This window comes from Halichoerus grypus, chromosome 2 (assembly GCF_964656455.1).
Source record: "Halichoerus grypus chromosome 2, mHalGry1.hap1.1, whole genome shotgun sequence".
NCBI classification, from domain to species: Eukaryota; Metazoa; Chordata; class Mammalia; order Carnivora; family Phocidae; genus Halichoerus; species Halichoerus grypus.
Window position 1 is genome coordinate 118624031 of NC_135713.1, and position 277415 is coordinate 118901445.

The 277415-nt window shown below is 40.8% G+C and overlaps 8 protein-coding genes and 2 pseudogenes across 14 annotated transcripts; all 10 read right to left on the reverse strand.

The window, feature by feature from the left end:
* Nucleotides 1-16024: 16024 nt before the first annotated feature.
* On the reverse strand, nucleotides 16025-18481 carry PCDHB1 (protocadherin beta 1). Its single transcript, XM_036123201.2, has one exon. The coding sequence runs from the start codon at nucleotides 18479-18481 to the stop codon at nucleotides 16025-16027; it is 2457 nt and encodes an 818-aa protein (XP_035979094.2).
* A 37013-nt stretch (nucleotides 18482-55494) lies between these two features.
* LOC118555470 (protocadherin alpha-C2) lies at nucleotides 55495-180334 on the reverse strand. 7 transcript variants are annotated; one of them, XM_078067406.1, is made up of 5 exons: nucleotides 169056-171740; nucleotides 90275-90333; nucleotides 87169-87257; nucleotides 57370-57471; nucleotides 55495-56930 (listed from the first exon to the last, which is right to left on the reverse strand). In XM_078067406.1, the coding sequence occupies exons 1-5, from the start codon at nucleotides 171717-171719 to the stop codon at nucleotides 56860-56862; spliced, it is 2985 nt and encodes a 994-aa protein (XP_077923532.1). In that variant the 5' UTR covers nucleotides 171720-171740; the 3' UTR covers nucleotides 55495-56859. The 7 variants fall into 7 exon arrangements, with proteins under 7 accessions (XP_077923532.1, XP_035979532.2, XP_035979504.2 ...); XM_036123639.2 differs by lacking the exon at nucleotides 169056-171740 and adding an exon at nucleotides 177633-180334 and having other exon boundaries at nucleotides 55495-57471; XM_036123611.2 differs by having other exon boundaries at nucleotides 55495-57471; nucleotides 169056-171670.
* A 2414-nt stretch (nucleotides 180335-182748) lies between these two features.
* Nucleotides 182749-187310, reverse strand: LOC144380912 (protocadherin alpha-10-like). The gene is made up of 2 exons (XM_078066333.1): nucleotides 184740-187310; nucleotides 182749-182814 (listed from the first exon to the last, which is right to left on the reverse strand). Exons 1-2 carry the CDS (start codon nucleotides 187143-187145, stop codon nucleotides 182749-182751), a joined length of 2472 nt encoding a protein of 823 aa, XP_077922459.1. The 5' UTR covers nucleotides 187146-187310.
* Nucleotides 187311-188256: 946 nt separating this feature from the next.
* On the reverse strand, nucleotides 188257-195191 carry LOC118555191 (protocadherin alpha-7 pseudogene; annotated as a pseudogene).
* Nucleotides 195192-196829: 1638 nt separating this feature from the next.
* Nucleotides 196830-197449, reverse strand: LOC144380913 (SOSS complex subunit C pseudogene; annotated as a pseudogene).
* A 964-nt stretch (nucleotides 197450-198413) lies between these two features.
* On the reverse strand, nucleotides 198414-204836 carry LOC144378801 (protocadherin alpha-6-like). Its single transcript, XM_078066334.1, has 2 exons — nucleotides 202299-204836; nucleotides 198414-198422 (listed from the first exon to the last, which is right to left on the reverse strand). Exons 1-2 carry the CDS (start codon nucleotides 204714-204716, stop codon nucleotides 198414-198416), a joined length of 2427 nt encoding a protein of 808 aa, XP_077922460.1. The 5' UTR covers nucleotides 204717-204836.
* On the reverse strand, nucleotides 204817-211409 carry LOC118555549 (protocadherin alpha-5-like). Its single transcript, XM_036123737.2, has 2 exons — nucleotides 208703-211409; nucleotides 204817-204891 (listed from the first exon to the last, which is right to left on the reverse strand). Exons 1-2 carry the CDS (start codon nucleotides 211067-211069, stop codon nucleotides 204817-204819), a joined length of 2442 nt encoding a protein of 813 aa, XP_035979630.2. The 5' UTR covers nucleotides 211070-211409.
* A 5826-nt stretch (nucleotides 211410-217235) lies between these two features.
* LOC144380914 (protocadherin alpha-4-like) lies at nucleotides 217236-221859 on the reverse strand. The gene is made up of 3 exons (XM_078066336.1): nucleotides 219166-221859; nucleotides 218215-218273; nucleotides 217236-217281 (listed from the first exon to the last, which is right to left on the reverse strand). Exons 1-3 carry the CDS (start codon nucleotides 221575-221577, stop codon nucleotides 217236-217238), a joined length of 2517 nt encoding a protein of 838 aa, XP_077922462.1. The 5' UTR covers nucleotides 221578-221859.
* Nucleotides 221860-224599: 2740 nt separating this feature from the next.
* Nucleotides 224600-228445, reverse strand: LOC118555546 (protocadherin alpha-3-like). The gene is made up of 3 exons (XM_078066337.1): nucleotides 225846-228445; nucleotides 225688-225746; nucleotides 224600-224633 (listed from the first exon to the last, which is right to left on the reverse strand). The coding sequence occupies exons 1-3, from the start codon at nucleotides 228324-228326 to the stop codon at nucleotides 224600-224602; spliced, it is 2574 nt and encodes an 857-aa protein (XP_077922463.1). The 5' UTR covers nucleotides 228327-228445.
* Nucleotides 228446-231876: 3431 nt separating this feature from the next.
* On the reverse strand, nucleotides 231877-236113 carry LOC144378672 (protocadherin alpha-1-like). Its single transcript, XM_036123701.2, has 2 exons — nucleotides 233407-236113; nucleotides 231877-232296 (listed from the first exon to the last, which is right to left on the reverse strand). The coding sequence occupies exons 1-2, from the start codon at nucleotides 235807-235809 to the stop codon at nucleotides 232276-232278; spliced, it is 2424 nt and encodes an 807-aa protein (XP_035979594.2). The 5' UTR covers nucleotides 235810-236113; the 3' UTR covers nucleotides 231877-232275.
* Nucleotides 236114-277415: the final 41302 nt, after the last annotated feature.

Consider the following 277415-nt stretch of genomic DNA (forward strand, 5'->3'; position numbering starts at 1 on the left):
TATGATATTGAATTCTTTAAAGTATCCAGACCTGTTGTCTTGTAGGATGTTATACATTCTGAATTTGTCTGACTGTTTCCTTGTGGTGTCATTTAACCTGTTCCTCTAACCCCTGTATTTCCAGAAAACCGGAATGGATGATTTATTAAATATAATAATGGCATAACACTTTTTAAAGCTCTCATTTATTTTCTGTAATTGGGTAAAAAAATAATGGGCAATCACAGATTCCTTTTCTTAATATTTAGAAAATAAATGCCTATTTGTATTTTGATATTATTTTTCTCTTTTCATGATGTTTATATTACTATTATAATAATCCAAAATTTTTAAATTCATTTCACAGGGAATGTCCTGGCACTTATCTTAAGGTGGAAATTGTGGGCCTGTGGTAACACTCAAACAATTTGCTTTTGACTCTATTAAGGATACAAACAACTAAGTTTTTCCATGTATTTCACAAAGTTCAAGCAAGCAGGATTTCAAAATAAAGGTGACTTGAGCAGGGGAAATGAAGATGCTATTTGCTTTCCCCAGAACTAATATGCAACTAATGGTTTGGAAAGAGACACTTGCGTAAGAATCTTGGCATTTTTTGTTTCATGAGAATCATCATAGTCTATTAGTACAAACTGTTCCCTTGAAAAAAATCTTGCCCACACATTGCCATGGGTTCTAGCCTGCCTTGAGTATATATTGGACTCTCTCTCTCTCCTACAGATACATATACATACATACATACATATATATGTATATGTTTTAGATGTTTTCATATATTGTGTATGATTTTTCCCAAGAATCTCAGACATCTTCTCTCCCATTATTAAAATAGGCTAAAACTTGTATCAGGTTTTGGTAGTCTTGTAGATGATTGAATTTGTACTAAGAGCACAATTAAAATTTCATTTTATTTGTTTTTTAAATTTCATTTTATTTTAATTCCAGTATAGTTAACATACAGTGTTATATTAGTTTCAGGTGTACAATATAGTGATTCAACACTTCCATATACCACTCAGTGCTCATCAGGACAAATGCTGTCCTTATTCTCCATCACCTATTTCACCCATACCTCCCCTCTGGTAACCATCATTTTGTTCTCTATAGTTAAGGGTCTCTTTCTTGGTTTGTCTCTTTCTCTCTTTTTAAAATTACTTTATTTTTTAATTGACATATATTTGACATATGATATTATATTAGTTTCAGGGATACAACATAGTGACTCAACATTTATACACATTACAAAATAGTCACCACGATAAGTGTACTTACCATCTGTCACCATACAAAGTTATTATAGTATTACTGACTATATGTTCCCTATGCTGTACTTTACATCCCCATGACTTATTTATTTTATAACTGGAATTTTGTACTTCTTAATTCCCTTCATCTGTTTCACTCATCCCCTCACCCTGAAATTTCTTTTTAAAAAGAAAATGTGCCTAAGTGTTTTTTAACTACTAAAAACAATACAGAAAACAAATAATGAAGAAATCTACAGATGTAGGGAGGGCAAAGAATATGTTAGGGGGAAAGAAACCTGAGAAAATAACTGATAACCAACAATTTTTCTGGTGAAGACCAGTGCAGACCTGGATCTGGCCAATAGTAGTGATCATCCAATATTGTTATTGTTAAATTAACATGGAAATTGGGATTCAAGGTATACTTATGAATACTACTGTTTTGTTTTTTTTTTTAAAGATTTTATTTATTTGACAGAGAGAGAGACAGCGAGAGAGGGAACACAAGCAGGGGGAGTGGGAGAGGGAGAAGCAGGCTTCCCGCGGAGCAGGGAGCCCGACGTGGGGCTCGATCCCAGGACCCTGGGATCATGACCTGAGCCGAAGGCAGAGGCTTAACGACTGAGCCACCCAGGCGCCCCGAATACCACTCTTTATATCCAAGTCCTGCCATCTCTATGGACTTTGATTGCTACAGGAATGCTCTACTGGACTTTTGGCAGCATTCTCGAGTCCAAGAACACACTGGTGAATAATTATTTATATCCGTGAGTCTCAACTCAACTTGGAAAAATGCAAAGGATTTTACTTTAGCAACTAAAAATTCAGCATCTACGTCTCAGTCTGTACACCAACTCTGGATCCAATCTCTATTTATTTATTTACTTAGGGAGTGGGGAGGGGCAGAGGGAGAGAGAGAATCTTAAGCAGGCTCAATGCCCAGCGCAGAGCCCAATGCCGGGCTCAATCTCATGACGGTGAGATCATGACCAGAGCCAAAATCAAGAGTTGGACGCTTAACCAACTGAGCCACCCAGGTGCCCCCCAATTTCTATTTAGTAGCAAATACTGAGTCTGTTGGTTTGAAAATGCTGTCTTTTATCTTTAGAAATATTACTTACCGCCTCATATCTACCCCCACCCCCTCCAGGCAGCAACAGCCATCAGTAGCTTCCCCACTCTCAGGCCCAAAATATCTGTGAAATTAGCAACGAAGAAACTACTCTACAGTGCCTTTGGAACAGAATTCTGCAGGAGTTCAGTTTCCTCAATGGTATATGCTAAGTGAAACAGAGTAAGTTTGCCTTAGGTTGGGCTTTAAGTATTCCATTATTCCTTCTTCTAACTCCTTAGCAAATATGGCTTTGCATAATCAAAGTTTTATCACACTAATATTTCTTTCTGTTATTTATACCACCATAGTCTCAGGCTTCCAATACAACTCTCAAAGTCAGAGTAGTGTAATATGGAGCATACAGAACCATATTTGCAGTCGGGTTGCTCTACCATCTAAGCCTTCAGTGTCATTATCAGGCCTCTCTTAGTTTTTCAAGTTCTCCGGAAAGTAGAAAAAAATTTTAGAAAGGCAAATGGAAATATCAACTATTTTGTATTTATGTAATATGCTTATTATCCAGTGTATTGAATAAGGTGTATTTTTATTTTCTCAGCAACTATTAGATATACATTAAAAATCAACAATTAGATCTCATCTGAGGCATATCATGCTTTTGTATCCTCTGCCTTTGATTATTCTAAACTATATCAGAATATTAAACATTGATGCAAAGAGAAGAAAGATGAGATTATTTTGCCACTCCATATTAAATGGCATTTCCTTTTAATGTATTGGAGATGCTTTTGCTAAGAAAACTTAGCAAAAATGAACAAATACAAATTTAGCATAGTAATAAATAAGCTACACAGCAACTCAGTGGATTACACCTTAAATAATGAAAGAGACATTTATTTCTATCAATTACTTATTTCCCTGTGGTTTTGTATCTGTATTTGATTTTGCCTCATCAATGTCATCAAAATAAAATGACTTTATTTCAAATAAGTAAAAACTACATAATGGTAATCAAATAGTTATTTGAATTTAGGAGATGGACAGCAGTATAGCTGAAAAGTAGGCTATCACAATTTATGGGCCATCATCTGTGAAATATGAAGAAAAGCAAAAAATGACAAAATACATAGGCTGGCCTCCACTGGGAAGACTTCCCTCTTGAACATTATCATTTTTTTAATAGATTAGCATGAGCTTCCTTGTCAAGCACTGGGATACCTCCTAGGATAGTCTACACAAAGTTTTGGGAGTAACTTACCTTCGTGAAAAGTCAAAGGTAATTAGGCCTGCGGAGAAAACAATGCATTCTTTTTCTGTACTTAATAAAAAGCCTACTGGCTTCTAAACCAAGACCTTTGTGAAGTAAATAAAAAGATAAAAACAGCTAAGTCATCAGTACTTGTTGATTCTACATTAGCATTAGCTATGCTTCAGAAGAAAAGAAAATACTACCAAAGTTAGAGCCATAAAACAGCAACTATGCTATTCAGAAAAGGGATTTTTCTTCTACTTTTTATCCAGAGCCCAAAAGCAAGAATACCTGGGATGATACCTAATGTCTTATTTTCAACTTCAAAGAACTTGATTTCATTGAAGATAAAGTGATGTTGCATGCATGTATCTCTCTTCTCTGTCCTGCATTAGTTTGGCGGAGTAGGGAATATTTAAAATTTAATGGAAAAAAAAATCTGGAAGGAAAGATCAAGGCATTTTCTTTTTTGTCCAGAGTGTTTAGAGGATGATCTTTAAAGAGGTGAAGTCTGTTTCTGGAAGTTTTTCAGGGTGAGCAGGTTAAGTGTCAACATGACCAATTCTATGGAGTTGTCATCCAACAGGAGTGTCATCCAACACCCTTCACAGGGAAAAAGATTTCTGAAAGTAGTTCTGCTGTGAATTTCCTGAGTATTTGCCACATACCCTGAAACTGCCTGATAATTTTCTTGCAGTGCATATTTATAATGCACAGATATCAACAGTAATTAAAATGTTTGGGGAGTACTTTCCAGAGGTTGGAGGATTTAGTGCGCCTGGAGAATTCAGCGAGCCGTTTCTTAATGATTTACTAAGACTAAATCTTCAGCAGAGAGACTTCTGACAACCAGGTTGCCGAGGGGCATGCATCTCAAGGGTTTTCACTGGTTGTCACCATTGGTCCCAAATTAGTGTTGATTACTACCACTCCTTTCTGTGACAGTTAAACTTACCTTGGGTTGTTCTTCATCCAGCGATTTTTTTCCCACGAATGAGCAAATTACTTATCCCACTATTGCATCGCACTTTACTGTGAGAATGGAAATTGAACTGATGGTGTAGTTTCCAATAACGGAAAATTCACCTAAATCTCGTGCATGTCCCCGTGCACATTCTGCAACGTTCAGAAGAATTTTTCAAAGAGGGAACATTCCACACTCATACCTTTTTCTCAGAAAACCAAAAGGAAGTTTACAGGTTTGGAAATGCAGAGCTCCTACAGGTCTGGGTTCCTGTTCGGGAGAAAAGGCTCTTCTTTGGGTGGATCTAAAATATCCTTGGATCTCTTTGGAAACCACCCTGCTCCCACAGGTGCACAGACGCTCCCTTTCCCGCAGCCGGCGCCAACTCTCCGGGACCTCTGGCCATAAATAGCCGCCTTCCTTTTCCTGGGCCGCCGGCAATTCGCCCCGGAAGAAAAGGAAAACTCACCCCTTGCCTTTTCTGCCAGCTTTTCTCTCGCACAATTTCCTGCACACCCTCTGAGTGCGTTGTCTTTAATAAAAGAAGCATTGGGAAGTCTTGTAAGAGGAATAACGTCAACTTCTGTCTCGTCCTCATTCATTTGAAGGAAAGTCTGAAATCTGAGCTTGCAGCCGACGCTTCCCAAGCCGCGTCCACCCCCAGTACCTTCCAGATTTTGTCTTTTCTAAGATGGAGTCTGCGGAGATGCCAGGCTCCTCCTCCTACTTTTTAGCTTGTAGCACCACCAGGCGTCCGCACTGAAAACCTGGTATTGTAATACAGCCCTTCCCGTCAGAAACGGTCAGAATCTGTTCATCGTCACGTCGTCTAGTGGCACAGTTCTTAAATTATTTCTTCATATTACTTCTCCGATTTTTGGTTTAACCAGTGTGGGCAGAAACAATTGATAGTGTACGGTTTTATTACCATATTTCTAATTATCAGTTATTTTATTCTATTATCACAACTGTACAATTTGAGAGTAACTTGAACTGGATTTCTGCCATTTGAGACAGGTCACCCATTTGGCCATGCATCTGCTGAATTTATTAATTCATCAGCAGGTGTTTGTTTGAGATTATACTGACGTCCTGTGAAAGGTATTGGGGATATAAAATTGAATAAAGCCTAGTGCCTACACCCCCAGGCAGGAGGTTACAGCCAAGAAGGGGGACACAGATAAAGAGACAATTATGATGTGGGAGGTGAGTGCTAAGATAGAGATTTGCACAGACACGGTGACTACTTTTGAGGGAAATTTAAGTAAGAACAGAAATGGGGTATCAGGAAAGATTCCCAGAGGAGGTGAAGTTTGAGCTAGTTGCATTTTATGGTATCAACTTAAACACAAACCCATTGAAATTATTTTCTACTGCAGATGAAGTACTTGTGATTTTGCGAGAAATGAGATTTTCTCAAAAGTTGGGAAGGTCATGGCTTATGTGAAATGCAATGTAGTCTTTCAGTCAACAGCACAGAGCCTTGCATGAAGTGTTGTGGGTGACAACTGAAAGACTAGGGATGAACCCTTTTTTCCAATTTGATTTGGTACAGATAACTAATAGTCAATTTAAAGGAGAGTCCTGCAGGTTGAGTGTGTGCATGCCTGAGTAGTTTGTTGTGTAAAAACATCATCTTTTTAAGTGGTGATTAAGAATGGGCTTTTAAGTCAAAGGACTCATATTAAAATCCTGGCTCTACCACTTCATATATCTTCTATTAAAAAAATTACTTAATCTCTCCAAACTTCAGTTTCCTTGTGTGAAAAAAGTGGATATAATAATGTTATCTACTTCATGAAGTTGTGGGAATTAAGTGAAACAGTGCTTATGTAGCAATTTTTTTTAAGTAGGCTCTATGCCCAACGCAGGGCTTGAACTCAAGACCCAAGATCAAGAGTCGCATGCTCTACAGACTGAGCCATCCAGGCACCCCAGTGAAACAGTGCTTATGAAATGTTCAGCCTAGTACTTGGAACATCACAGTGTTTCATAAATGCTAACAATTATTAGTGGTAATACTATGAAAACGGGAACTTATCTATAGTCCTGATTACTCCTTCAAACAAATGTAAGCCTAAATGACTCCTAAAAGGGAACCCATGTACACTGTTGGTGGGAATGTACATTACTATTGCCACTGTGGAAAATAGTATAGAGGTTCCTAAAAAAATGAAAATAGGGCATTCTGGATGGCTCAATCGGTTAAGCGTACAACTCTTGATTTCAGCTCAGATCATGATCTCAGGGTCATGGGATCAAGCCCCGGGTCGGGCTCCACACTTAGCCAGGAGTCTGCTTGAGATTCTCTCTCTCCCTCTTTCTCGTCCCCTTCCCCCTGCTTGCTCACACTGTCTCTTTCATTAGTGTTTTGTAGTTTCTAGAGTATAAATTCTTTACCTCCTTGGTTAAGTTTATTCCTAGGTATCTGACGGTTTTTGGTGCTATTGTAAATGGAATCGATTCCTTAACATCTCTTTCTTCAGTCACATTATTAGTGTATAGAAATGCAACTGATTTCTGTGCATTGATTTTGTATCCTGCCATGTTGCTGAATTGCTGTATGAGTTCTAGCAATTTTGGGGTGGAGTCTTTTGGATTTTCCACATAAAGTATCGTGTCATCTGCGAATAGAGAAAGTTTGACTTCTTCTTTGCCAATTTGAATGCCTTTTATTTCTTTTTGTTGTCTGATTGCTGAGGCTAGGACTTCCAGTACTATGTTGAACAATGATGGTGAGAATAGGCATCCCTGTCATGTTCCTGACCTTAAGGGAAAAGCTCTCAGGTTTTCCCCATTGAGAATGATATTCGCTGTGGGGTTTTCATAGATGGCTTTTATGATATTGAGGTACGTTCCCTCTATGCCTGTACTTTCAAGAGTTTTAATCAGGAAAGGATGCTGTATTTTGTCAAATGTGTTTTTTTTTTTTCTGTATCAATTGAGAGAATCATATGGTTCTTGTCTTTTCTTTTATTAATGTGCTCTATCACGTTGATTGATTTCCGAATGTTGAACCACCCTTGCACCCCAGGAATAAATCCCACCTGGTCGTGGTGAATAATCCTTTTAATGTAATGGATCCTATTGGCTAGGAATTTGTTGAGTATTTTGACATCCATGTTTATCAGTAATATGGGTCTGTAATTCTCCTTTTTGATGGGGTCTTTGTCTGGTTTGGGGATCAGGATAATGCTGGCCTCATAGAACGAGTTTGGAAGTTTTCCTTCCATTTCTATTTTTTCAAAACAGCTTAAGTAGAATAGGTATTATTTCTTCTTTAAATGTTTCGTAGAATTCCCCTGGGAAGCCATCTGGCCACCCTGGACTTTTTTTGGGGAGGTTTTTGATTACTGCTTCAATTACCTTACTGGTTATTGGTCTGTTCAGATTGTCTATTTCTTCCTATTTCAGTCTTGGTAGTTGATAAGTTTCCTGGAATACATCCATTTCTTCCAGATTGCTTAGTTTGTTGGCATATAGTTGTGGGTAATAATTTCTAATAATTGTTTCTATTTCCTTGGTATTAGTCATGATCTTTCACCTTGCATTCATGATTTTGTTGATTTGGGTCCTTTCCCTTCAATGCATTTTAAAATTTCCCTTTACACTTCCTCCTTGACACATACATAATTTAGATGTCTATTATTTAGGTTTGAAGTGTTTTGGAAATTTTCATCTTATCTTTCTATTATTGATTTATAGTTTGCTTTTATTGTGGTTGCAGAGCACCTTCTGTATCATTTTAATTACTTTAAAATTTGCTGAGGATTGTTTTATGGCCCAGGATATAATCTAGCCTGGTGTATGTTCTATGAGCACTTGGAAAGAGTATAATTCTGTTCTTTTTGGTCGAGTGTTCTATAAATGTCTATTGGATCCTATTGGCTGATGGTATTGTTGAATTCTTGCTGAGTTTTTCTACTTCTTCTTGTCAATGGTCGAGAGAGGTGTCAAGGTCTCTAAACTACAGCTGTGAATTTGTCTATTTCTCCTTTCAGTTCTAGCAGTTTTTGGTTCACATATTTTGCTCTGTTGTTTCATACATGTATATTTAGGATCACTATGTCTTCTTAATGAACTGACTTTCTTATCACTGTATTATGTTCCTTTCTGCCTCTGGTAATTGTCTTTCTCTGAAATCTCAGGTATTAATATGGCCATACCTGCTTCCTTTTATTAACATATTTATGATATATCTTTTCCCATCCTTTTACTTTCAACTAGCCTGTATTGTTATATTTGAAGTGAATTTATTACAGACAGTATATAACTGAAGTAATGTTTTTTAATCCATTCTGCCAACTTTTGTCTTTAACTGGTGTATTTCGATCATTTACATTTAATGTAATTATTCATAAGCTAGGGCTTAAGTCTGCCATTTTATTTTTTTTTTAAGATTTATTTATTTATTTTACAGGGAGAGAGAGAGAGCCTGCACACACGAGCAGGGGGAGGGGCAGAAGGAGAGGGAGAGAGTATCTCAAGCAGACTCCTGGCTGAGCACAGAGTCCAACGTGGGCTCAATCTCAGGACCCTGAGATCATGACCTGAGGCAAAATCAAGAGTCAGACGCCAACTGAGCCACCCAGGCGACCCTGCCATTTTATTTTGTTTTCTGTTTACTTGTTTTTTGTTTCTGTTTTCCTTTTCTCTATCTTTCTGTAGGTTATTTGACCACTTTTAAAATTTTCATTTTGATTTATCTATAGTGTTTCTGAGTATATTGCTTTATAAGGCTTTTTAGTGGCTGCTTTAAGTATTATATATAGATAACTTCTCACAGTCTACTGGTGTCATCATTTCACCTGTTTGAATGAAGTATAGAAATCTTACCTCCCTCTGTGTCTCTTTACTCTCTCGTTTATAATATTGTCTTGGTTATTCCCTCTATATACATTCAGAACCACATCAGGCAGTATTATCATTTTTTAAAAACATAATTTAGAAAACTCAAGAGGAGAAGAAAGTCTATAGTATTCACCCATTTTTTTACTCACTGTGCTCGTTCTTCCTTCCTGATATTCCAAAGTTCCTTTTTAAATTATTTCCTATCTGTTTAGAGAACTTCTCTTAGCCATTCTTTCAGGGTCAGTCTGCTGATGACGGTCTTTTAGCCTTCCTTCACCTGAGAATGTCTTGATGTCATCTTTATTCCTGAAGGATATTTTAATGATATGGGATACTGGGTTGACAGTTCTTTTCTTTCAGCCACTAAAAACATTGTGTTACTTGCTTCTAGCCCCCATCATTTCTGATGAAATCCCCTATTATTCAAATTGTTTTCCCTATAGGTCATGTGTCATTTTTCTTTAGCTGCTTTCAAGACTTTTTGTCTTAATTTTCAGAAGTTTGATTACAATGTATCTTGGTGTGGATTTCTTTGGGTTTTTCTTGTTTGGAGTCTGCTCAGCTTTTTAAATATCCACGTTTATATCTTTTGCCAAATTTGACTAGTTTTTCAGTCTATCCCTTTGAGTACCTCTGTCTTCTTTCTCCTTTCCTTTTAGGACTCCAATGACACAAATATTATATGTTTTGTTATTTTCCCATACATGTCTAAAGCTCGGTGCATGTATTTTTCAGTATATTTTCTTTCTTGTTCAGAATGGGTAATTTCTAATGTTCTTTATTCAAATTAACTGATTCTTTTGTCTCTTTCCTCCATTCTACTGTTCAGCTTATCCACTAAGCTTTTTATTTTGGCTATTGTATATCTCGTTCTAAAATTTCCATTTGGTTCTTCTTCATATTTTTTCTTTATTGAAACTTTCTTTAAATTTTATTAAATTTTTTAAAAAGATTTTATTTATTTATTTTGAGAGAGAGAATGAGAGAGAGAGCACATGAGAGGGGGAAGGGTCAGAGGGAGAAGCAGACTCCCTGCCGAGCAGGGAGCCCGATGCGGGACTTGGTCCAGGGACTCCAGGATCATGACCTGAGCCGAAAGCAGCCGCTTAACCAACTGAGCCACCCAGGCGCCCCTAAATTTTATTAAATTTTTTATTATTATGTTCAGTTAGCCAACATATAGTACATCATTAGTTTCTGATGTAGTGTTCAATGATTCATTAGTTGTGTATTAAAATGTTAATTCCAGTATAGTTAACATACTGTGCTATATTACTCTCAGGTGTACAATATAGCGATTCAACAATTCTATACATTACTCAGTGCTCATCTTGTAAGTGTACCCTTTAATCCCCATTTCCTGTTTCACCTATCCCCCTGCCTATATCCCCTCTGGTAATTGTCAGTTTGTTCTCTATAGTTAAGAGTCTGATGGGGCACCTGGGTGGCTCAGTTGGTTGAGCGTCCGACTCTTGATTTTGGCTCCAGTCATGGTCTTGGGGGTCATGGGATGGAGCCCCACGTTGGGCTCACGTTCAGTGCAAAGTCTTCTTGTCACTCTCCCTCCCAATCTATTCCTCCCCCTCTGCTCCTCCCCCAACTCGCAGACAAACTCTCTCTCTCTCAAATAAATAGATGAATAAAATCTTTTTAAAAAGACTCTGTTTCTTGGGTTGTATTTCTTCTTTTTCTCTTCCTTTGTTTCTTAAATTCCACATATGAATGAAATCATATGGTATTTGTCTTTCTCTGACTGACTTATTTCACTTAGCCTTATACTCTCTAGCTCCATCCATGTTGTTGAAAACGGCAAGATTTCATTCTTTATATGGCTGAATAATATTCCATTGTGTACATGTGTGTATACACACACACACATATATGTCACATAATATATGTATCACCTCTTCTTTATCTATTCATCTATTGATGGACACTTGGGCTGCTTCCATAATTTGGCTATAAATAATGCTGTAAATATGCTGCAATAAACATAGGGATGCATATATCCTTTTGAATTAGTGTTTTTGTATTATTTGGGTAAATGCCCAGTAGTGCAGTTACTGGATCATAGGGTAGTTCTATTTTTAATTTTTTGAGGAACCTCCATTCTCTTTTCCACAGTACCTACACCAGTTTGCATTCCCACCAACAGTGCATGAGGGTTCCTTTTTCTCCACATCCTTGCCAATACTTGTTATTTCTTGTGTTTTTGATTTTAGTTATTCTGAAATGTGTGAGGTGATATCTCATTGTGGTTTTGATTTGCATTTTCTTGATGGTGAGTAATGTTGAGCATCTTTTCATGTGTCTGTTAGCCATCTGAATGTCTCCTTTGGAGAAATGTCTGTTCATGTCTCCTGCCCATTTTTTTAATTGGATTATTTGGTTTTGGGTGTTGAGCTGTATAAGTTCTTTATATACTTTGGATACTAACCCTTTACTGGATATGTCATTTGCAAATGTCTTCTCTCATTCAGTTGGTAGTCCATTAGTTTTGTTGATTGTTTCCTTTGCTGTGCAGAAACTTTTTATTTTGATGTAGTCCCAATAATTTATTTTTGCTTTATTTTTCCCTTGCCTCAGGAGATATGTCTAGAAAAACGTTGCTATTGCTGATGTCAGAGAAATTACTGCCTGTGTCCTCTTCTAGGATTTTTATGATTTCGGGTCTTACATTTATGTCTTTAATCCATTTTGAGTTTATTTTTGTGTATGGTGTAAGAAAGTGGTCCAGTTTCATTCTTTTGCATATAGCTGTCCAGTTTTCCCAACACCATTTGTTAAAGAGACTGTCATTTTCCCATTGCATATTCTTGCCTCTTTTGTCTAAGATTAATTGACCCACAATCATGGGTTTGTTTCTGGGCTCTCTTTCCTGTTCCATTGATCTACATGTCTATTTTTGTGCCAGTACCATACTGCTTTGATTACTACAGCTTTGCAGTATAACTTGAAATCTGGAATTGTGGTAATTCCTGCTTTGCTTTGCTTTTTCAAGATTGTTTTGGCTATTCAGGGTCCTTTGTGGTTCTATACAAATTTTAGGATCATTTGCTCTAGTTTTGTGGAAAATGCTGTTGGCATTTTTATAGGGATTGCATTAAATTTGTAGATGGCTTTGGGTAGTATGGACATTTTAACAATATTTGTTCTTCCAATCCATGAGCATGGAATACCTTTCCATTTGTGTTTCTCATAACTTCAGAAATATTTTGGCAGAGGTTTTTCAACCCTTTTTTTCATGAACCAGATAGACCCATTCTAGCTTCTGGCTGTAAGCAGTGACTCTGGCTTTTATTCTCCATCTTGCATGGAGAATTTTTTTTTTCCTGATAGCCCAGAAGAGCCAAACTATGGCAACCAATGCCAGCTTCCCACCCTGCAGCTCAGAAATGCAAGGGTTTCATCCTTATTCACTATTTTATGTTTGTTCCATTTTTGTTTTATATTTTCTAATTTTTTATTTTAAATTTTTATCTATTTTTTTTCTGTGTTCATATGAGCAGAGCATGGTGCACAGAAGCATAAACTTACTTCACCAGCTTAAAAGAAAACTGTGTTTTTACTTTTTATTTTGTTTCAGTGTTATATAAGCACAACCAATACTTTAATAATATTATTTTTACAGTGTTACATAAATTTGTAAACAAAGTCAAATTTTTGGTTGAAGAGCCTGTGTTTGATTAGTCGCATACATTGATGACATTCAACTGTATAGAAAAAAGACTTTTAAGAGGCACCTGTGATAAGCATCTGCCTTCAGCTCTGGTCATGATCTCAGGGTCTTGGGATGGAGCCCTGCATCGGGCTCCCTGCTCAGTGAGGAGTCTGCTTCTCCCTCTCCCTCTTCCCCTCTGCCTGCTTGTGCACTCTCTCACTCTCTATCTCTCAAATAAATAAATAAAATCTTAAAAAAAGAAAATAGACTTCAATATGGGAGACTTACATGGATGAATTCTGCTTCCACAAATGAGACAAATTCATCTTTTTTTTTTTTTTTGAGAGAGAGAGCGGGTAGAGGGCAAAGGGAGAGGGAGAGAAAGAATCTCAAGCAGACTCCACACCCGGAGCCCCACATGGGGCTGGATCTCAGAACCTGAGATCACAACCTGAGCCAAAATCAAGAGTCTGATGCCTAACCAACTGAGCCACCCAGGCATCCCAAGACAAATTCATCTTTAAATTATACACAACTAATTAATCATTGAACATTACATCAAAAACTTATGATGTACTGTATGTTGGCTAATTGAATTTAAATTAAAAAAAAAAGAAACCAACAACAACAAAATACAGACACATGACAGAGAAAGCAATGTATTTATTTATTTTTAGGAGAATTAAATAAAACCAGACAGACCAATTCCATTTCTTATATATCTGTATGTCTAATTTCATATATAAATCTATGTTTTAACTGACATCTCTATTGTACATAGCTTATAAATATATAAACATGCCTGCATAATAAAATTTAAATTTTTCAAACTTTAGTATCCATTTAATAGTTTTATAATTGGAATGGAAATTTTAAATCAGGTTAATGTAATTTTCATTTAAAGTTAAAACATCATGGGGTGCCTGGGTGGCTCAGTCGTTAGGCATCTGCCTTCGGCTCAGGTCATGGTCCCAGGGTCCTGGGATCAAGCCCTGCATCGGGCTCCCTGCTCCGTGGGAAGCCTGCTTCTCCCTCTCCCACTCCCCCTGCTTGTGTTCCCTTTCTCGCTGTGTCTCTCTCTGTCAAATAAATAAATAAAATCTTAAAAAAAAAAAGTTAAAAACATCATTATGAAGAAACCTTAATAAGATTTAAGAAACTTATACTTATTTAAGATCATATAGCATATAGGGTTATAAAGAAACACTTATTTTGGTCAAAATGTGTTCTATGTGGATAATTCCAGTCTTAAAAATCTGCTTTTCATCCCAAATAAAAGGGTTTGCTGAACAACAAAATAAATAATGATAACATTGGATTATAACCCAAATAATAAAGTATATATCCATGAGTTTATATATAAAGAAATAACTATGTATTGAACAAATGGAAGAGAAATGAAAAGTTTTTCTTCAATTAATTAATGTAAAAGGAATCAGGGAAATAGGAAATTACCATTTGAATGCCACAGTAGTAATTGCCATAGGAAATATCCAGTAACGGATACTAAAATTAGTGGGCAAAAGTTTAAGCAGAAACATGATATTTACATAGTTTCACAGTGTCTCTTTCCAAGTATTTATTAATTACAAAGAAAAAATAGTAACTTTACAATGGAGAAACTTGACAGATATTATCTTAACTAAGTGATGGAGATTAATATCACCTTAACACTATTGAACTGTATATTTAAAAATGTTTAACATGGTAGGGGTGCCCGGGTGGCTCAGTTGTTAAGCATCTGCCTTCGGCTCGGGTCATGGTCCCAGGGTCCTGGGATCGAGCCCCGCATCAGGCTCCCTGCTCGCAGGAAGCCTGCTTCTCCCTCTCCCACTCCCCTTGCTTGTGTTCCCTCTCTCGCTGTGTCTCTCCCTGTCAAATAAATAAATAAAATCTTTAAAAAAAAATAAAAAATAAAAATAAAAATGTTTAACATGGTAAATTTTATGTTGCTTTTAACCACAGTTTTTTTAAAAGATTAATATTACTGCTCAATAGGACACAGTGACATCATGTTCTCCCAATAATGATGCACTGAGAAGGATACAATATCATTTCTGTGGTATTCTTCCCAATAATGCATAACATCAATCTAATCTAAAGAAGACAAAGACATCTCAAATTGAGGGACATGTTTGCTGACTAAACTTATTATGGTAACCATTTCACAATACATGTAAGTCAGGTCATTATGCCATACACCTTGAAATTACACAGTGCTGTATGTCAGGTATATTTCAATAAAACTGAAAAATTTGAAAAAATCAAATCTGGTAGTATCTGAAAATGTATCTTTTCTTAAGGCTACTTAATTAGTATTCATGATCACTTTTTTCCTTAATATCTTTTTATTTTATAGTTGTGTGTTAGCACTTGTTAACTACAGTAAACCTAATTTATTTTTTCCCTCATCTACCTTTCATTCCCCACATTCAAATAACTGCTTTCTGATAAGGAATGGAATAGACTTCTGTGTAAAAGAGAGATTTGAGACTTGCCTAAGACCCTAAACAGCCATTAAGAAATCACCTGTAACTTAATTTTGGGAAACATTCCTGAACTGAATCTCTTTAGTCTTATATCTGCCCTTATTCACCTTCTCAAAATAAGGCAATCCTTTTTTTGCTTTACCTTTCCTTTCACCTGATTATCTATGAGAACCACCATTCACCAGGCATTTGCATTGTTACGAACAACGGCATGCAAGATGTTGAGTCAAAGATGATCTCCACATACTGAGAGGCAAAAATCTAAAATTTCTGAGTGATGATAAACTATATTTCTGCTTCTCAAATCTAATTGCTTCCTGATGCATCAAAACTAGAACCTAGTTTTTGTCCCTATACATGTGTAACTGTCTGCTGGAAAATAATTTAAAGGCAACGGGATATCTCTATGGAACTAAGCATTTCCAGGGCCAGGACTAATGAACTTTTGGGGGAGACATAAATAATGGCTACATATAGCTCATGAGTAAGAGCTACATACAGTAGTCAGGTACTCGGCCATGGTCCTCTGACCCCCGAGACCTATTCCTATCAGAATCTGGTGGTAAATTGGAGCCAGCCTCTGTTTTTGCCTCTCCAGTGCCATGGGGGAAGGGGAAGTTGGGCATAAAGCGCTTAAGAAACCGAAGCTCACTATTACTGGTGCCAGTGACTGAGCACATCTCATAGGGACAGGGCTGAGATAACGATCCATTGGCCCCTCCTTGTACCAGGTTGTTAGGGAAATTACAGTCATCATAGAAATGCTCTTGAACTGTGAACTTTTCTCTATATTTAACCTTCTGGTAGATGTGTATAACAAAGATCACTGTGACGGAGAGGAGAAATAGAAAGGAAAGCACAGCCAGAGAAATGACCAAATATTTAGTGGATGGATTTACCCTTGTAGGATTCTTGGAAGGATCCCGGAACTGCAGATAGGGTTCAGAAAAACCATCTACCAGCAAGATGTTGAGTGAGGCCGTAGTGGAAAGAGCTGGTTGGCCATGATCCTGAACAAGAACGATCAGTTTCTGAATCATGGGGTCTCTCTCAGATATCTGCCGCAATGTACGGATTTCCCCATTTTGTTGTTGAACAGAGAATAACCCAGGGTCAGTGGCCTTAAGGAGATGATATGAAAGCCAAGAATTCTGACCTGAGTCACCATCCACAGCCACTACCTTGGTCACCAGGTAGCCTGCATCTGCAGACCTGGGCACCAGGTCATTGCAGGGCAAGGTGCCATTCTGCAGTGGGTACAAGATCATTGGGCGGTTGTCATTGTCATCCAGAACAACCACTCTTACAGTAACCTGGCTACTCAGTGACAGGAAGCCCCCATCAGTTGCCTTTACCACAAACTGAAAATTTTGAATGGCCTCATAATCCATGGTTCTCAGTGCATAGAGCTTCCCGTTGTCTGAATTTATGGAGATGTAAGCAAAGACTGATAAATCTCCACTTTGTGGAGGCAGCAGAGTATATGTTACTTGGGCATTCTCACCCAAATCTAGATCCTCAGCATGAACTTTGCCAATAAAAATTGCTGGGCTGTTGTTTTCTCGAACAGTCAAAATGTAGGAGTCTTCCTGAAATATTGGGGGATTGTCATTAATGTCAGATATTAACACCTCAATCACAGTTTCTGTGAACAGACTGGGTGGCCCAGTATCCATGGCAACGACGGTGATATTGTAGCCTGAAACCTCTTCCCGATCCAAGCCTCTGTCAGTAACCAGTGAGTAAGAATTCCGGAAAGTTGGTTTGACTGCAAAAGGAAGATCTTCTCTGAGGAAGCAGGTGATTTTTCCTCCCACCCGAACGTCCCTGTCTCGAATAGAGAAAAGGGCCACTACGGTTTGTAGTGGGGAGTCCTCAGGGAGAGGGCTGGACACAGAGGAGACTGTCACCTCAGGGGGATTGTCATTAACATCCACTACTTCCACCAGGACTTTGCTGTGGGCAGAGAGGCCCCCTCCGTCGGTGGCTTGAATGTCAATATCGTATGTTTCAACCGCTTCAAAATCTAGGGGCCCTCTCAGTCGAACCTCTCCAGTGTGAGAGTCAATCTGAAACGTCTGGAGAATTGCTTCTGGGTTTTGAGCTAAGGAATAAGTTATTTCCTTGTTGGAGCCCTCGTCCAGGTCTGTGGCACTCGCAGTGGCCACCAGTGAACCGTTGGCGCTATTTTCCGGTACCTGAGCGCGGTACACCAGCCTAGAGAACTGAGGCACGTGGTCATTGACGTCCAGAACCTCCACGCGGATGTGGGCGATGCCAGACTTGGGTGGGGACCCGCCGTCCACCGCCGTAATTGTCAAGTTGACTTCAGGTTGCTCCTCTCTGTCCAGGGGCTTATCCAGGACCAGCTCGGCATATTTGGGCCCATGGCTGCGAAAGCGGGTATGCAGGTGGAAATACGCGTTGGGGCTCAAGGTGTAGTTTTGAAGACCATTGAGGCCCACGTCCAGATCCTGGGCGCTCTGCAGAGGAAAACGTGAACCCAGGGGCGTGCTCTCCGGAATCTTTAAAAGCGGCTCCTTGTTCAGGAACATCGGGGCATTGTCGTTGATATCAAATACCCTGACCTCGACACGAAAGGACTGCAGCGGCTCCACCAGGACTATTTCAAAGTGCAGAACACACGGGTCCGTTTTGCCGCACAGTGACTCCCTATCCAGTTTCTCCTTCACGAACAGATCCCCTGTCTTGCGGTGGAGCCGGAAATGCAGTTTGTTGCCTTCGGCAACCAGCCGCGCCCCGCGCGCAGCCAGCTTCCCTACCTCCAGCCCCAGGTCCTTAGCCACATTAGCCACAAACGAACCGCTCTCCATCTCTTCCGCCACTGAATAGCGGATGGTGGCCGCACTCCCCATAGATACGCACAACAAAAAAAGAAGAGAGCCTACTTGCCTGCTCTGCAGGGGTTTTCTGTGCGCCGCCGCCATCCGTTCTCGCACGCGCAGTCTGCAGCAACCACCACCTGTTGCGGATATACTTCACTTTTCCGCCCACAGGTTCCTGCAACTGCTGCGCTCAGCTTCGCTCGTCTCTAACCGCAGCGCCACCAAGGGCTTGCCGCTCCCGGTAAGCTGTTTTGCACTTGAAAGAAAATTTGCATTGAGCAACTCAACTCCCCAGTCTATCCAGTGTATTAATAGGTATGTTCTCATTCCGGAGATTAGGTAGAGGATGAAAGTTGTTGCCAAAGCAACGGCTGACTCGCCCTTTAAGTCCCTTTCAGAAAAAAAATCCTTGGGAATTAAGAAGCCAATGAGGATACTCACTCAAGCTGAAGCTTACTCAATCTGCGAGCCGGCTGGGGCCGCTGCAGCAACCGGCAAACAGCGAGGAGTAAACAAGCTACTTTGCATACTCCACACAGTCCGCCCTGAGATCAAGGGAAAGGCAAAAAGATCCTGGAGCCAAATGGATGGCGGCGAGGGGCGGGGAATTGGAGAAAGTGATCAGCAGGAAAAAGAAAGGGGACAGACAGATGTTTCCTTCAGGAACCTGGTGTCCAGTAGGTACATTGATAGGGTAACTGACCAACTAGGCTCCCGATTTGCACAAATCCATTCCTTTCCCAGAACTCTCAAACGCCCAGGAAGCAGTTGGCTTGGCACTTAAGATTATGATGGCAGTACTATTTACTGGGTATGATTTCTATATAGTGCTGGTACACTGTTGTTTATCCGCATTATTTAATTTAATACTTGCAACAACTCTATGAAGCACACATTAGTATTTCTTTTTTTACAGACAAAGAAACTGAGACTGGATATGTTACATCACTCTCCCAAGACCTCCTACTGAATAAATATTAGAGAAGGAATTCAATTTAATTTTGTCTGACTCCAGAGTCCATGCTGTTAATCAGTATATTATTCTGTTTCCCAGATAACATGGTGGATAAATGAAATGAAGATGTTTGGCTTTGGATTTGAAAGGAAATAAGAGACTACTTACATATATTGAAAATAACCTGATAGAAATTTGGGAGATATTTGTTCAGAGTTTCTTTTACAATCATAGGATCACAGAAGGTTTAAGAATGATAAGCCACCTCAAAAAAAAGATGGATCTCTCAATCTCCATTACAAATCTTAACATTTGGCTTAAGTGTGCATCCCTAAACAGCTTAATTTTGTCTCTTTAAAAAACTGTATATCAAAGTATATACAATAAAGTGTATGGAAGGTAATATTTTTTACTACGGTAAAAAATAAAACCATAACATTTATAGTGGGTCATCTTTTGAATCTAGTTTCTTTCCTTCATTATTTAACTCAGTGTTGTGTTTATTCTCATTCATTCATTCCATTCCTGTGTAGAATTTCAGAGTGTTGTCAGTATCCTTGGGCCACAGAGCATCAGGAACACACCTGTAGTTAAACAGAGTTGTATTTTCTGACTTATTGGAACAAGGGAGACTACACACCCCAGAGAATCATAAGACATCTCAGTAGGAGGTTAGAAACGACTTAGGGTATTTAATCTTGTGCAAGGTGATTGGGGGGGGGCGGTGAAGCAGGACTTTGCTCTGGATGGGATGCTGTCAGAAATGGAGTTGATACTATGATTGGGTGTATTAATAATTCTTAGGTAGAAAGTAAGAGAAAGGAGGAGGTAAAGCTGTGACTGGCCAACAAGCTGTGACTGACATATCAGCCAGGATAGAGAGATATTGGATCATTGTTTGTGGATTGGACAGTGTTCTTTTTTGTCCATGTTTAGACATGATTATGGTGCGCTCTTTGATCCATCACAGTCACAGACTGGCCTTGTGTAATGTTGGTGTTCTATGAAATTGTTTTTGTTCAAGCTGGCCCAGCTTGGAGTATCAGGTCAGCTGCTAGCTGTCAGATAACTGCTTTTGTCTTTTTCAGTATGAATATAGCAAAACTCATTTACCCATTCTATTGAGAACTGCTACTGTTCATAGCAGTATGCCCTTGTATATGTCACATGTATACATATTTTGGATGAGGGGGCAGATACTCAGAGGAGGCACTGGTGTCATGGGGTATGTTCTTTTCCACTTTCCTTCCTACTGCCAAACTGCTAAGGGGTTGTACCAATTTATACTCTGATCAGCAGTGTGACCTCCAGTTGTTCAAATTCTTACCAACACCTAGCATTACTCATCTTTTTAAAGTTTAACCATTCTTACTATCTCAGGGTGGGTTTAATTGCATTTCTCTGATGATTAATTATTGATGAGGTAGGACACTGTTTAATTTATCTTTAGTCACCTGGTTATCCTTTGGGTGGGGGGAGGGTTGTTCAGGTCTCTTGCCCATTTTTTTTCCGTTGGATCATTTACCTTTTTTCTACTGATTTGTAGCTCTTCTTATATTCTGAATAGGAGCCCTGAATATCATAAGTGAGAGAATGAGACATGTTTATTTTAAGTCAATATATGTCTACAGAGTTTTTTATTTAAAATGAGGTATTTCTCCCAGTGATTCACACATTATGCAGAAGTTTATGGCATCTTAGGGACTCTTTTTAAAAACTGAGATATAATTGACATATAACATTATATTAGTTTCAGGTGTACAACATAATGATTTGATATTTGTATATATTATGAAATGATCACCAGAGTAAGTCTAGTTAGCATCTATGACCACGTGGAGTTGCAATATTTTTTCTTGTGATGCGAACTTTTTAAAATTTATTTTAATTCCAGTATGGTTAACAGCAGTATAGGAGTTTCAGGTATATGCATCACAACACGTGCACTCCTTAGTCCCCAACACCGATTTCACTCATCTCTCCACCCACCTGCCCTGATGAGAACTTTTAAGATCTGTTCTCTTAGCAATTTTCAAATATACAATACAATGTTATTAACTACAGGCAGCACTGAGAAAGTCTTAATACAATCAATTTTCAAATAATTCAACCCAAAGCCATACATTTTAAATATTAAAAAAATTATATTTTTTAGGACTCCCAGTTTGTGGTAATTTGTTACGGCAGTCCTAGAAACTAATACACAGAATAAACTAAGTTGTGGCATGAAATGTGCTATAATAATTGGGCTTGCCCTCTTGCTCTTCTGCCACCTTGAGAAGAACACTCTCTGTATAGTCCACTGACCCAAGGATGAGGATGGAACAGCACTGGACACAGCCTGCCTACTGAAGTCAAGCACAGCTAATCTCAGCCTAAATCTGCTGACCCCCATATGCATGAGTGGTAATTAATGTTTTGGGTTACTAAGTTTTGAGGTGTTTTGTTACACTGTTTCATGTGACAATAGCTGACGGATGCAATACATAAACATTTAATTTTGTTATGAGTTAGTTGCAGGCATTATGACATATCATCCCTAAATATCTCAACATGTACCTCTTAGGAACAGGGGCATTCTCCCACACAACTTCAAAATACAATTATCACACTCGGGAAATTTAACATGAATACAATACTAATACGTAATATATATTCCATATTCTAACTTCCTCAATTGTTCCAATATTGCCTTTTGTGGTTGTTTTTAAAAACCCAGAACACAATCGAGGATTGCACACTGCATTTAATTGTCATGTTTTCCCAGTTTTCCTTTACACTGCAACAGTTTAAAGAAAGCATTTTTTTTAAAAGATTTTATTTATTTATTTGAGAGAGAGAAAGAGAGAGCACAGAGGGAGAGTGAGAGAGAGAAGCAGGTAGAGAAGCTTTTCTCCCTCCCTCTGCCTGCCACTTCCCCTGCTTGTGCTTTCTCTGTCAAATAAATAAATGAAATCTTAAAAAAAAAAAAAAGAGGGGCACCTGGGTGGCTCAGTCAGTTAAGTGTCTGCCTTTGGCTCAGATCCTGATCCCAGGGTCCTGGGATTGAGTCCCATGTCAGGCTCTACTCAGTGGGGAGTCTGCTTCTCCTCTTCCTCTGCCTGCCGCTCCCCCTGCTTGAGCTCTCTTTCTCTCTGTGTCAAATAAATAAATAAATCTAAAAAAATCATTTTACGCATATTCCTCAATTTGGAATTTTTATCGTGTCTTCATGATTAGATTCAGATGAAATATTTTTACACCAATACCACACAGGTGATCTTGTATCCTTTTCAACGCATTACACCAGGAGGTATATAATGTCATTTATCCCATTATGGGTGATATTAAGTTTGATCATTTGGTTATAAAACATCTTACATCAAATTTCTCAACTGGAAAGGTACCTTTTTAATTATTTTCATAATTAATTAGTTATCTGTGGAGAGATGCTTCAAAACTATGTGAATATGCTGTTTCCAAAACAATTGCTCAGTGTTTCCCAACATCCATGGGTGATACTTGCCTGAATTAGTACATACCTGTACTTATATCTTATAAGTGTGTGTATACACAAATACTTACATATATGTAATCATAGTACTTATATTTTTAATTCATTAGCACAGGTTTCTTCCTTTCCACCCCCAACTCGTATTTATACTAGCCTTGTACCAAAGTGAGAATCTTTGCTTCCCAACACTAGCAATATATTTATTTATTACCTAAATCTTAAATTATATGTTACTTTTACCATAAGATCCAACAATCGTTCTCCCTGTTATTTACCCAAAGGAGATGAAAACTTATGTCCATGCAAAGCTCTGCACACAGATGTTTAGAAGAGCTCTATTCATAATTGCTAAAACTTGGAAGAAACCAAGATGTCCTTTAGTTATGTCTTTGGTTGCTTCCAAGTTTGGTCAATAATGAATTAAGCTGTATAAACACCCATGTTCAGGTTTTTGTGTTGACATGTTTTCACCTCCTTTGGGTATATACCAAGGAGCATGATTGTTGGATCATATGGTAAAGAGAATGTATAGTTTTGTAAGAAACTGCCAAACTACCTTCCAAAGTGGTTGTACTATTTTGCATTCCCACAAACAATGAATAAGAGTCCCTGTTGTTCCATGTGTTCATCAGCATTTGGTGTTTTCAGTGTTGTGGATTTTGGTCATTATAATAGGTACGTAGTAGTATCTCATTGTTGTTTTAATTTGTATTTTCTTGATGACATATGATGCGGAGCATCTTTTCATATGTTTATTTGCCATCTTTATCTTTATATAGGTGAAGTGTCTGTTAAGGTTTTTGACTCATTTTTTAGCTGGGTTGTTTGTTTTCTTATTGCTGAGTTTTACAAATTTTTTATATATTTTGAATATATATGAACCATGGTCATTTATCAGATATGTCTCTTGCAAATATTTTCTCCCAATTTGTGCCTTGTGTTTTTGTTCTCTTGAAAGTGTCTTTCGCAGATGAGAAATTTTTAATTTAATTTAATTTTTTAAATATTTATCTATTCATTTGAGAGGGAGAGAGAGGGCAGAAGGGGAGAGAGAGAGAGTGAGAGAGACAAAGAGAGAGGCAGAAGGAGAGAGAGAGAGAGAGAGAATCCTGAAGCAGACTCCCCGCTGAGCAAGGAGCCTGACGCAGGACTCAATTCCCAAGATCCTGAGATCACCACCTGAGCCAAAACCAAGAATAGGATGTCCAACTGACTGAACCACCAAGGAACCCTGAAATTTTTTATTTTAATGAAGTCGAGCTAATCAATTATTTCTTTCATGGGCCATACCTTTGGTATAATATCTAAAAATTTATCTCCACACCCAAGATCATCTAGATTTCCTCCTATGTTATCTTCTATAAGTATTATAATTTTGTGTTTATATTTAGGTCTTTTTTCCTTTTTTTTTTTTTTTTTTTTTTTTTAGAGAGAGAGAGAGAGAAAGCACATGCATGCATGGGTGGGGAGGGGCAGAGAGAGAGGGAGAAAGAGAATCCTAAGCAGGCTCCACACTCAGCACAGAGCCTGATGTGGGGCTTGATCTCACAACCCCAAGATCATGATCTGAGCTGAAATTAAGAGTCAGAAGCTCAACCAACTGAGCCACCCAGGTGCCCCCTTTTTTCCTTTTTTGAGATAATTTTTGTGAAGGGTATAAGGTCTATGTCTAGATTCTTTTTTTTTTTTAGCATGTGTTGCAGAACCATTTGTTGAAGATTGTTTTTTCCATTGCATTGCCTTTGCTCCTTTGTCAAAGATCAGTTGATGATTTTTTTAAAAAGATTTAACTTATTTATCTATTTTAGAGAAAGAGAGTACATGCAAGTCGGGGGCGGGGGAGGAGCAGAGGGAGAGGGACAAGCAGACACTGTGCTGAGCGCAGAACCTGATGCCAGCCAATACCCTGACACCAAGGCCATGACCGGAACCCAAACCAAGAGTCAGACACCCAACCGACTGACCCACCCAGGCACCCAAGTTGACTTTTTAAAAAAGATTTTATTTATTTATTTGATGGGGGGGGACACACGCAGGAGGGGTGGCAGGCAGAGGGAGAGGGAGAAGCATGTTCCCCATGGAGCAAGGAGCCCGATGCGGGGCTCCATCCCAGGACCCTGGGATCATGACCTGAGCTGAAGGCAGACGACTAACCAACTGAGCCACCCAGGCGCCCCCAGTTGACTTTTTAAAAAAAAGATTTTATTTATTTATTTATTTATTTATTTATTTATTTAGAGCATGAGCAAAGGGATGGGCAGAGGGAGAGGTAGAGAATCTCAAGCTGACTCTGCCCTGAGCATGGAGCCCCATGCAGGGCTCGATCCCACAACTCTGAGATCATGACCTAAGTCAAAATCAAGAGTTGGGAGGCTTAACCAACTGAGCCGCCCAGGCACTCCCCAGTTGACTATTTTTATGTGGGTGTATTTCTGGGCTCTTTGTCAATTTTTTTGCCAATACCACTGTGTCTTGATTACTGTAGCTTTATAGTAAGTCTTGAACTTAGCCAATGTCAGTCCTCTGACTTTGTTCTTTTTCAATATTGTGTTGACTCTTCTGGGTCTTTAACCTCTCCATATAAATTTAGACTCAGTTTGTCAATATCCACAGAATATCCTGCTGGGATTTTTATTGGGATTATATTAACTATACATCAAGTTGGGAAGGACTGACATCTTGACAATATTGAGTCTTCTTATCCATCAACATGGAATATCTCTCCATTTATTTAGTTTGATTTCTTTCGTCAGAATTTTATAGTTTTTCTCATATAGATCTTGTACATATTTTGTTAGACTTATACCTAAGTGTTCCATTTTTGGGGGGGTGCTAATGTAGGTGGTATGTGTTTTTAATTTTATTTTTTTTAAGATTTTATTTATTTATTTGACAGAGAGAGACACAGCGAGAGAGGGAACACAAGCAGGGGGAGTGGGAGAGAGAGAAGCAGGCTTCCCGCGGAGGAGGGAGCCCGATGCGGGGCTCGATCCCAGGACCCTGGGATCATGACCTGAGCCGAAGGCAGACGCTTAACGACTGAGCCACCCAGGTGCTCCTGTGTTTTTAATTTTAAATTCCACTTGCTCATTACTGGTATATAGGAAAATGATTGTCTTTTTTTATATGATCCTCATATTCTGCAACACTGCTATAATCACTTATTAGTTCCAGGAGTTTTTTGTTGAGCCTTTTAGATTTTCTTCTTTTTTTTTTTTTAAGATTTTTTTTTTTTTATTTGAGAGAGAGAATGAGATAGAGAGAGAGCATGAGAGGGGGGAGGGTCAGAGGGAGAAGCAGACTCCCTGCTGAGCAGGGAGCCCGATGCGGGACTCGATCCCAGGACTCCAGGATCATGACCTGAGCCGAAGGCAGTTGCTTAACCAACTGAGCCACCCAGGCACCCTAGATTTTCTACATACCTGTTCAGGTAATCTGCAAACAGTTTTCTTTCTTTCTTCCCAAGCAGTATACTTTTTGTTTCCTTTTCCAGGTAATGTTTAAAAGCAGTGGTGAGAGGCACCTGGGTGGCTCAGTCGGTTAAGTGCCTGCCTTCAGCTCAGGTCATGATCTCGGGGTCCTGGGATTGAGCCCCACAGTCCTGGGATCGAGCCCCATGTTGGGGGGGGTGTCTGTGCTCAGCAGGGAGTCTGCTTCTCCTTCTCCCTCTCCCTTTCCTCCCTGCTTGTATGCACTTTCTCTCAAATAAATAAAATCTTAAAAAAAATAATAAAAGCAGTGGTGAGAGGGAACATCTTTGCCCTGTTCTCCACCTTAGTGGAAAGCCACAGAGAATTTTTAGGGTAGTAAAACTATTCTGTAAGATACTAATGGTAAACATAGGTCGTCATACATTTGTCAAAATTCATAGAATGTGCAACACCACGAGTGAACCTAATGTAAACTACGGGCTTTGGGAGATAATGATGCATCACTATTGGTTCATCTATTGTAACAAATGCACTACTCTGCTTCAAGATGCTTATAGTGAGAGAAGCTGTACATGTGTGAGGACAAGGAATATATGCAAACTCTGTATTTTGGGCTCAGTTTTCCTGTGAACCAAAAACTGTTCTAAAAAAATTAAGTCTTTTAAAAAATATATACACCAAAGAATTTTGGAATTTGGAATTACGTTATTACATGAGTGCCATTTTTGTTTGTTCATTTGTTTGAAAATCTAGTCAGGCAAGCCAGAGAAATGTAATTAGACTCATACTGGATAACAAATTCCTTTTACTCCATGTTCTGTCCTATACAACTCTCTATTTCCTGATTATAAAACTAGTTTAGAGGGGTGCCTGGGTGGCTCAGATGGTTAAGCATCTGCCTTCGGCTCAGGTCATGGTCCCAGGGTTCTGGGATCGAGCCCCTCATCAGGCTCCCTGCTCCGCAGGGAACCTGCTTGTGTTCCCTCTCTCGCTGTGTCTCTCTCTGTCAAATAAATAAAGAAAATCTTAAAAAAAAAAAACTAGATAAAAATCTGTTCTAAAATTTATGTAAAATGTGTCACTTATGTTTACTCATTTACCTTTACACCATACATTTAAATGCTTCTGAAATTGTTCTGAGAATTTTGTCTCTATTTTCAACTTCTTTCAGAAAAAATACCCTACCTAACTAGAATATTGGAGAATCTTTCCATTTGTTGTTTCTATTATTGTATCCAAACTTCAAGTTGTCTTAGAGTTGTAATATTTATAATACTTATTGTTATAGTCATATTATATTAATATCTGGGATCCCCTCTAATTTTCTTTCATACATACTCCTTAATCTGGAAAAAAAAAACCTGTCTATTTTTAGGAGCCTAGGCTCCTAAAATGTATTTTGAGACACTGAGGTCACATCTGCTGTTATAGACTTTACTACTATTTTAGAATTCTTTTCTTCCATGTGTCTTTTCAGGCATTTTAGGTTTCTTATTCATTTTGGCAGGAACAGGAGGCTTCAGGGGTCCAGAAGTCTTTCTTAGGCAGCTCAGTGTACTGCAGCTGCTCTTGATCTACCATCTGTTGCTTTGGATGACAATACCTCTTATTGTTCACCATGTGCATGTGCATATAATGTTTCAGTCTTTCACAGTAACATAAGAAGACATAATACAAACCAATACCATTTATAGTCCAGATTTATATTACATTCTTATTTTAAACAGATGGCTTTCATGCTCTTATTCATGCTTGTTTGTTTTCCATGCTAACTCTGATCGCATAGGTTACAGGTGTCTTTCCATGAAATTTGATGAGTGTTTGGGAAACTTCCCAATTTAATCAAATGGAACCTAGGCTAGAGTGATAATTTTTCTCTTCATTAAACTCTGACCAATTTCTTCATTTTATAATTGAAGTCAATTCACATAACAACCCTAAATCAGTACCTCAATTTTTTATTGAAATTAATATCTTGAAATTGTTTTATACCTTAAAACAGAAATGGTAACTATATTTTCTGTATTAAGATACACAGAACAGTGGGCGCCAGGGTGGCTCAGTCCTTCGGCTCAGGTCATGTTTCCAGGGTCCTGTGTTCGAGTTCTGCATCGGGCTACCTGCTCAGCAGGGAGTCTGCTTCTCCTTCTGCCCCTCCCCCTGCTCATTCTCTCTCTCTCTCGAAAATAAATAAAATCTTTTTAAAAAATCCACAGAACAGCAAGTGAGAAAATTATAAGAATACTAAATATTAACTGGGTTGGCTGACAAAGCCAAATGTACTTCCTGAATAGGTCTTTCCTTTCTGAGATTGATAAATTTATTCACTCGAGAAAGAATTTTATTTTACTCTCAACTTGCTAGAATTAACTTTACACTGTAATCCATACATCTGAACATATAGTAAAGTTCGGCTATAGAGCAGTCACTTGTTTCAAAAGATGGAAAGAACGATATTAAACTAATTAGGAAGGAGAGGTTACTAATATAGAAATAGAAATTTGATGATTAGCTGCAATTTTGACTTTATAGTTTTATTTATTAGCATTTTATTTTATTTTTATTTAAATTCAATTAATTAACATATAATGTATTATTAGTTTCAGAGGTAGGGTTCAGTGATTCATCAGTCTTATATAATACCCAGTGCTCCTTATATCACATGCCCTCCTTAATGCCCATCATCCAGTTACTCCATCTCCACTCTCCCCTCCAGCAACGCTCATTTTGTTTCCTTTGATTAAGCTTCTAAAAATATGTATCTACTTTTTTACAGTATTTTTATCAAAATAACAACATTGAATGAGGCATTTCATTAGCTCTTTCTCCTGTTTTTTTTTTCTTGCTATCTATCAAATAATCTCTATTCACTTATCAACCGAAGAGCCTCCCCATCTGAGGTTGAATGTAATTAATTCATCGTGATTTAATCATCACTGTATAGAAAATACAAGGTAGGGACGCCTGGGTGGCTCAGTCGGTTAAGCGGCTGCCTTCGGCCCAGGTCATGATCGCAGGGTCCTGGGATCGAGTCCCACACCGGGCTCCTTGCTCAGCAGGGAACCTGCTTCTCCCTCTCTCTCCCTCTGCTTGTACTCTCTCTGTCAAATAAATAAAATCTTTTTTAAAAAAAGATACAAGGTAAAAACTGTAAAATACACAGAGTAAAAACAATAAGCATACCAAAAAATCCTATTATTTTCAGCTCTCCGACAGCTTACATACTAGGACAGGAAGAAAATGGGGGGAAAGCCGTTTTACTCCTAGAATTCCTATTACTTCTTACCACATCTAAATATAATTACACTTTTTTTCCTCCTAGGCTGAAATCAGAGCAATACTCTCAGCTATACTTTCTTAAATGTATTTGGCTAACAAGATAGAGCTTTTCTTTTAGTAAAATGTACTCTGTGAATATTTTAGTAAATATTTCTAAATTCCTATATATACAAATATTTCTCAGATACCCATCTGATAAGAAGATGTGTTGGAAGAAATGCCTGGGAAATTTTCTGTCTATTTGTACATTATTTGTACATTATTTCTGTCTATTGTACATGGATAGAAGTGAGAGATCACTCTGGAAATTCTCAATTCCCCTATACATATTTACGGATTTTAAGAATAGGCAGATCTCCCAAAAACCACCTCCGGACGTCTAAGATCCCAAACCTTTACATACAATTTGTTCTTTCAGAGTTTAGGGTCTCAAAAAAAAAAAAAAAGAGTTTAGGGTCTCAATCCAAAGTCCCCTTCGAACTTTATCAAAAGCATTTTCCTATTCTACCACCAGGTGGCAGATGGATCCATTTTTCTGGAGCAGGAGCCCAACCCCGCCCTACCGGAAGTTGTCATGTAAAGGAAACCTCTTTGGCCACGCCTAGAGTTCAGCACCCTAGACGCGGACAGCGACACCGCCCAGTTTAGTCCCATGACTTGCTGCAGAGGTTTTCACCTGACAAAGGAGCTGGCCAATCCTAACTGGTTCTAAGGGCCGCGTGACTGACTAAGTTACAATGCCAGATATGGAGGGGGGTAAGAACCCCTTGATTTTGGATATTTAGGCTGGCAAGGAAACCAGCTGATATTAAATAATATCCCCTATTGCAAAATGCCAACTTTTTTCTCTCTCACTACTCCCGGATTCTAAGTGCATGCTGTAAATGCTGTCTTCGTGTGTGGGACAAACATTAGATCATCCAACCTTGGTGTGTTGGTTTATTCCAACAAAATGCGTAAGACAGCAAAGGCGGTACAAGTCTGTGCGAGTTATGGCGGCCAATACCTCATCTTGCACAAAGCTGCTTGTCAGTTTTCCTATGAAACTAGCGTGGAGATGGACTGCTTTTTCCGCATTGTTTTCCATAATTACTCTCGAAAGCACAAATAGCAGCCGTCTTTGTTCACATGAAATGACTGTTTCAGGCAAAGAGACTGTTTGGACTGAAGCACAAGTGTGCTCAAAAAGTGACGGTTTAGGTGTTATGTTTCCAGTTGCTTAGCAACAAATTAGACAAAAAGAACATGTTTGCACGTTTTAATTCGTGTCTCAGAATGGCAAAAACTCAAGGGCAAATGAAAATGGGCTCAGGACAGCGTAACATTAACTGGGAGTAGGAATTAGAATCAGAGTCTAATTAAATCTCAGTCCTGGGGCAGCGGGTGGGGCTAAATAGGAACAGGTAGCTGTTTAAGATGGACTAACAGGCTAAATTAGACTTAGTTTTAGCTAATTTATCCATGTTAAACCGATTTCTTTCTCTTTCCCACTTTGTTTTGGCGGCGATAATTTAGATCTTTAACCAGCAGAGGGCGAAATGGCTGCATTTTTCGCCCCTAAGACACTCCCTCCTCCCGTCCTCCTACCCCCACCCCTCTCCCCTTGCCCCGGAGAAATTAATTTACTAGGCTCGTCAAATATACACCAGCTGAGGAAGGTGTGGTGAAAAGACAGTAGCCCACGGAACCTGGCAGAGTGCCCATCCTGCCAACCTTGGATCTGTGGCTGCTCTTGTGTCTCCTCGCTTGGGGCTGCAGAGAGGATTGGCAATGGTTGTTCCAGGAGGGGGCAGGGATGAAAAGCAGCCCCATCCCAGCCACTGGATATATGGGATCACTAGCTTCAGAGAATTAAGAGGGCCAGGGGTAGCCTAGTTAGAGGAGTGTAACTTATGAAGGTTCCAAAGAGAAAAGAAGCAGTTTACCTTTCAGGATCAATAGCTCACTATGCTGGAATATCAACAACAAAAAAGGCTCTGCTCTGGCTTTGCTACTCTAGGAACAAAGATGGGGGATTGAGGGGTAGGAAAAGGAGAGGATGAGAGGAAAGACCAAGAGTCTGGCTGAGTCATCTTTAATACAAGACAAGTGAAGCAAGCCACTCAGGGAGAGAGACAATGAGAGAAAGCCTGCCAGAACACAGGGCAGAGCAATAAAGCACGCTGCACCAAGTTAATTTATTGTTGGGAAGAGCCCTCCACATTCTGGACAAACATACTACCTGCTCCACAGGGGCGTTTTACCTAGTATTGTAGGATTTTGCAGAATCTCCTTGGGCAGGCAGCCAGAAATCCCATTAATTGAACATGTCCTTTCTCCTACATATATTTATGTCTCAGAATTCATCTAACTCAGTTTCAAACTAGTAAAATTAATTTTTTCTGGAGGCCATTCAACTAAGTTTTATGTGGCATTACATTTTCTCTCCTTTAAACGTTAAATTTCTGTAAAGCTTATTTTTAAGGGATACCATTTCATTAATAAATTCAACACTTGGGAGAGTAAAAGTTCGCTATGGCAGGGGGCAAGAGGAAGATGTCTTAACAAGATAGAGCAACACTTTTCAGAAAGCATGATTTGACTCACAGTTTCATGATTAATCTTAGAGATAAACTGTACTTTGATGGTGTGTTGAATGCCTGTGTCTTTGTAGCATTCCTTCTCTATGTGAGCACTGGTAATATAGATTTTCTATGCATATACCAAATTTCATTCATGTTGCACAAAGATCCAAATGAGTGCTTAAAATTGGATATATATAATGATAATATAATTATAATCTTCCCATGGAAGCTAGGATTATCTTTTAAAAAAACCTAAGTAGTAAGTCAGCAAACAAGCACTTAATAAAAGAGAACACCCTAATAGCCAATAAGCATATGAAAAGTTTTTCAACATCATTATTTATCAAAGAAAGATTTTAAACCACAATAAAATGCCTTTACCCACCCAAGAGAATGGCTTAATTAATTAATTAATAATAAAACCTGACATCTTCTATTTTTAAAGATTTTATTTATTTATTTGAGAGAGAGACACACAGCGAGAGAGGGAACACAAACAGGGGGAGTGGGAGAGGGAGAAGCAGGCTTCCCGCTGAGCAGGGAGCCCGATGAGAGACTTGATCCCAGGACCCTGGGACCATGACCTAAGCCGAAGGCAGACGCTTAACGACTGAACCACCCAGGTGCCCCAAAACCTGACATTTTCAAGTGTTGGAAAGGATTGGACAACTTCAACTATCACACACTCTGGTCGAGTGTAAATTGGTACAATCACTCTGGAAAACTGGCAGCATTTAGTCAAGTATCATATACATATTCCCTACAACTCAGTAATTACACTCTTAGGTATATACTCAATAGAAATGCTTATATGTGCATAAAAAATGACATGTACAAGAATGTTCATCATAGCTCAAATTTGGAAGGACTCCAAACGTACCTCAATAGTAGAATGGAAAAGATATTGCTATCACCAAATACAGAAATATATACAGCACTGACATTTTTTAAGACTACTACTACAGCAACAATATGTATAAATCTCACAAACATAATGTTCAGCAGAAAAAAATCAGAAACCAAAGAAAACATTTTATATGAGTCTATTTATATAAAGCTCAGTAACTGAAAAAAACTACTCTAAGATGATTAAAATCAGAATAGAGGTTCCATTTGGTGGAGATAAAGACTAGCAAGGAGCTCAAGGGAGGCTTCAGGGGTATTGGTAATATTCTAGTTCTTGATCTGGATGATGGTTACGGGTGTGTTCACTCTGTAAAAATCTACTGAGCTATACACTATGATTTGTATGTGCTCATTATGTTACAAAAAAACCACAAGACAGATCATTCCATGTTTTACATTTAAAATCATTGTGTCTTCCCATTACACTAAGAGCATGATGTAAATTCCTTAATTTGCCTATGAATTAACTAATAAACTAATCTTACCTAATTTTTAATCTCTTATTAACCACTTTCTCCTTCCACTATCACACTTGAATTACTCTGACCTTTCATCAGTGTCTAGAACATACCAATCTCTTCCCAATCTTGGGGCCTTTGGACTTGCTGTTTTCTGTCTGGAATGCATTATTGCCAGCTCTTTTCATAACATGCTCCTTCGAACCCTTCCACTCTCAGATTAATAACATCTTTTTAGAGAAGCTTTCTTTGAATCTCCTATCAAAAGTCCCTGTGGTAATTTTCTATGTGCTGCTGTAACAAATTACCACAAACTTAGTGGCTTTAAACAACACAAATCTATTATCTTAGGCTTCTGAGGGTCAGAAGTCCAAAACGGGTCTCACTGGGCTAAAATCGAGGTATCAGCAGGGGTGCGTTCGTGCTGGAAGCAGGAGAGGAGAACCCATCCCCTTGCCTTTGCCAGCTTTTAGAGGGTGCCTGCTTGTCTGGGCTTGTGGCCCCTTCTTCCATCCATCCTCAAAGTCAGCTGTGCAACAGCTTAAAATCTGACTTTGACACTCTCTCCTGCCTCTCTTCTCCACTCTTGTGATAATGCTGGGTCCACCCAGGTACTCCAGGATGATCTCCTGACATCAAGATCAGCTGATTAGTAACACTAATTCCCACTTGTTCTGTGATATAACATATTTAAAACTCTGGGGATATCTTTTGGAGGGGCAATATTCTGCCTACCCTAGTCCCTCCCCTCTTTTTTTCTAGCACAGCATCACGTTTATTTCCTTAAAAGCACTCATCACAATTTTTAATTGTTTTATCTATCTGTTTCCTTGTTCACTTGTCCACTCTAATGTAAATTCTATGCCAGCACAGACCCCATCTATCTGTCTTGTTAGCTGCTGTTTCCCCAGGGCTTAGCCTAATGCCTGGAGCAACGTAGGAGTTCAAAAAGGATTAGTGGAAAGAATAAAGAAATGATTATGATTTTAGGTTTATGTTTTGACCCTTAACAGCTCTGTTTGGTTTTTGTATTTCCTTCTCATATAAAAATATATATTGTATCTTGGCAGGAGGGGGATTTCTGGAGGAATTACAGCACAGATTTTTCAAACTTTCCATCATACTAACTCGCTGTAAAAAAACGATGCCCACGGATAGAGACCCATATATGTCCTATACATATCTTCATCTCTTTATTGTACTTAAAAGGATAGTTTGTAAGTTACCTTCCCCCGGAAAATAGCATATCACAGGGGTCATACTGCTGAAGAAAAGATCATCAAGGATGAAAAGTTGTAACTCTTTGTTATAATGTGAGGAAAATATGGTGCATAGGGCTCTAAGTCTGATCGTAGGATACAGCTATGAAGAGAGGTATCATCAGATAATCATCGTTTATCTGTTTTACCAGGTTATACTATCAGATACCAAAGGTTTTTTTTTTAATACTTGGTGATTAATTTATTTATTCAAGAAATATTTATTGATCATCTGTTAAGTGTCATGTTAATAGGCTTCTAGGCTCTGAGTACACAGTATGAATAATACAAAGTCCCTATGTTTTGGGAGCCTACAAATTGATACATAATATTATGTGAGGTATGGCAAGAGTTATAAAGAAGAAAGGTTTTGAATGGATATTTGATTTATGTTATAAAAAGAGAAGTCTTGGGACATCTGGGTGTCTCAGTCGGTTAAGCATCTGCCTTTGGCTCAGGTCATGATCCCAGGGTCCTGGGATGGAGTCCCGCATCGGACTCCTTGCTCAGTGGGGAGTCTGCTTCTCCCTCTGCTTGCTGCTCCCCCCTGCTTGTGCACTCTCTCTCTCTCTGACAAATAAATAAAATATTTATTTATTTTTTTTTTTAAAGGTTTTATTTATTTATTTGACACAGAGAGAGAGACAGTGAGAGAGGGAACACAAGCAGGGGGAGTGGGAGAGAGAGAAGCAGGCTTCCCGCCGAGCAGGGAGCCCGATGTGGGGCTCGATCCCAGGACCCTGGGATCATGACCTGAGCCGAAGGCAGACGCTTAACGGCTGAGCCACCCAGGTGCCCCTAAATAAAATATTTAAAAAGAGAGAGAGAAGTCTGGTTGTTGTCTGGGTGGAAGAAGGGAGACCTGTTAGAACACCACTGCAGTAGAATAGACAGAAGATAATGGTAGTTCAAACTAGGATGATAGTACTGGAGTCAATAAAAATTGGTTGGACCTGAGACATATTTTCTTTTTTTTTTTTTTAAGATTTCTTTTACTTTTTTTTTTTAAAGATTTTTATTTATTTATTTCTTTGACAGAGAGAGACACAGTGAGAGAGGGAACACAAGCAGAGGGAGTGGGAGAGGGAGAAGCAGGCTCTCCACTGAGCAAGGAGCCAGATGCGGGACTTGATCGCAGGACCCTGGGATCATGACCTGAGCTGGAGGCAGACGCTTAACGACTGAGCCACCCAGGCACCCCAAGACATATTTTCAAGATAAAATTCACATGGTTTGATGATGGATTTGGATGTGGAATGTTAAATACTAAAGAATGGCCCTCAGGTTGTTTGGGACATCTTGGTGGTTGGTGGTACCATTTACTGATATGGGGAAAGTGGGGGTTAATTTGGGAATGTACAGAATTCTTGATTTTCCATGTTAAATTTGAAAGGTTTGTTAAAGTTATAAATTATATTGATTGGGCAACTGAATATTTGAGTCTGAGGAGTTAGGGGAGATATCACATCTAGAAATGGGAATTTTAGAGTAAAGATTAGGAAAACTGTAATTGAAGCAATGAAACTGGATAAGATCACCTAGGAAATTAGTGAGGATAGTGAAGATTGGCCAGTCCTAGGGCACTTCAACATTCAGAGGTCTAGAACATGAGGAGAAGCCAGCAAACAGGACTCAGGGGGAATAGCCAGTGTGGTAGGAGGAAATCCAGGAGAGAATGTGCCCTGAAAGTCATGTGGAGAAAGTGTTTAGAGAAGGAGGAAGGAAACACTGCTGAGAGTTTAGTAAGTTGAAACACAAGATGTAAAGATGGAGGTCCCCTGTGACCTTGGCAGAGCAGATTCAATGAAGTGATAAAATTTAAAAAAAAAAACAAAAACCTGATCTAATGTGATAACCCATTATGAAAATATTATTCAGTTTGGATTCCTTTTAAATAACAGTACTTGAAGTAGAGATTATATGAACTGCCAAGATTGATGGTCTATATACATGGAATAAATTAGCAAAACTTCTAAATTCACAATTTCTTGATATTAGATCAAAGTATATAGAGTGATTCACTGTAATGGTGGCTGCAGGGGGAAGACTGAGACTACTTCTTCATAGCTCTGAAGATACTACTTTATTCTCTGTCCGTAATTTACAATAATAGAAGTCATAGTTTTAAATTCTTCCCCTCTCTGAAGATGCCTACTCTGACCTCGAAATAGAAAAATCAACTTCCTTGTGGAGAGCTTTTTGTTAAACTTCTATTTTAACTAAACCAATGCATTTTCCAAGCATTTCAAAGCATTTTCCAAGACCTCCATAGGATACACTGATGTTTGCAAACTAGTTCTTTGCATTACTTGTGTTTATACCATGATAAGGCTGTTTCCAGTAATCACCGTCATGATCATTAGGCCTCCTAATCTCACAGGGTGTCCACTTTACAGAGCTCCCAAGTCCTTTGCATGGGCCCAGTCAAGAAGTTTAAGAATGCGATCTCTCAATAATCTCTGCCAGCTCTTTTTTTTTTTTTTTTTAAGATTTTATTTATTTATTTGACAGAGAGAGAGAGCACAAGCAGGGGGAGTGGCAGGCAGAGGCAGAGGGAGAAGCAGACTCCCCGCTGAGCCGGGAGCCCAACACAGGGCCCCATCCCAGGACCCCGGGATCATGACCTGAGCCGAAGGCAGTTACTTAACCAACTGAGCCACCCAGGCGCCCCTCTGCCAGCTCTTTTCCACAGAAGTGTTACTTTGAGAAACTTCTCTTCTAAAGATTGTTTCATTTTACCTAACAGCACTATAGTCATTCAGTTACTAAATATTATTAAGCATCTTCTATGTGTTTGGCCTCTTCTAGGATCAGAAAATATGGTATTGAATGAAATGGGTACCATTCCAGCTTCACAAAACTTGGATCCTAACAGGTAAGACAGGCAATTAAACTGTTATAATAAATACGTTGCACACTATCAGAAGAAGACTATAGGATAGTAGAAGAACTCAAAACTGCAGGTGAGGGGTGGAAGTTTAGGAAAGATGAAGAGTTATCCAGGAAGGAAAACAGTGACTAGTAATAGGGAAAAGTACCTACATAGGTTTAGAGTCAAGGAAAAACAGAAGGATAGTGCATTTGAAGAACTCTGCGAGCAAGGGAATAAACTGTATCATTATTTTTCTCTCCTTTAGGATGACCCATCTCAATACTTCTTAGTGACTTTCAAACAACCTTGAAATTGATTATTCACTATTATAGATAAATGCCAAATTTTATTTTTTAACTTTAATAATTTGTCAACTTTTCAAGAGGTTTGATTTTTAAAAATAGAATAAAAATTAAAATAAAATAAATCTGAGTCATTGTGACTTTCTCTTCAGGCCACAAATTTATTTGTAATATGAGTAACAATGGTTTCAAATGAAGCAGTTTGAATTTATCTCCAAGTAGCTATGACTAATTCTTTTATTTTTTAAGATTTTATTTATTTATTTGAGAGAGAGAGGGAGACAGAGAGAGAGCAAGCGAGCATGAGCAGGAGAGCCCTAGGGAGAGGCAGTCTCCCCTGCTGAACAGGGAGCCCGATGCGGGACTGGATCCCAGGACCCTGGGATCATGACCTGAGCCGAAGGCAGACACTTAACCAACTGAGCCACCCAGGCACCCCAATGAGTACTAATTCTTTAAATGTAACATTTATAACTTTGGGGGGGAAAAGATTAGGAGAGGAAATGGAGGTGGTAAGTAGAGGGAACTCTTCCAAGGAAATTTTTTTTTTAAGATTTTATTTATTTATTTGAGAGAGAGAGAGAATGAGAGACAGAGAGCACGAGAGGGCAGAGGGTCAGAGGGAGAAGCAGACCCCCCGCTGAGCAGGGAGCCCAATGTGGGACTCGATCCCGGGACTCCAGGATCATGACCTGAGCCGAAGGCAGTCGCTTAACCAACTGAGCCACCCAGGTGCCCAGGAAATTTTTTTTTTTTTTTTTGGTAAAGAAGAGAGAAATGAACTGTAACTAGAAGGAAGAATGAGGTCAATAAATGGTTATTTTAAATGTGAGGAATAACATTATGCCTGTATGCTGATAGGAAAGATCCTGTAGAAAGGAGAAAATTGATAATACAGGGGTGGTAGAAAGCAATGTCTTTGAATATATAACATGGAAGGGGATCTGAGTACTTGTGGAAGGGTAGCTTTAGCAAGGAGCATGGACAGTTTATCTAATAGCCACAGAACATCAGGTAGGGGAGAAGGGAACAAAGACAGGTCAGAAGGTCAATGTGGTGTGAGTTTGTGGACACAGTCTTCTGATTGCTTCATTTATCAATGAGTAAAGAAGATGCTCTACTGATACAGAAGTGGGGGCGTGCTGAAGGTTGAGAAGAGCAGAGAGTAGGAAGTAGTCACAGCAAGTAGGTGTGGGTAGGAGGGCTTATGGATTAGGAAAACACAATATGATCACCAGGCAGCATTAAAGGCCATTTGAAATTTGTAATTACAAATAGAATGTGAGAACAGCCAGAAATATTGTGGTATTTTCTCCTATCACTGTTTTTTTGGTTTTTTTTTAGGTTTTATTTTGGGGGCGCCTGGGTGGCTCAGTTGGTTAAGCATCCAACTCTTGATTTCAGCTCAGGTCATGATCTCAGGTTTGTGAGATCGAGCCCTGCTTCGGGCTCCACTGAGCATGGAGCCTGTTTTAAGTTTCTCTCTCTCCCTCTCTCTCTGCCCAACTGCTCCCCCCGCTCCACTCACAACCACGTGCAAACTCTCTCTCTAGAAAAAAAAAAAAGAAGAAAGAAAAAAGATTTTATTTTTAAGTAATCTCTACACCCATCTTCAGGCTTGAACTCACACACAACCCTGAGATCAAGAGTCACATGCTCCACCAACTGAGCCAGCCAGGACCCTCTCTCCTATCACTTTAATCAATGTGAATACAGGCCTGGTATAGACAAAGTTTTGGATTTATGAAGAGTAGCATTTTTAGAAGCATATATATTAAAATGCAAGAAGGTCAGGGAGTTAAGGGCGTATAAAACGGAATGCTTATAATGACTGGCCACAGGCTTTTAGCTCAATAAGGAGAAGTAAGGACATGGGGGTGGTAGGGATGATGAAAAGATGGCAGGACTAATGGATTTTATGTATTGGAGGGGTTGAAGTTATTTTTGAAGTTAGGATCCTGCAGGGAATGAGCTGGAAAAATTGAAGGGGTAGCCAGACATTAGATGCTTAAAATGGCTAACAGAGAAGTTGCAAGTACTGATAACATGAAGTCTGTATCTGATTTTGGCTGGGAGTAAGTGGCTGAGATAGGGAGAGCACTGACTGCAGGAGAGGTCAAGGGATGGAGAGGCTATTGGAAGACACACCTATGTGGAGATCAATATCACCAAGACTTATGACTGGAATAACACTGGAAAGGATTATGAAGAGTCAACAGTTAAAATCTTCAAGAAATGAGGATGAGTGGCATAGGGTCAGTAGATGACCGCCAGAAGGAGAGGTAGAAGGTGGAAAAACTCTATGACATGAGATTCCAAGCTGAATGTTGTTAGGCAAAAGGGGGCAGAATGATAACAGAAGTGGCAGTGAGCGGCAGGAAGAGAATTTCTTCTTTCTAGGCCCAGTAGTATTAGAGCTAAAGAGAAACCACAGCTACATTATGAGAAAAAAAAATAGAGGTAATGTCTTTAGGGACAGCCAGGTTTTAGTTAGAAGGTGAATTTTCAGAAAAGAGACTGATGGTATAGGTGATTTTGCAGACTGACCAGAGGGCACAGTGGAAGGGTTTCAAGAGTGGAAGAAGGTGTGGGGCGCCTGGGTGGCTCAGTCAGTTAAGCGTCCCACTCTTGATTTCAGCTCAGGTCATGATCTCAGGGTCAGGAGACTGAGCCCCGAGTCAGGCTGAACATGGAGCCTTCTTAAGATTCTCTCTCTCCCGGGACACCTGGGTGGCTCAGTCGGTTAAGTGTCTGCCTTCAGCTCAGGTCATGATCCCAGGGTCCTGGGATCAAGTCCCGCATTGGGCTCCCTGCTCAGCAGGAAGCCTGCTTCTCCCTCTGCCTGCCACTCCCCCTGCTTGTGCTTGCTCTCTCTCTCTAACAAATAAATAAAATCTTTTTATTTTTTAAAGATTTTATTTATTTATTCATGAGAGACAGAGAGAGAGAGAGAGAGGCAGAGGGAGGAGCAGGCTCTCAAGGAGCAGGGAGCCCGATGCGGGACTCAATCCCAGGACCCTGGGATCATGACCTGAGCCGAAGGCAGACACTCAACCATCTGAGCCACCCAGGTGCCCAAATAAATAAAATCTTAAAAAAAAAAAAAATTCTCTCTCTCCCTCTCCCACTGCCCCTCCCCCCCACTCCACCCCCTGCTCACTCATTTTCTCTTTCTCTCTTAAAAAAAAAAAGAATGGAAGAAGGTAGAAATCGTATTAGAAAAAAAAGAAAAGAAATCCACAGAACAACATGGGAGTTACTCTCTGGGGGCAAAGATTTGTTGGGGGAGTTCTGAACTTTTGGAAACTCACATAAACTGGAAAGTTAATTCTGATGGTCACAATGGCAGATAATGTTGCTAAGGCTGTGACTCAGGGATAAGCTGCAGGGGGTCTCGTCAGAAACATTCAGGATTCTTGGGCTCTTGTGTAGCTAAAACTGGTGTCTTCCCTTTGGCACAGGGCCACATAGAGACCCCCCCCCCCAGCCCCTGCCAATGCAGTTTTGGAGGCCGGAGACATGGGGCAATGGCCATCTAACATGAGAGTTTCCTTCCACTGCCTTGGATAGTATCCACAGCTGGAGGAATCAAAAGGTGCTGGCTTTCTACCCATTTTGAGGACAAATCCATTCCTGAAGCCCATGCTTCTCCAAAGACTGGAACACTGCGGGGATCGTTGTGCTGCCAATGTTGCCTGTTCTTCTCACATGGAGCAATGGCCTGTGACAACCAAAGAGCAACAAGAATATCTTTTTTCTTTTTTTAAGATTTATTTATTTATTTATTTGATGGAGAGAGAGAGAGTACAAGCAGGGAGAGCAGCAGGTAGAGGGAGAGGGAGAATCAGGCTCCCCGCTGAGCAGGGAGCCAGACGTGGGGCTCCATCCCAGGACCCTGGGATCATGACCTGAGCCAAAGGCGGACTCTTAACCGACTGAGCCACCCAGGCGCCCCAGGGCAACAAGAATACCTTAAAAGTAGCACTGAGCGGAAGAGTGCTCATGTTTTTGCTATGGCTAGAAAGAGTACTCTTGAAATAGGGGAGTTTACTTAAAGCCTCCCAGAGGAATTTTTTTTTTTTTTTACTTTAAAAGTTGGCTACTTTCTATCACCAAGATCAGAAACACATTGGCCTAATCAGTAACTGTGGACATTTTGAAACATCCTAATATTTAAAAGGAAATTAAAAGTAAGTCTTGCTTGCTATCAATGCTAAAAATCACGAAGAGACACACACATTCTGAGTCACTGTAATAATTTTCTAGTCTTAGTTCACTGAATCTCTGCAGATTCAATTTGGCATCAAATAACAGCCCATTCTTCTCTGCCACCATGGTCACTGGGAGCTGATGGGGAGACAGATAGCACCTTAGCTACAGGAAAGGAGAAAGAAGCGCTTTCAGGTGACATTTTGTTTTGGGAAAAGTCTAGAAACATACAAGTCTGTTTTTCTGAGCAACCCTAAACAATCCTGGAAAATTTCTTCATGTTACCCTTTCTTAAATCAACTTAAGTAGAAGTTAGGGTACCTTAGTTTGCCTCTGGTTCTGTCCCTGACACTTAAAAGTCACCAACTTACTCTTACAGCTTCTCCATGTATGCAAGTCAAAAATAAAACTGCCCAAAAGTGTCCAAGGGGATTTCTGAGACATGGCTGACTTGAGAGCAGGGTGTTTCAACCTCCAGGGTGGAAAGAATGTTCATATCTTCAGTTCCAGACCTTAGCTAATAGGCAAGAAATGAAAACTGCTCCTCCCAGAAGAGACCTCACTCAGGCCAGGAGGATAGCCAGAGGCAGATGCCAAATCCAAGGTGGGACCCTGTAAGTCGTGTCTACAAAATGAATCAGGTTCTTAGAAGGACATAGCACACCAAGAGAGGTAGACACCTTTTCAAAGCAGCATGCTAAGATGGTGATGAGGATTTAGTTCACCTGATACCAATTCACCTAAAGTCAATTCTCCTGATGTCAATTGACCTAATTGATTTGGCTAAAATTAGCATTTTCTAGAGCAGTGGTTCTTAATCTTGGATATGAAGTAGGTAATTCTGACCTAGGGAATTTTTTAAAAAGTAATGCCCAGGCCAAAACCCCAGAAATTCTGATTCATTCTGTCTATCGTAGAACCCAGGCATTATCAGATAAGCAAGTAATACAGATAAAAACAAATAATAATATCTTAATATAAATATGTGCCAAATATTGCATGGGACATATTGTATGATATATATTCTTTTTTTTTAAAGATTTTTATTTATTTACTTATTTGACAGAGAGAGACACAGCAAGAGAGGGAACACAAGCAGGGGGAGTGGGAGAGGGAGAAGCAGGCTCCCCGCCGAGCAGGGAGCCCGAAGCGGGGCTCGATCCCAGGACCCTGGGATCATGACCTGAGCCGAGGGCAGATGCTTAACGACTAAGCCACCCAGGCGCCCCTGCACGATACGTATTCTAAGAAATTATTATTTACCTAAAATTTAACTGGCTATCCTATATTTTTATTTGCTAAATCTGGCAATTCTACCTGTAACTCTAGTTTTATCCAGGATTGGCTCTAGTTATGTAGACCACACAGATTGGACTGGGTTTATTTAATGTTTTCCGAATAAGTTTGCATCTTTTTAAAAGTCTGTTTTTCCCATTTCTAGGCAGTTCAAGGTTTCATTTTTAGCCTGTTAGTTTCTAAGGGACTATTAAATATTATTTTCAAATTCTATTTTATATATTTATAATATATTAGGCTTCATTTGATTCATCCAATTTAACCCTTTTGAGTATTTGCTTTCTTTTTGCTATTGTTTTGTATTCCTTTGTACATTTACTAGAATTTTAAAATATACCATGTCAGATCCAATTAGTGAAGCACTGAAGCTTTGAAAGTAACAGATATTTACAGGTGAAATGATAAATATTTGGCAATTGCTTTAACATTCCAGGGGGGAAAGTGGGGAGAAAAATAAAACAGAATTGGCAAGATGATGGTAATTGTTCTAAGCTGGATGATGGGCACATGAGGGTTTGTTGTACGATTTATCCTAATTCATGTCATTGAAACTTTTTAAAGAAAGTTTCAATTAAAAAAAGCCCCAGTGTGGGGCTCAAACTCATGACCCCGAGATCAAGAGTCACATGCTCCACTGAGCCAACCAGGTGCCCCTATATAATTGAAGCTTTTGATAGAGTTTAAAAAACGAACAAACAAAAAACAAAAGAAACAGTAAATAGACGTAATCGACATTTCAGACAGGCATCTGGACAGGGTTCAGTACTCCAAATAGCAAAGTAATACTAAGTTATGACATATTATTAGCCAAGAAAAATACAAACAAGTCTCTTTCACACTTCGTGTCTGCAGCCACGATCTCCTTAGAGACAGCCCGCTAATGTCACATCTTTGTGTCTCCAGGGATATTTTAAACACACACCAGTATGTACACACATGCACATATATATTACAAAATGGTAACTTATTCTATTTACTGCTCTCAGTTTTTAAAGACCTTTCCATATAAAGCTACCTCATTATCTTCCACCTGCTATTTCACCGCATGGCTACATTGGCATTTATTTAAGCAACCTCCTATTTGGGGATTCAGTGGGGGTTTTTTTTCAGTGGGGTTTTTAAAAAAAATTCCTGGCTATTTTACAATATTGCAATGCATATTCTTTTATAACCATCACTTCACACATGCCAAAATATTAGTATCTATCTTTAAAATAAACTTCTAAAGTGGAATTTTTAGGTCAATATTTTTAAAAATTATAGTGAAAACTGTCAAATTACTTTTTGTTTTAAAATTTTTTTTATTTATTTGAGAGAGCGAGTGAGCACGAGGGGTGGGGAGGGGCAGAAGGACAAGCAGCCTCCCCGCTGAGCACAGAGCCCAATGTGGGGCTCAATCCCAGGACCCTGAGATCATGACCTGAGCTGAAGTCAGATGTTTAATGGACTGAGCCACCCAGGTGCCCCTGTGTTTTTGTTTTTTAAGTAGGCTCCATGCCTAGCATGGAGCCCAATGCGGGGCCTGCCCTAGAGATCAAGACCCCAGGTGATACCAAGAGTTGGAGGCTTAACCGACTAAGCTATCCAGGTGCCCCGAAACTATCAAATTACTCTTACCCATTTATATCCCATTAGCAATATGTCTGAGCTCAATTTACTCTCAAAAGCAAAGCCTGAGACCAGAGTTTGTGCACAGGTAATTGTTTGGGAGATGATCCAAAGGACCAGGAAAAGTGAGATAGAAAAAAGCCAATCCAGGATGCATTATTGAGATCGCCGCTGTGAACAACTGAGGCTCCAGCCAGCCAGAACTTCAGAGTGGGGTGTAGGATGTCTCTTGTAATTGTTCACCCAAGGATCAACTGAGAGAAACATTTGTTTCTTGTCACTCATTGGTTGAAGGTTGACCCAGAGGTGGTAAGTCCCACACTCCTAGGTAAACCTGTACCTTCACGCACCAGTGTCCCATAAGACATCAGAAAAGCCCTAGGAAAGAAAGCAAAAGACATAAATGCATGCTTAAGGCAGGACTCTATCAGCCAGAAATGAGTCTAAGCCCACAGAAGATTTTCTTTTAATTTTTTTATTGTTATATTAATCCCCATTCATTACATCATTAGTTTTAGATGTAGTGTTCCATGATTCATTGTTTGTGCATAACACCCAGTGCTCCATGCAGAACGTGCCCTCCTCAATACCCATCACCAGGCTAACCCATCCTCCCCCCCTCCCCTCTAGAACCCTCAGTTTGTTTTTCAGAGTCCATCGTCTCTCATGGTTCGTCTACCCCTCCAATTTCCCCCCTTCATTCTTCCCCTCCTGCTATCTTCTTCTTTTTTTTCTTAACATATATTGCATTATTTGTTTCAGAGGTACAGATCTGAGATTCAACAGTCTTGCACAATTCACAGTGCTTACCAGAGCACATACCCTCCCCAGTGTCTATCACCCAGTCACCCCATCCCTCCCACCCCACCCCCCACTCCAGCAACCCTCAGTTTGTTTCCTGAGATTAAGAATTCCTCATATCAGTGAGGTCATAGGATACATGTCTTTCTCTGTTTGACTTATTTCGCTCAGCATAATACCCTCCAGTTCCATCCACGTCATTGCAAATGGCAAGATCTCATTCCTTTTGATGTAAGCCCACAGAAGATTTTATTTACTGCCACAACAGACAGAATCAGAGGTGAAGTTTAGAGGATACGAGAGAAGGCACAAGAAGTATCTGAAAGATGGCAAAAGAAGTACCTTGCTAACACACTGTGGCGTTAAACTGCATAACCATTTTAATCAATGGATGAAAAAGTTTATCTCAAAGGAGTTTTATTTTGAATTTGACCCATACCCAACAGGCTCCAGGTCTGCTACTTGGGGAATTAGTCAAACTTCTATCAATGCGCTCAGAGAATCAGGAACAATGACATGAGGAAAATGGAAGACAAACTCTTGCATGTTCTGGTTTGGTCTCAGAGTCACTATGAAGACTGAAGGGTAGAAGTCTAGAAGAAAGGCAGGTGGCCCATTGTACTCCATAGTTTCTAAGCTCCTGATCCAGTAAGCCCCCTGGGACACAGGCCTAATGCATCCTTCTACTGAGATGTCAAGTCTGCATTTATTAGCGTAATTATCTATTGCACAAATATATGGACTGAATATTGATTCTGAGATCACACACTGTAATCTATCTCACATATCTACTGGGCCAAATAACACCATCAATTTTTCACACTGTTTTGAAGCCAAATTTACTGTTTGGATTCTTAAAGGCATCTTGTATCCTGGTAAATATTTGACACCTGTTCTGTGCTGATTGATCTCAGCCTATCAATAACCACGGCTGTGGCTGGAGAGGCCCTTGTGGTTCTTACGATTGTAAGACGCCCCCAGCAAGAACCATAAGGAAACTCTGTGGGGGAAACAAAAACAAAAACAAAACTTTACTACTTACAGATACTGGAAATTATGTATGTGGCATAGCTGGGGCCAATGGCTAGGTCGCGGGGGTGGCGGGCAGGGGGGAAGGGAGAGGGGGAGGGAGAGGAGAGCAAACACCTGCGGTTCTGCTTTTATTGGAGGCGAGAGCCTCGTGGCCTCACTCTTTATTGGTGAATTTAAAACGTAAGAGTGGGAATTTAAAGTGCAGGGAGAAAAAAAAACTAGCTACCTGAAAGGTCAGGTATGGAAATCCACCAAGATAGGGGTGGAGGGCGGTGGCTGTCTCGAGGCCCGCAGTTACTTGGCATAACCATCTTTGCAGGGGGTGCCTTTCTTAAAGTGAATGCCTCAGCAATCAAAACTTAATTCGGGGGGCGCCTGGCTGGCTCAGTCGTTAAGCGTCTGCCTTCAGCTCAGGTCATGATCCCAGGGTCCTGGGATCGAGCCCCGCATCGGGCTCCTTGATCGGCGGGAAGCCTGCTTCTCCCTCTCCCATTCCCCCTACTTGTGTTCCCTCTCTCACTGTGTCTCTCTCTGTCAAATAAATAAATAAAATCTTTAAAAAAAAAATTCAGGCAATTGCATAACAAAAAGAAAAGCCCGTTATCACTCAGCTTACGCTTCAACCCTAAGTCAGATCAGTTAAATCATAATTTCTGGTAGAAAAAAATGTGCAACTCTATGGTAATCAAAGACATACAAATTAAACCACAATGCTTTGCTTATCTTCTTTTCAAAGATGAGAAGGAATGATAATATCCATTAGGCAAGGAATTCTCATAAAGGGCTGGTAGGAGTATACTGCATTTGCAGGGGCCTAGTTTGTAATATGCATAAAAGGTTTAATGTGCATATTTTTTTGCTTCTTAGTAATTCCACGTTTTGGAACCTATCCTGCAGGAATATTGGATTAATGTGCCAAACATGGTAGAAGAGTGTTCATTGTAGCACTGTTTACAGTGGTAAAAATATGCAAAACCTTTAATATCAATTAACAGGGACTGGTTAAATAAATTGTAGTTTAACCATGTCAGGAAATATATGCAAGTAATTTAAACGATGTATATGTATGTGGGAAAAAGCAAGTTACAGAAATAAGACTAGTACACATATATACAGAAAAATGCATCTTCTCATTCCTGGTGCTCCCCTCATGCAAAGGGGACTCAGAGTCACACTCTTAGCTTTTCTGTGCCCTGTGTTCACTCTGCCTCATGGGATTGGAGTGACTTATTTTGATTGGCAATGTGGGAAAGAATAAACTATTAATACTTGACTCTGCCCCTTTGCCTCTTGGAAGTAGGCTGCCTGCTGGGATTACTGGTTCCCTTCTGCTCCTCCACACTGTCTTTCCTGCCTGATACTGGGATGGAAACCCTGACTAACGTGGGGTTCAGTTAGTCCCTAAATTTGACATTCACACTGATCTCTGTCCTATAACTCATCTTTATCATTAATGAAAGTAGCACTTTTGCCTTCTTATGCCATTCATTTGTCTTGTTTATCAATGTATTCATTACTCTGGACAAGGAAGAAGGCTGCTATTTATTGGGTCCTTCCAGCACCCAGTTATATATGCATTGAAAAGTTCATGGAAGTGTAGCTTCCAAACTCTCAGTGGTACCTCTCTGTAGATACTGAACTTGATGCTTTCCAAATTCTAGGCTTCTGTATATTTTATTTTTAAGATATATATGTCTATATATAGAGAGAAAGATACATATATATAATTTTGTATTATTTTTACTTTCTCTTTAAAATTAATCAATATCGATATTTCCATTTTGAATAAAAAGAGAATAACAATGATGTACTACTCTCTATATAAAATAAATATAGGGGCACCTGGGTGGCTCAGTCGGTTAAGCATCTGCCTTCGACTTAGGTCATGATCTCAGGATCGTGGGATTGAGCCCCATGTCAGGCTCCCTGCTCAGTGGGGAGCCTGCTTCTCCCTCTCTGTCTGCCCCTCCCCCCTGCTCGTGTGCACACACGCACACTCTCTCTCTTTCTCTCAAATAAATAAATAAAATCTTAAAAAATAAAATAAAATAAATACGGCCACCTTAAATTATACTACTTACGGCTGTGAAGGGTATCATGAAATGGGCATTGTCATTCACTTCTGGTGGCCTCTGGTCTTGCAGTCCCTGGTAATAGAAGAATGACTCTGCTTTGTCACTTACTAGCTGTGACCTTGAATGAGACATTTCCCTTCCTTGGTTTTCTTGTTAAATAAGTTTCCTATAGGCCCTAACTTTCTAAGATTCTATACACTGATGTTTAGTTTACACTTGAGGAGTATCAGTGGTCAGCAAGCTTTTAGAGTTGTCTCTAAATGTCTGATCTCCCCTTTTCTGGGAATTCTCTTTTCCATCTCCATCCCACTGGCCCATAGCTGATGGGACCACATTTGACCACCAGATTCCAGGCAATCCAATCAGTTTTTCTCTCCATGAAGAATTTTAGAATGGGTATTTAGAAAGAGAAGGTAGGTTTTTGTGGACCACCAGAACTAAGGATAAATACATTTAGAAGCTGTGGAAAAGAAGAGAGAAACAATGGTCTGTAGAGATAGGGAAGAATGAAGCAGATTAAGAAAGATAATTAGAAAAGATGAAATTAAAAAAAAAAACGAAACAGTTCTGGCTTTCTGGCCTCTAGGTCTCTTCTAGAGGCCCAGCTGCCTTCCCATTCTTGGTTTCAGTGAGACAACCTCTCTGTCTTTATAGTCAATTGTCCTTTTTAGCTTAATCTAGATGGATTTGGTTTCTTTAACTTGCGACCGCAAATCTGTTGTACGGTGTACATCTCTGCCAACAGAATAGACCTGTCCCACAGCCCCTCTGCCCTCTCATTCCACATCTGTGCAAAGACAGTAACTGAATGCTCCTATATTTCTGATGGAAGCTCTGCCTAGAAACCCACCTCCCTGCCCTCCAAGCACCCCCAGGCTAGATCTAGCACTGCCTATTCCAGGTACTGCTCCCAAACCTGTGCACCACACACCTATGTTCCCGAACTGGTTTACCAGATACCTGACTGGGCTCTGAGGTAGCTTTGTCCTTGTGAAAGGTATGAAAGGAAGTCGGAGGCTTCTAGACTCCCTTGCTCTTGGAGAATTGGCTGTAGGCCTGAGGAAGACAAAGAGGAAAGTGATCTGGAAAGTTACTGCCGTTGAGAGGAAATGTGTATTTCATCTGGATAATGAATGCCATAGAAGCTGGAATAAACCTAAGGACTTGGGAGTGTTAATTCTTTCTTGAAAGGCTGATTTGTATCAATAAAATAGTGAGGCAAGTCTTTCAAAGCTATGAGCCAGATGATTTTGTAACAGATTAACATATGAATGGCTACCTTGATTCTTGGCTGTCTCAGAGTCATTACTGATAAACAATTTATTTTTCTTAAAATGAAATCCGGTCCACAGGTACTAGGTTTGTATGTCTACTTCTCAGCTAGGATGTAACAACCTTGAAGACAATTGAACTGTTTTCTATGCAGTATTCAACCAGATGGTATTAATATATCGTAGACCCAAGCAAGTATTTGAATTGTCTTCTTTCATATGTGCATCTCAGTCTATGATTGGATGAAGAAAAGTCTTTGGATGAAATGGAGCTCTCAAGAAATTATTTTGGGGGCGCCTGGGTGGCTCAGTTGGTTAAGCGACTGCCTTCGGCTCAGGTCATGATCCTGGAGTCCCTGGATCGAGTCCCGCATCGGGCTCCCTGCTCGGTGAGGAGTCTGCTTCTCCCTCTAACCCTCCCCCCTCTCATGTACTCTCTCTCTCTCTCATTCTCGCTCTCTCAAATAAATAAATAAATCTTTAAAAAAAAAAAAGGAATTATTTTGGGTAAGTAAATGAAAACAAATTTTTCTCACTTCTGTCTTTCTCTCTTGTGAATGTCTCTTCTGCTTTCGTCATTCATCTATATAAATAAAGCCATAATTTATTGCTGAGTACCAATATTGAGTATGGGTTCAGATGGAGGACTGTGGTTGTTATGGAGGGAATCACATTAAGTTCCTAAAGGCCTTATAAAATTCCTCTTTGGGATACACCTAGACCAGGTTTTATAAAGCTCAGGTACTGAATTTATCATTGCACACAGGTGCCATTTTTTGTTTCTAGTAGCAAAAATCTGGATTAGCCTAAATGTCCATTAGTAAAGGAACAGGCGAATGCATTATGACCTTGTGATCTGTCCATTATATGAAATTTGTATAGGAATTAAAAGGAGTGATTTAGAGTTAAACTGGAGAAGACTCCATGTTACTGTAAGTGAAAAAAAAAAGCTTTAGAGTAATGAGTGTGGTATTGTCTTTTTTTTAATTTGAAAAAGAAAACAATTACACTTATGCATATGTGATACACATTTATCACGTAAGTTTAATATTCTACCTTCTACCTAACTGATTATGACAGTAAGGTTGTTATAGACCCCTCTTAGGCATAACTTCAAAGGGAGAAGAGCACCATGATCATTGGTGAGTCTCCTTCCTAATTATGAGTGTGTGTGCACATAGAGGAAAATGTGGAAAAACACACCTGAAAATATAGACATAGAATACCTGTGTGAGAGAGAACTGTAAGATTCTTTAATTTATAAAGAAGAACGTGTACTTTTATAATAAAAATTTAGTGTCACATAAAATTAAATCAAGTTAGGCTAGTGAAAGCCAAGCTTAAAAATGGGAGCTGTTTAGGGGCGCCTGGGTGGCTCAGTCGTTGGGCGTCTGCCTTCGGCTCAGGTCATGATCCCGGAGTTCTGGGATCGAGCCCCACGTTGGGCTCCCTGCGCAGCGGGAAGCCTGCTTCTCCCTCTCCCACTCCCCCTGCTTCTGTTCCCTCTCTCGCTGTGTCTCTCTCTGTCAAATAAATAAAATCTTAAAAAAAAAAAAAGGGGGAGCTGTTTAATTAAGTCTCCTGTATGTTTATGCCTCAGTTGTCAATTTCTTTAGCTCTGCTTAAAGACCAGCTGCTGGCTGAGTGGTTGAATTGTTCATGTTCTTTGTGGATTGGTGATTCCCCAGTCACAGGATAATTGCATAACCTAACAAATTGCTGGGCTTTATGTTTTTCACTGCCTAATCGCCCTTATTTCTTTGTGCAGACTAGACTCCATGTTATGGAAGTAAATCTAGCAGTCAGTCTATGTCTTAACTTAAGGACCCTGGGATCATGACCTGAGCCGAAGGCAGACGCTTAATGACTGAGCCACCGAGGCGTCCGCGAAAGACTTTTAAGATTTCATGTTGCAGCGGGCATTTCCCCATGGATCAACCCCATGAGAAAATGGGAACCAAACAAACATTTTACCCAACTGGTTCTGACAATGGGGTTGTGATATACCTCTTTTAGGCACAACTTCAAAGGGAGAAGAGCACACTGCTCTATTTCCTAAAGCCCCCTGCTTCATTATAACAGAAGGGTCTGTGTGTGTACGTATGTCTGCATAAAATCAGAAGGGGCATCCCAGGTTGCAATTATATGTCCTGCTAGACAACAGCCAAGCTAATTCTGGGAGAAATTATGTGATCTGCTGCTTCTGCAAGGAGAGGAAACACATACAAAAAGTGATGAAACAGGGTCAAAGAGTGGCTAGCTTGCCATTTCTTAAGGAAGCTCTCGGGGCTTTCAAATCCTGAGGAAGCTGATCTGTAGTTTTTTGTGTGTTTGTTTTAGCATGCCTCTTGTTGTTTTGGAGGTCTTAAAATCTAGATTTAACATTAGAATTGCTTTAGTGTTTGGTCAACTACATTTGAGCTTTAGGATTGGGTTTTGAATTTATAAAACATAAAATACACTAATAGGACATTTTGGTGACTTAGAATCATACTTTAGCCTAAAAGCCAACAGTAAAGGCTCTGATACTCATTGAGGAACCTCATCCTTTCAAATCAGGTGAATTGTAATTCTTCAAAAGAGTGAATCCTGCACTCTCTTTAAGACCCACATCAAGCAGCCTGGTGCTTAAGAGAGATAAACTTGGTTTGTTCCTGATTAGCTGTAGGACACTAGGCAAGTTTGTGGATCTTTGGTGTTTTGCCCATCTGCCAAAAGAAGTTGTTGGAGTTGACTCCAATTTCTCTCGCAAGCTGTTGCACTTAGGCTCATGTGGAATTTATATGCCAAGTGACTTCTAAGCCCTTTGGTCTCTGGCTTTCAGATCATTGATCATTGATATGGAACAGCTGTAAACAGACTGGTCACTTGACCACTTAGAGACCTGATTATTATTCATGATAGAAGTAGGTAAAGTGTTATGAAACTGACCTGACTACTTTTCCTTCAGAAGTGAAAATATTTTTCCTTCAGGAGTAAAAATGTATTCCTTCAGGAGTAAAAGTATTTTTATTGCAAAGTTTAAGTTGACTTGTAATCCATCACTCACATTTTAATCAGTAGGAAAAGTGTCTTGAGTGTAATAGCTAAATTTCTGAAAAAAGATGAGATGGGGCACCTGGGTGCCTCAGTCGGTTGAGCGTCTGACTCTTGATTTAGGCTCAGGTCATGATCTCAGGGTTGTGAGATCAAGTCTCACATTGGGCTCACTCTGGGCGTAGAGCCTGCTTAAGATTCTCTCTCATTCTCTCTGCCCCTCCCCCCCACCCTACTTCACCCCACACCCCACACCCCACCTCTCACATGCACACATGCTCTCTCTCTCTAAAATAAATAAATGAATCTTAAAAAAAAAGAAGGGTGAACAGGTGGAAGAAATCAATTATTAAGAATAACAACTCTTTATTGAGCACTGTGGTGTGCCAGACATTGTGCTAATACTTTTTGAGATTCTTTTGCTCTATCTGCCCCACAAATCTGTAAGGTCTACTATAATTATTCCCATGATTAAACTGAGGCTGAACTACTGAGAGACACAATGGTTTGCCCAAGGGTCCCCAGCTAGTGAATGACAGAGCAATACCTGTTTCTTTCTTTCTTTCTTTTCTTTCTTTTTCTTTCTTTCTCTCTCTCTTGCCTTCCTTTTCCAGGTTTTTTTTTTTCAAGTTTTTATTTAAATTCCAGTTAGTTAATATATAGTGTAATATTAGTTTTTCTTTCTATAAGCAGAGTCACCATACATCCCTGTTTGCCCAGGATAGTCCCAGCTTACATCTTGTATCCTGATTATTATTTCCAACTCAAAAATGGATTCAACAACAAATTATATGGTCACTCTATCTCAAGGTTTTCCCATCCTGGTACTATTGACATTTGGGGCTGGAAAACTCTTTGTTGTGGCTGGCCGTCTTGTGTATTATAGGGTGTTTAGCAGCATCCTTGGCTTCTACCCATTAGATGCCAGTAGCACGCCCATCCAAGTAACAAAACCCAAAAAAATGTCCCCAGATGTTGCCAAATGTCCCCTGCGGAGCAAAACTGCTCCCAGTTGAGAACAACTGCTCATAAAATGTAACTACAGAAGGAAAATATCATCTACTTGTTACGGAACATAGGCTGTGAACTGAACCTACCTCATACAGTGGCTAGCACAGACCTGTACTCAATAAGAGTTTAATTCCTGCGGGCATTATTTGACTGCCCAATTGTAGAGAGGACAGAAGGCTAAGCAAGTAATGAATTAAGATGAGCGGAGGGCTCTAGTGATAAAAATTGGTTTGTTGCAATTCTTAATAGAGAAGGCTGAAACCGGGTGTTGGGAAGTGACCCAGAAGCTTCCTGGTTGCCCATTCTGGTCACATGGTGGAGCCTGAGTCTTGATTCCACTGGGTGTTTGGTCTTTAGTGCTGAACACAAAAGCCCGGGAGGTAGCCAGAGAGTGATACCGTGGAAGTCTCATACTGCAGACTTCCTTCAGTGACAACAGCTAATGATAATCAGCGTTCTATTTTTCTCCTACTCTTATACTTAGAAATGACCACCATCTCTTTCATACCACCATTTTCCATTTATTAGCAATAACAGAATAAATACCAATAGCACCAATTAAAAATGAATCCACATGACGTGTTTTATCCTTACAGCTGTAATAACTAGTAACTAACATGGACTGGAAAGCACTTTGCAAATGTAAAAAGTGCTGTACAGATACATTATAATTATCATCATTAATAAATTAGCCCGATTCTCCTAGTATTCAAAAGGCACGTAAGGTCAGATACATGGGTTCAATGGGGCAAAATGATCACAACCTACAATGTAGCAATGGTTCACATGTGTTGGCAACAAGTTTTACCCCATGCAATCCTGCAGAGCTGAAGTTACACACCCTTCAAAATATGGGAGAATGAAGCTAAAAGTAGACAAAACAGGCTTTTTTTGGAGATTTAATGTTTTTGTTTTAATAACAGACTCCTACTTCTTTTATGATAACTTGGAAAAGATAATTAAACTTCTAAATTGTACATTTTAACAAAACTAAAATTTCTTATCTAAGGTGACAGTAAATTTTATTCTTCTATATGAGCTGATCTTCCAGATGTCAGAATTTCAAAGCATTCTGCGACTTCAGCGAGGTCAGATTGGTAAATTTTGTGCTTGCATACCCTTAGGGAATAACTACGGTATTCATTCCAGAATCGTTACTAGAAAAAAACAGCTTTATCCATTCCCTTGCCAGCAGGAGTCTTGGCAAGAGACAGCTCTTGGCTGACCATAAATAAAATTCCTTGAATCACCAGTGTCTTGATTTAAGAAAGAAATTTTACTGTGTCTTTCATACACAAAAGCTGATTAAACAATGGTTAAAAAAACACTACTCCACTTTTTCACAGGTGTACAAAAGGAAATATAATGGAATTACATTCAACAATAAAGCTTAAAGTTCACTCTAGGTAATAGTTGCATTAACATTCACATACACAAGCACAGAGTAAGTATATTTCAGGAGTCTTATAATAGCATACAGCATACATATGGGAGATTGATTTCAGGTAACATCATAGGTGTTAGCAAGATTAGCAATTCAGAGTGTTCTAAAAAAGGCAAACTAAGCCAAAGAAAAGGTGTGGGCTAGCACACCAAGACAAACCACAGAATTCGAGGGTTAAAAAGTCGGCTCACTGTGTGTATGAGAAAACAATGATTTTTCTTCAATTTTGGGGTATTGATATAGTTGGCTAGAGAAGGTTGTGTATTCAAAGTGCACAGAATTGTTTCTTAGAAAAGAGAGAGAGAGAGAGAGAGAGAGAGATCCTTTTATTTAGTAATTAATACATGCAAGAGGCAGCCCCAGAGTGACCTGAAAGAGTAAAGCTGTGATTGGCAGGTGGCCAGTATAATACAGATGTTTCAGGCAATTCTCTTAAAGCACTTCTGTAGCAGCAGTGGTCATTTAAATGGCTGTAGACTGGATTCTCTTTTGAGGAGAGTTGAGGGGAACTGTAGTCATCATATTTCTCTTTAAAGATTTATAGTTATAGATTTTTCTCTTTTTTAAATAAATCTATCAAACAACAAACAGCATAAAGTGAGGTGTTGGGGTTTTCTTTCACGTTTGCTTTTGCATATGTGTTGGAAAAGGATCTGGCCTTTTCATAACCATTGTGTGCAAAAGAATTTGTAGTAAAGTGAGCACAAGGACATCCACAGCAAACACCTCAGATCTGCTTCGGTCACCCTGGTCGGCCCCATTCATCATTGAACTGTTGGCTTGCCGGTGTAATGCGGGTTTTGGGGATCATGACACCACAGCGGACAGATTCGAGGCCTCCTAGAGCCTCGTCAGTGGGGGTAGTTTTGTCTGTGGGGGGGCGGCCACTGCCTCTTGAGTTGTAAGATTTAGACAGTCTGGTCCCTTTTCGTTTCGCGTTCCCCCCTGGATTGGCAACCCCCGCTGTTCCTTTGCCTTTCTTCCCAGCAGCCCTCCTCGTGCCAACTAAGTCTCATCTGGCCCCTCCCAGCCGATGTCTGGCGCTCACGCACCGCCCGTGACCACACAAAGCCTGTGGCCACCGACACCCAAGCTGCTCAATCTCAAAGCCTGTGAGCCTGCCCTGCAAGTGTCATCAAGACAGCATCCCCGGAACACAGGGCAGAGAGTCCAACCTCTCACTGGCGGGACTGGGAAGCCTCTCCTTTTCGGCGGAGGAGAAAGGAAACTTGGGTCTGCTTTTTAGGTTCTGAAAACAAGCCAGAATGGAGAGAAAGAGTTAACACCAGACTTAGTAAAGCTTTTAAGACAAAACCTGTTCAATGTGATCTACACAGACACAGGGCACTTTCTGCAGATTTCTGAGGTCTATAGGAGAGGGCTCATGGAGATAGGAGAAGGGAGTGGGGAGTTGCTACATGGGAGAGATTTGCCATTATTACAAAAACTGGCTAAGTGGCTTGTTTCCATGAGGTGACCTCACTGGTCACTGTTGTCAGTCGTGCTGTTCCCTTTCTCTTTTTTTTCCTGGGTCTTGTTACCCTTCTTCTTTTTCTTCTTTTTCTTGGTCTCCTCCTTTTTGCCGAAGGTTATGAAGTCACTTTTGTCAATTTGGCTGTTAGTAGGCTCCTGCCGGATGGAGATGATTGCAGGAGATCCTGGGATAATGAATTTGTCTGGCAACTCACCGGGACCAGATTGTTTGGGGTTGCCTGGTCCGTATTTAAAGGTCCAACTGTTGCTGTTGACACCAGCACCGACTGGAGGGGACACCTCTCCGGCCTCCGGTTCTGAAAGACAGAACATCACAAGTCAGCAAGAGTCAACACACGCCTTCCAGGCCATGCGAGTGGGTGGGAGACGGGAAGCTGCACAGGCGAGCCTGGCCCCCCAAGAAAGCAGGGGTTCTTTCTTCAAGCCTGAGGGCAAGGTCAGAGTTTGGAAACAATCAGGAGGGCAGATTTTCTCACCAGAGGGTCTGGAAATCTAATTTTCTAGTGACATACTTTTGGTTCCTTGTGAAGAATTTCCTAAAGAATACAGTTGTGATTATTTTGCCTGAGAATAAGATGGGAAATGTGCTAGATCAAAGCAGAATAGGCAATGAAAGAAGTAGGAATCAATTTAACCAAGGAGGTGAAAGACCTGTACTATGAACTTGAAAATATTTATGGAAGAAATTGAAGAAATGACACAAATAAATGGGAAGATACTCTGTGCTCATGGACTGGAAGAATTAATATGGTTATAGAGTCAATGTAATCCTTATCAAAATTCCAATGGCATTTTTCACAGAAATAGAACAAACATCTCAAAATTTGTATAGAACCACAAAGGACCCTAACTAGCCAAAGCAATCACGAGAAAAAAGAACAAGCCTGGAGGCATGCTTCCTGATTTCAAGCTATATTACAAAGCTATAGTCATCAAACAGTATAGTATTGGCATAAAAAAAGACACTTAGATCAATGGAACAGAATAGAGAACCCAGAAGTAAACCAACACATATATGGTCAATTAATTTACAACAAAGGAGGCAAGAATATACACTGGGGAGAGGGCAGTTTCTTCAGTAAGTGGTGTTGGGAAAACCGGACAGCTACACGCAAAAGAATGAAACTGGACCCCTGTCTTATACCACACACGCAAATAAACTCAAAACGGATTAAAGACTCGAACGTAAGACCTGAAAGCATAAAATTCCTAAAAGAAAACATAGGCAATAAGCTCCATGACATGAGTCTTTTTTAATCTGACACTAAAAGCAAAAGCGAAAAAAGCAAAAAGAAGCTATACTACATCTAAAAAGCTGCTGTCCAACAAATTAAACCATCAACAAAATGAAAAGGCAACCTACTTTAGGGGAGAAAATATTTATAAATTGTGTATCTGTTAAGTAGTTAATATCCAAAATATATGAAGAACTCTTACAACTCAACAGCAAAAATGCCTACAATCTGATTAAAAAATAGGCAGAAGATTTGAATAGACTTTTTTCCAAAGAAGACATACACTTGGCCAACAGGTACATGGAATGGTCATTTTCCACTTGTCGGTATGGCAGTCATCAAAAAGACAGTCATCAAAAAGACAAGTGTTGGTGAGGACATGGAGAAAGGGAACCCTTGTGCACTGCTGGTGGGAACACAAACTGGTGTAGCCACTATGGAAAACAGTATGGGGGCTCCTCAAAAATTTAAAAATAGAAATACCATAAATCCAGTAACTGTACTTCTGGGTATTGATCCAAAGAAAACACTAGCTTGGGGCACCTGGGTGTTTACAGCCGGTTCAGCCTCCGACTCTTGGTTTTGGCTTAGATCATGATCTCAGGGCGGTTGAGACTGAGCCTCATGTTGGGCTCTGCAATCAGCACGGATTGTGCTTAAGACTCTCTCTCCCTCTGCTCCTCCCCCAGTTCTCTCTCTCTCAAATAAATAAATCATAAAAAAATAAAATTAAAACACTAGCTTGAAAAGATAGGTGCACCCTGGGCACCTTGGTGGCTCAGTTGTTAAGCGTCTGCCTTCGGCTCAGGTCATGATCCCAGGGTCCTGGGATCGAGCCCCCATCAGGCTCCCTGCTCCGCGGGAAGCCTGCTTCTCTCTCTCCCACTCTCCCTGCTTGTGTTCCCTCTCTTGCTGTCTCTCTCTCTGTCAAATAAATAAATAAAACCTTTTTTAAAAAAAAGAAAAGATAGGTGCATCCCTATGTTCACTGCAGTGTTATTTACATAGCCAAGATATGGAAACAACCAAGGTGTCCATAGATGGATGAATGGATAAAGAAAATGTAAATATTGTAAAAATGAGTAAAGAAAATCTCATTTAAAATGGTGTCAGGAAGGGCATCTGGCTGGCTCAGTCCCTGGAGCATGAGACTCTCCATCTCCGGGTGGTGAGTTCAAGCCCCAGGTTGCAGGTAGAGCTTACGTTAAAAAAAAGGAGTCAGGAAGCCCTAAGCGGGGAACACTCTCGCATATACCACTCCTAGCAGCCTGCACTACCAGCAGGAAGAAGGAAGGTAATTCTTAACTTGACAAAGAGAGATACTTTTCACATAGGAATTTTATCTCCTGCTTTTTTTTTTTTTTAAAAAAAGGACAATCTCTCCCTGTCCTAGCAACAACACACTAACCACCACCTGAAGCCAAAGAGAAACCAACACAATCTCAGACTCTTGTTCTTTTCCAAAGAACTTTTTTTAGAGGGGGAGAGGCAGAGGGAAAGGAAGTGAGAGAATCTCAAGCAGACTCCCCACAGAGCGTGGAACTGGATGCTGGGCTCAATCCCACGACCCTGAGATCATGACCTGAGCGGAAATCAAGAGTCATACACTTAACCGACTGAGCCACCCATGCGCCCCCCCAAAGAACTTTTGTTCAAAACGACCCTCCCCAATTTCCTCCTAAAACCTAATAAGAGGTGACCTTTCCTTTGTCTCTTTGGACTTGCCTGTGGTTTGTCATAACTTGCTTGTCCCAAACTGCAATTCCTCTGCTATTCCCTAATAAACTCATTTTGCTGGTAAAATAACTGGCTCTTTTATTTTTAGGTTTGACAGTCTATATAATGGAATATTATTTGGCCGTAAAAAGAATGGAATCTTGCCATTTGCAATAACATGGATGAACTCTCAGGGCATTATTCTAAGCGAAATAAGTCAGAAAGAAAAAGACAAATACTGTATGATCTCACTTATATGTGGAATCTAAAAAACAACCACAGTAACAAAACCCAAACCAAAAAGCCAAGCTCACTGATACAGAGGACAGACTGGTGGAGGCCAGAGGCAGGAAGGCGACAGGTGTGGGCAAAATGGGTAAAGGAGGTCAAAAAGTACAGACTTCCAGTTATAAATTAGTAAGTCATGGTGATGATAGTTAATAATACTGTATTGCATATTTGAAAGCGACTAAGAGAGTAGATCTTCAAGTTCTCATCACACCCAAAAAATTCTTTTGTAACTGTATAGTGACATGTCAACTCGACTTAATGTGATCATTTTACAATGTATACAAATATCAAATCATTATACTGTATACCTGAAACTAATATAATGTTGTATGTCTATACTTCAGTAAAAAAAAAAAAAATTATTAAAGAGAATCTCTTTCAAAAAAAGAAACAAAAAACCACAAGACCTGAGGTTCTAAGAGCTGTTGTAAACAGGGCATTCCCTGGAGCAATTAGTGTTGTTAACTTTTTTTAGCCTTTCTACACTGAAAGACGCCCTGGGCATTTGTTCTTGTAAACACCACTGAAATACCTGAATCTCATTTGAAGTCAGGTACCATACTACTGTTTCTCCAGCCACTTCTCAGGGCCTCTGGGGTCTCAAGTTTGCTGTCATAATTTTCAAAATGGAGGTTTCGATAATGCTGGTAACAGAAGAGGCAGCTGAATAAGTAGACGATGCCCCCCAAACTAAGAACTGTCAAGGGATTGCAGAACATTTGTCTGTAATTATACTCAAAGTGCTTTAATTGTCTTCAGGTGATGGGGAAAAACCTACACAAGAGGTACATGATGCAGTTTCAGATGTGAAAAGAAGGAGAAGAATATGCTAATTCTTAGCATGTGAATTAGAGAACATTTTGGCTACACATGTATTTTGACACCTACTCTGTCCAAAACAAAGGATAAATTAGTTGAATCTTACAAATAAATAAATTATTTGATCCTAACTGTATCACCGTAACCCTGAAGGCCCAGCACAGGAGAAGATCCTGTTGTAAATATGGGTCTATTTGGGCAAAGCACTGGGAGTCAACCTTACTTTCCAAACCCACTCTCCTCCCTCAGTGTGCTCAGCGTCTAGTTGGGACAGACATTCAAGTGATTATAAGGCAATTGGATAAATGCAATGACCAACGTACATGTGAAATGTTTTTGGGATTCCAGAGAAAATTATTAATTATACTTGAGAAGGTCAAAGGAGATTCCAGAGGAGAGATGAAATTTGGAGTGAGACTGGGGGAAATTATTATGCATCCACAGGGGTTTTTGATGCAAGACTTTCCCAAGAGTCCAGCTGGAAGACACACTGACTTCTAGAAGAGTAGAGGTCAGAGCTAGAGAGGAAGAGTAATGGTCTGTCTGGGCAAAGTAATCCCAGTGGCCATGACATTGAAACCCTTTGACATCATAGTAGCGTTCTCGTATCTGACACTGCTCCTTCGGTGGAATCGTGAAAAGTTCTGCCAGAGAAACCGTTAGTGTTTGATTGCAGTTTGGGATTCTCTACATCTGCTCTTTCCATCTCCTGACCTAGCACTTCCCTGCCTCTTCTAATCTGGCATCCGTAAGCACTACTTTTATAACAGTGCTCATGTCAAGCCCACTAATCACGTTATTGTCAAAGCCAGTGGTCACAATTTAGTCTGTGCTGTCATGAACCCCTCAGTGGCATTTGTCAGTCCCTTCTGGAGACACTGGGTTTTACGAGTTCCCTGTCCTGACCTTTCTCTGTTGGCCCTAGACCTTCTTCTCTTCATTCTCTTCACTCCTGTCGGGATCTCAGCCATGTCCATGGGCATCCACACTGTCCAAATATGCTGATGAGACACAGATTTCTATCTAGAGCCCCTCTTATCCCTCTGTGCTCCAGTCTCATGTCTCCAAATGCCTATCCCATATCTCCTCTGGAAAGCCTCATGGAGCATCTCAAGCGGAAGGAACTCCTGATTCCTCTCATCTAGTCCTTTCTACATCTCTCCAGTCTCAATAACTGGTACTCCACTCACCTTAATGCTCCAGCCAGCAACTTCAGAGCCATTCTCCATATATCATCCATCGATACCTGTCGTTCCTGCCTCCTAAATACACCTTGACTTTGTCCTCTTCTCCCCGTTTGAACTGTCACTATCTTTTTCTTGAGAACACCATTATCCCGAATGTGAATTACAGCAAGAGCCCCTCGTTCAGTCTTCCCTCCAGCCCTCCACCCAGGAGCCAGAGTTCTCTTCATTCCTTAAGTCTTTCCTCCTTTTTAAAAAACTGAAGTATAACATACATACAGTAAAATCCTTCAAAAATAGAAACCAGATTACATCACTCCCTTGCTTAAAATTATTCAGAAGCTTTCTACTGCCTTAACAACAACAAAAAAAGGCAAACTCCTTAACATGGTGTATAAAGGCCTGCAATAATCTGATATTTTTTATTCTCCAATCTCATCTACAAGTCTCCCTCTTACCACACAGGCCTTCTTTCAGTTCCTCAAACACCCCTTGGGATTGTTTTTGCCTCAAGTTCTGTACAGTTTCCTTTTGTCTAGAATGATCTCCCCTCCATTCTTAGCGTGACTCCTCATTCTTCAAGTCTGTGCTTAACTGTAACTCCGCGGCAGAGGCCTTTTCTGACCCTCCTAGCCAAGCAGCGACCCCTTCGCCTCCATCTGACACTGTAACATCCACAGAGGCAGAAAACATATCTGTTTCATTCACCACGACACAGCCAACATCTAGCACAATTCCTGGCCCCTAACAGGTGTTTAATAAATACTTGCTAGGTGGATGAATGAAAAGACTGGTATGGGAAGTGGTAGCCACCCTGGCAGATCAGCAGCTCTCTGCTTATTGCACTTCTGCTGCCCTTAAAGACAGCGAAGTCACGTGTGGAAAGTGCTAAGCCTGAGCGCCCGCTCGATGCGACAGCCCAAGAAGCTGAATCACATATGGGCACCTATATATGGCACAGCCCTTGGGACCAGGAAGGCAGGTTAAGAATATTGCAGATTTAGTCCAAGCACCAGCAAGCAGGAGGGAAACAAAGCAAGAACCTTTTTTCTCTCTCCCAAATCCCCTTCCCTACACCATGCTTCCCCTGGTGGAGCTTCATCTATAGCTCTTTGGACATAGGGCCATAGATGCTTTTTCTCCGGGACTAAGACTAATTTCTTTGAGCCATCTAAGATAAATCAGCACTTGAGTTCAGCCAGAACCTACCTGTTTACCTTTAAAATGCAGGCCCTGTCCCTGAGAGAATGGAAACAAAAGCAAGACTGGTATGCAAAAGCCTGGGATTTGGCATCTAGGAGAACTGGGTTTCAGTACCACTCCACAGTCCTTGAGTTGCTCTCACATAGCCCAGGATGGAAATTCTTTCCAACCACAGCCAGGACTCTGCATGAGGCCTCAGGACTGTCATCTGGAGATGCCGAGCTCAGAGATATCTTTATCCTGCAGAATTAAAGGACATTAATGGCCCTGCCTGTTGGCCGACTGAGCCCCTCACAGCAGGACTGCTAAGAGTTAATGAGCTGCTTTTACACGTCATTGAGCTTCTCGGCCTTTGCTGGGAGTCTTGGTTGGTCTGACTCAGCCTTAAACTTCAAGAAGCAATCAGAGAGATCCATTCCGGTGCATCTCCCTCTTATCCAGTTTCTGCAGAGCAGAACGAAATCTGATTTGTCGAGTCTCTCACAGACCATTGTGACTCACCTATTCTGGTTGATGTGTAAGCAAACATCTCTGGGGGCTCATTCAGGTGAAATAATAGCTTCAGGATCTGACAAACAACATTTACTGACCTCCTAATCTCCAGTACTAGAGACCCTTGGCCGGCTTTGCCTATAAAATGCTGGGACTTTGGGGGCTGAAGCAAGGAGAGACTCCCCTTTCAAGAAGATGAGAAAGGAAAAGACACCAGGACTAGTACCAGCAAATAGTCCATTAAGGGAATGTTTCCTCATTTGGTGCTGCTTCTCTTCCCCCTCCTGTGACTTCCCACAAGTCCCTCTTCTCTGGTCCCAGGGGATTTAGCTCACTGGCAAGGACAAGACAGGTAGTCAAGACTCTGTTAGAGCCCAGGAAGAGGACTTCGGGTACACATCAAGCAGGCGGAGGGCTGGATTCTTAGGCAGAGCCCTTTCCTGACATTCAGATTACAACCCAGTGGGATTTAAAAGCGTTAATAGCATATAATCATAATTACAGTAAATGGCTCTGCTTTTTTTTTTTTTTTTTTTTTTTTGGTATTGGCTGATTTCTCCACCATAGGTAGGAATACATTTAAAAATCAGAACAACATACATATTTTTAAAAATGTGTATAGATCTGCAACTTAAAAAACTGCCCTCTGGAGGTAACTGGCCACTACACTTAATCCTATAAGCCACTTCAGACACCTCCCCCCTTAGGCACTGCCCAGGGTATTTCTGGCAACATTCCCCCACTTTCCTCTTTTCTGCTAAAGGAACTCTGGCCAGAGTTTGGCCTCAGGGACTGGGAATGAGTGGGCTGGAGTCTTAGCCAATGTAGATGCTGGGGAAGGTCCTGAAAATGGTGAAGCAAACGCCAGACTTGTAAACTCACTCCCAACCCCTATTCTGAACTGCTCTGGACAATCAACTAAGACCAGCACAGCGTTTTTCTGATTTACACTGATCCTCCCTGAAAGAACAACACCAAGTTATTTTGACCAAGGATAGTGTTTTCAGAAAAGCTCTTGGAGGGGCACAGGCTGGAGGATGCGGAAGAGTAACTGAATTCTCTTTTCCTCCGTTCATCTTGCTTTGCTCTTCTGAACTTAAGAGCTTGCCCTGACTCTCTCACTTAATAGTACTAAGTCCTGGGCAGTTTACATGAATATTTCTGAACTACGGTTTCCTCATCCATAAAATGGAGATGATCACCTTCCTCTCACACCACAGGATTATGGTTGTATTTTACATTTACTGGGATCTTCCTATGTGTGTGGCACTGGGCTAAGCAGATCTGCATGCAATAAAATTTTTGCTCCTCACAAGAACCATAGGAAGTAAATATTGCCAATATCCGTGTCTGTTTTATAGATATATCTTTTTTTATAAATGAAGAAACGGAGGACCAATGGTCTTGAGGTTACGAACTGGCAGCGCCTAGGACCGGATGGAATCTAGGCAGCCTCACTCCACCCCATCCTGAGCTGTATATGAAGACCCTTGGAAAACCCCGAAGCATTATACAAATGTAGCAATTACTTTGATTCTATTTGTTTTGCCATCATTCGGGAGACAGAGATGCAGGCAGGAACCTCTAAGCTAGAATCAGCAGAAAGGAGTGGAGGCTGGGGGAGGGGCACGGATGCAGGAGTGACAAGCTCAGGAAAATCGCAGCCCATTCTGCAGGTTTCAGCCTTCCTCTTCCCTCCCCATTCATCCCTTTGTTGTCGTCTTTGGGATTTTGGTCCTAAAGTTAATAAAGAGCTTCCAGAAAACCCATCATTTTGATTAAAGCCCAGGCTATTTTGCCAGACAGCACTCTGGAGCCTGCCTCCCGCCCACTCTGCTAGGTCAGTGCAGCCAGCAAAGGCTATTAAATGATTCCAGCCATTTCCGGCCCAGCCAGACAGCTCCCCTGGATTGCTCCCAGCCAGACAGCTCCCCGGGATTGCTCGGGCTCCGGCTCGGGCTGCTGCTGCTGCCTCTGGCTGCCCAGGGGGGAAAGCCAGAGCACAGATGGTTCTGCGGATTCTGGGTTTGCAGGTGAACATCCAGGCTTTCTGTGTAGGGACACCCTGCTTCTCCCCCCTCCTTGACTCCTCTCCACACCCGAGCCAGCCACTGCAGCTCGAGCAGCTCCGAATTGGTTTGTACCCTCCTGGCTTTGAGCAACCATTTCATGCGTCTTTCTCTCTCAGTCGTGTGTGTGTGTGTGTGTGTGTGTGCGCGTGTGCGTGTGTAGCAGAACTTGGCAGATTGTAGAATCATACACGCTCAGCCTGAGCAAAAGGCAAAACCCATCCACCATCAAACCTGCGGAAAGACCAGGCTGCACAGCATCCCTGGCTCCTTCCCCACCCCCATCCTACCATCTGTGGGGCTTGTGGGCTGCTTGAACAAGCTCCGCCTCCTCTTGCTCACTCAGCCTTTATGAATCGGGCAATGTTAATCTGAGTAATTACAGCCCACAAATCACAGGAGAACCGCAGTCTGCAACCCAAATCCTATCCAGGATCAGAGAGAGGGGGAGGAAGCTCAAGCCACCTGGGCTAGCATTTCCACCATTTCCTCATGCTTCTTAGATCTTCAAATGACAGTGGAGAGATTTTTCCATGGGAACAAGACAATGTACAAATATACTGCCTGTTCTCTAAGACATTAGGCTCTATAATCAGAATAGGAGGTTTAAATATGGCTATACCATATAAATTATGTGATGTTTAGCAAATCATTTAATATCTCAGTTTTCATGTGGAAAGGAGATAATATATATCTCTTTATATATTTATATATGTATATCTCTGTATATTTATATATGGAAACTCATATATATATATATATCCCTTATATACACACATACACACACACACACATATATGTATATAGAAAAGGGTTTCCATATTATAGGTAAGGAAACTGAAAGCATAATTTACAGCAAGGTGATTTGCCCTAAATCACACAGGGTTTGGTAATAAAGCTGAAAAATTCTTGCACGGACTCCCCAGCTCAGTAATCGATGTGTTATTATTATTTTAATTCTGTGAAGCCTTGACGATGAGGGAGGAGAGAGAGTTGAGCTCATTCACAGACCTAGCATTCTGACCCCTAGAGTAGCTGGGAGGGGGTAGTATGAGTGTAATGGGAGACAGGCTGATCTGAATCCACTCCCCAGAGGCTGCCACTCCCGGGTGTTCCGCCTCCTTTGGGGGTGGGGGTGGGGGTGGGAGGGTCTGCGTGATCTGGAAGGAGATTTTGTGGCTATTTGTTGCCTCGGGCCACAGCTGGGCTAATTTTCAGTAATCTTGGAGCGGAAGAGATAAATACAGTGGCATATTTTTAAAGCCACAGCTCTTGCTTTGTGCCCAAAATAACTCTACCATTTCTAGGTTAAGAGTATAAAGACATCATGTGCTGTGAACCCAGATTCAAAAACTGGAATGGCTGGTTTCAAATCTTCCAAGCTCTCCATAGTCAGCCACAAAAAAAAAAAATTCTTTCCATGACCCCCTAACCCAGCAGGGCTCAAACTACAAGGTTTTCTGTACCTTATTCCTGGTTGCTAGAGTCCCCCACAGTCCAAAGGGCAATTTCCCCTTATAGCCTTCTTCTTAAATTGCCCCCAGCCTCAGCAGGCTGTTAAAACCTAGGTAGCAGGTAGCAGAAGGCTTAAAATGAAGGTTTGGGGGACACACACACAGATTGGAGTTGGAATCTCAGCTTTATCACTTATTTGTTGTGCAACCTTAAGCGAGTCACTTGGCCTCTCAGCCCGCATTCTTTCATATGTAAAATAGAGATAACAATATCCATCTAATGGGACTGTGCGCATTAAGAAGACACAATGGTCGTAAATCACACAGAACAATGCCTGGCATGCAGAAAACGAAATAGAGGATAGGTATTACTACAATGTAGCATTCCTCTGAGGAACCGGACTCCCCACAGACCTCTGCACCAACAATTTATTCTTAGATGCAGTACTTCCAGGAACTCTCTTTTCCAGAGGCCCTCTTCCCATCTGGCTCTGCCCCTCCCAGGGATCATTAAAGAAGTCTAGCTGTGAAGTTTTCCAACTTAGAACTGGTTGCTGGGTAGGGAGCCATTCTCCAGAGCCCTCGGAGGCTGGCGGGAAGGAGGCAGCTTGGACGCAGTGGACCACCCAACGGATGAGGCATCAAAAGCCTTGGGTTCAAATTGCAGCTCTACCATTCTGCTTTCTACTCTTTTCTACTACCCCAACTTGTGGTTTCTTTACCTGTAACATGGATACAGTAGCCACCTCCTAGAGGCACTGTTATGCAACTAAACATCTTTATTATGGACAATAAATAAGACATTGTGCTAGGAACTAGGGACAGGGATATGAATAATATTAGGACACTGAGCCCTGCTCTCAAAGAGTTAAAGCGCAGAAAAAGGCAAATGAATAAATACAATATTGTTTTAAGTGAAAGGGGACTTCCACTGCCTCTACCGTGACCTCAGTCCGTACTTTCTGATTAAGTTCTTCCTTCCAGCTTATCTTTCCCAGTGGTCAAAGCGGCCGTGATGGAACTGTAACCGCCCCCTCAAGCATTAACTAAGGCCCTGACTCCAGTTAGACCCTGCGTGATTGACCCCAACACAGTGAGCCACCTGACCTTTATTGCCCAGCACATGTACCCACCGACCTTTGTTCCCCTGGAGACGGCAGCATTTTGGAGACAGTCTTTGAGACACTAGTCTGTTGTCCTCCCGGTGTTGGCCTCCCGGAAATAAATTCCTTTCTGGTTTCCCCACCCCTCGTCTCTCTGCCTTTGGATTTTGTCAGCAGCGAGTGACGAACCCGGTCTGTTTGGGACCCCTGGGGCCGGTGCTCCTATACCCTTGGGCCCCAGGTGATAAACGAATTTTTTTTTTAAGATTTTATTTTTAAGTAATCTCTACACCCAACATGGGGCTTGAACTCATAGCCCCGAGATAAGAGTTGCATGCTCTTTCAACTGGGCCAGCCAGGCACCCCTGAATGTTTTTTGCTTATTAAAAAAAAGTAGGTTTTCAAAAAGCAAAATAAGGAATAAACAAGGTAGAGAAACTTTGGCAAAGAGATGGCATTAAACTTTCTAGAGACAGTTAAGAGCACTAGCTCAGAAGTTAAAGAACCCTGTTTCAGATCTTGTCCCCACCACTTAACTAGACAGATACGTCGGGACCTTACTGAACCCTAGGTACCTCAATTTCCTAGCCATTAAAATGGGTATAATAATAGACTTATCTCTGGGGGTGGTTATACAGAGTAAAGGGGATATTACATGTAAAGTACTTAGAACAGTGCCTGGCTTAAGTAAACAAAACAGCTTACGTGCTCAATATGGGTAAGCTATTACCATTTTTATTCACAAGTAAATTATCTCATATTTCTGCTCCAGTATTCTCAAGCCTGAGGGCTAAGTCCCTTGCTGGTGGGATCATTAACTTAAGTGATATAGTGACATACAGTACTAGCTAGGGGTGAGGGTCAGAGGGAAGTGTAAAACAAATGCAGTCCAATCCTAGATAGGAGCATGCCAAGTAACCCAGTAACCACACTTCTGTAGTGCATAAGATATATGTATAAGAATGTACATTGCTTTGTTTAAAAAACATGGATACCGATAAGAAACTGGATAAATAAATAATATAGGCATACAACACAGTATGTCCTTATTTTTTTTTTTTTTAAAGATTTTTATTTATTTATTTGAGAGAGAGAGAATGAGAGAGAGAGCACATGAGAGGGGGGAGGGTCAGAGGGAGAAGCAGACTCCCTGCCGAGCAGGGAGCCCGATGCGGGACTCGATCCCGGGACTCCAGGATCATGACCTGAGCGGAAGGCAGTCGCTTAACCAACTGAGCCACCCAGGTGCCCCACAGTATGTCCTTATTAAAAAAAAATGAGGTGGGTCTATACGGACTGACTCGAAAAGGTGCTTGTTAAAAAACAGCTGTATACTACTAGTATGTGTAACATCTCATTTTGCTTTTTGAAAACCTACTTTTTTTAATAAGCAAAAAACATTCAGGGGCGCCTGGCTGGCTCAGTCGTTAAGCGTCTGCCTTCGGCTCAGGTCATGGTCCCAGGGTCCTGGGATCGAGCCCCGCATCGGGCTCCCTGCTCAGCGGGAAGCCTGCTTCTCTCTCTCCCACTCCCCCTGCTTGTGTTCCCTCTCTCGCTGTATCTCTCTCTGTCAAATAAATAAATAAAATCTTAAAAAAAAAAATTATTTTGAGGGCGCCTGGGTGGCTCAGTTGGTTAGGCAACTGCCTTCGGCTCAGGTCATGATCAAGTCCCGCATCAGGCTCCCTGCTAGGCAGGGCGTCTGCTTCTCCCTCTGATCCTCCCCCCCTCATGCTCGCACTCTCTCCCTCTCTCTCATTCTCTCTCTCAAATAAATAAATAAATAAAATGTTTAGAAAAATTATTTTGAAAAATATTTGGAAGAGCGAATCCTAGTGTAAACGATGGACTCTGGGTGATAGTGCATGTCCTCGCAGGTTCGTCGAATGTAACAAATGCACACTGTGGTGCAGGATAGCAATAGCGGGGAATGCTGTGCGGGTGTGGGGATGGGGCCGGATGGGGACTCTCTGTACTTTCCACTCAATTTTTCTGTTGAACCTAAAACTGCTCTAAAAAATTGAGTCTGTTAACTTAAAAAAATATTTTGAGGACACACACAAAACTGTTACCAGTGGCTGCCTCACTGAAGGGAAGTGGGATTGAGGGAAATGAATCTTTTCATGCAAATGATGCTGTATTGTTTAATATTCATATCAACAATATAATTACATGTTGTTTTATTATACAGTACTTTGAATTTTATATTTATAAAAAAGCTGGGGGAGGGGCGCCTGGGTGGCTCAGTCGTTGAGCATCTGCCTTCGGCTCAGGTCATGGTCCCCGAGTCCTGGGATTGAGCCCCACATCCGGCTCCCTGCTCAGTGGGGAGCCTGCTTCTCCCTCTGCTCCTCACCCCACTCTCATCCTCTCTCTCACTCTCTCTCTCTCAAATAAATAGATAAAATCTTTAAAAAAAAAAAAAAGCTGGGAGATACACACTAAACTATCGGTAGTGGTTATTTCCTGGGAGCATGACTAGAGATGGGAGGTAAGGTACTAGTCATTTTACTGTAGTTTTGTACAGATTTAATTTGTCACAATTTTTGGCCTTTTATAATTAAATCAGAGAGAGATTAAAAAGTTGACTAGCCCAGCCCCTACTTAATCAGCTGCAAATTCAAAAACTGGCTCAAAAACTAGCTGAAACAAAACATCGATGCCCTAGACAGTCTGGACCCAGGATCCGCTACATAACTTGCAGGGCCCATAAAAAATTCCTAAGTACTCAAAGATGGCAACAACATAATATTAAACCGAAGAGGTCTTTCTAGGCCCAAGGCCCCATGAAGCAGCCCTGGGGGACCCAAGAGCCCCCTGCTGGGTCCCTCCTACGACAGGGACTCTTCCTACAGCTTTCATGCTGCCTGCCCCACCTGAAACTGGGAGGCACAGTCCTTTCACCCAATAATAAAACTGCTTCTAGGTGGGTCTGGTTGGGTTTTCAAACTTTTCATCTCTACCCTTCCCCCTCACTTGGTTGCAATCTGCGCTTCTTAAAATCTGGCAGCAATCCCAGGCCGTGTTGCTGTGTCACTTCTCAGCCTTGAGCAACCATTTCTAGCCAAGCAGTGATCTCCCTGCACGGAGGGTATAAAATGGAGGTGCCCTCAGAATGCTACAGGAGAAGGAGGGCAAGAGAAGGAGTACCATCTGGGGAAAACCCTCTCCACCATCACTACCCCCCGACCTTGCACTTCCTATCCCATTTCATTTAATTTAGCAAAACCATTTTGAATCCTGTTTACTGTGTGCCGGGCATTGTGCTAAGTGCCAGGAATATTAAATTGAGTAAATGATAACATTTTTTGAATGTTTACCATGAGCTAAGCATGGCACTAAGCATTCTGCATGCACTGTTTCATTTAATCCTTACAGCAGCAAACGGTCTTTCCTCTTTTACACACTAATAAATCTGAGGCACAATGACTGAGCAGTACAACAGGGACCTGAGGCACTCTGCAATGTTGTGCTGCCTCCCTTAAGAAGCAAACCTAGGCAAAATTTAAACAAACCTAGCCTCCTTCTCCACATTTTCTCAGACAAGATCAGATCAAGTCCACCAGCATTAGCTCAGAACATTTCCAAGGCCAATCCTTTTTACAAAAATGCTGTCATCACCTCCCTTTTGGTTCCACATTTCTAGACAGTTTCCAATCCTACTAGAAATGAAAAAGAAATTTAGGATACAAAATCAATATACAGAAATCTGTTGCATTTCTGTACACTAATAATGAAGTAGCAGAAAGAGAAATTAAGAAAACAGTCCCATCCCTTTTACAATTGCACCAAAACAAAACAAAAAAACCTGCAAACCGCTAGGAATAAACTTAACCAAGGAGTCAAAAGACCTGTACTCTGAAAACTTTAAGACACTGATGAATGAAATTGAAGATGACACAAACAAATGGAAAGATATTCCATGCTCATGGATTGGGAGAACAAATATTTTTAAAATGTCCATACTACCCAAAGCCATCTACAGATTTAATGCAATCTCTATCAAAATACCAGCAGTATTCTGTTTTTTTTTTTTTAAAGGTTTTCTGTATTTATTTGACAGAGAGAGAGAGCACAAGCAGGGGGAGTGGCAGGCAGAGGAGGAGGAGAAGCAGGCTCCCTGCTGAGCAGGACCCTGAGATCATGACCTGAGCCAAAGGGAGATGCTTAACTGACAGAGTCACCCAGGTGCCCCTACCAGCAGCATTCTTCACAGAACTAGAATAATCCTAAAATTTGGAACCACAAAGGACCCTGAATAGCCAAAGCAATCTTGAAAAAAAGAAAAAAACTGGAGGTGCCATAATCATAGATTTCAAGATACACTACACAAAGATGTAGTAATCAAAACAGTATGGTATTGACACATAGACCAATGGAACACATAGATCAATGGAACAAAATAGAGAGCCCAGAAATAAACCCATGATTATATGGTCAATTAATCTTTGACAAAAGAGGTGAGACTGTGCAATGGAAAAAAGACCATCTCTTCAACAAATGGTATTGGGAAAACTGGACAGCTACATGCAAAAGAATGAAAATGGATCACTTGCTTACACCATACACAAAAATAAATTCAAAATGGATTAGGGACCTAAAGGTGAGAACTGAAACCATAAAAATCCTAGAAGAGAACACGGGCAGTAATTTCTCTGACATCAGCCATAGCAACATTTTTCTACATATGTCTCCTGAGGCAAGGAAAACAAAAGCAAAAATAAACTATTGGGACTACATCAAAATAAAAAGCTTCTGCATAGCAAAGGAAAGAACCAGCAAAACTAAAAGGCAACCTACTGGATGGGAGAAGATATCTGCAAATGACATAGCCGATAAAGGGTTAGTATCCAAAATATATAAAGAATTTATACAACTCAACACCCAAAACCCAAATAATCCAATCAAAAAATGGGCAGAAGACATGGACAGACATTTCTCCAAAGAAGACATTCAGATGGCTAACGGACACATGAAAAGATGCTCAACATCACTCATCATCAGGGAAATGCAAGTCAAAACGACAATGAGATATCACCTCACACCTGTCAGAATGGCTAATATCAAAAACACAAGAAATAACAAGTGTTGGCAAGGATGTGGAGAAAAAGGAAGCCTCATGCACTGTTGGTGGGAACAAAAACTGGTGTGGCCACTGTGGAAAACAGTATGGAGATTCCTCAAAAAATTAAAAATAGAATTACCATTTGATCCAGTAATTCTACTCCTAGGTGTTTACCCAAATACAAAAACACTAATTCAAAAAGATATAGGTACCCCTATGTTTATTGCAGCATTATTTACAGTAGCCAAATTATGGAAGCAACCGAGTGTCCATCACCAAATGAATGGATAAAGAAGACATAAAAATTTTTTTTAAAAAAGATGTGGTATATGGGGTGCCTGGCTGGCTCAGTTGGTTGAGGGTCTGCCTTTGGCTCAGGTCATGATCCCAGGGTCCTGGGATGGAGCCCCGAGTTGGGCTCCCTACTCAGCAGGGAGTCTGCTTCTCCCTCTGCCTCTCCACCCCCTGGCTTGTGCTCTCTCTCTCTCTTGCTCAAATAAAAAAAATAAAATCTTAAAAAAAAAACAAAAAAAACAAATGGTATATATGTACGATGGAATATTACTCCGCTATAAAAAAGAATGTCATCTTGCCATTTGCAACATGGATGGATCTAGAGGGTAATAATGCTAAGTGAAATAAGTCAGAGAAAGACAAATACCATATGCTTTCACTCATATGTGGAATTTAAGAAACAGAAAAAAGAAAGAAAGAAAAAGAGACAAAATAACAGACTCAATTATAGAGAACAAACTGATGGTTACCAGAGGGAAGGTGGGTTGGGGGATGGGAGAACTAGGTGATGGGGATTAAGAGTATAATTATCATGATGCTAAATAATGTGTAGAATTGCTGAATCACTATATTATACACCTGAAACTAATATAACACTGTATGTTAACTATACTGGAATTTAAAGTTTCCAGTCCTTGGTTTAGGTGGGGAAAAACACTAAGTTGATAGTTCATGAGCTTGTCCTGACATATTATAGGATGATTTCTGAAGATTCAGCAGAGGTAAAGGGGCTCAGTAGAGCTTCTTTTCTTAAAAAACCAACCAACCAACCAACCAACCTTCTGGTGGCTCTCCACTGTCAACAGATGAAACTTCAAGATGTTTAGCAGGATTTTGAAGGCCCTACAAAATCTAATTTTTGTCTACCTTTCTGATCTCATTTCCCAACAGTCCTTTATCCCTTCCACCCACCAAGTGTACTCATTCTATTCACCTAGATTATGCATTTCTGATTTTTGTTGTTTTGTTATTGTTGTGTTGTTTTTGGGGTTTTTTTTTGATTGGTTGGTTTGTTTGTTTTCTAGAGAGAGAAAGAGCACATGCATGCAGACCCTGACACAGGACTTGATCTCATGACCCTGAGATCATGACCTGAGCTGAAATCAAGAGTCAGATGCTAAACCGACTGAGCCACCCTGATTTTTGGTGTTTTTTTTTTTTTTTTTTTTTACAGGTATTGTTCACTTTGTCCAGAACTCTTTCTCTTCCATTCCATATCCTACATACCATCCTTCACTACCCAGTATTAAATGTCATAGTCTCTGAGATGGTCCCCTAAATCCCCAATTCCATCTTCTGGGTTTCCACAACATCCAGCATTCATGGTTGCTGAAAGAGGGTTTAGGACTCATGAAAACAATTCTGGGGGCCCTCTCAGGAAAGGTGGACCAGCTTATCACATTTACATATAGTTTGTACTGATTACAATATAGGTAGACTCTGGGTCCCATTCTGGACTGATAGGCCCTGGTGGTTTGTCCCAGCTTCCTTCCTCCTCATTGGCCCTGCCTGTGCATGGCACTATCATGGTCCTTATCACATGATACTGTAATATTTCTACCTTATTTCCTTACATTTCTATCTTCCCCCACTAAAGTATGAGGACAGGACTGTGTTACTAGATAGGCTGACTTTAAATAGGTGCTTAATGTTTGTTTAATGACTATACAGAGTGTTCTAACCAAATTCTGTATTAAAGCCAAGCCAAGGAAAGTACTGTTGGATAGGATACTCTAATACTTCACACGTGTGTGTGTGTGTGTGAGAGAGAGAGAGAGACAGACAGAATGAATGAATGAATAGGGAATTTAAAAGAGAATGCTGGTGGTGGTGAATGGTGGAGTTCTAGGAACCTGCCTGTGAGGTGGGTTTTGTGAGGAGGATCTTTCTAGTGCTCCTCAAATTACAAGCATTTAAAGGGTTAGTATCCTAAATGCAGGGTTGCAACCTTGAGTGAGAGAAGACAAAGAAGTAATTTAGATCTCTAAATCCTTAGATTTACAGAGAGCTCATTCTTACTAAAGAAATTTTCCCGGGGCGCCTGGGTGGCTCAGCCGGTTAAGCGGCTGCCTTCGGCTCAGGTCATGATCCCAGGGTCCTGGGATCGAGCCCCGCATCGGGCTCCCTGCTCAGCGGGGAGCCTGCTTCTCCCTCTCCCTCTGCCTGTCTCTCTGCCTACTTGTTCTCTCTCTCTCTCTGTCAGATAAATAAATAAAAAATCTTTAAAAAAAAAAAAAAAAAAAAAAAAAAAGAAATTTTCCCAAAGCAAATATTAGAATCAATTTATACTTGGTCCAACAGTGGGAAACTGACATGGTACTGATGACTGAAACACAACCCCACTCACTGCAGGCTGCATGGACAACAGCTGGATTAACATCTTGGTGATGCAATCCCCTGTAGAGGGGATGCTGGCCTCCAAGGAGGTTCTTTCATGGGTCTCATGCCTAATCACTGTCAGAGGCATGGGGAGTGATCTGGTCTCCAGTCAGAGCTGCTGAGGATGCTGAGAGGCTCTAGGCTTTGGAGGTATCTAGTTTGTTTGGATCTCAAGGAGGTAGCTAGTATGAGAATAGGTCTTTTATGCAAACACTCCTAAAAAACACACAAACAAACCCTGTGTCCTGTGTATCCACAGACCTAACCCCTGTCCCTGAGACAGGACGTCACACTCAGGAAAAGCATGTGAACACTGGCTGAAGTATCTCCTCCTCCGAACTGCCCACAACCCCCAACACACACATGCACACCAATCAGGCTCTGTACTTTCTTCTTCGGGGAAGTCCTGAATACATGTTTCAATCTGTTTTCACCCAGACACAGATGCTAGATGCATACACAGGGCAGGCAATATGCACTGTCCCTATCTCCTGGCATCACCCCAGGGACAGTGACTTTTCCACTGGCTACCATGCCCTTTAACTGACTCCTTCCAGATCAGGCTGTGGGTGATCCAAAGAGTTCCTGTCCTCTCCTGTCTGGTCTCTAACTCTTGGGAAAATACTCTCAGGCCTGGGGCAGAACAATATCTCTAAGCCTTTAACATAACAATGTACGATCTTCCTCCTGTCTCCCCATTTTCACCTCTGCCCATAGAAAAGAGACACCCAGCAACCAATACTTTCATCCTTAGGCAATGGGCTAGGAAGGGGGCTCTCACCTTTAGCTCCATTTCCATACTTACTCTTCCCAGGAAGAAAAAGTTATCTGTCCAGTTGGGGAGATTACCATAAATCATATTTCAAATGGATCATGCTTTTTTGATTGGGGAAAGTTAGCACTAACAGTCACTGTTTTTTCATAATATACCTCTCCTCTGACTCTTTTCCACTCTCTGCTCTAGCTCTGTTTGGTAATCAAACCAGGATAGTTTCCCCTCCTCACCAAGGGAGTGGTCTGCCATTCTTGATTTTCCTCCCTTGTATTTGGGAGGTAGAGGCCCTGCCATATTCTCCAGACCATCTTTACCAATAATAAATCTGATTCTGAACTTTGATTCCTTAGTTGGCTCCTTGTATCTATTCTTAATTAGTTAAGACTTAGAGGGAAAGGAAGGTGATTAATTAGTCTCCAGCAAAGTTTGACAATTAATAATAGCCTTCAAAGCTGTGTAAAGTCTGGTCCACACTGGACTCTCTTTACACCTCTTCATGGTCCTAATATGCACTTTATTTTACTTTCACCTCTACTGAAGTTTACAACACACAGATGCACACAGCCATGTCTGCCTGAACATGAAAGACCCTGTGGTAGGCAGATAACGGTCCCCCAAAGACGCCAATATCCTAATTTCTGAAACCTGCGAATGTTATGTTACATGACAAAAGGGACTTTGCAGATGTGACTTAACTGAGGATGTTGAGACAGATTATCCTGGATTATCCAAGTAGGCCCAATGTAATCACCAGGGTCCTTAAAAGGGGAAGAGGGAGGCAGGAAAATCACAGTCAGAGAGAGATTTGCAGATGCTATCCTGTTGGCTTGGAAGATGAAGAATCCAGGAGCCCAGAAATGCAGGCAGCCTCTAAAAGCTGGAAAAGACAAGGAAAGAGACCCTCCCCTAGAACCTCCAGAAGGAATGGAGCCCTGCTGACATCTTGATTTTAGTGCAGGGAAACCCGTTTTGGACTTCTGATTTCCAGAACTATGAGATAATAAAGTTGTATTGGTTTAAGCCACCTAGTTTACGGTAATTTGGTACAGCAGCCCCAGGAAACTAATACAGATTTTGGTACCTGGAGGTGGGGTCCTGCTATTAGAAATAACTAAAAATGTTGATGTGGCTTTGGAATTGGGCAATGGTCAGAGATTGAAAGAATTCTGAGAAGCATGAGATCAATTGCCTAACTTACTTTGAACAGACTCTTAGTAGAAAAGTATCTACTAAGACTCTGCTAGAGAGGACTCAGAAAGACGTGAGAAATGTTAGAGAAAACATACCATCATCTTAAGGAATACCTAAATGATCACGAACAGACTGTTAGTAGAAATAGGACATTAAAGAGGCTATCAGTGACAGCTCTAAGGCAAATGAGAAACAGGTTATTGGAAACTGAAGGAAAGTGGATACTTGTTATATAGTAACAGGAATCCACCTTGATTTTAGCCCAATAAAACTTCTGACCTCCAGGGGCACCTGGGTAGCTCAGTCGGTTAAGCGGCTGACTTCTGCTCAGGTCATGATCCTGGGGTCCTGGGATCGAGCTCCATGTCCGGCTCCCTACTCAGTGGAGAGCCTGCTTCTCCCTCTCCCTCTGCCCGCCACTCTGCCTACTTGTGCTCTCTCTCTATCTCTCTGTCAGATAAATAAATAAAATCTTTAAAAAAAGAAAAAAGAAAAAAAACTTCTGACCTCCAGAACTGTACAATAGTAAATTTGCATTGCTTTAAGCCATGAAGTTTGTGGTAACTTGTTATAATAGTAATGAGAAACTAATACAGACCCCACAATCAGCCTGGAACTCAGACAATGAATAGTCCTCTCCAAGTTACCAAAATATTCCCTTCATCTGGCATGTAGGACAAAGTATCAGTAGTGTGTTAGCTAAGAGCACAGGGTTCACCAGCAGGCAGACATGGGTCCAAATATTGCCTTTGCCATTGTACTCATTAATGAGTCATCAGATATTAAGCATCACTGTGTGCTAGACACCTTGCTCGACATTGGGAATAAAACAGTGAGCAAAAAACACTAAATGTGTAAATGTATGGAAGTCACTTAATTCCTATGAGTCTCAATTTCCTTATTTAAAACATGGGAATAACAATGCGTTTCTCTCCTGTTTAAGTATGCAATGCATATAAAGTGTTATCATAGTTTTAATACATAGTAATTCATTAAGTCTTCCTTTGTCTTGTTCTAAAAGACTGTTTTACAACAACAGGGGGCAACAGCACAGGATTTAAAGACTCTGAAACTTCAACAACAAAGACCCTCTCATCAACATACATACTTCCTTGCTAATAGGTATGTGTATCCCATGGCTCATCATCAAACACAAAGCCAATATCATAGGCTCAAAGGTGTCCACCTCAGGGCTGTCTACATACCTGGTGATACTCTTTTGCCCCCAAAACTCTCTGACATGCAATTTGGTGTGCATGATGTAATGTAAATCATCCATTCACACAGGCTGAGGCTTTTAGCCTTGCTACAAACTTTTGGGTAATCCTAGATGATTATGGGAACAGAGATGTGACACATGTGTTCTGGGTAAGACAGCACCTATAGGGCAGAATCAAAAAACATAAAAGAGAAGACTTGGGAAGTGTCACCTCACTACTCAGCCTGGCACATGATGCTGACACGGGATTGGTCCAATGTTGGAAGTAAGCACAAACTGGCAGACTTTGTTGGACTGTCAACAACAAACTTGTTTGTTCAGACTTTCTTCATTTTTTAAGTTTGTTTGGGTTGTTTTACATTCACTGGCAGCTGTAATCTAGAGGCCCAGGTACACTGTTTGGGATTCAGCAGTCAAGAGCCACAACTCTAGTAACAATAAGCTTCTCATCATCCCTGTTTTCCTGCGGATACAAATTTAGTTCCTAAAAATTGCCTTTTTGTACCCTAACCTTCTAGAGTTACACTTGTGAGTCTGACTTCTATAAAGCTCTCAATTTCCTGTTTCCATACTGATACAAACATCCTTTTAAAAAATTTATTAAGTTTTAATTTTAATTCTAGTATAGTTAACACACGGTGTTATACTAGTTTCAGGTGTACTCCTTTCCCCCTTTATTTCTTTTGGTATTGCCATCCTCAGGACTGTCTTCTCCCATCCTTCACCTAGCCCACTCCCCTGGAGATAGACCATTCCAGGCAGGGCTACTGCTGAGGAAACTCTTAGTCTCATTGAGATAAGAGTGGAATGGCATTGATCTCTGCTTCCTCTCCTTTCTTTTTTTTTAAAGATTTTATTTATTTATTTGAGAGAGAGTGAGCAAGAGAGACAGCATGAGCAGGGGCAGAGGGGGAGGGAGAAGCAGACACACTGCTGAGCAGGGAGCCCAGTGTGGGGCTCAATCCCCAGGACCTTGGGATCATGACCTGAGCCGAAGGCAGACGCTTAACGGAATGAGCCACCCAGGCACCCTCCCTCTCCTTTTTTGACTGTGGGTAACAAGCTCTAAGTGTAGAGACAGAAGACGCTCCTCTCCAGTCCACATGCTCAAGTCCAGGTCTCCCGGCAATGAACTCTCTTATGGCCCTTTCCTAGGGGCCCTTAGGCTCTAGCCAGTGCTTGACCTAAATATGTTTCTCCAAATTAGGCAATGACCTTTTCAACTCAAAGTTGACTGCCTCTGTGAAAATGAACATTTCAAGTTCTTTTGGAATCTGGGCTGAGTTTCTCTGAAAATATTTGTAATTAAAGACCCTTGCTATTGCTGGGGACAGGCTTTCATTTGTATTTTACTAGAATTAGTGAGGTTTCAGGAAATGCTTGCTAGAGCTGCAAGCTTAAAGTAATTACAAGCCATTACCTCTCTTCTGCCCTCAACCCAGGTTATAAGTAGGTACTTTTTGTCTAAGCACCTCTCAGGAAAGAGCTCTCAGCCCACCAATTCCAAACAATCCAAGCCATCTTTCCTCCAGAATGAAGTACAGACTCTCACTTCTACTTTGCCACAGGGCTCTCAAGCTACACAGGTAGCCTGTCATCTTTGAGCCCAGTCACGTGGCAGACTTGGTAACCGCTGCCCTTCCTTGATCCTTTGAGACACTAGAATCTTCCCGGTAGAAACCTGAATTTCCCTTTTGATAAGGGGTTTAAAAATTTAGCTACAAACTATGGTGTACAGATAAAACTAGGAGAGAAGGTAATTTGGAAAATCTATTGTCCCATGCAATACTCCTAAACAAAAGAAGGATAAAAGTGTATTATTTTCCTAAGACATTATTCAAAAGTTGTTTCTCATGATGAAGTTTTCAGGGGCCAGACTGTATACTCCAGTGACACATTAAATGGATCAATGATAACCTAAGGAACTATAATGAGTATCCATTTCCTGACCCTGCATTAGCTGCTTCTCTGCATCTGTGGGATTTGAAGGAAACTGGAGGCTAACTACTCTTCTCTCCTCACTATACCCTCTAAAATGTATGCCCAGGAGCATACACTAGAGTGCAGATGGGACTTGATTTTCAGGAAGCATATGAACTCTGTTTTGGGCCACTTTTAAAGAAAAAAATTTATTTATTTTGTATCATGTTTCCAACCCTGACTATATTCTGCCCAGAGCTAACCAATCCTGGAGAAAATGGTGTAGAAAAAAAATGAGAGAGGTGGAGGAAACACAGGGTGGAGGGAAAGAATTATCTCAGAATCAATTTACTAAACAAAAATGTTTAGGGATGCCTGGGTGGCGCATTTGGTTAAGTGTCTGCCTTGGGCTCGGGTCATGATCTCAGGGTCCTGGGATGGAGCCCTGCATCGGGCTCTCTGCTCAGCAGGGAGTCTGCTTCTCCCTCTCCCTCTGTGGTTGTGCTCTCTCTCTCGTTCTCTCTCTCTCAAATAAATAAAATAAAAAAATAATAAATGGAAATGTTAATTTGGCGAAAACCAGAAAGTTTTCATTCTAATTTTTTATTTACATGACCATTAAAAATAGACAGTGCAGGGTGTTCTTCTAAAGGAGGAGGCAAATGTGAATGAATAAAGCCAGCAAAGACTTAAGTTTCATTGCTTCTCCTAGGTAGAGGATTCTAATTCCCTTTTCCCACCCTGTATTGCTCCCTCCCTCCAGGCCAGGTCAGAACACAAAACACAAGCTACACAGAGAACTCCAGCAGACATGATGAGACCCAAAGCCCCAAAAAGTAAAAGTGCACCTTACGAGGACTCACATTCCTCAGCTAGAGACCTCTCAACCAGGCTGGCACTCTGGCCCCGAGATGCAGGTGGGAGCGGAGGACGCCAATGCGTGAGCTGCCTCACACACACAGATCACTGATCTCATTTTTTTTCCTAATAAGGATCTGTACACACCTCCCAGGTCTGTGATTGCCATGACAACAGCAGAAGTTGAGGGTGAGCAGGTTAGTGGAACAGCAGGCTTTCTAAATTCTCAAACAAGGCCTGAGGCTGCACTCACTCATGAAGTGGAAAAATTCGTGTTGGCAGTTCTCCTATATGGATTCCAAAAAAACTCAAGGATCATGGCTTCTTTCTGGAGAAGAATCAGAGATGGAGTCTACATGAAGCCCCTTCTTGGAAAGTTGATTTTGTCAGAGGTAGGAAACCCTAAAACAAATAAAAGCATGAATTCCCCACCCCCATAAAACTAGGGCACATAAACTGTGTCCATCATCCACAGAATAAAGACATATGGCAAACCAGGGCAAAAACAATCCCTCAGGGACATAAAAAAACAGGCGCGTTAAGAAAAATCTCTAGAACAGAGCCTTCCCACAGAGACTACTCAGAACAAATCAGACCTAAATTCTCAATGTGAAAGATAGACTCATTCCTTGAAAAATCCCCAGAAATAGCTACCATCTACCAATCGTTATTCTCTAGGTTCTGTAACATGCGTGTATTCTCTCATTTAATTCTTGTTACAACCTTACTAAGTGGACACTACTACTATCTTACAGAGAAACTAGGAATCAGAAAAGTTACATAAAGGACTTTGAACTGCACAGTGACAGAGATAGAATTCAAGGGAGGGTTACTCTGACCTGGAGCCTGAACTCTTAGTGATTCTTTCTCTGATACAGGAAAGGGTTCTTGCTTCCTGCAAGAATCATGAGTCGATGCCTTCCTCGCACGACTTCTGAGCCTCCAAAGATATCGCACAACCTCAGGAATATTTACTCTTCATTCTACACCAGTTCTTAAATTTGGGGTACATTGGGATAACACGGAGGGCCTGTTAAAACACAGATTTCCGGGCCCCACTCTGAGAATTTCTGACTCAGTAGGAATTAGGGCAGCTGCTCCAAGTACTATAGTTTGCGAACCACTGTCTGGTCACTCTAAACTAAGGTCCCCTACGCCTCCCTGCCTGAGTCATCTGGCCTGCCTAATTAATCTTCCACTTCCTAGTCCCCCAGCCCCTGCGGTCTTCCCTGACAAGCTATGGCGTTATCTTTGGCAGCGCGGTGTGTTTTGGAATTCCCTGAGCTCTTTTGAAAATAGTATCTCCCACTCCAAAAATAATCTGTTGCCTTAAGTAATGAAAAGTAGAAAAGGGGACCCCTGGAAGAACCAGTAGGGAATAGCAAAGCAGCCTGGTGCACTGGAGCCCGACTGGCTCTCTCAAAGGCAGGGGCAGTCTTCTTATAACCTCTCAGGCTTCCCTCTCGGAACTGATCACAAGAGGGCACTCATTAAAACCTCTTCAGAACATTCACATTGAGAAAGTGAGAGTTGCAAATGTGAATGACTGGCCCTTTAAAGCACCGCCCCCAGCACATCCCTCCCTCTGAGGAAGAAGCTGTAACTGGATGCCGCGCTCTCCCTCCTCAGCCCATTTTCTTTCTCTGCTCGGTCTCATGGGAAGCTGCTCAAGAAGAAGCCCTTCGTCCAGGTCTGCTCACACAGAGGCGAGGCTGGAGAAGGGGGCCAGTAATCAGGATTAACCGATTTGATGCCTGACTTGTTTATCCTGCCAGAAACATCACCTGGTGATGTCCCCATTGATCCTTTCAGAGGGTGACATCTTATCCTAGGTTTTTGTGGACTGTGAAGAGAAATGAACAGTTTAGTGACAAAGCAAAAGAATGCATCAGTGGAGGAAAAACAACCGCAAGGAAGACATGTGAATGAGGACTAATGCATAGCTGGGCCCTCTCTCTTCATGCCCCCCGGCTACAGCTCTTTTAGGAGTGAGAAGGTAGTGATTCATGGGGGGGGGGGGGGGGGTTTCGACACAAGTGTAAGGAGACCCAGGCAACAGGAGGAAGCCTTCTGGAAGCAACTGCACCTTCATCGTGAGGGAGCAACAGAATCAATGAAAGGCAGGCTCTTCTTGGGACTGGAAACAACCAGGTTTCTTGAAGCATTTTCCTTTTCTTTGGGCAGAACTAATGAAGCCTCCTCATTCCATCCCCAGAAGGACAGCTGGGGTTGGGGGGTAGGGAGAGTGCCTGGACTGTGCAGATGTCACGATGATCCAGACAACCTTAGAGGGTGGGTCTCTGGGTCCAGAAATGAGAATTACTGAATTCTGGCCACCAGGTCATCAGCCAAGGCCACATCATAGATTGCACAAAACTATTCCAGAAAAAAAAAAACAGTGAGAAAATTAGGCATTTATTAATATTATATGTCAAGCACTATATTCAACTTTTTTTCTTCTTTAGTAATCATGGCAACTCACTAAGATAGGTGTTATCATTATACCCAGTTTATAGATGGGGTAATTAGGAAAACATGAATTTAAGCAATTTGCTTATTCAGCTGACTCCAAATCATAACCTTAATCCTTATGCCATATTCCCTAATGACAGCGCAGAACATATTTTAAGTCCTAAAACCTGAAAGTGTCAAAAGGACAGAGCAGAAGGCAGAGGGGCATCCTTTGAACTCTATGTCACCGGTGAGGAGGTATGCTGAAAAGTATGGTTAGATCACCCATGGGCTACTTGCAAGATGGAAGCTCTGTCCAGCCCAGTCCATGAGGACTGTGACTCATGCGGCAGGAACCAGGCACAGTCCTGGACAGAAGGGATTAGACAAGAGGGGTTGGGACAATAGAGGAGGGGAGCAGTGGAGACTCCTTCCTTATCTTCTGTCAAGAAGATGGGTTCCTAACATTCTTTCAAATCTGAAGCAAAGAGACCTGGGCCAGATGCAGATGAAATAATCAGCGGGCAGTTGCTATTGCCCATTTGCCTAGGAATGTACACCCACCAGCATCATCAAGGAAAGGGAGAATGTATTCAGACTTAGTTCCTGGCTCTGTGAGAATAGGAAAGCCCTGAAACGAAGGCAGGTGAGCAGGGCATGGGTATAAGCTGCTTTCACAGGGTAGCTCTTACCATTCCAGATGCCTCCCAGCCTGCAATACTTGGCAGCCCAACGCCCCTTCCTCCTCCATCATTTCTTCGCTCCATCACTGGCACTGGGGCTGCAGATTTGTCAATGAACTATTTTATGTCCCTCTCCTTGCCATCTGGCAATATTACCCTCTAATGAATTGCTTTAACTTGTGCATTTGTTTGGTGTTTTTTTTTTGACAAATGTGACTTTTAGTTGAATCATGCAACATTCATAAATAGCAAATGCTGGCTGATTAGAATCAACGAAAGCCCTTAGTGTTGCCAGCAAAAATGGGCCCTTAGCTGCACATGTTATTCGGATAGCCCAATCATTTGAAAGGCACCTGATTATTTTTGGAAAGAATGTTTCACACGCACACTTATGTCATCTGTAATATATGTATTTGAATTTTGATGGGTTCTTACAAGCTAGCCATGCTAGGAATATAAGTGCTACATACACTTGGATTTGGAACTAGACACACTTGGGTTTGAATCCTACCTCTGCCACTTACAGACTACGTGAACGTGGGTATGTTTCTTACCCTCTTTGTGTCTCCACTTTCTCATATGTGTAATAGACATAATAAATCCCTTGCAAGGTTGTCATGGGGGATAAATGAGATCACATATTTAATGTGCTCGGCACAATGTCCGGGTAGATTATGGCTCAATAATCAGGAACTATTATTATCATCATGATGTTCTATTAATAGAGGATTATGATAGACACCATTTACAGTCTCTGAAATCTTCCTTTATGAAAACTGCCACAGGGATGGGCCTACATAGCCATATTTTTATTATATGACATTGCTTTAGTGATTAGGCAAGAATAAGGAAACTAAGGAAATATGAGTTTAAGGAATTTTTCTATGCTCTCCCAGCCACTGGGTTCTTGATCCAATTCGGCAGATTCTATTTCCTGAAAGTATGGATTAGGAATCAGTCCCCATTGGTCCTCTAAACTAAGAAACTGTGAGATGGTCACATGTGTAAATATACATGTCAAGGCAGTAAAAGTCAGTATGCAGATTGATGTAGATATGCAGAAAGAAGCAGGTCTGACTTTGACCTGAAGTCAAAGAGAGTGGTGCCTCTCATAAAGTTTTCATAAAAAGTTTTCATAACTTTCCACTTCCACGAGAAACTCCATTGCATCTGTCTATGTATCTGTCTCTAGATCTATGTATCTCCCTTTTGCTTACCACTTTGAATGGGTTTCCATTGTCTTCAACCAAAAGATCTTTGCTAACAGTGTCATCTCTGTGCATGAGGCCACCAGATCTTCTCTGTGTGGCTCAGATAGCCTAAGCATGTGAAAGATGCCTGATTACTTTACAAAAGAACTTTACACACACACACACACACACACACACACACACACATACTCTCTCTCTCCCTCTCTCCTGTTTTCAATTCTTGAAGGACATTAAGTTGAAAATCAAAATAATCATGTATGTATGTAAGGAAAAGAAGAAAGACTAAAAAGAGAACCATTAACATTCCTGGTCTTAAAAAAAAGCAGGTCATCTGATTGCCTTCTAGAACCCAGCAAGAAGAGAGAGACGTTGGGTCTTTACCTGGTGTCGCACTGGATACTGTTGGCCACTGCTGATCAGGCCCTCCTGGACCAGCCCGTAGGATGCCAGCCTCCTCTAGGTGCACAGAGCTGAGTAAACACACAGACCCAAATAATGGTTAGACCACAGACGACTTTCCAGATCTCCTTCCACCTGAGAAAGTGCATGCATCTCTGAAGGCAGGGCTGCAGCTAACACACTCTACTCCTACTTGAACCGAAGCAATTACTGCTGAGCAGTCACCTCACACAAACTGCAAAAGCACTGCTGACTTACTGCTTGCCATACTATTCAGGCAATAAACATGTTTTATCTTTATGACAGTTTTGCTTGTCATTAATGCCACGTGGTGTTCAGTAAATCTAACAGGAAGCCCATCAGAGGGCTAATGCCATTTTAACATCTTAATGCTGAAGCAGGTGAGGTGAGCTTGTTCTCAGAAGCCCCAGGCCTCTCTTGCTGATTCTCTTGTTTCTGGGTCCTCTACAGCAAAGAGGAAAACACATGAAAATTATTTGCTGACCACTGTAGCATTACTCCAATTTAGTTACCCAATTACTTCTTAACCTTATTTTCTGTTTTATTCTTTCTGTATCTTTTACTTACAGACAACCCACCCTCCATTTCCTGGAACTTGAGGAAACCTATCGCCACCACTCACAGATCCCAATTCAGAAGAGATTAATTCGGCATGAACTATTGCAGGGAGTGAGACACGAACTGGGACGCCCTTAGAGGCAAGCAGAGATAGAAGATAAACCGTTCAGGGATGGAGCAAACATCATGTTCATTTATGTATGTCTAATGCTCGCATATAGGAGACCCTCCTCTATTTGTGGGATGGATGAAGGAAGGAAGGAACAAATGGGACTCTAAGAGTAAACATCATCCAAGAAAATCCTCATCAGGATTAGAGGATTCTTTTCAAAAAGACATTGGTTCATCTTGCAAATTAAGTTATAAAACTTAATTTTATACTACTATCTGAAGGGTTATATGAGGCAGCAGAGCAGACAATCTTGAACTATTGTGGGGGAAGCCCATCTATCAATTGAATACTCTTTCACTCTTGACTCTGAATAACATATCTAATCAAAATTCACTCATTAAGCTCTGCCCTACTGCGATTCTTCCCTTCATCTACATCCTAGAATCTTCTTTTTTTTCAAATATTAATATCCTTCATGTGTTTCTGGATTCTACCAGCAAATTCTACGGGTTCAATCAGATTCATTCTGGAGATGTAACTACCCTGGAACCAGCTCAACTCAAAGCAGAATTTTCAAAGAAATAGTTGCATGATGTCTGAGGCTGGAACGGCCAAGAAGCCAAGCACATGTGTAAAAAGAGAAGAGTATTCTGTACGTTTCCAACTCTAATATATGTTCAGTGTACTCTACTGTGAGGAATAAGTTACATTTAGCTTCAATTTTTATTTCATTCCTTATCCTACTTGTATCTCATGGTATCTTAGTTGAAACCTGAATAGGAGCACACTTGGCTTTTTTTTTTTCCTTTGGAAATGGAATAAGGAAGTGATATGTTTTAGCATTTTGTTTCAAATGTAGTTTTAAAGGCACATCTCATGGCTTTGATACTTCTCAAGTAGAACACTAGTTCGACTAGGACAGAAAAAGCTGGTATTATAAACCATGCTTTTTCCTGATGTATGGTTTGCAACAATAGCTCAGATGTAGGCAAAAGCATAAGCTGGTCACTAACAAAGAGAAAGAACCCTCCTGACACCTAATATTCCAGCAACTGCACAAGTGTTTCTGGGCTAAAATTATGACCCAGGTTCCAATGTGACATCTCACTATGCCAACTACGGATCTTCAGGCCTTCACTGATTGCTTCTTGTTCAGAAATAGCACCCATTGTAATGATTTCTGCTCGACTTGTAATGTAATGCTTGAGAATATGTTAATTTATTTTACTTTAATGCATTTCTAAGTGGACTCAAAACTAATTTTTCATTAACTTAACACACATTTTGTAAGCTCTCTTTAGAAACTGATGTAGGTTTGGTAAAGATCTACTGAAGTGTTGCCCAGACATTTCGAGGGGCTTAAGTTTAGAGTTTATTTCTTCCTTAAAACTAAATCCTTTTGCTGGTAGTGATCATTAGTTTCTTGGTTTCCAAAGATACTCAAAAATAACGAATCTTTTATTTGGCCCTATGGCACTAAATCAGCTCTGGGAATAATGGTAGTTAATCAATTACTGTCAAAGAGACAAAGTAGAGAAAGCAAAATTATATTTAATCTGAGTCTTAGAGTAATGCTATTACTCCAGGTTCATTTAAAATAAGATAGATTTGGTCTCCAGATATTCAATAAAGGCCTTTCACATGGCTCATCCTCTGAAGAGCCCATGCCATTGATAGCAACGAGAGAGTAACAAGATGGAAAAGATAAGGAGATTCTTTTTTTTTTTTTTTTTTTTAAAGATTTTATTTATTTGAGACAGAGAGAATGAGAGAGAGAGAGCACACGAGAGGGGGGAGGGTCAGAGGGAGAAGCAGGCTCCCCGCCGAGCAGGGAGCCCGATGCGGGACTCGATCCAGGGACTCCAGGATCATGACCTGAGCCGAAGGCAGTCGCTTAACCAACTGAGCCACCCAGGCACCCAAGATAAGGAGATTCTAATATGGATGAACATGAACAACATGTTGCCAATTATTGTGGTTAATGGATAAAAGAGTCGATGTGTGACAGAAAACCAAGGTAGACAACACGTACCTATATTCAGATCGAAAAGCATCGGTATTAATTATAATTTCTAAGGGAGGGACAGAAAGTATAGCTGAGGAAGGGATAAGGGAAGTTGTAATTATTTCCTTATAGAACTTTCGATGAGAGAAAGTACACAGCAGCCTGTCTCTGTAATTTTACAGGGAACTCTCATTTGCCAGCCCTTGAGAAGCATTTGGCACTATTTCCAACGTTCCAAGGAATAGACATGGAGTCAAAAGGAACTACATTCCCCTGGCGAAGTATCCGAAGCCTCTCAGTTTGACAGCAGTTTCTGGCCTCTAGACACAGCGTGTGTCTGAGCCATACAAAGTTAAAGTTCTTCTGACTGAAAAGAGGAAGGAACTACATACCTGTGCATTCCTGCTCGGAGGGAGGCAGAGTAACGCCAGTCAGGGTTGGGCTGTCGCGGCTGCAAAATCACAAAGGGAGGTTTTGTTAATAAGGCAAAGCGGTGATCTCCCCGTGACTGATTAGCTGTTTCTAGAATATTTCCGTGTATCTGAAAAAAGTTTTGAAGGAGCCATTTTATGTGCAACTCTAAGACGATATCCATATATATAGCACTTCAGGAGAAAATTAGCTCATCGGGGTCCTTCCACAGACTCAATATCATGGAAAAACCAGATTTAATGATGCTGTAAGGACCAGCTGTGGCTTCGCCGTGCTCAAAACAGGTCTATGTTCCTAAAGCAGCGCTAGGGGGAGGGCAGTCTATTTTGAGACAGGGAAAGCGTTCATTGTTTTTGCCTTCACATGCTTCACACTAAAGGAACGGCTCCCATTTGGCATTCTAGCTGTAACGGCGTACAAACTACACGAGTTCTGCTGGTCTGGCCGGACTGCAGAGGACCGCAATCTGCTGCTGCCTTTGCAGAGTGCAGCATCTTCGACCCAGGACGGATGTGCCCCGTCCGCACGCCAGCGACTGAGAATTGCCTCTTCTGCCGCTTGAAGGGGAATCCCCAGGAAGGAAAACAAACCACGACGGGAGTTTGACCTTGTTTTGCTACATAATCCTTTTCATAAAATCCTACTCGCTCCCTGCTTTTCTGAGGGTTTTGCCTCTTCCCTCAATTACTGTTCGCTCGGCTCCGATTGCTTAACAGGGAGTTGCTGAAACCCAAGAAGAGCCTGGCTCAGTCTGCACCACCTGCGTACTGGAAAGATCTGTTACCCTCTGTCCACAGACTGGCAATTCCAAGTGGAGGGGACAGAAAAGGAAAATATAGGCCCCTAAAGACTGCTGGAGGAGTTATGGGCTGCTTAGAAGGTACTCAGGAATTCCTGGGGACAAAATGAGCCACCATCACTATCTTGTATTTATTAGCAAAAATTTTGTTATAAAAGAATCCTATGAGGGGCGCCTGGGTGGCTCAGTCAGTTAAGTGTCTGCCTTTGGTTCAGGTCATGATCCCAGGGTCCTGGGATCGAGTCCTGTATCAGGCTCCCTGCTCAGTGGGGAGTCTGCTTCTCCCTCTGCCCCTCCCCATTTGTGCATGTGTGTTCTCTTTCTCTCTCAAAAATAAATATATAAAATCTTTACAAAAAAACCCACCTGTGATAGATGTTCCTCTCAACGTGTTTTCATGGGCATAGATTAAAGTGGTCCTGCCACTAAATACTGAAGTCTATTTCAGTGGAAAGATGAAGAGATGGAGGTTGTATTCTACAAATTCCTCTGGATTATAATGATCATATTTGGTAGACACAAAGCCATAGTAATACCAATAAACTACTTCAAAATGTCAGTAATTCTTGTTCTTATCCTTTTTATTGTTTATTCAAAGGATGCAGAGTATTTCCTAACCACACTTTTTCACAACACCTAGGAAAGAAGTGATCAGCATCTCAACTTCCAGACAGACTTCGGGGTGGTTGGATGGTATTCAGAGAGTTAGCCGAAGTCAAGGCCCAGAAAAAGCTACAACTCGAGGATACTTGACCTCAAATGTCCCCATACACTAACTGCCCTTTCTGGTCCCTTCCACTCTGCTGGCAAGATATGAACATGCAAGCTGCTTCATCCTTGGTGGTTAAGTTCATAGCATGCTATGGATGCTCCGTATAAAGTAGCATAAAATTCTACAGATGAAATGAAAGGGTTCTCATTTTCTACCAGTGGTGTTGCAGGGAACAAAAGAGAAATTATTTGCAAATCATTCTGTAAAGCTGGAAATATGGCTGAACTATTTCCTATTAATCCAATCATCACCATCTCTCCCCTTACCATCAGCAGCACTCGTGTCAACTGTAGGAACCTTCCTTTAATAAAGACTTGGACATCTGTTAGGCAAATGTTGCCAATTTTTCTGTGATTGGGTAACATTCGTGATGAAGACTGCTGCGACTTCATCTTTGGAATGAAAGCACCAACCTCATTTTGCGGAAAGGCACAGTTCTAGCAGGACTGACCAAGGAACTCAGTTCCCTACACAACCTCACTTCCTCAAATGACAATTTGTCATGCTGCTATTTTCTGTAACAGTCCATCAACAACAAGATGCTTCTCAGATTCATTTATCAGAATTGTAGTTAGGACATGTCTTAGGGTAGTAAGATTGGGCAGGGAAAAGAAAGGAAGAATATACAGTGTTTTAAGTCTCCACACAGTATTAGGCAATAGGATAAGCACTTTAAACATATTGGTGCATTTATCCTAACACTTCTTTTAGACCATAAATTCTATAAAAGGCATATCTGTTTTGTCCATAAAACATATGAATATCTTCAGATATTCATAATACATAGCTATGTCCTCAGAGCTTCGCAGGGTTCAGGTATTTGGTACGTTTTAAAAATGTTTCTTTTTTTTTTTTTTAAGATTTTATTTATTTATTTGACAGAGAGACAGTGAGAGAGGGAACACAAGCAGGGGGAGTGGGAGAGGGAGAGGCAGGCTCCCCGCCGAGCAGGGAGCCCGATGCGGGGCCCGATCCCAGGACCCTGGGATCATGACCCGAGCCAAAGGCAGATGCTCAACAACTGAGCCACCCAGGTGCCCCAAAAATGTTTCTGAACAAATGAACTATCATGCAAGGGTAATATTAATGTACTTAAATTTAGAGAAATAAGAAATCTGAGCTTTGGAAAGATTAAATCATTTGCCTGATTGGTGGGTTTGGCTGATAGTTACATTTAGGTCTCCCTAACACAAAAGTTTGTGCATTTTTTAAAAAAAGATTTATTTATTTGAGACAGAGAACGTGAGCCAGGCTGGGCGCGGGGGGTGGCGCATGACAGGGGCAAAGGGAGAAGGAGAAATTTTCGCAGACTCTGCACTGAGCACAGAGCCCGATGTAGGGTTTGATCCCAGGACCCTGAGATCATGACCTGAGCCGAAACCAACAGTCAGCCGCTTAACCTGAATGAGCCACCCAGGTGCCCCACAAAAGTTTGTGTTTTAAACTAATTTACATGGAATGACATATATTATTGACCCTTGAACAACATAGGTTTGAACAGCATTGGTCCACTTATATGTGGATTTTTTTCAATAAATACCATATATAGTACTGTAAATGTATTTTCTCTTCCTTATGATTTTCTTAATAACATTTTCTTTCCTCTAGCTTACTTAATTGTAAGAATACAGTATATAATACATACAATATATAAAATATGTGTTAACCAACTGTTTATGTTCTCGGTAAGCCTTCTGGGCAACAATAGGCTATTAGTAGTTAAGTTTTTGAGGAATCAAAATTTATACTTGGATCTTCAACTGTGCATGGGTCTGGCACCCCTAACCCTTGTATTGCTTAAGGGCCAACTGTACTTTTCTTTTTTCTCTTTGTTACATCTGAGTTTCCCAGATACAAATTTATTTTTAAATGATACAAAATATAAGGTAATAAATATATGTGGGTTTCACCCAAACTTGATTAAAATCAGAAAAACTCAAGTTTAAAGGTTGACCACTGATATGCCAGATACATTGAAGACATATACTAAGGATCTGAATTAGTTTTCTAACACTTGGATGATACATTCCAGAACTATGCTTAATTCCTATTGGTGGAAAGCCCCATTATGTTCTGTTTTTTCAAAGCTTAGTCCTTCAGGAGACTAATAGCCACAAAGCTCCAGATGTGGAAAAACTGAATTAGGTAGTCCATATGGGTGATGTAGCATTAATGAAGAACAAGAAGCCGTTTAAGTTTCTATCAAAATTATAACAAAGATTTAACTTATCCTGTAACAATATTATTTATTATTTACACCATAGAATATCTGAGCTACAGAAGGGTGAATCACTCTTTCAAGACAAATTTAAAATAAAATAGGTTTAAAATACCTTAACACTTCAAAAGAAAATCATAGGACCACTCAGGAAATGACACTCCTTGTCATGGAAATCCATGTTGATGCTATCAGTAAATGGCCCTCTGAGACATGTAACTACATGCCGCATCTCCTTTTGCTTCCTATTAGGACTCTATTAAGGATGTATCCACTGCAGATTTTTCACACTGATATTTTGAGATCATTGATATAAACTATGAGGGGCCGAATCCTAAAATGCCCCCCAAGATCCTCACACCTTGGTGTATGTGCCTTGCATAATCTCCAAGAATAAATACGATGGCTCTTACTTTGATTAGGTTATGTTATATGACACACTTGGCTTTAAGACAGGGAAATCATTTGGGCCGACTGACCTAATCACATGAGCCCTTTAAATCTGGGATTAGAGATCAGAGACAGAAATTGGAGAGATTTGAAGCATGGGAGGGATTCTACATGAGAGAAGATTCTCCACTGTTAGCTCGAAAGATGGAGAGGATCATGAGGCAAGGACCTGAGCACAACCCCTAGCAGCTGAGAGTGACCTCCAGCCAGCAGTATGTAAGTAGGTAGTCCACAAAGAAGTAAAATCTGCCAACAGCCTGAATGAACTTGAAAGCATGTTCTTCCCCAAAGCCTCCAGAAGAGAACTCAGCCAGGGTGCCATATTGATTTCAGCCCGTGAAAACCTAAGCAGAGAACCTGCTCACATCCTGCAGGACTCTGAGAGAATAAATGAGAGTTCTTTTTAACCACTAATTTGTGGTAATTTCTTACAAAGCAATAGAAAATGAATATATAAACTGTTGGTCAATAAGGCAAGAAGGAGTATAACATTTAAAATAATCACTGTTATATTACCTATTAGTCTTCTAGTAAAGCAACTGAAAAGATGAGAAATATGAGAATTCAAAATGAACTACTTTCCTCTGAAGTCACTTGCTAATCCATGAAGCAGGGAAGTAAAATAAACATAATACTGAAACATACTAATGGGTTCCAGCACAACAGAAAATGCTAGGTTTGCTTAATTCTGGACGCAGAGCCTGCTAGCACAGCAGTTACTCCCTCACTCACAGCTTCACTTCCCTGGAGCCCAGAGTTCTGACCCTGCAAGGCCAGAAAGGAACTGATGTTGCTTATGTGCCAAGGAACTAACATTTTTCTTCACCTTTGCAATGTCAGATATTTCTTTACATTTGTCAAGTTCATATTCCTGAAAGAAAAAAATTGTAATTTTTAGGTGAGCAGATTTGAAATACTGCTAAGGAATCCTCTTGCCCTTTGATTTTTGAAATCATGATTATAGATTATAATGCTCAAAATATGATCATACGGATAAACTAAATTTATAGTCATACTTATTATGCACAGGAAATTTGAGCCAGGTGAATTCCTAACAAAAGTCACATTCAAAGGCACCTGGAAATCTCCATTAAATTCATCTAAACCTCTGGGCTCTGTGATGGCAAGTTTTCCTCAAATATTTGTGAATTGACATCTTCCTAACCTCATTGAGAGCAAAAATTGGTGGCAAACCAAGGCAAGTATCCAGAACTGACTCTGCTCTTCTGTCAAGCAGACAGCATGCCAATAGGCAATTTATAATATGCCAGGCTGTGTCCCTGCAGTGTTTGGAGGTAGACCAGATGCCCATGTGACAGCTCACTCCTGGGTCAGAGGAAAGGGGAAGCCAATGACATTCAAGCTACAATAAATAGATTTCTTCCTCAGTCAGAATATGTGCAAGATAAAGAGACTGAGAAGAGCTCAGCCATAATTCCATCTGGCTCAGCAGATCTGCAGAAAAAGCAAGGAAGGAGGTAATTTGAAGAAATTATTATATTACCAGACCAAAGAAAAGAAACCTTTTCTCAGAAGAACAGTCCTATAACCAATATAGAAATGGCAAAACAAAGGAGCCCACCACTCAAAAGTGACTATGAGAGGGTGAAACACTGGAATGGAAGTTCACAGATAGAATTTCTTTGCCTATTCTGACCATCACACACTTTTTATGAATTCACCACCGTGTCCCTTTGCACTAAGTGTAAATTCTGATACAGGACAGAGTCACCAGATAGAAAAGTTAGTCCTAGGGGAAAAAATTAGGCTCCACTAAAAGAAGGGTTAGCTCTTTCGGATCATCGCACCTGCAATTGGGGTGAATGTATATACACAGTGGCAGAAATACTGAAGATCTGATGGCTACAAATTGCTTGAAAAGAAATGACAGCAAACTTATTTCTGCTAGTCTTTTGTGATTTCCACATCTTATGCCACCTGGTCCCACGGAAGCACAGTTGGACAAATCTGCCCAGAGCACTCAGAGTGACTCATGAGGAGTCACAGGACCACGCACAGAATCTACCTTAAGATTTGGTTTCCTTTTCTTGGAGGCTCTGAAAGGGGTGCCAACCACATTCAATATCAGGTTTTCAGAAATCTCAGAAGAGAAATTCTGCCCCATTGCCAAAAAGTTACTTCAGAAACCTCACTGCACAAATGGCTCATGAAATAGGCTCACCGGGGGTGAAATCTATCAAAAGATGAGAGTCTGATGTTAAATGCTGTTTAATAAGCAACAAAAGAGAAATCAGAAAAAGAACCGAGATGAAAGATCATCACAGGCTATGCCAAAGTGAAACAGATAAACAAATAAAAAGATATCAGCTTGATAGTAACAATTTTACTCATCGATCCTCCCGCCTGTGACCTACTTTTATGCAAGGAATTACTCTTTCTCCAAAAGCAGTCAATTTACACTAGAACCCGTAGTAGCCAAATGCCAGATTATCACATAACAAAAGGAGTATAAACATTGGGATTTCTGTCTACTCATACTATTTCAAACAGCTTAATCTTTGGAATCAGAGAGACAGGACTTAAAATAGACTAACAGAATGACTGTGTGTGTTACTTAACCTCTCTGAGCTTATTTCCTCATATGTTAGATGTTCGTAAATGTTTCTTTCATGTATGATTTACAGGGAATGAAATCACACATATATTGCAAAGCAGAACATTTTTATATAACATAGTGGTCACTGAGTGCAGATTCCCTTACTCATCCTTTATAATCTTCATCTCATTAACATAGGCACATGGCATGAAGTGCACCCCAGGACTCTTCTGCCATCTGCAGTAACTAGGTAGGGAAAAGAGAAAGCCTAACGTGGAAGTTTAACAGGTTGATCTAGCAGTCATGACTTTCAGAGCTGAGTGATTTTTGTTTCCATTTTGCCACGCTGACCTGACTCACTCTCTCCTCTTAACTGTAATAATTTCAGGAGCTAGAGACCTTAGGGCTCTTCACTGGATTTTTGAACGTGGCTGGCAGAAATCTGCCTTTATTAAAATCATGCATTCATCCTCCTGGTAAAATCCCACAAGAGCAAGGACTTATCTGACATAATTTTCTCCACACAGGTCAGTGTAAGACAGAAATAGTTCATGTACCAAACTGCCCCACGCTTTGAGCCAGGAGAAGGAGGGGAAGAGTGTCTTGCAGCTGAGCTTCCTGCTCACAGCTGGTGGCAAAGCTTGCCCGGCCTGCTCTCCCAGCATCTTCACCACCTGCAGCCCACCCCAGGCCCAGAGGGGCTTCACAAGAATTTGTTAAGCAAATGTCTACAGCATCCTATTAAGCCTTTTTACAGGCTTCCAAAAGCTATGACCTAAAGAATTCTGGAAACTCCTCGATTTTGTCTCCCTGTTTTTCTTAATCTGCAATCTGCCTCCGGTGGTTGCTCAATATTGACTAAAAGCAGGCTTCTCTAATACACCTACATACAATGTACATGGGAAATACTCTCTATCCATCTGGGCTTTTTTCTGTATTTTATGCATTACTTTCCTCAAGATTAGCATGAATTTAGAATGTGAAACTATGGACATTAAAAAAAAAAAAAAGACAGCAGTATGTCAATGAAAATACATCACAAAAATATAGAAGGGACAAATATTACTAATTCCTTTTGTAGTACCTCTGAAAGTCCTAGCTACAAAGTAGTTGTTTGGGAAGATAACAATTCATCACTATTGATGGGACAAAATTTTGGCTTCTGAAATACAACTTTAAAGTATCACAAAGCAGACCTCTATTTTCAAGCATGCATATGGAGACACACTACACAAAAACATCCACACATTCATGCACTGTCCAATAATTTATGTACATTCTTCATAATAATGAGCGAATTGGCCTCTGCCTACTTAAAACTTAAGGGGCGCCTGGGTGACTCAGTCAGTTAAGTGTCCAACTCTTGGTTTTGGCTGAGGTCATGATCTCAGGGTTGTGAGATCGAGCCCCAAGTCAGGCTCAACACTCAGCATGGAGTCTACTTGGGACTCTCTTTCCCTCTGCTCCTCCCCTACCCCCCACCTCCACGCTCTCTCTTTCTCTCTCTCTCAAATAAATAAATAAATCTTAAAAACAAAACAAAACAAAACTTAAAACCCATGTATTTACTAACACTTGTCTTTCATGTACAGCAAGCCATCCACTTTCCAAGGCTTTTCTAGCTATTGCAAACTAAATCTTAGATACCGAAAATGAACATGTACTTCGGAATATGTTGGAGTGTTGTTTGAAGTATTGTCATTTAATTTAAAGATATAAAGGGCTTGAGAGGCTACTTCACATCTCATTAAAACCTTCGAAATTGTCAACAGGAAATCAGGAAATTACAGATTGCATTTAACCTACTGCAGGGAAATCATCTTACGATGAACTTCCCCTATGCCAAGAAAGGTGACTAATGGGAGAGTTCTTTTCTCCTCTTTCTCCCCAATCCCAGCTTGTCCTGTTATTCACCACATCCCCACATCATTGATCCACTTGTTCTAATATCTCCTTAGTCCAACCAGACAAATTCATTCTTGGTCTCTTTGTCTTACCATCCTTCATCTCCTCAGAAAACCCCTACAGTAGAATTACCACAAAGCAAACTTTGGCTTCAAGGTGAGATCCACAGTCTATGGCTTTATCACCTCTGACATGAATTGCCAGAAGATCCTATCACATCAGTTCAGTGCAATTACTGGAAATAGTAACTGGATATATAAACAAGGAAAGCATGCAGAGTTGACCACCACAACCCCTAGAGGTCTCAGAGCTTTTTAAAAAACAACACTCCTATAGCATTTCCAAAGAGAACTTTCCCTATAGATGATACAGCAGAGGACATTTCTCCTTGAATCTCAAAACATTACCCAGTATGGCATCATCTCATTCTCAAGCCTGTTCCAGCCCTCTGCAGAGCTATGTTTTAACATCAAATATTTAAGACCAATCCTTACTTCTTAACAGTGTTATGGTCAAGCCTTCATATATCTGAAAAGAAAACAAAGTAAAACAATTCTCTGATGTTACTTTCCTAGAGTGGAAACAAAGTAGGTTATAATCAAGTCACAGGTACTATATACATTCAGTTTACCAGATAACCCCTGTCACTGTTAGTAACTCAATAAAGCCAATGACACTGGCGCGGGGGAGGGGATGTGTGCAAATGCATGACCCCTTGACTGCTCTCTCACCTCGTTCTGAGAAACAGCATCATTTTTTAGAATGATCAGGTTCCCGGCACTCTGCCCACTTTGGCCTGTGGGGTGCCTGCTCTCACTCGCAGCTGCTTGGGCTCCCCCGGGCCCCAGTCCTGTCTGTGCCCCTGTGTTATAAAACATGAAAGTGTCACTCCCTGAGCCTGCTGTCAGACAGGCCTTGTAGCAGTAGGTCTTGGTGAGGGAGCCATTCCCGCGCACTTCAATGAAGTGCGGCTGCACCTTGAGGCCATGCGGTATCCTGGCCTCGATATTGTTGTTGGCCTGTTTGTTTAGTTCAGCGGGGCACCGCTCCCTCACTCCACAGAAGCCCCCGCAGCACGCGGTCCCATACGCGGTGTAGCGGTAGCACTTGATGATGCTCAAAACAATGATTGTCAAAAGGAATATAAAAGACACTGTGCTTAATGCTATGATTAGATAGAGTGTAATTTCAGAGTATGTCCGAGGACTCTTAACATGTCTCTGAGTATCAGGGAGGATTCTGGAGACTCTCTCCACCACAGCCACTGTAATGGCCACGGAGGACGACAGTGACGGCTCGCCATTGTCGCAGACCACCACCGTCAGGTTGAAAGTCGTCCCACTCTCATCTCCCATCTTCCTGGTAGTCCTAATTTCTCCTGTGTGTAGCTCTACTTTAAAGAGGTCCAGCTCAGAAGTCTGGGCCAGATGGTAAAAGAGCCAAGCATTCTGGCCAGAGTCTGAGTCCATGGCTATGACTTTGGTGACCAGATAACCAGCAGGGGCAGTTCGAGGCACCATCTCGATGGCTGCGGACGCATTAGTTGAGGTAGGGTACAGGATGTGAGGGGCGTGGTCATTCATGTCCACCACGTACACATTGGCGGTCACAGTGCTGCTCAGGGGTGGACTCCCCTTGTCCTGGGCCTCCACAGTCACAAAGAACTCCCGAAACTTCTCATAGTCAAAGGAGTTGACAGCATAAAGGCTGCCACTGGCACTGTTAACGGAGACATAGGAGGTGACCGGTAGCCCTTGAACCTCCCTCTCCAGGAGGGAGTAGGTCACCTCCGCATTCTCCTTTTCATCCGGGTCTGTGGCTTGCACAGTGCAGAGCAACACCCCTGGCAAATTGTTCTCCTCGATGTAGATGGAGTAGGAGTCCTGTCCGAAGCTGGGTGGGTTGTCATTGATGTCAGAGATCTCAACCTGCAGCGTCCGCTGGGATGTGAGCTGTGGTACTCCGCCATCCGCGGCTGTCACCGTGATGTTGTAGGCAGCCACCCGCTCCCTGTCCAGAGGACTGCTCACCACCAGCGTGTAGGAGCTTCCAAAGCCATTCAGTCGGAAAGGCAGTGAGGCCTCCAGGCCCAGGCTCACCTTCCGGTTGAGGCCCGAGTCCTGGTCGTTGACACTGAGGAGGGCCACAACGGTGTTGGATGCAGCGTCCTCAGGCACTGGGCTGTACAGGTCCGTGAGCACCACCTCTGGTGCATTATCATTCACATCCACGATGTCCACCAACACCTTGCAGTGACCCACCATGGGCACGGGACCCTGGTCGGTCGCCTGCACATAGATCTGGTAGGAAGAGGCCTCCTCATAATCCAGGGCTCCACTTACCCGCACTTCCCCAGTGCTGGCATCGATGCTGAAGAGCTGCCTCTCCCGGTCCGACGTGTAGCTGCTCAAGGAGTACCTGAGCTCGCCGTTGGAGCCCTCATCCGGGTCCGAGGCATTCAGCTTCACCACCAGCGTGCCTGGGGGGGCGTCCTCCCGGAGCTGGACGCGGTAAGTGGACTGGTCGAAGGTGGGAGAATTGTCGTTAGTGTCCAGGACACGCACAGAGATCTGTGCCGTGCCCGAGCGGGCTGGACTGCCCCCGTCCACAGCTGTGAGAACCAGGTGGTGCAAGACTGCCTGCTCGCGGTCTAGGCCCTTCCGCAGCACCAGCTCCAGCACCTTACTGTTCTCCTGCAGGGGTTTAAGGTCCAGCTCGAAGTGCTCGCTGGGGCTGAGCTCGTAGGTCTGCACCGAGTTGGCGCCCACGTCGGGGTCCTGCGCGCTCTCTATGTGAAAGCGCGCTCCGGGGGCCACCGATTCGCTTACCTGCAGCTGGTAGTCGGGCCGCGGGAAGCGCGGCGAGTTGTCGTTGATGTCCAGGACCTCCACCTCCACGGCGCTCACCGCCACGGGGCTGTGCGCCAGCACTTCCAAGCTGAGCAGGCAGCGAGGCCGCTGCTCGCACAGCGCCTCCCGGTCAATGCGCTCGTTGACGAAGAGCGCGCCACTCGTCAGGTCCAGCTCCAGGTAGCGCGGACTGGGCGCACCCAGATGGTTGATGCGCAGGCAGCCGGGCCCCAGGCGCCGCAGCTCCAGCCCCAGCGCGCTAGCCACGTTGCCCACAGGCGCGCCGGGTGCCTGCTCCTCCGGCACCGAGTATCGCAGCTGGGAGGCCGCTGGGCCCAGCAGCAGCAGCAGGAGGGGCAGCGGCGGCAGCAGCCAGGACATGGGCGGCCGGAGTCGCGGATGCTCTGTCGCCCCAGGTCTGGGGCCCGCCAGCTCCATAGCCACCGGCCGCGGCGGAGGTAGGAGCCGGGCAGGGCCGGAGGCAGCAGTTTTCCCAGCCGTGCTCCACGCCCGGGCCCCGCCTCCGCCTCCGCTAGTGCCACCGTGCGCCCGCTCCCCCACGGCTCACGCGCTAGCAAACGCCGGGGGCCGCTCCGCTCGTCGGCCCCCCGGAGGGCTCCTGGCCCCGCCGCCCCCGCTGACTCTCCATATCCAGCTCCTCCGCTCGCCGCACAGTCGCTCCGCCTGGCTCCGCTGCCTGCCCGTCGCCGCCGCCGCCGCCGCTGCCGCCGCCGCCGCCGCTCCAGGGGGAGGGAAAAGGAAGCAGAAGGGGAGGGGGAGGAGTGCTCAGCAAGTCCGGCTCCGGTTCCGCACCGAGGTGGCAGACGGCGACCCGGAGTGATCGGTCGCTCCAGCCACTCCAGCTCCGGCTCCTTCACCCTGGACCCGCGGGATCCCGGCGGACCGCGGGAACGCGGCCACTCCCTTTCTCCCTGCCCCCATCTCCCTGTTCAGCCAGTCTCCACCGTCCCTCGGCCGCTGAACGGGTTTCGTAAGGAGATTATTCTAGGACAAGCAGTTATGTCTCTAGGACTTGGGCTATCACCTTCCCAGGAAAAGATTTCCAAGCGCAATTCAGGAAAATAAACTCGGGGCCTTAGCTAAGTATGGGCACCTGGGCGGCGGCTACATATTCAAAAGAAACAAACGCAAGGAAGGCGCTCTGGGGTTGCTGATGACGGGAATTGTTCACCTGACCCCAACCTTTTCCCTACAATACTCCTAAATAGTGCAGAAAGTGTTCAACTCCTGGGGCAAAGGGAGGGGGATGGCAAGTGCGGTTCTCTTCTGCGGAGCAAGCCTAAAACTAACATCCTGGGATCCCAGTACTCAGTTCTGCTCGTAGCCAGGGGCTTGCTTTCAGTGTGTACCTTGGCAAATAACCAATATTTCAAGTTTTAAATTTTTCTTTCAAAAATGGCTCCATGAAACTGCAGGCTAAGGTCTTATTTGACCCCTTTATATCAGAGTGGGGACATCTGGTAAAATTTTTAAAAAATTCTTTCCTCGAGCTTTTCCTTCTTTTACTTCAAATCTTTTAAATTCATCATCCAAGACATTTTCTTTGTTCTTTCAAGAGTGTTTTTAAAATTTTTCTTTAACAGATGACAATGTCTTCAAGAGCCTGCAAAACCATTACATCAAGAGGGTTACTCTTGATCTCCCAAGCCAGGCTGGAATTTGGACTCCACTGAATGCTTTGCAGTGAAAAATCTGCTGTTATTAAGCAAACTCTGGGAGGCTGGGATTTCTCTTACAACAGCCAGCAAGTTTCAATGGCTACGGCTCCCCTTCCATAAATATGAGGCTCCTTTACACCTCTGGCCCCCCTTTCTTCTAAGACTCAACCTTGTATTGCTACAGAGACAACAAAAAGACAACCAGTTTTCTCTTCAGTGAACAAGAAAGCAAAAGGATCCGAGGAAGTGTCTCTGTGCTGTGTCACGGCCGCTGCTCTGCTCCAGACACCCACTCTTCCCAGGCCTTCTCCTCTCTTCCACAGGAATTTAAAATCCATTGCCCCACATGCAAAAAGCACTCACCGAAAAGTCCTTTCCCTTTCTCATCTCCCAGCATCCTCTCACTGCTAAGATCTCCCTCTGTGGGTCATTTTCTAGCTCCCGGCTGGAATAAAGCCAGAATGAGAGCTGACATTTGGCATTCTTCCCTCCTTGAGGGGACAGGTGAAGGGGCCAAAGCAATGATCCTGACACCCAGATTTCAAAGGCCTCAACTAGCACATCCCTTCCTTCCCACCCACTAAGTTCACTTGCTGACAACACTCCACAACCTAACCACTTTTATTCCAGAGATGCTCCCAGATTCCTCCTATCACTGCTGCTTCTTATTTGTCCTCTTTGTTCCTTCAAGGGTGCAGAGTGGGAAGCAATTTCCATCACATTCTATTCCTGTCTCCTTTCTTAGGTCTCTGGCTTCTCCCTCTCTGTCTGCTTCCTCCCCAAATGTCCCTACAATAACTCTGTCTCTGTTTGCTATGGTAATTTGATCTCAGAAAGCCTTAAACTCTCAAGTGCATGAATCGTAGGCCTGGCCTGTGTCTTCACCCATTACTTATTTCTGAAAATAAATGGCTTATAAGTGGAATCAAGTTAGAAGTTGTCAGGAAGAGTGACCTTTTCTTCTCTCATCTCCTCCCAGGCCCTGACGGTCACTGCCACCTCTGCGCACAGCTCAGAAACCTGGCCACTGGGTACTGACCATGCGTGGATCTGTGCCCCTGAAAAGATCACAGGCACTTAGAAAGAGATTAAAGTGACAGAGGCTTGGTGAAGTTTTTAATGGAAGCCCCCAAGTGTCACATCTCTAGAGAAAAAACAAGGCTTGTCTTTTAGCAATTTTGCCATCTTTCAGCAAGGACACCTGCCAGGTTGTCCATTTTGATGTGTCAGGATCATAAGTTTCAGCTAGTATTTACTCCCTTGGTGACTGAGAAGGCAAACAGGAAGCGGACACAAATCCGCCATCTTTTCGAAGACATCCTACTACAGAGATTGTCCTATATCTGGCACTACAATGACTTTGTTCCTCACACTATCGTACTCAGCCCCTTGCCAACCTTGCTAGTTGGTGGAATGAGGTTGCTTAGATTGCTGGCAAGTGCCCTGTCGACAATATGAATGTTAATGCCTTGACCACTTCTTCCCTTGTTATGTACTCCTTCCCTTGGACCTTCAGGAAGCCCTATTAAAAAGCAGAATAGCACAGGGTTTAGGAACACAGACTTTGGAGTCAGTCATACACTTGCCAGTGACTCACCGTGTGGCCTTGGACATGCACTGAAACCTAAGCTTCAGTTTACTCATTTTAATCAGCGAAGACAGACGATATTAAGTAAAACTCATAGGGTAGTTATGATTATATGAGATGATGTATTTAAAACAATTTGCATAGTGATTGACAAGTATGTTTTAACTATTATTATGATTAAAATGCAACCATTTATCACCAAATAATACCTTAGTTGATAGTCTCTACATAGCATGGAGGAAGTCAATGATGATAGGAAGCGGAGTGTGCACCAAAGTTAAGCTTTCCCAATTGCTTCTAGAGCTTATCCTATATTTTGAAGACAAAAACCATTCCCTTTCTATATCACTAAGGAAAAGGGACTTCTGTCATGAGGATTCCTTCAAGGGATTTGCTTCCTCACAAGAGATTCACCTTTTTTTAAAAAAAGATTTATAAATTTGAGAGGGAGAGCGTGTGCACAAGTGGGGATGAGAGACAGAGGGAGGGGCAACAAGGAGACTTCCCCCTGAGTGCAGAGCCCCATGCGGCGCCTCAATCCCAGGACCTGAGACCATGACCTGAGCTGAAGTCAGATGCTTAACCAACTGAGCCACCCAGGTGCCCCCAGAGATTCACCTTTTTAGGATATATGAAAATACTTTAGCAACAGAGCACAGCAGAGTTCCCAAACATGCTGTAATCTCCAGCACATAATACAGTGCTTGGCACTGGATCCCACTAATAAAGTTGTTGGACTCTAAAAAAGGTTCTGCCCAAAAGTATTATGTGATCATTCTTTCTACTTTATATTGTAATTATAAAGTACAAGTATTTGCTGCTTATAACTAACAAGAAAAGTGACAGGTTAAGAGAAGTGCCATGATAGGCAAGGTTTTGTGCCATGGTAGGCACAGTTTTGCTTATCCCCATGGTAGACAATAATTTTGAAATAGTATTCCTCAATTGTATCCCTTAATTGTATTTGTAAAATGCATCTATCATGAGGTCATTGGGCACAAGAGCAAAACCAATCACAACGACAACCGAATTAAGCCTATAAGAAAAATACTGGCACTCAGTGAACTCTCCTAATTCACATAAATTTGTCCTTTATTATTGCATCATTACAAATAATTTTACTTTGAAATGATCAGAACCAGGGGCGCCTGGGTGGCTCAGTCGTTAAGCGTCTGCCTTCGGCTCAGGTCATGGTCCCAGGGTCCTGGGATCGAGCCCCGCATCGTGCTCCCTGCTCAGAGGGAAGCCTGCTTCTCCCTCTCCCACTCCCCCTGCTTGTGTTCCCTCTCTCGCTGTGTCTCTCTCTGTCAAATAAATAAATAAAATCTTAAAAAAAAAAAAAAAGAAATGATCAGAACCAAACTATCTGGAGTCTTCTGGCCGTAGGGCAAGGGGACATACTCCATTAGTTTGATCAGGCTTTGGGCTGACCATGATGAGAATATCTGCCAAATCAGGAAGGATCTAATTTTCATTTGTAAGATGTATATTTATGTTGTTCCACAAACTGAGTGCATGATATATAATTTAAAAACAGACACATGAATATCCCAATGTTTAGTGCAGTCCAAAGTTATTAAAAATTTTCACTTTGTTATAAAGGAACAGGACTTCTAATCTTTATGCATCTCCAGAAGTAAAATACTTTCCTATATGGTTACAGCATTCTCTACAGGTATAGCATCCAGTGGATGGGGAGATAAAAAAGATTTTTCATATAACATGACAGCTAAATTTTTTTTACTTTCCCTTCCCTCCAGAAGGCATTAGCTTTCAGGGAGAGATCTCTAACCTCTTTAGTTCTGAGAATCTAATATACTGTTGATTCTTGACTGAGGCATCTAAAAATTGCTTAGAATAAACAAAGGGACTCAAAATATCTTTGGGTGAGTAACAATAAAAGGGGAGAATAGGTTAAAGGATTAGGACAGACAGTGTAACATTAACAGATAAAATAAAACTGTTCAATTATTTTGTGGCCATGCTTATCTATCAGTATTCTCAATGGAGATAGCCTAACAAAAATCATAGAATGTTAAAGGTTGAGAGATATTCAGAGAGTGTATCACCCAAATTCTTTATTTTTCATTGAAGGAAATGTTTAAACAAAATTTGAACCTCAAGATCAGTGCCAGAAGTTAGTCAAGTGTCTTTAACAAGATAAATGATCTTCTGGGGTAATGGAAGAACTTACAGATGTGACCAGGGAACCAAATTTCCTATTTTTTTTTTAAAGTGCCATTGAGCTTGATATAAATTCCTTTAAAACTCTAATATTAAAAAAGTGATTGTTTATGAGCACTTAGAAATGAAGGCATTCATGCTAGGGACTACTTCGGCTTAACAAACCTTGAAACATCAAACCAACTGCATAGACTTAAAAAAAATATTTCACATTGGCATTTTAGATTTTCAGTTGCTAGAATCCTTCATAAGGGAAATGCTACAGGCATAATCTCTCCGAAGTTCATGGAGACGGTTAAACAAAATCTCCCAATATAACCTTGCAGACAAAATGAAGAAAGAAAGGCTGCAAAAGAGTATAATTAGGTGATTTCTTAACTGTTTGAATAACACTGCCAAAGAGTGTTTATTAATGGAATGCTTCAGAAGGTTAAACCTAAGTGGGTGGATACAGCGATCCACTGACTGGTCTTACTCCATTCAACATTTGATCAATGATTCAACACAAGGAAGCATTAAGTGTCCAGGCCAATCCAGCAATAAGTTGAGCTCTCTGGAATGAGAACAACTGTCTAGGTTAACCATGTTTCTAATTCACTGAAATTAGTACCAGCATTCTATCTGAGATTCAGTACATGCCAGAAATTCCTAAGTTTGTATTTAAGCTAACTTCTGGCTTCTAGTATTGCCATTAAAACTTGTTCCCAGTTTCCATTCATCACTTGAGGCCTCTTATTTTAATAGAAATCCTTCTCTGGCCTTGTTTCTCCTTGTAATTCTTGGGATTTTAGCCATAGAATGAAATGAGATGGGAATCTGGCACTAAAGAACATCTTTGTTCCCAAGTGGGTTTTAGCCAAAGCATTCATTGATTTGGATACTTTTTTTTCTTTCTCAAAAAAAATATACATATTGTTGAGGTTCCTTGAATTTGAACTGTTTTCCAAGATATGACCTGAGCTCAGTCTAAGTGAAGGCCATAATTTGCTTGCTGCTTGGAAAAAACAAACAAACTATACCTCTCAGATATATCTCAAAAGTATCTGTTCGTATATTCAAAGTATGAGGTAATTGTTGGCTTTTGGGGTCCCTCTTTCATCCTGATGCCTTAGCACTTAACAGTTATTATTTCTATACATATTATCTCATTTAATCCTCACAAGAGCACAGTGAGGTTGGTATTGATGAAGATACTGGATCAGAATCTCCAGGGAACTTTTTTCCATGCCTCTGTTTCTCGAGATTCTACTATAATATCTGACCACTACACATGCACTCCTGATTAAGAATTGTATTATTTGGGGCACCTGGGTAGCTCAGTCGGTTAAGCGTCTGACTTCAGCTCAGGTCATGATCCCAGGGTCCTGGGATCGAGTCCCGCATCAGGGTCCCTGCTCAGCAGGGAGCCTGCTTCTCCTTCTGCCTGCTGTTCCCCCTGCTTGTGCTGTCTGTCTGTCTGTCTCTCTCTGTCAAATAAATAAATAAAATTGTTTTAAAAAAAAAAGAACTGTATTATTTGGTCTCAAGAGCTATTAATTTCCAAGTATTTCAAATGGGATCCTATTCAATTCTTTCCATAACTACAAATTTCTTTTTCTTTTAGAAACTTCGATTGGATCTTCTGAATTTTTTTAATGACTAGACTTGATAAAATTGTGATATAAAATAAATTTGTATTTCATACCCCAACCTCTCCTTTCAGTATCATCGTCCCACCTACGATATTCTGCCTAAATTTACAAATGGGGTTTTACAAATGATTTGGACTTTTCTGATACAAATCCCACTCACGTCTTCCTTGAGATAGATTTTGTTAACATAATTCCTTCAGCTGTTATGTACACAATACATTATAAGGTGGGTAAAATATAAATCCTCTAAATTAGCTAAGTTAAGATGTAGTGTGTTTTCTGTGAATATTAAAAGATCCTTTAAAGAATTTTGATGAGATAATTAAGGTTATCTAAAAAACTTTCTTCATCAAAGGTCCTTTTGGGGCACCTGGGTGTCTCAGTCAGTTAAGCATCTGTCTTTGGCTCAGGTCATGATCCCAGGGTCCTGGAATCTAGCACCAAGTTGGGCTCCCTGTTCAGCGGGGAGCCTGCTTCTCCCTCTCCTCCCCCCTCGTGCTCTCTTTCGCTATCTCTGTCTCTCTCTCTCTCAAATAAATAAATAAGCTCTTTTTTTAAAAAAGCTCCTTTTATTCAAGTTATTCAGGAAAGACATTTAGATTCTTCAATTTTGTGGTAACCTCAGAATTTTTTACAAAGCATCTTTTAGGTAGTAAGATCTAGGATTAAATTCCACGAGCAATTATAGACCCCCAGCTCCTTCAAGGTTTTTAATCACATTGTATGCTAAAATCATGCACCTAGGTAATGCCCTCTTCTAGTACTCCTGTTTAAAGTAAAACCAGATTCTATGATTCAAGATCTAGCTCTACTGTTTACTAATTATGTGTCCTTAGAAAAGTTGTTTAATTTCCCTAAAACTCAGCTTAGTAAAATAAGAAACACATAGTACTTACTACAAACATTTATTGAGATAAAGCATGTAAAAATTTCAGTATATAAGTTCTCAGTGATTATTAGCCAGAAAAAAGAAGGGGTAGCATAGAGATAGAAGTCTCATGAAATTATCCAAATAACCTGAGGAGAAGGGAGGGATGAGTCAAAAAAATTGGGAAATCCAATCTTCTGCATTCTCTTTTTTTATATTACAAGCAAAAAAAGCATATTCTACCTAACTGACAGAATAAGGTAGAGTGAAAGAAAATCTAGTACTGGTTCTATTTATACAGCATCTCTGAACTAATGGTCTCAAAATATCTTAAAATCATTTAACTTGATGCATCTAACTTTCAGCACTGAATAGGAAAAAAAATATACATAAAACTCCCCAATCAATCAACACTTTAACCTGTGACTTTTCTTTATCTAAATCTATTGGAGAATTCTCTAATAAATCCAGTGAACCAAAGACAATGGAGTGGTAACTTTTCCAAAGATATAAAATTGAGGCATAGAATAGTGCAATAGTTTACTAGAAATATGGAGTTGATTTCAAGCAGACATGGGTAAAAATCTCACTTTCTCTCTTTCCAATTCAATGTTACACCTATTATAACAGAGTTGTCACCCTAGGATTTTCAATATCCTTTACAATTAAAATTTTATCACAGCCTCCCATGATTAGTTGTCTACAGTACTCTTAAGCTAGACTAGTATTCCTTTGATCCAGTTATTATAAGCTCATTTAAAAACTCAGCTGTATATGAAACATTTATTGGTTTATAAATCAATATATACATAGGATATATTGGACAGCTCTGCCTCCTAGGATATGTGGATTTAAGCTACCAAGAGTTGAGAAATAAAGAGGATTTTCAAATTACAAAAAGTCATTCTTTCCAAGGGTCAATAATGATGTGTTAAGAAAGTAGCAATCATCTCGATAAAGTCAGGCTGTGATTTCCTGGGTACAAGGATGAATATTACATCTCTGGATGAAAACGCTGATTATAATTCTGAGAACTTGGCAATTGTAGGATGCAGACGGACACAGAAAATTATCATTAATTATTCCCAAATCTTAATTCCCCCAGGACCAATATATTTTGCAAAAAATTATTAAAGGATTCAATGGTGTTAAACAGGAAGTGCCAACTTGGAAATACAGGAAGTAGGAAATCACATTTATCTCCATATAATTATTTCAGAAACTCTTGTACGTTGGTCTAATTAAGGAAGATTTAAATTCAAATTTATCAAGCACTCATAATCTAGTATGTGCCAATCTCATTAAAGAAATATTTTAATACGCATCAAGATTATTGAGCCAACATTAAAAGTGTATGGAGTAAACCCTGTAGGCAAGCAGACACTATAATTCTCCAACAAACCCTCATTCATCATTTATCTTAAAGGCAGAAAAGTTTGAAGGTCTAGATAAAGACATTTCTTTTCTTCCTTGATTTAGGTAAGTTTAATGGCTCTCAAGTTTTGGCATCCATAAGAATTTCTCTGTAAGGTGGTACCAATACAACCAGGAACACTGTACTTGAAAAATTTATGTGATTTTCAAGCTTAATATTATTTAGATATAATATTCACCATACACACTTATTTTGGAAACTTAACCCTTTAGAAATATGTGCATTGTATTTCCATTTAATTTTACCTTATGTCTATTCTTTTTTAAATTTTTAAATCTCAGAATTTGTAAAGAAAAAATTGCTTTAAGGTGTAAGACTCTTAATGGCAGAGATAAGTCAGAACAAAACAATCTCACTGTATTTTTATTAAAAGAAAACATATCCCAGCTGTCTCTCCAATGCAGATCTTCCATCCAAGAACTTACTTGGGGTGTCCAACTGGCTCAGTCCATAGAGCATGCAACACTTGATCCCGGGGTTGTGAGTCTGAGCCCCACATTGAGGGCAGAGATTACTTAAAGAAAAGAACTTACTTGATATCTGATATGATAATGAATTGGAATGAACTGTTAAAGTAGAATAGGAATGCTTTTATTCTTTGAGCACACATAGGTGATATTCTTGATTTTCTTACATAGAACCAACATCATTCTAAACAATAGTTTATTCTCCTGATGTTTGGAATATATGCATTAAATACTTGTTTAGACACACATACACACACACACACACACACACAACACAACACAAAAGAAAACATGTCCATGTTCAGATGCTGGGGAACTTTTCATTCATTCAACATTTATTGAACGTTAACTTTGTGGCAAGAACTGAACTAAATACTTAACCTCTGTAGCACTTTCCTGGTACCTCTTATGTATAGTTTTAATTTATATATTAAACTGGGGTTAGGTGTGTACATATCTTCCCTGTTCAACATGCTTAAGGGACAGAGTTTACTCATTCATGCTACAGATACTGAATGAATAACTATTATTGTCAGACAATCTGCTGGCTACTGGAGGAAATGGCAAAAGAAATAGACATGATATTGATCATGGAGTAGTGCAATAAAGGAGGTGGATGATAAACAAGTGAACAAAGTAGGCAAAAAGTGAAAATGTCATAAAAGAAACAGTCAAGAAATTACGATAAAGGATACCTGAAGGAAATACACTCAGAAATGGATATCAGCAAAGGCCTTCCTTAGGAGGTAACATTTAAAAACTGTGACCTGAAGGATAAGAAGAAGCCAGTCATGCAAAGACTAGTGAGGAGAGCATTACCTGCTGGGAGAACAGCCAAGTGTGAAGGTACTAAAGTAGAAAAAGTCAGGGCACACTTGAAGATTAGAAAGACGGTCAGTGTGGCTTAAGCATAAGAAGCAATGGGAGAGTGGCCTAAGATGGATGAGAAACAACCAGGGGCGGGATCTTATAGTCTTGCTCATTACCATAAAGAGTTTGGATTTTATTCCATTTATACCAAGGTAGTAAGCTATTGTAGGTTTTAAACAGTGCATGAGATGATTAATTGTATATATTGTAAAATACTACCATAATTGCTATATGGAGAATGATCTGTGGAGAGCAGGATTGGGGGTAAGGGTGCAATTACAAGGATACTACGTCTGTCCAGGGGAGGTAAGATGGTGATGTGGACCAAAGTAATGGCTGTTAGTCGAAGATGGACACCTGTAAACTAAGTTTCAGAGGTGGAATTTATAGGACTGATTAATTAAAGAGCAATGACAAGCTACCCTTTAGAGAGGGAGCTGTCAGGAATGACTCCCCAGCTTCCACCATGAAGAACCAGGTGGACAGTGGAATCCGTTTCTAAAAAGACTGTGGGAAGAGATGGCCTGAGCAGGTCTGGAAATCAAGGGTTCAATTTTAGACATGTGTGAACTGCCTGTGAGAAAGCCAAGCAGAGATGTTAGGTGATCAGACAGGAGAGTTTGGAACTCAGCAGAAGGGTCTGGGCTGAAGAATTTATTTATTTATTTTTTTTTTAAGATTTTATTTATTTATTTGACAGAGAGAGACACAGCGAGAGAGGGAACACAAGCAGGGGGAGTGGGAGAGGGAGAAGCAGGCTTCCCACCAGGCAGGGAGCCCGATGCGGGGCTCGATCCCAGGGCCCTGGGATCATGACCTGAGCTGAAGGCAGACGCTTAACGACTGAGCCACCCAGGCGCCCCTGGGCTGAAGAATTTAAAATTACAGTGGCACCTGGGTGGCTCAGCTGGTTACGCCTCTGCCTTTGGCTCAGAGCCCCGCACTGGGCTCCTTGCTCAGTGGGGAGCCTGCTTCTACCTCTGCCCCAACCCCTGCCTGTGCTTTCTCTCTCTCTCTGCCAAATAAATAAATAAAATCTTTAAAAATTAAATAAAATTACAAATGAATAAATATTTTCTGAATGAATGTGGACACTGGGTAAAGGGGCAGAGTTATCCTTTATCCTTTAAGAGTAGCTTCGTGTACTGGCCTTACTCTCCTTTTCTGCTATAGCAATACTCCTTATTTCTTATATATAGGTCCCTTCGTGAAATACTTACAAAATTGTACAGAAGACCTACCCAAAGCAAAGTGTACTTGGTGTTCTGGATATTCTTAGAAGCAACTAATAAAGGAAAAGACACCTGGGGACCACTAGCCAGTAAAAGTACAGCTTATCCTGCTGTAAAAAAAGAGCCTCTATTACACACATATGTGATTTTTGAATAAGTGAATACAACATACATATATTTTAGGTTTTTAAAAGACATAAATTTTGGTTATACTTCCTATGTGATTTATTTTTATTTTTTATTGGTCTTCTATTTATTTAATTTAGGTTCAATAATATGTGTCCTTGTACAAAATTCAATTCACCCAGAATTGTAAAAAAAAAACAAAAACAAAAAAAAAGTGAAAATCCTTCAAATCCCGTTCTCTTATAGACTACACCTTTAATAGACAATTGTATGTCCTGGCAGACTTTTACTTATACATATATAAATGTATAAATGTCAAAATGTAACCATATGTTGAATAATGTCACATGCTTTTCCTTCATCTATTGAGATGATCGTGTGATTTTTATCCTTCATTTTGTTAATGTATGTCACGTTTAATGATTTGTAGATGTTGAACCATATTTGCATCCCCAGAATAAAAACCACTTAATCATGAAAAAAAAAAAATGTAACCATACTCTATACAGTATCATGAACCTTTGCTTTTTTATTTTTACGTAACATATATGATGGATGGGGTGCCTGGGAGGCTCAGTTGGTTAAGTGTCTGCCTTTGGGGTGCCTAAACTTATGTTTCATTCTTAATAATAGCTAAGAATGGATATCCACCTATGTATGGATATTTCATAATTTATTTTTACTCCATGATTGAATATGTAGGTGCATTTCTGAAAGTGTGTGCATGTATATGCCTGTGTGTTTATTCTGAGAGATACTTAGTTAAAAGTATGCATATTTAATTCTTAGTTAGACAGGCCAAAATGCTTCCCTAAATTTTTGTGCCAGTTTATACTCTCAATCAATAGTAAACAAGCCGGGCGCCTGGGTGGCTCAGATGGTTAAGCGTCTGCCTTCGGCTCAGGTCATGATCCCGGGGTCCCGGGATCGAGTCCCGCATCGGGCTCCCTGCTAGGCGGGGAGCCTGCTTCTCCCTCTGCCTCTGCCTCTCTCTCTCTCTCTCTCTGACTCTCATGAATAAATAAAAAAATAAAAAATAAAAAAAATAAAAAAAAAAACATTTAAAAAAAAAAATAGTAAACAAGCCAATTCATTTACTTCGATTTGTCTCCAAAATTCTTAGTTCATGATGTAGTAAAGAAACACAGAATCACCTTCACAGCAGTATTTTGTTTTCCTTAATAAAAAGGTCTCACATTATAATATATTTCATATGACTTGCATAAATCCTAAATGCTCACTGAAAAAGTCTGCTTACTTCTTTGAATTTATTTTACTTAAATCGACTAGTTTCATCATAGTGTTTCATATCATCTTTACCCTATATCCAACAGGGTTAAAGTTTATTCCTTTAAGAACATATATTTCTTGATATCTCACTCTCCAGCCCCTTTAGCCAAAAATAAAGAAATTATTATACTTAGTTCTTGGACAAATGTGATATTTAAGCAAAAACTTAAAACATAAGATCTGAAGCTGAATCCTGTATATCTAAGTAAGGTCACAACAGGCCTTTCAGAGAAAACAATGTAGCCTCTGGACAAATTCATAAAGTAACTCTTTGAGAGCTCTTGAGAATAAGCAAAAGCAGGCAGATTTGAGGGGAAGTGGGAAGGAGTCAAAATTTGGAGAAAGGGATTAGCATGGAATTTTCATTGCTTTGGCGTGCAGGTCATGATTGTGGCATAGCATGAGGAAGCTAAAGTTCTAATAGATAGCCCTCAGTTTCTCTTGCATGAGGAACAAGAGGAAGGAGCCAGTGGCAATAAGCAAGCAGGGTGGGGGAGGATACTTGAACTAGAGAGAACCAAAAAAGGGATCTTTAAAGTCTGTACTTGAATTCTTTCCACATATCTACAGATCCCTGAAACACACATATAGAAAACAAGGCTAAAGCTAAAAGAACTAAACTAATGAGCTATTGCCCATCACAAGCAAGAGAGAATTTATATTTTTAGTCTAACCAAGTTTTTCCTCTACTAAAACAAAAACATTAACACCTTTCAGAGGAATATAACAGAATGCAGTCTCCACAACAAAACATGTATAATATCCAGGACACAATTCAAAATTTCTTAGCATATAAGGAACCAGGAAAATGTGATGCATTTTCAAGGGTAAAGACCATTTAGAAGCTCATCATCATCAAACCTGAGATAATGCAGACAGTGACTTAAAAGTAGCTACTATATTTAATTAGGTAAAGGAAAATATGCTGGTAATGAATGGAAAGAAAGTAAATCTTAGCAGAGAAATAGAAAATATAAAAAAGAGCCAAATGGAAATTTAGTACTAAAAAGCAGAATATCTGAAATAAAAATGCACTGGGTGAGCTTAGTAGAAGAATGGAAATAACAAAGGCAAAATGCAGTGAACCTGAAAATAGAGCAATAGAAATGATCAAATATGAATTAAGAAAGAGCAAAAGAAATGAAATAAAATAAAGTCTCAGACACCTATGGGACAAGATAGGAATACAAATAATGAATATTATTAAAGACCAAACTTTAACCCTACTATGATGAAATCAGACAATATCAAGATATCTCATATGTAGGTAATTGGAATCCTGAGAGGAGAGTGAGAAGAGAACCAAAAAAATATCTGAGGAAATAAGAACCAAAAATTTTCCATATTTTGTGAAAAACATAAATTTGCAGATTCAATAAACTCAGCCAAGCCCAAACAGGATGAATATGAAGAAAGGCACAAATGAACACATCACAGTCAAACTTCTGAACCAATGATAAGTTAAAAAAAACCTTGAAATCAGCGTCCCTTACCCCCCAAATGGAGAAACAAAAACAACCATATTACAAAAAGGGAACTCAAATAGCTATAGAAAACTCAGAAATCATAGAGGCTGGAAGACACTGGAATAAAATCTTTGAAATGCTGTAAGAACAAAATCTATCAACCCAGAGTTCTATATCATCCAAAAATACATGAGAAATAAGTACATTTTCAGATACAGGAAAAGGAAGAGAATCGTTGCAGCGCATATGCATTACAAGAAGTGCTAAATGAAGTTTTTTTGGGTTGAAGTGAAAAGATACTATGGGGAAAATCAACTGTTTAGGAATAAATTAATCACAGTGAAAATGGCAAATATCCATATAAATAAAAATGACCTTTTTCTTCTTAATTTTTTAAAAATACATAATGACTGCTAAGGCAAAAATTATAATTTTGTCTTGTGGGGTTAATATCTTTTGATATTTAATACTAACAAAAATTATAACATAAGCAATAGCATAGGAAGAGCTAAATGGTTTTGCACAGTTGTAAAGTTTCTATGTTTTATGAAAATGGTATTCTAGTAACTGTGAGTAGACTGAGGAAAGTTAAGAGGTATGCTATAATCCTTAGAGCAACCACTAAAAAATGAAAGTACATGTATAGCTAAAAATAGGTATATCTAAAAATGAAACGATATTAAAAAGAATATTCTAGTAATTCAAAAGACAACAGATAAGGGGAAACAGAAGAAAAAATAAGAGGGGACAAATAGAAGACAAATAATAAATATATTAGAGAACACAAATTCAAACATATCAAAAATTACCCTAATGTTATTGGACTAAACCCTTCAATTAAAAGACAGAGATTAGCAAAATGGATAAAGGAACACGATCCAGAAATATTCTTTCTACAAGGGCACACTTTATGTATGTATGTATGTATTTAATTTTTAAAAAATGTTTCAAGTTTTTATTTAAATTCTAGTTAGTTAACATGTAGTGTAATATTAGTTTCAGGAGTAGAATTTATTGATTCACCACTTTCATATAGCACCTGGTGTTCATCACAACAAGTGCCCTCCTTAATACCCATCACCCATTTAGCCCATCCCCCACGCACCGCCCCTCCAGCAACCCTGTTTGTTCTCTACAGTTAAGAGTCTGTTTTATGGTTTGCCTCTCTCTTTCTCTTTTTTCCCCATGTTCATCTGTTTTGTTTATTAAATTCCACATATGAGTGAAATCATATGTCATTTGTCTTTCTCTGACTTATTTCACTTAGCATAATATACTCTGGTTCCATTCATGTTCTTGCAAATGGCAAGATTTCATTCTTTTTTATGGCTGAGTAATATTCCATTGTGTATATATACCACATCTTCTTTATCCATTCATCAGTCAATGGACATTTGAGCTCTTTCCATAATTTGGCTATTGTTGCTAATGCTGCAGGGTGCATGTGCCCTTTTGAATCAGTATTTTTGTATCCTTTGGGTAAATTCCTAGTAGTACAATTGCTGGGTCATAGGGCAGTTCTATTTTTAAATTTTTGAGGAACATCCATACAACTTTCCAGAGTGGCTGCACCAGTTTGCATTCCCATCGACAGTGTAAGAGGGTTCCCCTTTCCCCGCATCCTCGCCAACACCTGTTGTTTCCTGTGTTGTTAGTTTTAGCCATTCTGATAGGTGTGAGGTAGTATCTCATTGTAGTTTTGATTTATATTTCCCTGACAATGAGTGATGTTGAGCATCTCTTCATGGGTCTGTTAGCTAGTCAAAGATTTTATTTTTTTCTTAAGTAATCTCTACACCCATGTGGGGCTAGAATTTACAACCCCAATATCAAGAGTCACATGCTCTACCAAGTGAGCCAGCCAGGCGCCCCACAAGGGCACACTTTAAATTTAAAGAAACAGAAAGTAAATAGACCAAAAGGGATATTCCACGCAAACACTAAACATGAGACTGGAATGGCCACTTTAGTGTCAGATAAAATATACTTCAAAAAAGAAAAAAAAAAAGTATTAACAGCAGTAAAGACATATTTCATAATGATAAAGAGATCAATAAATAAGGAAGTTTTTAACAATCATAAATGTGTATATATGCCTAATACCAGAGCTTCAAAATGCATGAAGCAAAAATGGACACAATTAAAGGGAAAAAAAAAATAATAAAGATTTTAACACTGCTCTCTGAGCAGCTGATAGAACTAGAAAAAACCATTAAGGACAATCTGAATAATAATTGTATTTATAAATCACTACACCTGAAGACTGCAGAATACACATTCTTTCAAGTGCACTTGGTACATTCACCAAGATAGACTGCATGCTCGGCCATAAAACAAGTCTCAATAAATTTTAAAAGACTGAAATCATGCAGAGAAGGTACTCTCTGACCAAAAGAGAATTAAATAGAAATCAAAAGCACTAAGATATCTGGGAAAACCAAAATATTTATAAATGTGAACATATTCCTAAATAATCAATGGATGAAAAAATAAGTAAGAGAAATTAGAACACCTTTTTAAATGAACAAAAATAAAAATACAGCATCAGAATTATTTGTTTAATGCAGATAAACAGTTCTTACAGGGAAATGTATAGCTTTAATTTTTTATATTAGGAAAAAAATGTCTAAAATCAGTTACATAAGAATCTGCAGAGAAAAGCAAACACAAAGTCATAATAGAAAGCGAATAATAAAGATAAAAGCAGAAATCAAGAAATAGAAAACAGAAAAACAATAGAGAATATATCAACAAAGCCAAAAACTGGCTCTTTGAAAAGATCAACAAAATTAATAAGTTCCTAGGTAGACTAATCAAGAAAAAAAGAAACAACACAAATCACCAATATAAGGAATGAAAGAGATACCATCACTATAGATTACACACACTGAAAGATGAGAGAGTAGTATTAACTTTGTGCCAACTAATGTGACAAATTAAATAAAATGGATATTTCAAAGAATTTCAATTCTCTGAAAAATACAACTTAACAAGATTAACAAAAAACAAAACAAAAAATGTAGTGTTTCCATTTTTAATTGAAAAAATCTATTATAGAAACTGAATTCATTCACAAAAAGCTTCCTAAAAAGGGGGCGCCTGGGTGGCTCAGTCGTTAAGCGTCTGCCTTCGGCTCAGGTCATGATCCCAGGGTCCTGGGAATGAGCCCCGCATTGGGCTCCCTGCTCAGCGGGAAGCCTGCTTCTCCCTCTCCCACTCCCCCTGCTTGTGTTCCCTCTCTCCCTGTCTCTCTCTCTGTCAAATAAATAAAATCTTAAAAAAAAAAAAAACTTCCTAAATAGGGCGCCTGGGTGGCTCAGTTGGTTAAGCAACTGCCTTCGGCTCAGGTCATGATCCTGGAGTCCCAGGATCGAGTCCCGCATTGGGCTCCCTGCTCAGCAGGGAGTCTGCTTCTCCCTCTGACCCTCCCCCCTCTCATGTGCTCTCTCTCATTCTCTCTCTCTCAATAAATAAATAAAAATCTTTAAAAAAAAAAAACAACAACTTCCTAAATAGAAAACTCCAACTACAGAAGGTTTCATTCAAGGAAGAAATAACACCAATATTACACAGCCTTTCAGAAAACAGAGGAGGAATGAACACCCTCTCAGTCATCTTATTGGGTCAGATAATACCAAAACTGGACAAAGACATTAAAAAAAAAAAGCAGAAGGAAAAGAAAAAAAGATGAGAAAGTATGTACAAATATCTTGCATGAACACAGATGTAAAAATATTTAACAAAATATTAACAAATTGAATCCAACAATATATAAAAAGATAATTATCATGTTTAAGTGGGGTTTATCCAGGAATGGGAGTAGTTTCAACATTCAAAAATCAATCAACATAATTCACGATATTAGTAGGATAAAGGAGAAAACCTTATTTTCATTTCAATAGATTAAAAAAAAAAGCATGTGACAAAATTCAACAACTATTTGTGACAAAATTCTGAGCAAAACAGTAATAGAAAGGAACTTCCTCAATTAGAGCATTTATGAAAAATCTATGGCTACCATAATACGTAATGGTGAAATATTGAACACTTGCCCCCTAAACTGGAAATGAAGCAAGGATGCTTGCTCTTAACACTTCTATTCAATATTGTACTGTAGATCTTAGCTATTGCAATAAAGCAATAAAAAGAAATATTAAATATAAGTTTGGAAAAAAGAAGTGGAGTCTTTATTTCCAGATCATATGACTGTTCACATGGAAAATCCTAAGAAATCTTACACAGCTGATTTCCAAACTTATAAGCTACAATATAAAGACAATCTACTATTGGTGAAAGGATAGACATATAGATCAAAGGAATGAAATAGAGTCCAGAATGAGGTCCACTGATTTTTTTTACAAAGATGCCAAGATAATTCGATGAAAAAAGTAGGTCTTTTCAACAAATGGTTTATAGGATATTCGAATAGAGAAAAATAAACCTAGACACTTACCTTACACCATTCACAAAAATTAATTTGAATGGATCAGATAACTAAATCTAAAAGCTAAAACTAAAACTTCAAGAAGAAAACATGAGAGAAAACTGTGAACCTGGGGTAAGCAAAAGTTTCTTAAACAGGACACAGAAGACATAATAAGACAAAAAATAATTTACCCTTATCAAAATTTAAAACTTTGGTCTTCAAAGGACACTATTAAAAAATGAATGGGCAAACTACAGAACAGAAGAAAAGATATGCTATAAATATATCTGATATAGAACTTCTACACAGATTTTTACAACATAATGATAATGAGACATGCAAACCAATTAAAAAGGGCAAATAATCTGAACATACTTCATAAATGAAGACATACGAATAGAAGCACATTTAAAAAAAACACTCAACGTGATTAGTCATCAGGGAAATGCAAATTAAAACTATAATGAGATAATGGTTCACACCCATTCGAATGGATAATATTAAAGACTGACAATATCAGGCGCCTGGGTGGCTCAGTCGTTAAGCGTCTGCCTTCAGCTCAGGTCATGATCCCAGGGTCCTGGGATCGAGTCCCGCATCGGGCTCCCTGCTCCGTGGGAGACCTGCTTCTCCCTCTCCCACTCCCCCTTCTTGTGTTCCCTCTCTCGCTTTGTCTCTCTCTGTCAAATAAATAAATAAAATCTTAAAAAAAAATAAAAAAATAAAGACTGACAATAGCAAATGTTTGTGAGGATATGGAACTGAAACTCCTATACATTGCTAGTGAACATGTAAAATGATGCAAATACTTTTTTTTTAAAGATGTTATTTATTTATTTGACAGAGAGAGAGAGCGCCCATGAGAGAGAGCACAAGTGGAGGGGAGGGGCAGAGGGAGAGGGAGAAGCAGACTCCCTGCTGAGCAGGGAGCCCCGACGAGGCAAGGCTCCATCACAGGACCCTGGCTGGATCCCAGGACCCTGGGATTAAGACCCGAGCCAAAGGCAGACGCCCAACCGATTGAGCCACCCAGGTGCCCCAATGGTGCAAATACTCTGAGAAATAATTTGTCAGTTTCTTAAACCATAAAACCACTACAGAACCCAATCAGTGTACTCACAGGTAGTAGAGAAATAAAAGGGAAACAACATATATTCATACAAGGGTTTGCACACAAATGTGCACCGAAATCTTTTTTTTTTAATTTTTTTATTGTTATGTTAATCCCCATACATTACATCATTAGTTTTAGATATAGTGTTCCATGATTCATTGTTTGTGTGCACCGAAATCTTATTCACAGCAGCCAAAAATAGGAAACAGCTCAAAGATCCATCAACAAAATATATCACAAAAATGTGATATATCTATACAATGGAAATACTACTCAACAACGGAAAGGAATGAACTACTGAATATATACAACATGAATCAGTCTCAAAATCATTAGGCTGAGTAAAGAAGGCAGACACAAAAAGTCCATATTGAACAATTCCATTTATATATTATTCTAGAAAATGCAATTAATCTAACAGTGAGAGAAAGCAGATCAGTTGTTCTCTGGGGCCTGGGACAAAGGGAGGGAAATGAATGCAAAGGGACAAAAGGAAACTTTTGGGGGGGGTGGAAATATTCTGTATCTTCATGATAATTTCAAGAGTGTATACAATCATCAAAACTCACTGAATCATATACTTTACATGGATGCAATCTATATTAGCCACCTATACTTTAATATTAAAGTTGATAAAAATAAAGCCAGATACATTATGAATGTCACTATAAAAATTTAAGGTTCTTAAACCAGTGTGGATACTGCCTTTTGTTTTTTATCCTGCCCAAACTACCTTGAAGCACTAGCAATCTTAAAAGACAACGGGAAAAAGAAAAAAAGGAATTACTCATTTTCTTTAACTGCCTAGAGTTGTGTATCTAAATTTAGGTTACTTAATACCTTGGGGGACTCTGGGGATTTACAGTTTTTGTGCAATATTTTTGTATTATTTTAGATGTAAAACAAACTTTACTGATGTTACAAACAGAAAATAAAATCTTCAAACACAAAAACTAATTTAAGTTTCTCCTGTTCTTGGATTTCTAAAAGCCCCCAAGTAAGCTTTTGAATAGGAGACTATTCAGTCATTGTATAGATAAAAAATAGAAAAAAGCTCAAAGTAAATTCGGTCAAACCACTCTAGGGTACAACCTTCAGTAGAACATTTCATAAGAACAATAGATAAAATATTGATTAATTTATAAATGATATATAGAATGAAAATGGACAGTGTACTTCAGAGGAGAGGTAAAAGTGAATGAGGCAGATGGCAGCTGAAATAGAGAATATCATAACTACAAATATGAACATGAACTACTTTCAACTCCTCACTTATTACACAGACAGTAAATCTTGTTTGGTGGTAAAAATCAGTATGAACAAACTATTTGTGAGCCCCAGGGTCATAGATTATGAAGCACACTATATAAGAAGCAAAGCAAAGCAAATGCTTATGCTCTCAAAATTAAAAGGTCCTTTGCTCTCCACAGAGCTACAAGGAACATCATTATAACTCAGACCTATTTGATTTTTAGTTGAATAAAAGTTGAGAGGCGGGGCGCCTGGGTGGCTCAGTCATTAAGCATCTGCCTTCGGCTCAGGTCATGATCCCAGGGTTCTGGGATCGAGCCCCGCATCAGGCTCCCTGCTCAGCGGGAAGCCTGCTTCTCCCTCTCCCACCCCCCTGCTTGTGTTCCCTCTCTCGCTGTGTCTCTCTCTGTCAAATAAATAAATAAAATCTTAAAAAAAAAAAAAAAAAAAAACATTTGAGAGGCATCAGAGGTCACCAGCTCCGATTCACAACGCACCAGAATGCAGACAGCATGGCTATAATCTTCCCAATACTTTAATCTTTGGTGGTAGAGAACAGGTGCTTGGGAGATGCATTTCATCTTAAACACCTTAATAATTAACTATCTTGCTCAGGCTGTCGTTAACCTTAGGAGGTACCCTTTAAAAGCTTTGATAGAGATGTAGAATATGTCCTTTTTAAGAGAAGAAGCCAAATGTAAAATCTTTTTTTTTTCTATTACATGACATTTTCCAAATCAAAAGAGCAGGAATGAAAAACAAGGTCTGTTATTAACTTCCTCGGTGTCTATATTATTTCTAAGTACCGAGTTGGAGACTAGAGACAATCTGGCTCAGTTGGCAACTTGCAACTAATTATTGGACCTGATGGACTATTTTTAATATTTTCCAAAATAGTCCCAACTATGGCTAGAAATAGGAACCAAAGAGAATTATGTCTCAGAGAATAACTCATGACCTACAACATTTACAGAAGCAGATCCAACAGAGAAGTTAAGACAATATTCTTAATCACAATCATCAACAGAAAGAATAAGCCAATATTAGAAGCTGAGAGCATGAACAGATGTTTCTGGAGTGATAGGAGCTATACAGTGAAATAGATGATTAAAAGAAATACAGACAGTTCTAACGTCTCATTTCACAACTATGAAGGACTAGGCATAGATCACTACAGAGCTTCAACAGACTTGTAAAATACAAAAGGAATTTTAGGAGAAAAACCCAGCATTTTTCCCTTGTAAACACTCAAGTTGTTCAGGTGTTCTAAAGCAAGATAATCTAATAATTATTATTAAAATATGTAGGATGCAATTTACGATTATTTTATCTTCTTGATGCTCTTATCATTATGTAATGTCCCTATTTATAACTATGAAGTTTCTTGCCTTAAGGCGTACTGTAAGTGACATTTGTATAGCAGATACTGTATACAGTTTCTCTTTTGGTAAGTGTTTGCATGATATCACCTCTTTCCATCCTTTTACTTTCAACCTTTCTTTATCCTTTTAATAAAGGTATGTCTCTAATAAATGACATATGGTTGTTTAATTTCTAACCAGTCCCACCATCTTTATTAATTGGAATGTTTAGTCTGTTTACATTTAATGTAAATACTGATATACTTCAATTTAAATCTGTCATCTTACTACTTATTTTTTTATCCCATCTGCTCTAATTTGTCTTTTCCCTCATTTCTTGCCTTTTTATAGATTAAGTATATTTTTATCCTATTGTCTCCCCCATTAATAACTTATTGGTCTCATACTCTTTTTCAAAAATATTTTTTATTTATTCAATTGAGAGAGAGAAAGAGCGCGTGTTGCATGCACTCACACACAAGCATGAGCAGGGGTAGGGTCAGAGGGAGAGGGAGAAGCAGACTCCCCACTGAGCAGAGAGCCCGACTTGGGCTCCAACCAGGACCCTGGAATCATGACCTGAGCCCAAGGCAGACGCTTAACTGACTGAGCCACCCAGGCGCCCCACATATTCTTTTAATATTTTAAATGGATTACCCGGGAAGATATAACATGCATCCTTGACTTATTAAAGTCTAATGTAAATTTTTACTTTTACCACTTCTAGGATGACACAATGGCCTTAGAATCTTTTAATTGTATTAAATTTTAATTCTATTAAATCCATTAATTCTATTTACCTTTTTCCATATATGAGAACGTTATTGTTCTCATATATTTCAGTTCTTTTTATATTTTAAATCCTACTATGCATTATTGTTGTTTTATTCAGTGAATATTTACCTCACTGCTTCGTTCTTTCTTCCCTTCCTTCTTACCTTTCCTCCTTTCCCCCTCCCTCCCATTCTCCTTCCTTCCTTCCTTCCTTTCTATACTTCTTATGCTTCTATCTGGAAATATTTTCCATATACCTAAAGAAATCACTGTTTACCTCAGTGAAGATCTGCTTAGGATATATTTCCTCAGTTTTGGTTCATTTGAAAATAATTGTATTTACTTTCCTTTTTGAAGGATATTTTTGCTGGGCATAAAATTCTAGGCTTGCAGTTGTCTTCTTTAAGCCGTCATTTCATTGTTTTCTGGCTTCCATTTTTTTTTTTTCTTGAGAGCTCAGTTGTCAGTCTTGCTATTGCTCATTTAAAGGTAATAGGTCTGGGCACCTGCGTGGTGCAGTCGATTAAGCAGCCAACTCTTGATTTCATCTCAGGTTCATGATCTCAGGGTGGTGAAATTGAGCCCTGCCTCAGCGGGGAGTCTACTTGGGATTCTCTCTCCCTCTGCCCCTCCCTCAACTTGAGTGTATGTGCACGTGCATGCTCTCACTCTCTCTCATTCTAAAAAATAAATAAATAAATCTTTAAAAAAAGAAAAGATTCTCCCACTCTCTCTGCCCCTGCTTACTCACACACTCTCTCTCTCTCCCTCTCTAAATACATAAATAAAGGTAATAGGTCTTTTATTTTCTGGCTATCAAAAGAGGATCATTAAAAAGACTATTAAAGTCAATAAATCTATGGCATAACTTATTCTAAAAAAGAGAAAGCAAAAATACAATATGAAGGCTGTAAAAAAACACCATTGGGACACTTTGGTTAAGTGCCTTGGGCTAGGTCATGATACCAGGGTCCTGGGACCGAGTCCCGAATGGGGCTCCTTGCTCAGTGGGGAGCCTACTTCTCCCTCTGCCTGTTGCTTCCCCTGCTTGTGCTCTCTCTCTCTCTCTGACAAATAAAATCTTAAAAAAAAAAAAAAAAGAAATACCATTATGGTTTCTACTACATTAAAATAATGAGAAATCAATGAATAACTTTGAGCCTATATATTACATTATAAAATTTAGATTAAATGCACAAATTTGTTGAAAAAAACAATTTGCCAAACTGACACAACTAGAAATATAAAATTTATATAGCTCTATACCTATTGCAGATATTGAATTTATAATTAAAAACATTTTCATGAAAAGAACTTTAATCCAATAAGGCTTAATTCTGAATTCTCCATATATTTTTGGGAGAAGAAAACACTGATTTACACACAAACTTTCCAAAGAATTGAAAAAGAAGTAAAACTTCTTAACTTACTATATGAGACCAGGATAGCCTTGATATCAAACCCTTACAGAAACCTTACAAGAATGGAAAATTACAAGTTAATTTCTATCATAAAGACAGATTTTTAAAATTCTAAGCAAACTGTTAGGAAAATAGATCCAGTCATATAAAGGATAATACATTACAACCAACCAAGGTTTATTCCAAGAATGCAATATTGGTTTATTATTAATAAATCAACCAATGTGATTCATGATTTGAATAAAATAAAAGGATAAAATCATATGATCACTTCAATAAGCAGAGAAATATATGATAAATTTAATACCCATTCATAATTTTAAAGATCTCTTAGTAAATTAGAAAAGGAAGGAAGCTTCCTTAACCTGACAGGACCTCTGGGGGAAAAAAATGTATCTCACATTAAATATAAAAAACTTTCTCTCTGAAATCAGAAATAAAACAAGACTATCATCACTTCAATTCAACAATGCCACAAAGCCATAAAACAGAAACTATATGATTAGAAATTTTAAAAAATAAATAAATAAAATGAAGAGTATTGGAAATGGCATAACAGTGTATGTAGAAAATATAAAATAATATAAAAATGTGAGATTTCAAAACAAAATTTAGCAAAGACACTAGCTACAAAGTTAATACAAAAATTAGTTTTATATCTATATACCTGCAAAAAATGATTATAAAATGAAATTTTTAAATGCTATTTATATTAGCATCAAAATACCAAATATCTAATGAACTTGTACAAAATATCCCCACACACACATTAAACACACATAAACAGAGAGAAAAAAATAAAATAGATAGAAGGATATATCATGTTAGCAGACCAGTGTTTATGGATATATTGTCATTATGTTAATAAATCCCATATTGTTTATACAGTAAATAAAAATCCAAGTAAAATTTTGTCAAAATGTCAATATGCCTCATATTTTCTGCAGATTCAATAATACCACTTAAAATAAGAGCAGAGTTTTTTTGGTAGAAATCGACAAGCTGATTCTGTAATTTCTATAGAAATGCCAAGGGCCAAAAAGAGCTAAATTAATCTAGAAGCAGAAGAACAAAGGGGGAGAACTTACACAACTGTGTTTCATTAAAATCAATTCAACAATGCCACAAAGCCATAAAACAGAAACTATATGATTAGAAATTTAAAAAAATAAATAAATAAAATGAAGAGTATTGGAAATGGAGTACTCCATGGAGTACTCCAATGAAACAGAATGAGAGTCTAGAGATAGGCACAAATATACAGTCACTTGGTTTACGACAAAGGTAGTACTGCAGAGTAGTAAGAAAAGGGTGGTCTTTTTATTAAATGGTGCTGTATATGTAGAAAATCTAACTGGATTTACATATGGAAACAATTAATATCAGCTCTGACATTACACAATACTCAAAAATACAATTTCAGATAGATTAAGATTCTTAATGTGCAAGTTAAAACAAGGAAGCTGCTGGAACTATGGCAACCACTAATCAGATATGGCTATTTAAACATAAGCTTGAATTAATTTTAGTAACATTAAAAATTCAGTCCTGCAGTTTCACTAGCCACATTTCAAGTGCTCAGTAGCCATATGTCCTATATATGCAGATATAGAAAATTTCCAACATACAGAAAGTTTCATTGGACAGCCATGTTCTAGCAAATAATATAGAAGCATATCTTCATGACCTTGAAGTAGGCTACATTTCATTAAAAGGATAGAAAGAGTACTAAGTAAGGGCACCTGGGTGGCTCAGTTGTTTAAGCAACTGTCTTCGGCTCAGGTCATGATCCTGGAGCCCCGGAATCGAGTCCCGCATCGGGATCCCTGCTCAGCGGGGAGTCTGCTTCTCCCTCTGACTCTCCCCCTCTCATGCTCTCTCTCTATCACTATCTCTCTCAATAAATAAATAAACATCTTTAAAAAAAAAAGGATAGAAAGAGTACTAAGTAAAAAGAAAATATTGAAAATTGGATCTCATTAAAATTAGGAATTCCTGTTAATCAAAAGACATCATTAAGAGACACAGAGTATCTCTATATACTACTATGGAGTGATCATAAATTTATATTTTTAAGTAAAAAAACCAAAGTGGAGAAGAATATGTTTGGTATGTTATAATTTATCCTAAAAAGCAGAGGATAGACACACATATATATTTGCTTATATATATACATATATGTATATGTAAAAAGAAATAGTAAAAGGATAAACCATAAAATTTGATTACTTGTAAGAGGAAATAAGGACTAAAGTAGAGGAACAGACATAGTAAATACTAGACTTTTCTAAATACACTTTCTTATAAATTTATTTTGGGACCATTGTAATATTTTACATAACTATAAAAGAAAATTAAATTTTAAAAAGCAAGACCTATTTTTTAAAGTTTTTATTTAAATTCCAGTTAGTTAAAATACAGTGTAATATTAGTTTCAGGCCTAAATTTGAAAGCAACTTAAAATAAATGAACCTAACTCTGTATGTACTTGGCAGCTTAACTACAAAGAGATGAACTCTTCCAAGATACTTTAAAACACGATGATTTGTACATGCCTAGTACAAATGAAAATAATGACAAAAATATTAAACCGATACTATAATCATATTGTTGGTGTAGTGCTGGTATTGTTTTCTAGGTCTGTTGTTTGAGCAGTGTGGGTTAACATGAGTAATTAAGTTGGTATAAATGAAAACTGGGATTTTTGTTGTGGGAAAGGAGACATATACAATACTGAGTGAAATTAGCCAGACACAAAAACATAATCATACTATATGATTCTCTTTTTATGGTGTTGGAACTCATGATAATGGTTATCTTTCAGAAGAGAGTAATGATAGATGGCTGGGGTAGGGGTGGGTTGCTGGTAATTCTCTACTTCTTTCCCTCTGTGGTGGTTATGTGATTGGGTTGGCTTTGGATTATTCATGAAGCTGTACACTTATGATATATGAACTTTTATGTTACACTCCAATTAAAACTTTTTTTTAGATTTTTTATTTATTTGTTTGACAGAGAGAGGCACAGTGAGAGAGGAAACACAAGCAGGGGGAGTGGGAGAGGGAGAAGCAGGCTTCCTGCTGAGCAGGGAGCCCGATGCGGGGCTCCATCCCAGGACCCTGGGATCATGACCTGAGCTGAAGGCAGACGCTTAATGACTGAGCCATTCAGGCGCCCCTCAATTAAAAATTTTTAAAGTAAGATTTGCGTGAAGCAGCTAAAACTATGCTTAGTGGAAATATATAGCTTTTTATTTTTTTTAAGATTTTATTTATTTATTTGATAGAGAGAGAAAGAGTGAGAGAGCACAAGCAGGGGGAGCGCAAGAGGGAGAAAGAGAAGCAGGCTCTCCGCTGAGCAGGGAGCCCAATGCGGGGCTCAATCCCAGGACTCTGGGATCACGACCCCAGTTGAAAGCAGACGCTTAACGACTAAGCCACCCAGGCGCCGGAAATTTATAGCTTTTTTAAAGAAGATTTTATTTATTTATTTATTTTGAGAGAGAGAGCGGGAGAGAGCGAGGAGAGGAGCAGAGGGGGAGGGAGAAGGAGAGAAAGAGAGAGAATCTCTAGTAGGCTCTGTGAGCTGAGTTAGGGCCCAATACCAATCTCCATCTCATGACCCTGAGATCAGGAGCCTGAGATCATGACCTGAGCTGAAACCAAGAGTCAGTCGCTCAACCGACTGAGCCACCCAAGCGCCCCAGAAGAAATTTATAGCTTTAAATCCATATATTAGGGGCACCTGGGTGGCTCAGTCGGTTAAGCGTCTGCCTCTGGCTCAGGTCATGATCCCGGGGTCCTGGGATCGAGCCCCAAGGCGGGCTCCCTGCTCAGCGGGGAGCCTGCTTTTCCCTCTCCTTCTGCCTCTCCTGCTTGTGCTCTCTCTGTCAAATAAATAAATAAAATCTTTAAAAAAAAATCCATATATTAGAAACAAAACCTGAAAATCGGCAAGCTAAATAAGCAGGTAGAAAACAAAGAGAGGGCCGCCTTGGTGTCTCAGTTGGTTAAGTGTCTGCCTTCAGCTCAGGTAATGATCTCAGGGTCCTGGGATGGAGCCCCACGTTGGGCTCCTTGCTCCTCGGAGCCTGCCTCTCCCTCTGCCTGCCGCTCCGCCTACTTGAGCTCTCTCTCTCTCTGTCAAATAAACAAAATCTTAAAAAAAAAAGAAAACAAATAGAAAATTGAATACAAAGAAAATATGAGGAAGGAAATAAAGTTAAGAGCAGAAGTTAATAAAATAGAAAGCAAACATACAAGAAATAGAATCCCAAAAGTCAAAAGTTAGTTTTTGGAAAGGCTAATATAATTCATAAACTACTTCCCAGTCTAGTCAGGAAAAATGAGAGGTGACGATAACTAGCATCAGGCTTGAAAAGGGGAATATCACTATAGATCCTACAGATGTTAAAAAGATCATAAGAGGACATTATTAACATCCTCATACCAAAAAAAGCTGAGATGAAATTAACATATTTTTGGGAAAGACAATTTACAAAACAAGAAAAATTAAAATATAAATAATTCTATTGCTGATAAAGAAATATAATTTCATGACTTAAAACTTCCCCACAAAGAAAACTAAGGCACAGAGAACATCACTAGTGAATTCCACTAAATATTTAAGAAAGAAATATCACCAATCTAAATAAACATGTTCAGAGAATAAAAAAGAGAGAAAAAAAAAAAACCTTTGAATTTGTTTAATAACCTTGACACCAAACCCTTATAAGAAAGGAAAATGACAAGCCCATCTTGAGTGTTAAGTATAAAGGCAAAACCCACTATGAAGATGTCTTAACTAGTTGTTTTTATTTTGCATGAACCTCATTTTTAGACTAAACAAAACAGCTGTAATCTTTGCTTAAAGATTCTAAAGAATAATGTGCATGAATTCAGAGAACATTTTTGAGGGTATGTCATTACAGTTCTTCTAAGAAAACAGTATATATGTAGATGGCAACCAGATGGTTCTAGAACAGCCAAGAATTTAGGATGAGACAGAAAAGTTTTCTTTTTCTCTGCAGCACAGGAGAGAGAAGATGTGATTGCATATTCATTCCTAGATTCAAAGACAAATTCCAGATGAATATAAAATGACCTTCTGTGTTTTTAGCTTGAGGAGGAAATTGTTATCCTAATTCTTTTCTTTTTCATAAACGCAGTATAAAAGAGACATGCAATTTATTTATATCCTGAACCATTCTCCTCTTGTCAATTAAAATTGGGAACAAAGTGAGCAACCACTTTTATGATTTAGTTTTTGTTTTTAAGAATAATCTTTACCCACAAACTCCTTACTTCCCATAATACTTCAGTCAGAACCCTGGCCTATAATCCACATGCACTTGACATTCTTCCAAATGTTAATTATTTCTGATACTCATATTATATCCATTATATCCAATGTAAAAGCCTCTTTGCAACTTAATCCATCTTCACCCTAACCCAGCAAAATGTATTTAGTCTCTGGAATATTATTGTTTTCCTCTAACTATAAATGTTGAAGGCAACAAACACCAACAGATCTTTATCAGTCACATTGTTAAAATTTTCCCATTCATACATTTCCCAGGCATTGCTTTTTCCTTCTTGTTATTAAGGCATTCAGTGAACACTATGCCAAGCATTCTTTTCTAAAGAATCATGATTGGGGGGCACCTGGGTGGCTCAGTCATGAAGCGTCTGCCTTCGGCTCAGGTCATGGTCCCAGGGTCCTGGGATGGAGCCCCACATCAGGCTCCCTGCTCAGCAGGAAGCCTGCTTCTCCCTCTCCCACTCTCCCTGATTGTGTTCCCTCTCTTGCTGTGTCTCTCTGTCAAATAAATTTAAAAAAAGATTTTTATTTATTTATTTGACAGAGAGAGAGAGCACAAGTAGGCAGAGAGGCAGGCAGTGGGAGAGGGAGAAACAGGCTTCCCGCTGAGCAGGGAGCCCGATGCGGGGCTCGATCCCAGGACGCTGGGATCATGACCTGAGCCGAAGGCAGACGCTTAACCGACTGAGCCACCCAGGCGCCCCTAAATAAATAAAATCTTTAAAAAAAAAAAAAGAATCATGATTGGATCAATATGCAATTGGATAGGAAGAAGAAAGTAATAAAATGACTGGGTGAATTACAAATACTCCAGCTATCTAGAAGTTATTTTATTCATGCTCTTATACATCATACTTTCTTTATATATAAGGAAATATCCAGTCCATAAAATTATTATCAGACAATGGACTACCTAAAAAATGAAATATCAACATTGATGGAAAAAGACTTCTCAAGTGGATGAATGGGATGGCACAGTATTCCTGAATGTATGAACAGTTTATCTTTGTTACTGTCACTCATTTAAGTTTAAAAATTTGGTGGCAAGGGATATTTTTCTCTGTTATTAGTTATATTTATCCTTTCATTTATTTTTTTAAGTAGGCTCCATGCCCAACATGGAGCCCAAGGTAGAGCTTGAACTCACAACCCTGAGATCAAGACCTGAGCTGAGATCAAGAGTTGGGCGCTTAAACAACTGAGCTACCCAGGCGCCCCTACATTCTTCCTTTTAAATAATTTTCTAACTCCCAGATCCATTTCCTTTCAAGTCTGCTTAATATGTGTTTTTCAAACAATACCCGACTCCCAAACTTCAGACATTACTGGTATTCTCATCTCTCTTTGTTATAGAAAACAATGAAATAAAAGAAATTATGAATTTTCTTGATAGGAAGAGCATTTACACATTACGTGTTTTGATACCTGAAATACTAACATTATAGTGCACCAATTTTCTCCCTTAAAATTAACTGCATTTTAATTTGCATCCACTGTGACTTTCACAGTACAAAAACGTGCATTCCTACTAATCACTTTGTTATCGAGAGGAACTGCAATCATATTTAACAACAGAACACAGCATTGAGGTTTTTCAAGCTAGTTCTAGGACCAGAAAACCCCACTATTTTGTTATTTAACTATTATACATGAGGAAGAAAATAACCATTGAAATAATATATTTGAAAGTGATCTTTAAACTGTTAAATATATATACATATAAAGTGGAAAAGTGAGTTAAATCTTTGCCCTTGATGTTGAACTCTTCCCTCAATGTTACCACCCAATTCATACATTAGCAAATGTATTTATTCTTTCATTCAGCAAGCATTTACTCTCATATATTACATTCTATTATGTCATGTGAGAATATCAAATATGCAAAACTATAATGCATGTAAATCTATTTTATTTGCAGTTAACATCATTATTTGAGGAGAATAACTTATAACTCACTTTTCCCCTATTACCTGGAATAGTAAAACAAGGAATCTTCCATTCTCTTCCCTAATCTCTGCATACCTCCTTCCCTTGTTTCCATGATCTCTATGAGAAGTCAGAAAGTCATATCGTAAAATTGCTAAAGATTGTCCTCACTCTATTCAAAAAGTTTCTGAAATGCAAAGGGCCACTATGGATACCTTTAAGTATTTGAATAATTTAACTTTCACTAGATGCATTACTCTCAAATATGGTATTTACTTATTTTAAAGTATACTGCCCTCTAAAATAATAAGAAAATTAAATCCAAGTTGAATGGACTTTGAATGGCAAATGCACCTTGAACACACTAATGTTTCTGATGTAACAATTTCCTTTCAAGCACTGAGTAATATACGGAATTGTTGAATCATTATATTGTACACCTGAATTGAATATAACACTGTATGCTAACTACACTGGAATTAAAATTTAAAAAACTACTCATCTTTTATTTGTGAAATATATCAATAAAAACACAAAATTAAAGGTTGTCAAGTCCTACACCGAATGGTTTGATCTTCTTTCTACCAATACAAACAGGTGTTCTGAGACATGCTTATAATTTCCATATACTGAGAAACACTGTATGGAGCTATTAGCTATGTTTTAGAGTGTCATTCTCGAAAAGGACTACTCTGTCAAAAATGGCATTTATTTAAAGTATGACCTAGAAAATATGTTGCATTGTATTAGATGGTGTATCATTCAAGATTTAATTCAAATGCCATCTCTACCATCATGCCTTCTCTGACTCCTTCCTCCTTTCCTAGATGTTCTCTCACAGTCTCTCTCTCCCTTCTTTGAACACCCATTGCAATTTATTTTTACATTTTTTAGGTTATCATCATTAAATCATATATTGTAATGGTTTGAGCAAATGTCTCATCTTCCATGATATCATGCTTATGTTATGCAAAGAGTAGTGTATATTTTTCATTCCCACTTTTGGTGTCAGAATGTCTTACACATATCTGTTGCACAAAATAGTTTTTTGAATGAAGGGATTTATGCTTTAAATAATTCCTTAAACAAATTCCCAAAGGCAATTAAAAACTTTCCAGGTCATTTATTACCTGTACCAGAAACTGGTGCCTTATTTCTTAATTTTAGACCTTTATGCTGTATTACTTTTATTGTTCTTTGATGGTTTTGAATTTCTTACCCTTGTTTCTCAAAAATAAACTATAAACTCCTTGGACAGTCTTTTAATACTTATATATGCCCAAAATTCTTAGCACAGTGGGTGCTAAGCAGGAGTGTTCAATTCAGTGGAATAAATGTTGCCGAAGACTCACCTAAGAAGCATTTCAGAACACAGCTAGCAGTCATCTCCTGGCCAAGGGAATCAAATCTCCAAAAATTTGCTTACCATGGCATTGACATTTATGTGATCCCCTTTCCTATTCCGAATATGAATGCAGGATATTGGCAAATTCAGTCCTACCCCCGTAGCCAGATTTCTCAGGTCAGCAGTACTGTATTCCCCACGCAACAGCAAACTGTTATTATCGGAACCAAGTCCTAGAGAGGCCTGATAGAGATAGGTCTGAGAAAGTCTCTCAACTGTAGTGACGTCTACTGTGGCTGATAACATACAAGGGCTCGAAGCCATCTTCCTCGCATACCTCAGTTCCTCTGGGGAGCGACAGCACCTTTGAGAACAACAAACTGGGCTCTGGTTCACCTTGATGCACAAAAAGAAAAGTAGCCACCCCAGAAATAAAAAGGAAATACAGGCCAGAGCAATTACTAAGTACAGGTTCTGGGTAGAAAGGTGGCCTCCTGTTTCCCAGGTATCTTCAAAGTCTGGAAGGACCTGAGGGACAGAGTTGCTCAACAGTACACCCAATGTGACAGAAGAGGAAAGTGATGGGTCTCCCTGGTCCCGAACCACGACCACCACCCTCTGTTTAACCGCATCACTGGGAAGAATTAATCGGGCAGTTCGGAGCTCTCCCATACTGGCTGAAATTCTGAAAAGGCTGGAGTCAGAAGCCTGAGAAATATGGTAGGAAAGCCAAGCATTAGAGCCACTGTCTGCATCCTCTGCTACCACTTTTGTGACCAAGTGTCCACTTCTGGCAGAGCGGGGCACAATTTCCACGGGAACAGAGCCATTTCTGGGCACGGGAACCAAGATGACTGGAGCATTGTCATTCCTATCTACCACAAACAAGTTCACAGTCACTGTTGCACTCCTGGGAGGAATGCCACCATCCCGGGCTTCCACTTGGAAATGAAACCCCCTGAGCTGCTCAAAGTCAAAGGACGTTTTGGCAATGATAGCCCCGCTGGATGATTCTACTGCCACCAAGCTAGAGGCTGTCTGCCTTTCAGAGATAATATCCAGCAGCTCATAGAAGACAAGGCCATTCTTCCCCAGGTCGGGATCCTGGGCAAACACACAGCCTAGAGAGGCCCCAGGACCATTGTTTTCAGCCACAAAAAGTTCCTGTTGTGGTTGAGCAAAGCTTGGTGAATTGTCATTCACATCAGCAACAGACACAGTCAGTGTCCTGCGGGTGCTCAAGGGGGGTGAGCCACCATCTGAGGCAGTGATCAGGACCTGGTATTCGCTGACCTGCTCCCGGTCCAGCGGCCCATCAGTCAGCAAGCTGTAGTAGTTGTCAAAGGAAGCCTTCAGCTTAAAAGGGCCTCCACTGGACATGCTACAAACGACCTTACCGTTGGGACCGAGATCCTCATCCCTGAGACTGAGGAGAGCAATCACTGTGCCAGGCGCAGCGTCCTCAGAAACTGAACTGGACGGAGTCAGGAGATTCACCTCGGGGGCATGATCATTCACATCCATCACTTCCACCAGCAGTTTGACAGTACTAGCTAAACCGAAGGTGCCCTCATCCCTCGCCTCAATGTACGCCTCCAACAACGTTTCAGGTGGACCTAGTGAAGCAGCTACCCGCACCTCCCCAGTTCTAGGGTGCACGTGAAAGTGGTGTCGCAGCGCTGCTCGCGTGCTGTTGCTTAAGGAGTACCGGATTTCCCCATTGGAGCCTTCATCCGGGTCCGAGGCCTGAACTCGTAGTAACACAGTCCCGTTCGGTGCAGTCTCTGGTACCTTGGCGCGGTACACCGTGCGCTCAAATACAGGCGCATTGTCGTTTGTGTCCACCACTATGATGGTAACTCGTGCGTCTCCGGAGCGCGCGGGCTGCCCGCCGTCCCTAGCGCTGAGCACCAGCTGGTGGGTGGCGCGCTGCTCCCGATCCAGCGCTTTCGCTAATACCAACTCCGGGTATTCACTGCCGTCCACCTGCGATCCCATGATCAGGCGAAAGTGCTGGCTGGGGCTCAGACTGTAGCTTAGGACCCCGTTGCTTCCCTCGTCAGCATCTTGGGCATTAGGGAGAGTAAAGCGGGCTCCCGGCATCAGGAACTCGGGGATGTGCAGCTGCACGTCGCCGGCAGGGAAGAAAGGCGAGTTGTCGTTGGTGTCCACGACGTGAACTCGCATCGTGTGTAGCTCCAGCGGGTCCTCGAGCACCAGCTCATAGGTCAAGACGCAGACAGCTTTGGTCTCGCACAGCCGTTCGCGGTCCGCCGGCTCTAGGACCACCAAGCCACCGCTGGCCAGATCCACCCCGAAGTAGGGCTCGCGGTGGCCGGAAAGGAAGCGAAAGTTCCTCAAGGACAGAGCGGCCGCTGACAGCCCCAAGTCCGCGGAAACATTGCCTACGGCTACGCCCCGCTCGGTCTCCTCCAACACTGAGTATTCCAGCTGTCCGGCGGCAGAGCCGCAGGAGACCCACAGACATAAAACCGCCACCTTCCAGCCCGCCATCCTCCCTCTCGGCGTCCTCGCTCCACCAGCAGTGACCCAGGACCATGCTCCGGACTCCCGGAGAGCACGAACCCTAGGAAAGAGCAAGGGCCGGCCGCCCGCCACAGCGGGCTAGAAGGGCACAGATCGCCGACGTTCGGCCTCCTGAATATACTGGCATTGCCCGGGACTGGCGGGCTGGAAGGTCTGCTCGCCGGACTGGAGCTTTGGCAGCCGTCTGGGAAAGCGGGGCTGGCCGGTGCGGAGGAGCGCAGCGCCGCCTAGGGGTGCAGAGACGAGGTAAACGGCTCGGGCTAGGGAGGCGCCGTCTCCATTCCCCGCTGGCTGGGATCTGTCCGAAGTCCCGGCGGCCCGCGCCGGGCGGGGCAAGGAAGAAGCTCGGGGAAATTAACACATCTTCCCTCGACCGGCGTTTCTAAGGACAACGCCCTAAGACCGGCCCCGTCTTAACCTCCACAGACGCCGCCTAAAGACTGCTCGTAGCTAGGGCTGAGCTCGGCTGGGCTCCTCTCGCCACTGTTTGACCGCGGAACGTCTAGTGCCGGGCGCTCGGACCCCCAGAACCCCTACAGTGCCCGCGAGGAGAGCGGAACTCCCAGAAAAACCGCCGGGCGGTGGCGGCGAGAGGCGGTATCGGGACCCTGAATGACCACGCCTTCGAAGCTTAAGGAAACAGGAGCCCCCAAATTAAGGGCTGACGTGCATCGCATGCTGGATTCCCAGCCTCTCTGCTGCGGGTTAAAGTCTCTCCTGCACCCTTTTTTTACACTAGGAGCCAAGAATTCAATAGAGGCGACCAGCGAGGGGCAAATTGGGGAATAGGGTCCTCCTCAAGCTTCCCCGGCACTCTGGCTTTTCGAGGCACCCGGGTGGGTGAGTGCAAGGCTTACAGTTCGTTTGGCTTTTGTGGGTCAGCAGTTTCTCTTTCCCCAGGAGGCCCTACTACGGAGTGCCTCACAAGCGGCCCTGGACGTTCTGGATGAGAGGTTAGAAACCAGTCCGTACAAGCACCTGAAACTCAGAAAGACTGACACTCATCCCCAACAGGACGTGCGAAGTGGAGTGGGAAGAAAGTAATTGAGATACTCTCCAGAGTGTGACCAGGAAACTATTCTGTAAATTTACTCTCTGTAAATATTTAGAAAATAGCATTGAGGCAGGGTAGGAACTGACTAGCCGCCCCTACGTTCTCCAATTTCGTTTTTAGGCCGGTCCCCTGAAGGGAAATAGGGATATTGATCAGTTCTATGAAAAACATCTCCGAGCTACAAAAAATATCTCCAGATTTCGCCTTGCACCCTACAACCAGGGGATTTCCCTGAGGGGGTAGGCGAGCTGAAAAAAGAGAGTGCCTTCAAAAGACTATTAAACACTAAATTTCTTAAACTTCTTTTAATACAATTGCAGGGTCCAAAGCCCCAGGAACCGACATTTGAAAGACAAAAGCTGAATACTGATCAAGAATTGAAGCTTTCAGGGCAATGTTCATTCTTTCTTTCTTTTAAGATTTTACCCATTTATTTGTCAGAGAGAGAGAGAGAGGACACAAGCAGCAGGAGCGGCAGGCAGAGGGAGAAGCAGGCTCCCCGCTGAGCAAGGAGCCTGATGTGGGACTCAATCCCAGGACCCTGGGATCATGACCTGAGCTGAAGGCAGACACTTAACTGACTGAGCCACCCAGCCATCCCAGGGCAATGTATTTTCTGGTCAGAAAACTGCCTAGAAGTGTTGATAATTATTGAAGCTGAATGCTGTATACAAGGGAGCTAATTACACAATTCTCTTAACTTTATTGTATGTTTGAATACTTTAGAATACTATCTTAAATTGCTGATTAAAATGAGGGGTGGGGTGGCAGGCTGTTCCAGCATTCTGGTTTTAAAACTGAAAGTGGGATTGGTAAATTCATTATGCCACTAAGAACCAATCACCTCCCTGGAACAATACAAACCCAAACCCTTATCTCTTCCAGGGAAGCATGGCAAGCAGCAACATAAGGCAATTTAAGTAGTAAATGCTCTCCACTAATTTGTCTTTCTGAGTTAAGGAACCAAGAAAATCACTGACACCAAGTCTTGGATAAAACTAAAGCAGAAAACATGTCAGCCCTGTGAAGTGTTACGTAGGGTCATAAGTATAGCTATCACGGGGAATGCTCATTAGGATGTGAGATAACCCATAAAAATTAAATTTATTCACCAAATTTCAGAACCAAAACTAATTATCTACTTCAGTGCCAGAGATTAGGATTTGCATTTCCTCATTTTCGTTTAATGCTGCCAGCTAAGCTAACAGCTTTGGGGTGTAAGGTTATACTTTTCACTTTTCCATTAGCAGCAGATGAAATACATCTGGAGAGACTAACTCAACTTTTGGAAGGCCCCTGATTTTAAGACCTGCAATCAAGTTTCCAGTTATACTGGGTTTAGGATTTCTAAGCTCTGTCTAGGAGGACAGTATGTGTGGTGGATTAGTAAGTGGGGAAAAGGAAAAACTCATACTGAGAATCAACATGAAAAATCTTGACAAAAGCTCTTCCCCCTTCACACACCTCTCAGACTTCTGGTTTCCTCCCCTTTCCCATTTCTCTGTCTACACTGCCACTGATGATTATTTTCAAAGGATTTAATTTCTATCAAGAATAAGTGAATAGCACTCACCTTGTGGGATTTGTCCTGCCATCTGCCTCCCTATCTGTAGGCAAACCTGGGGTTTGTGGGAAAGCAATATTTAGGAGACATTTGGGATATTTAGATATCCCAAAGATGAAGTCTCAAGAGTTTTTCCTTTTGTATAAGATAACTAGGTGAACATTAACTCATAAATCGATAAAACTTCTCTTTGGCAGAACCTAATATTTCATTTTGCCATTTTATGCCATTTTCCATAGTTTCCCCTAATTCAGGCATTTTCAAGCTTTAATTAGGCACAAGTACAACTTTAAGTGGACTCAATACAGAAACAGTCTTAATTTCTGCTTGGGTTCTATTGCCAAGACTTACAATTATAAAGCTCTCCCAACCAAACTTGGCCTTAAGTTATAAATTCAAAAGATTTCTAGCAATAATGCATAAGCTCCTACTAGAGATCTTGCAGCCAAATGAGAAAATAGTAAATCTGATACATACCACAAAAGTGACGAGGGATGGAAGCAGAAAAATGTTCACATTTAGCCCAGAAGGCCTGCATAGTTTTAATAAGGCTCAAATACATCTTTAAAGGGTCTCATGACTGCCTGTATATCTCACTGATAGTTAATATTGAACTGGATGATAAGCACCAGAGAAATCTTGCAAAAGTAGTTTTATGAGTAGAAATTCAAAGAAATATTTATGATCTAATACTCCCTGCATGTCCCCTCCCGCTTCAGCACTAAGCATATATCCACCAGCTTCATACAGCCACAGTGCAGCTGTTTCTGCCCAGGGGCCCTGTCCCCTCACTACTTAAATAAATTACTAAGTCGCACCATATTGTATCTCAAGAATTTCTTGGCCCTTGTGCTCAACGACCCACAACAAAAGAATATTGCACTTAAAACAAAATTAAGATTTGATTGATTGATTGATTTGTCAGAGAGAGCGCGCACAAGCAGGGGGAGCAGCAGGCAGAGGGAGAAGCAGTCTCCTTCAATGCGGGACTCAATCCCAGGACCTCGGGATCATGACATGACCTGACGGCAGATACTTAACCAACTGAGCCACCAAGTATCTCTAAACCAGATTTTCTTAGTGCTTAAAATTATTCCTTGGGAATATATTATCTACTTAAACTAAATTTAAAGACATGATATCAGCATAACATTAAGCACATTTTCATCCTATAAAGGCTGATGAAGTGTCTAAAGCAAGTCTTCTCACCCCCCCCCCCAAATCAAGTCTAACAGAGGAGGAGTTCTTTGGGGGTAGAGATCTATATTACTCAAATTTTGTTTCTTAAGCATCTAGCTAGGCTCTGGGCACACAAAATAAGTGGCTAAAGCACTCTCAATATACAACATCCTATGTCACTTTTTTTTTTAACTTGCATCCTTTACCAATAACACATTACTACAGAATTTCTTTCTCAAATTTCTAATCCCAAAGAGCTAGTTTTTCTCCATGACATAATACCATATAAAGTATCTTGAACTTTTCTTCGAGAATCTTCACTCTGACTCTATGTTGTGTTTGCTCACTACTTTTTATAATTATGTACCAATTTTCCAAAAATTACCTTTTTCTAAAAATCTTTTTCTAGGGGCGCTTGGGTGGCTCAGTCGTTAAGCATCTGCCTTCGGCTCAGGTCATTATCCCAGGGTCCTGGGATCGAGCCCCGCATCGGGCTCCCTGCTCAGTGGGAAGCCTGCTTCTCTCTCTCCCTCTCCCACTCCCCCTGCTTGTGTTCCCTCTCTCGCTGTGTCTCTCTCTGTCAAAAAAATAAATAAAATCTTTAAAAAAAAATTTAAAAATTAAAAAAAAATAAAAATCTTTTTCTATTTCATCTTCAAAGTGTAGCCCTCAGAACCTAAAGTCATACTCCAGGTTGGCCACATCTGACATAAAAAGAGATCTTTTTCTCCTTTATAAGAAGAACATATATTAAGGCATGTGGTAAGGTGGGGGTATAGGTCCTAGCAAGAATAGAAGAAGGAAAAGGAACAAAAACAGTTTTTTCATGCGGTCCCTTCAGTTTCCCTGTCTTACACATGCCTTAATGTATGTCCTCCTTGTAATAGTCAAGGAGTTAATGATTTCTTCAGAGTCTTCCAGCACAACAGATAACATCTAAGGAGTGACCAAGAGAGGTCGTCACAACTGTTTTCCAAGACCACTGACTCCAGAGCCTCAGTGACTTATGGAGGATGTCTAAGAACTCATCCTTGTTTTGATCAATTCCTGAATGTCTGAGGGGACAGACCACTGTCTTCAATCCAAACCCTAAATGCCAAGCAAAGATTAGATTCTCTCTCTTTCCTTTCTGAGTCTCCCAGACTGTCTGTATCTGCTCTCTCCATGAATCTTCAATAAACCCTGCTCTCACTTCCTCTGGGCTCATGTTTGATCTCCATCCTGTGTGAAGCCAAGGACCCTCTTGGCTGGTCCTGTGGGACCCCCTCTGCATCCTTGGACCCAGCCAGCCTGCATCACTTTCATTTTAAATATTACAAACCAAGGAACAGAGTCTAAAATTGCATCTAGCTCATCACATACTTTTTCATGATGGATTGAAAACTAAAATTCACACCTATTTCTTCTAGATGCTCTTAAGCCACAGATCAAAAAGTCCTGGACTTGTGTACTTTTTCTTTTTACTTCAATTTGCTGAATATCATTGGGTTAAAAGTTAACCTATCTAGTTCAATCGCATAATATATTTTATCTACATTCAAATTTTGTATTGCTACATATTTGGTAAGCAGTCACACTAGATCTTCCTCTGAGCTGCAGATGAAAATTTTCATCAAGTGTGGCTGAAAAGGAAGGCCTGCAACCATTACCAACCAACCAGACATCGGTTTATTAGTGCTTAACCTGAAATAAAAATCTGACAAAGACACTCTATCAACATTCTCCAGAAAAGACTCTACATAAATCTCACATTATCGTTTCAAAACATGCTAAACAAAATATTACTAGATCATCATTATGATAGATGCTTAAAAGAAATTTGATAAAAATTTGACAGCTGTCACAAAACAATGACCATCTTCATTTTATTTATTATTTAAAGATTTTATTTCTTTATTTGTCAGAGGAAGAGACAGAGCACAAGCAGGGGGAGCAGCAGGCAGAGGGAGAAGTGGGCTCTCTGCTGAGGAAGGAGCCCAATGCAGGGTTCAATCCCAGGACCCTGAGATCATGACCTGAACCGAAGGCAGACGTGTAAACTGACTGAGCCACCCAGGCATCCCAAATCTTCATTTTAAACAGTAAAACACCAGAATTATTTCCACAAAAAATCATGAGCATAACAAGACACTTCACGTCATAGTTATTATTCAATACCAACTTGGATATTCTGGTCAACATAAGATAAAGAAATGTGTGTGTTTGTGTGTGTGTGTGTGTGTGTGTGTGTGTGTGTTAGAAAGAAGGATAACACATATTGTTAGATGATAAATCTATAGGTAATATAATTTTCTACTCATAAAATCCCAGAAAATTAGAACTAAAAAGAGTTCAGTGACATGATTAGCTTTCATCTTTGATGAAACTCTATAAAACACTTGAACTTCAATCATAATATATATGAAAAGAAGTTACCAAGTGCCACAAAAATTGGACCATGATGTGAGAAAATGCTAAGAGTGAATTCCTGCCACTGGAGACTTGGGAAGCTGGTAGACTGGGGTTTCCCAGAGTAGTGGTTCACACTGAAATGCAAAACAAATGATTCCTTGTTTGGAACTACAGGAATGCAAAATTTGCCACCCCAAAATCTGTCTCTTTGGCTGGTGTATTATTTCAGGCTGGTTATTTTTTCCCAAGTTTTCATTTAAATTCCAGTTAGTTAACATACAGTGCAATATTAGTTTCAGGTATAGAATTCAATGCTTCAAAGTTATATACGACAACCCATGCTCATCATAGGCTAGTTATTTTAAGAAACAGAAGACTCAAGAAGTTTTTTGTTTTTTGTTTTTTTGTTTTTGTCTCCCCTCTAACTGCCTAAAAGAATTTATAGGACCTGTTCCCGGAAGGCAGCTATCACCATAGATAACTGCAGCATAATATGAACTAGAATGGTAGACAGGGAAGAAGCTAGCAAGGCCTGTTTGATCAAAGTCCTCCCAATGTCATATTTTTTTTGGATGGCCCAGCACACATTTGTTTACCAAACATTTACTCTTTCCATTCTTCCTATGAAGTTCCTTCTTCCCCTTTGAAGCCTTAGACCCTACCCCTTTCTGTTTAGTTCAGAAAGTCATATATGTACTTTATTTTGTCTGTCTTTGGAATCTCTAATGTTTATGTGGATTCCCTGTATGTATGCAATTAAATTTTATTTTCTCCTGTTAATCTGTCTCATGTTAATTTAATTCTTAGACCAGCCAAAAGAACCTTGAAGGTAGAGAAAACTTTTTCCTCCCAAGACTGAAACAAAAAGATCTAGGTACATAGGCTGAATCTGGCAGGATTCTCCTATAATCCTATTTGTCAGCACAAAATATAAGAGAAAGCAGGATAAATGTGACAGAGAGCAGAAGCACTATTATTTCAAGAGTGAACCTAAGGTTGTATGTAGTAAGGTGAAGAGAAAATTCTGGATAACAAATTGCTCTGCAGCTGCCAATTCTCAGCAGCTGGAGGTATGTAAAAGCTAAGGTACACACAAACCACTCTACCAAACAGTAATAAGGATACCTTCATGTTAGTCCAGAGCACTGCTGGCCCATCCATTTACATTCTCCACCTGCAGATAGCTAGTCTTGAAGGAACTCCTTTCGAAAATGAGTCGTAATCAAAAACAAGCCAAAATGGGATCTCCATAAATACTATAAGAAAGATTAGAAAATAAACATGTACATCTGTCTCACTGCCAGAGTCACAAAGGGATCTTTCTTGGATGTTCACTGTGAGAACTTGGTGGGATTCCTTACTACATCCCTAGATTCACTCTTGGGCAGAATTATCAGACTAGATATTAAAATTACAAGGTCCAACCATATGCCATCTACAGAAGGCACCTTTGGACTCAAAGATACAAATAAGTTGAGGGTAAAGGATGGAAAAACATATATTATGAAAAAAGCAACCCCAAGAGAGCTGCAGTGGCTATACTAATATCAGACAAAAATATTACTAGAAATAAAGAGGGACATTTCATAATGACAAGAGTTTGTTAGGAAAGTATAACAATTATAAGCATATAGACAGTTAACAACAGAGCCCCTAAATACATAAAGCAAAAGCTAACAGAAATGAAAGAAGAAATAGACAATTCAATACTAAAAGCTGGAGATTCTATTTTTATTTTTTTTTTAAGATTTTATTTATTTATTTGAGAGAGAGAGAGAGAGAGCACAAGAGGGGGGAGCGGGAGAGGGAGAAGCAGACTCCCTGCTGATCAGGGAGCCCAATGTGGGACTCGATCCCGGGACTCCAGGATCATGACCTGAGCCGAAGGCAGTTGCTTAACCAACTGAGCCACGCAGGCGCCCAAAGCTGGAGATTCTAATACCTTACTTCCAGCAATGGATAACAACTAGGCAGATGATCAGTAAGGAAACAGAAGGCTTTAAAAACACTGTAAACCAACTAGACCTAAAAGACATCTACAGAATACTAATCCACTGACAGCACAATATACATTCTTCTCAACTGCATACAGAACATTCTCCATAACCGACCACATGCTAAGTGTCAAGCAGATGACTGTGCACCAGTTATCAACACCAAAGGAGGACTCTAAATACTTTCTGCCCATTGCATCTTGGTATCAGAGTTGCCAAGAAGAACACAGTACAGTCCAGCAGGATGGAACAGCATTGTACTTAGGTAGAGAAAGACAGAGCAAGATCAGCTTCAGTATTGGGCATCAGTACCCCATGGCCAGTGGGTTTCCCCTAGAGGCTGTTGCAGGGCAATATGCCTACATGCACCCCTCTTGTAACATAGTAGAAAGATCTTTTCCGCTATTCACAGAGGATAGATACAACAGTGGGGTTGGCCAGGTGCCACATGATTCACGTGCTCCAAGCAGAGACAAAAGAGCTTCAGTGAGCCTGAAACAGGGAAAGATATTCCCACACAAGATGATAAGCCTAGCACTGGCTGTGTAGACTCCATTTCTTGGTAACGAAGGGTTCCAAGCCCAAGACCCATTCTTTTTTTTTTAAGATTTTATTTATTTGACAGAGAGAGACACAGCGAGAGAGGGAACACAAGCAGGGGGAGTGGGAGAGGGAGAAGCAGGCTTCCCACAGAGCAGGGAGCCCGATGCGGGGCTCGATCCCAGGACTCCGGGATCATGACCTGAGCCAAAGGCAGACGCCTAACGACTGAGCCACCCAGGCGCCCCCCCAAGACCCATTCTTATCTGACTGAGTGAAAGTTGAAAGACTGAACATGAGAGTGCCCTTCCCAACACCATGCCATAAAATAAGCTTCAATAAGTTTAAAAAGACTGATACCATACAAAATGCGTTCTCTGACCATAACAAAATGAAATTAGAAATCATAACAAAATGAAATGTGGGGAATTCACAAATATGTGGAAATTAAATCACATATGCTAAAATAACCAACGGGTCAAAGAAGAACAAGGAAAATTAGGAAACACTCTGAGATAAATGAAAATGAAGACACAATATATGAAAACTTATGGAATGCAACTAAAAGTGCTCAGAGGAAAATGCTGTAATGTTGACACTGAAAAGGAAGAAATATCTCAAATCAATAACCTAACCTCTTACTTTAAGACGCCAGAAAAATAAAAGCAAACCAAATCTAAAGCAAACAGAAGGAGAGAAATAATTAGGATTAAAGCAAAAATAAATGAAATAAAGAAGGGAAAAACAGTAGAGAAAGACGACAAAGCCACAAGTTGGTTCTTTGAAAAGATCAACATAATTGACAAACCTTTACCTAGACTGACCAAGAGAAAAAGCAAGAAAATGAAAATTACTAAAACCAGAAATGAAAGGAGACAGTACTACAAACATTAAAGGAATAAAAAAGATAAGAGAATACTATGAACAATTGTATGCCAATAAATGAGTAGTTTATTTTTTTTTAAAGATTTTTTATTTATTTGACAGAGAGACAGCGAGAGAGGGAACACAAGCAGGGGAAGTGGGAGAAGGAGAAGCAGGCTTCCCGCTGAGCAGGGAGCCTGATGCGGGGCTCGATCCCAGGACCCTGTGATCATGACCTGAACCGAAGGCAGACGCTTAACGACTGAGCCACCCAGGCGCCCCTTAATGAGTAGTTTAGATGAAACAAACTCCTAGAATACACAAATACCAAAATTGGGTAAAAAAAAAGTAGAAAATCTGACTGGACATATGAAATGTAAAAAGATTGAAATAGTAACATTAGAACTACACAGAAAAAAAAAAAGAACCAAAAGGCATCATGAATGAATTCTATCAAACATTTTAATAAATATTAATAGCAGTTCTTTACAAACTCTTTCAAAGAATAGAAGAGGAGCAAGGGGCAATTGAATGTCTCAGTTGGTTAAGCATCTGACTCAGTTTTGGCTCAGGTCATGATCCCAGGGTCCTGAGATCGAGTCCCATGTAGGGTTCAGTGCCCAGTGTGGAATCTGCTTGTCCCTCTCCCTCTCCTCCTCCTCTCCCCTGCTTTCTCATAAATAAACAAATAAAATATTTTTTAAAAAAGAAAAAAAAAAGGAAGAGGAGCAAATACTTCCTGGCTCATTCTGAGGGTTATATTACCCTGATACCAAAACCAAAGACATCACCAGAAAAGAAAACTGCAGACCACTATCTTTTATGAATATAAACACAAAAATACTCAATGGAATACCAGAAAACCAAATTCAGCAATATATAAAAGAAATTATATACCATCGCCAAGTAAGAGTTATCCCAGAAATGCAAAGTTGGTTTAATATCTGAAAATCAATAAATGTAATATATCTTATATATTAGTTTGCTCAGGTTGTTGCCAAAAGAGAATAGGAATTCCCAGCCCTTATTTCCCCACAAAAATACCATGAACAACAATATATGGACCAAAATTCCTTTATGAGGATTCCAGAATCCAGTTACGAAGCTGGAGTACCCCAGGTGAACACAAGGCTGAAATAGGTGTGCTGAAACAAGTACAAAGAATACTTTTACTTTGCTCACATCAGCCCCTCACCCACGCTGGCACACGTCAGCACCAAGAAAGAACACCCTGGCTTGCTATTTCACCTTCAAGAGGAAAGAGGAGAACACAGCATGTGTCCAATGTATCAGCTTCTCAGAAGGCTGCCTAAAGGACTAGTTTCTATATTGCTTCAATCAGAGAACTGATCAAACTGGCATCATTTGGATGCCTGAAGGCTATGGAGAACAACAAAAAAAAAACCAAGGGGACAGCTTGCTCCTTCGGGAAGGAGGGAGAAAAGTGAGGGTGTGTCCAGACTTTAGGGTTTTTGGAAAGCTGCCTAAGAAGCTGGTATCTGTTTTACCTGACTTAGGGTGCTGACAGGAAACTAGCACACTTTGAATGCCTAGTGACCACTGAGAACAAGGGAGAACAGCTTACTGCTGTAGAACCAGAAAACTGAAATGCTGCAGATAGACACTAGAGGGAGCAACAAAGATCATTTTAAATTATCCAGTCAAAAGGAGCGCTATAGGAAACAAACTGGGGGCTGCTGGAGGGGAGGGGGGTGGGAGGATGGGAGTAACTGGATGATGGGCATTAAGGAAGACATGTGATGTAATCAGCACTGGGTGTTATATGCAACTGATGAATCACTAAATTCTACTCCTGTAACTAATAATGCACTATATATGTTAACTAAATTGAATTTAAATTAAAAATATTTTTTAAAGGAACAAAAACAAAAAATAGTGAAAAGGAATAAAGAAAAACTATGGGACATACAGGACTTATGGGACACCTTTATTTTTTTATTTTTTAAAGATTTTATTTATTTATTTGACAGAGAGAGAGCACAAGCAGGGGGAACAGGAGAGGGAGAAGCAGGGTCCTCGCTGAGCAGGGAGCCTCATGCGGGGCTCCATCCCAGGACCCTGGGATCATGACCTGAGCCTAAGACAGATGCTTAATTGACTGAGCCACCCAGACGCCCCAGGGACACCTTTAAAAGAAACTATCACTGGAATCTCAGAAGAGAGAAAAGGGTAGGAAGCTTATTTAAAGAAATAATGAGAGAGAACTTCTCAGACATGGGGAAAGATTTGGACATCCAAGTTCATGAAGCTAATAGGTCACCCCAAAATGTCAATCCAAAATAATCTTCTCTGAGATGAATCATAATAAAACTGTATAAAATCAAAGGCAAAGAGAGAATTTTAAGAGCAACAAGAGAGAAAAATTTCTCTCTTATAAGCGAACCCCCATTAGGCTATCACCAGAAACACTGCAGGCCAGGAGAGAATGGGGTGATATAATTCAAAGTGCTGAAATAAAAATAAACCACCAACAAAGAATACTTTATGCAGCAAAGTTATCCTTCAGAAATGAAGGTGAGATAAAGACTTTCCCAAATAAACAAAAGCCTGGGGAGTTCATTGCCATTAGACCTGCCTTACAAGAAATGCTGAAAGGAGTTCTTCAAGCTGCAATGAAAGGATGATAACTAGTGATAACTAGTAACATGAAAACATATGAAGGGGCTCCTGGTTGGCTCAGTTGGTTGGGCATGTGCCTTCGGCTCTGGTTGTGATCCCGGGGTCCTGGGATAGAGCCCTACATCGGGCTCCCTGCTCAGCAGGGGGCCTGCTTCTCCCTCTCCCTCTGCCGCTCCCACTGCTTGTACTCTCCTGCTCTCCCGTTCTGTCAAATAAATAAATAAAATCTTTAAAAAAATAAAGATTTTATTTATTTGACAGAGAGAGACACAGCGAGAGAGGGAACACAAGCAGGGGGAGTGGGAGAGGGAGAAGCAGGCTTCCCACAGAGCAGGGAGCCCGATGCAGGACTCGATCCCAGAACCCTGGGACTATGACCTGAGCCGAAGGCAGATGCTCAACGACTGAGCCACCCAGGTGACCAAATAAAATCTTTAAAAAAAAAAGAAAGAAAACATATGGAAACATAACATATGCTGGTGAAAGTAAGTATAGAGTTGGATTAACAATACCCAATATTGTAATATGGTGGTGTGATAACCACTTTAAGACTTCAATACCCCACTTTCATCAATGGATAGAACATCCAGACAGATAATAAATAAGAAAACATTGAATTTTAACTCTACTTTAAACCAAATGGACCTAACAGACATGTACAGAACATACCCACCAACTTCAGTAGAATACACATTCTTCTCAAGCACACATGGAACATTGTCCAGGATAGAGCATATGTTAGGTCACAAAATAAGACTGAAATCATACAGAGTAGCTTTTCTGACCACAACCATATGAAACTAGAAGTCGATAACTGGAGGAAAACTAGAAAATTCAGAAATATGTGGAAATTAAATAACACACTCCTGAAAAACAGTGGGTCAAAGATGAAATCAAAAGGAAATAATATTTTGAAACAAGTGAAAATGGAAACACAACGTACCAAAACTTATGGGATGCAGCAAAAGCAGGGCTAAGAGGGAAGTTTATAGCAATAAATAACTATATTAAGAAAAATGATTTTGGGGAACCTGGGTGGTGCAGTTAGTTAAGTGTCGGATTCTTGGTTTCCACTCAGGTCGTGATCTCAAGGTGGTGATTTCAGGGTCATGAGATGGAGCCTGGATAGGGTTCTGTGCTCAGAGTGGAGTCTGCTTAAGACTACGTGCACCCCAATGTTTATAGCCGCAATGTCCACAATAGCCAAACTGTGGAAAGAGCCAAGATGTCCATCGACAGATGAATGGATAAAGAAGATGTGGTATATAAATACAATGGAATATTATGCAACCATCAAAAGGAATGAAATCTTGCCATTTGCAACGACGTGGATGGAACTGGAGGGTATTATGCTGAGCGAAATAAGTCAATCAGAGAAAGACATGTATCATATGACCTCACTGATATGAGGGATTCTTAATCTCAGGAAACAAACTGAGGGTTGCTGGAGTGGTGGGGGGTGGGAGGGATGGGGTGGCTGGGTGATAGACATTGGGGAGGGTATGTGCTATGGTGAGCGCTGTGAATTGTGCAAGACTGTTGAATCACAGATCTGTACCTCTGAAACAAATAATACATTATATGTTAAAAAAAAAAAAAGAAGAAGAAGAAGATAGCAGGAGGGGAAGAATGAAGGGGGGGAGTCGGAGGGGGAGATGAACCAGAGAGACGATGGACTCTGAAAAACAAACTGAGGGTTCTAGAGGGGAGAGGGGGTGGGAGGATGGGTTAGCCCGGTGATGGGTATTAAAGAGGGCACGTTCTGCATGGAGCACTGGGTGTTATACGCAAACAATGAATCATGGAACACTACATCAAAAACTAATGATGTAATGTATGGTGATTAACATAACATAATAATATAAATAAATAAATAAATAAAAAGGTTCATTAAAAAAAGACTCTATCAGCTCCTCCCCCCTGTTCTCCCCTGCGCTCTCTCTCTCTCTCTTGCTCTAAAATAAATATGTCTTAAAAAAGAAAAAGAAAAGGGGGCGCCTCGGTGGCTCAGTCAGTTAAGCGTTTGCCTTTGGCTCAGGTCATGACCCCAGGGTTCTGGAATCCAGCCCCGCACTGGGCAACCTGCCCAGTGGGGAGTCTTCTTCTCCCTCTCCCTTTGCCCCTCCTCCCCTGCTTGTGCATGCTCTCTCTCTTATTCTCTCAAATACATAAATAAAATCTTTTTTTAAAAAAGAAGAAAAAGAAAAATGATCTCACTTATGTGGAACCTAAAAAAACCTAAAAGATACAGAGAACAGATTGGTGCTTGCCATTTGCAGTGGATGAGAGTGGGCAAAATGGGTGAAGGTGAGCAAAAGGTACAAACTTCTGGTTATAAAATAAATAAGTAATATACAGAATAGTACTATAGTTAATAATACTGAATTGCATATTTGAAGGTTGCTAAGAGTAGATCTGAAGAGTTCTCATTACAAGAAAAAAATTTTGTAACAATATATGGTTATGGGTATTAACTAGACTTATTGTGGTGATCATTTCCCAATATATACAAATATCAAATAATTACATTGTATACCTGAAATGAATACAATGTTATGGGTCAATTATATTTCAATTTTTCAAATAAACTTAAAATTAGAAATAAATGTTTATTATTTTAATTAATGGATGTTCCATATAAAAATTAAGATCTTCCTAACTAAACATGGAGACTATAAAATCCATAAAAGAAAAATAAACATATTTTAATATAGAAATATAAAAAACACTTTTACATGGCAAAATATACTATAAACAAATCAATATAAATTGTATAGGAGGAAAAAAATTGTGAAATAGGTAAAAGATAAAAGTTAATATCTGTTTTTTACAAAGAACTTTCCTAAACTGAAAAAAAAAAAACTTTTCAAATAAAAATGGGCACGAATTTAAATGACAAATCAAAGAAAACCAAATACAAATGACAATATGCTCAAATTCACTGGTGGTATGTGGAATTAAAATTAAAGTTACAATGATATATAAAACCACTATTGAGTTTAGAGATAAGAAAGGGTGCTCATTACTTGCTGGTGGAAATTAAAAGTATGACAAAATTCTTGGAATGTACTCTAGCAACACATTTTTTTTAAAGATTTTATTTATTTATTTGACAGTGAGAGACACAGTGAGAGAGGGAACACAAGCAGGGGGAGTGGGAGAGGGAGAAACAGGCTTCCCGACCGAGCAGGGAGCCCAATGCGGGGCTCCGGGGGCTCGATCCCAGGACTCTGGGATCATGACCCGAGCTGAAGGCAGACGCCTAACGACTGAGCCACCCAGGCGCCCCTCTAGCAACACATTTTAAAATTAAAATTATTAATACCCTTTGATGTGTCCGTTCCATGCCTGAAAGTGAATTTCACAGAAATAAAAGCACCAATATTTTAGAAATATGTAAATGATAGTTCAGCATGGTTTATGAGGGCAAAAGAACACTTGAAACAAAGTGCTCATCAACAAGTGAATAACTGAATATATTAATGATTCATCCTGCATTATGAGGTACTAGACAGCTATTAAAGTATCAGATTTGTGGGGATTTCCAAAGACATTGGTGATTGAGAAGTGTAAAATGCATTATCTATCCTAATAAACTTTCTAAAATAAACAATAACAAAAAAATCCATCAGATGCATGCACGTGTGGAGCAATTAAGTGACTGCAAATAAATATGTGAAAAGAAAATCACAAGCCTCCTTTGTATTGGATACCTGACAGGAATAGTGATACGCCCAGAAGAAAATGAGGAGGGACCAAACCAAAAGAGTTTTTTTTTTTTTTAAGAAACAAAAATGAACTGGGGCACCTGGGTGGCTCAGTCGGCTGGGTGTCTGCTTTTGGCTCAGGTCATGATCCCAGGGCCCTGGGATCGAGCCCTGCATCGGGCTCCTTGCTCACCGGGGAGAGGGGAGGCGTTGCTTCTCTGTCTCCCTCTGTGCTCTTTCTCCTCTCTCAAGTAAATAAATAAAATATTTTTTAAAAAGAAAAATAATGAACTTTTAAAGGGCATTTTTGTAAGAGGTTATGTGCTCTTTAAAAGAAAACACATATACGGGCATATGTATAAATTTTTTAAATAAAGACATTTGTTTTAAAATTCTCATTAGCCTCACTAAACAAACCTTTCTGAACGCTTAAGTATTCATAATGTGTGGTTTCTTGTAAATGTGCATATAGGAAATAAATACTTACAAACTGTTAGTAATACTAAAAAAAACCCGCACAAATGATTAGCATTATGGGCAATTTGTTATGGCTTTTTATTTACGATTTCAATCTGAACAATTATTTATTTGTTTGTTTGGAGAGACAGAACAGGCGCGTGGGGTGGGGGGAGAGGTAAAGAGAGAGGAAGAGAGAGAAACTTTAAGCAGGCACAACACTCAGAGCTAGCCCCACCTGAGGCTCAATCTCTCGACCCTGAGATCAGGACCTGAGCCGAAATAAAGTCCGAAGCTTAACCGACTGAGCCACCCAGGCGTCCCAATCTGAACAATAATTCAATCCATGATGTCAGTAACACTCATTAAATACCATGACGACGAGCAAAATTAAAGAATAATGTTACAACTGAGAAAGACGAACCTTAAACGATAACACTGAGAGTTAGGCTAAAAGAGTAGGGCAGTTTTTAATACGAACTCACCTCTTTCAAATGTTCTAAGTCTGGTTCTCTTTCACCCGTTCCCTCCGTAGAACTCAGACACGGAGGAAGGCTGGGGCTGAAGGCCATGAGGTCGGTCTTGGGCTGCGGCGGGCCCTCCCCGGAGCACACCCTGTGCCGCCTCTGCTGCGAGTACGACCAGCTCCCCACCGCGCTGGAGCACACCAGCGTGGGCTTCCCAGGCGCGCACGCGCCCTCCGCGGGCGGAGCCGAGCAGCGCAGCGCCGTGTACAGCAGCAGCGTGAGCACCAACAGGCTGGACACCGCGCAGATGGCGATGATCAGGTACACGTTGACATCCACCAGCGCCGTCTCGGCGCCAGCGGCGCCCGCCAGCACCCGCGACGACGCCTTGGGCGCCTGGCCGCTCTCCACCAGCGACAGCAACACAGTGGCCGTGGCCGTGAGCGCCGGCTCGCCGTGGTCCTTCACCAGCACCAGCAGGCGCTGGCGCGGCGAGTCCGCCTCGTCCAGGGTGCGCGTCGTGCTGATCTCGCCCGTGTACAGCGCCACGCGGAACGGGCTGCGCGCGCCAGCCGCCGCCGGCTGCAGCTCGTACGACAGCCACGCGTTGTAGCCAGAGTCGGCGTCCACCGCGCGCACCTTCGCCACCACGTGGCCCGCGCCCACCGACCGCGACACCAGCTCGCTCACAGCGCCGCCGCCGCCGCCGCCGCCGCCGCCGCCCGCCCCCGGCCGCCGCGGCAGCAGCGCGGGCGCGTTGTCGTTCTCGTCCAGCACGAACACCTGCAGCGTCACGTTGCTGCCCAGGGGAGGCACGCCCGCGTCGCGCGCGCTCACTTGGAACTGCAGCAGCTCCAGCTCCTCGTGGTCCAGCGGCTGCAGCGCGTACACCTTGCCGCTCTCCGCGTGCACCGACACGTAGCTCGACAGCGCACGCTCGCCCACGCGCCGCTCCACCAGCGAGTAGGACACCAGCGCGTTCTCCTGCGCGTCGGCGTCCCGCGCAGACACCGTGAAGATGTGGCAGCCGGGCGGGTTGTTCTCCTTCACGAACACCGTGTACTCGGGCTGCGCGAATGCCGGCGCGTTGTCGTTCACGTCCGCCACCTCAACGTACATGCTAGCTGTGGTGGACAGCGAAGGCGATCCCCCGTCTCGTGCTGTCACCACCAGCTCATAGTCCGCCACGCTCTCTCGGTCCAGGGCGCTGTCCAGCACCAGCGAATAGTAATTCTTGAAGGTGGACACCAGCTTGAAGGGGACATGAGGTGTTAGTGAGCAGGTCACCTGCCCGTTGGTGCCAGAGTCACGGTCGGACACGCTGATCAGGGCGATGACAGTGCCCACCTGAGCATCCTCTCTCACGGGGAGCGACAGAGAAGTGATAGTAATTTCTGGGATGTTATCATTTATATCTAGTATTTCTACCAAAACGGTACAATGACCTGCCATTGGAATATTCCCCTTGTCTATTGCCTCCACCGATATTTCATACAAATTCTTTTCTTCGAAATCTAGTTTACCTCTTGTTCTAATTTCCCCACTGTTGGGATTTATGATAAATGCATGCAACACCGCAGGCGATACAGGCTTTCTAAATGAGTAGATTATGTCTCCATTCGTACCATCATCAAGATCTGTGGCATTTAGCTTAATCACTAATGTTCCATTAAATGCGTTCTCTAACACTGTCACTTTATAAATATACTGGTCAAATTCTGGGGCATTGTCATTCACATCCAAAACTGTAATCAACAACTGAACTGTGCCGGTCAGCTCCGGTTTACCCCCATCATTGGCTGTCAATAATAAGCTATGCTCCTGAATTTGCTCTCTGTCCAGTGATTTCCTCAATACAAGTGACAACGAAGACATTTGTTCACGATTGTTTTGTGTGTCCAAAGCGAAATACTCGTTGGGATCAATTCGGTAGATCAAGGCCGAGTTTACTCCGATATCTGCATCGGATGCGCCATCTAGTGGAAACCGAGTTTCTGGGGGTCTAGATTCTGCAATGATTATTCTTTTCTTACTTTCAGGGAACACAGGCGGGTTGTCGTTAATGTCCTTCACCTCCACCTCCACGTGGAAAACCTGCAGCGGCCGGTCCACGATCACCTCCAGGTGGATGCTGCACTCCGCGCTCCGCCCGCACAGCTCTTCCCGGTCGATCCGAGAATTCACAAACAAAATGCCATTCTGCAGATTTACCTCCAGAAGGTCCCCGTGGCCTTTGGACGCCACCCGGAACAGGCGCGGCACCAGCTCCGCCAGCTCCAGCCCCAAATCCTGGGCGATGCGGCCCACGAAGGTGCCGTGTTTGGCCTCCTCCAGGACTGAGTAGTGAACCTGGCCACTCCCTGCTTTCCAGGCTGCGAGAAGCAGAAGCGACAGCAGCAGACTCTGGGCTCCTGGGCCTCCTCTCCAGGAGAACAGCATGGTACACGCAAAAGGATTCAAAGATATCTGAAGTATAAGTTATACCTTACCGCAAACTGACTCTCACGGGCTCTGGGGGAGGATTCACTAGAGGTTTCCCATTACCTGCCAAATTTTCTGCAGGAAGGAGGAAGCGAGGGCACTTTCTGGGAAATGTTCTCAGTGAAGAGCGACACCATGTGCATGAATGTGTAACTGTAAAAATGATTAGGTCTTCACATTTTCCATTGATGTAGAGGGTTTTTTGGTTTTTTGGGTTTTTTGTCATTTCGTGATTTTTTTTTTTCATTGCAAACACGTAATTGAAGATTAAATGTCTTTCTTTCCAGAAACAGTAAATCACTGTATTCTGCTCTGTATAGGATGCTAGTTGAGAATTGGTTGAATTCCATTTTTCCACAAATATATTTTTGCAAGGGTAAAACTTTCATGCAGAGTTTTTTTTTAAGATTTTATTTTTAAGGGGCGCCTGGGTGGCTCAGTCGTTAAGTGTCTGCCTTCAGCTCAGGTCATGATCTCAGGGTCCTGGGATCGAGCCCCGCATTGGGCTCCCTGCTCTGTGGGAAGCCTGCTTCTCCCTCTCCCACTCCCCTTGCTTGTGTTCCCTCTCTCGCTGTGTCTCTCTCTGTCAAATAAATAAATAAAATCTTTTTTTTAAAAATTTTTATTTTTAAGTAATCTCTACACCCAATGTGGGGCTCAAACTCACAACCGGGAGATCCGGAGTCACATGCTCTACTGAATGAGCCAACCAGGCTCTCCCATGCAGAATTTTAAAAAAGGAATATTCAATATTCACTTTTGGAAACCAGTCTCCAGTTCTGCCTAACTTTGGTGGTTTCGGTTGGGAATGTCTTTTTCCTGTAATATTTATTTAGAACTGCTCACACAACAGCTATTAACTCCAAATGGAAATATAATCAATTATAAGAATAAAACAGATGATTGTGGAAAATATTAATAAGTGATATACCAGATGTATAAATATACCATATGTGTAAATTCCCCCAAATATGCATGTGAAATGTGGATAAAATATTTGTATTTAAAGGAAGTGTCCTGCCAATGTGTGTATGAGTTTGTATGTGAGCATGTTTGTGCATAAACACAGTAATTTAGATCATTAAGATATAACAATGCTTTGAATTTTTCTTTACATAAAAGATGCCAAGAACTAGCACCTTATGTATTTGATGGAATTTAAATTAATACCAATAGGTTAAACTTCCCTCTTCTCTTCCCCATCCCTGGGAATAACTTTACTATCATTTCAATTGACTCTGATTTTCCAAACATCAACAGGTAAGCAGAGATGTTAACACATCTTTAGCAAGAAAGAAAGGAAGAGAATATTACTTTTACCTATTGCTACAACTATCTTTACCAAGCCACAAAGTTCCAGGCAAAATAGTGCTATGAAAGATATAGTACAGCTCCAATAATTATCTTGCCTGTCCTGTGCACAACTCTGCAGGAAATAATAGTTGAGTTCATTTCTGTGTCTTTGCTCATCTCTGAAAATTTGAGTAGAGTATTTGATATTCTCTTACCCCCATCCTCCTCTCCTGTTGCATTACTTTCATTAACATAACTTTACTTGTATCAGGGAACAGTTCCTTGATTATTTGTAGTTGTTCTTGTCTATCAAGCTCTGCCTTATTTCCCTTTCCACTCCACGTAACCTAGATTACAGAGTCAACTATGTGAAATATGTCAGACACTCCAAAAGCACTCACCTACTTCTATTACTCGTCTAACATTTTCTTTAGCTTCCAACACACAGCCTAACTATTCATTTTCTCTCTCTTACTTAGCTTCTCCATTTAAGGATGTTACTTAACCATGATCACTATATTCTCTACAAGTTTACTCTCACCTTTACCTTGATTTGGACTTTCAAATGAATTCCTGATTAACTCTTTCCTCCTGCATACAGAGATTCTTCCATATTTTCTTCTCAAATTCCCAACCTCATTTCCACCATTTTTTTCTCAGATAATTTACACAGAGAGATAAATAATCAGATATGAACTTGATGGCTCTCTTCTTGTATCAACATTTTTCTTTCCCTACTAAAGAAAAATGATCCCCACTTTTAAAGTCAACCCTATGCTCTTAAAATATTATTCTCTTTTCTACCGCTTCCATATTTTTCACCTTTTTTTCTGTTTTCTTTTTAAGTAGGCTCCACACCGGAACTCACAACCCTAAGATCAAGAACCTGAGATCAAGACCCAAACTGAGATGCAGTCAGATGCTTAGCCAACTGAACCATCCAGATGCCCCCATATTTTTCACCTTCATCTTCATTTTTTTAAAAAATATTTTATTTATTTATTTATTTATTTATTTATTTATTTATTTATTTATTTAACAGAGAGAGCAAGAGAGATAGAGACCAAGCACGAGCTGGGAGAGAGGCAGACGGAGAAGGAGAATCAGATTCCCCACTGAGCCAGAAGCCGGGACGCTGAACTCGATCCCAGGGCCTCGGGATCATGACCTGGGTGGAAGGCAGACGCTTAACTGACTGAGCCACCCAGACGCCCCTCATCTTCATCTTCATTCTTAATCTGCCTGTCTCATCTTCAGTATCTCCTTTTTTACTTGCTTCTTTTCCTCACACTACAAAAACACTCATGTGTCCATATATATGTATATACATATATGTTTTTTAATATATATACACACACATACATATGTGCACATATTATACACACACACATTTAAATTTGCTACTTCTTGGGGGGAAAAGCTAGTTCTGTTTATCCCTTCTCTTCACCTCAAGCTTCTAACAGTTACTTGATGTATTGCACTTTGAGTTTTATTTCAACTGTCTGTTGCATAGCCTCCTTATGATTTTAAGCCTATTATAGTGGGTTGAATGGTGACTCCCCTAAAAGATATGCCCACAGTCTTAATCCCTGGAGCCTGTGAGTATTACTTTCTGTAGCAAATGATGTGATTTAGTTTAGGGTCCGGAGAGAAGGAGTTTAGCCTGGATTACCCAGGTGGGCCTTAAAGTGTTATCACATGTATCCTTATAAAGCAAACATATGGATAAGTAGATATGCAGAAAGGGAGGCAATGTGACCAGGGAGACAGAGATTGGAGTGGTGTAGCCACAAGCCAAGAAATGCTGATAGCCATCAGAAGGTGCAAGAGACAACAGATTTTCCCTTCGAGCTTCAGAGGGTACAGCCCTGCCAACATTTGGATTTTGGACTTCTGGTCCCCAAAATTGTGGGAGAATAAAATTTTGTTATCTTAAGCCACCCAGTTTTTGGTAATTTGCTACAGCAACCCCAAGAACAAACATACCTATTCACCTAACTTCTTTACTTGGACACGTTGTTCTCATTTTTTAATCTCTCTTTTCTGATTCTATCCTTTCATAGATTTTTTTCCATAAGGAAATTACTCCCAAATCTAGATCTATAATCTCCCCTGAGTTCCAGACCTGTATTTCCAATCACAGTGGCATTCTTTTAGAATCACAAGAGTAACATTTTATTAAATGTTTCTCTCCATTTGCTAGCTGGACAAACATACACAAACTATTTCTTCAACTGTATTCTGCATCTTGGTTAATGGCAATCTCATCCTCCTAGATGACCAAACTAAAAAAGTTAGTGTCATCCTGTTATTTGTCTTTCTCTTATCATTTGTAATGAATCATTCATTATTAGGTTGCTTCTACTTTGCTAATGCCTCTTGTACATGTTTCTTTCAATCCATTTTGACTGTCATGATATGTGTCCATTACTTCATACCTAGAATATTATAAAAAATTCTTTACTAGCTTTCTTACCTTCAGAATCTCCCCTGTTCCATCTCTCAAGTACACATTCACTAGAGCAAACTCTGCTCACTTATTCATACTTATCTCTCCATCAGTAAAACCTTCCAGTTGAAAAGTTATCTATCTTTCAAGGCACTCTTTAGTAAAACATGCCTAATCTCTGGAGCCCACCCACACTTCTACCTTGTAGGGAATCACCTAGGTGGCTTATTTCAGTACTGTATATGTATTCAAAAATTGCTGATTGGGGGCGCCTGGGTGGCTCAGTCAGTTAGGTGTCTGCCTTTGGCTCAGGTCATGATCTCAGAGTCCCGGGATCGAGCCCCACATCGGGCTTCCTGCTCAGCTGGGAGTCTGCTTCTCCCCCTCCATCTGTCTCTGCCCCCACTCGTGCTTGCTCTCTTTCTCTATCAAATAAATAAATAAAATCTTTTTAAAATTATTGATTGAACATATGCTATATTCCATGTTCTAAAACTAAAAATATGTAAGACAGTAGTAGGCAAAGGCAGGAAAGTTTAATTCCTTCACTACTAGGAGGAAGGATTTAAGGCTTTATTCTCTAGTCAGAGAAGCCTCTGGGTATTTTTGTGGAAAAAAATTACAGGATATAAAATATACTAAATGCACTTTAAAAGACTCAACTGGGGGTGCCTGGGTGGCTCAGTCAGTTAAGTGTCTGACTCGGTTTCCACTCAAGTCATGATCTCATGGGTCGCAGGACTGAGCCCCCTCATTGGGTTCCGGGCTCAGAGGAGAGTCTGCTTGAGATTCTCTCCCTCTGCCCCTCCCCCCACTTGTGCACGTGCACTCTCCCTCTCTCTCAAATAAATAAATCTTTAAAAATAAATAAAAGATTCAACTGATAACAGTGTCAGAGCAGTAGTGTGCCATAATGGATTTGGGATCCTCTAAAACTGAGTTTGGGCTACTTCTCACTACCTATTTTTGTCTTAAGCTTCAGGTTTCTCATCGGCAAAGTGACTGTGATAAATACTGTACTCGCACCATAGGGCTGGGTTTTTTTTTAAGGTTTTATTTTTAAGTAATCTCTACACCCAAGGTGGGGCTCCAACTCAGGACCCTGAGATCAAGAGTCACATACTCCACCCACTGAGCCAGCTAGGAGCCCCAGGGCTGATTTGATAACTAGATGAGATGATGCAATTAAAGATCTTAACACAGGTCCTAGAAAATAACGGGATCAGTAAGTATTACTATATTTTATTGAATTCAAAAGAAGTCATTAATTCTAAGATGCACCATTACTTATGTGCTACCAGGAAAGAAAAACAGCCAACAAAATTATTATAAACCATCAATTACAAGATGCATCCTGATTCAGGTGCATATTATAACATTTTAAATATGAAATTATTATATTTCATGTAAAGAAGGATAGTACAGTAAGCAGCCAATCTCACTTAAAAGAAAGAAGGCACTCTGTGTGAACAATAACAAAATTATTCCTTAGAATTAACAACATAATTTTTATTATTGTTATAATATCTGAAGGTTATTGTGCTGAAATTAAAATGGTGATCAGGAGGATATTTTATAAGCTTATATGGAACGGTAAAGGAATCCAGTTAATGGTATCTGAAAACTATTTGTACTAATCTTGCAAATATTCTCTGATCATAAAATTAAGTTCAAACTTACACTTAAGAGTTATCAAACACCTATGCAGTTTTTACTCTTTTGTACTAATATTTTTCAAGGCTAATAATTAATATAGGAAAAAATGATAGAATAAGAAAGTTTAAAGTGTGGTGATCCAAAACCACTATTTCATCTATATATCTCACTAATACATGAAACTTCAAGTGAACTTTCAAATGAAAGTTTCAAATGAAGATGAAATACACAAAAAGTTCAAAATGACTGAGAATGATCATACCACAGAAGATGTTCCCTGGTTATAAGATAATACGAAGAAAAAAGAGAAGATGTATTTATACCCTAACAAAAAGTTAATAAAGGAAACAAATATACTTAAATTATATCAATGACTTACTTCACCGGAAGGGTTTGAACAATCTTCTCCTGACTGTGGAAGACAAGGACTGAAGGCCATGAGGTCGGTCTTGGGCGGGGGCGGGGGCGGGGGCGGGGGCGGGGGCGGGCCCTCCCCGGAGCACACCCTGTGCCGCCTCTGCTGCGAGTACGACCAGCTCCCCACCGCGCTGGAGCACACCAGCGTGGGCTTCCCAGGCGCGCACGCGCCCTCCGCGGGCGGAGCCGAGCAGCGCAGCGCCGTGTACAGCAGCAGCGTGAGCACCAACAGGCTGGACACCGCGCAGATGGCGATGATCAGGTACACGTTGACATCCACCAGCGCCGTCTCGGCGCCAGCGGCGCCCGCCAGCACCCGCGACGACGCCTTGGGCGCCTGGCCGCTCTCCACCAGCGACAGCAACACAGTGGCCGTGGCCGTGAGCGCCGGCTCGCCGTGGTCCTTCACCAGCACCAGCAGGCGCTGGCGCGGCGAGTCCGCCTCGTCCAGGGTGCGCGTCGTGCTGATCTCGCCCGTGTACAGCGCCACGCGGAACGGGCTGCGCGCGCCAGCCGCCGCCGGCTGCAGCTCGTACGACAGCCACGCGTTGTAGCCAGAGTCGGCGTCCACCGCGCGCACCTTCGCCACCACGTGGCCCGCGCCCACCGACCGCGACACCAGCTCGCTCACAGCGCCGCCGCCGCCGCCGCCGCCGCCCGCCCCCGGCCGCCGCGGCAGCAGCGCGGGCGCGTTGTCGTTCTCGTCCAGCACGAACACCTGCAGCGTCACGTTGCTGCCCAGGGGAGGCACGCCCGCGTCGCGCGCGCTCACTTGGAACTGCAGCAGCTCCAGCTCCTCGTGGTCCAGCGGCTGCAGCGCGTACACCTTGCCGCTCTCCGCGTGCACCGACACGTAGCTCGACAGCGCACGCTCGCCCACGCGCCGCTCCACCAGCGAGTAGGACACCAGCGCGTTCTCCTGCGCGTCGGCGTCCCGCGCAGACACCGTGAAGATGTGGCAGCCGGGCGGGTTGTTCTCCTTCACGAACACCGTGTACTCGGGCTGCGCGAATGCCGGCGCGTTGTCGTTCACGTCCGCCACCTCAACGTACATGCTAGCTGTGGTGGACAGCGAAGGCGATCCCCCGTCTCGTGCTGTCACCACCAGCTCATAGTCCGCCACGCTCTCTCGGTCCAGGGCGCTATCCAGCACCAGCGAATAGTAGTTCTTGAAGGTGGACACCAGCTTGAAGGGGACATGGGGTGTTAGTGAGCAGGTCACCTGCCCGTTGGCGCCGGAGTCATGGTCGGACACGCTGATCAGGGCGATGACAGTGCCCACCTGAGCATCCTCTCTCACGGGTAGCGACAGCGAAGTGATCATTACCTCAGGGGTATTGTCATTCAGATCCAGAACTTCCACTAGGACTGTACAGTGACCTGCCATGGAAGGAATCCCTTTATCAATGGCGTTAACCTGAATTTCATACTCAATATTCTCTTCAAAATCCAATTTCCCGTAAATTCTGATTTCACCTGTTTCTGGATTTATTGAAAACATGCATTTCTCACTCACTGGCAAAATCAGTCTGATTCCATAGGAAATTTCTCTATTCACCCCTTCGTCTAGATCAGAAGCGTTTAGCTGTATCACTCTTGTACCGTTTGGGACATTTTCAAACAGCACTACTTTATAGCCAGGCTTATCAAACTCCGGAGCGTTGTCATTCACATCCAGAATGCTTATTTTAATCTGAACAGATCCTGTTAGCTCGGGTTTACCGCCATCCTGGGAGGTCAGCAATATATTAAGTTCTGGAGTTTCCTCTCTATCCAATGACTTCCGTAGAACTAGTTCAGGCAATTTACTTTTATCGTTTTTCGTTATTATTTTAAGAGTAAAATACTCATTTAGACCTAACCTATAGGTCAGAAGAGAGTTGACGCCTATATCCGCATCGGAAGCGCCCTCTAGAGGAAAATGAGAATCCAGCGGCGCAGATTCAGAAATCAGTACTTTTTGTTCTTCTTCTCTGAATACTGGTGGGTTATCGTTAATGTCCTTCACCTCCACCTCCACGTGGAAAACCTGCAGCGGACTGTCCACGATCACCTCCAGGTGGATGCTGCACTCGGCGCTCCGCCCGCACAGCTCCTCCCGGTCGATCCGAGAATTCACAAACAAAATGCCATTCTGCAGATTTACCTCCAGAAGGTCCCGGCGCCCTTTGGACGCCACCCGGAACAGGCGTGGCACCAGCTCCGCCAGCTCCAGCCCCAAGTCCTGGGCGATGCGGCCCACGAAGGTGCCGTGTTTGGCCTCCTCCGGGACCGAGTAGTGGACCTGGCAGCTCCCGGATTCCCCAGCTGCAAGGAGCAGAAGCGACAGCAGCAGTCGCGAGGCTCCTGGGCCTCCTCTCCAGGAAAACACCATTGTAGTTAACAAGATCTCTGAGGTGGGGCTGTTGGATTTAAGGGATCGCTCACATGAGAATCTTTATAAGCAATCTCCCTTTCTGTAGGTATATATATAGTAAAATTTACCCAGCCTTCCGGTCAACATGGAGTCGATCTTATTCAGCCAATGGATGAACTCTGGGCGCGGAGACAAAATTTTTCCTTTTCACCTTTTGAGTGTACAGCGACATCATGTGACTGATTATGTAAGTACAAGAAAGATCCGGAGGTTCTTTTTGGTTTAGCCACTTCCCGGGACACTTAAATAAAATTTTTTGACTTTTGGATATTTTCATGAATTGTTTGTAAATGCCTATTTTTTAATGTATATGATATTAGTAACAAAGCAGTCATTTCTATTATACTTAAGTTTTTAAAATATTCTGCTTCAAAGTCCATCATAAAATAATCACTGAAATACAGAATGCCAGAATATTGCCTATCATGGAGAATAAAATAAAGAATAATATACATCACCTTCAACCTTATTTTGCTTACAATGCACACTTGTAATGACTTTTATCCTTCACAAGCACTTCATTGTAGGACTTTAGAAGAAACCCAAGAATTCCTGCACTCAGTAAAGAAAAAAAACCTAAAGTAGTTCTATTAGCTGAATATTTCATTCATATAAATTATTTTATTCATACTTCTGTTGGATATAAAAATTCATCATAAATATGGAACATGTCATTGTTTTTGGTTCCTTGATGCTCAAATGTGATGACTTTTCATACAACTGCTCTTATTCCCATAACATATTAAAATGAGGCTTGGGTACAGATCCTGTAAGGTTTCACTATAGCAGGAGGAAAGCATTTTCATGTAAAATATTGAATCAAAGCCTCCAAATTTCACCATATTCTAAAGTGGCTGTGGAGCCATAATATGAAAAAGATCTGTGAGATGTTTTGGAGCCCAGTCTCTCTGACTAAAATCAAAAGAATATGAACTTCATAATGAACTTTTGGTTTCCCTTTAAATGTTCCCTTCAGGCCAGTTAGTAGTCATTCAAAATCTGCTTCTCTTCAGAAAATCAGAATGGTGACTATGATGCAAGGGATAATCAAAGAACTTTTCATAATTTTATTAGTTAATTCAAGATCAGCTTTAAGGGAAAACAAAACACAGATAAGATCCCACAGCTAATTGTGAAAAATTTAATACAGAGCTTATAAGCTCATTAAAATTCAAGTCAAAATCTTTAAGCCAACAATTTGTCACCATTCCTTTTACATATAATGAAGGGAAGTGAGATAAGAAATCTTTATAGAACCAGGAAATAATAATCAATAATCGTTCTACAAGTAAGAGATAACTTAAGTCAACTATAAAACTGGCTCTTTTTTTTTTTTTTTTTTTAAAGATTTTATTTATTTATTCATGAGAGACAGAGAGAGAGAGAGGCAGAGGGAGAAGCAGGCTCCCAAGGAGCAGGAAGCCCGATGCGGGACTCGATCCCATGACCCTGAGATCATGACCTGAGCCGAAGGCAGACGCTTAACCATCTGAGCCACCCAGGCGCCCTATAAAACTGGCTCTTAAGTAATCAAAAAAACATTTGAATTTTGATGCTATTGGACTATTTAAATTGTCTAATATCACTACCATGCTTCTTCGTTTTCTATCTTCCATTTTCAAAAACAGTCTATGTACAATGATTGCTAAGAAACTTTATTGAAAAAGTAGTGTTATGTAGTCCTCATACACTGTTAGACATAATAAAATTACTAAAGAGATAGGAACATCTAAAATTACCTTAATACTTAAACAATTGAACTAGAAAATGGAAATTATATTGAAATTATAATTTTACACCATTGAAAGTAATCCTGAAATTAAGAATAAGTATAAAAGACACAAAATTTGTAGAAAATAGCCCATATAATTTGTAATTATCTAAAAATGTGCATCAATTACTTATGTACTGTAAAAGTAATAATTTGCAAAAATTTAATGTGTACTTAAAATATTCCAATATCTTTGTTTATTAAATTTAGATGACATTAAGTCATTCTAAGAACTTCATTTGGAGATTTATAATAATGTGTGCCCTACCTAACATTCACATTTATACATTTACAGTTTCATAAATGATACGATGGCTTAATCTTTTAAGTCAGAAATATTTTGTGTTTTAATTTGGTTGCCTATTATAGAATAAAGAAATTTTAACCCCTAAGGCTAAAGGGGAGCATAGCCACATATGAATTTCATCAAATTCTCAAAGAAATCAGTGACTCTGCCACCCTACATATAGCTAAGGATCACTGAATTAGAAGAATGACCTAAGGGTAAATGAACTTTGGTAGAATCATCTGATGTGATTATAGCACATGAAAAGAAAATTTCACAAACACTAGAGATAAAGCATTTAAAGACAGGAAATTTAAGTTGCCAGATGAGCGAAAATGATAATTTTCACTTCACTTTAATAGACTTAACATAGGGCAGACTGCCAACCAGCATATGTTGCAGATATTATAAGCCTATATGCATGTCTTCAGCAAGTTTGAAGACTTGGTTGAGTGCTTTGAATAACTTTATATGCCTAGTAAACTTTGTAAGCATAAATCTGGGAGTTCTGTTTGACTATATTGTAGATAAATCTGTACCCATTACATGCAATAAAATAAATCGACAGAACTTTTAAGTTCTATTATTTCAATGAAACCACCACACAATAATGCAAGACTGAATTTTTAACTGCAAATAATATGAAAACAGGTTTTATCTTATCAGTTGAGGCAAAACTAAAGATTATTTAATGGAAAGGAAATGTACAATCCATGTTTAACACTACAGAGAAAGTTAAATCTTTTCAGACTTAATGAAGAGAGTGTTCAATCTTTGATACAAGCCTGAAGCGAGAAAAGTCAAGAGATCTAATAATGTGAAAATATTAAAGCAAAAGGCTGTGTTAAAAGACAAAGAGGACGAAAAAATGGAAATAACCGCAGTAATTATCTATAGTAGTGAGGATTAGAGATGAAATAAGTGGTCTAGCTACATCACTGAAACTTAGAAATTATATCTAATAAAGTGCTGACAGGAGAGTCATTCTTAAAGCTTCCTTTAACATTTTCTACCAAAACATTTGGAGACATAGGACGTTTATTGGCTAAAAAACCTGATTTATCTCATTATTAAAATTGGATTTTTATCAGTTGGCATTTCACTAACAGAAATTGTTCTCTAAAACATACTCGTTTAAAACTTAATACTCAAAATACAGAGTATTCATTAAATTTTTCTATGAAATAAAGAGGATTTTTAAAAATTTAACATAGACTTCAAAAGAAGAGGAATCTATAGAACTCACCTGCCCAGGGTGATTTGATCCTGCCTCCTGCATTTTCCCTCCAACTTCTCTATCCGGACACGGAGGAAGGCTGGGGCTGAAGGCCATGAGGTCGGTCTTGGGCTGCGGCGGGCCCTCCCCGGAGCACACCCTGTGCCGCCTCTGCTGCGAGTACGACCAGCTCCCCACCGCGCTGGAGCACACCAGCGTGGGCTTCCCAGGCGCGCACGCGCCCTCCGCGGGCGGAGCCGAGCAGCGCAGCGCCGTGTACAGCAGCAGCGTGAGCACCAACAGGCTGGACACCGCGCAGATGGCGATGATCAGGTACACGTTGACATCCACCAGCGCCGTCTCGGCGCCAGCGGCGCCCGCCAGCACCCGCGACGACGCCTTGGGCGCCTGGCCGCTCTCCACCAGCGACAGCAACACAGTGGCCGTGGCCGTGAGCGCCGGCTCGCCGTGGTCCTTCACCAGCACCAGCAGGCGCTGGCGCGGCGAGTCCGCCTCGTCCAGGGTGCGCGTCGTGCTGATCTCGCCCGTGTACAGCGCCACGCGGAACGGGCTGCGCGCGCCACCCGCCGCCGGCTGCAGCTCGTACGACAGCCACGCGTTGTAGCCAGAGTCGGCGTCCACCGCGCGCACCTTCGCCACCACGTGGCCCGCGCCCACCGACCGCGACACCAGCTCGCTCACAGCGCCGCCGCCGCCGCCGCCGCCGCCCGCCCCCGGCCGCGGCAGCAGCGCGGGCGCGTTGTCGTTCTCGTCCAGCACGAACACCTGCAGCGTCACGTTGCTGCCCAGGGGAGGCACGCCCGCGTCGCGCGCGCTCACTTGGAACTGCAGCAGCTCCAGCTCCTCGTGGTCCAGCGGCTGCAGCGCGTACACCTTGCCGCTCTCCGCGTGCACCGACACGTAGCTCGACAGCGCACGCTCGCCCACGCGCCGCTCCACCAGCGAGTAGGACACCAGCGCGTTCTCCTGCGCGTCGGCGTCCCGCGCAGACACCGTGAAGATGTGGCAGCCGGGCGGGTTGTTCTCCTTCACGAACACCGTGTACTCGGGCTGCGCGAATGCCGGCGCGTTGTCGTTCACGTCCGCCACTTCCACGGACACGCTGGCCGTGGCGGAGAGCGAAGGCGAGCCTGCGTCGCGCGCGGTCACCACCAGAGCATAGTCCGACACGCTCTCTCGGTCCAGGGCGCTGTCCAGCACCAGCGAATAGTAATTCTTGAAGGTGGACACCAGCTTGAAGGGGACATGAGGTGTTAGTGAGCAGGTCACCTGCCCGTTGGCACCGGAGTCATGGTCGGATACACTGATCAGCGCAATGACAGTGCTAGGCTGAGTGTCCTCTCGTACTGGTAGAGACAGAGAAGTCACGGTGACTTCAGGGGCATTATCATTAGCGTCTAATATTTCTACCCAGACTGTACAGTGACCGGCCATTGGGGGATTCCCTTTATCTGTGGCCTGTACTTCAATTTCATAAAACTTGTTTTCCTCATAATCTAAAGTTCCATTGACCCTCACTTCTCCGTTATTTTCATCTAGTGTAAATAAGAGCTTTCCATTGGGCTTAATTGACATCAAGGAATAGGTTACCTCCCCATTGACTCCTTCATCTCGATCTGTGGCGTTTAGCTTTATCACAAAAGTTTCTTTAGCTGCATTTTCCATCAATCTCACCTTGTATTCTGATTGCTCGAATTCCGGATCATTGTCGTTAATATCCAAGACTTGGACGAAAAGCTGAAGAGTGCCAGTGAGCTCTGGTTTTCCCCCGTCTGCAGCAGTCAGTAGCAAATTAAGTTCTGGAGTTTTCTCTCGATCCAGATATTTTTTTAATGTAAGCGACAGTCTTTTAGTCTGCTTACTATGTGTTGGTAATTCTAAAGAAAAATACTCATTTTGACTTAGTCTGTAGGTCAATAGAGCATTCTCTCCTATATCCGCATCAGAAGCTCCCTCTAGAGGAAAATGAGTGTCGGGTTGCTTAGATTCAGAAATCAGCAGCTTTTGTTCTCTGAGAGAGAACACCGGTGGATTGTCATTAATATCCTTTACTTCCACTTCCACATGGAAAACCTGCAGCGGCCTGTCCACGATCACCTCCAGGTGGATGCCGCACTCTGCGCTCTGCCCGCACAGCTCCTCCCGGTCGATCCGAGAATTCACAAACAAAATGCCATTCTGCAGATTTACCTCCAGAAGGTCCCCGCGGCCTTTGGACGCCACCCGGAACAGGCGCGGCACCAGCTCTGCCAGCTCCAGCCCCAAGTCCTGGGCGATGCGGCCCACGAAGGTGCCGTGTTTGGCCTCCTCCGGGACCGAGTAGTGGACCTGACCACTCCCGGCCTCCCAGACTGCAAGGAGGAGAAGCGACAGCAGCAGACGCCGAGTGCCCAATCCCCTTCTTTGAGAGCCGAACATCGCATACGACACTGACTTCCAAAATAAGGTTCTTTTACACTTACAGTACCAGAGACTCCAGTTTGGGGTTAAAAATCTAGCTGAATTTTTGAGAAGTTTCAAAGAATCCTTTAACAGTAACGTTCGGCATGATGGAGTTGTTTTTGTATGGGGCGTTCCTGGCTGTTCAGACCAACCCTTGAAACAACTATTTCCACCAAGTAAAGAGCGACACCTTGCGCCTGAATAGTGAGTACTGTACACTACATCGTACATTACAGAATTTTACTTAAAGAGAAAAATATAATTAACTTCAAGTGTCTTTTTATTTTATCCTCAAAATAATATTTCCAAAGTGATTATTGAGGAAACATTTGTAGTATAAGTCATATTGAAAGCAATGGTATGTGGAAAATGACATTTTATTCTTAATATAAAATTGAAATTTTTGTTCCTATATTTGATTTAGAGTTATACAATTGTTCTTTTATTTATCTACATAATATACACAGAGTTTGGTTCTACAGGTAGCCTTATGAAAAACTAGGGTTAAACATTTCCTAAAGATATTACTTCTCATATTAAAATGTTACCAAATTTGAATTGTTTTATTTCTTTTTTTTTTAATTGAGAGCCCAATATGTATCAGATCACCTTTATTTTTTAAAGATTTTATTTCTTTATTTGAGAGAGAGACAGACATAGAGAGAGAGCACAAGCAGGGAGGAGAGGGAGAAGCAGGCTCCCCACAGAGCAGGTAGCCCAATGTGGGACTAGATCCCAAGACCCTGGGATCATGACCTGAGCCAAAGGCAAACGCTTAACCGACTGAGCCACCCAGGCACCCTGAATTGTTTTATTTCTAATCTCTTTTGTTACTTTGGCTGCTAGGAAACTCAAAGACAAACTTGAGGTTTTAATAACAACTCTTTAGTCTTTAAGTTCTGTATGTTGTGTTCTTATCTCTATGTACTTGCCTTCTATTCATATCTATTTTCTTTAGTTCCAATTCTTTTTTGTTATTTATATTTAATTGCATTTTTGTTACAAGCAACCTTATATCCATTGAAAAACAAAAATATGTTTTCAAATTTAGTGTTTAAAACATAGAATTCACAATGGAAAAGTCTATGGATGTGGATGAAATTTATATTTGACACACATGATTTATCAGGGAAGTTACACTGCTAACAGTATAATATGAGGTATCAAAATGACACTTTATGTGATGGTGTCAGTGATATGGAAGAAGGTGTCTTTCAATTATAAAATAAATTTTATTATAATTCAATGAAATAAATAAATGTCACCATGAAAATACGTATGCCATATTGGTATTTCTAAGTCACTAACATTGGTTTTTGTGTATCTGTCAAGATATATTCATGAAAATAGCTGACTTTTTTTTTTCCTTCATTCACTTAACAAATGCTTATTAAGCATCTCTGAGTACCAGGCACAGGAGAGGACCAGACAAAGAGACAATACCATTGATAGGAAATTTCATTAGAGAGGGCATAGCTTGAGCATGGAAGGCTTAACCATCACATTAAAGAACTGGACTTGATCTTGGGGGCACTGGGGAGCCACTGGATATGCTGGACCAAAAGAGTAAGGTAAGACTTAAGAGAGCTGAGACTGGCCAAGTATGCAAAGTGGATTGAAGGGGAGAAGACCAGAAGCCAGGAGACAAGCAGGGAGCTGTTGTAGCATTGTAGGTGTGACATGAGGTAGGCTAGCACATAGCAGAGCTCCCAGCACACAGTGGGCACTCAATAAATGGTTGAATGACCTGTTTCTTGTTGAAAGAATTCTGGGTTTGAGATCATAAGTTCATCCAAAACAAGGGAAAGGATTTCTAATTATACCTCCTCTAAATGCATACTACTGTGTTAAACACACACACACACACACACATATATAATTCAACCAAATGGCAAGTGACTTTAATGTTTGTGTAAATTCAATTTCATAAAATACCAGGAGAAAATGGGAATTGTTGATATGAGTTATCATTGCCTGAAGATGTAACTTGGTTATATGTCTTTGTCTTTTCATATAGTCTTGGATTTAAGGGTGTGAAAAGAGGATCTAATGGAAGTTTAAAGTAGAAAGTGATTTAGAATAAATATCACTCTAGCTTGAGTATTTTGTTGTATGATTGATGATTCATCTCCAATTTAAAAATATTGAAATGGCCCATGAAAAAATTACTAGTATACTTATTTGTATGTTAGTATTTTTCTTTATCTAGAATACACACATACTATTGCTAATTTCAGACTCGTTTCATTTTTTTCAAATTTACTCTTCCCCATATTATCATCCTGCTAGGACTCTTAGCAAATGCAAAATTCTTTCTTAAAAAACTAATAAAGCAAGCAGACTTGTCACTTTTTATAACATGGAATTATCTTATGCATCTGTGAAATAATCAGTTATAAGGGCCTCTAATCAAAATATAACATTAGACTATATTAACAGTAGACTTAACCTACTATCTGAAGCCTGTTAGATTTATTTTAGAGAAAAAGGAAGCAAGAGATCTCCAACCACTTCATTATAGACATTGGGGATTGAGATGGTACACGCAATATGGAATCCTCAAACATAAATAGAGAGATGAACATCAGAAAGTTTACCCAAGGTAGACAGATGTTAATTTAGCAATTACTTTCCAGTAATATGGTATTTTTTTGAGTATATGAAAGGACACTGGATGAACACCAAGTCACAAAAGAGTTTGATATATTGTATAAACCAATGATCCATCTTTTGCTTTTTGGGTATGATATTTTAGATATCACCATCTCAACTAATCCATATAAAAGAGATTATGCTATCTTTGAACTCATTTTGGGGGATAAGCTTGAGATCTGGCAATAAGCTAATGCCAAGAAGTTCACATCAATATTATTATTAACATTGATTTTGTAAAATTGATTGAAAACTGAAGAACTTTGTGCCTGACCTTTACTAAACCAATCTGGTTAGTCTTTCTTTAAGATTTATTTATTTATTTGAGAGAGAGAGAGCACGCAGAGGGAGGGACAGAGGCAGAGAATCTCAAGCAGAGATTGAGCTGCGCATGAAGCCCAAGGTGGGGTTCCACCAGAGGCTCCATGAGAGGCCCCATGAGGGGCTGGATCCCATAACCATGGGATCACAACCCCAGATGAAACCAAGAGTTAGACGCTCAACAGACTCAGCCACCCAGGTATCCCAATCTGGTTAGTCTTAAGTTTCTACTGTATGTCTACTGTATGTATATTAGAGTGCTTGGTTTAATATTCTATTAGTCCTCATCATCCCCTAATACAGCATAACAGGCCTAGTAATATTATTATTGAAAACATAAAACAGAGAAACAAATCTTGAAACCATTCTTGGAAACCCAGGAGGTTCTTCAAAATCAACAGATTAGAAATACTATCCAACACTGTATTAACAAAATTATAGGATATACTCATTGATGTTCACTCTTCGCTATCATGGCTTATTGAAGTATACACAGTTATTTCATCACAGATCATTTCTTCAGTCAGCACAAATCTCACAGACACAAAAAGACTGAATTCTGAAATACCAACACACATTCAAAGATTTTCATGGGAGGGACACCTGGGTGGTTCAGTCGGTCAAGCATCTGCCTTTGGCTTAGCTCATGATCCCAGGGTCCTGGGATCAAGTCCCACATCAGGCTCCTTGCTCAGCAGGGAGCCTGCTTCTCCCTCTGCCTGTCGCTCCCCTCTCTGCCTGTTGCTCCCCCTGCTTGTGCGTGCTCTCTGTCTCTCTCTCTGACAAATAAATAAATAAAATCTTTTTTAAAAAATATTTTTATGGGAAATATACACCTTTTAAGCTGTTATTGAAGTATGCAATTTTGGAAACACTTATTGAATCCTTTGCTGATATCCAGGATCCTAGAAATAATCATATTACCACTTACATTTGTCCAAAACATTATCCTTATTCACAACATAAAAAGGACAGGGTCATTTGCATATCTGTCATTTGGCTTTGGTGTTCTGCTAGAACATTGCAGACCACAGTCTTCTGGGTTTTCCCATATATTAAATGATTCTTCTTAACTTAGATTACTTCCAAACAACGGATACCTAGTCCCTACAATGGCAACTCTTCATTACCTACATTACCTACATTACATTGAATGATGTAAAGACCTATCTCAATGTGGCATTGCAACAAATGATGACACTCATGAACTCTTCTGAGAAAAAAAATCACTTAACATAAAAAATCTCAATTATGGCATTGTACAAAATTAACTATAAAGATAATCATGGTTTTTTTCTTAAGCAAAACAGAAAGAAGGATTCACCTCTATATACTTTGGGCTTGATTTTCCTAGCCATAACTATGCCTGATTAGAGAAAAAATTTACTGTAGAAAACTCTACAGTGAATAAAAGAATGGCTCTAGAATCTAAAAGATATACATTTGAGTATCATTTTTACCATGTACTAGCTGGATGGCAGTAGACAAGCTAGAAAAATATCTTACCATCTCTTAGTTCATCATTAAAATTTGGATAGTCACATGTGTTTTATAAGTTGTTATAAGGATTAAATTAAATTATGTATTTTAAGTCCTTCACACAATGTTCTAATAAACAAACAGTTCAAATAGTAGTGGTTTATTTGTAGTTAGTGACTGTTTGTTCTTATTCTACTTTGTAGCTATGGATGAAGAGATTTTCAGTATGATAAACTAGGGCCTGGTTTTTCCTTTTCAGAAGATTTCCTAATGTTCATCTTCATGGAAATCATCCTTTTTTTGTGGGTAGAAAATGGCGACTAATGCCTCCTCAGCATTTCTATTAACTTTACCCTATCCATAATATGGTTCTCCTCCACATGTAAATATATCATATATAATTTATTTCTCCACACAACTTGTACACTGGAGCAAAAATAAATAAATAAATAAATAAATAAACTTTCACATCAATTGATTTAGATGCTTATAGCTCTAAATACCAGTTCTCTGTGATCTCCTTAAAGAAAACAATTCACATGATTTTGCATCAAATGTATCTAAAGTATACAATATCAAATTGTGAAATGTGATCAACAACACCATTGTCAAATGGAAGTGACTTTACAGATATTTCATGGTTGTTATGCTTAAGCTATTTAAATCAATGTCATTTCAAAGACCTAGTGGCTTGGTGGACACAGGCAGCAGTACCACGTTTCCGCATATACAGGAAGACTGTCTCTTAAACTCAAAGCACAAGGAAGTGTGAATTTTCCTACCCTACCCTAAAATATTTCCATACAGCCTCACAATGGGTACCATGAATGGAAGAAACATAAATATGATCAAATATCAAATAAATCTTCCAAATAAAAAAGGAAATCAATGAATTCATTTGGAGGAGAGCAGCAATAGATTCAGCAGGCAATTAGCAAAACTGAAATTACACTAGGAAGTAAAAAAAAAAAGTAGTGTATCTGAAGCAGCTGAAGACTATGAAGAACATGAGCAGGAAATCATGAGAGGATTAAAGACAAAAAAGTAAAGTCCTCCCCAAAGGTAAGGCTGAAACTTCACCCAGTATCTCAAAGAAGTATGCCACTGATTATAAAGAAACAAACTTCTTTATAAAAGGAAGCCACCTCAGCCCATGCCCATTAGCAATAAATAAATTTAGAGTTTATAGGAAGGTAAGAATTCAAACACATTTCAAACTCAAAATAACTAAATTATGAAGTTAGGCATTATTATGGTAATTTTTAATACATGAACGCAATGAGGGGAGGACACCAATTAGAATAAGGAAATGAATAGAAAAATTGAACTTGCTGCAAAATTGAGAACTATAATATTTAAGCTTTGCCTACATCCTCCATTTCCCATCAGTGATCCTTGCCTGGATGACTTAGCCTTCTTCATTTACAGACAGCTTTAGCCATCTATTTCATTACTGCTATTACTACCACTATTATTATTTTCAGCAACTAAATAATGTTCCTGGTGTGTTCATTAAGACTTCAGTGAAAAGTAATAAAAATGGCTAGACTTCCAGTATGTTTTAAAATAAACCATCCCAAGAAAACAAAACAAAAACAAATAAAGAAACAATAAACTTATACTAATGTCGCTGAACATACTATGCGATTGACATCAACAGGCATTAAATACATTCAGAATTACTGTACTTACATCATTCCCAAAAATCTCCTGTTGTTCTCCACTATCTCCAGAACTTGAACAAGGGGGAACACTAGGGCTAAAGGCCATGAGGTCGGTCTTGGGCGGGGGCGGGGGCGGGGGCGGGCCCTCCCCGGAGCACACCCTGTGCCGCCTCTGCTGCGAGTACGACCAGCTCCCCACCGCGCTGGAGCACACCAGCGTGGGCTTCCCAGGCGCGCACGCGCCCTCCGCGGGCGGAGCCGAGCAGCGCAGCGCCGTGTACAGCAGCAGCGTGAGCACCAACAGGCTGGACACCGCGCAGATGGCGATGATCAGGTACACGTTGACATCCACCAGCGCCGTCTCGGCGCCAGCGGCGCCCGCCAGCACCCGCGACGACGCCTTGGGCGCCTGGCCGCTCTCCACCAGCGACAGCAACACAGTGGCCGTGGCCGTGAGCGCCGGCTCGCCGTGGTCCTTCACCAGCACCAGCAGGCGCTGGCGCGGCGAGTCCGCCTCGTCCAGGGTGCGCGTCGTGCTGATCTCGCCCGTGTACAGCGCCACGCGGAACGGGCTGCGCGCGCCACCCGCCGCCGGCTGCAGCTCGTACGACAGCCACGCGTTGTAGCCAGAGTCGGCGTCCACCGCGCGCACCTTCGCCACCACGTGGCCCGCGCCCACCGACCGCGACACCAGCTCGCTCACAGCGCCGCCGCCGCCGCCGCCGCCGCCCGCCCCCGGCCGCGGCAGCAGCGCGGGCGCGTTGTCGTTCTCGTCCAGCACGAACACCTGCAGCGTCACGTTGCTGCCCAGGGGAGGCACGCCCGCGTCGCGCGCGCTCACTTGGAACTGCAGCAGCTCCAGCTCCTCGTGGTCCAGCGGCTGCAGCGCGTACACCTTGCCGCTCTCCGCGTGCACCGACACGTAGCTCGACAGCGCACGCTCGCCCACGCGCCGCTCCACCAGCGAGTAGGACACCAGCGCGTTCTCCTGCGCGTCGGCGTCCCGCGCAGACACCGTGAAGATGTGGCAGCCGGGCGGGTTGTTCTCCTTCACGAACACCGTGTACTCGGGCTGCGCGAATGCCGGCGCGTTGTCGTTCACGTCCGCCACTTCCACGGACACGCTGGCCGTGGCGGAGAGCGAAGGCGAGCCTGCGTCGCGTGCGGTCACCACCAGCTCATAGTCCGACACGCTCTCTCGGTCCAGGGCGCTGTCCAGCACCAGCGAATAGTAATTCTTGAAGGTGGACACCAGCTTGAAGGGGACATGGGGTGTTAGTGAGCAGGTCACCTGCCCGTTGGCACCAGAGTCACGGTCAGTTACACTGATTAGGGCGATGACAGTCCCTAGTGTAGCATCCTCTGGAACAGACAACGATAGTGACGTCACTAGCAACTCCGGAGCATTATCATTAACGTCCAAGATTTCTACCAAGATTGTGCAGTGACCAAACATCGGGGGATTTCCTTTGTCAACTGCTTCTATTTGAAGTTTCCATAATTTAGTTTCTTCAAAATCTATTTTTCCGTTTACTTTTATTTCTCCACTGGCTGAATCTATGCAGAAAAAGGCTTCTGTATTAGAGGAGACATCAGTTGCAAAGGAATAAAGAATGTGGCTGTTTGAACCTTCATCCAAATCCGAGGCGTTAAGTCTAATAACCAGTGTACCGTTTCTCGAATTCTCCAGTAATTTTACACGATGGACTGCTTTGTCAAACACTGGGGCGTTGTCATTTACATCCAGCACTGTGATGTGTAACTCTGTGCTACCTGTCAGCTCAGGTTTGCCCCCATCAGTTGCTTGGAGCACCAAGAGAAGCTCTGAAGCGACTTCCCTGTCTAAGAGTTTTTTTAGTACTAGTTGAAGCGGTTTTACCTGATCGTCGTTGGTGGGTACTTCCAAAGAGAAATACTCACTGGGGCTCAGTTTGTAAGTCAGCAGAGCGTTGGCCCCGATATCTGCATCAGAGGCGCCCTCTAGTGAAAAATGAGAGTCAAGAGCCCTTGTTTCGGAAATAAACAAATTTTTTTGTGTTGCTGGGAACACAGGCGGATTATCGTTAATGTCCTTCACCTCCACCTCCACATGGAAAACCTGCAGCGGCCTGTCCACGATCACCTCCAGGTGGATGCTGCACTCCGCGCTCCGTCCGCACAGCTCCTCCCGGTCGATCCGAGAATTCACAAACAAAATGCCATTCTGCAGATTTACCTCCAGAAGATCCCCGTGACCCTTGGACGCCACTCGGAAGAGGCGCGGCACCAGCTCTGCCAGCTCCAGCCCCAAGTCCTGGGCGATGCGGCCCACGAAGGTGCCGTGTTTGGCCTCCTCCGGGACCGAGTAATGGACCTGGCCGCTCTCGGCCTCCCACGCTGCAAGGAACAGAACCGAGAGCAGCAAGTGCTTGGTTCCCTGGCCACCTGGTCCTGAAGCTAACATCCTGCTTTGCTTCTGGTTAGTAAATCAACATTTCAAGAGCGGAAAGGTGTGGTCCTTTTAGACCTTTCAAGTCTTTGTTCCTGAGATCCCAACTGATTTTAACAACATGGGTGTGTAGAGTCTTTAAAACACCGGAACCGTGGAGATTCTTTCTGGCCCGTGAATTACCGTAATTTTCTTCTGTTTAAAGCATCCTCTCCTTGGAGAACAACGACATCCTGTGGCTCGAAATGGAAGTACGTTTGTGTTTATACTATTTCTTTCATTTCTATTGCTTCTCTCATAATTCCTTCATATATTGGTCCATGTTTTACTTTGTAGGCTTTTAATTTTTTCTTTATACATTCCTTGTGTGTGACCACTAGCTCTTTAAAGGTGGTTTTTGTCTTACAAATTAGAATCCTAAGAAAAGTTTTACCTTGGCTATAGACATCTAAGAGAACGTACTACTGGACTAACTATATTATCATGTATATAAACACGAAAAGTCCATATTTGTAGGTTACTAGTGATGCTGTGTTTTTTAGACTTTTAGAAATTGATCATTTTGGAATGGCCTCTTATTAAGTTTATTCCATTGCTAACACTACAATTTCTATTGCTTAATAATTATACTATGTTAAATTATTCTAAACATTTAGTTCAACTGTGAAGAGAATAACTCAAGATTCAAGTTCTCTAAGTTACCACCTCAACGTAATGGTGTTTCTAATCAATGCTGATATGCAAGCTACATACCAGTTTATCCAAAGATTTATTTTCTTTGATATTAATGATTTTTACCATGTACTGATTCCTAAAAATACAAAGTATATTTATCTTTGGTTCCTTTTAGAGCTTTTTCAATTACTGTATCTGCTCAGGGTGAATATTGTAGTTTCCATTCTGAAGGACAACTTAAATATGCATTATATACATTGCTATTTGCAAAATAATTTCTTTCTAACCCCCCCAACAAAAACCCACTGAATCAGGAATTCAAGTTATATTTTCTGTTTGTTTATACCCATTTTATTCCAGAATTGGTTTACAGAGACTAGAGTATAAAAACATTCTAGGACGCCTGGGTGGCTCAGTTGGTTTAGCGACTGCCTTCGGCTCAGGTCATGATCCTGGAGTCCCGGGATCGAGTCCCACATCGGGCTCCCTGCTCAGCAGGGAGTCTGCTTCTCCCTCTGACCCTCCCCCCTCTCATGTGTTTTCTCTCTCTCTCTCTCAAATAAATAAATAAAATCTTTTAAAAAAATAAATAAAAATAAATAAAAACATTCTAAATCGAATTAATTTACTCAATTTTATTTTCCTGTTCTTATCTCAAATGCAAAAACCAAGTGGAAATTTGCATCGCAACTGTTATCAATTGCAATAAAGCTTATCAGTCTTATATTAAAAGAGAAAAATATTTTAATCATTCTCAAGACTGTTAAGAAGCCAACTATTCAATATCTGAAATCCTTCTGATAAGATGGCGGCCACTGGGAAAATCCCAAATTTCTCTTTTGAAAAAAAATTGTAAATGGCTACCCAAGGCAATCTTAGGTTATATGTGAAAGTGAGCGGCAGTCTTCATTTGGAACACTTTTAAAGATAGGATTCAATGATTATAGATCTATGCAAAAGATTTATAGTTCTAACTACTTGTAATTCTTTTTTAAATTGTGGAAGCCATAAACTCAAGACATTTGCATAAAGAGGAGCAAACAAATTTTTAGCACATGGGGGTTACTAAATTCAGAAAAAGACATGACTAAGACATGACTCCTTGTGTTTGCTGATTTAAATAATCTGGTCCCTTTGAGAATATGCCTTACTGAAGGTCCATTCCATTTTTGGTTTAAGGAATTGCTTCATTAGTTAAGTACACATTAAAGATAGTTTTTAAGCCCTCAAATTTCAAGGCTATCATATAGCTAAATAACTATAGTATACCAATAAAGCTATGGCTTGGTTACTCATCTTAAAATAGACTATAACAAATACTATGCCATCAAGAGCTATAGAGTGCTCATGATTAGCCTCATTTTAATGCCATTTAATAAAGATTATATTAAACATCATTATAAAATTAAAATGTTACTGTTTTTACATTTATTTATTTATTTGAGAGAGAGAGAGAGACTGAGCACGTGGGAGGAGGGGCAGAGGGAGAGAAACTCAAGCCGACTCTCTGCTGACTAGAGCCTGATGTGGGGCTCAATCTCATGAAACCATGAGATCACAACCCCAGCCAAAACCAAGAGCCAGGCATTCAACCAACTGTGCTACCCAGGCACTCCTAAGATGTCACAGTTTTAAAAGAAATTGACTAATTTTTTTTTGGCAAGAATGTTAAAAGAAATCCTTAATTTGGAAAATTTTCTGGTTTCATTCTGAAATTTCCATAATTTTGAATTAAATGAAAGAAACTTTCCATAAAGTTTTTAAAAATATTTATCTTAAAACAGACGGGGTGCCTGGGTGGCCCAGTCAGTTTGGCATCTGCCTTCGGCTCAGGTCATGATCCCAGGATCCTGGGATGGAGTCCCTGGGATGAGCAGGGAGCCTGCTTCTCCCACAACCTCTGCCACTCCCCCTGCTTGTGCGCGCGCGCTCTCTCTCTCTCAAATAAATAAATAAATAAAATCTTTAAAAAAAAAAAACAGAGACAGAGGAAGACAATGTCAGACTAAAAACAGTAAAATCTGTCTTTGCTAGCTCTCAACTACTCCTGAAATCTCACCTCATTTCCTCTATCTGCATTTCCTTCTCCAAAGACTTTATTATGTTCCTGGATAAAATGGTAACTGGTTGTGTTAAATTTTTGGTGAATGTTTATGTTTTAAACATGCCCCCCCCAAAGCAAAGTAAAATAAATAGGACTAAATTGGTAAACACACAATTCTGTGTTTCATTAATTGCTCAGATGAAGAGATACCTTTGGATAAGACTTTTTTGCAAGGGGGACACAGTGACATAAAGGGCCAAATGACAAGACAGATATAAGAGAAAGGAATTCTATATACAAGTTGAAATACTCTGCATTAACTTATCATCTGTAATCTCTGAGAATTGGAGACTGGCCATGGGAAGTATTAACAAAAGAAGGCAATGCCATGCTTAAATTCCTGCCACAACTGTCTTTTTTGGTGTTCCTAAACTTGAATAGATATTTCAGGTTTTATTGGAAGCTATTTGTAAAGTACATACAGAGTAAAAATTCAGCTTGTATACAGAAAGCAAAAAGCATTGCTAAGAACCAGAGTCAGGAAATTAGTTGCACTATTATTTGTTGGTAACACTGGACTTAACAAAATAAACAAAAATGAAATCATAGGTATCAGTAACAACCAGTCTCAGAAAGGAATATTGAATAGGATAGTGTTGGCACCCTGCAATTTAATTGTCTTGCATTTCACAGTCTACCCTATCCAACACAACCCTGGTTTAAGATGACTAGAGAGGGGCACCTGGGTGGCTCAGTCCTTAAGTGTCTGCCCAGGGTCCTGGGATGAAGCCCCACATTGGGCTCCTTGCTTCACAGGAAGCCTGCTTCTCCCTCTCCCACTCCCCCTGCTTGTATTCCCTCTCTCGCTGTGTCTCTCTGTCAAATAAACAAATAAAATCTTTTTTAAAAAAATGACTAGGGTCGCCTGGGTGGCTCAGTCGTTAAGCGTCTGCCTTCAGCTCAGGTCATGATCCCAGCGTCCTGGGATCGAGCCCTGCATCAGGCTCTCTGCTCGGCGGGAAGCCTGCTTCTCCCTCTCCCACTCCCCCTGCTTGTGTTCCCTCTTTCGCTGTGTTTCTGTCAAATAAATAAAATCTTTTAAAAAAAAATGACTAGAGAAACTATAAACTAAATTGCACGCTATGATCACAAATCAGTAGAGAACGTTCTAAGAGAACAATTCAGCTTTCTCTTCAAATTTCTCGTATTAATTTGGACTAAAGTAATTATTTTCAACCTCCTTAAAATTAAAAGTGATTTTCAAATTTCTCCATTATTAAACATAATCATGACTCTTTCCTCACAGTGCAAAATCTTATACTTGAACATAATGCTATATTTCATGCTGATAAAGGAGATCATGAAGAGCTACTGCATAAAATTATGTATATAACTATAAAGTATTTCTTCTGCTAAAAAAAAAAGTGAATAGTACACACTGGCAGAGATACCACCACTACCAAAATAAAAATGAGAAAACATTTTAAAAGCTCAAAATCCTTAATTTCGTAGATTAGGACATTTATAGATGAACTTCAAGTCTACATACAGTACCATTAAAAATAAAATATAAACACTGAATACTGAGGATATAGTATGCATTATAAGCTATATTGCACTACAGATAGACTGGTGTTGAAGTATACTTAATGTGTAGCAATTAAGTTGTTTTTCACTGAATAGTTTCCAGGTACAGTGGCAGCGCAGCTTTAGAAATTCAATATGATTCCCATGGCAGGTTTTAAGTGAAATTGATTTCAGCACCCAATAAATATTTACTCAATGTATGGATTTTAATGATTTGTAATTGGAAGTCAAAATACAAAAGGCAGGTATAAACTTAAAGTATTCAACTTCCGAATAATAAATAAGAAAATATTGGCAGATCTCTAGAATAAATGAGTAAAAACTATTTAAAAAATGAAAATAAGAATGTCTCACATTTCAAAAACAAATATATAAATGAATAAAATATTTGAGCAACCCACCTTTCCAGAGGACTCCAAAGAAGCTTGTGGATCTTCCGTCGCATTTAGAGATCCAGGACACGGAGGAAGGCTGGGGCTGAAGGCCATGAGGTCGGTCTTGGGCGGGCCCTCCCCGGAGCACACCCTGTGCCGCCTCTGCTGCGAGTACGACCAGCTCCCCACCGCGCTGGAGCACACCAGCGTGGGCTTCCCAGGCGCGCACGCGCCCTCCGCGGGCGGAGCCGAGCAGCGCAGCGCCGTGTACAGCAGCAGCGTGAGCACCAACAGGCTGGACACCGCGCAGATGGCGATGATCAGGTACACGTTGACATCCACCAGCGCCGTCTCGGCGCCAGCGGCGCCCGCCAGCACCCGCGACGACGCCTTGGGCGCCTGGCCGCTCTCCACCAGCGACAGCAACACAGTGGCCGTGGCCGTGAGCGCCGGCTCGCCGTGGTCCTTCACCAGCACCAGCAGGCGCTGGCGCGGCGAGTCCGCCTCGTCCAGGGTGCGCGTCGTGCTGATCTCGCCCGTGTACAGCGCCACGCGGAACGGGCTGCGCGCGCCACCCGCCGCCGGCTGCAGCTCGTACGACAGCCACGCGTTGTAGCCAGAGTCGGCGTCCACCGCGCGCACCTTCGCCACCACGTGGCCCGCGCCCACCGACCGCGACACCAGCTCGCTCACAGCGCCGCCGCCGCCGCCGCCGCCCGCCCCCGGCCGCGGCAGCAGCGCGGGCGCGTTGTCGTTCTCGTCCAGCACGAACACCTGCAGCGTCACGTTGCTGCCCAGGGGAGGCACGCCCGCGTCGCGCGCGCTCACTTGGAACTGCAGCAGCTCCAGCTCCTCGTGGTCCAGCGGCTGCAGCGCGTACACCTTGCCGCTCTCCGCGTGCACCGACACGTAGCTCGACAGCGCACGCTCGCCCACGCGCCGCTCCACCAGCGAGTAGGACACCAGCGCGTTCTCCTGCGCGTCGGCGTCCCGCGCAGACACCGTGAAGATGTGGCAGCCGGGCGGGTTGTTCTCCTTCACGAACACCGTGTACTCGGGCTGCGCGAATGCCGGCGCGTTGTCGTTCACGTCCGCCACTTCCACGGACACGCTGGCCGTGGCGGAGAGCGAAGGCGAGCCTGCGTCGCGTGCGGTCACCACCAGTTCATAGTCCGACACGCTCTCTCGGTCCAGGGCGCTATCCAGCACCAGCGAATAGTAGTTCTTGAAGGTGGACACCAGCTTGAAGGGGACGTGGGGTGACAGGGTGCAGGTCACCTGCCCGTTGGCACCAGAGTCACGGTCGGACACGCTGATCAGGGCAATGACACTGCCCACCTGAGCATCTTCTCGCACCGGGAGAGCCAAAGAAGTGATAACCACCTCGGGTGAATTATCATTTTCATCCAGAACTTCCACTAGTACAGTGCAGTGACCAACCATTGGTGGGTTTCCTTTATCTGTAACATCTACATGAATTTCATAAGTGTTACTATCCTCAAAGTCAATTGCATCATTTACTCTTATTTCTCCCGTTTTTTCATTCATTAGAAATTTCCGCTTTATGCTGGGTGGAACCAAAGAACTAAATGAATATATCATTTCTTTGTTTATTCCTTCATCTGCATCAGACGCATTTAGCCATATTACTAACGTTTGTTTCGCTGAATTTTCATACATCTTAACTTCATAAACGGATCGGTCAAATATAGGCGCATTATCATTGGCATCCAACACCAAGATCAGCAGAGTAACAGATCCGGTATATTCCGGTTTGCCTCCATCAGTTGCGGTTAATAACAACTGAAGCTGAGGATTTTCTTCACGATCCAGCATTTTTCCTAGAACAAGCACTGGGGTTTTGCCTTTGTCCTTTCTGTTTATAATATCAAGAATGAAAAACTCATTTGGACTGAGTCTGTAAGTAAGCACTGCATTCTCTCCAACATCCGCATCAGATGCGCCTTCTAGCGGAAACCGAGAGTCAAGCAGTCGAGATTCGGGTATTGAAAGCTTTTGTTCTGAAACGGAGAAGACCGGCGGGTTGTCGTTAATGTCCTTTACCTCCACCTCCACATGGAAAACCTGCAGCGGCCTGTCCACGATCACCTCCAGGTGGATGCTGCACTCCGCGCTCCGTCCACACAGCTCCTCCCGGTCGATCCGAGAATTCACAAACAAAATGCCATTCTGCAGATTTACCTCCAGAAGATCCCCGTGACCCTTGGACGCCACTCGGAAGAGGCGCGGCACCAGCTCTGCCAGCTCCAGCCCCAAGTCCTGGGCGATGCGGCCCACGAAGGTGCCGTGTTTGGCCTCCTCCGGCACAGAATAATGGACCTGGCCCCTCCCCGCCTTCCAGGCTGCGAGAAGCAGAAGCAGGAGAAGCAGGCGTAAGTCTCTTGGGCTGCTGGGTGTGTAGACCAACATCATACCTTTCTGCCGATTAACAAATTGATGAATCAGCGGTCTAGAACAAACATGCTCTCTGAACTTCTGCTATTCGACTTCTTACATCTAATTTTATCGAGATGGCTGAGATCTGAGAATGTAGCTCCTTTCTAGTCCTTGAGAAACAGGATTATGCCTTTGTTCTAAAAACATTTTATGGAAGACAGCGACATCCGGTGGCTGATGTGTAAGTACAATTCCATGAATTTAACAACTTGTCTTTCATTCATAGTTTTTCATTCTATTTTGACGTATTTGTATCTCTATGACTTTCCAAAAGTTCACATGATGTCTCTTTTGTACTAACAATAATTATTGTTTACCCCTAGTTCAGGGTTTTCTTGAGCGCAGAACCTCAGAGAAGTAATTTCCTCTCCAACCATGATTATCATTAGTTACATTTGAAAATAGTCTGAATATTTGTATATACTGAGTGTATTAGTATTTTGCTGGATAACAAATTGAGACCACTTCAAGTTTTTTTAAAGATCTGATTTATTTGAGAGAGAGAGAAAGAGAGAATGAGTGGCGGGGAGGAGCAGAGGGAGAGTGAGAAGCAGACTCCCCATTGAGCAGGGAGCTTCATGAGGGACTTGATCCCAGAACCCTAGGATCATGACTTGTGCCAAAGGCGGGTACCCCTAAATATCTTCAAGTTTTGACACTTAATTCCCTTCTCTTTGTCATTTTCTTGAGATTAAATAAACCTTACTAGACACTAATCTGAAGAATCAGTTCTCTGTGAGGTGTTCAGTCATCCCTAGATAGTTGAGAGAAGATCACTGGCTTCAACATCAGAAGTATCTCCATTCTGACTCCTCTTCTTAAACTTACTAGCTGTGTGACTTGGGGAAAATAATTTAACCTCTCTGTCTCTGTTTCCAGTTTTATAACATTCATATAATAACCATATAATAATAATATGGTGGTTGTATGAATTATGATACATTAAATGCCTAGGATTATACCTTAAGGAGAGTGCGTGCTTCATAAATGGCAATATTCTCAGGCCTCAATTTAGCCACATTTATTTTCACATTGTGTCAAGACCACAATAGGCTTTTTGGTAAAAATTATTACCTGTAGAATGTTATCACTCTGCAATGCCTTTACTGTTACTACCGCACAGGCTGGTGGTTCCTATCTTTAGAAAAACAGAAAAGTACTTTTATTGAGAAATCAGCTATACAAGAAGAAGTTTCACTTTTTCCTATGCATCTTACATGGGCAAAAATAAACTTCATTATGATTCTAAATAAAATAATTCAAAAATTTATGATTTCCACTTGCAGAAACAAGTGCTTTCATCTCTGTTATATTTAATCTTTTCAAGGACCCCAAATGTACAGTTTTGGAACTACCTAATAGTTCTCTCAGTGTCAATAAAGCTTTTCATCACTACCTGCAGTAAAAATATTTTCTTTCTCAAAGTTCTTGGAATCAAATATTCAGCAACTGAAATTAATATATCTATACTCCTGGAAAAAAAAAAAAAGAGAGAAAGTTCTTTTTTCCCAAGAAGGGAAAACTTAATAATAGGACCTTTGGTCTTATCCAAAGGTTAATTTATTTACTTTAATGATGTTGTGATTTATAAAAGAGATAAAAATTTTTGAATTCTTTCAGTTGTTATTAAGAGCTGAAAAATAGAGCAACATTTATGAACAAGAAAATGGACAGGAATAAGTCATTTAATTCATTGATTCATCTGTTCTACTAAATTGTTTTTACACTTTTCTATTTCTTTAGACTGATCTTAGGTTAAAGTCCATTCAAATTCTGATTTTAAGGGTTATTTTTCTTGTAAAGCATGAATTAAAGTATAACAAATTGTGGATCCATCCACAATACCAATCAATGTTTAGTTTGAGTTATTACCTGAAATCTAATAAGTTTATCAGTGAATAATCATCTCAACACAAGGTAATGACATAAACTAAACTCCATTCCTGTTAAAAGTGCATTTTATAGCAAGTAATAACATAAATACGCCAATTAAATCTTCAATAATGAATACAAAGTAGGGGGTAGTTAAATTATATCCTGTCAAATCATAAGAACTTGGTTTGCCAAGCATCTCATAGAGCTATTGGATCTAAAACTTCAGTTGAATAAGAACCACCTGGGGTGTTTATTAAAATGCATATTTGCCAGTCCTAATTATTTCAGAAATGTTGGGATGGAATCTGGGAACCTGAATGTTCAATAAGAACTCCAGGTGTTGCTAATGTGCTTAGGATTATCAGGTCTAGGATAGGATAGGCTGACCATAGGCCCCAAGTTACCTGGGATATACTCCATTTATGTCTGTGGTCTTCTGTATTTATTTATAGAGTCCCTTCACTCGCAAGTGTCTAAAATTGGGTCAGAACTTAGATAGTTAGCCCTATATAAAAACTACAATTTAGGGACTTACATAGGGAAGTTTCATTATTGGCTTCATGATTGCTGCTTGAATTGAAGAGTGTTATCCACAGAAACACAGAGAGCTAGCTGCTAAGCAAAATACTCAAGTGTCTTCCATGCTCTCAACTCTCTATTTTGAATTTCTGAGCTGTTTTAAGTCCTAACCTCCCTGGATTACAGTGTGCTCATACTTCCTGATGATGCAAAAGATAAATTCATTAGATGTTCACTGATCTTCTGAAAATTTGTATAGGATGATAGCCCGTATTCAGGAGAAAATAAATATTAATATAAAGTACTAAATTACCAATTATATCAATACAGCCATCAATAATAAAGAATAAAATTTGTAATTATAGAAGATATAGTAAATAATAAATAATACTAGCTCTAAGAGACTAAAGGAGTGGGGGGGGTTAAATTTCTAGCACTCCTCAATCCATATAATCCACATAACATACAATCAAATACCTGGGCCCAATTCACTTAATTCATTGATTCATCTATTCTACTAAATTGTTTTTATACTTTTCTACTTCTTTAGACTGACCTTAGGTTAAAGTCCATTCAAATTCTGATTCAGGTGTCCTTGCACATGAAAAAGTACACCGACAGAGATATTTGAAGATATAAGTCTGGATTTAAGGTGAATATGCTGACAGACATGGACAGGATTGATCACAGGAGGTCAGGGAATACTCAAGTTTTTTTTAAAAGATTTTATTTATTTATTTATTTATTTATTTATTTATTTGAGAGACAGAGAGATAGAATGAGAGAAAGAGAGTGAGAGCATGAGAGAGGGGAGGGTCAGAGGGAGAAGCAGACTCCCCGCTGAGCAGGAAGCCCAACGTGGGACTCAATAGCAGGACTCCAGGATCATGACCTGAGCCGGAAGGCAGTTGCTTAACCAACTGAGCCACCCAGGTGCCCTGAGAATACTCAAGTTTTGAAAGAAATATAATGAAAAGAGGGGCCCCATGAGGGGCACAGTTGGTTGAGTGGTGGACTCTTGATTTCATGTCAGGTCATGATCCCAGGGTCTTGAGATTGGCCTTGTGTTGGGCTCTGGGCTCAGCAAGGAGTCAGCTAAAGTTTCTCTCTCCCTCTCCCTCTGCCCCCACCCCAAGCTTGCTTGCTTGCTTTCTCTCTAAAATAAATAAACAAATACATCTTTTTAATATATATATATAATGAAAAGAAAATAGATGGCTTTATAACATATACCAAACATGTCCTCTATAAGGGAAAAGAAAAAGTTACTGAAATATATTATTTAAGTGAATTTTACTTGCACTTTTATGGTTTTATTGTGGCTCTATTCTCAAAGCTACTCTGATTTTGCTCTGCTGAGTTTTTAATTAAGGAATACCTTGTTAAAAATCTAACACAATAAAAATACTGGAATAGAAAAATAAGTCACATAACAAAATTTTAAAATAAGTACCAAGTTTCTAAAATATAAATTAGAAAACAAAAACTTGGACTAAAGACAGAGTGTGAAGAACCACCAATCTGAAAGTCACATGCCACAATTCAGGAAATATAAGTTTAACATGTAATGAGTTTAAAGGTGCAATTGATTCATCTCCAGATTTCTGTCTTTCAGAATATTGAGAGAAAAAGTAAATCAACATCTCCACTGATAGGGGTAATTTTTTAAAGTTATAGACTGAATTTCAAGAGAATTCAAAGTGTAGAATGTACATATATCTGCAATGTACAAACATGTATACTAACAAAAATTTCAGTAAAAAGGAGAAAGTCTTCTGAAGAAAGAAAGTACCTCTCAGGAAGTATTTTCTGCAATATCAGATAGAAGATCAATTTTAAGAAATTTTCTAAATGTAAAAAAGATTCTCAATCAATACACTGTCAAGCATATAGAAACATGTTTTACAAAAATTGGAATGAGGGGCATCTGGGTAGCTCAGTCGTTAAATGTCTGCTTTCAGCTCAGGTCATGATCCCAGGGTCCTGTCATGCAGCCCCACATCAGGCTCCCTGCTCAGCTGGAAGCCTGCTTCTCCCTCTCCCACTCCCCCTGCTAGTGTTCCTTCTCTTGCTGTGTCTTTCTTTGTCAAATAAATAAAAATCTTCAAAAAAAAAAAGTTGGAATGAATTATTTTTCTAACATTTGTTGTCAGAATTAGATTACTATGGTAAAGTAACAGTTTTCTAGGGTTTACTGAAATTTATTCTTTGAAATAATAAACACTGAGTAGTGCTGGCCAAACATGTCTCCAGTCTCCATCCAGAGAAAGGTAGAAAATGACAGTTACGTATTTCCGCTTTGGGGTTTCTTATAAACAATAGATTATATACTAAAGTACCATGCAAACTTTAGAAATGAGGGGCACCTGGGTGGCTCAGTCAGTTAAGCGGCTAAGCGCTTAAGCGTCTACCTTTTGCTCTGGTCATGATCCCAGGTTCCTGGGATCCAGCCCCCACATCGGCTCCCTGTTCAGCTGGGACTGTGGTCCTTCTTCTCACAATGCCACTCCCCTCTCTCATACGCGCCCACGCTCTCTCTCGCGCGCGCGCTCTCAAATAAATCAATAAGATCTTTTTTTAAAGAAATTAATAAATGATAGACTGGTGTTGAAGTATGCTTAATATGTAGCAATTAAGTTGTTTTTCACTGAATAGTTTCCAGGTACAGTGGCAGCGCAGCTTTAGAAATTCAATATGATTCCCATGGCAGGTTTTAAGTGAAATTGATTTCAGCACCCAATAAATATTTACTCAATGTATGGATTTTAATGATTTGTAATTGGAAGTCAAAATACAAAAGGCAGGTATAAACTTAAAGTATTCAACTTCCGAATAATAAATAAGAAAATATTGGCAGATCTCTAGAATAAATGAGTAAAAACTATTTAAAAGCACCGTCTGAAAATAAGAATGTCTCACATTTCAAAAATAAATATATAAATGAATAAAATATTTGAGCAACCCACCTTTCCAGAGGACTCCAAAGAAGCTTGTGGATCTTCCGTCGCATTTAGAGATCCAGGACACGGAGGAAGGCTGGGGCTGAAGGCCATGAGGTCGGTCTTGGGCGGGGGCGGGGGCGGGGGCGGGGGCGGGGGCGGGGGCGGGCCCTCCCCGGAGCACACCCTGTGCCGCCTCTGCTGCGAGTACGACCAGCTCCCCACCGCGCTGGAGCACACCAGCGTGGGCTTCCCAGGCGCGCACGCGCCCTCCGCGGGCGGAGCCGAGCAGCGCAGCGCCGTGTACAGCAGCAGCGTGAGCACCAACAGGCTGGACACCGCGCAGATGGCGATGATCAGGTACACGTTGACATCCACCAGCGCCGTCTGGGCGCCAGCGGCGCCCGCCAGCACCCGCGACGACGCCTTGGGCGCCTGGCCGCTCTCCACCAGCGACAGCAACACAGTGGCCGTGGCCGTGAGCGCCGGCTCGCCGTGGTCCTTCACCAGCACCAGCAGGCGCTGGCGCGGCGAGTCCGCCTCGTCCAGGGTGCGCGTCGTGCTGATCTCGCCCGTGTACAGCGCCACGCGGAACGGGCTGCGCGCGCCACCCGCCGCCGGCTGCAGCTCGTACGACAGCCACGCGTTGTAGCCAGAGTCGGCGTCCACCGCGCGCACCTTCGCCACCACGTGGCCCGCGCCCACCGACCGCGACACCAGCTCGCTCACAGCGCCGTCGCCGCCGCCGCCGCCGCCGCCGCCGCCGCCGCCGCCGCCCGGCCCCGGCCGCGGCAGCAGCGCGGGCGAGTTGTCGTTCTCGTCCAGCACGAACACCTGCAGCGTCACGTTGCTGCCCAGGGGAGGCACGCCCGCGTCGCGCGCGCTCACTTGGAACTGCAGCAGCTCCAGCTCCTCGTGGTCCAGCGGCTGCAGCGCGTACACCTTGCCGCTCTCCGCGTGCACCGACACGTAGCTCGACAGCGCACGCTCGCCCACGCGCCGCTCCACCAGCGAGTAGGACACCAGCGCGTTCTCCTGCGCGTCGGCGTCCCGCGCAGACACCGTGAAGATGTGGCAGCCGGGCGGGTTGTTCTCCTTCACGAACACCGTGTACTCGGGCTGCGCGAATGCCGGCGCGTTGTCGTTCACGTCCGCCACTTCCACGGACACGCTGGCCGTGGCGGAGAGCGAAGGGGAGCCCGCGTCGCGTGCGGTCACCACCAGCTCATAGTTCGCCACGCTCTCTCGGTCCAGGGCGCTGTCCAGCACCAGCGAATAGTAATTCTTGAAGGTGGACACCAGCTTGAAGGGGACATGGGATGTTAGTGAGCAGGTCACCTCCCCATTAGCTCCAGAATCTCGGTCAAACACATTAATCAAGGTGATGACTGTGCCCGGTTGAGCATTCTCTGAGATAGGGAGAGACAGGGAAGTAACAGTCAACTCTGGAGCATTATCATTAGCGTCCAAAACTTGCACATGAACTGTACAGTGACCAGCTAGTGGTAGGTAGCCTTTATCGATCGCTTCTACTCGAAGTTTGTGGGTTTTGCTTTCTTCAAAATCGATATGTCCTATTGCTATAATTTCTCCACTTACGGCATCTATGTAGAACTTAGATTTTATATCTGGGGAAACACCACTAGAGAACGAGTAAATAATATCCGCATTCGAGCCTTCATCCAAATCTGAGGCGTTAAGTTTAATTACCAAAGTTCCATTGGGAATATTTTCTGGTAATTTCACCGCATAGAGTGTTCTGTCGAAAGCTGGGGCGTTGTCATTGACGTCCAGCACTTTGATGAGTAACTGAACGGTGCCAGTCAGCTCAGGTTTGCCTCTATCAGTGGCTGTGAGCACTAAATGAAGTTCTGGAGACTGTTCCCTGTCTAAAGGTTTCCGTAATACAAGTCCAAGAGGTTTTACCTGTTCGTCATTTGTTGGTACGTCCAGAGAGAAAAACTCGTTGGGGCTCAGTCTGTAAGTCAACAGAGCGTTCTCCTCGATATCTGCATCGGAAGCGTCCTCTAGTGGAAACCGAGAGTCAAGCATCCTGGATTCTGCAATAAACAGATTCTTTTGTGTCTCGGGGAATACAGGAGGATTGTCGTTAATGTCCTTCACCTCTACCTCTACATGGAAAACCTGCAGCGGCCTGTCCACGATCACCTCCAGGTGGATGCTGCACTCCGCGCTCCGCCCGCACAGCTTCTCCCGGTCGATCCGAGAATTCACAAACAAAATGCCATTCTGCAGATTTACCTCCAGAAGGTCCCCGTGGCCTTTGGACGCCACCCGGAACAGGCGCGGCACCAGCTCCGCCAGCTCCAGCCCCAAGTCCTGGGCGATGTGGCCCACGAAGGTGCCGTGTTTGGCCTCCTCCGGGACCGAGTAGTGGACCTGGCCGCTCGCGCTCTCCCAGGCTATGAGAATTTTGAAAAACAGCAGTAGATGCCAGTGCCCCCGATCGCCTCGATTCGAGTACACCATTTCAAATTAATTGTTTTTTTTTTATTCAAATCGTAACTTGTCTCAAAATTTGGAGGAATCTTCTTATGTCTTTCTTACTATCATGAAGTGCTCGCCATTGTTCAACATCCGCTTAGAGAAACAGAGTGAAGAGTCTTTCCAATATGAAAACGGATGACTTAGTTTTGTCTTGAATGAGAAAATTTCGCGGTAAAGAGCGACATCATGTGGCCAAATAGTAAGTATGAGCTACAAATATCAACTTGTTATTAATAAATATGAAGTTTTATTTTAACCCCTGATTTTTTTCTCCTTCAGTTTTGTTAAAGCACAGGACAACACTTCTCGTACTTGCTGAAAGCATTAAGAGACTTAACTTCTAAATATTTAGTGTAACCATAACTGTAGTCTCCTTATGCCTTGAAAACACATTTTCTCAGTTTTAAATAAAAATAAAAATCTGACAATAAAGCGAATCACACAGCAGGAACACTAAGTTTTCAAATATTTTGTTCAGAGTTCAGGTAACTCCATTTTCTTAGATTTCTGTTAAGAAAACTCTTGGTCTCAAGTAGTTACTAATGGAAGAAAAATTTAGAAGGGGTGTTTGTTTTTAGGAAACGGGATAAAAGCAACTAATTCATATACTTCTCCTGAGAAAACACAATAATAGATGGTTTAGGGGATCTTTGAAGAGGAATAATTTGTATTAAGTGAATTTTGCATGGAAGAAGTATTCTGAATTTCTCTTTTCATCAGAATTTATAAACTCTGTTCCAAAAGTTCATGGTTCTTATCTCTTTATTCTTTCCATTCTTTCTAAGCTCCACATTTTATGAGTATGTACCTGTTTTTACAACCTCCAATTTAATTTAGATTATTTATTTCATGACATAAATTTATTTCATTAGAAAAATATTGGTACTCATTTGTCATACTTAGAGCAATCCTTTAATCAAGCTTGGGGTGGTTTTATCCTTTTTTATTTTACTTCACAGAACAAATTTTCTTGAATGTCTCATTCCTTTGTTTCCAAGTGCAAATTAAATAATTACACCTGTATTGCTTTCCAATTTTGATATCTGCCTAAATGAGTTTTTTCCACCTTGCATGTTTTTAATTAGCACAAAAATGGACAATAAAACCACATAGGCATACCATTTATGTAGTAACACTAAATAAGAGCAGGTACAAATTTTAAAACCACATTTCTCATAATTAATTGTCTTTAATACCATTTAGTCATATAATGTATAGTGGCATAGCTTTATAAACATTTTTATAAAGACTGATTGGTAGTCTTAGTCTTAACTTAGATTTCCTTTTAAAATGGGGAATAAGGGAGCTAGTTATGAGTTAAACAGTATTTCAGGATGGCATGTTGACTATAAACTCAAAAGGTACATTAATATCAATTCTACAAACAGTAAATATGAATATAACTTATTTAAGCTTACTGGTTCACATTTTTTAAAGCATCCTCATTTGTTTAAACTTAAGTACTATAAATGGTTCTTGAAAATCTATTGTGGACATATTAGTCCAACTAGTTGGGGGCTGCAGGGGTGAATTATGTGACTATCCAAATCAGAGTCTGATTTAGAGTTAAAAAATCAAACTACATACAAAAAAGTTACAGCCATGGGTAACATAGTAAGTCACTCAGATAATACAGCTTCCAAAGCTCACAAATCCTGGTGACCCTCCTTTTCTGTTTTGACTTACACATACCTTTCTTTTAAATAAGCAAAGAATATAAATATTCACCAAAACTCTGGAAGTCACTGAATTCAATTCTGAATGACAGTATCATTCTGAATGATAGTAGTTTCGGCATTTGATATTACAGTCACTTTCATTACAAATATTTCCTTAATTCTAGGTCAAGGTGAAGTAAAATAGGAAGAATATGATTCCCAAATGCAGAGTCTAGGGTTATGAAACAGCCAGATGAATGTGCACATGCATGCTGCAAAGCTACCTTTTGTTGGGCTGTAATATTCTGCTGCTCAGCATGACCTGGAAGTCTTTTTTTTTCAGAGAGAGAGGGCATGTGAGCATGTGCATGCAAGAGCATGGGTGGGAGAAGGACAGAGGGAGAGAGGAAATTTTAAGCAGGCTCCACACTGGGCTCCATCTCATGACCCTGAGATCATGACGTCAGCTGAAATGAAGAGTCAGACACTTAACTGACTGAGCCACCCAGGTGCCTCTGAAAGTCCTTTTTAAGAAAGGGTCTCCAGAGTGCATCCCTAGCTCCAGGATGATTTGGTTGAAGATTGGTTACACTAGTAATTTTCTTTCCTCATTGCCCAGTTCTGCCAAGATTGCAATTCTGTTTTTGTTTTAAAAACCTAGTTCTGAAGGGCTTGCTGCCCTGTTCCAATTTTCTGTTCCAACTATGTTCAGTGGCAGTGAGTTGGCACTAATCACCAAGGCCACAAGTGCACCTGGGATTTCCTTGCTTTGGGATGGCATTCTCAAAGGGGGCACCACTTAGAGGCCACCAAACGGAGCCCAACATGAGGCTCCACAACCTTCTGGCCCTCCACTGTGCTTCTGCCTCCTGACTGTGCCTAAATGAGTTTTAAATATTGCTGCCATCCTGGATTATTTCAATAGCTTCTTATTGTGTTATCTTGCCACAACCCCATTTATCCTTCACTAAATCCTGACAGTCATCTTCCTGAAACACACCTTTTATTCCTGTTGTTTCACTCTTTTAGTTTTCAGATGACTTTAGAGGTGAGTCAAAATTTCTCAGTCAAGTACTCTAACTTACCCAAGAGCTTTTTCTCATATTACTTTTCCTGTCTTATCTCATACTCTTTCTTGTAAGAACCATATGTTTTGACCAAACCAGACTATTCTGTGTCTAGCCACATTGGGATTTTCTGTGTACTCATTTACTTAAGTTGGTCTGTTCCCAGGAATGCCCATCATGCTCAGTATTCTCTCAGAGAAAACTTCTCTATTTTAAAAAAAGATTTATTTATTTATTTATTTATTTATTTATTTAGGGAGAAAGAGAATCTCAAGCAAACTCCACACTGAGCATGGAGCCTGATGTGGGGCTTGACATTCTCTAGAGTAGATCACAAATTGGGTCACAAATCAGTCCTCAACAAATACAAGAAGATTGAAATCATACCATGCAACTTTTCTAACCACAATGCTATTAAACTACAAGTCAACCATAAGAAAACATTTGGAAAGACCACAAATACATGGAGGTCAAACAGTATGTTACTAAACAATGAATGGGTCAACCAGGAAATCAAAGAAGACATTTTAAAAAGTACATGGAAACAAGTGAAAATTAAAACACGATGGTCCAAAACCTTTGGGATGCAGCAAAAGCAGTCTTAAGAAAGAAGTATACAGTAATACAGGCCACCTCAAGAAGCAAGAAAAATCTCAAATAAATAGCCTAACCTTACACCTAAAAGAGCTAGAAGAGAACAACAAATGAATCCCAAAGCCAGCAGAAACAGGGAAATAACAAACATTAGAGCAGAAATAAATGGATAGAGAAACTAAAAAAGCAATAGGACAGATCAATGAAACCAGAAGTTGGTTCTTTGAAAAAATTAATAAAATTGATAAACTTCTAGCCAGACTTAGCAAAAAGAAGAGAGAAAAGACCCAAATGAAAAAAATCACAAATGAGAGAGGAGAAATAACCAACACCACAGAAGTACAAACAATTATAAGAGAATATCATGAAAAACTATATGCCAACAACTTGGACAACCTGGAAGAGATGGATAAATTCCTAGAAACATATAAACTACCAAAACTGAAACAGGAAGAAATAGAAAACTTGAACAGACCAATAACCAGTAAAGAAATTGAATCAGTAATCAAAAAACTCCCAACAAACAAAAGTCCAGGGCCAGATGGCTTCAAGGCAAATTCTACCAAACATTTAAGAGGAGTTAATACCTATTCTTCCCAAACTATTCCAAAAAATAGAATAGGAAGGAAAATTTCCAAACTTATTCTATGAGGCCAGCATTACCCTGATGCCAAAACCAGATAAAGACTCCACTAAAGACGAGAACGACAGGCCAATATTCTCAATGAACATGGATGCAAAAATTCTCAATAAGATACTAGCAAACCAAATCCAACAATACATTAAAAAATCATTCACCATGATCAAGTAAGATTTATTTCTGGGTTGAAAGAGTGGTTCAATTTTTACAAATCAATCAACATGATACACCACATTAATAAAAGAAAAAATAAGAACCATATGGTCTTTTCAGTAGATGCAGAAAAAGCATCTGACAAAGTAAAACATCCATTCATGATAAAGACCCTCAGCAAAGTAGGTTTAGAGGGGACATACCTCAACTGAAAAACCCACAGATAATATCATCCTTAATGAGGAAAAACTGAAAGCTTTTCCTCTATGGTGAAGAACAAGACAAGGATGTCCACTCTTACCACTATTACTTAATATAGTACTGGAAGCCCCAACCACAGCAATCAGAAAACAAAAGGAAATAAAAGGCATCCAAATCGGCAAGGAAGAAATAAAATTTTCATTATTTGCAGATGACATGATACTCTATATAGAAAACCCAACAGACTCCACCAAAAAATTCCTAGAACTGATAAATGAATTCAGTGAAGTCGCAGAATACAAAATCAACATACAGAAATCTGTTGCATTTCTATATACCAATAATGAAGCAGCAGAAAGAAATTAAGTAATCAATCCCACTTACAACTTCACCAAAACCAGTAAGATACCTAGGAATAAACCTAACCAAAGAGGAGAAAGACGTGGACTCTGAAATCTGTAAAACACTGATGAAAGAAATTGAAGATGACAAAAATGTGAAGATAATCCCTACTCATGGATTGGAAGAACAAATATTGTTAAAATGTCAACACTGCCCAAAGCAATCTACACATTTAATGCAGTCCCTATTAAGATATCAGTGGCATTCTTCACACAGCTAGAAAAAACAATCCTATAATTTGTATGGAACCAAAAAAGACCCCGAATAGCCAAAGCAAGCTTGGAAAACAAAGCTGGAGGCATCACAATTCCGGACTTTGAGTTATATTACAAAGCTGTAGTGATCAAGACAGTATGGTATCGGCACAAAAACAGACATGGAGATCAACAGAACACAACAGAAAACCCAGAAATGAACCCACAACTATATGATCAATTAATCTTCGACAAAGCAGGAAAGAATATTCAATGGGAAAAAGACAGTCTCTTCAACAAAGGGTACTGGAAAAACTGGACAGCAACCTGCAAAAGAATGAAACTGGACCATTTTCTTACACAAAAATAGATTCAAAGTGGATTACAGACCTAAATGTGAGACTTGACACCATAAAAATCCTAGAGAATACAAGCAGTAACATCTTTGGCATGGGCATAGCAATTTCTTTCTAGATATATCTCCTGAGGCAAGAGAAACAAAAGCAAAAACTATTGGGATTTCATCAAGATAAAAAGCTCCTACATAGTGAAGGATTCAATCAACAAAACTAAAAGGCAACCTACAGAATGGGAGAAGATATTTGCAAATGACACCTGATAAAGGGTTGGTATCCAAAATATATTAAGTATTATAGAACTCAACACCCCAAAAATGAAAAATCCACTTAAAAATTGGCAGATGACATGAATAGATATTTTTCAAAGAAGACACACAGATGGCCAACAGACACATGACAACTACTCAACAGCACTCATCATCAAGGAAATACAAATCAAAACTACAATGAAGTATCACCTCACACCCATCAGAATGGCTAAAATCAGCAACACAAGAAACAACAGGTGTTGGCCAGGATGGGAAGAAAGAGGAACACTCTTTCAGTGTAGGAGGGAATGCAAACTGGTGGAGCCAACTCTGGAAAACAGCATGGAGGTTCCTCAAAAGGTTAAAAAACAGAACTACCCTACCATCCAGCAATTGCACTACTGGGTATTTACCCAAAGGATACAAAAATACTAATTCAAAGGGATACATGCACCCTGATGTTTATAGCAGCATTATCCACAATAGCCAAAAATGGAAACAGCCCAGGTGTCTAGTGACTGATGAATGGATGAAGAAGATGTTATATATATATACACACACACACACACACACACACAATGGAATATTACTCAGCATAAAAAGAATGATATCTTACTATTTTCAACAACGTGGATGGAGCTAGAGGGTATTATGCTAAGTGAAATAAGTCAGTCAGAGAAAGACAAATACCATATGATTTCACTCATGTGTAATTTAAGAAACAAAACAAATGAGCAAAGGGGAAAAAAGAGCGAAAGAGAAAGAGGTGAGAGAGGCAAACCAAGAAACAGACTCTAAACTATGGAGAACAAACTGATGGCTACCAGAGGGGAGGTGGGTGGGTGATGGGTCCACTTGTGATGAACACCGGATGTTGCATGAAAGTGCTGAATCATTAAATTTTACACCTAAAACTAACATAACACTGTATGTTAATTAACTGGAATTTAAGTAAAAATTTGTTTTAATCTTTATTTATTTTTGAGAGAGAAAGAGAGCAAGCAAGCAGGGAGTCCCATGCAGACTCCATCGCAGGACCCTGGGATCGTGACCTGAGCTGAAGGCAGACACTTTAACCCACTGAGCCACCCAGGCACCCAAATACAAACTTTTTTAAAAAGAAGAAATATCTCCATGAAAAGCAACACACCAAATAAAATTCAAACATAAGAGATTTGCAGTGTCTGAGGAATACAGATTTTATATGAATTTACTTGATCAAAGTGCAAGTTCCCTTGAATTTCTATTTAACCACTATTTGGATCTAATGCAAAGAAGTGAAAATTCTACATAAATAATTAGAAAAAATACTGCTACTTATGCATATTAAAAATGCACCACAGGGGCGCCTGGGTGGCTCAGTCGTTAAGCGTCTGCCTTCCGGCTCAGGTCATGATCCCAGGGTCCCGGGATCGAGTCCCGCATCGGGCTCTCCCTGCTCGGCGGGAAGCCTGCTTCTCCCTCTCCCACTCCCCCTACTTGTGTTCCCTCTCTCGCTGTCTCTCTGTCAAAAAAGAAATAAAATCTTTAAAAAATATAAATAAATAAATAAATAAAAATGCACCACAAATAGGTATAATGTCTGATTCCAGTTTAAATTAAGACTAATAACAAACTACATAGATTACAATAGTTAACAGAAAAAATGAACAGATTGTAGTAAGTAAATTTATTCAAACTTTTTAAAATGAAAAATGTAAAGAGAAATTCTAAGGAAACAATTTAGTATTTCATGTATGTATTAACTGTTAATTATGACAATTCAGACTTACCTTGGCACAATGCTCATCATTTAAATCCTGTTGCTCGCTCATATCACCCACTACCAGACAGGGTGGATGACTGGGGCTGAAGGCCATGAGGTCGGTCTTGGGCGGGCCCTCCCCGGAGCACACCCTGTGCCGCCTCTGCTGCGAGTACGACCAGCTCCCCACCGCGCTGGAGCACACCAGCGTGGGCTTCCCAGGCGCGCACGCGCCCTCCGCGGGCGGAGCCGAGCAGCGCAGCGCCGTGTACAGCAGCAGCGTGAGCACCAACAGGCTGGACACCGCGCAGATGGCGATGATCAGGTACACGTTGACATCCACCAGCGCCGTCTGGGCGCCAGCGGCGCCCGCCAGCACCCGCGACGACGCCTTGGGCGCCTGGCCGCTCTCCACCAGCGACAGCAACACAGTGGCCGTGGCCGTGAGCGCCGGCTCGCCGTGGTCCTTCACCAGCACCAGCAGGCGCTGGCGCGGCGAGTCCGCCTCGTCCAGGGTGCGCGTCGTGCTGATCTCGCCCGTGTACAGCGCCACGCGGAACGGGCTGCGCGCGCCACCCGCCGCCGGCTGCAGCTCGTACGACAGCCACGCGTTGTAGCCAGAGTCGGCGTCCACCGCGCGCACCTTCGCCACCACGTGGCCCGCGCCCACCGACCGCGACACCAGCTCGCTCACAGCGCCGCCGCCGCCCGCCCCCGGCCGCGGCAGCAGCGCGGGCGAGTTGTCGTTCTCGTCCAGCACGAACACCTGCAGCGTCACGTTGCTGCCCAGGGGAGGCACGCCCGCGTCGCGCGCGCTCACTTGGAACTGCAGCAGCTCCAGCTCCTCGTGGTCCAGCGGCTGCAGCGCGTACACCTTGCCGCTCTCCGCGTGCACCGACACGTAGCTCGACAGCGCACGCTCGCCCACGCGCCGCTCCACCAGCGAGTAGGACACCAGCGCGTTCTCCTGCGCGTCGGCGTCCCGCGCAGACACCGTGAAGATGTGGCAGCCGGGCGGGTTGTTCTCCTTCACGAACACCGTGTACTCGGGCTGCGCGAATGCCGGCGCGTTGTCGTTCACGTCCGCCACTTCCACGGACACGCTGGCCGTGGCGGAGAGCGAAGGCGAGCCTGCGTCGCGTGCGGTCACCACCAGCTCATAGTTCGCCACGCTCTCTCTGTCCAGGGCGCTGTCCAGCACCAGCGAATAATAATTCTTGAAAGTGGTCACCAGCTTGAAGGGGACATGAGGTGTTAGTGAGCAGGTCACTTGCCCGTTGGCACCGAAGTCGAGATCTGACACGCTAATTAGGGCAATAACAGTACCTAATTGAGCGTCCTCTCGGATAGGGAGGGATAAGGAAGTCAATGCAATCTGAGGGACATTATCATTTTTATCCAAAACTTTCAATAAAACAGTGCAATGTCCAGCCATGGGTGGGTGGCCTTTGTCCGTCGCGTCAACACGAATTTTGTATAAATTCAATTTTTCAAAATCTAAATTCCCTTTAGTTACTATTTCTCCAGTATTTGGATCTATTCTAAACTGGTCTCTAACCATGGTTGGAACAAGACTATTAAAAGAGTATGAAATTTCCCCATTCACTCCTTCATCCCGATCAGAAGCATTCAGTCTGATGACTATTGTTCCGTTGCCCGAGTTTTCGAAGATCCTTACTTCATATTCAGTCTGTTCGAAACTGGGAGCATTGTCATTCACGTCCAGCACAGTGACCAGCAGCTGAACAGTGCCAGTGAGCTCAGGTTTGCCTTCGTCAGTGGCTGTCAGCAGTAAGTTATGTTCGGGAGCTTCCTCTCTGTCCAAGGATTTCCTTAACACGAGCCCAATTTGTGTATTGTCATCACTGTTTGTTTTCACATCTAGGGCGAAGTATTCGCTGGAACTGAGTTTATAGGTTAAGAGGGAATTCGAGCCAACATCCGCATCTGACGCGCCCTCTAGTGGAAACATAGAATCTGGCAGCCTTGATTCGTAAATCAGCACTCTTTGTTCCTTTAAACGAAACACCGGCGCGTTGTCGTTAATGTCCTTCACCTCCACCTCCACATGGAAAACCTGCAGCGGCCTGTCCACGATCACCTCCAGGTGGATGCTGCACTCCGCGCTCCGCCCGCACAGCTCCTCCCGGTCGATCCGAGAATTCACAAACAAAATGCCATTCTGCAGATTTACCTCCAAAAGGTCCCCGTGGCCTTTGGACGCCACTCGGAAAAGGCGCGGCACCAGCTCCGCCAGCTCCAGCCCCAAGTCCTGGGCGATGCGGCCCACGAAGGTGCCGTGTTTGGACTCCTCGGCGACCGAGTACTGAACCTGGCCGCTGCCCTCCTCCCACGCTGCAAGGAGCAGAAGCGATAGCAGCAGATACTGAGATCCCAGTCGGCCTTCCAGGGTAATAACCATGTCAAATACTTGTTTTATTTCCATCAGAAGATCTTGCCTCGCAATTAAGATAAAATCTGTATGATCCCGAGTCTGTTAATCCAATTCTTCTGCGCCTGCCATCACTGAGCACTGGTGGAACTAATCAGTAATAGGAGGAATGGATTTTGCATACTGTAATGACTAGATTGACTTCATGGTAGACAGCGACATCATGCGGCTACAAAGGGTAAGAAATGAATTCACATAACCGCGCTAAGCTGTAGTCTTTTAACTTAAAAAAGAAATTCTTATTTTGCCTTACTTTAATAGTAAATCTCCTTATGTTCGTAATTTACAGAGCCAGTTTCATCTCGTCTAATTTCTTTTATTAATTTAGAGTAGGATGAGGGATCAGATAATTCATAGCAACACAACTTCTCTCGCAATAATTTAATTACTGCTATCAACCAGTTCAGAAAATTTGTGATCTGAAGTAGGTCTGGGAATTAGCAGTGCAAGCTATACTACACTCTTTGTGTAGAGAAGAAACGTGCATATATTTCTGTTATAGGACATGCTATTATATTTTGCTCTGAGAAAGAATGGACTGTAATTTTAAATTAACAAATTTTATCCACATTTTTAACATCTTATAGATTATTGAAGTCCATTCTTTCTTTATTTGATGAATATCAAATACTCCTAAGGCTGTTTTTTTTACTTAATAATGGAAGAAAATTTTAGTGCATATTCTTTACAGCATTTCTAAATTTCCCCCTCCTCCCCCTCTAAACATTTTCCTTCACATACTTCATCACTGCAAATTCTCGTGGAATATCTACCCATAATTCTTTGATGCTCTGATCCTTCAGCTGCTCCTAAATGAGCTCATCCTTTTCTTTCAATCTCAACTTTGTATATGCTTTCCTTTAAGTGTTCTCATCCACTTCCAATGTTTCAAATAAGACTTTCACTGAAGGTATTCCCGAACCCACATCTTCCTCCCCCCCTTCTATGGTTCTCTCTTTTTTAAAAGATTTTGTTTTTATTTTTTTATTTTGAGAGAAAGAGACAGCAGAGCAAGAGAGAGAGCACAAGCAAGCAGTGGGGAGGGGCAAACATGAACAGATATTTCTCCAAAGAAGACATCTAGATGGCCAAAAGACACATAAAAAGATGTTGAACATCATTCATCCTCAGGGTAATGCAAATCAAAACTACAATGAGATATCACCTCACACCTGTCAGAATGGCTAAAATCAACACAAGAAACAATAGGTGTTATTGAGGATATGGAGAAAAAGGAACCCTCATGCACTGTTGGTGAGAATGCAAACTGGCGCAGCCACTATGGAAGACTGTATGGAGGTTCCTCAAAATATTAAAAATAGAACTACCATATGATCCTGTAATTCCACTACTGGATATTTACCCAAAGAATATGAACACTATGCCAAAGGGATATATGCACCCCTATGTTTACTGCAGATTAATTACAATAGCCAAATTACAAAAGCATCTCAAGTGACCACCAAAAGATGAGTGGATAAAGAAGATGTGGTATATGTAAATATACAAAAATAAATATATATAAATATATATATATATACACACAAACAACCCTGAGATCAAGAGTCATTCACTCTACCTACTGAGCCAGCAGGGTGTCCCTTAGTAGCCCCATTTTTTTTTATTAGAGAGAGAGAATGCAAGGGGCGATCAGAGAAGGAGGAGAGGAGGGAGAGGAACAGAGAGAATCCCAAGCAGGCTCCTCGCTCAGTGCCCAGCCTGAGGTAGGGCTCATCCAAGACCCTGAGATCATGACTTAAGCCAAAACCAAGAGTCAGACACACAACCGACTGAGCCACCCAGGCACCCCAGTTGCCACATTCTTAAAAGTAAAAACAAGTAGATGAGATTTTAATAGTATATTTTATTTAACTGAATGTATCCAAATACTACCATTTCAACATGTAAATATTACTTTTGAAAGTACTGATGAAATATATTTCATTTTTAGTTTTGTACTATCTTTGAAATTTGGTGTGCGTTTTTATTTTTTTAAGATTATTTATTTATTTATTTGAGAGGGGGAGAGAGAGAGAGCACAAGCAGGAGCCTGAGGAGAGAGGCAGAGGGAGCGGGAGAGGCAGACTCCCCACCGAGCAGGGGAGCCCCATGTGGGGCTCCATCCCAGGGCCCTGGGATAATGACCTGAGCCAAAGGCAGACGCTTAACCGACTGAGTCACCCAGACGCCCCTTGGTGTGCATTTTTATTTTTATTTTTATTTTTTAAGATTTTATTTATTTATTTGAGAGAGAGAGAGAAAGAGCATGAGAGGGGAGAGGGTCAGAGGGAGAAGCAGGCTTCCCGCTGAGCCAGGAGCCTGATGTGGGACTTGATCCCAGGACTCTGGGATCATGACCTGAGCCGAAGGCAGTCGCTTAACCCACTGAGCCACCCAGGCACCCCTGGTGTGCATTTTTAAAATTGAAATATAACTGATATATAACATCATAGAAAAAAAAAAAACAAAAGATACCAATAATATCTAATTTGAATATGTTAAGATTTTCCCAACTGTGAGAGCTCAAAATTGCTTCTTACCAATATAATAGTTTGTCAATTGAAAAAAAAATGCAAGTTAAAGAAAAACTAATCATTGTTCCACTAAATGTTGATGTTAGGGTAAGGGAAAAAATTATGATATATCTGCAAAGTGGGGCACCATAAATCTGGAAAAAGGAATGTGACACATCCTCAAGTACTGATACATCATGATTATCAAGATATATTAAGTAAAACAGACAGAGGAAAAGCGATATGACTATTATGTTTTAAAATAGAAGAGGGGTACTTATTTCTATATAAAGAAAATATCTGTGTTAAGATAACCAAGAAATTGCAACGTTTGAAATAGACAAGGAAGACCGGGGGCACTTGGCTGGCTCAGTCAGTAGAGCATGTGACTCTTGTCTCAGGGTTGTGAGTTCAAACCCCACCTTGGGTGTAGATATTACTTTAAAAACAAACAAACAAAAAAACACCTTAGAAATGTTCAAGGAGGTATATTAAGTGGCTTGATATTGGAGGTGGAAGGGTAACATTGTAAACCATGTAAGTGTATTTCGTATTCAAAAATAAATGAAGCCACTACAGTTAAAAAAGAATCATAAATATCAAATTCATCATAAGTATGCGAAAGAAAACTGTTTAGAGAAACCTTAAAAGAATGATTCAGTGTACAAATATTACATAAAAAGGAAATTAATTTGGTGTAATAAAACACTAAAATAACTGATATTCAATGGAAAAGAAAAGGCAAAGTGACATAGCTACATTAAAACATTTCAATGCAGTCGCAATATGAGATTTGAAGGTAAATAACTCCAAATATGTCATACAAGTATCTCCCTACAACATTTCCTAAAGACTGAAAAATTAAAATATTAAAATTTGATTTAGGAAACAATTTCTATCATGCAAAGAAAAGTAATCCATTCATGCCAACTTTGAAAATCTTAAAAAAGGGAATGTTACTGAAATATATTCATTACTGCAAAGCGATTATCTGCAACAAATTAAAATGAATTCTAAGCATAACTGTAATTTTAAGTAAATGAATTAGTACCAATACAGAACTTACATCTGAAATGATGAGATAATAATCAAGTATAACCATTATTAAATGCCTGTGATGTCTCTCCCTCACTGAGGCCTGGAGCCACGCACCTCAGCCCCTGGGGCCTGCCAGCTTGCTGAGGCCAGATTGTCCAGGCGCTGCCCTCTGTCTTCCGTGTGTCCTGTCTCCCTGCTTTCTTTGCCTCTCGCTTCCTTGGCCTGCTGCTCGGCCAGGAGCTCGGTGCCGTTTTGTGCACCCCTTCACCCTCTTTCTGAAAAACTGTTCTCAGGAAAGAGCTGATAAACTCATTCACTCTCAAGAAAAAAAAAAAAACATAATTAAAGATAAAAAAGAAGATGGAGGGAAATAATAAATATTAAAGATTTAAAACGAAAATTATTGTGAAAATTATTTTTGAGACTCACAGTGCCTGCAGAGCTGGGACCCTGAGGTAGGCTGGGGCTGAAGGCCATGAGGTCGGTCTTGGGCGGGCCCTCCCCGGAGCACACCCTGTGCCGCCTCTGCTGCGAGTACGACCAGCTCCCCACCGCGCTGGAGCACACCAGCGTGGGCTTCCCAGGCGCGCACGCGCCCTCCGCGGGCGGAGCCGAGCAGCGCAGCGCCGTGTACAGCAGCAGCGTGAGCACCAACAGGCTGGACACCGCGCAGATGGCGATGATCAGGTACACGTTGACATCCACCAGCGCCGTCTGGGCGCCAGCGGCGCCCGCCAGCACCCGCGACGACGCCTTGGGTGCCTGGCCGCTCTCCACCAGCGACAGCAACACAGTGGCCGTGGCCGTGAGCGCCGGCTCGCCGTGGTCCTTCACCAGCACCAGCAGGCGCTGGCGCGGCGAGTCCGCCTCGTCCAGGGTGCGCGTCGTGCTGATCTCGCCCGTGTACAGCGCCACGCGGAACGGGCTGCGCGCGCCAGCCGCCGCCGGCTGCAGCTCGTACGACAGCCACGCGTTGTAGCCAGAGTCGGCGTCCACCGCGCGCACCTTCGCCACCACGTGGCCCGCGCCCACCGACCGCGACACCAGCTCGCTCACAGCGCCGCCGCCGCCGCCGCCGCCGCCCGCCCCCGGCCGCGGCAGCAGCGCGGGCGCGTTGTCGTTCTCGTCCAGCACGAACACCTGCAGCGTCACGTTGCTGCCCAGGGGAGGCACGCCCGCGTCGCGCGCGCTCACTTGGAACTGCAGCAGCTCCAGCTCCTCGTGGTCCAGCGGCTGCAGCGCGTACACCTTGCCGCTCTCCGCGTGCACCGACACGTAGCTCGACAGCGCACGCTCGCCCACGCGCCGCTCCACCAGCGAGTAGGACACCAGCGCGTTCTCCTGCGCGTCGGCGTCCCGCGCAGACACCGTGAAGATGTGGCAGCCGGGCGGGTTGTTCTCCTTCACGAACACCGTGTACTCGGGCTGCGCGAATGCCGGCGCGTTGTCGTTCACGTCCGCCACCTCAACGTACATGCTAGCTGTGGTGGACAGCGAAGGCGATCCCCCGTCTCGTGCTGTCACCACCAGCTCATAGTCCGCCACGCTCTCTCGGTCCAGGGCGCTGTCCAGCACCAGCGAATAGTAATTCTTGAAGGTGGACACCAGCTTGAAGGGAACGTGGGGTGACAGGGTGCAGGTCACCTGCCCATTGAGACCAGAGTCGCGGTCGGACAGACTGATCAGGGCGATGACAGTCCCCACTGAAGCGTCCTCTTGGACCGGCAGAGATATGGAAGTTATGACCATCTCTGGGGTATTATCATTCTCATCTAGGAGTTTTACTATTACTTTGCAGTGTCCAGTTAATGGGAATGGACTTCTATCTACAGCATCAATATTAATTTCATATAAATTACAGTCTTCGTAATCCAGTTCTCCCTTAACTGTTATTTCCCCATTATTCGAATCGATTATAAATTTAGATTTGACGTTGTCAAGAACAAGATCACTAAAGAGGTATACTATTTCCTTATTAATGCCGTCATCTGCATCTGAGGCATTCAGTTTAATAACTAATGTCCCATTCGGTGCATTTTCTAATAATCTGATATTATAAACTGATTTATCAAATTTGGGGGCGTTATCATTCGCATCCAATACGTTGATCAATAATTGAACTGTACCTGTTAGTTCAGGTTTTCCTCCATCAATTGCAGTCAGTAATAAAAGATGTTCCTGGATTTCTTCTCGATCTACTGCTTTCTTTAAGACCAGCTCTAAAATGTTTGTTTCCTCTTCATTTGCTTTAACATCCAAATCAAAATATTCATTAGGATTTAATTTGTATCTCAATTCTGCGTTTGCTCCGACATCCATATCAGATGCGCCCTCTAGCGGAAACCGGGAATCCACTATTCTTGACTCTAAAATAAATAATCTTTGTTCCTGTCGGAAAAACCTTGGCGGGTTGTCGTTAATGTCCTTCACCTCCACCTCTACATGGAAAACCTGCAGCGGCCTGTCCACGATCACCTCCAGGTGGATGCTGCACTCCGCGCTCCGCCCGCACAGCTCCTCCCGGTCGATCCGAGAATTCACAAACAAAATGCCATTCTGCAGATTTACCTCCAGAAGGTCTCTATGACCTTTGGACGCCACTCGGAAAAGGCGCGGCACCAGCTCCGCCTGCTCCAGCCCCAGGTCTTGGGCGATGCGGCCCACGAAGGTGCCGTGTTTGACCTCCTCCGGGACCGAGTAGTGGACCTGGCCGCTCCCGGCTTCCCAGACTGCGAGGAGCAGAAGCGAGAGCAGCAGGCGCCGGGAACCTGGATTTCTTCTCTGGGAATATACCATCGCAAATTCGTTGCAATTTTCAAATGTCTATTGCACTACCACACGATAGCTTTTGGAAACCTAATTCCCAATTTGCTATAATTTTTTATTTGCTCACCTTTTCAGCCTCAGCATCAGAGTAAAAAAAGGAGTAGCCTTTTCCTTTCTAAGGAATATAAACTAACTCACTGTATTCCTTTATTGGGAAAGGGGTGGGGGGGGGAAGCCAACCACCAAACTTGCGGTTTCCAGCGCCATCATGTGGATGAAAGGGTGAGTTTTTACTTTGTTATGTTTTATTTGCCTTATATTTCCCAATTTCAATGACTTTTAGGTATTCTTTATTTTCCTTATCTCTAATTTAAATACATCGTTAAGATTATAATAAAGAATATCAGTTTTCATTAAAATACTGCAAAATCAATGCTACTTTAGTCGTGCCACACCAGTCTTTACTAGAGTAATTTGTATTGGTCTATTCTATTTAGGGAGTGGCTTTATATAATTCCTAACTAAAATTAAAGGTTTTAGTTTTCTATTTATTTCCATATTTAAATATATCTTGTTAAATTTCTTGAGTGTTTTCTATTATTTTCATGGGATGTTTGTACACTACTTCTATGTTATTCATGAAACAAATTTATATTTCTATTTGCAGCATTTAATATTGGCTTTTTGTTGATGTTATCTTTAAAGTAACAAACTACTTGAATAGCATTCTTGTGTGAGTTACAGTTTGGAAGTCTGATATTTAAATTGCTAAAAATCCATTTCTTCAATTTCTCCCTATATCACCTAATTTTAATGTTGACTAAAAACTCATATGTGGAGATTTAAAATTTCTAGAGGTCAAAATCATAGTAAAAACACTTTTGGTCAGTATCTTGACACCATTTTTCAAATTAGATGTATCTAGGCAGCATTTCTTCAACTGATAAATCACAGTTCATATAAACTGAAAGTACATATCTTTGCTTTTATGCAGCAAATCAAAATACTAATATTTTCCTGTAGATATACTAGTCCATAAAATGTTTGGGTTCCAGTAAAAATTAAAATATTGAAAATAAACCACATTATTAACTGGACTATGTTAATTTCATCTCTTTTTAATCATCCTTTTGATTTACTGCATGATACCACTTAGACTTATAAATATGGCCAGAAGAAAATGTCCCAAAAGAAAATGTCACCAATTTTTTCCACTGAAAAGAAATTCAACATTCTGCTTGTGTATATACTACCTAGAATTCCTTAAATATTAAAAAGCCTCCTTACCTATGAAGACATTGGGTCCAGTATATCAATAATTCTATTACTTGACACTTTTACATGTAAAGCATAAACCCCAAATATATTCCTTTTTTTTAAAAAAGATTTTATTTATTTATTTGACAGAGAGAGAGAGAGAGATCACAAGTAGGCAGATAGTCAGGCAGAGGGAGAGGGAGAAGCAGGCTCCCCGCTGAGCATGGAGCCTGATGCGGGGCTTGATCCCAGGATGCCAGGATCATGACCTGAGCCAAAGACAGTGCTCAACCAACTGAGCCACCCAGGCACCCCCCCCAAATATATTCCTTACTTTTGGTTTAAGTTTCATGTGAGACTTGTATTATTTTTATGTCAATGTATAAAACAAATATGGAAAAATGGTAATATAAAGAATAGTGAGGATAAGAAATTACTAGAAAATACAAAATCAATTGAAATACTTTTGCTTCCCAGTATTCAAAGTAGTAAAGAATTAGAATAATGTTACTGGATTCATTTCTTCTATAATATTTAACAGTACATTTATCATTCCCTTTAGTTTTTCAAAGATTCTTACTCTCTCTACTAACATCACTTTCCCCTCAGCATTCAGAGCACCCAAACACTAAAGAATCTGAACATTAATCAATTTTCCAGATTACTTATCTCTTACCGATACTGACAATTTGAAAACATTTTAATACACAACAGCTAAAAAAAAAACAAAAATGATAATAAATGTGCTGAAAATACCATCAGTTAAGGTTGATTTACCTTCTATTGTGGAACCATGACTGATGTGAAACTCCAAAACCATGCTATAAATAAATTTACTTTTGAAAAAAGTGAATGTCAAGTATTTAACAGCCAAACCGACAGTGTGATGTTAACTATGTATGCATGGTGATTGATAGAATATTTTCAGTATATATTTCAACATTTTGAAAATATACACAATGGGAAAAATGGCATCAACAGTTTCACATACTTCTTTCAGTTTGTAATTTTTTATGTAAATACATAGATGTTTATTTTTTTAAGATTTTATTTATTTGAGAGAGAGAGCACAAGCAGGCGAGAGGGAGAAGCAGGCTCCCCACCAAACAGGGAGCCCGATACAGGGCTCGATCCCAGGACCCTGGGTTGATGACCTGAGCCAAAGGCAGATGCTTAACCAACTGAGCCACCCAGGTGCCCCAATATATAGATATTTCAAGAGAAAACAAGACTCTTGACATTTGACCCATCTTCACATCTGTTAGATAATATTAAGTTTTTGAATTATCATCTGCATTAGTCTTTCAATGCTCAACTGTTTAGGAGGAGGTTAAGTTCTCAACAATTATAGGCTCTCTGGTCTTAATTCCACAGACAACTCCATAGGTGGAGAAAATTCTTTAAATCTTTTTCCAAACCATTCTTTCAATTAAATATTATAGATTACCTTATTAACTGATCTTTTCACTTGCTAGTTTCTTTAAATTTTTAATTATATTTAAACCTTGTTATAGAAATTAAACTCCTTCCTTGACCATGAATTTAGGTTAAGAAAATCAGGTAGAGTTTTGAGGAATCTCTACTTAATATAATGGGAAGCATTCCAAGAAGATGTTACACTAGAAAATTTAACTTTGCATTGGAATCTAGATGCCCTTCATTACCTACAAAACTCCACAATAAAATTTTAATAAGCTATATTTCTCTCCTATCTGTAAAAATTCACATAGGTCTACCACACTGCTCAGAAACAACAGGTGAAGTTGAAGCAATCTTTTAGAGATTTATAAATAATTTTCAAAGATAAATAATTTTAGAGATAAATAAATAATTTATGCAGCTGTGTCAAATTTGACCAAAAAATTAATTATGAAACATTATCCTATGAAAGCACACTAGTGCATATGGTATCTTTATATTACTTTTTAATGGTTCAATTTCCCTATAAAATACTGTGCTAAAATATTTATATTTTATATCCACTCTAGGGACAAAAATCTGAGAGTAATTTCAAAGTACCTCTAAGTGAAAAAGTAAAGTACATTAAGTATAGTTTTTACTCACAATCTATTGCCTTTATTATTGCCAAATAGGCTCATTTAAAAGTGGAAAGGGACAACAGAGCTAAAATTTAAAACTTTTGGTTCTATTACCTGTATTCATAATAATATCCACGTAGCCTCAAGCAAGTTCTTTATGTCTCAGCCACAGTTTATTCATCATTTAATTGAGAGAAATTATGATCTTTTAGGTTATATTCAGTTTTAAAATCCTAGGTCAAGTCAGTAGAAACTTGCTGAGGTGCACGATTCTTATAGCATTAACCAGTGTCAAGGGTGAAAAAGAAGAAAGCAGGGTAATTAAACAGTAATAAACTTCAATAAGCTTGGTTCTTATGATTTAGTGGTGAGGAGGAAGAAACAAAGTTTCAAATAAAGTAAAAAAATTTTATTCTACTAACTTTATTTCACATACTACAAAATAGAACTAGGAAGTGAGTGGGAAAGAAAAAAAATGTTCAGAAAATTTGTAATGACAGACATCATTATAGGAGATAAAAAAGGAAAAGAAATAAAATATTTATTTCAATTAAAACTTTTCCATAAATGCCCTAAATCCATATCTATGAGATATTTATGTTATCCATCTTTTATTTATTTATTTTTTTAGATTTTATTTATTTATTTGACAGAGACATAGAGAAAGCACAGATAGGCAGAGCAGCAGGCAGAGGGAGAGGAAGAAGCAGGCTCTTTGCGGAGCAGGGAGCCCAATGCGGGGCTCTATCCCAGGACCCTGGGATCAGGATTTGAGCCAAAGGCAGCCGCTTAACCGACTGAGCCACACAGGTGCCCCATTATCCATATTTTAAGGAAAATAATGACATCTACAACAACTATAACTTCTCAAGCACAATATCCAAAATTCGCTACAAAATTGTCAGACTTACCAAGCAAGAGGATCATGAGAAAAAAATATCACAATAAAAAAGGCACACATATTATCCACTTACTACAGTGATCTGATAGAGCACAAATAAACTGTGATTACTATATTGAAATAAACACATACTAAAATAAAGAATTTCACCAGAAAACTGAAACTATTTTAGAAAGGAAAGCTAGAATTCTAAAGCTAAAAAATTTCACAATTGAGGTTTAGATTACATTCATGATTTTAATAGTAGATTGAACTAAGAAAAGTGCTGATTTAGAAGATTGGTCAGAACAAATATCCAGCATGTAATAAAGAGACCAAAAATTATCTTCAAAAAACAGAAAGGGGCATAGAAGATATGAGAGATATAGTGAAAATATTTCACATACATATCCCTTGAGTTACAGAAGAAGAGGATAAAAAACATGATGCAGAAGCAATATTTGAAGGCAGACTGCTGAAATTTTTTCTGCACTGATGAAAGACACCAAGCCACATATTCAAGAAGCTTTCAATACTGCAAACAAGATAAAATCAAAGAAAACGAAAACTGAGCATATAATAAAGTCACTGAAAATAAAAAACTAAGTAATTATACAAAAGCAGCTGGAGGAAAAGAAAAAAGGCACACTACCTGAACAATTAACTTACAGCAATTTATTTCAAGAATGGCATTCATTTCAGGGATATCATCTTGAAAGTGCTCGGAAAAAAATCACTTCTAACCCAGAATTTGATACTCAGCAAAACTCTTTTTCAAAAGTGATGATGAGGGGCGCCTGGGTGGCTCAGTCGTTAAGTGTCTGCCTTCGGCTCAGGTCATGATCCCAGGGTCCTGGGATCGAGCCCCACATCGGGCTCCTGCTCTGTGGGAAGCCTGCTTCTCCCTCTCCCACTCCCCCTGCTTGTGTTCCCTCTCTCACTGTGTCTCTCTCTGTCAAATAAATAAATAAAATCTTTAAAAAAGAAAAAAAGTGATGATGAAGGGACGCCTGGGTGGCTCAGTCGTTAAGTGTCTGCCTTTGGCTCAGGTCATGATCCCAGAGTCCTGGGATCGAGTCCCACATCAGGCTTCTTGCTCAGTGAGGAGCCTGCTTCTCCCTCTCCCTCTGCCGCTCCCCCTGCTTGTGCTCTCTCTCTCTGACAAATAAATAAGTAAAAATCTTAAAAAAAAAGTGATGATGAAATAAGCATAGTTCTGATATACAAAAAGTTGGAGAATTCTTAACCACCACTAAAAGAAATATTAAAGAATTTCTTCAGGAGAAAAATGATCCCAGAAAGAAACAAAAACAAATGTAACTGTACAAAACATGATAATAATGTCATCTGTGCCTAGAATAAATGTATAACTGAAAGGCATATACCAAACAAAAGTGGAAGCAGACAAATGGAGTTATTATTCAAGGTCCTAGCATTGTCTGAGAGTGGTAAAAGCACTAATTTAATTTAAATTTTAACAAGTCAGTGATGCTTGTTTTAAAATCCAGGAAATCAATAAAGAAATTAGTAAAAGAATGTACTGTATAATTGAAAAGATAGTAGAGAAAATGAGTAATTAAAATATACCAATCCAGATAAAGACAAAAAAGAAAGAGAAGTAGGAAGGAATTTTTAAGGATTTTTTAAAAAACTACACCAAACATAATTAATGATAAATTATTTTTTTTTAGATTTTATTTATTTATTTGAGAGGGGAGAGACAGAGAGAGCGTGTGCACAAGCAGGGGGAGGGGCAGAGGGAGAAGCAGATGGGGGGGAGCTCAATCCCAGGACCCTGGGATCATGACCTGAGCCAAAGGGAGATGCTTAACCGACTGAGCCACCCAGGCGCCCAAAGATAAATTATTTAAAATTTGCCTTTGATTTCATAAATGAGACAAGGTTGCTCAGTATTGCCATTTCTATTTACCATAATACTAGTGGTCCAACTCAACGCCATTAAAGCACACAAAAGATATAATGGGTATAAGATTCGGGAAGGAAAAAGTTACAGCTATCATTATTTGTTGATGGCATGATTGTCTATATCGAAAAATACAAAGCACCTAAAGATAAATTATTAGAATTAATATGATTTTAACAAGTTAGCTGGATAATATGTCAATACAAAAACACACTATACATTCATATGTACCATTTTTTTTTTTTATTTTGAGAGAGAGTGTGCAGGAACAAGGGGGGAGGGGCAGAGGGAGTGGGAAAGAGAGAGAGAATCTTAAGCAGCTCCAAGCTCAGCGCAGAGCCCAATGTGGGGCTCAATTTCACGACCCTGAGATCATGACTTGGGCTGAAATCAAGAATCAGATGCTTAACCTACTCAGCCACCCAGGAACCCACATTTCTAACTAGATTCAATGCATTCCAAATAAGAACCTCCCTAAGTTATTCTTATGGTATTTATATACAAATTTTGGTTGAAATAAAAGAGGAAACATGGCATTGATTTTAAAAACCTTCTTTTTTAAGTCTAGTAGATTAGAACAACAAAAAAGATCATACCTATAGAATGGATAATTATTTTGTAAAAACATGGAATTCATTTTTAAGAAATGTTGCTTTAGTTGAATGTCATTAGGGAAAATTAATCTTGACCCCTATGTCACAAAAGACAAAAAAAAAAAAAAAAACTGGAAAAGGATTGTATATCTAAGATGAACATGAAACAAAAAATATCAAAGAAATTATCTTCATGACACAGAATAAAGATGAAAAGATTGATAAATTGAACATAACTAAAATTAAAAATTTCTATTCACCAAAAAAACTAATGAAGAGCAGAAGAATGCATAAGCAAGAAAGATGTTATATCCAGAATATAAGAAATTTTGAAAAACAATAGAAAATGCACCACAATAGAAAAATAGGCAGAGACTTGAATAGCTATTGTACAAAATAAGATATAAAAATGGTCAATAATAATAAAGGGGCTCAACTTCATTTATAAATCAGGAAAAATAAAATGGAAATACTAAACATACCCAGCAAAATGGCAACTATCTGACAGTGCCAAATTTTGGAGATGATGTAGAGCAATACACTGCCAGCACAAGTGTAAATGGGTAAAAACATTTGAGAAAGCTGTTTGATATATTAAAGATGAATATATGTATATATTTTATGTTCTACTAATTTCAATCTTACTTAAATAATAGAGAAAATTGTGCACATGGGCACTGAAAAATTTTTTAACATATTTATGGCAGCATTATTTGAAACAGACAAGGAGAAACAATGCAAAATCCTCAACAGTGGGATAAACAACTGATACTATAGTGGTAAAATAAACTACTAGAGAGAAAACAAATTAAGTGAACTCCAACTACACATAGCAATAGGGATGATTCCATAGAATGATGAATGACAAATACGAAGAACACACAAACACAGGCACACACTAACACATTTTGTGCAATTCCATTTAGATAAAGTTCAGGAAACAGGTAAAAATTAATAACAGTTATCAAGTTAAAACTGGCTACATTTGGGGGGAAAAAGGGAAAGTGATTTTGGAGGTGCATTTAAGTCGCTTCTTAAGTGGAATGGAAGTAACATAAGTTTTCACTTTCAAATGATTGAGTTATATTACATCTGGGCACTTTTCGACATATTATAGGCAAATAAAAGGAAAATGTTCTCTTAAAAGGTGATTACAACTGAAAATAAATAGATGAAGATGGTAAGCACAAAATGTATAACATTAGTTATATAAATATGCATTGAATAATGAAGATTTTAAAAAAAAAAACAAATATTGCCTTGGGTCCTATAATTCTGAAAGATATTAGCTAAAATGGGTATATAAGAAGTAAAAAACATGTCAGGGAAATTTCATTCTGAACTTTTTTTAATTAGGAAGAAATTGGTAGAATAAAGGAAAATAAAACATTAGATTAAAAATTCAGATTTAATAAAGGATATTTAAAACTAACCTTTGAAAGGGAATCTCCAGTTCCTGGAGGCAGATCCTCTCTGTCCCTAGAGTCAGGTACACTGGGACTGAAGGCCATGAGGTCGGTCTTGGGCGGGCCCTCCCCGGAGCACACCCTGTGCCGCCTCTGCTGCGAGTACGACCAGCTCCCCACCGCGCTGGAGCACACCAGCGTGGGCTTCCCAGGCGCGCACGCGCCCTCCGCGGGCGGAGCCGAGCAGCGCAGCGCCGTGTACAGCAGCAGCGTGAGCACCAACAGGCTGGACACCGCGCAGATGGCGATGATCAGGTACACGTTGACATCCACCAGCGCCGTCTGGGCGCCAGCGGCGCCCGCCAGCACCCGCGACGACGCCTTGGGTGCCTGGCCGCTCTCCACCAGCGACAGCAACACAGTGGCCGTGGCCGTGAGCGCCGGCTCGCCGTGGTCCTTCACCAGCACCAGCAGGCGCTGGCGCGGCGAGTCCGCCTCGTCCAGGGTGCGCGTCGTGCTGATCTCGCCCGTGTACAGCGCCACGCGGAACGGGCTGCGCGCGCCACCCGCCGCCGGCTGCAGCTCGTACGACAGCCACGCGTTGTAGCCAGAGTCGGCGTCCACCGCGCGCACCTTCGCCACCACGTGGCCCGCGCCCACCGACCGCGACACCAGCTCGCTCACAGCGCCGCCGCCGCCGCCGCCGCCGCCGCCGCCGCCGCCGCCCGGCCCCGGCCGCGGCAGCAGCGCGGGCGAGTTGTCGTTCTCGTCCAGCACGAACACCTGCAGCGTCACGTTGCTGCCCAGGGGAGGCACGCCCGCGTCGCGCGCGCTCACTTGGAACTGCAGCAGCTCCAGCTCCTCGTGGTCCAGCGGCTGCAGCGCGTACACCTTGCCGCTCTCCGCGTGCACCGACACGTAGCTCGACAGCGCACGCTCGCCCACGCGCCGCTCCACCAGCGAGTAGGACACCAGCGCGTTCTCCTGCGCGTCGGCGTCCCGCGCAGACACCGTGAAGATGTGGCAGCCGGGCGGGTTGTTCTCCTTCACGAACACCGTGTACTCGGGCTGCGCGAATGCCGGCGCGTTGTCGTTCACGTCCGCCACCTCAACGTACATGCTAGCTGTGGTGGACAGCGAAGGCGATCCCCCGTCTCGTGCTGTCACCACCAGCTCATAGTCCGCCACGCTCTCTCGGTCCAGGGCGCTGTCCAGCACCAGCGAATAGTAATTCTTGAAGGTGGACACCAGCTTGAAGGGAACGTGGGGTGACAGGGTGCAGGTCACCTGCCCGTTGGCACCAGAGTCGAGGTCATACACGCTGATGAGGGCGATGACCGTGCCTAATGGAGCGTCTTCTCTGATTGGGAGCGACAAGGACTTGAATTCCATTACTGGGACATTATCATTGGTGTCCTCAACTTCCACCATAACTGTACAATGGCCAGAGAGTGGGGGTTGTCCTTTATCAATACCCTCCACAAGAATTTCATAGGATTTGCTTTCTTCAAAATCGATATATCCCTTTACCATAATTTCTCCAGTAAGTGGATCTATGTGAAACTTGGATTCCACATTTGGTAAAATATCAGTTGAGAATGAATAAATAATGTCCGCATTCGAGCCTTCATCTAAATCTGAGGCGTTAAGTTTCATTACCGACGTTCCATTAGGAACATTTTCTGGTAATTTCACGGCATAGAGTGTTCTGTCGAAAGCTGGGGCGTTGTCATTGGCGTCCAGCACTTTGATGAGTAACTGAACGGTGCCAGTCAGCTCAGGTTTGCCGCCATCAGTGGCAGTGAGCACTAAAAGAATCTCCGGAGCTTCTTCCCTGTCTAAAGATTTCCTTAACAGTAGCCCAAGACGTTTCACCCGCTCATGATCGGACGGTTTTTCCAGCGAGAAATACTCATTGGGGCTCAGTGTGTAGGTCAGCATAGCGTTGGCCCGGATATCTGCATCTGATGCGCCCTCTAGTGGAACCCGAGAGTCAATAGGCCTGGATTCTGCCATAAATAGATTCTTCTGTGTTCCAGGGAACATAGGAGGATTGTCATTAATGTCCTTCACCTCTACCTCCACATGGAAAACCTGCAGCGGCCTGTCCACGATCACCTCCAGGTGGATGCTGCACTCCGCGCTCCGCCCGCACAGCTCCTCCCGGTCGATCCGAGAATTCACAAACAAAATGCCATTCTGCAGATTTACCTCCAGAAGGTCCCCGTGGCCTTTGGACGCCACCCGGAACAGGCGCGGCACCAGCTCCGCCAGCTCCAGCCCCAAATCCTGGGCGATGTGGCCCACGAAGGTGCCGTGTTTGGCCTCCTCCAGGACTGAGTAGTGAACCTGGCCGCTCCCTGCTTTCCAGGCTGCCAGGAACAGAAGTGAGAGCAGCAGACGCCGGGATTCCTGGCTGCTTCCCCAGGAAAACTTCATCTCCAGCCCGCAGTGCTTTGTTTTTATTAAGGGATCTTGTTTCAAAATCAAGAAAAATCTTCTAACTGTTCAGTCCAGTGCCGCTGTATCCTCCATTTCTCAGCATGTGGATGGTGGGTGCAGCTTCTTTATAAGAACAGAAGGGATTTTTTTTTTTTTCCTCTGTTAAGATCGATTTTATGGTACAGAGCGACATCATGTGGCTCCAAACCGTAAGTAATGGATTCTGATACCGGTGAGTCTTGTTTCAGCCATTGCGCATACTTTAGAAACACATTTTATACTACTAATGTCCACGGTTTGTACCGTTGATTGAGTGTGATCCTTAGTTTCACCATGGGGACAGCTTTTACTTCAGTGGAAATCCTTTTTTCACACAGGTTTTAAGTATTTATAGAGCCCGGCTATAATTAACATACATATATTTGTAAACATAGAATTGTTAAAGCGTTGATTAGGAAAATTCTTCTTTTTTTTTAAAGATTTTATTTTTATTTATTTGACAGAGAGAGACACAGTGAGAGAGGGAGTGGGAGAAGGAGAGGCAGGCCTCCCACCGAGCAGGGAACCCGATGTGGGGCTCGATCCCAGGACCCTGGGATCATGACCTGAGCCGAAGGCAGACGCTTAACGAACGACTGAGCCACCCAGGCGCCCCTGATTAGGAAAATTCTTGACAGATTTTATGTGTTCCTGAGAATGGGGGAAAGTAGTTATTAATGATGACACAGTCTTCATCTTTGGATTTCATATTCCTTGTGTTGAAGACTTCAGAGAACCCTCTGCTCTAGAAAACCTCCAATGCCAAGAATAAGCCATTGAAAGAGAACTTTAAAAATGTTGGGATATTTTAAAATGTCCTAAAAAGGGAAGCAAAACTCACCAGCACTTACCTGAAGGTCTTCATTAATTCATCTAAGGGCTGAAAGTGCAAGGAGCTTTAAAGAAGTAGGATGTTGTGGTATATAATGGGTGTGGGAAAGTATTGCAAATAACTTTATTAACAAATACACTCACCTCCCACAAGCAAGATTGGTATTCTTAATTTGTCTCTTAGATTTAGAAATCCTGTCTCTTAAATTTATAAATCCTGTTCTCCAGTGTCTAATAGGCATAAGCTTCTGTTTTCTTCTATAGTGCTCATGTATTTCAGTCAAAGTGGACAATTTCCTGCTTCCAATAATATTTTTCACTAAAAAACTCATTTTATCCCCTAATATCCATCATTTCCAAATGCTTCACAAAGCAACCCCGCATTTTATAATGATTTTAAAATTTCTTGACCTCTTCATAAAATGAAGACTTTCATGATTAACCCAATTGAGGAGGTACCTTACTTTCTTTTATATACTATAGCATACAGATGGAATCACTTGGGTCATTTATTACATTAATACCTCTTTTGTAGGCATTTGAGTATGTGTGTCTAATGACATGGGTGTCATGTAATAAGTACAAAGATCCAAATAACTGGAACCTTCTTTTATGAAATATAAACTTTTAAAGAGAATAGTTGTGCCTTATTAGTTTAAGAGCTCAGAATACATACCTAGTATTTGCTGAATATTTACCTAATAGAATGGTCTGGTTCTCTTCAGTTGCCTAATAAAGTGCATTAAATTAAGGTGGTCACAAAGCTAGTTAGGAAAATATTATGTCTTAGCAGCAGCCTCTATAATTTTCCAGAGATACAAAAATATTTTACTTGGACATTGCCCTAATTAAGATATATTTCAATTTCCATACTGAAAACCTGGACTTTAGCTTAGTTTTCATACTGGTTCTTGGTAGTCATGATCTTAGAGACATCCTGAGTTTTAATACTCAATGAAGAATTCTCAATCAATAGAGCACAATATATTTTCCTGACATAAGGAAACTTAAAAGGACATGATGGTAATTATTTTCAAACTTTTCAAACTTTCTTTGCCTCTTACATTCATAAACCTCTTTCCCTCATGGTTGGTTAGAACAAAAAAAAAATCAATCTACTGAAAATAGCCTTAGGCTTCCATTTTATGAAAAGCCACACTCACACACACAAAAACATCTTTTCTGAATTAAAACATGAATCGGAGTAGTTTCTCTGCTTGAGGACTGAAACTGTAGATTTGTACAAAATGACCATAAATGTCAAACACACTGGAAGAAACCAAAAGAGACTCCCTGTCCACTTACTTTATTTTGAAAATAATTAAATGCATATATGAGGAATGCAACAAAATATAAAGGATATTTATGTGAGAACTATTAGTATTCATCTGTATAGGAGCAATATATCTCTAAAGAGAAAAACTCAAAAGTCTTTAAAATGTCTTATTCTTGTCTTGTTAGACAAGAATTTGAAGAGGAGAGGTCAATTTGAAGACTGAAGTCCCACATCCTGGGAGAGAAGAACTTTGGATGACCCTATTAATTACAACAGGATGAAAACGAGGCCAAATGAAATAACATGTGAACTCAGGTGGGACATGCTGTGGCTAACAGTTGATGGATAGGGGTCAACAAAGGATAGTGACAGAAAAGGAAATGAAAATAGGAAAAAAAGAGGATTATTTCTCTATTGTATGTTAGTCTCACTCACAATGTCACTGAGTATTAACCAGGTTTCAGCAAGGAAGCTTGTACAGGAAGTAGGAAGTTGTAGTTATAATTTGTGTAGAAAAGTAGTCCATATAATTGTATACACTGGAACCCAATGACCTCCAACAAGAAGGTTAGTATTCTCTTTTTATCTTTCATGGTTTAGAAATAATCACTTGTTTTCTAGTCTGTAATATGGCTAAGGTTCAGTTTCCAGTGGCAAGAAAACTTGAATGGAAGTCCATCTATTTGGAGAAATTATCAAATGCCAAACAGGGAAATGACTACAAAACAATCTCATTTTGTTTTATTTGGTTCCAGTTATTTGGAGTTTTTATGTACTATATAACACACATTTTATGTACTACATAACACACATTAATGGACAGGTTGGTATTCAGAGGAAAATACTCACGAGTAATAACAATAAGTAATTAACTTATTGGAGTTTTTCGACATTAGCATCCTTAATACTGTTTGCAAAATAGGTTAATGATTAATAAGTTTGCTAGTAGAATAGTTTTTTTTTTAAGATTTTATTTATTTATTTGACAGAGAGAGACACAGCAAGAGAGGGAACACAAGCAGGGGGAGTGGGAGAGGGAGAAGCAGGCTTCCCGCTGAGCAGGGAGCCTGATGCGAGGCTCGATCCCAGGACCCTGGGACCATGACCTGAGCCGAAGGCAGACGCTTAACGACTGAGCCACCCAGGCGTCCCTAGAATAGTTTTTTTAAAGATTTATTTATTTATTTTAGAGAGAGAGAGCGCGGGGTGGGGGGCAGAGGCAGAGGGAGACAGTCTTAAGTAGACTCCGCACTGACGGTGGAGCCCCACTAGGGGCTAGATCTCAGGACTCTGAGATCAGGACCTGAGCTGAAACCAAGAGTCAGATGCTTCCAAAAAGAATATTTTCTAAATGATGATATACAGGAGTATAAAACTTCACTTCCTATTGATTTTTTCAATGCTTACTAATAAAAGTAGTGAGAAACTTAAGATGTACAAAGATATGATGCTAAAGCAATAAAATTATTATTATGGTGTGTGTGGTTTTCTTTACCCAATGGGAAAACTAGCAACAATACAATGTATTACCAAATGTGAGCACAAGGACTAAAATGAATCATGTTCAAGTAGAAAGAAAGAATTAAGACTTCACATAAATGAGTGAGTAAAAGAGACTTCATAGAGACAACAGGCTTAATAAACTAATACTTGAAACTGAGGATATAAAAAACAAACAGGGAGGGGTGAGAGTTATGGTGAATTCATAAAATGGGCCAGTGACATTTGGACTAACACATGTTAAGAATTCCACATGAAAAGGGGCAAAAGCTACTGAAGCATTGAGCAAGGATTAGTAAACCACAGTTGGAGTCAAATATTCTAAACAATACAATTAATCAAGAAAAATATATTTAGTTTCTATCCATACATTAGCAATAAAATAATCCTATAACCGCACCTACTAACAACTACTACTACTACAACGACAAAAAACTACAAGTATGGTTCTCATTACTTACTGCTGATTCAGTTCAAAAACATTAGTCAAAAGAAATTCAAACATTTTAACCACAAAATCCTAGAAAACCAATTAACAAAAACATGTTTCAAAAAGAATAAAAACATTGAAGAATAATAAACAAGGACATTTTGAAAGGGTTTTAAAAACTGTACTCACTTTAGCAGAAAGATCAACGTCCACATTCAGCTGCTCTTCTCTATCCCCGCCAATGGGACCAGGTGGAAGGCTGGGGCTGAAGGCCATGAGGTCGGTCTTGGGCGGGCCCTCCCCGGAGCACACCCTGTGCCGCCTCTGCTGCGAGTACGACCAGCTCCCCACCGCGCTGGAGCACACCAGCGTGGGCTTCCCAGGCGCGCACGCGCCCTCCGCGGGCGGAGCCGAGCAGCGCAGCGCCGTGTACAGCAGCAGCGTGAGCACCAACAGGCTGGACACCGCGCAGATGGCGATGATCAGGTACACGTTGACATCCACCAGCGCCGTCTCGGCGCCAGCGGCGCCCGCCAGCACCCGCGACGACGCCTTGGGTGCCTGGCCGCTCTCCACCAGCGACAGCAACACAGTGGCCGTGGCCGTGAGCGCCGGCTCGCCGTGGTCCTTCACCAGCACCAGCAGGCGCTGGCGCGGCGAGTCCGCCTCGTCCAGGGTGCGCGTCGTGCTGATCTCGCCCGTGTACAGCGCCACGCGGAACGGGCTGCGCGCGCCAGCCGCCGCCGGCTGCAGCTCGTACGACAGCCACGCGTTGTAGCCAGAGTCGGCGTCCACCGCGCGCACCTTCGCCACCACGTGGCCCGCGCCCACCGACCGCGACACCAGCTCGCTCACAGCGCCGCCGCCGCCGCCGCCGCCGCCCGCCCCCGGCCGCGGCAGCAGCGCGGGCGCGTTGTCGTTCTCGTCCAGCACGAACACCTGCAGCGTCACGTTGCTGCCCAGGGGAGGCACGCCCGCGTCGCGCGCGCTCACTTGGAACTGCAGCAGCTCCAGCTCCTCGTGGTCCAGCGGCTGCAGCGCGTACACCTTGCCGCTCTCCGCGTGCACCGACACGTAGCTCGACAGCGCACGCTCGCCCACGCGCCGCTCCACCAGCGAGTAGGACACCAGCGCGTTCTCCTGCGCGTCGGCGTCCCGCGCAGACACCGTGAAGATGTGGCAGCCGGGCGGGTTGTTCTCCTTCACGAACACCGTGTACTCGGGCTGCGCGAATGCCGGCGCGTTGTCGTTCACGTCCGCCACCTCAACGTACATGCTAGCTGTGGTGGACAGCGAAGGCGATCCCCCGTCTCGTGCTGTCACCACCAGCTCATAGTCCGCCACGCTCTCTCGGTCCAGGGCGCTGTCCAGCACCAGCGAATAGTAGTTTTTGAAGGTGGACACCAGCTTGAAGGGAACGCGGGGTGACAGGGTGCAGGTCAACTGCCCGTTGGCGCCAGAGTCGCGGTCAGACACACTGATTAGGGCAATGACCGTGCCGAGGGGAGCATCTTCTAATACAGGTAATGATAGTGATTTGATAACCAACTCAGGTACATTATCATTGGTGTCCAAAATTTCCACCAGAACCGTGCAGTGACCTGTCATTGGGGGAGTTCCTTTATCTGTCGCGTCTACCTGGATTTCATATAACTTAGTTTCCTCGAAATCTATATTACCTTTTACACTGATGTATCCACTAACTGGGTCTAAGTGGAATTTCAAAAGAGTATCTGCTGACATGTCTGTATTGAAAGAATATACAATGTCCTTATTTACTCCTTCATCCAAATCAGAGGCGTTAACAATCACTGCTAGGGTACCGTTTGGTGCATTTTCGAATAAACTGACTCTGTAGACAGTCCTCTCAAACTCTGGGGCGTTGTCGTTTACATCTAGAATGGTGATCTTCACTTGAGTAGTTCCGGTGAGCTCTGGTTTCCCACCATCAACTGCCGTTACTAGTAAGTGATGTTCAGGAGTGTCCTCGCGATCTAAAACTTTTCTCAACACGAGCCCAAGGGATTTAATATTATCATCATTTCTTTTAATATCCAAGGTAAAATAATCGTTAGAGTTAAGACTGTAGGTCAACAGAGAATTGGCTCCAATATCTGCATCTGACGCGCCCTCTAGCGGAATCCGAGAACCAGGCGGCCGGGATTCGTAAATAAATAATTTTTTTACTGCCACCGGGAAAACTGGCTGGTTGTCGTTAATGTCCTTCACCTCTACCTCCACATGGAAAACCTGCAGCGGCCTGTCCACGATCACCTCCAGGTGGATGCTGCACTCCGCGCTCCGCCCGCACAGCTCCTCCCGGTCGATCCGAGAATTCACAAACAAAATGCCATTCTGCAGATTTACCTCCAGAAGGTCCCCGTGGCCTTTGGACGCCACCCGGAACAGGCGTGGCACCAGCTCCGCCAGCTCCAGCCCCAAATCCTGGGCGATGCGGCCCACGAAGGTGCCGTGTTTGGCCTCCTCCAGGACTGAGTAATGAACCTGGCCGCTCCCGGTCTTCCAGACTGAGAGGAGCAGAAGCGAAAGCAGTAATCGCCGGGCTCCTGGACCTTCTTCTCTCCGTGAAAACACCCTTGCAAGCCTTTTCCAAATACTGTGTCGTTCTTGCCTTGATCCAAACTTCAAAAAATAATTTGACTTCCTCATTTTTTTCTTAAATAACCTTACCGTGGCCGTATTTCAGAGAGCAGCATCTGAGTACATAACGCATGCTTCATTTCTTTTGTGGTGAAATACCTTCTGGTGGACAGCGACATCATGTGGCTAAATGTGTAAGTATTAAATAAATGTACCCACCTTCTCTGTATACTAGCGTCTGATCTTTCCCAAAATTTCTATTTTAGTTGTAATTTCCTTCGAGCACTTTTCAAATTCTTTATATTTATAGAAATATAACCTTACAGCTTTTATACTAATTCATCACTTCCAAATATCCCAATCCATGACATAGTAAAATATAGTAGAATGATTAACGTTATAATAGTAGTGGACATCTACTGGAAATATTCCCCACATGACAAGCCTAGGGTTGTAATGGGGTTATCCATTAAATTCTTTTTTTTTTCCCATTAAATTCTCACAACTCTCCTAGGTAGTATTAATACAAGTCACTTTTTACAAACAAGGAAGTGAAAACACATACCAGTTAAGTAACTTAAAAATACTAACTGGTGTTATTTGGGTGGGATCTCAATCTGATTCAAGACCCCTAACTTTTACCACTTGGCCTCGAAGTCTACATTTTGTAGAAAAATCAGGGCCACCTGGGTGATTCAGTTGGTTAAGCATGTGCCTTTGGCTCAGGTCCTGATTCCACGCGTTGGGGTCCTAGGATCCAGCCCCAACTCGGGCTCCCTGCTCAGCAGGGAGTCGGCTTCTTCCTCTGCCCCTTCCCCCGCCCTGCTGTCTCTTGCTTTCTCTCTCTCTCTCTCAAATAAATAAATAAAATCTTTAAAAAAAAAAAAGAATTCCAGAAAGATGATTAAAAAAAAAAATCAGGCCTTTGATATTCGTGACCACCAAAACATCAAGACATTAACAGTATGTGTAGATAGGGGTGCCTGGCTGGCTCAGTTGGTAGAGCATGTGACTCTTAAATCAGGGTCTGAGAGTTGAAGCCCCACGTTGGATGTGGATCCTACTTAACAACAAAAAAGTATGTGTATATACATATCCATATATACATACATATTTACTTATATATTATTATAGCAATTGTTAATTTAGAAAATTTATTTATGGACTGTCTATAACTCACTCTTATGTCCTTTATCCAATGATTATACTCTTGTTGTCTGTCTTAAGTGTTATTTATATAAAGATGCCAGAAGTCAGTTTTTTACAGTGCAGTTCTTTTATAAATTTGTTTTACTATATGACAATACATTCATGACAGCAAGTCAGAGTATATTTGCTTTTTAAATTTCCACACCATTTATACATTTCAACTTACCTGCATATCCTAAAATGTTCACAATATGAAATAATTATGTTTAAATGATCTCCACTCTAGATGAATTTCTGGATTCCAGTTTCTTAAAAAGTTGTTACTTGAAAGTATTGGTGACTTAACCAATCAATAAAGAGAAAAGTAACTGTGGAACATAATTCACCATTCAGTATCTGAAAGATGAGGCAATGTAATATTCTAAAGGTCTCTCTGAATTCAGTGAGAGGCATGAGTTCTCTAAATATTTGAAAGTTGACCAGAGAAAATTCATGGGCAGAGGTTGAATGTAGAGAGGTAAAAGGATGCCCAAGGTTTTGCTTATAGTCAGAGCCTCTTGAAATAAAACCAAATACATGATTTAAATATTAGGAGAAAAGTTTTCATGCCAGCTTTTTTTCCCGTGCACTCACTGAATGCATGCTGGGATTGCAACTTACTCGTATTTTATCATTCACATTTAGAATAGAATAAATTATCAATTAATGTTTTAATGGATAAATGAGTATTTTAAACTTTCTCAAGTATCATAAGAGGTAAGTTACATTAATGATATTTGTTAATATCAAACTTACATAATTTCTAATTGATTCTATTGTACTAGTTCATGAAGAAGTAAATAAACATTTAAGAATTATTTTGGAAAAGCATGAATCAAGGAAATAATTACAGATATCTGTATGCCAGTTAGTGCTTTGAAGAATCTTGAAAAATAATAACTAGTTTTAAAATGAGATATAGAATTAAAATTTTAAAACATCATGGACTCCATGGGATGCCTGAGTGGCTTAGTCAGTTAAGTGTCTGCCTTTGGCTCAGGTCATGATCCCAGATTCCTGGGATCAAGTCCTGCATCAGGCTCCTTGCTCAGCAGGGAGCCTGCTTCTCCCTCTGCCTGCTGTTCCCTCTGCTTGTGCTCTCTCTCTCTCTCTCTGACAAATAAATAAATGAAATCTTTAAAAAAATAAAAATAAATTTAAAAACATCATGGACTCCGTATTAATGGAATACCTCTGACAACTTATTATAATACTATACATTTCATTACATTTAAGAGTATACTAATTGTAGGGGTGCCTGGGTGGCTCAGATGGTTAAATGTCTGCCTTCAGCTCAGGTCATGACCCCGGAGTCCTGGGACCGAGCCCCACATCAGGCTCCTGACTCAGCAGGGAGCCTGCTTCTGCCTCTCCCCCTGCTCATGTGCTCTCTCTCTCTCTCTCTCTGTATCTCTGCATCTCAAATGAATAAATAAAATCTTAAAAAAAAGAATATACTAATTGCAAAGTAGAATGCTACAGGCAATTTATGACACAGTAGACTCCATAATGATTATTAGGCAATGAAGGTAATACTAAAGGAACTATGAGTTCATCAGATTGAGCCACTGTGTGGATAAAGTATCAGTGAATAATATCTACTCTCACTTAGACATCTCCTCAGGTAACTTAATTTAAAAGTGTAAATAAGGAATAAGAAACCAATAAGAATTTAAGTGATAAATTGTGACTCTTGGAGATCTGGGTATACCTGGATATAGTTTTAACAGCTTACCATTTACCTGTAGTACAAACATAGTGGCCAGACTTCTAGTAGGACAGATTTCACCTGACCGTTTATACTTTCTGCATACAAGTCTCAAGAAGGTGGTGAGTAGCTATGACACTCTAGGTAGGATGACTCCTCCCAAGAAAGAGCTTCTTCCTTATTTGCCCAAGTCACTTTTTTCCCTGTAAAGCCTCAGATAAACTTTTCTGGTTCCCAGGAAATATATACTCCCTGAATTTTGAGGCTTATTAACTGTTAGGAGCTAAGAAGTTTACTGTAGAAACAGATTATCCTTAAAAGATTTCCCCACCTAACTTCTCAAGTCCTTTAAAAGCAGATGAAAATGAATATATGGCTTATCCGTTGAATGGCTAAGGCCAGATCACTTAGTGGAAGTTATTTCTACAATTCAATTTCTACAATTCAATACCCATCCACATACATACAGGGAAAAAACAGCAAATAACTAAGAACCAAATAGAAGACAGTTTTAGACAGTTATTTCACACCAAGATATTTTCTTTTGAAGTTTTAAAATTCTTCTCCAAGTGTAACATTTACTTGTCAATTTTATGTTTTAACAACCCAACACAGGAGTTTCCAATTAAAATGCAGTCATTCAATATCAGTCTTCACCTTTTGGGAAAACTCCAACTTCCTTAGTTATATGGATGTTGCCAGGAGAAAGTGAGTGATCTCACACTTGTGGAAAATGTTATCCCAGGCATAGAGTGTGGTGTCAGAGGCAGGTGGTCATTCTCTGCACAGTGGAAGGCTTGCACACATTAGCCTAATGATACAGATACTGGGAAGGATAACTGAGCAGCCCACTAACATAACAACTGGGCTAGAGTACTCACCACTTTTAGAGGAAAAAAATCCCACCTCCTGGCCACCCCTCAATGTAATTTTTTAAATGTTAAGATTTTTTTTAATGTTAAAATATTTTAGGGCGCCTGGGTGGGTCCATCTGTTGGGTGTCTGACTCTTAATTTCAACTCCAGTCGTGATCTCAGGATTGTGAGATCTAACCCCTCGTTGGGCTCTGCGCCAGGTGTGGAGCCTTCTTAAGATTCTCTCTCTCTCTCCTTCTGCCCCTCCTCACTCCCCTGCTCTCTCTGTCTAAAAAAAAAAAAAAAAAAAAAAAAAAAAGATATTTTAACAAAATTGAAAGAGGATTCTTTTCTTTTTTTTCTAAAGATTTTATTTGTTTGTTTGCTTATTTGAGAGAGAGAGAGAAAGAGAGTGCCTGTGAGCGGGGGAGGAGGAGCAGAGGGAGAGGGACAAGCAGACTCCTCACTGAGTGCAGAACCCCTCCTGGGGCTGGATCCCACTACCCTGAGATCATGACCTGAGCTGAAATCAAGAGTCAGACATCCAACAGATGGAGCCACGGAACAACCAACAATGTAACAACCAACAACGATTAACCCACTGAGCCACCCAGGTGCCCCAGGGAGGGATTCTTTTCTCAATGAACTCTCTATTGTGCCTTAAAACTCTACGGATTTTGTAAGTGTGAAGTCTTTATCCCAAATAACAGGTTATTTGACTACTGAAAGACATACCTAATATTAGCAGTTATTCCTAAGTGATGTCACTTAGTGATCCTAAGTGATGTATTCTAATGACCTATGATAGGTACTTTCAGAAGTCCTGGCATTAAAAGATCCATTCAGGCTGCTTTCAAAAACAAGGAAAAGAAAACCTAACTTATTACCTGTTGCATAAACAGATAAAGACAAATGAATTCTTGATCGAAAAAATAATCTAGAAAACGTCCAGATAAATAATATACTCCTATTCCAAAATATTCTGACAGAATGGATGGGTGATGTAAATTGGAAATATGCATTTTATATATTCATACTCTTTAAATTTTTTCCAATTATGATTTTTTAATTTTGAGAAAAAATCTTTACAGGTAATAAGTTTTCAAATTTAGCTGAAGTGTTTTTCAGTCCTTCAAAGTCCAATTATTCATGAACAGATTTAATTATGAAAAAAACAAAATCTGAAAATAAGAAAACCATTTAAGTAAATTGTTCTCAATGAAGAAATTCACCTCTATTTCATACCATATATTGCACCATAGGATAATGATAAAAAAAATAAGGGCAAATGGCAAGATTAACATAATAATAAAAAAATAAGGGCAAAGCTATGAATCAAAATAATAGAATCATAAATAAAGGAAATAGAACAATTCTAGAATCGACAGGAAAGACTCACCTTTCCTAAGTGTTCTGATTCTGAGGGTTGTTGTCTTTCTTCTGCGGAGCCTGGAACTTGAGGTAGGCTGGGGCTGAAGGCCATGAGGTCGGTCTTGGGCGGGCCCTCCCCGGAGCACACCCTGTGCCGCCTCTGCTGCGAGTACGACCAGCTCCCCACCGCGCTGGAGCACACCAGCGTGGGCTTCCCAGGCGCGCACGCGCCCTCCGCGGGCGGAGCCGAGCAGCGCAGCGCCGTGTACAGCAGCAGCGTGAGCACCAACAGGCTGGACACCGCGCAGATGGCGATGATCAGGTACACGTTGACATCCACCAGCGCCGTCTGGGCGCCAGCGGCGCCCGCCAGCACCCGCGACGACGCCTTGGGTGCCTGGCCGCTCTCCACCAGCGACAGCAACACAGTGGCCGTGGCCGTGAGCGCCGGCTCGCCGTGGTCCTTCACCAGCACCAGCAGGCGCTGGCGCGGCGAGTCCGCCTCGTCCAGGGTGCGCGTCGTGCTGATCTCGCCCGTGTACAGCGCCACGCGGAACGGGCTGCGCGCGCCACCCGCCGCCGGCTGCAGCTCGTACGACAGCCACGCGTTGTAGCCAGAGTCGGCGTCCACCGCGCGCACCTTCGCCACCACGTGGCCCGCGCCCACCGACCGCGACACCAGCTCGCTCACAGCGCCGCCGCCGCCGCCGCCGCCGCCCGCCCCCGGCCGCGGCAGCAGCGCGGGCGCGTTGTCGTTCTCGTCCAGCACGAACACCTGCAGCGTCACGTTGCTGCCCAGGGGAGGCACGCCCGCGTCGCGCGCGCTCACTTGGAACTGCAGCAGCTCCAGCTCCTCGTGGTCCAGCGGCTGCAGCGCGTACACCTTGCCGCTCTCCGCGTGCACCGACACGTAGCTCGACAGCGCACGCTCGCCCACGCGCCGCTCCACCAGCGAGTAGGACACCAGCGCGTTCTCCTGCGCGTCGGCGTCCCGCGCAGACACCGTGAAGATGTGGCAGCCGGGCGGGTTGTTCTCCTTCACGAACACCGTGTACTCGGGCTGCGCGAATGCCGGCGCGTTGTCGTTCACGTCCGCCACTTCCACGGACACGCTGGCCGTGGCGGAGAGCGAAGGCGAGCCTGCGTCGCGTGCGGTCACCACCAGAGCATAGTCCGCCACGCTCTCTCGGTCCAGGGCGCTGTCCAGCACCAGCGAATAGTAATTCTTGAAGGTGGACACCAGCTTGAATGGGATACGAGGCATCAGAGAGCAGGTCACCTGCCCATAGACACCGGAGTCACGGTCGGACACGGAGACAAAGGCGATGACGGTGCCGAGTGGAGTGTCCTCTCTGACCGGCAAAGACAGAGGTGTGATTGCCAGTTGTGGAGCATTGTCATTTACATCCAGCACTTTCACTAAAACCTTGCAGTGATTCGACATTGGAGGATTTCCTTTATCAACTGCTTTTACCTGAATTTCATAGGATTTTGTTTCCTCATAATCCAATCTACCAATTAGCCTAATTTCTCCTGAGTTGGAATCGATTTTGAAGTTTTTTTGAATGTTTAGAGGAACATCACTGCCAAAGGAAAAAACAATTTCTCCATTTACACCTTCATCGGCATCAGAGGCGTTTAATGTAGTCACTAATGTTCCATTTGCTGTACTTTCTAATAAATGGACTCTGTACACAGCCTGGGCGAACAATGGGGTATTATCATTAACGTCGAGCACTGTGATCAGCAGCTGAACTGTACCTTCCAGCTCTGGTTTGCCCCCATCAGTGGCTGTCAATAATAAATGAAGTTCTGGTGTTTCTTCTCTATCCAAAGATTTCCTCAATTCAAGTGAAAGTGACTTACTGAGTTCATCACTTGCCTGTACATCCAAAGAGAAATAATCGCTGGGGCTGAGGGTGTAAGTTAGAAGAGCGTTGGTACCAATGTCCTCATCAGCAGCGCCCTCTATCGGGAAACGTGAATCCACCAGTCTAGATTCAGGAATAAATAACCTTTGTTCTCTTGCTCTGAAAACCGGTGGGTTATCATTAATGTCCTTCACCTCCACCACCACATGGAAAACCTGCAGCGGCCTGTCCACGATCACCTCCAGGTGGATGCTGCACTCCGCGCTCCGCCCGCACAGCTCCTCCCGGTCGATCCGAGAATTCACAAACAAAATGCCATTCTGCAGATTTACCTCCAGAAGGTCCCCGTGGCCTTTGGACGCCACCCGGAAAAGGCGCGGCACCAGCTCTGCCAGCTCCAGCCCCAAGTCCTGGGCGATGCGGCCCACGAAGGTGCCGTGTTTGGCCTCTTCGGCGACCGAGTAGTGGACCTGACCACTCCCAGTCTTCCAGGCTGCGAGGAGAAGAACGGAGAGCAACAAACGCAGGGCTCCCTTGCCTCCTTGCCTAGGAAACAGCATCGCAAAACCACTAAAAATTGGTACCACTCTCTCACTTCAAAGTCATACTCTCTTTACTTTATATCTTGAATAATATATCTCCCGGCCGTTTTTGTCTTCTCTCAGGCTGTGACAAAATGGAGCTTCCTCCTTTAGTTTTTGGTGACAAGACTTTGTGGTATACAGCGACATCATGTGGCTAATGGTGTAGATTTGAGATTCATTCACTGATTTCCAAAAGTCTATATATTCATTTGCAATTTACTCAATGCAATCATTTTCAATTATGTCTTTTAAAGACTGGTACACTTCAAATCTCACTTATTCTTAAAATGAAGCAAATTCAGAATTTGGAACTTTTAAAAATACCAGTAGATTTAGGCAATACTGTTAATATTTTAATGTGCAAGGTACTTTAATGTGGTATAAATTTCCTTTTATGCATTTTATTACTATGAAGAATACATAGAATAAATTCTAACCACAATTTACTGGCATTCAAATATTTCAAACATTGAGTTAAATATACTTTGTTTTCTACAGTTAAAAACTTATTTTACCTTTTATAACGTATCTACATTTAACTGAAAGCTATATAATTATCAAGCTTTAATTTTGAAAACTACAATCTTCATAATTTCAGCTATATTGTAATGTTTCATCCTCTTTATTTTTATGAAAATTGTTCAATTTGAATATATTCTCAATATAGAAAAATGTCATTTACAATGATCAGATGACAATTGAAACTTAAAACAATAGTTAATCATGGACTACATTATCATGGTTGTGATTATGAAAATAAAAGACTACACAATACTATCTTCAAGGGAAAAATAAACGGGAGTATAATGCCTGGAAAATTTGTTATCAGAGCTGTTAAAATAGCAGAGTTAAAGTTAAGCTGGTATAAACTCAAATTAGAGTGTGATATCTTTAAGATATTAAATGCAATGTCCATGGTAACCACAGAGCAAATAGCTATAGAATCTGAATAGATCTGGGGTGCTTGGGTGGCCCAGTCAGTTAAGCTCAGACTGTGATTTCATGGGTGGTGAATGAAGCCTGCATCAAGCTCTGCACTCAGCGGGAGTCAGCTTGAAGGTTCTCTCCCTCTGCCCTTCCCCCCACTTATGCACACACTCTCTCTCTAAAATAAATAAGTAAATCTTTTTTAAAAATCTGAATAGACCTATAACTAGTAAGGAGAATGAATCAGTAATTTTTAAAAATCTCCTGACAAAGAGAAGTCCTTGGCCCAATGGCTTCACTGGTGAAATTGACCAAACATTTAAAGAAGAAATAATAATCCTTCTCAAACTATTCCACATAAACGAAGAGGAAGGAACACTCTCATTCTATAAGGCCAGCATTACCCTGATACCAAAGGCAGAGAAAGACACTACAAGAAAAGAATACTACAGATCAATATCCCTTATGAACAGTGACGCTAAGATCCTCAAAAAAAAAATATTAGAAAAGTGAGTTCAGCCACATGTTAAAAGGATTATACACCATGAGCAAGTGGGATTTATTCCTGGAATGTAAGGATACCTCAATCTACACAAATCAACCAATGTAATACACCACACTAACAGAATGAAGGAAAAAAAACACATGATCATCTCAATAGGTGCAGAAAAGGCATTTGACAAAATTCAGCACTCTTTCATGATAAAAAAACACTCAAAATCCTAGGAATAGAAGGAAACTACCTCAATATAATAAAATGCCATTTCTGAAAAACCCACAGCAAACAACATACTCGGTGGTGAAAGACTGAAAGTTGTTCCTCTAAGATTAGGACAAGGCAAGGAGGCCTGTTTTCACCTTTTCTATTCAACATAGTATTAGAAATTCTAGCCAGACGCGCCTGGGTGGCTCAGTTGTTAAGCGCGTCTGACTTCCGCTCAGGTCATGATCCCAGAGTCCTGGGATCGAGCCTTGCATTGGGCTCCCTGCTTAGCAGGAAGACTGCTTATCCCTCTCCCACTCCCCCTGTTTGTGTTCCCTCTCTCACTGTGTCTCTCTCTGTCAAGTAAATAAATAAAATCTTAAAAAAAAAAAAAAAGAAATTCTAGCCAGAGCAATTAGGCAAAAAAAAAAAAAAAAGCATCCAAAATGGAAAGGAAGAAGTAAAATTATCTCTGTTCACAGAGGATATGATCTCATATGTAGAAAACGCTAAAGATTACACAGAAAGCTTAAAATTATTAAATGAATTCAACAAAGTAGCAGGATACAAAGCCAACACACAAAAATCGGTTGCATTACTATATACTAAAAGTGAAAAATCTGAACAGAAAATTAAGAAAACAGCTTCACTTACAATACCAAGAAAATACGAATTAACTTAACCAAGATGAAAGACTTATATGATGAAAACAACAGAAACATTTCTGAAATAAATTAAAGAATACATAAATGGAAAAAGATCTCATGTTCGTGGATTGAAAGACATATTACTGTTAAGGGGCACGTGGGTGGCTCAGTTGGTTAAGTGTCTGCCTTTGGCTCAGGTCATGATCCCAGAGTCCTGGGATTGAGCCCTGTACCAGGCTCCCTGCTCAGCGGGGAGCCTGCTTCTCCCTCTGTGCCTCTCCCTGATCATGTGTGCTCCCTCCCTCTCTCTCTAATAAATAAATAAAATCTTTAAAAAAAAATAACCAGGTGATGGGTATTAAGGAGGGCATGGGTTGTGATGAGCACTGGGTGTTACACACAACTAATGAATAGTTGAACACTACATAAAAAACTAATGATGTACTATAAAAAAATTAAAATAATAAAAATAAAATAAGCTCCACTTAAAAAAAAAAGATTCTCTTTCTCCCTCCCCCTCACATCTCTCTCTCGAAAAAAAGAAAGACTTATTGCTAAGATGTCAGTACAACCCAAAGTGATCTACAGGTTTAATGTAATCCCTACCAAAATCCTAATGATGCTTTCTGCTGAAATAGAAAAATCTCATTCTAAACTTAATATGGAATCTCAAGGGACTTCAAATAGACAAAACAATCCTGAGCAAGAAGAACAAAGCTGGAGAATTCACACATCCCAATTTCAAAACTTATTACAAAGCTACAGTAATCAAAACAGTATGGTACTGGCATGAAGACAAACATATAGACCAATGGAATGGAATAGAGATTCCAGAAATAAAACTTCACATATAAAGTCAAATGGTGTTCAACAAGGGTGCCAAGACCATTCAATGGGAGAAAAGAGAGTCTTTCAACAAATGGTGCTGGGAAAACAGGATGCAAAAGAATGAAGTTATATCCTTACCTAACACCACATACAAAAATGAACTCAAAATGGATCCATGATGTAAATATAAGACCTAAAATTATAAAATTCTTAGAAGAAAACATAGGGAAAAAACTTCATGACAATGGGTTTGGGAGTGATTTCTTGGATATGATACCAAAGGCATAAACAACAAAAGAAAAGATAGACAAATTAGACTTTATAAAAATTGAAAATATTTTCCATTAAAAGATACTATAAGGACTTCCAGTTTCTAGTTCTGAATGTAAGGAGGTTAGAAATTACCACTCCATCTTAACAAGTAAAAAGCTGAACAGACTGGAAAACCAAGAATTCTTTGGGATGTGTAAAAGATGGGAGGATGAGAGGACACAGGGCAAACCAATGACCCCAAGATTAGAGAATCACAGGGAGATACAAGGAGTCACAGCTAACTGGTACAGAGACTCAAGAGCAGAAACCACTGTGGTAATCAGTGCTTGGGTAGAAAAATCTGAAGTTTAATTGATGAGACACTGGGGGCTCAGTGTGGAGAAGTCTGAGAGTTGAAAACTCCAGGGGGAAGCAGTCATGGAAGACTCCCACAATATTATGAGATTCACCTCCAGCAACATGGCCAGATTCCCACAGTAACTAACAGAGAAAAATGGCTAAAATTAACAACACAAGAAACAAGTGTTGGCTAGGATGCAGAGAAAGGGGAATCCTCTTGCACTGTTGGTGAGAATGCAAACTTGTGCAGCCACTCTAAAAAACAGTATGGAGTTTCTTCAAAAAGTTAAAATACAGCTACTCTACTATCCAGCATTTGCACTACTAGGTATTTACTCAAAAGATACAAAAATACAGATTCAAAGGGATACAGGTACCCCGATGTTTATAGTAGCATTATCAACAATAGCTGAACTATGGAAAGAGCCCAAATGTCCATCAACTGATGAATGGATAAAGAAGAGTGATATATATATATTATTATTATTATATTATTATATATATATTATTATATATATTATATAATATATAATATATACATATTACTCAGTGATCAAAGGGAATGAAATCTTGTCATTTTCAATGATGTAGATGGAGCTAGAGTTTATTATGCTCAGCAAAATAAGTCAGGCAGATGGGGCAGCTGGGTGGCTCAGTCGGTTAAGTGTCTGCCTTCAGCACAGGTCATGATCCCACGGTGCTGGGATCAAGCCCCACATCGGGCTCCTTGCTCATCGGGAAACCTGCTTCTCCCTCTTCCTCTGCTGCTCCCCCTGCTTGTGCTCTCTCTCTCTCTCTGTAAAATAAATGAAATCTTTGGAAAAAAACGATTACTTGGAATGTAAATAGACTAAATACTCCAATCAAAAGACACAGGATGATGTCAAAAGACACAGGGTGATGGAAAGTATAATAAAACAACACCCATCTATATGCTGCCTACGAGAGACTCGTTTCAGACCTAAAGACACACACAGATTGAAAGTAAAGGGATGGAATGACAGGAAGATGGTGGCAGAGTAGGACACTAGGCTTGCCTCATCCCATCAATACAACTAGGTAACTATCAAATTATCCTAAGTACTCCAGAAATTGACCTGAAGACTGACAGAACAGACTCCACAACTAAAGGGAGAGAAGAGGCCACATTGGAGAAGGTAAGAAGTGCAGAGACGTGGTTTAGGGGAGAAATGGATCCTGGCTGTGGTAGAGGGGAGGGAGACATAGTCACAAAGAAGGGGAAGAGAGAGAGAGAAACACACAGGGGAACACACAAGGATAATGTTTTCCCATAGCTAATGGCTTGGAAAACAGGAAGGGCTGATTTTATGAGTTCTTGCAACTGGTGGAACTTAAAGGTCAGTGGATTTGACTGCAATAGAGCCTTGAGGGCACTGTGCTGCTCTTGGAGAGAAGGCAGGCAAACAACCTCAGGGACATACAGCATGAAACTGATCTGAAGAGCTCCTGGGGTACACTGTAGGGAAATTAAATAATGTCCTTGAAAGGCAGCATTCATGGAGACACCACTCCAGGAATAAAGGAACTGGCAGGTGCCATTTCCTTCCCCTGCCCCCCAACATAAACACAGAGCCACCTGCGGAAAGCAGTGCAGCTCAGACACTGGCTGCCTAACTTGTGTACACTAAGCTGCCCCTCTCCCCATGCTCTGAAGGAACCGCCCTTCTCAGTCACACTTACATCAGTCCCAGCATGGAAGGCCCCTCCCCCAGAAGACCAGCACAAACCCCTGCCCACACCACATCTCCTGACCAGAGAGTTTTGCAGGGCTTCAGTTCCAGTGGAGGAAGTGACAGGTCTCATTTCACAAGCAGTTCAGAGCACACCTAGTTAAAACTCACGACATTCAGGCCAGGGACTAAATACTGCCCACAGCAAGCAAGGAGAGCCTCTTCTGATGACTGGCCTGAAGGGTAGAGCAGCCAGAACACAACAGCGAGTGCACACAGCACAAAATGGAGATACTTTCTGAAGCGCCAGGTCCTGGGCACTACATGACCTCTTCTTCATAAGGCCATTACTTTCAGAAGCAGGAGACAGAACTTTTCTTCCTTCCTTCCTTCCTTCCTTCCTTCCTTCCTTCCTTCCTTCCATCCTTCCTTCCTTCCTTCCTTCCTTCCTTCCTTCCTTCCTCCCTCCCTCCCTCCCTCCCTCCCTCCCTCCCTCCCTCTCTCTTTCTTTCTTTCTTTCTTTCTTTCTTTCTTTCTTTCTTTCTTTCTTTCTTTCTGATATATTCATTTATTTGAGGTGGGGGAGGGCAAAGGGAGAGGGAGATGGAGAGAAGCAGACTCCCTGCTGAGCGCAGAGCCCAGTGCAGGGCTGGAGCTCATGGCCCTAAGATCACAACCTGAGCCAAAATCAAGAGTTGGAGGCATAACTGACTAAGCCACCCAGGTGACCCAGAACTGGCTTTTCTAACACTGAAAAGCAAGCAGATACTTAGACAAAATGAGGAGACACAGGGTTTTATCCAGATGAAAGAACTAGATAAGGCCACAGCCAGAGATCTAAGTGAAACAGATATAAGTAACATGCCTGATGGAGAATTTAAAGCAATGATCATAAGGATACTCAGTGGACTTGAGAAAAGAATGGAAGACATCAGTGAGACCCTTACCAAGGAGATAAAAGAGTTAAAAAATCAGAGATGAAAGGTGCAAGAAGCAAGATTAGAAACATGATGCAATGAACAGTAGGCTGGAAGAAGCAGAGGAACAAATCAATGACCTAGAAGACAAAGAAATGGAAAGCAATAAAGCTGAACAATAGAGAGAAAGAAGAATTCTACAAAAGGAGAATAGACTTAGGGAAATCAGTGACTCTGTCAAAAATAATAACATTTGTATATAGGAGTACCAGAAGGGAGAGAAACGGGGGCAGAAAATTTATTTGAAGAAATAATAGCTGAAAGCTTCCCTAATCTGGGGAAGGAAACAGACATCCATATCCAGGAGGCACAGAGAACTCCCATTAATATCAGCAAAAGCAGGCCCACACCAAGATATATTGTAATTATATTTGCAAAATATAGTGATAAAGAAAAAAATCTTAAAAGTAGCAAACAAAATAAGTCAGTAACTTAGAAGGGAAAAAGCCAAAAGGCTAGCAGGAGATTTTTCTTTTCTTTTCTTTTCTTTTAATTCAATTAGCCAACATACACCATTAGTTTCAGATGTAGAGTTCCGTAATTCATCAGCTGCATATAACAACACCCAATGCTCATCACATCACGTGCCCTCCTTAATGCCCATCACCCAGTTATCCCACCACCCCTACCAACAACCCTCAGTTTCTTTCCCACAGTTAAGAGTCTCTCATGGTTTGTCTCCCTCCCTGATTTCTTCCCATTCTGTTTTTCCCTCCCTTCCCCTATGATTCTCTGCACTGTTTCTTATATTCCTCATAGGAATGAAACCATATGATAATTGTCTTTCTCTGATTGACTTATTTCGCTCAGCATAATACCCTCCAGTTCCATCCATTCCTATGTAAATGGAAAGATTTCATCCTTTCTGATGGCTAAGTAATATTCCATTGTATATATATTCCACATCTTCTTTATCCATTCCTCTGTCAATGGACATCTTTCCTCTTTCCATAATTTGGCTATTGTGGACATTAGCAGATTTTTCAACAAAAATTTTGCAAGCTGGAAGACAGTGGCATGATATATTCAAAGCACTGCATGGGGAAAATCTGCAGCCAAGAGTACTCTATCCAGCAAGGCTATCATTCAGACTAGAAGGAGAGATAAAGAGTTTCCCAGACAAAGAAAAACTAAAGGAGTTCATGATCAATAAAGCAGCCCTGCAAGAAATATTAAAGGTGCAGGTGGGGCGTGACTGGCTCAGTTGATAGAGAACACAACTCTTGATCTTGGGGTTGTGAGTTTGAGCCCCACACTGGGCACAGAGTTTACTTTAAAAAAAGAAAGAAATATAAAGGGGGCCCTTTGAGTGGAAAGGAGAGACCAAAGGTCACAGTATAAAGGTAAGAAACACAAAAACAGTGAAAATGAATATTTCTGTAAAAAAATCAGTCAAGGAACTCACAAAAAAAGATATAAAATATAACAACATATACCTAAAATGTGGGGAGGATAGGAGAAAACAATGGGTTCAAACTTAAATGACCATCAACGTAATATAGACTGCTATATACAGAAGAGGTTATATACAAACCTAATGGCAACCATATATCAAAATCACTAATAAACATGCAGAGAATAAAGAGAAAGGAATCCAAATATATCACTAAAGAAAATCAGTAATACATGAAGGAAAGAAAGACAAGGAAGGATCAGAGAAAATATCCAGAAACCATCACAAAACAAGTAATACAATGGCAATAAGTACATATATATCAATAATTACTTTGAATGTAAATGTATATGTGCAATGGAATATTATTCAGCCATAAAAAGAATGAAATTTGCAACGACATGGATGGAGCTATGGAATATTATGCTAAGTGAAATAAGTCAGTCAGAGAAAGACAAATACCATGTGATTTCACTCATATGTGGAATTTAGGAAACAAAACAAACAAGCAAAGGTAGAAAAAGAGAGAGAGGCAAACTAAGAAACAGCCTCTTTATTTTATTTTTTTTAAACTATACCCCCAATGTGGGGCTCAAACTCACAACCCTAAGATCAAGAGTTGCATGCTCTACTGACTGAGCCAGCCAGGTGCCCCTCAGACACATAACTATAGAGAACAAATTGATGGTTACCAGAAGGGAGGTGGGGGGTGGATTAAATGGTGCATTTGTGATGAACACCTCATGATGTATGAAAGTGTTGGGTCACTATATTGTTCACCTGAACTAAAGTTATACTGTATGTTAACTAACCAGAATTTAAATAAAAATTTCTTTAAAAAAAAAAAAAGTAAAGGGGTAGAGAAGAACTTATCATGCAAATGGATATAAAAAGAAAGCTAGGGTAGTAATGCTTGTATCAGAAAAAATAGACTTTAAAACAAAGACTGTAACAAGAGACAAAGAAGGACACTATATACTCATAAACAGAACAATGCAACAAGAAGATATACCAATGGTAAATATTTATGCACCCAACATAGTAACACCCAAATACATAAAGCAGCTAATAACAAACATAAAGGAAGTTTGATAGTAATAACAACAATAGTAGGGGACTGTAACATCCCACTTACATCAATGGACAGATCATCCAAACAGAAAATCATGGAAAAGAGTGGCTTTGAATGACAGAATGGAGGAGATGGATTTAACAGATATATTCAGAACATTCCATCCTAAAACAGCAGAATACACATTCCTTTCAAGTACACAAGGAACATTTTCCAGAACAGATCAGATATTAGGCCATAAAATAAGTCAAACAAATTAAAAAAGATTGAAGTCATACCGGGCCTCCACAATGCTATGAAACTAGAAATCATGGGGCACCTGGGTGTCTCAGTCATTAAGCGTCTGCCTTTGGCTCAGGTCATGATCCCAGGGTCCTGGGATCAAGCCCCACATCAGGCTTCCTGCTCAGCGGGAAGCCTGCTTCTCCCTCTCCCACTCCCCCTGCTTGTGTTCCCTCTCTCACTGTGTCTCTCTCTGTCAAATAAATAAATAAAATCTTAAAAATAAATAAATAGGGGTGCCTGGGTGGCTCAGATGGTTAAGCATCTGCCTTCGGCTCAGGTCATGATTCCAGGGTCCTGGGATCGAGCCCCACATCGGGCTCCTGGCTCAGCAGGGAGCCTGCTTCTCCTTCTCCCTCTGCCTCTCTCCCTGCTCATGCTCTCTCTCTCTGTATCTCTGTGTCTCAAATGAATAAATAAAATCTTTAAAAAATAAATAAATAAATAAATAAATAAATAAAACTAGAAATCAACCACAAGAAAAAAATCTGGAAACAGCAGAAATACATGGAGGTTAAATAACATGCCATTAAACAATGAATGGGTCAGCCAAGAAATCAAAGAGGAAATAAAAAAATACATGGAGACAAATGAAAATGAAAACACAGCAGTCCAAAATCTTTGGGATGCAGCAAAACCTGACCTAAGAGGGAAGTTTACAGCCATAAAGGCCTAACTCAAGAAGCAAGAACAATCTCCAATAAACAATTTAACCTTATATCTAAAGGAGCTAGAAAAAGAAGAACAAACAAAATCCAAAACCAGTAGAAGGGAGGAAATAATAAAGGTTAGAGCAGAAATAAGCAAAATAGAAACTAAAAGAATAGAACAGATCAATGGAACCAGAAGTTGGTTCTTTGAAAAGATAGAAAAAATTGATAAAATTTTGGCCAAACTCATGAGAGAGAGAGAGAGATGACTCAAATAAAGAAAATCATAAATGAAAGAGGAGAAATAACTGACACCACAGAAATACAAAGGATTGTAAAAGAGTATTATGAAAAATTACATGCCAGCAAGTTGGACAATCTAGAAGAAATAGATAAATTTCTAGAAACATATAATCTCCCAAAACTGAATCAGGAAGAGATAGAAAATTTGAAAAGTCTATCTAGTTGTCCAATTTTCCCAACTGGACCACTTTCTTACACCATACACAAAAATAAATTCAAAATTGTTAAAAGACCTAAATATGAGACAAGAAACCATCAAAATCCTAGAGAAGAACACAGGCAGCAACCTCTTTGACTTCAGCCATAGCAACTTCTTACTAGACACATCTCTGGAGGCAAGGGAAACAAAAGCAAAAAGTGAACTATTGGGACTTCATCAAGATAAAAACTTCTGCACAGAGAAGGAAAAAAAATCAACTAAACCTAAACAAAACTAAAAGGCAACCCATGGAATGGGAGAAGATATTTGAAAATGACATATCTGATAAAGGGTTAGTATCCAAAATCTATAAAGAACTTATCAAACTCAACACCCAAAAAGTGAATAATCCAGTTAAGAAATGATCAGAAGACAAGAATAGACATTTTTCCAAAGAAAACATCCAGATGGCTAACAGACACATGAAAAGATACTCAACATCCTTCATCATCAGGGAAATGCAAATCAAAACCACCATGAGACACCACCTCACACCAGTCAGAATGGCTAAAATTAACAACAAAGGAAACAACAGATGTTGGCAAAGGTGTGGAGAAAGGGGAACCCTCTTATACCGTTGGTGGGAATGCAAACTGGTGCAAACATTCTGGAAAACAGTATGAAGTTTCCTCAAAAAGTTAAAAATAGAACTACCCTATGACCCAGCAAATGCACTACTTGGTATTTACTCAAAGGATACAAAATATTGATTTGAAGGGCATGCACCCCGGGCATGCACCCTGATGTTTACAGCAGCATTATCAACAATAGCCAAATTATGGGAATAGCCCAAATGTCCATCGACTGATGAATGAATAAAGAAGATGTGGTGTATATATATATAATGAAATATTACTCAGCCATCAAAAGGAAAGAAATCTTGCCATTTGCAATGATGTGGATGGAGCTAAGTGTATTATGCTAAGCGAAGTAAGTCAGGCAGAGAAAGACAAATGCTATATGATTTCACTCATACGTGGAATTTAAGAAACAAAACAGATGACCATAGGGGAAGGAATTTTTAAAAAATGAGGGAAGCAAACCATAAGAGACTATTAACTATAGAGAACAAACTGATGATTGCTGGAGGGGAAGTAGGTGGGACATGGGCTAAATGGGTGATTGGTATTAAGGAGAGCACTTGTGAGGATCACTGGGTGTTATATGTAAGTGATGAATCACTGAATTCTACTCCTGAAACAAATATTACACAATATGTTAACTAACTAGAATTTAAATAAAAACTTGAAACATAAAAAAAGAAAGAAAATTTGAACAGTCCAGTTACCAGCAATGAAAGAGAATCAGTAATCACAAAATTCCCAACAAACAAAAGTCCAGGACCAGATGGCTTCACAAGTTGAGTTCTACCAAACATTTAAAGAAGAGCTAATACCTATATTTCTAAAACTATTCCAAAAAATACAAGAGGAAGGAAAGCTTCAAAATTCATTCTATGAGGCCAGCATTACCCTGATAGCAAAACCAGAAAAAGACACTACCAAAAAAAGAGAACTATAGGTCAATATCTCTGATGAAAATAGAAGCAAAAATTCTCAACAAAATATTAGCAATCCAAATCCAACAATACATGAAAGAAATCATTAACCATGATCAATTGGGGTTTATTCCAAGATTTAAGGGTGGTTCAATATTTGCAAATCAATCAACATAATATATCACATGAATAAGAGAAAGGATAAAAGCCATATGATCATTTCAATAGATGCAGAAAAAGCATTTGACAAAGTACAATGTCCATTCATGATTTAAAATAAAAAACCTTCAACCAAGTAGGTTTAGGGGGAACATACCTCAACATAATAAAGACAATATATGAGAAACCCAGAGCTAACATCATACTCAGTGGTGAAAAACTAAGACTTTTTCCCCTAACGTCAGGAACAAACAAGGATGTCCACTCTCACAACTTTTATTCAACAAAGTACTGGAAATCCTAGCCACAGCAATCAGACAAGAATAAGGAATAAAAGACATCCGAATTTGTAAGGAAGAAGTAAAACTTTCACTATTTGCACAAAACTAAACCTGACCTGATACCATGTATAGAAAACACTAAGACTCCTCCAAAAAAATTACTAGAACTGATAAGTGAATTCAGTAAGGTGGCAGGATATAAAATCAGTCTACAGAAATCCATCACATTTCTTTACACTAATAATAAAGCAGCAGAAAGAGAAATTAAGAAAATATCCCCATTTACAACTGCACCAAAAATAATAAAATACCTAGGAATAATCTTAAACAAGGAGGTGAAAGACCTGTACTCTGAAAATTAGAAGACACTGATGAAAGAAATTGAAGATGACACAAACAAATGGAAAGATATTCCATGTTCATGTATTGGAAGAACAAATATCAAAAAATGTCCAGACTACATAAAGCAATCTACAGATTTAGTGTAATCCCTATGAAAATACCAACAGCAGTTTTCACAGAACTAGAACAAACAATCCTGAAATTTGTATGGAGCGAAAAAACACTCCAAATAGCCAAAGCAATGTTGAAAATCAAAAATAAAGCTGGAGGTATCACAATTTTGGATTTCAAGTTATACTACAAAGCTGTAGTAATCAAAACAGTTCAATAGAACAGGAAAGAAAGCCCAGAAACAAACCCATGATTATATGATCAATTAATATTTGACAAAGGAGGCAAGAATATGCAATGGCAAATAATGGTGTTGGGAAAACTGGACAGCTACATGCAAAAGAATGAAACTGGACCACTTTCTTACGCCACACACAAAAATAAACTCAAAATGGATTAAGGGGTGGGGAATGGATTAAGGAAGTAAATGTGAGACCTGAACCATGAAAATCCTAGAAGAGAACACAAGCAGTAATTTCTCTAACATTGGCTATAGCAACATTTTTCTAGATATGTCTCCTGAGTAACTCTAAAAGTAAATGGGATAAATTCTCTATTCAAAGGGCAGAGATTGACAGAATCGATTTTTTAAAACATGATTCAATTCTATGCTTCTTACAAGAGATACACTTTAGATTCAAAGATACAAGTAGATTGAAAGTAGAGTTGGGGAAAAGATATACAAAGCAAACAGTAACCAAATAAAAATTATAGTGGCTACTTACATCAGATAAAATAGACTGCAAAGCAAAAATATTACTATAACTAAAGAGTGATGTTTTATATTATAAAAATTATATTACAAATTATAATCACATATCCATCTAACAAGAGAGCCCCAAATACATGAATCAAAGTCTGATAGAACTGAGGAGAGAAATAAACAGTTCAACAACAAACAAAGACAAATACTCCACTATGAATACTCTATAAAACAACTATGCAGAAGATCAACAGGGAAATAGAAGACTTGAACAGCAGGCTATACATACTAGATCTAACAGAATTCTGCAAAGAACTCCATCCAACATCAGAATTCCCCCCTTTCTAGTACACATGGAACATTCTTTAGGTTAGATCATATGCTGGTCCATAAAGCAAGCCTCAATCAATTTAAAAGGAATGAACTCATAAAAGGATGCTCCTCCTTAATGGAAATTGGAAATTAATAACAGAAAGAAATTTGGGAAATGCAAAAACTGGTGTTAAAATTAAACAACATGCTACTAAATAATCAATGGGTGAGAGAAGAAATCTCAAGAAAAAATAAGAAAATAGTCTGAAATAAAAAAATATATAGCATAACATACCAAAACATATGAAAGACAAGTGGAAATGTATAGCTGTAAATTCTTAGATTCAAAAAGAGGAATGATCGTAAATCAATAAACTAAACTTCCACCTTACAACTCTGGAGGAAAAAAAAGAAGAGCAAACAGAAGCAATCAGAAGGAAAGACATAATAAAGATTAGAGTGGACATTGATGAACAAGAGTACAGAAAAAGAATATAGTAAATATCAATGAAACCAAAACACATTTTTTTGAAAAGATCAATAAGATTGACAAAGCTTTAGCTAGAATGACCAAGAAAAACAAGAGAGACTAATGAAGTTACTAAAATTAGAAATGATAGAGACATTAGCACTGACATTATAGAAATAAAAATACAGGGGTGCCTGGGTGGCTCAGTTGGTTAAGCGTCCAACTCTTGGTTTCAGCTCAGGCCATGATCTCAGGTTCTGAGATCAAGCCCCCCATTGGGCTCCAAACTTAGCACAGAGTGTGCTTGAGATATTCTCTCCCTCTCCTTCCCCCTCTGCTCCTGCCCCCACTTGTTCTCTCTCTTTCAAATAAATAATTTAAAAAAGAGAAATGAAAAGACAAATGTTATATGATTTCACTCATATGTGGAATTTAAGAAACAAAATAGATGAACGTGGGGTGCCTGGGGGCTAATACAGCTGGGTGACGGACTCTTGATTTCAGCTCAGGTCATGATCTCAGGGTACTGGGATTGGGCCCCACGTCTGGCTCCATGCTCAGTGTGGAGTCTGCTTCTGCCTCTCCCTCTGCTCCTCCCCTGCTTGTGTTCTCTCCCTCTCTCAAGTAAATAAATAAATAAAATCTTAGTTTTTTGGAGTTCAAGATGGTGGAGGAGTAGGCCTTAGTTTTGTCTGGTCCCAGGAATTGAGCTACATAGCTATCAAATCATTCTGAACACCTGCAAACTCAATCGCAGATCTAAGAAAAGAACAGCTGCAACTCTACAAACAGAAAAGCAACCACTTTCTGCAAGGTAGGAGCTGTGGAGAAGAGAATCTGAGGTGATATATGGAAAGATAAACCTCGGGGGCAGGGAGCCTCCATAAGCCGGCTACCAGAAAGTGATAGAGCAGTGGAGGACAAAATCAGAACTTTTAGAAGTTGGCTCCGGTGAGAGATGTCCCTGCCTGAAAGGCACTCAGGTGGTGAAGCAGGGCGGAATCTCAGGTGGGACAGTGTGGTCTCAGGATCCTCAGAGTCACAGGAAGACCAGGGGTGCCTGAGTGTGGCAGAGTTCCCAGACATTGGAGGGGGGAAGCTGGCTACTACCAGGGAGCCTAGGAGTGTGCTTATAGATTGGCATTGCCAAAAACCGCAAACTGTGGTGCAGTTGGTGACTGCTCTCTGGGCAGGGGCCCAGCAGCAGTAGAACCAGCAAGATCCCCCATCTTCCACCTTCCCCCAGGAGGAGTGGCACAGGTGCACACCACAGGAGTCTGAAGGGATTGGAGACTTGAAATGGGGTCATGTGCCTGAGATAGAAAGTGTTGGTTACAGGCTGGGTGAGCACAGAGTGCACACAGATGAGGGAGACAGGAGTGACTGACTGCTTTTCCCTGAGGGTGGACAGAGGAGTAGGGTCCCAAGTTTTTGGCTACAGAGCTGGAGACTGGGAGGCTGCCATTTTCATTCTCATCCTCTACAGTGGGATAAAAAGCCTTCAGGGAACAAAAACCACATAGAACAATCTGGAGCAGATTACTTAGCCTGGCTCCCTAGCAAGGGCAGTGCAACTCTGCCTTGGGCAAAGACACTTGAGAATCAACGCAACAGGACCTTCCCCCAAAAGATCAGCAAGAACATCTCACTTAGATGAAGTTTACCGATCATAGAGAACTACAAAATTCCAGTGCTAGGGGAAAACAGTATATAGAATTCATGTTTATTCCCCACAATTCTTCAGTCTTTCAATTTTAATTTGTTTTCTCTTTCCTGTTTCAACCAATTTCTTATTTTATCAACTCTTTTTTAAATCTTTTTTTAAATTTTCATATTTACATTCTACACTTTCATTGGATTTAATTTTATTTTTGTGTATATATATACATATATATATTCTTTCTTTACAATTTTAAGATGTAGTTTCTTCTAACAAACAGACCAAAATACAACCCAGAATCTAGTATATGGCTCTGTTCTCTTCACCCGTCTGATCATATTTGTTCTTGTTTCTTCTTTTTTTTTTTTTTTTTGGTTTTGTTAAAGTCTTTTTAAATTTTCAACATTATGATCACATGCTATCCTTTCAATGTATTTAATTTTATTTTTGCATATATATGTTTTTCTTTCTTTACAATTTTGAGATGTAGTTTCTTCTAACACACTGACAAAAATACACTCAGGATATAGTGTATTGCTCTGTTCTGTTCACCTCTCTGTTTATATTCCTTTTTTTTTCTTTTTTCTCTTTTAATTTTCATTTTTACAGTTACATTCTATTCTTTCATTGTATTTCATTTTATTTTTGTACACATATAAGTTTTTCTTTCTTTACAATTTTGGGATCAAGTTTTCTAACAAACAGATCAAAATACACAAAGGATCCAGTGTATCACTCTATTCTGTTCACCTATCTGATTATATTCTCTCTTTAAAAAAATTTTTTTTTTGGTTTGGGGGTTCTTCTGATTTGTTTAGTGTGTATTTCTCAGGGGTCCTTCTTGACATTTTATTATTTTGTTCTCTCATTCATCTATTCTTCTCTGGATAGAATGACAAGATGGAAAAACTCACCTCAAAAAAAGAGAATAAGAGGCAGTATTGACTGCCAGGGACTTAATCAGTATGTATGTAAGTAAGATGTCAGAACTAGAGTTTGGAATAACGATTATAAAGATACTAGCTGGGTTTGAAAAAAACACAGAAGACATTAGAGAATCCCTTTCTGGAGAAATGAAAGAACTAAAATCTAATCAAGTTGAAATAAAAAGGCTAGTAATGAGATTCGACAAAAAATAGAGGCTCTAACTGCTAGGGTAAATGAGGCAGAAGAGAGAATGAGTGATATAGAAGACAAAATGATGGAGAATAAAGAAGCTGAGAAAAAGATAAACAATTACTGGATCACAAGGGGAGAATTCTAGAGATAAGTGATAAAATAAAGCAGAACAACATTAGAATAATTGGGATACCAGAAGAAGAGGAAAGGGGGGAGCAGAAGGTATATTGGAGCAAATTATACCAGAGAACTTCCCTAATCTGGGGAAGGAAAAAGACATTCAAGTCCAGGAGGCACAGAGAAAGCCCCTCAAAATCAATTTAAAAAGGCCAACACATCGACATATAATAGCGAAGCTTGTAAATCTCGGAGACAAAGAGAAAATCCTGAAAGCAGCTCAGGACAAGAGGTCCGTAACCTACAAGGGTGGAAACAATAGACTTGCAGTAGACCTATCCACAGAGACAAGCCAAAAAGGACCGGCATGTTATATTCAGGATGCTAAATGAGAAAAATATGCAGCCAAGAATATTTTATCCAGTAAGGTTGTCATTCAAAATAGGAGAGATAAAAAGCTTCCAGAACAAACAAACGAAAAAAAGAATTTGTGATCACTAAACCAGCCCTGCAGAAATATTAAAGGGGATCCTTTAAGTGAAGAGAGAGCCCCAAAGTAACATAGACCAGAAAGGAACAGAGACAATATACAGAAACAGTGACTGTACAGCTAATACAATGGCACTAAATTCATATCTTTCAAAAGTTCCTCTGAATGTAAATGGGCTAAATGCCCCAGTCAAAAGACACAGGGTATCAGATTGGATAAAAAAGCAATACCCATCAATCTGCTGTCTTCAAGAGACTCATTTTAGACACAAAGACCCCTCCACATGGAAAAGTGAGAGGGTGGAAAACCATTTATCATGCTAATGGACATCAAAAGAAAGCTGGGGTGGCAATCCTTTCATCAGACCAATTAGATTTTAAACCAAAGACTGTAATAAGAGATAAGGAAGGACACTACATTATAATTAAAGAGTCTATCCAAAAAGAAGATCTAACATTTGTAAATATTTATGCCCCTAACATGGAAGCAGCCAATTATATAAACCAATTAATAACAAAACCAAAGAAACACATCAATATTAATACAATAATAGTAGGGGACTTTAACACCCCACTCCCTGCAATGGACACATCATCTAAGCAGAAGATCAACAAGGAAACAAGGGCTTTGAATGACACACTGGACCAGATGGACTTCACAGATATATTCAAAGCATTCCATCCTAAAGCAACAGAATACACATTCATCTCAAGTGCACATGGAACATTCTCCAGAAGAGATCACATACTGGGTCACAAATCAGGTCTCAACTGGTAGCAAAAGATTGAGATCATTCCCTGCATATTTTCAGACCACAATGCTTTGAAACTGGAACTCAATCATGAGGGGAAATTTGGAAAGAACTGAAATACATGGAGGTTAAAGTGCATCCTACTGAAGAATGCATGGGTCAACCAGGAAATTAAAGAAAATTTTAAAAATTCATGGAAACAAATGAAAATGAAAACTCAACTGTTCAAAACCTTTGAGATGCAGCAAAGGTGGTCCTAAGAGGGACGTATATAGCAATACAAGCCTTTCTCAAGGAACAAGAAAGGTCTCAAATACACAAGCTAACCTTATACCTAAAGGACCTGAAGAAAGGACAGCAAACAAAGCCTAAACCCAGCAGGAGAAGAGAATTAATAAAGATTAGAGCAGAAATCAATGAAATAGAAACCAAAGGAACAGTAGAATAGATCAGCAAAATTAGGAGCTGGTTCTTTGAAAGAATTTTTTAAAAAAGATTTTTATTTATTTATCTGACAGAGGGAGAGCACAAGGAGGGGGAGCTACAGAGGGAGAGGGAGAAGCAGGCTTCCCACTGAGCAGGGAGCTCAGGACCCTGGGATCATGACCCAAGCCGAAGGCAGATGCTTAACCAACTGAGCCACCCAGGCAGCCCTGAAAGAATTAATAAGATCGATAAGCCCCTGGCTAGACTTATCAAAAAGAAAAGAGAAAGGACCCAAATAAATAAAATCATGAATGAAAGAGGAGAGATCTCAATCAAGACCAAAGAAATACAAACAATTATAAAACCGTATTATGAGCAACCATATGCCAACAAATTAGGCAATCTGGAAGAAATGGATGCATTCCCAGAAATTCATAAACTACCAAGACTGAAAGAGGAAGAAATAGAAAACCTGAACAGATCCATAACCAGCAAGGAAATTGATACAGTAATCAAAAATCTCTGGACAAACGAGTCTGGGGCCGGATGGCTTCCCAGGGGAATTCTACCAAGCATTTAAAGAAGAATTAATATCTATTCTTCTGAAGCTGTTTCAAAAAACAGAAATGGAAGGAAAACTTCCAAACTCTTTCTATGAGGCCAGCATTACCTTGACCCCCAAACCAGACAAAGACCCCATCAAAAAGGAAAATTATAGGCCAATATCCCTGATAGACATGGATGCAAAAATTCTCACCAAGATTCTAGCCAATAGGATCCAACAGTACATTAAAAGGATTATTCACCACGACCAAGTGAGATTTATTCCTGGGCTGCAAGAGTGGTTCAACATCCACAAATCAATCAATGTGATACACCACATTAATAAAAGAAAGGACAAGAACCATATAATCCTCTCGATTGATGCAGAAAAAGCATTTGACAAAATACATCATCCTTTCTTGATTAAAACTTTTCACAGTGTAGGGATAGAGAGAACATATCTCAATATCATAAAACCCATATACAAAAAGCCCACAGAGAATATCATTCTCAATGGGGAAAAACTGAGAGCTTTCCTCCTAAGGTCAAGAACACAACAGGGATGTCCACTATCACCACTGTTGTTCAACATAGTACTAGAAGTCCTAGCCTCAGCAATCAGACAACAAAAAGAAATAAAAGGCACCTGAATTGTCAAAGAAGTCAAATTCTCACTCTTCACAGATGACATGATATTCTATGTGGAAAACCAAAAAGACTCCACCCCAAAATTGCTAGAACTTAGACAGGAATTCAGCAAAGTGGCAGGATATAAAATCAATGCACAGAAATTAATTGCATGTCTATACACTAACAATGAGACAGAAGAAAGAAATTAAGGAGTTGATCACATTTACAACTGCGTAAGATACCTAGGAATAAACCTAACCAAAGATGCAAAGGATCTGTACTCAGAAAACTATAGAACACTCATCAAAGAAATGGAGGAAGACACACAAAAAAAATGGAAAAACATTCCATGTTCATGGATTGAAGAACAAATGTTGTTAAATGTATATGCTACCTAGAGCCATCTGTACATTCAATGCAACTCCTATCAAAATACCATCAACTTTTTTCACAGAGCTGGAACAAATAATCCTAAAATTTGTATGGAACCAGAAAAGACACCAAATAGCCAAAGGAATGTTGAAAAAGAAAACCAAAGCTGGGGGCACCACAATGCCTATTACAAAGCTGTAATCAAGCTCTATTACAAAGCTGTAATCAAGACAGTATGGCACACAGGGGCGCCTGGGTGGCTCAGTCGTTAAGCGTCTGCCTTCAGCTCAGGTCATGATCCCGCGGTCCTGGGATCGAGCCCCGCATCGGGCTCCCTGCTCGGCGGGAAGCCTGCTTCTCCCTCTCCCGCTACCCCTGCTTGTGTTCCCTCTCTCGTTGTGTCTTTCTCTGTCAAATAAAGAAATAAAACCTTTAAAAAAAAAAAAAGAAAATACATCAATTGTCTCATTTAAAAAAAAAAAAAAGACAGTATGGCACTGGCACAAAAACAGACACATAGATCAATGGAACAGAATAAAGAGCCCAGAAATGGACCCTCAACTCTATGGTCAATTAATCTTTGACAAAACAGGAAAGAATATCCAATGGAAAAAAGACAGTCTCTTCAACAAATGGTGTTGGGAAAATTGGACAGCCACATGCAGAAGAATGAAACTGGACCATTTTCCTGCACCATACACAAAAATAGATTCAAAATGGATGAAAGACCTAAATGTTAGCAGGAATTGATCAAAATCCTAGAGGAGAACACAGGCAGCAACCTCTGCGACCTCGGCCACAGCAACTTCTTGCTAGACACATCTCCAAAGGCAAGGGAAACAAAGGCAAAAATGAACTATTGGGACTTCATCAAGATAAAAAGCTTTTGCACAGCAAAGGAAACAGTTGACAAAACCAAAAGACAACTGACAGAATGGGAAAAGATATTTGCAAATGTCTTATCAGATAAAGGGCTAGTCTCCAAAATCTATAAAGAACTTATCAACTCAACACAACACCCAAAGAATGAATAATCCAATCAAGAAATGGGCAGAAGACATGAACAGACACTTCTCCAAAGAAGACATGCAAATGGCACAGACATATGAAAAAATGCTCCACATCACTTGGCATCAGGGAAATACAAATCAAAACCACAATGAGATACCATCTCACACTGGTCAGAATGGCTAAAATTAACAAGTCAGGAAATGACAGATACTGGCGAGGATGCAGAGAAAAGGGAACCCTCTTAACACAGTTGGTGGGAAGGCAAGCTGGTGCAGCCACTCTGGAAAACAGTACGGAGGTTCCTCAAAAAGTTGGAAATAGAGCTACCCTACAACCCAGCAATTGCACTACTGGGTATTTACCCCGAAGATACAAATGTAGTGATCTGAAGGGGCACCTGCACCTCAATGTTTATAGCCGCAATGTCCACAATAGCCGAACTATGGAAAGAGCCCAGATGCCCATCGACAGATGAATGGACAAAGAAGATGTGGTATATATATATACACAATGGAATACTACTCAGCAATCAAAAAAATGAAATCTTGCCATATGCAATTACGTGGATAGAACCAGAGGGTATTATGCTAAGCAAAATAAGTCAATCAGAGAAAGACAATTATCATATGATCTCACTCATATGTGGAATTAAGAAACAAAACTGAGGATCATAGGGGAAGGGAGGGAAAAATAAAACAAGACTAAATCAGAGAGACAGATAAACCACAAGAGACTCTTAATCATAGGAAACAAACTGAGGGATGCTGAAGGGGAGGGGAATGGGGGGATGGGGTAACTGGTTTATGGACATTAAAGAGGGGATGAAATGTAATGAGCACTGGGTATTATATAAGACTGATGAATCAATGACCTCTACCTCTGAAACTAATAATATATGTTCATTAATTGAATTTAAATTAAAAAATTTTTAAATAAATAAAATCTTTAAAAAAGAGAAACAAAACAGATGAACATAGAGGGAAAAAAGAGAAGCAAACAATAAAATAGACTTTTAACTATAGAGAACAAACTGAGGGCTGCTGGAGGGGAGGTGGGTGGGGGGATGGGTTAAATGTGTGATGGGTATGAAGAAGGGCACTTATTGTGATGAGCACCAGCTGTAGTATGTAAGTGATGAATCACTAAATCCCACACTAGAAACTAATATTACACTGTATGTTAACTAGCTGGAATGTAGATAAAAACATGGGGAAAAAAGAACAATAGGTTATACTATGAACAGCTGTAGTCCAACAAACTAAATATGCAGGTGAAATGGAAAAATTTCTAGAAAGACACAAACTATCAAAATTAAGTCAAGAATGCATATAAAAATCTGAATAAACCTATAGCAAATGAAGAGATTGGATTAGCAATAATTTTTTTAAAAACCCTCCCAATAAGGAAAATCCCAGGACCAGACAGTCATTTAAAGAAGAATTAACACTAATTATTCACAAAACTCTTCCAAAAATAGAGGATGGAACACTTCCTAACTCATTCTATGAGGCTACTGATAACAAAACCAGACAAAGGCATCACAAGAAAAAAGCCCACAAATATCTCTTACAATGTAGACACAAAAATACTCAACAAACTACTAGCACATTGAATCCACCAATGTTTTGTTTTGTTTTGTTTTTTAGAGAGGGAAAGGGGGAGGGGCAGAGGGAAGAGGGAGAGAGAGAATCTTCAGCAGGCTCCACGCCCAGTGTGGAGCCCTACTCGGGGCTGAGTCTCACAATCCTGAGATCATGAGCTGAGAAATCAAGAGTTGGACACTCAACCAACTGAGCCACCCAGGCACCCCTGAATTCAGCAATGTTTAAAAAGGATCATGCATCATGACTTATGGTGATTTATCCTGGTAATGCAAGGTTGTTTTGTGATCTGAAAATCAATTAATGTAATACTTTATATGAATAAAAGACATAGGGGCACCTGGGTGGTTCAGTCATTAAGCATCTGCCTTTGGCTCAGGTCATGATCCCAGGGTCCCAGGATCGAGCCCCACATCAGGATCTCTGCTCAGCAGGAAGCCTGCTTCCCCCTCTCCCACTCCCCTGCTGTGTTCCTGCTCTCACTATCTCTTTGTCAAATAAATAAATAAAATCTTTTTAAAAAAGAAGACATAAACCTCATGATCATCTTGAAAGATACTTCTCTTTTCATGTTGGGATATGGGAAGTCTAAACAATAGCACAGAGATCTAAACATGACTAGATTTTGAGGTCTTCCCCAAATGGGAATATCAATTTTAAGATGCACTGAGATGGTTTTGTGAGTTAAGATAAAGGAGGAGAAGGAGTAAATTTAAGGAATCAATGAAAGTTAAACAAGGTCTTGGAGGTGGAGAAGTGTAAGAGAAGAGTAGGAGATAGGTAAAGGAGCATAACAAGGTTTTATGGATCTACAAATGAGGCAGTTCTAAGTTTCTCATTTTTTAATTTGCTTTAGCTAAGGAATTATTTCGTGAGAAATTTTAAAGTCCAATTTCAAGGTGGAAGACTACTCATACCAATTAAAGAAAGCATGCCATTGGAAAGGTCTTCTCACATACTTTGCATTCACAGATTTTCTCAAATATGAATTCTCTGAGGTTGAGTAATTTGATAGCCATTACTAAAGGTCTTTCCACAATATTTTATATTAAGTGTTTTTCACATATATGAATTCTCTTTTGCATATGAGGGTGTCTTCCTTGACTACAGGCTTTCTCACATTCCCTACATTCATAATAATTCACACCAGTATAAATTCACCAACATATATTAAGGTTTGAATGATATCTAAAAGCCATCCCACATTCCTTGCATTCAAAGAGCTTTTTACCAATATTAATATTCTATTCTCAAGTAACTTGTTTTTGCATATTAATGGTTTTTCCATTTTTATTACATTCATAGGGTTGTCGTGGGTTTTCTTTAACAATATTCATAATCTGATGTTGAATAAGTTGTCTACACACAGTAAAAACTTTATTAAATTTCTTATATTCATAAAGCTTTTCAGCAGTATGAATTCTCTATATTATAATAATGACTGATTTAAGTCTAAATATATTCCCACATTTCTTACATTAATCAGGTATCTCACCAGTATGAATTCTCTGGATTGAGTGACTTGCCCACACACAATAAAAGCTGTCCCACATTCCTTACATTCATAAAGATTATCATCAGTATGAATTCTCTGATGGTAAGAAAGAACTCAATTAGGTCTAAAGACCTTCCCACATTCTTCATATTCCTGTGATTTCTCACCTGTATAAACTCTCTGATGTTGAGTAACTTATCCATACATAGTAAAAGGCTTTCCTCATTCCTTACAATTCATATAATGTATCACCAGTATGAATTCTCTGGTTTGAAAAAAGAACTCAATCAGATCTAAAGACCTTCCCACATTCTTTATATTCCTATGATTTATCACCTGTATGAATCCTCTCCTTGGATAAATTGTCCACACACAGTGAAGACTTTATTTCATTTCTCCTATTCATTAAAAAAAATCTCACCAGTATGAATTCTCTAATATTTAGTAAAGACTGAATTAAGTCTAAACATCATGCCACATTTGTACATTCACCAGGTTTCTCATCAGTGTAAATTCTTGATGTTAAGTAACTTGTCCAGACACAGTAAAGGCTTTCCTACATTACCAATATTCATAAAGCTTATCTGCAATATGAATTTCTAGTTTGCAAAAAGAACTCAGCTCTAAAGACCTTCTTACATTCCTTATATTCACAGAATTTCTCACCAGTATGAATTTTCTGGTGGTGACTAAATTATCCACACAGATAATGATGTTCTCAAATTCTTAACATTTATAAAATTTCTCACTATATGAATTCTCTATATTGGTAAGGACTGAATTAAATTTAAATGTCTTCTCACATTCCTTACTTTCACTGTGTTTTCCACCACTATGAGTTTTCTTCTGTTGAGTATATTGATATACATTACTGAAGGTCATTCCACATTCTTTATGATTATACCATTTTTAGAGAAAATTTTCTTAGTTTTGAAAAAGATTAGATTATTATATTACTTATGCAGATGTTACTAGTTAAACCCTTAATAATAACACTGTAAGCATATGAATTACTTTTAAAATGTCTGTAAGTTGCCATTGTCATAGATTATAATTTTGGTAAAATATTCCTTTTGTGTTACCTGACACTTCTCAAGCATGCTTTCACATTTTCAGTCATTTCTGAAAATAGAGGACTTAAGGTCAACTGTATTACTTCTTAATCTGATTCCTTAACTGCTGGATCACATATTTTGTGCACACTCTCCAGAATTCTGGGTTCAAATGTTGTGGCAAACAGAAGAAGCTTCAGAAGTAGATTGGTATGCTTCTAATGGCATTCTCAGCAGAAATAATTTTACTGGGTGCCTGGGTGGCTCAGTCAATTCAGTGTCTGCCTTTGGCTCAGGTCATGATCCCAGAGTCCTGGGATCAAGCCCTGTATCAGGCTCCCTGCTCAGTGGGGAGTCTGCTTCTCCCTCTCCCTCTGCCCCTCCCCACCTTGTACATGCTCTCTTGCATGTGTGTGCTCTCTTAAATAAATAAATAAATAAAATCTTTTTAAAAAAGAAATAATTTTACTAGTAAGGTCTTTTTTGTGCAGCTTACTAGTTAAACCCTTCCAATAACATTGTAAGCACATAATTTCCCCTATGAATATGCTCCCAATTAAAAATAAACTAAAAGATAAAACCATATAACGCATAAAAGCATTTGTATTAATTTTCCAGGGCTACTGTAACAAATTACCACAAACTTGATTGCTTTAAACAACAGAAATTAATTATCTCACAGTTCTAGAGGCCAGATTGTGATATTAAGGTGTCAGCAATGTTTCACGTTCTCCGAAGGCTCTAGGGGAGAATCTATACTTACCTCTTCCAGCTCCTGGTGGCTGTCGGCATTCCTTGTGGCTGTATCTGCTCCAGTCTCTCCCTTGACCTTTATATGGCTCTCTCCTCTTCTCTGTTTTTTCTTCTGTCTTATAAGGACATTTGCTATTGAATTTCGAGTCCACCTATGTAATCTAGGATAGTCTAAGGTGATTAATTTAATTACATCTGCAGAGTCTTTTATACATCTGCAGAGTCTTTAAAATAAGGTAACATTCAGAGGGCACAGGTATTAGGACATGGACATATCTTTTGAGGGGCCAATGTTCAACCCACTACAGTATTCAGTAAAGTTAAATACATAATTCTGATTAAAAATAAGTCTCAGAAAAATTTATTTTCTTTGAAAAATTATATATTAGAAACTACAGCATAAATTACATTTGATATAGAAATTTCATATGCATTATCTTTAAGATTGGAATAACATAAGATTGGATGAGCTCACCCACAATAGCAAAAGAAATCTGCTTTTCTCAGTCTATCAATTCAAATGTTAACCTCATTCAGAAACCCCCTCACAGACATACTAGAATAATGTTTAACCAAATACGTGGGCACTCCATGGCCTAGTCAAATTGACACAAAAAATTAACCTTCATAGTATGTCTTTGTTCTTAGGAAATAGATACATAAAGTATTGCAGTATGAAGTATGATGTCTTCAACTGACTGTAAAATGGCTTAACATTTGTAAAATTCATGTAACATTATAAAAATCATTTAATGTTTTACCTTTCTATTTCTCTCTATATATATCACACATATGTATACATATATCAAATACACATAACCACATATAGACATAGATATATAGATATCTCCATATACAGAGAGAGATAATGCGGTGTTAACAATTAGTAAATGTAAGTGAAGGATATATGAATGTTCATTGTCTGATTCTTACAAGTTTTCTATAGATTTGAAGTTTTCAAAGTTGAAAAAATACTAAGAATCTATTTTATTTTCCCAAGTACTACCACCATGTCCAAAGTCATTATAACCTCTCGTTGGGATTACTGAAATCGCCTCTTATTGTATCTTTCTGCTTTTACCCTTTCCTCCCTGCATTATATTTTCAACATGGCAGCCAGGCTGACTTTAGCTATATCACTCCTGTTCTGAAAAGAGAAATCCTAGGTTCCCATTTCACTCAGAATACAAGGCAAAGCCTTACTGTAACAAAGTCCAAATGTCTGGTTCTCCCATTACCATCCTGACCTCATTTCCGACTACACTACTGATCATCCTTTCTCTGCTCAAACCACATCAATCTTTGTGCTATTCCTTGAACAAACCAAAAACCTATCTTCCTTATGAGTTTTGCTCTAGATTTCCCCCCCCCCCGCCTAGAATGTTTTCTTCCCAAAAAACTATTTGGCCAACTCCTTCAGTGTGTACGTAGTGATCAATCACATGGATTCTACTCAGCTTTGGAGGTGCCAAGCCTGATAACAGACTGCTGTCATTCTTGCTCACATCCTTAAGTATCTGATTTTTCTTCTTCAAGTGGCAGGGTGAATTGTCAGACGTTACTTAATGAAATATCTTTTTAAAAGATTTTATTTATTTATTTATCTATTTATTTATTTATTTGAGAGAGACAGACAGACAGAGACAGAAGCAGAGACAGAGAGAATGAGCCCAAGCAGGAGGAGCAGAGGGGAGGGACAAGCAGACTCCACACTGAGCATGGAGCCAGAAGCAGGGCCCAATCCCACAACCCCGAGATCAGACCTGAGCCGAAACCAAGAGTCAGTTGCTCAACTGAGCCACCCAGGCACCCCACTTCATGAAATCTTGAAGGTTACATCTATTACCTGAAATAATTACCATATCAATAGGAGAAGAAGATAAAGAACCAAATCATGTTATATACTTACAACAAATCATTGTAGATCTAAAGACTTTTTACAAAGATGACTTTAAAAAACTTTTGTCTATCAGGAGAAGAGGAATGAAAGAGGTTTTTGCATCTCAAGTTCCTCATTTTAGATTTCTGTTAAAGATAGACTTTGCTTGTGTTGCTTCTTTTCCATCATATCTTCAAATTCATGGAAGATTCTAATTCCAATTGACTGTATTGCAGCAATTGCAATAGCCACTCTGCGGTAAGCAAATTTTCCTGGGAGAATTGGAGAAAACATTTGCTTTAGTGTTTGGGTTTTTGCTTTAAGAAAATAAAACCATATACAATTGATTTGGGTTTCATCTCTAGCATTTCCATTTAATCCCTTCTTAGATTTTCTATGTCTCTGCTTACATTACCAATCTCTTCTTGTGTGTTTTCCACCTTTTTCATTAGGGCCCTTAATATATTAATGCTAATTATTTTAAATTCTACCTATTGTAATTCCAGTATCTCTGTCATATCTGAATTTGGTTCTAATGTTTGCTCTGTCTCTTCAGTCTGTATCTTTATTTCTTTTAATGTACCTTTTAAATTTTTCTGAAACCTGAACATATTGTATCAGGTAAAAGGAAATGAAGTAAATAGGCCTTTTGTGTCAATTTTTATTTTCTTGCCAGGGGTTATGTTTTTACACCTAGCTGTAGGTGTCAGAGGTTAAAATTTCCTCTAATGTGCTTGGTTTTGTCTCCCCTGCTGTCTTTGGATTTCCTTTGATACTCCTTCTTAAATAAGGTCTGAGTCATGTACTTCTTTTAGTTGCAATTTTCTGTTACACAGGAGCCCTATTGATGTGGTGGTATGTTGTGGGGAGAGGGGAAGTATTCTATAATCCTATGACCACATCTCAGTCTTTAGTGAGCCTGTGCATGGGCTGTGACCTATACCTGAGCTTTTCTGCTTTCCCCCCACTTTTTTCTAGTTTTATTGAGATATAGTTGACATACAACATTGTTTAAGTTTAAAGTGTACAATGTGATGATTTTATATATGTATATATTGCAAAATGTTTACCACAATAAGGTTAGCTAAAGTATCCTTTACCTTACATAATGACCACTTTATGGTTGTTGTTGTTATGGTGAGAACATTAAAGCTGTACTTTGATAACAACTTTCAAATATATAATACAGTATTTTTGACTATAGTCATCATGCTATACTTTAGATCCCCAGAACTTATGTACCTTATAACTGAATTTATGCTCTTTGACCAGCATTTCTACTTTTCTTCACCCCTCAGCCCCTGGCAAGCACTATTCCACTCATTTCTACAAGTTTGATGCTTTTAGATTCCACACGTAGGAGAGATTGTACAGCATTTGTCTTTCACTATCTGACTTATTTCTCTCAGAAGAATAATGCTCTCAGGTTCTGTCCATGTTTTTGCATATGGTGGGATTTCCTGTTTTTATGGTGCACACACACATACACACACACACATACACACATATATGTATTAAATATGTGTGTATATATATGTATATATGTATGTGTATACATATATATGTATAATGTGTGTGTGTGTGTGTGTGTATATATATATATATATACTCATCCACTGATGGACACTTAGGTTGACTTAGGTTGTTTCCATGTCTTGGCTATTGTGAATAATACTGCAATGAACATGGGAGTGAAAATATCTTTTTGAAATAGTGACTTCATCTTGTTCAGAAATATACCCCAATGTGGGATTGCTGGATTATATGGTAGTTCTATCTTTAATTTTTTGAGCAAACTCCATACTGTTTCAGTAGTGGCTGAACAAATTTTCATTCCTACCAACAGTGACAGAGTTCCCATTTCTCCGCATCGTTGCTGGCATTTGTTATATCTTGTATGTACGTGCTTTGTTTGTTTTCTGGATAATAGCTATTCTAACAGGTTTAAGATGATACCTCATTTGTGGTTTTGATTTGCATTTCCCTGGTTATTAGTGATGTCAAGCAAGTTTTCATATACATGTTGGCTATTTGCATATCTTCTTTGGAGAAATATCTCTTCAAATCATCTGCTCATTTTATTTTTATTTATTAAGATTTTATTTATTTATTTGAGAGAGAGAGAACATGAGCGGGGTGGGGGGGGCAGTGGGCGGGGCAGAGGTAGAAGGAGAAGCAGACTCCCTGCTGAAAAGGGAGCCTTATGTGGCTTGATCCCAGGACCTCAGGATACGACCTGAGCCGAAAGCAGACGCTCAACCGACTGAGTCACCCAGGCGCCCCTCATCTGCCCGTTTTACACTGTTTTTGTCATTTTTTACCTGTATGAGTTATTCATGTATTTTGGATATTAACTCCTTATCAGACATAAAGTTTACAAGTATTTTCTCCCATTCTGTAGAATGCCTTACTGGTTTTATTTTGAATGTTTCTTTTGCCGTGCGAAAGATTTTATTTTGTTATAGTCCCTCTTGTTGATTTTTGCTCTTGTTGCTTGTGTTTTGGTGTCATATCCAAAAAAATCATTGCCAAAACCAATGTCAAGGAGCTTTCCCCCATGTTTTCTTGTTGTTTTATGGTTTCATGTCTCACATTTCAGTCCTTAATCCACTTTTCAGTTAATATTTGTGAGTAGTGTAAGATAGGGGTCAAATTTTATACTTTTACATTTGGATATCACATTTCCCAGCACTATTTATTGAAGAGACTATCCTTTCCCCATTGGTTATTCTGTTTAAAAAATTTTAAATCCAGTATAGTTGATGTACAGTGTTATATTAGTTTCAGGTATATAATATAGGTATTTCACAATTCTACACATTACTTAGTGCTCATTATGGTAAGCATACTCTTAATCCCCTTTACCTATTTCACCCATCCCCAACCTCCCCTCTAGTAACCATCAGTGTGTTCTCTATAGGTAAGAGTCTTTTTTGTTTGTTTGTCTTTTTCCCCCTTTGTTCATTTATTTTGTTTTGTTTTGTTTTTAATTCAAGTATGAGTGAAATCACATGGTATTTGTCTTTCTCTGCCTGACTTATATCATTTAACATTATACTCTCTAGATTCATCCATGTTGTTGCTAATGACAAGATTTCATTCTTTTTATGGCTTAGTAATATTCCATTGTATGTGTATACCACATTTTCTTTATCCATTCATTTATCAGTGAACATTTGGTATGCTTCTATAATTTGGCTATTGTAATAATGTTGCTATAAACATAGGAGTGCCTGTATCTTTTCAAATTAGAGGGTTTTTTTCCTTTGGGTAAATACCCAGTCATGTAATTACTGGATCATAGGGTAGCTCTATTTTTAATTTTTTGAGGAACCTCCATACTGTTTTCCCTAGTGACTGCACATGTTTGCATTCCCACCAACAGTGCATGAGGGTTCCTTCTTCTCCACATCCTTGCCAACACTTACTCTTTTTTGTGTTTTTTATTTTAGCCATTCTGACAGGTGTGAGGTAAAAACTCATTGTGGTTTTGATTTGCATTTCCCTGACAATGAGTGATGTTGCACATCTTTTCATGCATCTGTGGTGCACCTGTACATCTCCTTTGGAGAAATGTCTGCTCATGTCTTCTGCCCATTTTTAAATTAGATCATTCATTTTTGGGGTGTTGAGTTTGATAAGTTCTTTATATATTTTGGATACTAACCCTTTATCAGATATGTTATTTGCAAATATCTTCTCCATTTCATAGGTTGCCTTTTAGTTTTGTTGACTATTTCCTTCACTGTGCAGAAACTTTTTATCTTGATGAAGTCCCAATAGTATTTTTGCTTTTGTTTCCCTTGCCTCCAGAGACATGTCTAGAAAGAAGTTGTTATAGCCATGTTAAAGAGGTTACTGCCAGTGTTCTCCTCTAGGATTTTTACAGTTTCAGGTCTCACATTTGGTCTTAATCCATTTTGAATTTATTTTTTGTGTAAGGTGTAAGAAAGTGGTCAAATTTCATTCTTCTGCATGTTGCTGTCCAGTTTTCCCCACACCATTTGTTGAAGAGACTGTCTTTCTCTCATTGGATATTCTTTCCTGCTTTGTTGAAGATTAATTGACCATATATAGTTGTGGGTTCATTTCTGAGTTTTCTACTCTGTTTTATTGATCTGTTTATTTTTGTGCCAGGATCCTACTGTCTTGATCACTGAAGCTTTGTAATATAACTTGAATCTGGAATTGTGACACCAGCAGCTTTGCTTTTCTTTTTCAAGGTCGCTTTGTCTATCTCAGGACTTTCGTGATTCCATACAAATTTTAGGATTGTTTGTTCCAGCTCTGCGAAGAATGCTGCTAGCATTTTGATAGGGATTGCATTAGATGTGTAGATTGCTTTGGGTAGTATGGACATTTTAACAATATTCATTCTTCCAACCCATGAGCAGGGAATGTCTTTCCATTTGTTTGTGTCCTCTTCAGTTTCTTTCATCAGTGTTTTATAGTTTTCAGATTACAGGTCTTTCAGCTCTTTGGTTCAACAACACAAAAACCAACAAGTGTTGGTGAGGATGTGGAGAAAGGGGAACCCTCTTGCATTGTTGGTGGGAATGCAAACTGGTGTGGTTACTGTGGAAGACAGTACGGAGGTTCCTCAAAAAGTTAAAAATGGAACTATCCTATGATCTAGCAATTGCACTACTAGATATTTACCCAAAGAATTAACAAGTATTAATTCAAAATGATACATACACCCCTATTTTTATAGCAGCATTATCTACAATAACCAAACTACAGAAACAGCCCAGTGTCCATCGACTGATGAATGGATTTTTTCATAAAAGTCATAAAAAAGAATGATATCTTCCCATTTGCAGTGACATGGATGGAACTAGAGAATATTTTTTTTTTTTAATTTTTTTTTTTTAAAGATTTTATTTATTTATTTGAGAGAGAGAGAATGAGAGAGAGCGAGTACATGAGAGGGGGGAGGGTCAGAGGGAGAAGCAGACTCCCTGCTGAGCAGGGAGCCCGATGCGGGACTCGATCCAGGGACTCCAGGATCATGACCTGAGCCGAAGGCAGTCGCTTAACCAACTGAGCCACCCAGGCGCCCTGGAACTAGAGAATATTAATGCTAAGGGAAATAAGCCAGTGAGAGAAACACAAATACCATGATTTCTCTCATATGAGGAATTTAAGAAACACAACAAACAAGCAAAGTGGAATAAAAGAGAGAGGCAAACCATGAAACAGACTCTTAACTCAAGAAAACAAACTGATAGTTACCAGAGGGGAGGTGGGTGGGGGGATAGATTAACTGGGTGATGGAAATTAAAGAGTGCACTTGCTGTGATGAGCACTGGGAGTTGTATGGAAGTGCTGAATCACTATATTGTACACCTAAAACTAATATAACATGGTATGTTAACTAACTGGAATTCAAATAAAAACTTAAAAAAAGGGGTGCCTGGTTGGCTCAGTTGGTTAAGCGTCCGCCTTTGGCTCAGGTCATGATCCTGGAGTCCATGGATCGAGCCCCGCATCCCGCATCAGGCTCTCTGCTCAGCAGGGAGTCCGCTTCTCCCTCTGCCCCTCACCCCACTCGTGTATTCTCTCTCTCTCTCAAATAAATAAATAAAATCTTTTTAAAAAGCTTAAAAAAATAAGAGAGGACAGAACCTGAAATCACATAAAATGCTCAACCAAAACTAGAGAAGGCAGAGAAGGGAGGCAAGATGGCAGCACAGTAGGGGACCTCATTTTATCTGGTCCCTCAAATTTAGCTGGATATCTATGAAACCATTCTGAACATACATGAATTCAGCCTGAGATGTAAGAAAATATATCTGGAACTCTACAAGCAGAAAAATAACTACTTTTTGCAAGGTAGGAGGTACAGAATCATGAATCTGTGGAGAAACATTGGAAGATAAACGGAGGGAGGAGGCAGCCTCCATAAGCCAGCTACTGGAAAGTGATGTAAGATGGCAGCACAAGATCAGACCCTTAGAAATCTGCTTTAGTGAGAAACATCCCTTTCTGAAAGGGGCAAGAGGGATGAAAAGAGCAGAATTCTAGGTGGGTCACTGTGATCTCAGGATCCCAGGAGACACACAAAGAACGGGGGTGCCTGATCCAATAGAGTGCCCAAGCAGTGAAGCAGGGAAACTGGCTATGGTCAGTGAGCCCCAAAGGGACTCTCAGCTCCAGTGGCCATAAACCATGAACGGGGCAGGTAGGGAGACCACTCTTTGCCTGAAAAGGACTGGAATGTGCGGACTGTTTAAAATCCCCTGGGAGAGAGGAAACAGCTGCACCCACGTTGAGCAACAACTCTCAGGGTGGCAGTGGCCCCAGAAAGGACAGTAGGAGGGCACTCCGCCATGACCTGGGAGCAGCAGAGCAGACTGCGCCCGTGAGCCCACAACCACTTGCAGCTGCAAAGACAGAAAGTTACGTGTGGCTCTTGGGCCCCAGGAAATCCCCCCAGGGAGAACAGCAGTGGGGGCAAACCTCGAGAGTCTTCAGGTTTGGTGCACACAGAAGTGGAGATGGTTTGACCTGGAGGGTTTATTGAAGAAGGTGGACCATGATCTTGTGGCTCTGGGCCAGATATCATGGCACAGCCATTTTTGCCCTGACCCTCTGAAGAAGCGTGGAAAGCCACCAGGGAACAAAAGCTACACAGACGACCAGCTCACCTTGAGCCCATCCCCCTGACAAGGGGTGGGGTAACTCCGCCCAGGCCTGAAAACAGAACAGCAGGCCCCTCCCCCAGAAGACAGACTGGAAGAACAGGTGAATGACAAACTTATAGATCCCACAGGAGTATAAAACTCCAGCGCCAGGGGAAAATAATATATTAAGCTTCAGGTGTTCCCTCCGACTCGTTTTTCCTTCAGTCTAAAATTTACATTTCTTTTTTTTTAACCTTTTCCCATTTCAACTAGATTCTTTTTTTTTAAGATTTTATTTATTTATTTGTCAGAGAGAGAGAGAGTACAAGCAGGGGGAGTGGCAGGCATAAGGAGAAGCAGGCTCCCCTCTGAGGAAGGAGCCCAATATGGGACTCGATCCCAGGACCCTGGGATCATGACCCGATCGGAAGGCAGACGCTTAACCAACTGAGCCACCCAGGTGTCCCTCAACTAGATTCTTATTTTACCAATTTATGTTTTTAAGTAGCTTTTTAACCTTTTTTTTCAATCTACATTTTATAGATTTATGCCTCATTCTAGTCCTTTTTTCACTCTATTCAGTGTTATATTATAAACTTTGTTTTCTTTTCAATTTTGGGATGTAGTGTCTTCTAACACACAGACCAAAATTCAATCAGGAACAAGTAGATCACCCTGCTTTGTCCACCCTGTAAGATTACACTCCCCCGCCTTTTCTATTGTTGTGTTCATTTTAACTTTGCTTGCTTTTCTGTGGTAGCTTCCAACCACTTTGGATTCTTTCCTAGGGTGCATTTTGCCTGGGTTGTGGTTGATATTTTAGACTCTATTCATTTGCTCACCCATCCTTCCATGGGCAGAATGACTAGAAGGAGGAACTCACAACAAAGAACCAGAGGCAATGTTCTCAGCCACAGAATATAAGCAAGATGTCAGAGATAGAATTCAGGATAGCAGTTATAAAGTTAATAGCTAGGCTTGAAAAAAGCATAAATGAGGGGCGCCTAGGTGGCACAGTTGGTTAAGTGCCTGCCTTCGGCTCGGGTCATGATCCCAGGGTCCTGGGATCGAGCCCTGAGTCGGGCTTCCTGCTCAGCAGAGAGCCTGCTTCTCCCTCTCCCTCTGCCTTCCGCTCTGCGTATCTGTGCTCTCTCTCTATGTGTCTGTCAAATAAATAAATAAAATCTTCAAAAAAAAAAAAAAGCATAAATGACAATACAGAATCTCTATGGGAAGAAATGAGATCTAATCAGGCCGAACTTAAAAATGCTAGGAATGAGATGAAGTCTAAATTGGATGCTCTAACAGCTAGGGTCAATGAGGCAGAAGAGAGAATAAGTGATCTAGAGGACAAGCTAATGCAAAGGAAGGCAGTTTAGGAAAAGAGAGAAAAACAACTAATAGCCCATGAAGAAAGGCTTCGAGAATTTAATGATGCATTGAAAAGAACCAATGTCAGAATCATCAGGATCCAAGAGGGTGGAAGGAGAGAGAGGGCTAGAAGGTATATTTGAGCAAATCATGAGACCTTCCCTAATCTGGGGAATGAAACAAGCATTCATGTCCAAGAGGCAGAGAGGACCCCTCCCAAAATCAATAAAAACAGATCAACACCCTGACATATAATAGTGAAGCTTGCAAATCTTAGAGCCAAAGAAGCTATCCTGAGAGCAGCTAGGGAGAGGAGATTCCTTACATATGGAGGGAGGAACATCAGAATAACATCAGACCTATCCACAGAAACATGGCAGGCCAGAAAGGGCTGGCAAGATATATGCAAGGTACTAAATGAGAAGAACATCTAGCCAAGAACACTTTATCCAGCAAGGCTGTCATTGAGAAAAGAAGGAGAGATAAAGAGTTTCCAGGACAGACAGAAACTGAAAGAATATGTGACCACCAAGCCAGCCCTACAAGAAATATTAAGGAGGATACTGTAAGCAAAGAGAGACCCCAACAGTCACATAGACTGGAAAGTAACAGAGACAATCTACAGAAACAGGGACTTGGCAGGCAATACAATGGCACTAAATTCCTATCTTTCAATAGTTACTCTGAATGTAAATGGAATGAATGCTCCAATCAAAAGACACAGGGTATCAAATTAGATAAAAAAGCAGGACCCATCCATATGCTGTCTACAAGAGACTCATTTTGAACCTAAAGATACCTCCAGATTGAAGGTGAGGGGATGGAGAACAATTTATCATGCTAGTGGACCTCAAAAGAAAGCTGGGGTTGCAATCCTCATATTAGACAAACTAGATTTTAAACCAAAGACTGTTGTAAGAGATGTAGAGGGGCACTATATCATACTCAAAGGGTCTATCCAACAAGATCTAACAATTGTAAATATCTATGCCCCCAATGTGGGAGCAGCCAATTATATAAACCAATTAATATCCAAAGTAAAGAAACATACTGATAATACATAAATAGCAGGGGACTTCAACACCCTACTCACAGCAATGGAGAGATCATCTAAGCAGAAGATCAACAAAGAAATGAGGGCTTTGAATGACACAATGGACCAGATGGACTTCACAGATATTATACAGAACATTCCATCCTAAAACAACAGAATACTCATTCTTCTCAAGTGCACATGAAACTTTCTCTAGAATAGATCACACACCTGGTCACAAATCAGGCCTCAACTGATACCAAAAGACTGAGATCATTCCCTGCATATTTTCAGACCACAATGTTTGAAACTGGAACTCAAACACAAGAAGAAATTTGGAAGGAACTCGAACACTTGGAGGTTAAAGAACATCCGCTAAAGAATGAATGGGTCAACCAGGAAATTAAAGAACTTAAAAAATTCATGCCAGCTAATGAAAATGAAAATGCATCAATTCAAAACTTATGGGATACTGCAAAGGTGGTCCTAAGAGGGAAATACATAGCAGTCCAAGCTGCTCTCAAAAAATTAGAAAAATCCCAAATACACAAGCTAACCTTATATCTAAAGGACCTGGAGAAAGAACAGCAAATAAAGCCTAAACCAAGCAGGAGAAGAGAAATAATAAAGATTCGAGCAGAAATCAATAAAATAGAAACCAGAAGAACAGTGAAACAGATCAACGAAAGTAGAAGCTGGTTCTTTGAAAGAATACGATTGATAAACCTCTGACCAAACTTATCCAAAAGAGGGGCACCTGGGTGGCTCAGATGGTTAAGCTTCTGCCTTCAGCTCAGGTCATGACCCAGGGTCCTGGGATTGAGCCCCGCATTGGGCTCCCTGCTCAGCGGGGGACATGCTTCTCCCCCTCCCTCTGCTTTTCCCCCTGCTCATATTCTCTCTCTCTCTCTCTCTGTATCTCTGTGTCTTGAATGAATAAATAAAAAAACATTAAAAAAAAAACTTATCTAAAAGAAAAGAGAAAGGACCCAAATTAATTAAATCATGAATGAAAGGGGAGAGATCACAACCAACACCAAGGAAATACAGGCAATTGTTAGAACATATTATGAGCAATTATATGCCAACAAATTAGGCAATATGGGAGAAATGGATGCATTCCTGGAAACTCATAAACTACCAAGACTGAAACAGGAAGAGGTAGAACATCTGAACAGACCAATGACCAGCAAGGAAATTGATGCAGTAATCAAAACCCTCCCCAAAAAACAAGAGTCCAGGACAGATGGTTTCCCAGAGGAATTCTACCAAACATTTAAAGAAGAAATAATACCTATCCTACTGAAGCTGTTTCAAAAAATAGAAATGGAAGGAACTTCCAAACTCTTTCTATGAGGCCAGCATTACCTTGATCCAAAAACCAGACAAAGACCCCATCAAAAAGGAGAATTACAGACCAATATCCCTGATGAACATGAATGCCAAAATACTCACCAAGATCCTAGCCAACAGGATCCCACAGTACATTAAAAGGATTATTCACCACGACCAGGTGGGATTTATTCCCAGGATGCAAGGGTGGTTCCAGAAGGTGATACTAGAAGTCCTAGCTAGTACAGTAAGACAAGGGAAGGAAATAAAATGTATATATTTTGGGAAGGAAGAAATATTATCTATGTTTGCGGATGATATGATTGTCTATGTAGAAAATCCCAAAGAATCAACAAAAAACTTCTGGAACCAATAAGAAACTATAGCCAGGTGGCTGCAGGATACAAAGTTAATACATAAAAGTTAATTGTCCTTCTATATAACAGCAATGAATAACTGGAATTTGAAATTTAAAACATAATACCATTTCTATTAGCACCAAAATAACTGAAATACTTAGGTATAAATTTAACAAAACATTTAAAAGATAGCTGGAAAATCCCAAAGTATGTGAAGATTAAACAACAGACCTCTAAATAACATATGAGTCAAATAAGGAGTCACAGAATGAATTTTTAAATACTTCAAATAAATGAAAATGAAAATATTACACAGCAAAATTTGTGGGACGTAAAGGATTTATATGAGGAAAACTACAAAACTCTGATGAAAGAAATCAAAGGATATCTACATAAATGGAGAGATATTTTATATTCATTGAGAAGAAGATTCAATATTATTAAGAGGTCAATTCTTCCCAAAATGATCTATAGATTCAATGCAATCCCAATAAAAATCCCAGCAAATTATTTTGTGTATACTGACAAACTGATTCTAAAGTTCATATGGAAAGGCAAAAGACCCAGGGTAGCCAACACAATACTGAAGAAAATCAAAGAGGATTGATACTACCTGATTTTAAGACTTACCATATAAAGCTACAGTGTTCAAGACAGCATGGTATTGTCTGAAGAATAGAAAAATAAATCAGTGGAACAGAACAGAAAGCTTAGAAATAGACCCACACTAATATAGTCAACTGATCTTTGATAAGGGAACAAAGGCAATTCAGTGGAGCTGGGGATCTTTGCAGCAATGTCCATGCTGGAGCAACTAGACACCCAAATGTAAACAAACAAACAAACAAACAAAAAGAATATAGATGCAGACCTTACACCTCTCACAAAAATTAATTCTCAGAATGAATCAATAGATCTAAATGTAAAATGCACAATTATAGAACTTCTAGACAATAACATAGTAAAATCTAGGAAACCCTCGGTTTGGTGATCACATTTTAGATAGAACACCAAAAGCACAATTTAAGAAAAAAAGCAATTGATGGGCTGCCTGGGTCGCTCAGTCAGTTAAGCGTCTGCCTTCAGCTCACATCATGGTCCCAGGATTCTGGGATGGAGTCACACATGGGTCTTCTTGCTCAGCGGGGAGCCTGCTTCTCCCTCTGCCTGCTGCTCCCCCTGCTTGTGTGCTCTCTCTCTGACAAATAAATATTTTTTTAAAGATTTTATTTATTTATTTGACAGAGAGACGGTGAGAGAAGGAACACAGCAGGGGGAGTGGGAGAGGGAAAAGCAGGCTTCCTACTGAGCAGGGAGCCCGATGTGGGGCTCGATCCCAGGACACTGGGATCATGACCTGAGCCTAAGGCAGACACTTAACGACTGAGCCACGCAGGCGCCCCACAAATAAATAAAATTTTTTTTTATTGTTAAAGATTTTTATTTATTTGACAGAGAGAGACACAGCAAGAGAGGGAACACAAGCAGGGGGAGTGGGAGAGGGAGAAGCAGGCTTCCCACGGAGCAGGGAGCCCAAGGCAGGGCTCGATCCCAGGACCGAGCCAAAGGCAGACGCTTAATGACTGAGCCACCCAGGCGCCCCACAAATAAATAAATTTAAAAAAATTTTTTTAAAAGAAAAAAATTGATGGACTTCATTAAAATTAAAGACTTTAAAAAAAACAACAACAAACTGAGGGTTCTAGAGGGGAGGGGCATGGGAGGATGGGTTAGCCTGGTGATGGGTATTAAAGAGGGCACGTTCTGCATGGAGCACTGGGTGTTATACACAAACAATGAATCATGGAACACTACATCAAAAACTAATGATGTAATGTATGGTGATTAACATAACAATAAATTTTTTTTTAAGAAAAGACTCTTTTTTTTTTTTTTAAGATTTTATTTATTCACCTGACAGAGAGAGAGATAGCAAGAGCAGGAACACAAGCAGGGGGAGCGGGAGAGGGAGAAGCAGGCTTCCCGCCGAGCAGGGAGCTGGATGCGGGGTTGAATCCCAGGACCCTGGGATGGTGACCCGAGCGGAAGGCAGACGCCCAACGACTGAGCCACCTAGGCGCCCCTAAAATTAAAGACTTCTGCTCTATGAGAGACACTGTTAAGAGAATGGAAATATAAACCACAGACTGGGAGAAAATGTTTGCAAAATATATATCTGATTTAAAAAACAAAACTTGTGGGGCGCCTGGGTGGCTCAGTTGTTAAGCACCTGCCTTTGGCTCAGGTCATGATCCCAGGGTCCTGGGATTGAGCCCTGCATCAGGCTCTCTGCTCCGCGGGAAGCCTGCTTCTCCCTCTCCCACTCCCCCCCCCCACCCGCTTGTGTTCCCTTTCTTGCTGTGTCTCTCTCTGTCAAATAAATAAATAAATCTTAAAAAAAAAAAAAAAAACAACTTGTATCTAAAATATATGCTAGAGATTGAATGTTTCTGTCCCCCCAGATTCAGATGAATTCCTAACTCGCAACGGTGATGATTTTATGAGGTGGGGTCTTTGGGAGACTTTAGTGCCCTTATAAAGGAAACCTCACAAAGCTCCCTAATTCCATTCCATCATGTGAATAGATGGCAATCCATGAACCAGGGAGCCTTCACCAACCACAATTCTGCCAGCGCCATTAACCTAAACTCCAGACCTATAAGAAATAAATATGTGTTGCTTACAAGTCACCATTCTATGGCATTTTGCTATAGCAGCCCAAACACACAAAGACCATATACAAAGAACTCTTAAAACTCAAATAAAACAAACTCAATCTAAAAATGGACCAAAGATCAGAACA

Coding starts and splice junctions, on each gene's coding strand:
- LOC144378672 (XM_036123701.2), bottom strand. CDS start 235,809: ATGCTGTTTCCTAGGCAAGGAGGCAAGGGAGCCCTGCGTTTGTTGCTC. Junction 232,297..233,406: donor AATCAGAACACTTAGGAAAG/GTGAGTCTTTCC, acceptor TTTTTTTTTTAG/ACAGAGAGAGCAGGGGAGTG.
- LOC118555546 (XM_078066337.1), bottom strand. CDS start 228,326: ATGAGGAAGTCAAATTATTTTTTGAAGTTTGGATCAAGGCAAGAACGA. Junction 225,747..225,845: donor ACGTTGATCTTTCTGCTAAA/GTGAGTACAGTT, acceptor TTGGTTTTCTAG/GATTTTGTGGTTAAAATGTT. Junction 224,634..225,687: donor GTTTTTGAACTGAATCAGCA/GTAAGTAATGAG, acceptor TTTTGCAAACAG/TATTAAGGATGCTAATGTCG.
- LOC144380914 (XM_078066336.1), bottom strand. CDS start 221,577: ATGAAGTTTTCCTGGGGAAGCAGCCAGGAATCCCGGCGTCTGCTGCTC. Junction 218,274..219,165: donor CTGGAGATTCCCTTTCAAAG/GTTAGTTTTAAA, acceptor TTGTGCTGGCAG/TGTATTGCTCTACATCATCT. Junction 217,282..218,214: donor GATAGTTGCCATTTTGCTGG/GTATGTTTAGTA, acceptor ATTTATCTTTAG/GTGCTTTGTATTTTTCGATA.
- PCDHB1 (XM_036123201.2), bottom strand. CDS start 18,481: ATGGCGGCGGCGCACAGAAAACCCCTGCAGAGCAGGCAAGTAGGCTCT.
- LOC144380912 (XM_078066333.1), bottom strand. CDS start 187,145: ATGATGTTGGTCTACACACCCAGCAGCCCAAGAGACTTACGCCTGCTT. Junction 182,815..184,739: donor CTTTGGAGTCCTCTGGAAAG/GTGGGTTGCTCA, acceptor CATTTTATCCAG/GAACATAATAAAGTCTTTGG.
- LOC118555470 (XM_036123622.2), bottom strand. CDS start 102,302: ATGGAGCTGGCGGGCCCCAGACCTGGGGCGACAGAGCATCCGCGACTC. Junction 90,334..99,746: donor ATGCTGTTTCTCAGAACGAG/GTGAGAGAGCAG, acceptor GTGATTTTGCAG/CCGCGACAGCCCAACCCTGA. Junction 87,258..90,274: donor CTCCGAGCAGGAATGCACAG/GTATGTAGTTCC, acceptor GTGTTTACTCAG/CTCTGTGCACCTAGAGGAGG.
- LOC118555549 (XM_036123737.2), bottom strand. CDS start 211,069: ATGGTATATTCCCAGAGAAGAAATCCAGGTTCCCGGCGCCTGCTGCTC. Junction 204,892..208,702: donor GTCCCAGCTCTGCAGGCACT/GTGAGTCTCAAA, acceptor TACCCTTTGTAG/CCGCATGATGTCGCTGTCTA.
- LOC144378801 (XM_078066334.1), bottom strand. CDS start 204,716: ATGGAAATAAAACAAGTATTTGACATGGTTATTACCCTGGAAGGCCGA.